A 288,358-nucleotide genomic window follows, 5' to 3' on the forward strand; every position below is an offset into this window, starting at 1 on the left:
CCTAACGCCAATGTGGGCGTGCATAAATAGGCCTGCATACAATACAGTCCTATCATTATGCGGCTCACCTTATTATTGTTAAGTGTTGAATATTGCACTTAACAGCATAAGTTTTAAGAGACCACATAAACCTGGATATTCAATGCTGGTGCTGGGTTATCACCTGACATTGAATATCTGAGGTTTAAGCTGGTGCGATCAAAATAACACTGATTACTGCCGACTAAATATCAACTCCGAGATATTCCAAGGATATGAGTTCATGTAAAAATATATCGTGACCAATTACTATACATTCTTCAATGACTGAGGTTTCTTTAAAATAAAAATAATAAGGTAATGTTTAATATTTTTGCACTACTTTATATATGAGCTAAACATCCCATATCAGAACTATGCAGGCAAACTATTGGTTTTATTTTTGCCAAGTGCACTTTACTTTTGAATGAATGCACCAGGAATAACAAACATGTTATTTTACTCTGAAACTTACAGTACATGTGATATAATTTAAGAATGAATGAATAATCCTATTTATTCAAAGTCAATATAGTCATCTGTAAGTCCTCATCCCTGAGCACCAAAGCATCAGGAGGACTATAAAAGCTAGTCTTCTTTGAGGTCAAAGGGGTTTCCATAGTGAAAGAAGCACTGGCTACCTCTTTAGTTTTGGATCCACTGAAAAAGCGAACTAAGGTAGCCAGGGTCTTAGTGACATCATTTCGGGCTCCCTCATTGACAAAACAGTACAGGATGGGGTCAGCCATGCAGTTGAGACTAGTGAAGGCCAAAGCCATGTGATAGCCAACAAAAATCTGCTCCTCAAAGCCACAGTCACAAGGCTGGCTGAGGTACATGGCACTACGGGATAGTAAGATGACATGGTAGGGTGCAAAGCAAAAGAGGACGATGATGATGAGGCTTAAGGCAAGCCGTTTGATCTTAGCTTTCTCCTGCTTTTCAGTAGAGACATTGCTCTTCACTGCTCGCAGAATGCCATGGTAGCAGAACAGCATAAGTATCCAGGGGAAAAAGAAGCCAACGAAAATACGATACAGGTTCATCCAGGCCACCCACCCCTCCATAGGGTACTTCTCAAAGCAGAATGTGTGGTTGTAACGGTCGTTGAAGAGCTCATTATGGAAAAGTGGGGCTGAGTTGGCACATATCTCAATAGTCCACACCACCATACTAACCCCTACAGCTGTCTTCACCCGCCGTACCCTGGCAAACTTTAGGGGGTGAGCAACAGCCAAGTAGCGGTCCATGGAGATACAGCAGAGGAAGGCAATGCTAATGTAGATGTTGGTGTAGAAGATAAAGCCAAAGAGTTTGCAAGATTCTTGGCCATGAATCCAGTTGTCATAATGTAGGAAATAGTCAATCCAGAGTGGAAGGGTGCCAATATAGAGCAGGTCAGCAATGGAAAGGTTCATCAGATAAACACCTAATTCATTTTTCTGCTTCACCTGGAGGTATGCAGCCCAGAGTGCCATGCAGTTAGCTGGCAAACCAATGATGATTACAGTGATGTACAGTGCTGGTGGGAAAAGATGGTCAATCTTAGAATTCACATCACAGCTTGGAAAAGTCACGTTGCACATCTTAGTCTGGTTACTCTCCACTTTTTGATTTAGAGAGGTGACGGAAGAGTCTTCTTTTCCCTCTCTTATATTTAAATTCCTGGTTCCAGAGATGCCCATTGGGTATATTCTCTGTGTCGGACCCTGAAGTGGTGTTTCCAAAGGAGTAAGTGAATCATGCTGGATTCTTCTTGAAGGCACCTCAGTGACAAACATCTATTCCTCAGAGAATCTCAGTGGCTGCTTCCCACCCCAGGAAACACAGAATCTTCTAGGTCATTGTAACAGATGTGTGTGATATGCAGGAAGCACCCCTTGCTGTCCTCAGTCTGCCCTTGATTTCCTTAATTTCTGAAAGAGAAGATATAAAGAAAGGTTAGGGTATTTGATCTTTTCTATTTTTTTTTTTTTTTAATTTATTGTGGCTTGTGAGCTACTTCCTTGTCTATCAGCTGAGTCAGAAAATGCTTAAACCTCAGCCCGCATTTACCCCATATGTGCTCTGTCTTCCCTAAAGTATGTGTTCTTTAACTTGGCCAATGGATGGTTTTGCTAGTCAAATATATCAGCTCTAGCCCAGGGGTTAAGGATAACAGTGAACATTCTCTTCTGATAAAGTCCCTCTCCTCTAATGTCCATTCAAACATACTGTAGTATCCATGTATATTTGATTCCCTGGTATACGGGGAGTGAGCTGTTTCTCCCTTTTCTTAGATTTTCTACACAGTGTTACCAAGATTGCGGCTCTGTGGAATGCTGACTTAATAAAATGAAGCAGCTGGAAGCTCGGGTGAATTCCAGGCCCTTCTCTATTTCTGACATATTTGTATTTTCCACCTCATAACCATATTGAGGGTCCTGGGGGAGCACAGGGCCCTGGTCCCTCAGGTATTGTGGTCAGTCACTTGAGCATTTTCTCACTGCAGTTAAAAAGGATTTTTGTTTTTGCTTATAATTTATTCCATCTTTCAGCTGTAAGGGGAAGATTTCATGGAATAAATTCTGAGGTCATTTGTAGGACTAGTATCTTTTCTCCATCTCCCTCTATGCATGCTTCTTCCTCTTTTTTCTCTCTTAATTTTTCTGTCTCTTTAACTCATTCTCTCATCTTATACTCATTTTTTTCTTTTTCCTTCTTGATATCTGTTGCTGCCTTTCATATCTCTATAGACTATTTCTTCTCTCCCTTTCACTCCCTTTTTCCTTTCTACCTTCTCTATCTCATTCCTTTTTTGAGCACCTCTCGCTCCTTCTTCTCCATTTCATTTCCTCTCTCTTTCACTCTAGTTCTCCTTTGGAAAAATTAAATGAAAGCTTCATCCTTGGAAATTAGACTTGAGTCACTAGATGCTGATTTACAGACTAAAAAATAAAAAAAAATGAGTATAAGATGAGAGAATGAGATAAAGAGACTAGAGAATGACACGGGGAGCGATCCCCGCAGCGAACCGCTGCGTGGCTGCGGTTTGGCTGCGGGTTATGGTGACCTCATTAGCAAATCGCCGCAGACGCGGGGACAAATCCTTTCACCGACCGCAAAAACGGTGAATAGATTTGTCCCCGCAGGCCAATGTCCCCCCTTCTAGGAACCGCTATTTACCTGTGTTTTCACCGTGCTCCTCATTTGTCAGATCAACCCTTCCTGCCAATAGAACCCCCCCCCCCCCCCCCCCGACGATCGCCCTCACTGGTAGGAGGGTGCCCAACCCCTCCTGCCGGCACCCCCAACGGCCCCCTATATCGCCAATAGGAGGGTGCCCAACCCCTCCTGCCGGTCCCTCCCCCAACAAACCCCGCCATCCCGAAACACCACCCTTAGTCTTACTTTCCAAGTTGGACCGGACAGCTCCTCGCTCGTCTGGCCAGCAGGCCTGCCTCCGTCCAAATGAGGCGGGCCCGCCCCTCCCCTCCCCTGCCTAACCCACAGGATCCTAGGGCCTGATTGGCCCAAGTACCTAAGGCCCCTCCTATAGCGGGAGTGGCTTTAGGTGCCTAGACCAATCAGGCCCTAGGATCCTGTGGGTTGGGCAGGGTAGGGGCGGGCCCGCCTCATTTGGACGGAGGCAAGCCTGCTGGCCATACGTGTGAGGAGCCGTCCGGTCCAACTTGGAAAGTAAGACTAAGGGGGTTCCGGGGTGGGAGGGTTCGTTGGGGGGGGGGGTCCAGCAGGAGGGGTTGGGTACCCTCCTGCCGGCGATCTTAGGGGAGGCCATTGGGAGGACCAGCAGGAGGGGTTGGGTACCCTTCTGCTGCGATTGTCGGGAGGGCCGTTGGGGGGGTCTACAGGAGGGGTTGGGTGCCCTCCTGCCGTGATCGCTGGGGGGAGGGGAGACTTGCAGCCGTAGCCGCGGTCACTATGCTAATCACGGCAGGGAGATCTTTGCCGCGATTAGGTACAGCGGCCGCGTCTACTTACCATATAGGCTAACATTGTAAGCATTTAAAGTACATGTCGTGTTTGTTTTTGCATTGCTAGCCCCAGGGGTGGTGGAAGATTAGTGATTGAAAAACTGTATGAAAAATAACTATTTTAAATTTAGTGATCAAAATGTGTCAGTTTTGAGAATTTATATTAATTAATTTTTTCTCTGCGTGTTTTGTTTTTGTATAGTTATTAACTAATATTTAACTAAGTTTTAAAGTTTTAAAGAATGTTTCCTTTATACGTAAATAAAGAAAAGTGAATGGGATTGCAGTGGCGGTGACGGGGCGGTGAATAGGGTGGCAGTGGCGGTGACGGGGCGGTGAAGAGGATGGTGAGACGGGGACGGGGCGGTGACGGGGATGGTGAGACGGTGACGGGGCGGTGACGGGGATGGTGAGACGGGGACGGGGCGGTGACGGGGACCAATTTTTTCACCGTGTCATTCTCTAAAAGAGACAGAAAAAAAAAATAATTATATATATATATATATATATACACACACACATGATAATCTTTATACCTGCCTGTCAGTTTCCAGCTTCTTAGGCTGTGAATCAGCATCTAGTGACCCAAGTCTGATTTCCACTGTTCCAATGTAAGGCTCAGAGATATGAGTATAGTACTTTCCTCAGAGCCAACCCCCTAATGGCTGTAAAGCTAGACTTAGCAGTATGTGCACAGCCTAGAGGGCCAGTTGTCTGGATTTGAGCTACACAGTACTACTTCTTCAACCCCCTTGCCTGAAAGCTTGACTTCCCCATCCCACCCTATCCCTCCAAGGGAAAATGCTGGAAATTGGGAGGAAATACCATAAAGCTAGACGCTGAAGCCAGGTAGATCCGTAGCTCATGATGGTGATTATATGTGATGTTGTGATTGCAAAGGTCTGAAGCCTACAGGGTGTTGAACAGTTAGGGTATGGCATGAAGCTGTTGCTAGCCCTGCTAAAGCTGCAGAGGTACTAGCAGCAAGCAGAATTTACAATTGAATGTTGATCACTGAGTCCTAAGCTGCAGGGCTTCCTCAATCCTGGCCACCAGCATGTTCATATTCCTGAAACCCACAGTGACAGACTGCTTGAGCAGCAAGAAACCCGCCTCCTTACAGCACACTATGGCCAGTGGGGCAAGAAGTAACAGGGTGGCCCAGGGCAGGATTAATTCTTCGAGGGTCCCTAGGCACACAAGTACAATGGGCCCCCCTGGCCCTGCCCCACCTACATCCCACCCCCTGCCCCCATTCAGTTACCTGTTTTTGTATTCACTTTATTTAAGGTACGGCAACCAATACTGGACGCAGTATTCCAGGTGCGTGCGCAACATCGCCCGATACAACGGCAGGATAACTTCTTTTGTTCTGGTAGTAATACCCTTCTTGATTTTACCTAGCATTCTATTCGCTCTCTTAGCGGCCGCTGCGCACTGTGCCGTCGGCTTCATTGTCATGTCCACTATTACCCCCAAGTCCCTTTCTTGGGTACTCTCATTCAATAACATCCCTCCCATCGAATAGTTGTACCTCGGCTTTCTGCTTCCCACATGTAATACTTTACAACTTTGAGAAATGTAAAGTATTACATGTGGGAAGCAGAAACCCGAGGTACAACTATATGATGGGAGTGATGTTATTGAATGAGAGTACCCAAGAAAGGGACTTGGGGGTAATGGTGGACATGACAATGAAGCCGACAGCACAGTGTGCAGCGGCCGCTAAGAGAGCGAATAGAATGCTAGGTAAATCAAGAAGGGTATTACTACCAGAACGAAAGAAGTTATCCTGCCGTTGTATCGGGCGATGGTGCGTTCGCGTCTGGAGTACTGCATCCAGTATTGGTCGCCGTACCTTAAGAGGGATAGGGCATTACTCAAGAGGGTTTAGAGGAGAGCGACACATCTGATAAAAGGTATGGAAAACCTTTCATACGCTGAGAGATTGGAGAAACTGGGACTCTTCCCTGGAAAAGAGGAGACTTAGAGGGGATATGATAGAGACTTACAAGATCATGAAGGGCATAGAGAGAGTAGAGAAATAATATCAATAAATGAGAAATTACATCAAATTTATCAATGGCTCGAAACCAATAGACTCGCTTTAAACATTCAAAAATCAAATCTTATGTTCTTTCCCTGGAAAGATGGTGAAATACTTTCCTCTCCTATAACTATTAAAGGCATCTCATTAAAAATGACTAATAATATCAGAATACTTGGAGTTACCTTTGACAATAAATTGTCCTTTCATGAACATATAAGTCAAGTTGTAAGATCTACTTTTTATAGACTTCGTCAGATCCGATCGATATCCAAATTTTTATGTTCAAAATCATTGAATATCTTAATTCATTCACTTGTAGTTTCTAAATTAGACTACTGTAATGCACTATTTACAGGCTTGTCACAGAAAGAAATTAAACGATTACAAATAATCCAGAACGCCGCTATTAAATTAATCTATAAGGCAAAAAAATTCGATCATGTCACGCCCCTACTTAAGAAAGCTCACTGGCTCCCAGTAGCACATAGAATAGTATTTAAACAATGTTTACTTATTTTTAAAGCTTTAGAATACAAAACTCCAGCCTTTATATTTAGACTTTTAATACCTTATACTACCTCTAGATCTCTTAGATCTCAAGATCAGCAACTTTTAGCAATTCCCTCTCTAAAAGTTATTAACACAAGGCGTAACACTATTTTTTCCATAACAGCCCCTCAAGCTTGGAATAATCTACCATTATACATAAGACAGGAAAAAAACTTAACAAAATTTAAGTCAGAACTTAAAAGTTTTCTATATATTGACGCCTTTAATAACTAATTCTTCTCTTTTTTTTTCTTTCCGCATTCTTAACTTAAAAGGTCAATTGTCTTTGTCCCCCCTCCTTTCGTTTTTCCCCTGAATTTAATTAAATTTTTTTAAATTCAAATTATAATTATATTATTGAATGTAACCATTAAATAATTTTTCCTTATGTTTCACACTACCCTATTTAAATTACCTTTAAACGTAATGTTATATGTGTTATTTGTATTTTAGATAATTGTCTGTTTAATTTAATAATTGTAAGTATGTTACCAATTATTTTATTTGTACATCGCCTTGAATTTTGAATAGGCGATAAATCAAAAATACCTAATAAACTTGGAAACTTGGAAACTTTCGAAAAATAAAAGAACAAGAGGGCATTTGGAAAAGTTGAAAGGGGACAGATTCAAAATGAATGCTAGGAAGTTCTTCTTTACCCAACGTGTGATGGACACTCGGAATGCACTTCCAGAGGGCGTAATAGGGTAGAGTACGGTCCTGGGGTTCAAGAAAGGATTGGACAATTTCCTGCTCGAAAAGGGGATAGAGGGGTATAGATAGATGATTACTGCACAGGTCCTGGACCTGTTGGGCCACCGCATGAGCGGACTGCTGGGCACGATGGACCTCAGGTCTGATCCAGTGGAGGTATTGCTTATGTATTTCTTTTTTTTCTTTTATTTTTAAAATTCAAAACAAACAACAAAGGTTACCATACCAGTGCCAGTGTAGTTTTAGTTCTATGCAAGCCCCAAACATCGCCTAACAAATCCCCCTTTCCTTCCCATCTACTTGCTCAGGATTTTAACTCTGAACCCTTTCTATACGTATATAAAAGTATTCAAATGCATTGTAAAGCAGTAATACTATCCAAAACATAAGTCTATATTAATAACCAGGTTTGCAACTCCTCTCAACTGCCTAACTCTGTCATCCAACTTTAACCCATATCTATGTATAAACAACCAAATCTGGTACGTTCCACTCCATGTATGTTAATTTATAACAAAACAACAAGGCAAGTGGTCCACCAAAGAATCCAACGTGGAAGAAAAGAAGAAGATCAGCAGACAATAAGGAGATTCAAATCAGGTTTATTTAAGGTGCTCCCAGGAACCATGCCTGATGCATTTCACCAAACAAGGTTGGTCAGTGCTAACAGAAAACCATGTCTTTCATACACACAGGATCCAATGTGGAATAAGTAATCACAAACTAACCCCCCCCCCTCTTTTTACAAAAGTACGGAAGAGGTTTTTAGCACTGGATGGCGGGCTGAATGTTCTGCACTGTTCTAACGATCATAGGAATTTTACGACCATCGGAGCAGTGTAGAGCATTCATCATGCTGGCTTGTGCTATAAACCGAAGGAACTGTATAGTTTAGGAGGTAAAGAAACAGTGGTGCATATAACCCAATACTGAACAAAATATAAAGATGTAAATTTGAAAAAAGAGAAATAACAAATCACTTTACAAATTAACAACTAAAAATAAAACAAAAAATGGAAAATAAGATAATACCATTTTATTGGACTAATACATTTTTTAATTAGCTTTCAGAGGTCAAACCCTCTTTCCTTAGGTCAGTAAAGTATACTAATGTTACACTACAGTATCCTGTCCTGAAGTGAGGAAGGAGAATTTGGTCTCTGAAAGTTAGTTAAAAATGTATTAAAATTAGCCCAATAAAATGATCACCGTATTTCCATTTTCTATTTCTAAACATTTATCAGCACAGCTACAATACTACTTTGTCCTAAAGCAAAAAAATAGAATTTTTTCTACCTTTGTTATGTGGTTTCTGCTTTCCTCATCTCTTTCTTCCATCCACTGTAGGCCCCTTCCAGAAACTGTCTGTCTCCCCCTGCCATCTCTCCTCTTGACCCCCCCCCCCCTTTTGGTTTGGAATCCATCATCTTCCCTCTGTTCCCTCATGGTCTAGCATCTCTCTCCTTTTATCTCTCTTTCCCTCCCCCCTGTGGTTTTTAGCATCTCTCTCTTCTCATTTCCTCCCCGTTCTTGGGCATCTCTCTCTTCTCTCTTCCCTTTCCTTCTCTGGTCTTCATTCTTTATTTTTTGCCTCTGTCTAAATTAAATTCTTTATTATGCAGTCCTCAGTTTCCCTCTTTCCACTGTGTCTACCCACAGCATGCCACACCTTTCCTTCACCCCTCCACTATCTCACTAACTCTATCTTCTTCCCTCATCTAGCATATGTCCTTTTTCTTTATCCCCTCCTTCCATTCAGGAAGGTGTTCTTTTTCTCCACTTCCATTCAGCATTTGCTCTCCCTTCTCCCCACTTCCATCATCTGCCCTCTTCTCTCTCCCCCTTCTCCCCACTTCCATCATCTGCCCCCTTCTCTCAATCTCTCCATCCACCCCAGGTCCATCTCCCTCCCTTCCTCTCACCTTTCTTTCCAATTTTAGCAACAAGATTGGCAACGCCCCCCTCCCTCCTGCGATGACACTCAAGATCGGCAATGGACCTCCTTCTCCCCCAGCATCAACAACACTTCAGATCAGCAATGCGATGCTCAGTCCAAAGCTTCCCTTTGGCGCAAACTGCCCGGGCAGAAACAGGAAGCTTTGTCAGAGTGGAAGCTTTGGACTGAGCATCGCATTGCTGATCTGAAGTGTTGTTGATGCCAGGGGAGGAGGAGGCCCATTGCTGATCTTGAGTGCCATCGCGGTGGGGGGAGGGCCCATTGATGATCTTGAGGGCTGGGGGGGGCATTGCCAATCTTGAATTCCATCGCGGGGGGGGGGTGTCCCCTTGCCACCCATCGCCGTTTGAAAAAAAAAAAAAAGCTCGCTCTTTGCCCTCCTTCAGCGGGCCCCCTAACAATTTCAGGCCCTAGGCACGTGCCTACTCGGCCTATCCTTTAATCAAGCCCTGGGGTGGCCCAAAAGAGGAGGAGCTGCCTGTAGTCCAAGCTGGGTCATCTGCAATTAAGCACGGCGCACTGCTCCCTTTTGGTTTGGGCTGGGAAGAAAAGAGAGAGAGCATGGGAAATGTTTCTGGGAAAGGGGGCTATAAGAAAAAATGAGAATTCCTGTTACTGAGAGGATTATAGGGGACAAAGGGGAATATTACATGATTACAGACTTCTGGAATATGGTCAATTGTATTTCTATCTACATTGTAATAATAGCTTTTATTGTTACACTTATGTAAATATATTTGCATTCACAAATTATATATACAAATTTAATGTAAGAATTTATGCTCCTTTTTTGGAACAGAAGAAGGCTGGGCTTCAGTCAATGATATTTCCATGCTGCTCCCTATTCACATTTTGAAAACCAATAGTAGTAAGAGAATAGGCTGAGGAGGACTCTGGGCCATCTATTGGACATTTGATCGAGACCCAGCAAAGATACTGACCTTTTCATTCTTCAGTAAGGAAATAATGAAAGTACTGAGCTAATGAGGGCTTCTCAGAAGCCTTGAGGGCTTGTAAGAGAAATTCAATCTATTTATATACTGTGTGTACCTTTTCAAAGAGAATTATTCCTGGTAAGATTTTAATGAAGGAAGTTGGGAAGAAGAAAGAAAAAAACAAGAGAGGTCTTGTACAGTGCAAGATAGGAGGCCTTCCAGGATGGCTCCATGACAAGTGTTGAAGAGGAGTCAGCGCAAATGGGAAGAACAATGAAAAGAGGCTATTAGGGGCATTTTCAAAACTCCAAAACATCCCCAAAACTGATTAAATTGACACTTGGATGTTTTTCTCACTAAAACGTACAAGTGCCAATAATCAAAACAAAAAAGTTAGACCTTTTGCCAGACATTCTCCCTCCAGAACATCTAAGTCAGGAGTGTCCAACCTGCGGCCCAAGGGCCGCATACGGCCTTGTGAAGTATTTTGTGCAGCCCCGGTCGAGGGCAATACAGTGTTTTCCTCTGTTGCTCCCAGGTGTTTACTGTCTTGCTGGCTCCCTCCTCTGTCTTGCTGCAGTGTTTGCGCGGCCCCAGAAAAAATTTTTTCAGCCAATGCGGCCCAGGGAAGCCAACAGGTTGGACACCCCTGATCTAAGTGGTAAAGGAGCATGTTAGAGTCATGTAAGAGGACAACTATGGGTGGATTTTTGGTGAGCTTTGGGCCGGCTATAATTGAACTATTCCGAGGATGTCCTGGACAGAACTTAGAAGTTTCATTGACAGCCTCAGGTTTTTAAGTTATTTTGAAAGAAAGGTTTCTTCTCTGTTCAGTGCTTTCCCCAAATCATCTACAGAGGCTTGTCTGACTGGGATGAAGGAAATGGTAAATCCGCTAAAAAAATTCCAGACAATCACCAAACATGAGATAGCTTCAAAACAGTGTCTGCTCAGGAAATAAAAATGATAGTGGATTCAATCAATTCTTTTGCCATTCAGTTAGATCAGTGGTCCCCAACCCTGTCCTGGAGGACCACCAGGCCAATGAGGTTTTCAGGCTAGCCCTAATGAATATGCATGGAGCAGATTTGCATGCCTGTCACTTTCATTATACAGTGGTGCCTCGCATAACAGACGCCTCACACAACGAACGCTGCACACAACGAACTTCATGTCTTGATTCACACAACGAACTTCGTTTCACACAACGAACTTCACACAACGAACTTTGTTTCACACAACAAACTTTGTTTCACACAACAAAGTCGCCCGAGCTGCCGATGTATTGCATCCTTCCGCGCAGGCACTGCAGGCAGTCGTTAGTCACTGCGCTTAACTGCCCTCTCTCACTGTATACAGTCGTCCTTTTAAGATAAACTCAATATTTTTTATATATCATGGCTTCTAAAAAAAGCAGGAAGGTGTTTTCTGTTGAAATGAAACGGGAAATAATTAGAAGGGGGTAAAACAGTGTGACCTCGTCAAAGAGTTTGGCCTCAGCAAGACCACCATTTTCACCATTTTGACAAATTTATCTTTTTTATGTCATCTTAGCATATTTTATGCTGCAGAACGAATTATTTTTTTTAACATGTATTGTTATGGGAAAACGCGTTTCACATAACGAACTTTTCGCATAACAAACTTGCTCCTGGAACGAATTAAGTTCGTTGTGTGAGGCACCACTGTATGTAAATTGCTCTCATGTATATTCATTAGGGCTAGCCTGAAAACCCGATTGGCCTGGTGATCCTCCAGGACAGGGTTGAGGACCACTGAGTTAGATACTATTCCTTTTCAAATTCTCTCCTCCACTAGGAATGTAATGGCTCCTTTTGTAAGTCATATAGTTAATCTGTCTTTAAGCACTGGAATAGTTCTGCATAGTCTGAAAGAAGCAGTTGTTGCCCTTATCAGCAAAAAGAACATATATGAATGTGATGATTATGTAGGCTTCAGGCCAATTTCCAATTTATCTCTACTGGTGAAAACTTTGGAGAAGATTCTCTTAGGACAAGTTACCGGCAATGACTTTCTGGAAGAAAATAAGATATTCCATTCTCAACAATCAGACCATAGAAGCTATCACAAAATGTGTAAAGCTGAATCCAGCTTAGAAACATTATGGATTCAATTAGACTTAACAACAGCATATGAGGGGGTGCTGAAAAGTTCTCAGCCCAACCAACCAACTGAGAACTTTTCAGCACCCTCTCGTAGACTTAAGGAAATGGGTTAAAACTCCACAGTATTACAATAGTTTACTTCATACTTTTCAAATCATATATTCTCAGTATATTGAATGAGTTGTCTACTAAAGGGCCTGCCATAATCAGGAATACCTCAGGGGTCATTACTGTCACCATCCCTCTTATTTGGTATCCCTAGCCAGTGGCATACCTAGCATTTGTGACATCCGGGGCCCATCATTTTTTGACACCCCCCCCCCTTCTATTTGAAAAATATGATTTTTAGTAACAATCCACATATCACACAACAAGAGTGTACCTAGAAAAAGGCAGTATCGTAAACACTGCAGTGAGCACTAGAACACCAAAGTTCCAAAGGTACACTAAAATCATCCACATAAAATAATTCCATCCACATAAAAGTAAATCATCCACATAAAAGCCTTAAAGGACCTAGTCCGCTAGGGATACAGGACCCAACTCGACAAAAAGTCTTCTTCAGGGGTCCCTGAAGAAGACTTTTTGTCGAAAGGGACCCCTGAAGAAGACTTTTTGTCGAAACACGGACCGTGTTGGGTCCTGTATCCCTAGCGGACTAGGTCCTTTAAGGCTTTTATGTGGATGATTTACTTTTATGTGGATGGAATTATTTTATGTGGATGATTTTAGTGTACCTTTGGAACTTTGATACTTTCAAATAAAGTCCATTTAGGAACATCGTCACTCCACAGAGTTTTTTTGTTTTTCTCTGGATTTTCTTTGTGGATATTTTGGGGTCAATTCCTTTTGTTTTTCACTAGAACACCAACACATACATTGTAAAACTAAACAAGTCAGATCCCGCACAGTCAATTGATCCTGCAGTCAATGCCAACTGAAAACTATGTTCTTTTCATACATACAGAACAGAGATACACCCTCACCCAATATGGAATAATCACAAACTAAAAATAGAAATATGTAGACAAAAGTTAAACTGAACCGCCAAGAAACTCTGAATACATTGCAACAGCACAAAAACAGTAACACGTGTCCTCTAATACTGTGCAAAATATAAAGGCAGTAGATGTAAATTTGAAAAAACTGATACATAACAATCACCACTTTAAAAATTAACAAATAAAAATAAAACAAATAATGAGAAATAAGAAAATACCATTTTATTGGACTAATCCATTTTTCAATTAGCTTTCAGAGGCCAAATCTTTCTTCAGAAAAGTACTGTTATAATATCCTGTCCTGACCTGAGGAAAAGAGGGTTTAGTCCAAAAAAATTGCCTTATTTCCATTTCCTATTTATAAAATTTTATCAATACAGTTACAATACTACTTGTCGTTTCGGCTTTAATCAACTTCTCTTTGCTCACTTCTTTCTATACAGCGTTTGTCCTCTTTCCCTTCCATGCAACATCTGCCCTTTCTTTGCCCCTTCCACCCAGCTTGTGCCCTCTCTCTCTACCCCTTCCATCTACTGTCCACCCTCTTTCTGCCCCTTGCATCCACTGTCCACCCTCTCTCTGCCCCTTGCATCCACTGTCCACCCACTCTCTATTCCATATGGCATCTTCCCTCTTTCTATGTCCTTTCAATAAACTGTATATCCTGTGCCCTTTCTCTCCTATGTACATGATTCATTTTGGCTTAATCCCCTTCCCTATGCTCTGGCATCTCTCTCTTCTCCTTTCCTTCCTTCCTTTCCACTCCACCCCATGGTCTGGCATCTCTATCTCCTTCCCTTCTCTCCCCCCATGCCCTGGCATCTCCCTCCTATCTCTCCCACTGGCACCTCCTCTCCTTTCTTTCCCTCTGGTCTGGCATTTTTTCTCCTTTAGTTTCCCTTCCTTCCCTCCATGCCCTGGCATCTCTCTCCTCTCCTTCCATCTCCCCCTCCCACTCCATTATCTAGCATCTCTTCTCCTTCCTTTCTCTCCTTCCTTCCACCTGGTCTGGCATCTGCCTCCTCCCCCTCCCCCCTGACATCTCTCCCTCCACCAATCCAGGGTCTGGTAGCTCCTTTCCTTTCCTCCCATGGTCTTGGCATCTCTTTCCTCTCCCTTCCCTGGTGTTCCTTCTCCCCACTCTCTCTTCCCCATTTCTCTTCAGCCCACTCTCTCTCCACTTTCCTTCAGCACACGCACATAAAAACAAGCAGGTAATTTTATATCATTTTCATTCTATTCATTCATAAAAATTAAAGTCTAAATAATGCCAGTCAAATAACAAAACATGATTTTACATAAATAATTCCTTGCACAGTCAAGCCTGCAAGGATTACTAGATGTCTTCCAGCAGCTCCCCTCCCTCCCTCCCCCTTACCTTTGTGGCCAAGTCAAAATGATCTACCAACAATAAAATTTAAAAAACACAAAGCACACTGTACGCAGAGAAAATGTTAATTATCATTTATATTCCGCGGGTTTTCAAAGAGGTCAAGGCAGATGACTTTATGCAGTTACCTCAGTAACAACTATACAAAAATAGACAAATATACCCCCTACCTTTTACTAAACTGCGATAGCGGTTTTTAGCGCAGGGAGCTGCCCTGAATGCCCCATGCTACTCTCAATGCTCATAGGCTCCCTGCGCTAAAAACCGTTATTGCGGTTTAGTAAAAGGGGACCATAGTGCAAAATATAGACAGCAAATATAAATTCTCAAAACGGACACATTTTGATCACTAAATTGAAAATAAAATAATTTTTCTTACCTTTGATTGGTAATTTCATCAGTCTCAGGTTGCACTTTATTCTTCTGACTGTGCATCCAATATTTCTTCCCTTCTTTCAGCCTCCTGTATGCTTCCTCTCCTCCAGACCTCATTCCCTCCCCAAACTTTTTCTTTATTTCACCCTGCCCCCTTCTTTCTTTCTCTCTCCATGCCCCCTTTCTTTCTGTATGTCTGTCTTTCTCTCTCTCTCTCTGTGCCCCATTTCTTTCTTTCTTTCTTTGTTTCACCCTGCCCCCTTCTTTCTTTCTCTCTCCATGCCCCCTTTCTTTCTCTATGTCTGTCTTTCTCTCTCTCTCCATGCCTCATTTCTTTCTTTCTTTCTAGCTCCCTGCCCCCCCTTTCTTTCGTTCTTTTTCTCTGCCCTCCCCCATGCCACCACCATTGGGAAACATGCTGCCACTGCCGCCGGGAAATAGGATGCCACTGCCACCATTGGAAAAAGACCGGCGCCGAGTTCTCCCTGCTTCTCTTCCCCGCGGGGCCGACCACTCTCACCACCCGACGTCAATTCTGACATTGGAGAGGATGTTCCGGGCCAGCCAATTGCTGTTTGGCTGGCCTAGAACGTCCTCTCTGACATTAGAATTGACGTCGGGTGGCAAGAGTTGGTCGGCCCCGCGGGGAAGAGAAGCAGGGAGATCCAGCCTGTTCCCCGATGGTGGCAGTGGCTTGGGGAAGGGCAGTGAGAAGGGAAGCAGGTTGGGCATTCCTGCTGTAGACGAGCCGCGAGCTGCACTCAAGTGGCTAAAGAGACGTATGGGGCTCGTGAGCCCGACCACTGCCCTAGGGAGAACACTGGAGGGTGGCCAGCTGTGCATCCCCTTGGGGCTTGCACCCGGGGCGGACCCCCCCACCCCCACCCCCTCTTGGTATGCCACTGTCTTTAGCTAAGAAACTAAATTCTTGAAACATAAAATTTCATGTCTTTGCCAATAATTAAGTATTGGGGGAAAAATCAAGAAGTGATTTTCAAACTCAGTATCAAACTGATTGAGCTGTTTGACTGGCTTACTGACAAACCATCTCATTTTGAATGCTGAGAAATGTTCTGTCATGTGGCTATCTCGTAATCATTCTGATCTAAGAATTGTGCCCCAAACTGATAGTAAACGATTAAAGCTCCATTATGAGATCACGTTGGGAGTATATTGTAACTCGGAGTTCAGCTACAAACTTAAAATAAACCACACTGTGAACATGTGTTTCTATCATTTGAGAATGCTGCACCATTTAAAACCAGTCTTAACAAAGGAAAATTTAACAAAATTAATCCATTTAGTATTTTAGTGCCTTTATCACTAGTCATTTAGACCGGTACCGATCTGCAGAAAATTCCTGCCGGTCCGTGCAGAGCCAATGAGATTGACATGGTTAAATTTCCTGCCGACTGCGGTGGTATTGGCGGAAGGCTGCAGTTCTACCCAGCCTCGGGTGATCAAGACAGGCTACCAACGTTGGGGCCTTTTCTCTGTGAGTCTCGCCTATGCGGAAACAGGAAGTTGAAACAAAATAGGCGGGACTCAGAGAGGGAAGGTCCCGACGTTGGCAGCCTGTCTTGATTGCCACCCCTGCCGAGTCACCGAAGAGGGCCAAGGGGAAGGTGCAGGTGGAAGGGAGAGAGATGCAGGTGCAGGTGAAAGGGAGATGGTCAGCGTGCGCGGGGCCAGCGTGTGGATTGTGGCCATTGGCAGCATCTGGGCTGAGAGTCTGCCCATGTGCGAGATGCGTGCATGCACCCAGCAGTTGAGAGAGTGCCTCTAGGTGCAGTGGGTTTAGCCCATGCAGTTGTGGGGTCGTGCCGTGTTCGCTGGCTGCCACTGGGTTGTTGACAGCGTCCACGGGTGAGCGAGTGGTGCGGCACTAGCCCTGTGCTTTCCTGTCTGCGGCTGCTCACTCATGGAGACTCAACGGCAGGGCAGCAGGTCGGGGCCTCTGGCTCATCTTGGCGGCAGAGCCTGCGGTACAACGCTGTTTGTGCATGTGAATGTGCAGGGCGCACGAGAGCAAGATCATGGGGAGCCTTCGACAGTGGCTGTCTCCCCTCCCAGCAGCTCTCATACTTGCCAGGGCAGTGATTCACTTCGGCAACTTCCTCTTTCCTCAGAGGCGGCAACGGACCCAAACCTTCCTAAGTAAATTGCTGCTGCAGGCAAGTACTGAGAGCTGCTGGAAGGGGAGGAAGCTACTATTGGAGGCTGGGAAGCTGCTGGATAGAGGGAGAGCTGCTACTGGACCTGGAGGGATGTAGAAGGAGAGATGCTGCTGGGAGGGGAGAGGGAAAGGGATGGGAAGAGAGTTACTGTTGGATAGGGGAGAGGAGGGAAGGGAGAAGGAAAAAAAGGAAGGAAACAGCTGGCAGGGAGATTACAGGAGTGGAAGGGGGTCAGTGGTCAGGGTGGAATGGAGAGATCAGATGAGGGAAAGGGGAGAGACAGAGGAATGAGAAAGTAGAGAGAGATTGATGCTGGAAAGGGGATCAGCAGAGAAATGAGAGAGGGATAAAGATGCTAGATCTGGTATAGGAGAAATAAAATTAAAAAAGCAGTGAAGCTGGAATGAATGATGTAAAAAGGAGAGAGGAGGCACAGGCTGGATGGAAAAGGGAGAGTGGCATAGAAAGAAGTCAGATACATATGGAAGGGTGAGAGGGCAGACAGTGGATGGAACGGGCAAATGCTGGATTGAAGAGACAGGGCAGACGCTGGAAGGAAAAGGGTGAAAAGAAGATGAAAGCAGAAACCAGAGACAACAAAAGGTAGAAAAAAATAATTTTATTTCAATTTTTTCATTAGAATATATCAGATTTGAAATATATATCCTGCTAGAGACATTCCGGAACTTGGAGGCTGGATGGTGGCTGGATGACAGTTGAGCTCCCTCCTTTTAAACAACAATTCTTCATCTATTTAATTATAAAATCCTCTAAAAGGACATCAACCAAGCAAAAGAAGCATATGGTATATGCGTTATGAGAAAAGACCAGCTGTAAATTCTAAACATCAGCAGATACTATGAGCCGTTCGCCTGCTCCTGCCTTTTGCCTGCTCTCACCGTAACTAACATCTCCAGGACTCCCAGGCCACCTCTCTTCCTCCGGGGCTTGGCGTGTGATCGAGTGCCGCCCCCCAGAAGCAGCCGGGAACCCCCCTGAACTGCGGCAGTTAAGCCGTTCACCTGCTCCTGCCTGTTCCCTGCTCGCACCGCAACTGACACCTCCGGGACTCCCAGGCCACCTCTCTTCCTCTGGGGCTCGGTGTGTGAGCAAGCTCCGCCCCCCAGAAGCAGCCGGGATCCCTCCTGAACTGCGGCAGTTGAGCCGTTCGCCTGCTCCTGCCTTTTGCCTGCTCGCACCGCAGCTGGCACCTCCAGGGCTCCCAGGCCACCTCTCTTCCTCCGGGGCTCGGCGTTTGAGCAAGCTCCGCCCCCCAGTAGCGGCCAGGAACACTCCTGATCTGCGGCAGTTGAGCCGTTCGCCTTCTCCTGCCTTTTGCCTGCTCGCACCGCAACTGACATCTCCAGAGCTCCCAGGCCACCTCTCTTCCTCCGGGGCTCGGCGTGTGAGCGATCTCCGCCCCCCCAGTAACAGCCGGGAACACTCCTGAACTGCCGCAGTTGAGCTGTTTGCCTGCTCCTGCCTTTTGCCTGCTCACACCACAACTGACATCTCCAGGGCTCCCAGACCACCTCTCTTCCTCCAGGGCTTGGCGGTTGAGTGAGTCATCACTAGACCTTCCTGCACCTCAGCGCAGCTGCCAACTCTGCTGCAGAAAAAGAGGAGGAGTTAATGTGCCCCCGACCAACATGGCGTCCAGAACAGACCGCCCCCCTCCCTTACGATGTCACTGTTCAGTTTTTATCGGGCATTGTTGGGGCAGGTCGCGTCGGTGAGGATTGCCGAGTTGGAGCTGAAGTATGCGGGCAAGGAGATGCCTCCAGCGCAATTGCTCACCCAGCCCCTCCATCCCATCATCACCATCACCCCTGTCGCCAAGAAGCTGGCAGCCAACCCGGCGCTCGCCCGCCGCTAGAGGCACCCGGCCCTGACGCCAGCCTGGGCCTGCTGAGCAGCGTCGACTCAGAGAAGGTGCTGCAGCCGCTAGCTTCAGCCATGATGAGGAGCGACCCCCACGACCACCACCGCCACCACGAGGGGGAGGCCATGGTTGGCACCGCAAACGGTCAGAGAGACGCGAGCGGTGCCTGTCCTGAAAGGAGACAGATTCAGCGAATTTGACATGCAGGCAGAGAGAGTGAATATCTTAGACGAGTTGATGACCGGAGACACTGGATTTGGGGCTTCCGGTTTGCTGACAAGGATCGGATGACATCTGGAGAAGTTTCGCAGCCAAAGCAGTGAAGTCATTTCAAGCTGGACTTCAGTCTTGACTGTTTGTTTTTATTTTTTCACTTTCTTTTTTAGTTTATGATATTTTATTTTTAAATATCATTCATTGTTTTCCCACTTGGTTTTTGTTTCCTACTTTATTATTTAAATTTCATTTAAATTTCCCAAGAATTCTATAGTTTCAACGGTTCTCCCTTCTGCTTCTATTTCCTATCTCCCCTCTTCTTCAACCTTTCAAAGTCCTTTAGACCATTGTAGTCTTATTAGAATGTTTATTTTCTTATTTTTTCTCATCTATCTCTATTTTATTTTTTCATTACTCTACTAATTGTCATTTTTCTAGGTACTTTAGTTAGATTGTGAGCCTTCGGGACAGTAAGGGAATATCTAAGTACCTATTTTACTTATAATTTTAATGCACCCTATTGTCTATTTTTTCTGTAAACCGCTTAGAATCCTAACGGAGTTTAGCGGTATATAAGAAATAAATTACATTACAGTACAAAATTACAAATTACATAACTGGGGACTGCAAAGCCCAGGCAGTGCTTCTTTAGCTTCCAGCTGGCTTAGGACTCTGTCTGGCCAGGGGGTACTCCCCTAACACTATTCCTGTCATGTGTGAGTGCAGTATTCTGTTATCATGATATTTCTCTGTAGCATTCTGTAATAACTTGGCTTGTTCAGTTTTCTTGATAGTAGAGGGGATATATGTGAAGGGGAGGGGAGACAGGGGTTTTGTTGGTCCTTGCTCTGTATATTTGTATTTATAAAATGACAATTGTACAGAATATTGTTTCTTTTTATACTTTAATAAAATACATTCAATATAAAATCATAACTGAGGCTTGTGCGGATGGGATCAGATGGTTTGTAGGGACCAAGCTCGCGGAGACGCGGTGGAAATGGTTTTTAAAAATTTCAGTCTTAGTAGTTTGCTAGCCCACAAAATAATTCTTTTATTTCTGACAGTCCACGAGTGTAAAAAGTTTGAAGAACACTGATTTAGACTATGGCAACACACTGTTCTTGGGGTTGAATAAGGCCAATGTGTCCTGACTCCAACATTCAAAATACAGCTGCTAGGCTTTTGACTGGAGCACATAAGAATGACCACATTCCAGTCTTGTTTGAACTACACTGGTTTCCCATAAATAAAAAGATCAAATTCAAATTGCTTTGCTTATTTTATATGGAATGGCATCTTTCTTCTTCACAGTATTTATGGAGAAAATTCTCTAAATAGGGGAGGAAGTGACATCACTCTACCGGATGGCAGGATAAACTTTAAGCTCCGTAGGGGCTTACTAGTACAAGCACTTAAATAGCTTCCCGAGCACGATTTAACTCCCGGTTATTGAAGAATCGGCAGTGGGAGTGTATGGTGAGTCGCAGGAGGCTGGAGAAGTACCGATTCAGTGAGCCTGCGAGCGGCAAATGGTCAGTAAAAACTCCGGTGTCACCAGTGGGGATAACAAAGATGATGCAGTCTCCGAATTTGACCCATCAATCTCCGACCTCGGCCCAGTCCGTTTCCCAGTTCATTGGCGCTACAACAGAAGCTGGAGACCTGGTTTCAGGATCTCAAAGCCGAATTGCAGGGGGTCGAGAAGATGTTAAAAATTCATTGGCGGAACTCCGGACTGAGGTGGGGGACTTAGGAGGTCGGGTCGAGGCATCAGAACAGCATGTTTCCCACTTGGAAGGAGCGGTGGAGGAAACAAAAACGGCACTGGCACACAATGTAAAGGAGGTGGTTGATCTGCAGGCTCAAGTTGAAGACCTGGAAAACAGGTCTCGAAGAAGCAACTTAAGATTTAAAGGCATCCCGGAAGATGAGCGGCATAAGGATTGCAAAAAGGTGGTACAAGAGTTTTACAGCCATCTCTGGGGCCCGAGGAGCAGATCGATGCTGGCACTATAGTTCTCATGAGAGCGCATCAAGGACTTGGTGCAAGTCGGTCAGGGGCACCAAAAGACATAATCGCTTGCTTTGGAGACTACTTGATTAAAAAAAAAATTCTGCAAACTGCTAGGAATAAACTGCAACTACAGTGGCACGGCATCACGGTGGGAGTATTCCAGGATCTGGCTTTATCCACCTTGCAAAAGCGGCAGACCTTCCGGGAAGTGACTCAAGTGTTGAGAGCAGAGGGCCATAGATATAGGTGGCTTTTCCCATTTGGAGTCTGGATGACGGTGAATGGCAAATCGCGGAGAGTGGATACCGTGGGAGACGTATGGCTGGCCTTGAAGGACCTTGGATGTAATAACCTGCAAGAAGCACCGATGACGGAGTCCCCTACGAAAGGTGGCAGACCAGTCGAGGCCTGGAGCACGGTCACCCATGCTAATAGAAAGACAGCCCTGATGGAGACCTGAGAGAGGGCTGGTCTGGCAGGAGGTCTGTAGTCTAGCCATTACAGACAGGATGGATTGCTTCAGACTTCATTTATGGAACATGGTTCATGGTTATAGGAATGGATGTATGGGGACTTGAATGAGTGGGGTTCATGTTGCATGTGGAGGGATTTCTGGTTATATGGGGAGACATTGGAGGGTTGTTCGTTGATGGTTACAGAATGTGTATGGTTCAGGGGAACTATTAGGAGGGCTTGGGACTAACGGTAAGGGATTTCTACTAATATTAGGTGTCTGTGGCTGCTGATTTGAGTGTTGCGGAGGTGGTGAGTGTAATGGTGGGAGTTATCATTTTTTTATAGTGCACTGTGATTTGTTGGGAAGGTTATGGAGTCAGATGCCTTTTGGGGGAGACTTCATCCTTTCTCAGTGGCTGGTCTGGACTCGACTAGATCAGCATGTATGGGAGGGAAGGGGGGAGTTGGGGAATTTTTTGAGTACTAAGGGGTGAATAAAGGGGTTCGGAAGGGAGAGGGATTTACTCAGGATCGGGTCATGGAATGTTAACGGGTTAAACAGTGCAGGGAAGAGGAATATTGTTTACAGGGAGATGAAAAGAATGGGTTGGGACATCTGTATGTTACAAAAGAAGCATTTGCGACCTAGGGATGCTGCTGTATTAAATAATCCCACTTATGAAAAGGTATGGACACATCAGGGGCCCCATACTAAAAGGAAGGGTGGGATCGCCATTTTAGTGCATCGGGAAATGGGATTGGTTATTGAACAGATTCATAGAGATTCCCAGGGGAGATGCCTAGCCTTGAAAGGGTCCTTACAAGGACAACAGTTTACTATTGTAAACATATATGGCCCCAATACTGCTCAGGGGGAGTTCTATAGAGGCTTGAAGACTGATCTGTTGTTGTTTCTACAGGGAGCGGTGTTCTGTGGAGGGGATTTTAATGTGATACCAAATGGGAGGGTGGACCATTCCAAAGGGGGTCGGGGTTCCCAAAGGGGACAGGAAAGAGCCTTCCGGGGCTTCATGCGTACCTTAGGGTTGATAGATTGTTGGCGCCTTCTCCATGCAACTCAGCGCAATTATACCTATTATTCTCTTTCTCAAAATACCTACACCTGAATAGATGGGATCTGGGTACATCAGAATCAATGGAGGCTGAGATTGGAGGGATACAGGTCTCGGATCATGCCCCAGTCTCAGTGGATTGTTTGGGGGTGGTATCAGGGGGGGCACTAGGTATTGGAGACTTAATGACTCCCTGCTTAATTCACCTGAGGTTGAGACAGAAGTTCTTCACACTATAGCTACGTATTTGGAGTTTAACGATACAGGTGAGATGTGTGATGGAATTTTATGGAATGCGCTGAAAGAAGTGTTGCGGGATGTATTTATTAAATGGGGGGCTAGATTTAAACAGCATAAACCCCGAATGCAATTGTGTTTAAGGGAACGTTTGGTCTCTCTAGAATTGGCCCATAAAATTTCTCCGGACTCACAGACATTGGCCAACCTACGCCAGGTGAGGGGTGAGTTAACACAGCTTCAGATGGAAGACTATAATCATATACGGGAGCGGTTTCAGTCCTGTCTTTACGAGCATAGTAATAAATGCAGTGCTCAATTAGCTCGGTATATTAAAATTAAACAAGCTCGAGCCACTATTGTTCAAGTTAGGGATAGGAGTGGGACTCTGCAAGTCACAGATTCTGCTATTGGCCATTCCTTTTTAGATTACTATAGGCGTCTGTATCAACCGGAAGGGGGAAAGGAAGAAGGGGTGCTAGAGGGGTTTTTGGACAGAGTGGAGCTGCCGGTCCTGTCTCCTGAAGACCAAGCACAACTTAGTGAACCGGTAGCGTTGAGGGAAATTTTGGAAGTTATAAGGGGAGCCAAGCCGGGGAAGTCCCCTGGCTTAGATGGCTACACAACTCATTTTTATAAGAAATTTAGAGATTAGGTGGGGCCTCTGTTGGTAAGCCTGGTTAATGGGGTTCAGACGGGAGGTCTTTTGCCCGGTACAATGGGGGAGGCGGGGATTGTGCTTTTATTGAAACCTGGCAGAGACCCGCTATCCTGTGGGTCATATAGACCTATTTCCCTGTTGAATATAGATGCTAAAATTGTTGCCAAAGTCCTGGCTTACGCTTAGGTAGGTTGCTTCCTAAAGTCATTCATATGGATCAATCTGGGTTTATCCAAAGGAGGCGAGTAGGGGATAATATTAGGCAAACTTTGCATCTGATGTGGAAGGTGAAGCGGGACCGGGTACCGGCGGCCTTGATGGCTGTTGATGCTGAGAAAGCCTTCGATCGGGTTTCATAGCGGTTTCTCTGGGCGGTGATGGCGAAAATGGGCATGGGGGGCCTTTTGGTGACTGGGTTAGAGCATTGTATCATGCCCCTTGAGCTTGTCTTATAATTAATAGATCCTATAAGGACTTTTTTTCCATAGTGAGGGGCACTTGCCAGGAATGCCCACTTTCCCCCCTGCTATTTGCACTCACCACTGAACCCTTAGTGATTATGATTCGGACCCATCCTCTCTTAAGTGGGATACAACTGGGGGGAGTGGAACACCGTATATCATTATTTGCTGATGATGTTCTCCTATACCTGATGAATCCGGAACACACTATACCCCAGTTACTTCATATTTTTGAGGACTATGGGATGGCCTCTGGCTTTAAGATCAACTTAGATAAGACCGAATTGCTGGACCTTACTTTAGGGACAGACTGTGTACAGGCTCTCCGGGGTGCATTTCCCTTTAAGTGCCTTAGATATTTGGGGCCTTAGATATTTGGGCCTTAGATATTTGGGGATTTTTCTACCTAGTGAGTTAACTGAGTTGTATGAAGCTAATTATGGACTGCTTATTCGGCAGCTTCAATTGGACCTTCACAGATGGCAGGGACTCTGGCTTTCTTGGGAGGGAGAATAGTGGTGCTTCAGAGGAATGTTTTACCTCGATTATTATTCTTGTTTCAAACCTTGCCTATTCCCATACCACCGCAGATGTTTAAAATGTTGCAAGCAGAATTTTGGACATTTATATGGCAAAATAGAGCGGCTTTCCCAGAAGGTTCTGTGGATGGATAGGGCACGGAGTGGGAAAGGGGTCCCTAATCTTTCTTGGTACTATCAGGCGGCACAAATTCGGATGTTGTTGGAGTGGGAGGTAGGTGCCTATAAATGGGAAGTTCAGTTGAAACAGTTATTTGTACCTCAGGGCCGCCTGACAGCTAAACTTTGGTCATCTCAACGGTTCATCAATGGGAATTAGAGACTGATAATCCTTACATCTAATTACCCTGTGGGCTAACATTACACGGCTTTGTAACGAGGGGAGGGAGACTTCCACTTTAGCATCCTTAAGGGAGGAGCCACAATTTAGAGTGGGGAGAACTAATCCTGTATTTGAACAGTGGGATAAATTGGGATTACGTACATTTAGGGATTTCTTGCACTTGGGGACCCTGATATCATTTGAGGCTTTACAGCGCCAACCTGGGGTGCTGCCTGGGGATTACTTGGCTTATCTATAAGTAAAACACTTCATGCTTGCTAGGGGATGGGTTGCCACTCCCAAGGTCGAGACTGAACAACTAGAACAACTCTGGGGAACATTGCAGAGAGTACCCAGATCTATTTCAGTGATTTATCAATATTTAAGAGGTAGGGTGCTTCCCAATTTTGGTTTTCATACTCTTTGGGAGCGAGATCTCCATTGGTCCTTTACCTCTAAAGAATGGGACACCATATGTGCGGAGGTGGGCAAGGCGTCCATCTTTGCTCTCATACAAGAGAATGCATATAAAGTGTTGAGTAGATGGTACTACACCCCGGAGAGGCTGCATATGATGTATCCTCAGGAATCCGCCACCTGCTGGCAGTGCCATATAGCAGTGGGTTCCTTCTTGCATATTTGGTGGGAATGCCCTGTGTTGGCGAGCCGTGATGGGTTCGTTGGAACATACCCTGGGGATTACTCTTCCTGTCACTCCCCAAACTTGTCTGTTGGGGATGTCGAATATTTGTGAGACTAAATGGCAAACCAGGGTATTACGTATGGGACTTGCAGCGCTCAAATGTTTGATAGCTGCTTATTGGAAACAGTCCCTGGTTCCTGATTTGAATGAATGGAAAGTGAAATTGTTCTTTATGGGGAAAATGGAATTATATGTGGCCAAACGTAGAGGGTATTATTTGCACTCGATAAAAACCTGGAGCATTGTTATGCAGAAATTGCGGGTATAAAGGGTTAGGAGATAGCTCGATCCTGGTGTTAACCTTAGTAGATTGGGGGGGGGGGGGGGATTAAATGGAGGACAGTCAAACATGAAGGTCTTATATTTCTACTGTCTATTGTGGACATTGGCTGTGTTTGAATTGTTGATGCTGTTTATTTTGAGTTGTATGATGCTCTTATACTGTTGAAAATCAATAAAAATTTAAAGTTCAAAAAAAAGAAAATTCTCTAAATAGTCACCTGGAAGGTCTCTAATATCGTCACAAAAGGAGCAGTCCAGCATACCAGGACCACGAGAGATCAAGTTAGAGCTAACTAGGAAAAGGGATTTTTCTTGTTATGTAAACTTTTCTAAAATGCTAATAAAATTTCATGGGAAAAAAGAGCTCTCTCCTATGCAGGACCAGCCTTTTAGAACTCCATTTTGTCTGAGTTTTATGTCAGACTATCATATTATGTCTTTCGGAAACAGCTGAAGACTATTTTATTTCACCAATATTAAGGATCATAATCAAACATGTTTATGGTAGCTTTTTTTAGTACATATGTCATCATGTGACCGGGACGAGCGGTTAATACCCACCATATGTCTCCCCCAGGTCCTTCTGGTCTTCTCCAGTTTCCTGTTAAACCAAAGCATAAACAGTTAAAATACAAATGCACTCGTAAAACTCCTGGCTAGGTCCTTCCAGCTCTTCAGGTCATCCCCTGATCTTCCCTGGACTCTGTGTTCTTTGGGACCTTCCAAATCTTCTCCCAACCATCCAATGTCCCTCCAGATCTTCGACAGCTTCCAGTACCATTTACTCTGCCAATTGGCACTGTCCCAGCTGAACCCTCTGCCGGATGCTCCTCAGATCCTTGGCCAATGCTCACAGGCTGCTTCATCGGTGCCTTTTACTGGTCCCTCTGTCAGTCAGCTGTCAGCCCTTCCCCTATCTGCCGTAGACTTCCCCAGCTCTTCCAGCTGCTCGAGGGTCACTGCCAGTTCCCTATTCCCTGGCCTCTTGGGTCCCCACCGGTCCTGACTGTTCTTCACTGGTCCCACCACTGGTCATCAAGCCTGAGCCACTTCCTCAATTCCAGGCTCTACCGGGTTCTCCAGCTACTTCTCCTTCTTGACATCTTTGCCAGGAATTAGTCCTCCTCCTCCTGGAATTGTTCTTTTCAGCACCATGGCTTACTCAGGGTGAGTAGACAGCTCTCAGCAACACTTGCAGCTCTTATGCAAATCAGCTAGGCTCTCTCAATGAGCTCCAGTGCACAGGTTCAACTTCACCCTGTCACAATATATAAGGGTAATTTTTCTGCTGATTGTAAACTGTTCCTCTGATAAACTTAGTTGTTGTAAGCTGCTTATTGCACTGTGTTAAAGTGGTATATCAAATGAAATAAATAGGCTCCTGAGTCAAAGAGAGAAGTCACTCTAACCACTACATTTATGGTAGAAAGTATGATGGCACCAAAACCTACCAAAACATTCCATTACATTGCATTAGTGTTTTCTATCCCGCCAATACCTTTCAGTTATAGGCGGTTTATAAAATCAGTTGGCCTGGACATTCCCAGGGAGCTTACAGAGTTGATAGATAGAGTGAGCTTACTCGAATTGAAGACTAGCATGAGTGATGGGACCTTAGGCAGGGTTTATAAAGTTTTTGTTAGCTCATTTGACAAATTTTTTTGAAAAATGATTAATTTACTCTGTATATGTTTTTTTAAAAAAATATTACATATGTTATGGTAAGGGTGGGAGGGAAGGGGTTAAATTTTATGTATTACTGTTAAATATGAAAGAAATTCAAGTGATGTACTTAATTTCAATTGTCAATTTATTGATAAACTTGTTGTAAGATGTAAAACTGAATAAAGATTATGAGAAGATGAAAAGTATAGTTTCCAGTTCTTTTTTTATTATTTCTTTATTCATTTTAAAGCCATAAGTAAGTGCACAATATAATACAATCATATAACTCTATAAAAGCACTTAAATACAATTACAATTATAATCTATGATAAAAAGATATATCACCCCCCCCCATAATTATATCCAAAAACTACACTCAAATTGAGAAATTTAAAAATATATTCCAACCTGCCCTCCCACCCATCCACCCTGGACGTGTATGACCAAAGGGCATAATCCCCAATCACTCTGCAAAATTTTGTCAATGGCTCCTTATAATGTCCCTGATATATGGCCATATTATGTTCCATCTTAAAAACATGACAGAGAGACTCCCACCAAAAGGAATAGTTTAGTCTATCCCAGTTTTTCCAATTCCTTAGAATAAGCTGTAAGGCAACCACTGTCATAATAAAGAGAAGTTTATTATTGTGAGATGATATTTGGCTTTTAGCTCTCATCATAGTGCCAAATAGCACAGTGTCATATGTTAGTGCCACTGGATTTTCCATTACTTTGTTTATCTGATCCCTATCAAGGGACAATAAAATAATAAATGATCTAATGTCCCAGGTTCAAGATGACAGTGCCAACACCTATTAGACTTGGAACTATCTAATTTCTGTAACCGAACTGGGGTCCAAACTGCTCTATGTAACAAAAAAAACCAGGTTTGTCTCATAGATGCAGACACTGTACATCTCATCCTCCAAGTCCAGATTTGTGGCCATTGAGACGCAGTAATCTGATGCTTTATCTCAATGCTCCAACTATCACGAAGACCAGTTTTTGGTTTCTTATTCAAAAATCCAGATATTAATTTATACCACTGAGCGGCCTGGTGACCCAGGAAATCTGCCTGGAAGCAAAGGAATGACAAACTATACTGATTTTTACGATTTTTCCAGTCAGGGAACCCCTCTTGAATGGCCTGCTTCAACTGCAACCACCTATAACTTTGAGATTTAGCAATGTCAAATTTTTGTTGCAGTCATGAAAACTCAAGCAGCTTTTCGTCCGATACTACATCATCTAAAGTACATATGCCCGTCTTCAACCAGTATTTCCAGATGACCTTAAACCCGCCAATCTGAATCTTGGGGTTCAACCAAAGGGACTGAGAAGTGGATTTAAGAATGTAATGTAATGTAATGTAATGTAATTTATTTCTTATATACCGCTACATCCGTTAGGTTCTAAGCGGTTTACAGAAAATATACATTAAGATTAGAAATAAGAAAGGTACTTGAAAAATAGCTAAGAAGAAAAATTTAAAAAAATAAATGTTGGAAATATAATGGAAGTGTTGCTGAAAGAAAGGATAGTGTACTTCCTTGAATCTAATGGGTTACAGGATCCGAGGCAACATGGCTTTACAAAAGGTAAATCGTGCCAAACGAACCTGATTGAATTTTTTGATTGAGTGACCAGAGAGCTGGATCGAGGACATATGCTAGATGTAATTTACTTGATTTCAGCAAAGCCTTTGATACAGTTCCTCATAGGAGGCTGTTGAACAAACTTGAAGGGCTGAAGTTAGGACCCAAAGTGGTGAACTGGGTCAGAAACTGGCTGTCGGACAGACGCCAGAGGGTGGTGGTTAATGGAAGTCGCTTGAAGGAAGGAAAGGTGACTAGTGGAGTCCTCAGGGTTCGGCGCTGGGGCCAATCCTGTTCAATATGTATGTGAGTGACATTGCTGAAGGGTTAGAAGGAAAAGTGTGCCTTTTTGCAGATGATACCAAGATTTGCAACAGAGTAGACACTGAAGAGGGAGTGGAAAATATGAAAAAGGATCTGCAAAAGTTAGAGGAATGGTCTAATGCCTGGCAACTAAAATTCAATGCAAAGAAATGCAGAGTAATGCATTTGGGGATTAATAATAGGAAGGAACCGTATATGCTGGGAGGAGAGAAGCTGATATGCACGGTCGGGGAGAGGGACCTTGGGGTGATAGTGTCCGAAGATCTAAAGGCAAAAAAACAGTGTGACAAGGCAGTGGCTGCTGCCAGAAGGATGCTGGGCTGTATAAAGAGAGGCGTAGTCGGTAGAAGGAAGAAGGTGTTGATGCCCCTGTACAGGTCATTGGTGAGGCCCCACTTGGAGTATTGTGTTCAGTTTTGGAGACCGTATCTTGCGAAAGACGTAAGAAGACTTGAGGCGGTCCAGAGGAGGGCGACGAAAATGATAGGAGGCTTGCGCCAGAAGACGTATGAGGAGAGACTGGAAGCCCTGAATATGTATACCCTAGAGGAAAGGAGAGACAGGGGAGATATGATTCAGACGTTCAAATACTTGAAGGGTATTAACGTAGAACAAAATCTTTTCCAGAGAAAGGAAAATGGTAAAACCAGAGGACATAATTTGAGGTTGAGGGGTGGTAGATTCAGGGGCAATGTTAGGAAATTCTACTTTACGGAGAGGGTAGTGGATGCCTGGAATGCGCTCCCGAGAGAGGTGGTGGAGAGTAAAACTGTGACTGAGTTCAAAGAAGCGTGGGATGAACACAGAAGATTTAGAATCAGAAAATAATATTAAATATTGAACTAGGCCAGTTACTGGGCAGACTTGCACGGTCTGTGTCTGTGTATGGCCGTTTGGTGGAGGATGGGCAGGGTAGGGCTTCAATGGCTGGGAGGGTGTAGATGGGCTGGAGTAAGTCTTAACAGAGATTTTGGCAGTTGGAACCCAAGCACAGTACCGGGTAAAGCTTTGGATTCTTGCCCAGAAATAGCTAAGAAGAAAAATTTAAAAAAATAAAATAAAATAAAAAAAAATTTAAATTGAATCAGGTTGGGCAGACTGGATGGACCATTCGGGTCTTTATCTGCCGTCATCTACTATGTTACTATGTTAGGAATATCTGTTAAATTAGTAATAAATTTTAAAGTCTTCCAAGTGTCCATTAAAATTCTATTGTCCTTATACAACCTAGGCATTTTGATACTCAAAACATGACACAATCTCAGTGGAGACAGGAGTTGTCATTCCAACCTTAACCAGACTGGAAGATTTTCCATGAGCTCGGGAAGAATCCAATACATACCCTGATGCATTATATAGGCTTGATGGTACCTATAAAAATTTGGAAAATTTACCCCACCCTCCACAATTGGTTTTTGTAAGGATACTAAAGCAATTCTTGCTGTTTTCCCCAGCCAAATAAATTTTGTAAGAATACTATTTAACTTTTTGTAATAGGACCCCTGAAAAAACACTGGCAACATACCAATTTGGTAACAAACCACAGGCAAAATCATCATTTTCACTGTCTAAACTATCTCCCACCAAGACAGATGTAATGGATTCCATTGTTCACACATTTCTGTAACCTTTAGCAATACTGATTTTTCATTTACTTTCATCGTTTCTTCCAGCGTTTTGTAAATCCAAATTCCTAAATGCTTTATACCCTCTTCCTTCCAAAGAAAGGGGAATGAACCACACAATCCTTTTTGACAATGTACATTAAGCGGAAGAATCTTTGATTTACTCCAATTTATTTTATAACCTGAAAATTTTCCAAATCTTTCAATCAAATCTAGTAAATGTGGAATGGTTGTTTCAGGATTTCTCAAATGAAGCAATAGGTCATCTGCATAAGCAGAGACCTTGTATTCCCGACCTGCATAAGGAATACCCTGGATCTCCTTTGCCTGTTGTATAGCCAGTAACAAGGGTTCCAAAACAATATCAAACAGCAAAGGAGATAATGGACATCCTTGTCTAACTCCCCTCTCCAGACAGAAAAGTTCCGAAAAAGTATTATCTTATATAATAAAACCCTAAGTACACATGCGCACTCCTACCTGCATGATCTGTGATCCGTGATCCGTAGGTCCATGGCAGGCAGGAGTTCGCATGCGCATTTAGGGTTCTATTAGTTTGGGAGAAAATACAATGGCCCCACACTCACGGACCCCAAGGTAATGTTCTGTGGTCTGGCCGGCTTCTTTACACTTCCTGGCCGAAGTTATTTTTAAGTTCAAAGCCGCCACCACAGCTCCTCTCACGAGCCGCACCTGCTTCAGAGAAGGCTTCCGACGCAGGCAGGGATCATGAGAGAATCCGCCGTGGCACCTTTAAACTTAAAAATAACTCCGGCAAGGAACTAAAGGAGCGTGCTGCTGGAAAGAGAAAGGAAGGGACAGGGGAGGGGAGGGGGAATGCTGCTGCTGCACAGGGACATGGAGGGGTAGGGAAATACTGCTGCTGCTGCACAGAGAAATAGAGGGGAGAGAAATACTGCTGCTGCTGCTGCTGTTGCTGCACAGGGAAGTGGGCTGGGGGGAGGGAATTGCTGCTGCACAGGGAAATGGATGGGGAGGAAATGCTGCTGCGGCTGCTGCACAGGGAGGTGGGGTGGGGGAGGGAAATGCTGCTGCACAGGGAAGTGGAATGGGGAGGGAATGCTGCTCTGCACAGGGAAGTGGGGTGGGGGAGGGAATACTGCTCTGCACAGGGAAGTGGGGTGGGGGAAGGAATGCTGCTCTGCACAGGGAAATGGAGGGGAGGGGATGCTGCTGCACAGGAAAGTGGGGGGAGAGAAATGCTGCTCCATAGGGAAAGAAAGAAAGAAAGACAGCGGTAAGGAGAGAGACAGAAAGAAAGAGACAAGGGTAGGGAGAGAGAGAGAAAGAAAGACAGACAGACAGACATATATTCTAGCACCCGTTAATGTAACGAGCTAAAAGACTAGTTTATATATAATCTGGCAGAAGGGGAACTATATAAGGATTGAATCATTTGTATAAATCCTGAACCAATACCAAACCAATCCATTGCTTGATACATAAAGGTCCATTCCACCCGATCAAAGGCCTTCTCTGCATCCAGGGATACAGAAAAGGCTGGATCATCCATGGCTTTTGTTAAATTTAACATGTGAAAAGCCAGCCTAGTGTTATTTGAAGAATGTCTTTGAGCAACAAACCTCGTTTGGTGCATACCAATAATATAAGGGTGAGCCTTGGCCAAGCGCAAAGCCAATAACTTAGCCAACAATTTACCAACTACATTTATCAAAGAAATAGGCCTGTAATTCGAAACCAACATAGGAGCATTATTTGGCTTCGGCAAAACAATAGTTAACGATTCCACCATAGTACCTGTAACACAACCTTTTCTCAGTTGAACCTGATATAAATTTAATAGATGAGGTAATAGGGTACTTTGAAATGATTTGTAAAACTACAGTGAAACCATCACCACCTAGTTTTCAGTTCTTTCCTGAATGTTTTGTAGTTGGTCATCTTGATCAGTAGCTTGGAGAGGTAGCAGTCTATTTTCACTGCTCTGATGGCTAGTAGTTCGTCATGTAGTTTTTTTTTTTTGCTTTGTATGCCTTTTGCTGGGGGATGGGCGAAGAGAGCCTGTGTTCTCCTTGGTCTTGATGTGTTATTTCTGATCAGATGTTTGTTTAGGTAGCTGGGATCAGTTCCATTTAGAGCTCTGAAGAGGGTGCAAAAGAATCTATATTGTATGCGTGCTTATATTGGGAGCCAGTGTGAGTCTTGGTAAGCAGTTGTAACATGATCGTATTTTTTCAATGAATATATCAATCTGAGAGCTGTGTTTTGCACCGTTTGTAATTGTTTTAAGGTATAGGCGGGGCATGACAGGTATAGGCTGTTACAGTAGTCCAGGAGGCCCAGGATTAGCGCATGGACCATGAGTCTGAATTGTTCTTTGTTGAAGTATTTTCTGATTTTACTTAGGTTGTACATGGTTGCGAATGCCTTCTGGACTGTTTTGCTAATTTGAAGTTGCATGGTGCAGCCCTTGTCTATTATTATTCCCAGCAGTTTTAGGTTGGGTTGTAGGGGGTATAGGATGGAGTTTAATTCTAGTTATGGAAGGTGTTTTGGTTTTTCTAGAAGTAGGAATTTGGTTTTGTCTTGGTTCAACTTTAGTTTGTGGTCTTTGATCCACTGTGATATTGTTTCTAGTGTTGTATGTATTTTGATTGTTGTGTCATTGGCGGATTGGTTGAAAGGCAAGATGATGGTGATATCATCTGCGTAGCTGTATAAGGTTATGTTTAATTTGACTAGGCATGTGCCGAGTGTGGCTATGTAGAGGTTGAAGAGTATTGGGGATAGTGGCGAGCCTTGGCGGACTCCGCAGGGATTGTTCCAAGTTTCCTTACTATATTGCCATATAGGTGCCACCTGAAGCCATAAGGGGTGTTAGACAGGTGTGTATAGCAGGTTTTGGGGGAGTTGTGGAAGACTCACCATTAATTATAAAGGGTTTATGGTGAGAAGTACATATGGTAACCTTTATGTGAAGTTCACAACAGTGCCCTCTAAGGCAGTGTTTCTCAACTCGGTCCTGGAGTACCCCTTTGCCAGTCAGGTTTTCAGGATATCCACATTGAATCTGCATAAACTTGATACACTGTCTCCATGCAAATTTCTTTCATGCATATTCATTGTGGATATCTTGAAAACCTGACTGTTAAGGGGGTACTCCAGGACCAAGTTGAGAAACACTGCTCTAAGGTGCCCCACTGCTCTGTTGACATGTCTATACAGCCAGTCCATCAGAATGCTGGCATCTCACATATCTAAATGGTCTGCATTTGGATGTTTCTAAGTTGCAGTTCTGGTTACCGTATCTCAAAAAAGATATAGCAGAATTAGAATATGTACAGAGAAGGGCAACGAAAATGACAATAGGGATGGGACGACTTCCCTATGAGGAAAAGTTAAAGCGGCTAGGTCTCTTCAGGTTTGAGAAGGGATGGCTCAGGGGGGATATGATAGAAGTCTATACAATAATGAGTGGAGTGGAAAGGGTGGATGTGAATCACTTGTTCACTCTTTCTAAAAATACTAGGACTAGGGGGCATGTGATGAAGCTACTAAATAGTAGCTTTAAAACAAACTGGAGAAAATATTTCATCACACAATATGTAATGCTTAAATACCTGAATGTAAACCACTTAGGTTATAAGTGGTATATAAATACTAAAAATATATAAATAATTAAACTCTGGAATTCATTCATGTGGTGAAATCAGTGAGCTTAGTGAGGTTTTAAAAAGGTTTGGTTAATTTCCTAAAAGAAAAGCTCATAGGTCATTATTGAGATGGCTTGGGGAAATCCATTGCATAGTCCTTGGATAAGAAGCATAAAATCTATTTTACTACTTGGGATCTAGCTAGGTACTTGGGACATGAGTTGGTCATTGTTGGAAACAGGATACTGGACCTTTGGTCTGTCCCAGTATGGTAATTCATATGTTCTTATGTGGTTGAAAATGGGGCATAAAGTTGGTTGTTCTGGCGTCCTAGATGTGCATATAGACAATTTTTGAAAAGAAAAAAAGGAATTCTAGCAGTGTTGCATTTGAAAATGTGCATTTCTCCACCCCCAATTTTGGATGTTTTGCAGGAAACGTCCAAATCAGACTTAGATTTTTTTTTAATGGTCCTCTATGTATGATTATCCCCTCTTTTGATCCCACTGGAAGAGAACTAAGAAAGAGACTATGAATAATGATTCCCTGATGAAAGACTGATGGATAGGAATAAGCTGAGAGATCGTGCACATGTCTGTACCAAGCTATGTATATTTGTACCCTGTGCGACTCACCCACTGACACCCCCAGCCCTGCCTGCTTCAGCATCACCAATGAGACGAACATAAGAACATAAGAAATGCCTTCACCGGATCAGACCCTAGATCCATCTAGTCCGGCGACCCGCACACGATGAGGCCAATCCAGGTGTTCCCTGCTGAACACCTTGTTTACCCGTATCCCTCAATGTGATTTGCAAGAAGGTATGCATCCAACTTGCCCTTGAATCCTGGAATGGTGGTCTCCGTCACAACCTCCTCCGGGAGAGCATTCCAAGCGTCCACCACTCGTTGTGTGAAACAGAATTTCCTGATATTTGTCCTGGGCCTGTTGCCCCTCAGTTTCAGTCCATGACCTCTTGTCCGAGTCACATTTGACAATGTGAATAACGATGTTTCTTGCTCAATTTTGTCGAATCCTTTTAGTATTTTGAAAGTCTCTATCATATCCCCTCGCAATCTTCTCTTCTCGAGGGTGAACAATCCCAGTTTTACGAGGCGTTCTTTGTAGCTCAAATTCTCAATACCTTTTACTAGCTTTGTGGTTCACCTCTGCACCCTCTCCAGCAGGGTTATATCCTTCTTTAGGTAAGGAGACCAGTGTTGAATACGTATTCCAAGTGTGGTCTGACCATTGCTCTGTAAAGCAGCATTATGATGTTCGCCGATCTACTCGTGATTCCCTTCTTTATCATGCCCAACATCCTGTTTGCTTTCTTTGCCGCTGCTGCGCATTGAGCCGACGGCTTCAGGGTCTTGCTCAATGTTACACCTAACATTTTATATTCATGTTCCTTGTTTTTCTTACCCAGGTACATCACTTTGCATTTTTCTATATTAAACTTCATCTGCCACTTTTCCGCCCATTTCTCTAGCTGGTTCAAATCTCTCTGGAGTTCTTCTCTGTCCTTTTGTGACCCAATTGCCCTACATAGTTTTGTGTCGTCTGCATACTTGATTAAATTACTTGTTGTTTCTTCTTCTAGGTCATTTATGAAGATATTGAACAAGATGGGCCCAGGAACCGAACCCTGGGGCACACTGCTTGTCACCTTCTCCCAGTCCGAGAACTTCCCATTTATGCCCACCCTCTGCAATCTGCTTTCCAGCAATTCGCCTATCCATCCCCTTCTATTCCATGGCTTTGTAGTTTCTTCAGAAGCCTTGCATGTGGAATGAATTAGAAACAATTTTTGTGCCCTTCCATATTTGTGCTTTGTGCAGTTTGGAAGAGTAGCCTAATGATTAGTACAGTAGACTTTGATCCAAGTGAACAGGGTTCAATTCCCCCTGTAGTCCCTTGTGACCTTGAACAAGTCCCTTAACCCTCCATTGCCCCAGGTACAAAAACGTAGACTATTAGTCTACTAGGGACAGAGAAAGTACCTACATATAATATGTGTACAGTGCTGCATATGTGTTGCAAAGCTATAGAAATGACAAGTAGTAGTAGTCCAGTGCTGCCTATGCATGATGGCTCCCTGATGGAGGATTGATGGATAGGAGTAAGGAGACAACCTGTGAGGAAAGGAAGAATGGATAAGATTTATAAGATTTTTATTACACAGTATCTATAAAAAATTAAATGCAGATCATCCCAGAAACTCAGAAGCAGTGGTGCGCAGCCTGAGTTTAATTCCTGCATTGACTAAGGCCGAGGTTGCTGCAGAGACAGTGTTGACAGCATCTGGTGCATAAAGAGTCTCAGTCATCTGCGGTGGTGACACCGTAGTCTGATATAAGGCCCAAGGTTGAAGGACTCTGGATAGTGCCTTGGTGCTTGTTCCCTAAAAGAAGTCTTTACCTGCAACAACTGGGCTGAGTTCAGGGGGATACAAGTAAAGATAAAATCAATGGGTCTTTGGGAATGAAGGATAATGAGACGTAACCCAAAGGAAGCTAATTTTCAATTGAACTGGAAAGCCAAAGAAGCAAGAAAAATACTGCTGAGACAGAAAAGCATCACATTTGATTTAGCATGGTTTTTAAAATCTGGAGAAATTTATAAATGTGACAGTAAGAAAGAAACTTGACCAGCTGTGTTAATGTTTATCCCATGTGGCCTTTCCTACTCTGTCTTGATTGCACAGCACCGCAGCGAAGCCTACAGTTTGGTAAGCCAGTCAGTTAAAAAGATGAAAAGCAGACTTCTGGTTGGTGTTCAAGCTAGATGGCAGCGTGAACCGTGAGCTCCCGCCTCCCTTCACAGATTATCAATCTACGACTACTGACTTTACCTGCCTTGGTATATTTGCATTTTTATATTCACCTATCTTTGTCGCGATGACCACGAAGAAACCTAAAATGGACCCCATACCAGCCAGTAAACGCCTTAAATCGGCACCTCCGTCACCGGAGAAACATGGGGGAAATGAAGACCACGTGGCCGACGGCGACTCAATTCTAGCCGAACTACGGAGCTTAAAAAATATGATGAAGTCCCACATGGATATTTCTAAAGACATGCGGATCGAACTAGAATCTATTCACTCGCAAATTGCTGCGTCTCAACAACTCTTTGAACAAGTTAATCTTCGCCTATCAGCCATTAAAAAGGACATGCCTGCTGTTCGCGCCAACTCGGCGGCCATATTGAAGCTCACCGCCGACCTCGAGGATATGGTGAACCGCAGCCGACGGTGCAACTTGAGAATTCTAGGGATGCCCGAAGGGGCTGAAGGATCTGACCCCTTATCCTTCATGTCATTGTGGGTTCCGAAATTTTTGGGGCTCGAATTTATGCCCGCGCTTGAGTTGGAACGCGCACACCGCTTCCCTGCTGCTCCAATACAAGAGAATAAACATCCGCGACCCATCATCGTCAAGGTCCTTCGCTTCCAAGTATTTGTTTAGCACATTCGCTTTCTCCTCATCACTTTCCACATATTGGTTCCCAGCATCTTTTAGCCTAGCAATTCCATTTTTCATCTTCCTCCTTTCACTAATATATCAGAAAAAATTTTTGTCTCCCTTTTTTACATTTTTAGCCATTTGTTCTTCCGCCTGTGCTTTCACCAGATGTATCTCTCTCTTGGCTTCTTTCAATTTCACCCTGTAGTCCTTTCTGCTCTCCTCTTCTTGGTTTTTTTTATATTTCACGAACGCCAACTCTTTCGCCTTTATTTTCTCAGCTTCCTTTTTCTCTTGTTTTTATTGATTTTCTTCACATAAAGGTCCGTAGCCATTTTTATCGCTCCTTTCAGCTTAGACCACTGTCTTTCCACTTCTCTTATGTCCTCCCATCCTAACAGCTCTTTCTTCAGGTACTCTCACATAGCATTAAAGTCCGTACGTTTGAAATCTAGGACTTTAAGTATCGTGCAGCCGCTCTCCACTTTAGCCGATATATCAAACCAAACGGTTTGATGATCGCTACTTCCCAGGTGAGCACCCACTCGAACATTAGAGATACTCTCTCCATTTGTGAGGACCAGATCCAATATCGCTTTTTCCCTTGTGGGTTCTGTCACCATTTGTCTGAGCAGAGCCTCTTGAAAGGCATCCACAATCCCTACTTCTTTCCGATTCTGCAGACGGAACATTCCAGTCTGCATCCGGCAGGTTGAAATCTCCCAACAGCAGAACCTCCTCTTTCCTTCCAAACTTTTGGATATCCACAATCAGATCCTTATCAATTTGCTGCGATTGAGTCGGAGGTCTGTAGACTACACCCACATAGATAGAAGTCTATCTTCTCTTTTCAGAGCAATCCATATCGCTTCTACCTCTCCCCAGGTCCCTTGCATTTCGGTCGCTTGGATATTGATCTTTACATAGAGAGCTACTCCACCTTTTTGACCATCTCTGTCCTTCCTAAAAAGATTATATCCCGGTATGTTTGCATCCCATCCATGTGATTCACTGAACTATGTCTCTGTGATATGTCTCTGTGATATAGATCTGCCTCTAACATCAGGGCTTGCAGATCATGAACTTTGTTGCTTAGACTGCGAGCATAAGACCGATTTATACTCAGATCCTGATCTCCTCCGTAAATGGATTCATCAAATCAAGATGGGGTGATTTGTTCGGGTCTGTCTCCTGAGTCCCTTCCTCTGCTGGATCTTATATTTCAACCCTCTTGCAGCATGATAAATAACTTCTACAGTCTTCAAGCCATGGTTGCTCTGCTTCTGTAATATCATCCTCCTATTACGAGATCTCACCACGATCCTTCTTCCAGTCCTAATGCGCTCATGTCTGACTTGTTTTCTTTTATATTGAGTTCCAGGCTGACCTTCTATACTTTTTGTATTACAGGATTAACTTTGTTGTCATTATTTCGTCGGACCTTTACCCTTTTAATTTGTACCTTAGTTTGGGAATCTTTTCTGTCTTGCATTAAATGAACTACCTCTTGATTGTCTTATGTGCATTTACCGGGATGTTTCTCTTATTGATTTGTCATTCCACTTTTATATCTGTGCACTTTATGTAGTTCTTTACTTCTTGTTTTGTTCTTACCTCTATAATGCTTAATGTTATGAATTGTGTTTTAAGGTTGGTATCTTGCAGTCTTATATTTCTATTCCCATTGCTTGTTGACCATCTAGTTATCTTTTTATTCTTTGTGCCTTTTTAGAATCATATTACTATTTATTACCTTTATGTTTTGTATTGCGCTGGCACACTGATGATTTTTAGTTCTACTTGACGTATTTCTATTTATTTCATGTACTATTAACTTCTTATGTGTATTTATATTTATGCCAATATTATATTTCCTATCTACATTTTCTATTCTTAAATATTGTGTGTAGCCTTATACTTTTCTCATTGACATTTTCTATTCTTCTTGATTGTATCTGTGCACATTATGTAGATATTTACTTTATGTCTTGCTTTTGCCTCTATATTGCTTACTGTCATGAATTGTGTTTTGATAATGCTATCTTGCTTTCTTATATTTCTACACACTTTGCTTGTCGGCCATCTATTTATCTTTTTACCCTCTGTGCCTTTTAGAGTCATTTTGCTATTTATTACCTTCGTGTATTTTATTGCACTGGCATACTGATGATTTTTATTTCTAATTGAAGTATTCCTATTTATTTCGCGTATTATTTCCTTCTTATATATATTTATATTTATATCTATATTAGATTTCCTTTCTACATTTCATATTCTGAAATATTGTGTGTAGTCTTATTCTTCTCTCATTGACATTATCTATTCTTCTGGATGGTATCTGTGCACTTTATTTAATTGATTGCCTATTGCTTTGTGTTTGCCTATATAATATTTACTGTAATGAATTGTGTGTTATTGTCGGTATTTTGCTTTCTTCTATTTATATTCACATCTCTTTTTAGCTATTTATTTATTTATTTTTATTCTTTATGCCTTTTAGAACTATATTACTATTTATTACCTTTGTATGTTTTACCACACTGGCATACTGATGATTTTTATTTTCTCTTGTGGTGTTCATATTTATTTCATGTATTAGCTGTTCCTTATATGTATCTATATTTTTGCCTGTATTCTTCTTTAGATGACTGTCATTATGAATTGAGCATATAATATATTTTTCATGCTCAGGGGCATATTCCTTTTAACTCTTACTCTCAGGGAGGGTCTCAGTTCATTGTTGGTGCTATTTACGCCCTATGGTTGTGTCCATATAACTAGGGTATGTTTTACTTGCACCTGTTATTGTTGATTCCTGATGTTCCTCATTGCTTGTTGTGGTATAATGTACCTCTTATTACCGACTTCTCTGATATGTACACTTTTCATCTGCCGAATTTCTGATCCCTTCCTATGTTTTGTGTCCTCTATGATAACATGCTTCTCTAAACTGATCAGTGACCTATAATTCATCTGATGTATGACTATTATGCTCATTATACTGAATTTGAATACTGTCATCTCCCCCTTGTATTCGCTATTATCTTAGTGCAGATAAGCTTTTCACTTGTAACTACTAGATTATAACTCTGCAAATAGTACTTATATTCATATTACTCATGTAACTATTTGGAGGTGAGTCCTTATGGCCCTGCAGTCACATGTTTGACAAACTGGGATGCTCTCTTTTCTCTTCCTCCTCCTGGAGAGAGTTTTCTACTCTTTACCTCATTCATGTCTTCTCTTGTTCTTATTTTCCCAAAATGACCTGTAGCAGGGCGGGCATCTTTCCTTCTGGACTGTATTTTCTATGTTTCTCACTTTATCACTCTGACGTCACTTAAATTTGCCTCTTGGAATGTCAATGGTATTAATCAACCCCTTAAATGTAAAAAAATTTTGGACTATCTTAGATTGAAAGATTATGATATCCTCCTATTACAAAAGACCCATCTTAAGTCCAGAGATTGCTCCTTACTTAAAGTGCCTGGATATGCTACACATTTATTTTCTCCTGCTTGTCACAAAAAAAGAGGGGTCTCCATTCTGTTTAAAAACTCCACCAAGGTCCAGATTGTGCACCAATCTTCCGTTTAGGAGGATAGATGGGTAGCTGCTTCTGTCAAGATAGGCTCTATGCTGTTTTCCCTATTAACATCTATGATCCAAACATCAATATGCCATCTTTTATGACTTCTTTGCGAGAAAATCTCCTGTATGTTTCTGATCATCCTCTGATACTTGGAGGAGATTTTAATCTTCCACTGGATGTGCTTAAAGATATACAATCCCTTTCTCAATTCCGTATCCCTAAAATGTGGACCGAACTTCATCATATTATCCAAGACATGGGCCTCTGTGATCCTTGGAGACTCTTGCACCCAGATGAACGCTCCTTTACTTTCCACTCCGCTTCTCATCGGTCTTACTCCAGAATTGACTTCTTTCTTATCTCCAAATCTCTGCTTCCCACAGTTTGTGCTTCCAGATACACCCTATTATTTTATCGGACCATGCGCCTATTGGTCTTCACATTGAATTACAACATACGTGTCCTAGACATCATTGGCGGTTAAATACCTCCCTTTTTTCTGACGACATCTTCCAGGATAAGATCCGTAGATTTATATCTGACTTCTTTCATAACAATGTAACATCTATTCCCTCATTTAATACTATTTGGGAAGCTTTCATGGCAAGTCTTAGGGGGGAGATTATTAGTTTTATGGCGTGGAAAAAGAAGTCCAAAAATTCTAAATTGGAGACTCTGGAACAGGAAATTGCGCTTTTGGAAGCACAACAGATTAATCTTAATCCAACTCGGTTACCTTCTACTTTAATAAACAAAAAGGTTGAATTTAATCTACTTTCCCAAACGAAAGCTCAGCAGGACTTTCTGATTTCTAAATCAGGTACGTATGTCTCTGCTAATAAATCAGGTCGACTCTTGGCTCATTACCTGGCTAACCGTACACAACTCTCCAGAGTTGCGGCCATAATTGGAGAGGATAAGAACATAAGAAGTTGCCTCCACTGGGTCAGACCAGAGGTCCATCGCGCCCAGCAGTCCGCTCCCGCGGCGGCCCATCAGGCCTATGACCTGTGAAGTGGTCCCTGACTTTTCCTATAACCTACCTCTACTTCTATCTGTAACCCTCAATCCCCTTATCCTTTAGGAACCTATCTAAACCTTCCTTGAACCCCTGTAGCGTGCTCTGGCCTATCACAACCTCCAGAAGCGCTTTCCATGTGTCTACCACCCTCTAGGTAAAAAAGAACTTCCTAGCGTTTGCTCTAAACCTGTCCCCTTTCAATTTCTCCGAGTGCCCCCTTGTACTTGTGGCTCCCCACAGTCTGAAAAATCTTTCCCTGTCTACATTCTCTATGCCCTTCAGGATTTTGAAGGTTTCTATCATGTCTCCTCTAAGTCTCCGCTTTTCCAGGGAGAATAGCCCCAGTATTTCCAACCTGTCAGCGTATGAAAAGTTTTCCATACTTTTATCAGTTTAGTCGCTCTTCACTGAACTCCCTCAAGTACTGCCATGTCCTTCTTGAGGTACGGCGACCAGTACTGGACACAGTACTCCAGATGTGGGCGCACCATTGCACGATACAGCGGCATGATGACTTCCTTCGTCCTGGTCGTGATACCCTTTTTAATGATACCCAACATTCTGTTCGCTTTCTTTGAGGCTGTCGCACACTGTGCTGATGCTTTCAATGTTGTGTCCACCATCACCCTCAGGTCTCTTTCAAGGTTGCTTACCCCTAGCAATGATCCCCCCATTTTGTAGCTGAACATCGGGTTCTTTTTCCCGACATGCATGACCTTGCATTTCTCTATGTTAAAGCTCATTTGCCACTTTTTTGCCCACTCTTCCAGCCTCGTTAGGTTCCTTTGCAGGTCTTCGCAGTCTTCTGCGAGGGTCATACCAATGAATAGGGTCGCTAGGATATAGACTTAATAGAGCAGGTCAGTAGAGTTAAGGGGGCCAGTAGACTTAAAAGGGGATCAATGGTATGGGCAGACTTGATGGGCTGTAGCCCTTATCTGCCGTCATCTTTCTATGTTTCTATGTTTCCGCGGTTCTAACCCTGCTGCAGAGTTTGGTGTCATCCGCAAATTTAATAACCTCACATTTTGTTCCCGCCTCCAGGTCGTTAATAAATATATTGAACAGGAGCGGTCCCAGCACCGACCCCTGTGGAACTCCGCTCGTGACCCATTGCCAGTCTGAGTAATGGCCCTTTACTCCAGCCCTCTGTTTCCTGCCTGCCAGCCAGTGTTTGATCCATCGGTGGACATCCCCTTGCACCCCATGGTTCCACAGCTTCTTAAGCAGCCGTTCGTGGGGTACCTTGTTGAAGGCTTTTTGGAAGTCAAGGTAAATGATGTCTATGGATTCCCCTTTATCCATCTGGCTGTTTATTCCCTGAAAGAAGTACAGTAAGTTGGTGAGGCACGACCTTCCCTTGCAGAAGCCGTGCTGGCTCGCTTTCAGCTGTCCATTGTTTTCTATGTGTTCGTAGATGCTGTCCTTAACCAGTGCTTCCATCATCTATCCCGGAACCAAGGTCAAGCTCACCGGCCTGTAGTTTCCCGGGTCACCCCTTGAACCCTTCTTAAAAATGGGCGTGACATTTGCTATTTTCCAGTCCTCCAGGATCTCCCCAGTTTTTAAGGATAGGTTACATATTTGGCGAAGTGTATCCGCTATTTCGTTTCTCAGTTCTTTTAGTACCCTTGGGTGGATGCCATCCGGACCTGGTGATTTGTCGCTTTTCAGTCTGTCTGTCTGTCGGAGGACATGCTCTTGGCTTACCTCTAGTTGGACCAGCTTTTCATCCTGATCCCCACTTATGATCTCCTCGGGTTCTGGAATATTAGATGTGTCCTCTCTCGTGAAGACTGATGAGAAGAACTTGTTTAACCTGTCGGCTACCTCTTTTTCCTCCTTTACCACTCCCTTCTTGTTTCCATCATCCAATGGTCCCACTTCCTCCCTGGCCGGTTGCTTCCCCTTCACGTACCTGAAGAATAGTTTGAAGTTTCTTGCTTCCCCCACCAGTCTCTCTTCATATTCTCTTTTTGCTTTCCTAATCACTCGGTGACATTCCTTTTGGTGTCTTTTGTGCTCCTTCTGATTGTCCTTGGTTTGGTCCTTTTTCCATTTTCTGAACGATGTTTTCTTATCCCTTATAGCCTTTTTCACTGCATTTGTAATCCACACCGGGTTTTTTGTTTGATTCTTTTTGCACCATTTCCTAAACCTGGGGACGTACAGGTTCTGTACTTTGTGCACCGTGTCCTTGAGTAGGGACCAGGCTTTTTCTACGGTCTCCATCTTCCCTGAGCTGCTGCTGAGTTTCTTTCTCACAATTTTCCTCATGGCCTCGTAATTCCCTTTTCTGAAATTGAGTGCTGTCGTTGTGGTTCTTTTCACCTTTGATGTGCCTATTGCTAGCTTGCACTGGATCATTTTGTAATCGCTGTTTCCTAGTGGCGCTAGTACTACCACCTCCTTTGCGGGTCCCCCTAGCCCATTGAGGATTAGGTCAAGAGTGGCATCTCCTCGTGTTGGTTCCGTGACCAGTTGTTCCATGAAACAGTCCCTCATAGCCTCCAGGAATTTTGTTTCCTTTGTGCAGTTTGAGTGTCAAATACTCCAGTCTATTCCAGGGTAGTTGAAATCCCCCATCTTCCGCTTTTGCATACCTGCCTCAATTCAGCCTCCAGGTCCTGGTCATTTGCTTCTGATTGTCCTGGCGGGCAATAGTACAGTCCCAATTTTATGCCTGCTCCATTTCCTCCTGGTAGCTTAACCCATAGTGATTCCAAGCCTCCGCCCTTACTGTTGTTTCCATCCTGGTTGAAGGAATGGAGTCCTTTATATATAGCGCTATTCCTCTACCCTTCTTGTATGTTCTTTCTCTCCTATAGAGCTTGTACCCTGGTATGACCACATCCCAATTGTTGTCCTCAGACCACCATGTTTCTGTGACTCCAATTATGTCTAGGTCCTCCTTACTGGCTATGACTTCTAGCTCTCCCATTTTGGTTCTTAGGCTCCTTGCATTAGTGTATAGGCAATTTAAGTCCCGGTTGTTTACCTCCCTGTTGGTTTTCCTCATGGTTTGGTGCTCCTGCCAACCCCCTCATGGACTGCAAGTCCCCGAGCCTCGTTTCATTCATCCTCTTCCTGTGGTATGTCTGTTTCATCCTCCTCCTCCTCCTGTGGGGTGTCTATCTTGTCCTCAGCCTGCTTTCCCATTTTTGGATGTCCCTCTGGCTCCTGCTGTTCTCTCTTCTTCCTGCTCTTTAGTTTCATTTGTTCCTTGGGCCCCTGTATTGCATCTTTGGGTCCTTTTTCCAAAAATTCGAGCCCTCTTTTACATGTTCCCAGCTCAGTATCCTTGTTTGATACTCTTGTCTAATGTGTCGATGTCAGATCGACTATCGGCTTTCCCCTTCTCAGTTTAAAGCCATGTCTATGCCGTTCTGGACATTGTGTGCCAGCATCCTCGTTCCAGCCGTGCTCAGGTGCAGTCCGTCCTTCCTGTAGAGCTTGTTTTTCCCTAAAAAAATTGTCCAGTTCCGTACAAAGTGGAAACCTTCCTCTTCGCACCATCTCCTCAGCCAACCGTTTATTGCTTGCAGCTCGGTCTGTCTCCTTGCATTCGCCCTCGGTACTGGCAGGATCTCTGAGAAGGCTATCTTCCTTGTCCTCAGCTTCAGTTTTCTCCCCAGGATCTTGAACTGCTCAGTTAGTGTAGTCCTGTTGTAGTTCCTTCTGCTGACGTCGTTGGTTCCAACGTGGATTATCACTGTTGTCTCCTCCGTCTCAGCTCCTTCCAGGATTCTCTCGATTCTGTCAGTGATGTCCTTCGTCCTCGCCCCCGGGAGACATGTCACTAGTCGGTCTTCTCTCCCTCCAGCTATGTGACTGTCCACTTCTCTCAGGATTGAGTCTCCCACTACGACTGCAGATTTCCCCTTTTTCAGCTTCCTCTTTGGTCTCAGGTCTGTATCAGTGACGCAGTCCGCTAATCCATCCTCCGGGTTCTGGTGGGTCTCTGCCTCCTCTGCCTGCTCGTTTCCTCCTCAAGGTCCTTCTTCCCCAGTGTCTAGTGGATTCTGTCCTCCATCTGTTGGTTCCCTTCTGAATTGCTGGTGATCCTGTTCCTCCATCATCCTGCAGGCCTCCTCGATGAATCTCTTGAGCTCTCTAACTTGCTCCTTGATGTGGCTCTCTCTGGTGGTATCCTCAGTTGCCCAGCATGGTTCCTCTGCGATGCAAAGTCCCTCCAGCTCCTGGACCCTGACCTGCAGTCTCCCGACCTCCTTCTTCAGGCTATCCAGTTCCTGGCATCAACCGCATATGTATGCCTGCCTCCCGGAGGGGAGGTAGTCATACATATGACACTCGGTGCAGTATACTGGGAAGCTCCGCTGGGTTCCTGCTGCCTCCATTTCTCTTTTCTCGTTCCTATAATCCCTCGGTGTGTGGGAGTTGTGCCAGGCATGCAGCTAGCTAAAAGAATAGAGAGAGAAGAGAAGAATGAGAAGAGAAGAAAAGTACCTGTTACTGATGACCAGTGTTCCCGCTAAGCTGCGTTGGCCTGCGCTCGCGCACAAAATATTACATCGCAGCGCAAAGTTTCTCTTCACAGCGCACACACGCGTCGGTAAGGTAAGGGGACGCATTGGGGGGATTGCACTTCCCCACAATTGCCATGCTTCGGTTCCTCTTCTTCCTTCCTTCCTCCCCCCCCCCCCCCGCGGGACCCTGCGGCACCATCAACTCTTACTCCCTCTAATGTCGGCCCTGCAGCTCCAGACTTCCTCGCACCTTCTCCCCTCCCCCTTTGGATCGCTATTATTTTAAATGTTATAGCCGCGGAGCTGTATCCATCAGTGGAGATGTCTAACCTCGGCCTGCCCCGGAACTCTTACTGCAACAGTGACTTCCTGTTCCTGCCTAGACGGGCGGCTGCTGCAGTAAGAGTTCCGGGGCAGGCCGAGGTTAGACATCTCCACTGATGGATACAGCTCCGCGGCTATAACATTTAAAATAATAGCGATCCAAAGGGGGAGGGGAGAAGGTGCGAGGAAGTCTGGAGCTGCAGGGCCGACATTAGAGGGAGTAAGAGTTGATGGTGCCGCAGGGTCCCGCGGGGGGGGGGGGGAGGAAGGAAGGAAGAAGAGGAACCGAAGCATGGCAATTGTGGGGAAGTGCAGAGCTGCAGGGAAGAGTGTTGCGGTACCCAGCTGGAGGGAGAAGGAAGATGAGGGAGGGAATTAAAGGAGATGCCAGGGCTTGGAGCGTAGGAGGAAGGTATGCCAGTCTAAGGGAAAAGGAAGGGGGAGATGTGAGAGCATGGAGGGGGAGCGAAAGATGGAAGAAAAGGAAAGGAGAGAGATGCCAGAGAATCAGGGAAGGGGAGATACCAGACTATGAGGAGAGGTGTGGGAGAGGGAAGGCGAGGAGAGAGATGCCAGACCAATGGGGTGAAAGGAGAGATGGAAGGGGGAGGCATACAGTTTCTGGAAGGGGCATAGAAGGAGAGAAGATGCCATATAGGGGAAGAGAGACGGCAGACAGTGGATGGAAGGAAGAGAGTTACAAGAAGATGAGGAAAGGAGAAACCACAGAAGACAAAGGTAGAAAAAAATTTCTATTTATTTATTGCTTTAGGAGACATGTGTCACTGTTTCTGTGAAGCATTGTATGCAGAGTCCAGCTTCTTGCTGGTTCAATTTAACCTTTGTCTATGTATTTTTATTTTATCCCCCCTTTTACAAAACTGTGAAGCGTTTTTAGCACCAGCCTTGGTGGTAGCAGCTCTGATGCTCAGAATTTTATGAGCATCAGAGCTGTTACCTCCGTAGCTAAAATCCACACTACAGTTTTGTAAAAGAGGGAGGGGTTAGTTTGTGATTACATATTCCTTACTAGGCGAAGGTGTTTTCTGTGTTCTGTGTGTTCGAAAGACATGGTTTTCTGTTAGGATTGACGGTGTAGGATTGATCTGTGCTGGTCTGGCTTGTTTAGTTTTACAATGGGTGTATTGATGTACTGCTCACTGCAATATGTAAGATGCTGCCTTTTCCTAGGTACTCATGTGTGACGTGTGGTTTGTTACTAAAAATCATGTTTTTCTTACAGATGGGGGGGGTGCCAAAAAATGATGGGCCCCGGATGTTACATATGCTAGGTACGCCACTGTATGTAAAGATACCAGAAAGCTGGCGTAGCAAAAACTTCTAAGTTTTGAGTATTTAACCCTCCCACAATCTCACGGGCACTCGTTTCAAGTTTATTGAGATTTTGATTTAAACGCAATATCAAATATTTTCAATGCGTATAACAAAAATAAATTTGGGGAAATAAATAAAACCATTTGAACCAGTGTTCCCGCTAAGCTGCGCTGGCGTGCGCTGGCGCACAAAATATTACATCGCAGCGCACACGTTTCTCGTCACAGCGCACGATCGGAAGAGGCGTACGGCAGATGGCAGGGCGGCGAGAGGAGAATCGGGCGAGTTGGCTCATAACTTGCTGGCGCCCGATATTTTTGGCTCACGGTGAAAAAAGTTTGCTCACAACACCCGCCCGCTTAGAGGGAACACTGCTGATGACGCCTCTATATCTCAATGTTTTACAACCTTCTATGAAAATCTATATACCTCTTCCAAGACCTCACCATCTGGAACTGATGTTCACTTTTTTCATGACCTCTCTCATCCTTCCCTCTCACAATCACAGGCCTCTAGCCTTGGTGCTCCCATTGAAGAGTTTGAAATTCTAGAAGCTATTAAGTCTTTATCCTCACACAAATCACCGGGCCCTGATGGTTACCCGATTGAACTCTACAAAACATTCTCTACTGAACTTGCGCCTCTACTAAAACAGCTTTACAACTATCTCTTTTCCTTCCCTGATGACCAGGGCTGTTTTGCGGAAGCTCATATTATAGTACTTCCCAAAGCAGGAAGAGATGAGACCAAAGTAGCGAACTACAGGCCAATCTCGCTGCTTAATACTGACTGTAAAATCTTAGCTAAAATACTCTCTTCTAGATTAGACAATATCTTAGGCCTTCTCATTCATCCTGATCAAGTAGGATTTATGAGGAACCGTTTTATCAGAGACTAGTCTTATAGCCCGTTACATTAACGGGTGCTAGAATATATGTGTGTGTGTCTGTCTTTATTTCTCTCTCTCTCTCCTTAGCCGCTTTCTGTATTTCTGTCTTTCTTTTTCCTTGGCTGTCCACCACCACCCCTTGCCTGCTCCCCCTGTCCATTCTCCCTTCTTTTTACCTCCCCTGTGTCCACCACCACCCCTTCACTGCTCCCCTTATCCAGCAGCAGCCCTTCTCCCTTTGTTTTACCTCCCCCCTGTCCAGCAGTAGGCCTCCCTTCCTTTTTCTGCCCCCCCTGTCCATCAGCACCTCTTCCCCTGTCCAGCAGCACCCCTACCTCCGTTCGCATCTGCCCTCTGCCGACAGCCGCCTCAAGCCGCCGCAGCCTTCAGGCGCCGACAACTGCCACGTGCACCTGAAGCCGACAGCCGCCTCGGTAGCGATTGCACCATCCCTGCCACCGCCGCTGCTTGAGAGGCCTGCCGGTCAGTATGTCTGGGGCTCGGGAGGAGGAGTCCTGGTGTCGTGCATGCGCACTCCCGTCAACCACAGCCCTACAGATCAGGGATCAGGGAACACGGCGGTAAGAGTGCGCATGCGCACTTAGCATTTTATTATTATAGATAATGCACGTACCTTCAATGCTATCATAGATGCCGCTCACTCATCTTCATCTCCTATAGTAGCGATCTCTCTGGACGCGGAGAAGGCCTTTGACATGGTAGAGTGGCCACATCTGTTTAATGCTCTTCGCTGGTTTGGGTGTGGCTCCAACTTTGTGAAATGGGTCCAACTGTTATATGCCAAACCTTTTTCCAGACTGCGTATTAACGATTCCCTGTCAACTCCCGTCCATCTTCACAGGGGTACTCGGCAGGGATGCCCCTTGTCTTCCCTTCTTTTTAACTTAGCACTCGAACTCCTTTTGCTAGCTATTCGTCAACAGTCAAAAATTGTAGGTATCCCCATCGGTCCTATACAGACTAAAACTTTGGCTTACGCAGATGACTTACTCATATTTCTATCTCAGCCTGCCTCTTCTATTCCTATACTTCTCCAACTGGTTTCCATATTCTTACTTTGCTCAGGCTATCGTATCAATTGGGATAAATCCGAAATTATACCTCTCAATGACTCTACTTCCATATCCGACTGTGGCTCTATCTCCTTTCATTGGGCATCTTCTTCCTTAAAATATCTTGGAACCCTCTTTCACCAAGACATGAACACTACGATGTCTCTCAATATCTCTGCCATAACTTCTAAGGTTAACGCCTTAATAAAAAGGTGGTCCCCTCTCTCTCTGTCATGGTGGGGGCGCCTAGAGGCTATAAAAATGACCATTTCTCCAATTGTTAACTATTACTTATCTATGCTTCCTAGATTAGCTCCCAGGGACTTCTATAAAGCTATTGAAAACAAACTATCTGAATATCTCTGGTGTAGAAAACCTCCACGCATTACTATGAAAATTCTCAAATCCTGCAAAGAGGATGGAGGGATGGGGTTCCCTGATTTCTTTCTTTATCATATTGCTGGGTTACTTCGCTATAGCTCCTTTTGGATTCAGGACCCATCTTTTGACGAGCATCGCTCTGCATGGTTTTATATTGAACAACATCTGGTACAATCTATCCCACTCTCCTGTTTACCATATATTCACATGTATTCATTGCCCTTTAACTCTAGTACCACCTGTGCCACCCTACATGCGATTAAACATTTTGATCATATTTCTCAAACGAATCGTTGGCTCACCACATCTCTGTATCCCTACTTCCAAATTGATAATCGTCCAATTCACTGGCACGCTTGGATGGATAAGGGTATCTGGTCATTAAATCAAGTACTGGACAATGGCTCATTTCTATCCTTTTCTCAGATTATGGATAAATTCGCCCTTCCTCCCTCGGAATACTTTAGATGGCTTCAACTTTCCCATTGTTTGAAAAAAATGCTCTCCTTCTGTATTCGATTTTTCTCCCACTTCTGTTTTTTTAACTTCGTCTCGAATGGGATTACTCTTGGGCCACACCACATCTCTTTTTTATAGGGAACTGAGATCTCATTTATATCCCAGATCCCAGAAATCTACTGATGTTTGGTCTGCCTGTACAACCTGGCGGGGTTCTGACAAAGACTGGGAACACTATTTTAGTAAAATTGTTCGCTCTACTGCTTCGTCCAGTTTATCTCAGTTGATGTACTTCTTGTCTCATAAAGTTTTCTGATCCCCTAATAAAATGTTTTGAGCAGGACTACGGGACTCTAATCTATGCTGGCACTGTTTGTCGGATGTGGGCGATCTTCATCACATGATTTTTGCTTGCCCTATCCTTGTCTCATATTGGTCACAAGTATGGCATACCATCAAACATATCCTGCCTATTCAATCTGATTTTTCTTTTGATATTCTTCTTTACAGAACTTTAGCTATAGATGACCCTCTCACTTTTGGGCAGCAATCTCTTCGTAATATCTTAATTGCTATAACGATACAATAATTGGAAATCTGCAGATTCCCTCAATATTACTTTTTGATGGCACACAATGCTTCAGATTCACTTATATGAAATGAAAGCTGCAGAATTTTCTAATAGATATGCAACCATATCCCAGATTTGGGATCCTATTAAACACTGCCACATAACTGTTGACATCTCCAGAGATTATGTCTCTAATACTATCTGATTGTTCGCATTGGCAGTTCGACTATTTCCTCTCGGACAGTGATGCCCGCCCTGCTATCTCTACCATTATACTTTTTCTTTTCTTTTCTTTCTATCTCCCTCTCCAGGCTACCTTATGGTCCATCTTTGGACTATCATGTACATCTAATTTGATTCATTGTACTGCTTCTGATTCGAGTTGCTATTTTGTACTATTGGATGGTCCAGTTCAGACCTTGTTTTTATATCATCACTACCTTTGATGTTTTCATATGTTAAAACCTAATAAAAATATTTGAAATCAAAAAGATGAAAAGCAGTTTGGCTGCTGCTGCCAAATTGCTACAGAAATCTTGGCAAATTTATGGCCCCCGTCTGCTGTTCTCTGCTCTGTAACCTCCTAAGTGATCAAACGATGCTTAATACAGTATTTTGTCAACCATGAATTCTTTGGGCAAGAGCCATCAAACTCTATCCAAGAGTTTGAATGGCAGTGCAGTGAGTAGAGGAGAGTTGCATAAAAAGCTTACACAGTTCAGGATTAGCCACAGCATTTTTCATCCCTCTTGGTGCTGTTGTTAAGGCTCTGGTGATTCAGAACACATAAAATGGGGCTGGGCTACAATATGGCATATCTCCGACAGGACATATACAAGAATCAGCTACTGTTGTCTAAAGAGAAAAATCAGCACACAGATTACCATCTCTTATCTAATATATACAAACAAATCACTAGTGCAATACCTGGGTGGCTAGGATTTGAACTCTAAGCTTGCAGACAGGGGCAGAGCAAACCTCTTCTTCCCTGCCCCGATTTCATGTTGGAGAATGAAGGAGTTCACTTATTTTGTAGAAGGGAGCAGGGGGGATGCCCAGTCCCTCCTGTAACAGGCCCGCCTCTCCCTTCCTGATTCATCCTGGGCCTTAGGGGAGGAGCCTTAAGCACCTTAGTCAATCATGGCCTTAGGCTCCTCCCAGTGTATCCCACCCGGTCTTAACAACCATGTTTAGTTCATCTAGGCCTAAGAGTTTATTGACCTTTCCTGAGCCCGTGAAGTAATACGGCTCAGGCTTTATGAAGGAATTAAGAGTAATGTTTAACGTGACCATTTATTTTTTTTATCATAACGGGACACTATTACTATTCAACCCCGCCCCAATCCTGCCCTAGCCCTACCTCCAATCCTGCCCCAGCCCCCAATTTCATCCATTCATTTTTCATGTACACACAATATCTTATTAATTCATAATGGTAAACATAAAATTTAAAATAAAACACAAAACACACTGTACACAGAGAAAATGTTAATTATTTACGAATTTCAGGTTTTTTTCAAAGATATCAAGGCAGATTACTTTAAAATATGCAATGTCACCTCAGTAACTAGAAAAATAGACAAATATAGTGCAAAATATAGACAGCAGATATAAATTCTCAAAATGGACATATTTTGATCACTAAATTTAAAATAAAATCATTTTTCCTACCTTTGGTAATTTCATGAGTCTCTGATTGCATTTCCTTCTGACTGTGCATCCAATCTTTCTTTCTTTCGCAACCAACATTTCTTACACAATCCAGCCCCATCCCCTTTGGGTCCAGGTCTCTCTCTCTTTTCCCTCTGTTACCCTCCCCAAATCCAGTGTCGGTTCTCATTGTTCCAGGTCTCCCTCCTTTGTTATGATCTTAAATCTCCCTGGTCTTCCCTGGGGTCTCTCCCCCTCTGTCTGAACCTCCCATAGTCCTGCATCTGCCTCCTGTCTTTCCCCTTTGGTCCAGGCCTTTCTCTCTCTAGTCTTTCTAATCTGCTTACAACTACCACACCCCCCTTCTCTGCCGCTTTCTCACCTCCCTCCCTCCTTCCCTCCCAACAAATTTTAGCATATCTCTTTTCTCCCCTCAGATCTGGTATCTGTCTCCTTCCTCTTTTCCTCCTCCCAGGATTGGTATCTGTCTCCTCCCCTTCCCCCCCCCCCTGCTCAGGAATCTCTCTTTCTGCTCCCTTCCTCCTGTTCTTCCTTCTCAATTTATTTTCTGCCTCTGTCTAAATTCTTTCTTACTTTTCAGTCCTCAGTTTCCCTCTTTTCACTGTGTCTACTCACAGCTTGCCACCCCTTTCCTTCACCCCTCCATTATCTCACTAACTCTATCTTCTCCCCCCCATCCAGCATATGACCCCCATCCAGCATGTGGGATAGCAGCAGCAATGGTGAGGAGGTGAAGGCCTCTCACTTCTTCACTGCTGCTGCCCTCCCACATGCACCTGACACTGATGGCACAAATTCTCCCCACTTCCATCATTTGCCCCTTCAGTTCTCCCCACTTCCATCATCTGCCCCTTTCTCTCTCCCTTAAGTTCCCCCTACTTCCATCTGCCCCCTTTTCCAGTCCACACTTCCATCATCTGCCACAAGAAGGAAAAGATTGAGGTCACTAAAGGAACACATCTTCCCCTGCCACAAGAACCAAGAGGCCATGCCAAGATCAAACCAAGATTACTCCCCCCTCTGATGTGCCAAAATAATGCATGCTGCTGGCATTTATTTTGTTATTGCATTGGCGGAAAAGATGTGAGAGGCCCGACAATATCACTGAGCTAGTGCAGAACTTCCCCCGACGCCAGACCAAACGCTACCTCTTTCATGGCTGACCGCCCGGCTGACGGTGGAAAGTGGGGGGAAAAAGTGGGAATCCAATTGCCTCCATTCCAATTCCCCAGATGGGGCACACACTGACTATAACGACACTGCCTCCCGTACCGACAATGACATAGAGGGAAGGCAGGGCCACCGCCAAACAGAGGAACTCCCCCTATGGACGTACTCAGAGAGGCCTCCACTGACACAGCCAAGGGCCCAGACCCAAGGAAGCTCAGCAACAAAGAAGGTGCTCCGTGATGGGCTTCCTGCCTAAACTCATATGACTGCTCCGACGTGCTGCGCAGCATAGCTCTCTCAACCAGATTGGGTAGACATGCCACAGGAGCAGAAAGGGAGAGGAGGGAGTTTGCAGAGTCTTCAGTGGTCCCTCCTGGCAGGTTCAGGCCCTAGGCACGTGCCTACTGGGTCTACGCACTGGCTTCCCTTTTCCTCCAAAATAGGAATGATGTAATTTCCTGTTTCGGATGCAAGGGAAGCCAGTGCGTGCAGTGTTAGAGCCGCGCAGCCTGAGTTCAGTTTGCTTGCAGGCGAGAGGGTAGTGAGAGAGTAGAAGGGAGTGAAGCTGACCTCACCAAACAGTCGGGGGAGCCCCCCCTGTCATTTTTGCTCCCCCACTAATGCCGGTCCTGGGGCAGGGAGACAGCCCATTTTCCTGCGATCCCCTGTCCCGTTGTCCCCACACACAGCTTCGGAACGCCGTCTCTGCAAACGGGACATTTCGGTGTCCCGAAGCTGTGCATGGGGACAATGGGACAGGGGATCTGAAGAAGGGACAGTCGCGTTAAAAACGGGATGTATGGTCACCTTAGTTATGTTGCACCTTTCAAGTATCTCTGATTGTGTGTACATGGACTTGAAAATCCAGTCAGGCTTACAGTTATCTAAACTACCCTATAATATTATCTATATGTAAACCGCTCAGATGGTCCTCAATGAGTGATATAAAAAGAATTAAATAAACTTGGCAGTAATTGCAGAAAATTACAAACGAAACAGCAGATAGTGAAACACTTTCTATTTCATCTAAGAACATAAGAATAACCTTACTGGGTCAGACCAATGATCCATCAAGCCCAGTAGCCTATTCTCATGGTGTCCAATCCAGGTCACTAGTACCTAGCCAAAACCCAAACAATAGCAACATTCCATCCTACCGATCCAAGGCAAGCAGTGGTTTCCCCCATGTCTTTCTCATTAACAGACTATGGACTTTTCCTCCAGGAATTTGTCCAAACCTTTCTTAAAACCAGCTACGTTATCCGCTTTTACCACAACCTCTGGCAACGTGTTCCAGAGCTTAACTATTCTCTGAGTGAAAAAATATTTCCTCTTATTGGTTTTAAAAGTATTTTCCCTGCAATTCCCTAGTCTTTGTAATTTTTGACGGACTGAAAAATCAATTCACTTGTACCCGTTCTACTCCACTCAGAATTTTGTAGACTTCAATCATATCTCCCCTCAGTCATCTCTTTTTCAAGCTGAAGAGCCCTAACCATTTTAGAGGAGTTCCATCCCCTTTACCATCTTGGCCGTTCTTCTTTGAACCTTTTCTAGCACCACTATATCTTTCTTGAGATAAGGAGACCAGAACTGAACGCAATACTCCAGATGAGGTCGCACCATGGAGTGATACAGGGGTATTATAACATTCTTAGTCTTGTTAACCATCTCTTTTTAATAATCCCTAGCATCCTGTTTATTTTTTTGGCTGCCGCCATACATTGGGTGGAAGGTTTCAGCATATTGTCTACGATGATGCCCAGATCCTTTACTTGGACGCTAATCCCCAAGGTGGACCCTAGCATCTGGTAACTGTGATTCAGGTTATTCTTCCCAATGTGCATCACGTTGCATTTATCCACATTAAATTTCATCTGCCATTTGGATACCCAGTCTTCCAATTTCCTAAGGTCTGCCTGCAATTTTTCACAATCCACATGCGTTTTAACAACTTTAAACAGTTTAGTGTCATCTGCAAATTTAATCACCTCACTCGTCATTCCAATTTCCAGATCATGTATACATAAGTTAAATAGCACCGGTCCTAGTACGGCACTCCACTATTTACTCTCCTCCATTGAGAAAAATGACTCTTTAACCCTATCCTATGTTTTCTATCCGATAACCAATTCCTAATCCATAACTGAATTTTGCCACCTTCTAATGACACTTTAATTTTTTCAGGAGCCACTCATGAGGAACTTTATCAAAAGCTTTCTGAAAATCTTGATATACTATATCAACTGGCTCACCTTTATCTACATGTTTTTTCACACCTTCAAAGAAGTCAAGCAAATTTGTGAGGCAAGATCTCCCTCGGCTGAACCCATGCTGACTCCATCTCATTAAATCATGTTTATCTATGTGTTCCACAATTTTATTTTTTATAATTGTTTCTACCATTTTGCCTGGCACTGAAGTGAGGCTTACCAGTCTATAATTTCCCGGATCTCCCCTGGAGCCCTTTTTAAAAATCGTTGTAACATTGGCCACCCTCCAATCTTCAGGTAATACAGACGATTTTAGCGACAGGTTACAGATCACTAATGGTCAGCAATTTCATGTTTGAGTTCTTTTAGTACCCCAGGATGTATACCATCCAGTCCTGGCGATTTCTCACTTTTTAACTTGTCGATTTGGCTTAGTACATCTTCCAGATTCACCGAGATTTCTTTCAGTTCCTCCGACTCATCACCCTTGAAAACCATTTCCAGTTCAGGTAGATCTCTTACATCTTCTTCCATAAAGACCGAAGCAAAGAATTCATTCAGTCATTCTGATATGGCCTTATCCCCTCTGAGAGCTCCTTTTGCGCCTTGATCATCCAACAGTCCCACAGATTCCCTCACAGGTTTTCTGCTTCTGATGTACCTAAAAAAATTGCTATGAGTTTTTTGCCTCTTTTACAAGTTTTTCTTCATATTCTTTCTTAGCTGTCTTTATCAATGCTTTGCATCTAACTTGCCAGTGCTTATGTTTCTTCTTATTTTCTTAAGAACATAAGAATTGTCACTGCTGGGTCAGACCAGTGGTCCATCATGCCCAGCAGTCCGCTCACATGGTGGCCCTAAGGTCAAAGACCAGTGCCCTGAGTCTAGCCTTATCTGTGTATATTCTGGTTCAGCAGGAACTTGTCTAACTTTGTCTTGAATCCCTGGAGGGTGTTTTCCTCTATAACAGACTCCGGAAGAGCATTCCAGTTGTCTACCACTCTCTGGGTGAAGAAGAACTTCCTTACGTTTGTACAGAATCTATCCCCTTTCAGCTTTAAGGAGTGCCCTCTCATTCTCCCTACCTTGGAGAGGGTGAACAACCTGTCTTTATCTACTAAGTCTATTCCCTTCATTATCTTGAACCTTTTGATCATGTTCCCTCTTAGTCTCCTCTTTTCAAGGGAGAAGAGTCCCAGTTTCTCCAATCTCTCACTGTACGGCAACTCCTCCAGCCCTTTAACCATTTTAGTTGCTCTTCTCTGGACCCTTTCGAGTAGTACCGTGTCCTTCTTCATGTACAGCGACCAGTGCTGGATGCAGTATTCCAGATGGGGGCATACCATGGCCTGGTACAGCAGCATGATAACCTTCTCTGATCTGTTTGTGATCCCCTTCTTAATCATTCCTAGCATTCTGTTTGCCCTTTTCGCCACTGCCGCGCATTGAACAGATGGCTTCATTGACTTGTCAACCATTACTCCCAAGTCTCTTTCCTGGGGGGGGTCTCTCCAAGTACTGCACTAGACTACAGAGTTGCACGGGGACAGAAATCCCACCCGTCCCCGCCAAAAATCCCAGCGGTCCCCACCAATCCACGCGAGGAATCCTTCCATCCCCACCCATTCCCACGAGGAATCTCCTCCATCCCCGCCCGTGCCCGCAAGGAATCACCTCCGTCCCAGTCCATCCCCCCTAAAAGTTTTTATTTTTTTTAAGCTTTAGTTCATTTAAACCAACAATAAAATACAATACATTGGTACCTTGACCCCTCTCTACCCTCTTAGTTCCTTTCCTATTACCCTTCTTTTTCTGGAGTTCCTTTCTATCCTAATTCTGTAAACCGTGCCGAGCTCTACGCTTGCGGAGATGGCGCGGTATACAAACCTAAGGTTTAGTTTAGTTTAGTTTACAATCATTTTTTTAACACCCCCCTCCTTTTTTTAATACCCCCTCCTCTCTATAAAAAAATATTTTTTGTAATAATCCATGTGCTGCACCGATTACAATGGGTAGAATCAGAGATTACAAATCTCACACTGCTTGGGGATGTAAGTGCTAAACCAGACCTGGGTATAAAGCCTCCAGCCTTAAACTGGATAACTTGGCATCTCTATTACAACTTTCTTTTCCTTCTCTTCCCCCTCAGCAGGCTCACGGTTATTACTTTAATCCAGGCCAACCAAAGAAGTTGATCCACTCCTGTTTTTTTTCCATGGCATCAGTTATACCACTCTGATTTTTAACTTGCAAGCAATGGAAGGCAAAATTAGGTCTTTTTAAGCGCCTGACTCCTGCCAAGCACCTTCACCACTTTGCCCGGTAAAGGACCTATTTTACCCTGTTATGAGCTGCTAAGGGGGGGAGAAGACGGTCAGTCTGAGATCAATGCGACAATTGCCGCCCTCCTGTAACAGAAGTAATATTCCAAACCTTCCCTGCATGGGACTCACCTGGCCTGCATGGGACTCACCTGGCCGAGAACGCCGGGGCTGCGAAGAGACATAGAAGCAAGCAATGTTCCAGTCTGGAGCTCATCACACAGGTAGTAAGCTCAGCACAGGCACACATTGGTTCAGCTCCAGGACAATGGGCCAATCACAAACAACCTTAGAACTCTGAGTTCATTTGTGATTGACCTGTTGTGCTGCAGCTGAACCAATGTGTGCCTGTATTTAGTTTACTGCCTATGTGATGAGCTCCATGCCTACATGACATGCTGCTGATTCGTCAGGACTCGGACGGAGCTCAGCGCAGTGCCGGACTGGAAATAAGGTAGGCCTCGAGTCGGGAAAATAGGAACCCCAGTTCCATCCCCATGGGAGGGGTCCCCGCGGGATCACTGTTCCCATTCAGACCTCTACACCAGACATCCTGTATTCGTGTAAAAAATTTTTGTTACCGACATGCATCACCTTACACTTATCCACATCAAACCTCATTTGCCATGTCACGGCCCATTTTTCGAATGTGTTTATGTCACATTGCAGGTCTTCGCAATCTTTCTGCGTCCTCACTATTCTGAATAACTTTGTATCGTCTGCAAATTTAATCACCTCGCTTGTCGTACCAATTTCCAGGTCATTTATAAATATGGTGAAGAGCACGAGCCCAAGCACCGAACCCTGTGGCACTCCACTCGTGACTCTTTTCCAGTCCGAGTATTGTCCTTTTACCCCCACTCTCTGTTTCCTACCCACCAACCAGTTTTTAATCCATGTGAGTATTTCACCCTTGATTCCATGGCTTGCAATTTTTTGAAGTAGTTGTTCATGCGGGACCTTGTCAAACACCTTCTGAAAATCCAGATATAAGTTTCAAGTTTCAAGTTTTAATTTATTTGATGTATCGCTTATTACAAACTAAGCGATTAACAAAATATTACAAACATTGCTAAGTTATATAATATTGAACATTAAAAAGGTAAAATTAATAATATTTTAATACTACTTTAGCAAAAGGGAATTGGACACACAAAACAATATAAACAAACTATGACACATATGGAATGACCATGAGGGCTAAAAGTTACAAAAATATTGTTTCCCTAAAAGGGAGAGAGAGTGGTCTGAGAGGGGAGGGAAGAAACATTAGGAAGGGATTAAAAGTTCTAAAATAGAAATTGGCAATGAAGTAAATTTAGAGATCAAAAGAGAGTTTAAAAAGAAATGATTTTAAATTAGTTTTAAATTGATTTAAGTTTTTATTATTTCTGATATATAGAGGAAGAGTATTCCAAGTAAGAGGAGCTACTACAGAGAAAATATCGTGGCGTTTTGTCCCTACTATTTTTAAAGAGGGAACCATTAATAATTCTTGGGATTCGGATCGTAAAGAGCGATTTGAAGAATGGGGGATTAATAGACGATCTATAAATTGTGGTTCATTAGTATTTAATGTTTTAAAAATCAGTAGAGCTATTTTGTAAATTATTCGGTTATTTATGGGCAGCCAGTGTGATTTGATTAGAAGAGGTGTTACGTGGTCGTATTTTTTACCTTTATGAATTATTTTGATTGCTATGTTCTGAACAATTTGTAAACGTTTTTTTTCTTTTTGAGTAATATTATGTAGAAGAGAGTTGCAGTAGTCTAGTCTTGATATAACAAGAGAGTGCATTAGAATATTTAAGGATTGCGGTTCTAAATATTTTGTCATTGAACGAATTAAACGAAGACGATAGAAGCAGCTTTTAACAATGTTATTGACATGTTCATGATAAGTAAACTTATCATCTATGATTACTCCTAGTATTTTAAGTGAAGTCACTGATTCAATTGTTATATCATCTATCAGAAAGGGAGAAGATAATTGTATTCCTTGTTTTGAAGGAAAAAGTAGGACCTTTGTTTTTGAAATGTTGAGAGCAAGTTTATTATAAGTGAGCCATTCTTTAATTTTGACTAATTTTTCGTTGACTTGAGCTATTTCATTTGGGTTTTCTGGATTACATGGATGTAATAATTGTATATCGTCCGCATAAGCATATGCGGAGAAGCCTATAGATTGGCTGAGACTGAGTAAAGGAGAGAGAAAGATGTTGAAAAGTAAGGGGGAAAGAATTGAACCCTGAGGAATTCCAAAGCTAGGTGAGTATGGTGTAGATTTGGTATCGTTGAATTGGACGCTAGAAGACCGTTCCGATAAGAAGGAATTGAACCATTGTAAGGCTATGTCATTAATACCGATTGAACTCTGTCTAATAAAAGAGAATGATCAATAGTGTCAAATGCAGCGGAAAGATCAAGAGAAAATAGAATGACAGAATTGTGATGATCTAGATTATGTATAATGTTGGTAGTAAGACCTATTAATGAGTATTCTGTGCTGTGGTTTTTTCTAAAGCCAGTTTGGTTGGGGTGTAGAACATTTGTAGATTCAACGAATTCTGATATTTGATTAAAGATTACTTTTTCTGTAATTTTTGCTAGAAAAGGGATATTTGCGATTGGGCGGTAATTTAGAGGATCTTCAGTACTTATTTTGTGGTCTTTTACTATGGGAATTATTGTAGCTGTTTTCCAAGATTTGGGTACAATGCCGGAATTAAGGCTTTTTTTAACAAAAGAGAGTATAAAATCCAGATATACAATGTCGACCGGGTCACCCTTGTCTATCTGCCTGTTTACTCCCTCAAAGAAGTGCCGCAAGTTCGTCAAGCAAGATCTTCCTTTGCTGAATCAGTGCTAGCTGGTCATCATCAGATTGTGTCCGTTTAGGTGATCGATGATGCGATCCTTTACCAGCACCTCTACCTCTAACATTCGCCACTTTCCAGTCTTCCAGAATCCTTCCCAATTTGATCGACAGATTGGCTATTAGTTGGAGCAGTTCAGCTATAGCCCCTTTCAGTTCCTTCATTCGGATCCTTTTTCCATTTTTTAAAGGATTTTTTTGGCTCTAATAGCCACTTTCACTTCACCTTTTAACCATGCCGGCTCTCGTTTCCTCTTCTTTCCACCTTTGCCGATATGTGGAATACATCTGGTCTGGGCTTCCACGATGGTATGATGGTATTTTTAAATAACATCCACGCCTGGTTTACAGTTCTAACCTTTGCAACTGATCCTTTTAACTTCTTTTTAACCATTTTCCTCATTTTATCATTGTCACCCTTTCGGAAATTAAACGCCCCTTCAGTAGATTTCTTTTGTTACGTTACTCCCGGTATCAGCTCCTCCTAAAATTGGACTGCTATCATTATTTACAAGATTCTTGAAAGCACAAGTTTGAAAGCAGTGAAATTATGATGTCTACGTGGAGGTTTTTTTTTTCAGTACCTGTGATGATAGTGGCTCATTTTGCACTTTCTTAGTGTTTCTGAGCTAAAAGATTGAGGTCTGTTTTTCTCCACTTGTCTTTGTGTATATAATTGTGGTTGTTCCATGTGAAAATCATAGGGAAGACTTCAGACAGCGAGTATTATTTTTTTCTTATTTTGGATAGTTTTAACGGCTGTGCCTCATTTAACAAGTGATTAGAGATGACATACAGAACCAATCAGGACTCTGTGTACAACTCCAAAACACGTGTAACAGACGTTCAGGAGATATGTATCAAAGAGTTTACATGATGATACTAAACAATAGATACTTAAGAACTGATTGCACTATAGAATTTCTGAGGACCCAATTCTACTAGCCAAGATTTTCCACAGACATGGAGGCCTGTATCAAAAGTATCTTCTTTTTATTTCCCAAATCCCAGAACTGTTTTAAATTTAAACATGCAAACAATCTATCCACATCCAACCTAAATGTATCCACATCTGATCTACAAGACCCAACATAAGCTGGACTCATTTTCAGATAATCTAGACACCTTATAAGGAGTCTATAACACCATATGAGCAATATAATACAAGGACTGACTGATAGATGCAGATGAAGTAGGCCTGCAAACCCTAGACCAAAGAAACTTTTCATATTTCCCCACCAACACATTCCCAAATCACGCTTCCAAGCCTTCTCCACCACAGCACACAAATTTGCACCCTTAACCATTCAATTCACAACAGAAGTATTTTTGGCTTGCCCAATAAGCTTAACACAAAAGTACTGCAATCTAGCATCGCCTCTCCATGCCCAGCCTACTAACCTGGAACCCCTCAGACATTGCTTCAGCCTAACACTTAGAGTTACCATATGTCCAGGAAAACCCAGACAAGTCCTCTTTTTAGAGGACTGTCTGGTGTCCAGACGTTTTTTTAAAATTCCCCAATTTGTCTGGGTTTGGTAGGGATGGCTTCAGGGAGTCCGGTGGCTCTCCCCCAGGCCCCTCTTACCTCCTCAGCACTTCAATTCAGTTTTCTTCAGGTCACTGGCAGCTCAGTGAGGTGAGTCTGCTCACTTTGGCCTGCCCTGAAAGCCTTTTCTCTGCAGTGTCTCATCTATGTGGGAACAGGAAGTTGCTGCAGAGAGAAAGCCTCCGGGGCATGGAAGGCGGCAGGCTCACCTCACTAAGCTGCCAGTAGCCCGAAGAAAACTGAATTGAAGTGCCGAGGAGGTATGAAGGGTTTGGGGGAATGCCACTGGACTCCCTATAAGCTGGTCCTGCCAAATTGGTTGGGCTTGCAGGCCGGCTCATAGCTCAGACTGTGCACATAGCTTTGTGCTCCCATTATTTAATGTGGGTGGGGCTGGGGGTGAAATCATGTGTCCTCTTTTTCCATCATAAATATGGTAACTCTATAACCCAGTGCTGCAAGAGATGTCCTATAAGCGAGTCAGCTGGCGCCGGCGTTTTTCCTCCTCTACGCTCCCCTTCCCCTTCCCCCCCATGTAGTAATTTCAGGGTTAGCTGATAGAGGCTTTTCCAAAACTTGGCATTTTGTTTGGGTTTTGGAAGTTCCCAAGCTCAGGGCCTGTGTCTGGAGGGCCTCCATTCATGCACAGACATCGCCGTAATGATGTCACACATGTAAGTGATGTCATTGTGGTGCACAGAGGCCCTCCAAACACAGGCCTGAGTTTAGTGTACCGGGACAGGAAAAAAGTTTGCAAGATACTGCTATAATCACTGAAAGTAATGCTTTGACCCTAGATGATAATCCCTCCTCAAATCCTCAAAAATTTTAAGGGACTGGAGGAGATGCCATACAATGAGAGGCTAGAGAAACTGGGCCTCTTCTCCCTTGAAAAGAGGAGACTAAGAGGGGACATGATTGAAACATTCAAGTTAATGAAAGGAATAGACTTAGTAGAGAAAGAGAGATTGTTCACCCTCTCCAAGGTGGAGAGATAAGAGGGCACTCTTTAAAGTTAAAAGGGGATAGATTCCATACAAACGTAAGGAAGTTCTTCTTCACCCAGAGAGTGGTAGAAATCTAGAACGCTCTTCCAGAGGCTGTTATAGGGAAAAGTAACCTCCAGGGATTCAAGACAAGGTTAGACAAGTTCCTGCTGAACCAGAACGTACACAGGTAAGGCTAGACTCAATTAGGGCACTGGTCTTTGACCTAAGGGCTGCTGTGTGAGCGAACTGCTGGGCACGATGGACCACTGGTCTGACCCAGCAGTGGCAATTTTTATGTTCTTAAGATCTCTACCCTGTAGAAGCTGACAAAAATATCAAACACCCCAATTCTGCCAGTCAGACTAATTAATAACTCTCCTGTACTCTAATCTCAAAATTATTCTAAATTGATATATATTCAGAAATAGGCCACAGAATCCTAAAAACAGATCTATACACTAACACCAGTGCCACTGCCTACAAAAAAAAATGAGGCCCCACACACTTCACCTGCACTGTGAACCAACTACACAAATGAAATGGAGTCACAATTGCCCTCTCCAACTGCAGCCACCTAGGAAAGCTCTCATCCCTTCAGGCATGAACCAAACCACTCCAGCAGAAACCAAATAAGCATAATGATACAATTTAAAATACAGAAAATTAACCCCCCCCCCTCTCCATTTTTTAAGTAACTTAAGTACAATTCTAGGGGACTTTTCCACAAAAAAATGTAAGATCCTTTCTTCCAGATAAGGTATAGGCACCATATTTAGTATATAATTAATATTAGACTGCAACACCATTTTAATCACTTTCAATCTCCAACACTAGGCAAATACAGTGGGGACCGTTTTGTAAAACGTTCATCAGTTATCTCAACCAGAGCCTTTCTGCTAAGCTCCAAAGAACTTTCCACTGTATTCCCACTATACACTTCAAATTAGTAGGTGCCCAAACCAAAGGGAAACCTTCAAGATACTGCTTATGAACATATATATTAAGAGGTCCAATAAAAAACTGCTTCCTCTCAAACTTGGCTCTGCCTGATTGCTCAATCTGCAGCCTACTATACTGTTTTCATCTCGCATTTAGTTTGTGTTGCAGCTTCCCTTCGGGCTATTCTGCGTTTAACATCTAACCATGAGCATTTACATCAGATACAGTGCAGAAATGCTTCAAGTCACATACAATTCATTATCCTCAGGACAGTGGCGTACTAAGGGGGGAGGGGAGGTCTGCCCCGGGTGCACGCTCCAAGGGGGTGCAGCACAGCCGGCCGGATCCGGAACCTCCCGCGCTGCTTCAACCGGCACTTCAGCGCAGCTGCCGTACTTAGAGCAGAGTTGGTAGCCGGGCTGAAGTGAAGAAGGTCCCGCGATGACTGCGCTGTTTCGGAAGAGATAAGTGACGTCGGGGAGGGGGGGGGGGGGTGGACCAGCAGCCGCAGTCATCGCGGGATTTTGCCGCAACTAACTGCGTCTGCCGACCCAGCCCTCTCCGACGTCACTTACCTCTTCCATCGGAGCAGAAGCAGTCATCGCGTGATCTTTGGGATGGAGACAGAAAGGAAGACAGGGTGTGGAGTTTGACAAAGGGGGGGTCAGGGTGCTATGGAATCATGCTGAAGGGTGACAAAGGGGGGTCAGGGTGCTATGGAATCATGCTGAAGGGTGTCAAAGGGGGGTCAGGGTGCTATGGAATCATGCTGAAGGGTGACAAAGGGGGGTTAGGGTGCTATGGAATCATGCTGAAGAGTGACAAAGGGGGGTCAGGGTGGTATGGAATCATGCTGAAGGGTGACAAAGGGGGGTCAGGGTGGTAGGGAATCATGCTGAAGGGTGACAAAGGGAAGTCAGGGTGCTATGGAATCATGCTGAAGGGTGACAAAGGGGGGTCAGGGTGGTAGGGAATCATGTTGAAAGGTGACAAAGGGGGGTCAGGGTGCTATGGAATCATGCTGAAGGGTGACAAAGGGGGTCAGGGTGGTATGAAATCATGGTGAAGGGTGAGAAAGGGGGTCAGGGTGGTATGGAAGCGTGGTGGAGGGAGAGAAAGGGGCAGATGCTGATGGAATTGCAGGGAAAGAGACATAAGGGAGAACGATACTGCATGGAATTGGGTTGTAGGGAGAGAAAGGGGGCAGATGCTGATGGAAGTGGTGGGAAAGAGAGAGAAGGGGCAGATGATGGAAGTGGGGAGAAGGGGCAGATGATGGAAGTGGGGAGAGAGAAGAGGGCAGATGATGGAAGGAGGGGGGAAGAGAGAAGGGGCAGATGATGGAAGTGGAGAGAAGGGGGAGAGAGAAGAGGGCAGATGATGGAAGTGGGGGACAGAGAGAGAAGGGGCAGATGATGGAAGTGGGGAAAAGGGGCAGATGATGGAAGTGGGGAGAGAGAAGAGGGCAGATGATGGAAGTGGGGAGAGAGAAGAGGGCAGATGATGGAAGGAGGGGATAAATAAAAGGAGGGCACTTGATGGGGGAAAATGATTGAGTTAGGGAAATACTGGAGGGGATGAGGGAAAGAGGTGGGGAGCTGTAGGTAGACAGTAAAAAAGGAAATTGATGAGAGGGTAGTAAGAACATAATCTAGATGGATGCAGAAAATAAATTGAGAAAGGAAAATGAGGGAAAAAAGGGATTGCAGAAGAGAGGTGTGGGAGAGGGAAGGAGAAGAGAGAGATGCCAGACCAATGGGGGTGAAAGGAGAGATGAAAGGGGGAGGCATATAATTTCTGGAAGGGGCATCAAAGGAGAAAAGATACCATATAGGTGCAGAGAGATGGCAGACAGTGGATGGAAGGAAGAGAGTTACAAGAAGATGAGGAAAGCAGAAACCAGAGAAGACAAATGTAGAAAAAATTTTCTATTTATTTATTTATTGCTTTAGGAGACATGTGTCACTGTTTCTGTGGTGTTGCATTGTATGCAGAGTCCAGCTTCTTGCTGGTTCGATTTAACCTTTGTCTATGTATTTCTATTTTATCCCCCTTTTACAAAACTGTGGAGCGTTTTTAGCGCCAGCCGGTGTGGTAGCAGCTCTGATGCTCAGAATTCTATGAGCGTCAGAGCTGTTACCACCGTGGCTAAAATCCACACTACAGTTTTGTAAAAGAGGGAGGGGTTAGTTTGTGATGACATACCGTATTCCATACTAGGCGAAGGTGTTTTCTGTGTTCTATGTGTTCGAAAGACATGGTTTTCTGTTAGGATTGACATATAGGATTGATAGTCTGGCTTGTTTAGTTTTACAATGGGTATATTGATGTTGTACTGCTCACTGCATATGTAAGATGCTGCCTTTTCCTAGGTACTCATGTGTGACGTGTGGCTTGTTACTAAAAATCATGTTTTTCGTACAGATGGGGGGGTGCCAAAAAATGATGGGCCCCGGGTACGTCACTGCCTCAGGAAGACCCACAGGCATGAGAGATTTAACAGAACCCTGTTGAGCATGCATGCTGGGAACTATAGACCCAAACAGAAGCAATAGTTGAATCAGCAAAGAGCATGTGAGCAAGCTAGTGCATGCCTATAATTGTACAATGAATTTTTGGTAGAGAAGCTTGATTACCTGTGTATTTTGGAAAGACTAGAATAGACACTAACTCTGTGGGGAACCATGTGAATATATCCAGAGTAGAGAGCTGCACGGGAACGGGAACGACGGGAATCCCGCGGGACCCGCGAGGATCCCGCGGGTTTCCTCTTTCGGGTCATGGGGATCCCGTGGGAATGCCTCCTAGGATCGCGGGGATCCCGTGGGGATGCCCCTCGTGCTCTCGGGGATCCTGCGGGGTTCAATGCCTTTCCTACCTGCTCTGCTGCGAGGCCTCGTCTTCCATTTTCTGCCTATCCTGCTGCAGCACACATAGCCAATTGGAAGTCTTCCCAGATGTCAGTGCTGACGTCGGAGGGAGGGCTTAGGCAAAGCCTTCCCTTCCTCTGATTCCGGTCGGCTGTGTGCGGCAGGGCAGGTAGGGAGAAGGCAGTGGCGTACCAAAGCGTGGGTCGGTCCGCCCCAGGTGCAGCCATGGGGGGGGAGTGTGCACAGCCGGTCCTGTCCTCTTACCTTTGTGGCGCTTCCCTGGATCGACCGACAACAGGCCTGGCTGACAAACCTCCCTGCCCTGTAAGCGCGAATCTAAATTACCTTCTTACAGCAGCTTCAATACTCCAGCTGCTGTAAGAAGGTAATTTAGATCCGCGGCTACAGGGCAGGGAGGTTTGTCCGACCGGGCCTGTTCTGTTGTTGGCGGGTGGGGAAGCGCCACAAAGGTAAGGGGCAGGGAGGGAGAAAGGGAGGAAAGGTGGAGTGGAGAAGAAAAGACGCTTAAGGGAAATGGGTAAAACTGAGGGGGGAGAAGGATGCTGAAAGCACTGGGGAAGACAAAGGGGTGGAGAAGGATGCTGAAAAGACATGGGGAGGACGGGAGGGGGGAGAAGCACATGGGGAAGACAGAGGGGGAGAAGGACGCTGAAAGGACATGGGGAAGACAAAGGGGTGGAGAAGGACACTGAAAGGACATGGGGAGGATGGGAGGGTGGAGAAGGATGCTGAAAGGACATGGGGAAGACAGGGGGGAGAAGGACACTGAAAGCACATGTGAAAGTCAGAGGGGGAAGAAAGATGCTGACAGGACATGGGGAAGATGGGGGGAGAAGGACGCTGAAAGGACATGGGGAAGACAGGGGGGAGAAGGACACTGAAAGCACATGTGGAAGGCAGAGGGGGGAGAAGGATGCTGCCTGACAGAACATGGGGAAGATGGGGGGGGAAAAGGACGCTGAAAGGAAATGGGGAAGAGAGAGTGGGGAGAAGACACTGGCAGGGAAGAAGACAGATGCCAGACTATGGGGGGAGCACAGAAACAGAGCAAATGGAAGACGCAGAGAGAAGAGAGACAGTAGATGGAAGAAATTGAATGAGAACATGAGGAAAGCAGAAACCAGGCAAGAAAGGTAGGAAAAAAATTCTTTTTTTTTTTTGCTTCAGGATAAAGTAGTATATTAGTTGTGTTGATAAAAATTTATAAACATTAGAGGCTCTGGTAGAAACCCGTTTACAAAGTATGTATTCTTCCCAATTAATATTTCCATATTAATAAAGTCTTTTTGCTTATTTTTAAATGGTTTTCTACCAGAGCCTTTAATTCGGTTCATAGACAGTAACGCAGAAGACAAAGGCGCGCGCCGACAACTGAGCGCAAGACGGAGGCGTGCGCCGAAGAAAAAGACTGTTTTTAAGGGGCTGCGACGGGGGTTTTTGTTGGGGAGCCCCCCACTTTACTTAATACATATCACAGCGGCGTTGTGGGGGGGTTGGGGGGTTGTAACCCCCCACATTTTAGTGAAAACGTAACTTTTTCCCTAAAAACGGAAAAAGTTAAGTTTGCAGTAAAATGTGGGGGTTACAACCCCCCAAACCTCCCACAACGCCCCCACAACGCGGCGCGATCTGTATTAAGTAAAGTGGGCCACACCCCCATCGTAGCCCCTAAAAACAGTCTTTTTCTTCAGCACGCACCTCCACGCTGCGCTCAGTTGTCTGCTCGCACCTTTGTCCCGGCGCGCTTTTGACCTGACACCTTTAATTCAGTAGCATAATTAGCTGAAATAACTATTTCTGAAGTTTATAGGGACGGGCGGGGACGTAGGGGATTCCTCTCAGGAACGGGCAGGGACGGAGGGGATTCCTCGCGGGGACGGGTGGGGATGGAGGGATTTCTCATGGAGATGGGTGGGAGTCCTCACGGGGACGGGTGGGGACAGGTGGGACTTTGGTGGGGACGGGTAGGGACGGGTGGGATTTCTGTCCCCGCGCAACTCTCTAGAGTTTAGAGAGCAACTGAATTCTGCATATCAGACTTCCACTGAGCAGGAGTCTTGCTACAACTGAGTGAGCCCAGCAAAAAGTGAAGGGCTACTCGCAGGTACAGGTAGGGTTACCAGATTTTCCAGAACTAAAATCTGGACCCATTGTAACAAGAGGTATACAAATCTAAGAAAGAGCATGAAATAACACAAAATTAACAAAAAGGAATAAAATGAAAAGAGAACATCAAAATAGGCCAATTAAATTAAAATGTTACATTTTTGGGGTGAGGTGGAGAGAAGGGAAAACTAACCTCAAAATGTAGGGCTGGCCTTAGCAATTGCTCTGTGTTGGCCAGTTTGGTGGCCAACCTCCCCTCCCTCCCCAAGACCTAAAAGTTACAATGAGGTGGCAATTATATTTTTATTTAAACCTAATTCTTTAAATCTTCAACTACTGTTGTAATCTTAGTGACAGAACCAAGGGGGAGGGGGATAGAGTTGGAAAACGAAAAGAAGCTTTAACTTTCGGTCAGCAAAGCTAACTCAGTTAAACGCAGGGCCCCTAGGAGCACAGAATCCTTTGCGACCATCCCTGTCGCCCCTGCTTAAGGCTGGCTCTGTTAATACATAATTTAACTACACATTGGGAACAATAATAATATTTAATTGTGATATATAATCAACAACTATATTACCATCACAATATTATAATTATTATATCAATTATTACAACAATATATAAATAGTGCTCAGACCCACAACCTATCGTGTTCAAGTGTATAAAACAAAACACAGATTGCCATCAGACCATCAAAGTACTATTAGTGTCTGTACCACCATATATCTTAGTAACCTCACTCTGTAATAAATAACACAGTGACTTATCTCTTATGGTGGAAACTCGCAGTTGATGGTCACGTAACAGGCAACTCTGTCTTAAAGTGCTCGTGCATCTTGTTAAAAAGCTACTGGAAGCTGAAAAACACAAGTCTTCCTTCGACTCGAGTTTCGCGACAAAAGTGCTTCCTCAGGAAGGGATTATCTTGAATAAGCTCCCATGGAAAGAACAACCCACACTGCTCCGACCAGGCAGACAAATAACTGACTGTTAATACATAACCATTTTTGGCAAAAGTAAAATAGCTCATGGAAATTTACTTTTAATTCTCCGAAAGAGTCATCAATACCAAGATTCTGACATGGGAACAAGCCTTCTTGTTAGATAGTAATCTCTAAAATATACAATTCATTTATAAAGGAAATATTTGTGTACTGTCTTATGTCAAAGCAATAACTCAGATACATTCATAATGGAAAGCGCCTGCACCAACATTACATGTTGCCTTTCTGTTGATCTTAGTGTCCTTACCAGTCAGGTCATTCAGCAGTGCATGCCTGGGGCTCTATACTCCATGCCTCTTAATCACATGCACAGAGGTTTTTCTGATACAGAGGAGACTGCATGTGCTACTGACTGGGTGGCCTAATAGAGGCAAAAACTGTATCTATAAGAAAAACACAGAGATCCCAATGGCATGTCAAGGATTTCTGGAACCTGTTATTCTTAGCAAGTGGAATAGCGTATCCACAAACTGTGTGCCACTAGTGTGCGTGGCAAGATTCTGGGTGTGCCGTGAGATGCCGGCGAGGAGAAGAGGCACAGGTGCCGGATGACTGCTTATAGGACGTGCCTCTCATGGCGAGAGGCATGTCCTGTAGTCAGTCAGCCTGAACTAATGCCTCCTTCAGTACACCCCCCCCCCCCCCAGTGTAGGGTTAGCAGGCTCGGGGCCCCATCTGGAGGGTGTCTGCACATGCACAGACATTGACATGATGACATTACATATGTGTGTGACATCATCACACATATGCATTTCCGGATGTCCTGCAGCCACAGCCCAGAGTTTACATAGTAACATAGTAGATGACAGCAGATAAAGACCCGAATGGTCCATCTAGTCTGCCCAACCTGATTCAATTTAAATTTTTTAAATTTTTTCTTCTTAGCTATTTCTGGGCAAGGATCCAAAGCTCTACCCGGTTCTGTGCTTGAGTTCCAAATGCCGAAATCTCTGTTAAAACCTACTCCAGCCCATCTAAACCCTCCCAGCCATTGAAGCCATCTCCAGCCCATCCTCCACCAAACGGCCATATACAGACATAGACCATGCAAGTCTGCCCAGTACTGTCCTTAGTTCAATATTTAATATTATTTTTTTATTCTAGATCCTCTGTGTTCATCCCATGCTTCTTTGAACTCAGTCACTATTTTTCTCTCCACCACCTCTCTCGGGAGCACATTCCATTGCTGTTGAATCTACCACCCCTCAACCTCAAATTATGTCCTCTGGTTTTACCATTTTCCTTTTTCTGGAAAAGATTTTGTTCTATGTTAATACCCTTCAAGTATTTGAACGTCTGAATCATATCTCCCCTGTCCCTCCTTTCCTCTAGGGTATACATATTCAGGGTTTCCAGTCTCTCCTCGTACGTCTTCTGGCACAAGCATCCTATCAGGTTTGTTTGGCACGATTTACCTTTTGTAAAGCCATGTTGCCTCGGATTCTGTAACCCATTAGATTCAAGGAAGTACACTATCCTTTCTTTCAGCAACACTTCCATTATTTTTCCAACAACTGAAGTGAGGCTCACCGGCCTGTAGTTTCCTGCTTCATCCCTGTGACCACTTTTGTGAATAGGAACCACATCCGCTCTCCTCCAATCTCTAGGAACCACTCCTGTCTCCAGAGATTTGTTGAACAAGTCTTTAATAGGACTCATCAGAACCTCCCTGAGCTCCCTTAGTATCCTGGGATGGATCCCGTCTGGTCCCATCGCTTTGTCCATCTTTAGTTTTTCAAGTTTCAAGTTTTATTGATTTTGATATACCAACCATCAAATTAATATCTAGCTGGTTAACAATCGAATTAAAAAGATAGGGAAAACTTAGCAAAATAAAAATGTGTGAACATATAATAAAACAAACAAACAAACAATTACCAGACGTACTGGAATGTGAGGGTAGAATAATGGGATGGGTAAAGTTACATATTAAAGAAGAAGAAAGGAGATAGTAGGGGTTGGGTAGTACATAAAGGGAGGGGTTGCTTTGTCAAAGAGATTGTTGTGAAAAGGAAGAAAAAGAATAATAGTTCTAATGATTATTAAATGCATCACCGAATAGGAGAGTTTTAAGACCAGTCTTAAATTTGTCAAGTCGAAGTTCATCACGGAGATGCTGTGGTAGGGAGTTCCAAAGAGTAGGTGCAGTTACTGCGAAGTTTACTTTCCGTGTATAGTAGAAATCTTTTAAGGAGGGGATGAAAAGAAGTTTTTGGTCGGTTGATCTTAGTGTGCGTGGAGAACTTTGAGGAATAAGAAGTTTATCTAAGAACGAGGGCAGATGATAGAGTAAGATAATTTTATAGGTGATGCGATGAGTGACAGGGAGCCAATGTTCTTTTTTTAAAAGAGGAGTGACATGGTCATATTTACCTATTTTATATATAAGTTTTATTGCAGTATTTTGTATTAGTTGTAGGCGTCTGATTTCTTTTTGAGGGAGACCATTAAGGAGTGAATTGCAGTAATCTAAATGGGAAATTACTAATGAATGAACCAGAATAATGATTGAACTGGTTTCTAGTACAGAAGTTAGAGATCGAATAATACGTAATTTAAAAAAGCAGGTTTCAAGTTGCTCATAAACATTCTCCTCCGTGAACGGCGCAGAATCTACTCCATTTTCTCATGTAACTTTGCAAGACAATCTCGGTCCTTCTCCAGGATTTTCTGTGACTACAAAAAGTTTGCGGGACACTAATGTAGAAGTTACTAAACAGCAAATTACTTCTGAACATGCTGGCACTGGGAGAAGAGTGTATAGGGTTTGGAAGTTTGAGTAGAATGAGGTACTATGGCAGCAGTATTATATGTGCTATACTTGGAGGTGCTGGAGAGCAGGAGTGATAGCCATTTCTTGAGAACTGGATTCCCACAGTCTGGGTTTTCACCATGTGTTGAGCTGTGTTGGTTTGCTGTTTGAATATGTTAAGCGCTTGACTATTTTGGAGACCAGGGCTTGCTGTCAATATGAAGCGGAGGTGAACAAATAACACAATTAATGAAGGGCAACCCAGCCTGATTAAAGCCAGGCTCCATTCCCATGGCAACAAGTATTGTATACAACCTACCGTAAGCTTCTATTAAAGACATTAAGATTTAACTCTTCTCAGCAGTCATTTTTCTCCATTTTGGCAGGTTTTTAATACTAGTATTAATAAATTATTTTACATAACTCAACTGGCAGCTAAAACAAATTGAATCACTGTGTCCCCCCTTTCGTGTTCCAATTTTTATTTCACTTCCAAGGAGCTATTAATCCTTAACATTTCTAAAGACTCCTCCTTCTTCCACCTTTATGAATCAAGTTTAAGTTTCAAGTTTATTAAAAATTTGATATACCATCTTATCATGTGGTTGTACAATTAAATTAGGGTAATGCAAATAGTATATCAAAACAATTAACAACAAACAAAACATCTGGATAATTTATGAAAAGACTAAACAAACAGGTAGAAAAGGGAAAAGGGAGAACTACAATGTAATGTTAAGGAAAGAGAAGAGGTCGGGAGAAAAACAAGAAGAAGGGATAACAAATGTAAGTCCAAAAGAAATGAACCAAAAAAGTTTTTAAAATCCTTATAAGTAAATTGGACCACCAGGATGCTATTGTGCTGATCGTCATCAGAGACCATGCAGGCATTATACTGATGTATATAAAGCATGAATACAACACAGACAAAAATTGGGGGTGGGGGTGTGGGGTAGGGGGTTGGGGTCAGTGAGTTCCAACTAAGATGACCACATAGGAATTTGCTCCTCTCATTCCAATTTTATTTGGATGGTGGCACAAACTCTATAGGCCTACAGCCTGGCTGTCCTGGGTAGGCCTGATCTTGCTATCAGAAGCCAAGCAGGTTCAGGCACAACCAATACCTGGATGGGGGACCACTGGAGAACACCAGGTGCCAAAGGCTGCAGGGCCCCACATTGGGTAGCAGCAACATAGTGGAGCCACACACTGCACAGGAGAAGGCAATGTCAAACCACCCCTATACTCTGCCTTGAAACATCACAGGGACGATTCCTCACTATGCATACAGCCATGGGTCAGTGGTTTCTCAAAGGCATACACACACACACAAACTCTACATACATTAGTAAAACTCTACAAGCATTAGTAAAACAGAGATTGTCTTCCCTCATTAAACTATCCATTGTGATCCAACAGATTGTTCCCTTTCTCCACTTTTATTTGATTTGGTTATTGAGTCCGGCTATTGAATCCCTGGAGCTGGCCATTAGACAGTCCCAAAAAATCTAGGTTTTTAATTATAAGTTTAAGTACTATAAATTATCACTATATGCAGATAATGTTTTAATTCTTATACCTTCCTTGATCTCATATCTTCTTGAGCTTATTGAACAAATTTCCCATATTGCTCAATATAAAGATGTTAATATTCAAAGTGATTTAACCAAGCAGGAGAGGTCTCTGCCTGGTTAAATCGCCTGTGTAGGACTATTCACGGATATATTTAGCAGCACTTAACCAGATAGTGCCACTGATTATCAGCACTAACCACTTACACCAAAACTGGGTGGGCAGTCCAGGAGTGGTGTCAGCACTTGGCCAGTTTAACATAACCGGTTTAGGCAGAATATTGGCACTTAACCAGTTAAGTGGCAGTCATCTGCACAAAAATAAACTTTGAATAACAGTGTCCAGCATTGAATATCCAGCAGCAGTCATAAAACTGCTCGCTGACCTGGTTGAATATTTCCCATAAGCCTGGTGTATTGAGACAAGTCTGAATATTTGCCCATATTTGACAAATTCCTTCAAGAGGGCATATAGAACAGTTTTAATGGAGACAAATTTTTTATTAAATATCTGGGAATTTCGTTTGGGAGATAACAGAGGAAGAGATCATTAATCATAATATTAAGGAAATACATCATTAAATATAGAATTTAATTACAAGATAGTCCCTCCTGTCATGTTAGAGTCATCTAGAGACTATTAAGAGTTACTTTCCCCTACAGTTAATTACATCATAACCATTCTCCCCATAATCCTTCCAGATAGTCTATTCAGCATTGTGGAAAAATGCTTTGTACTAATTCATCTAGTGCAATAAGGCTCTGATTCTGCAAAGTGCATCCCGATTTTAGGCAGCTGTAGGCGTCCTACAGCTGTCTAATCAGCCAATCGGGATGCACAGTTTTAACAAAAAATGCTCCCCAGGCAGGCTGCCTAGATTGAAGGTGCCTCCGGAAGCCCAGGGAGGCCTGCAAGATGCCTAAGAGCCTTAGGCATCCCTACGCGTCTCCCTAGTAGAGGAAGAGATGCTTACAATGTAGCCCCTCCCACCGACACTCCCGATCACCGGCAGGAGGGTGCCCAACCCCTCCTACCGGAATGCCCCCCCGAAATTCCCGATCGCCGGCAGGAGGATGCCAAATCCCTCCTGCCGGAACGCCGCCCCTCCCTGAAACTCCCGATTGCCGGCAGGAGGGTGCTCAACCCCTCCTGCCGGAAAGCCACACCCCCTCCGGACCCCCAACGCTAACGACCCCTCCCCACGCTACCACCCCCTAACCTCCCCCCTACTAACCTCCCCCCAACTAACCTCTAAAGTGTTGGCCAGCCAGACGGGTCTTGCTGCCGTCCAGCCGGCAGGGCCGTCTCGTCGAATAGAAGCAGGCTCGCCCCTTCCCAGCCCATCCCCTCTAAGTCTAAGGCCTGATTGGCCCAGGCTCTAGAAGCCTGGATCAATCAGTCCATAGGCATAGCGGGTCCGCCCATCCCCACTAATCCTAAGACCTGATTGTCCCAGGCACCTAGAGCTATGTTAACCACTCTTACCACATCCTTTGGCAAATGTGTTCCAGAGGCATGGTAAGTTTTGAGCATCGGGCCCATGGACCCAGTCTCTTCCAAGTGGAGTTATTACTTATACATGTAAATAGTGAGTTTACAAGTAGTTGGCCCAATTAAGTTGTGAGGCAATACATTTTATTTGGCTTCATTTTGGAGGAGGAAATAAATTAGCTGGAATTAAGGAGAATGACTCCCATAATCCATCATGTAAAGCCCTGTTCAAAACAAGCACTTTTTAAAAAAATGATATGCATAGCTTTGAGCTGGTGTAAAAAACTCAATGTAGGCATTAATAATAATAATAACTTTATTTTTGTATACCGCAGTACCACAAACAGTTCAGAGTGGTTTACAATGTAAGAGACTGTACATACACAGCGAAGATACAGTGCAAGGAAATGTGCTATGCAGTTGAGCGCAGTTTACAATGCAGGGGACTGTACATATGATTATATAGCGAAGATACAATGCAGATTTACCATGCAAGAGCCTGTACATATTCAGCGGAGATATTTATACAGTGAAAATACAGTGCGAGTGACTTATAGAACAGGATAAGATGCAAGAGACTGTAAAATGCGGTTGAAATGGATTACTATGCAAAGATAGTTACATTCTGGTTATTCTGGTAGAGTTTTATTCCCTTTTCATTAGTCACTGATGTTTAATGTGCATGGTGCTCTTTTTGTGAATGTGTAAGTTTGTGAAACTGATATTCCTGCTATATTTGTGGTAATACATGTGTATTTGCCAATATCCTTATATAGATTTTGAAAACCTGTGTCCAGTGGAACATTTGAGAAATAATAAGGAAATTGTGAATATCTAAACCTGTATGTCCCAATTCCTTTCTAAATGTTATCTAATCTAATCTTCTATTTCTGCGTCGCTCATACTTAGGTAGGCTCAAGGCGACTTATAGAGAGGGGGGAGGAAGGAGAAGGGGGGAGGAGGGCAGGGAGAAGAGAAGAAGGTAGATAGGATGGGAAGGAGAAGGGAGAGAGAGTGGAGGGGGAAGGAGAGGATACAGGAGATTAAGTGTCGAATAAATGAGTTTTCAGTTTCTTCCGGAATATGTTGTGGTTAGGTTCTGTTCTGGTCATAGGGCTTCACTTATGATAACATATCAAACCATCAAAGAATTTAAAATGGTAAATTTTACAGTTTAACCACAGGGTGCCACTGTTCCATATCAACAAGTACAACCAAATGTCTTCACCACAAGTTGTCAGTACTCCTGGCAACCAGTAGCAAACTATACATTCAGTCAGTAAGCATCTTCAGCTACGACTGAATCAGGTGTAAGTTAAATCCAAGCCCAAATAAATTGGGACAATGCTTTAGAACAGTAGTCTCAAACTCGCCGCCCGGGGGCCACATACAGCCCGCCAGGTACTATTTTGAGGCCCTCGGTATGTTTATCATAATCACAAAAGTAAAATAAACATTTTCTTGATCATATGTCTCTTTAGCTATAAATTACAATATTATTATTAAAAGACTTAGCCAAAAGGAAAGATTTATCCTCTATAATAAAATCCTAAGCGCGCATGCGCACTTAGGATGGCATGTTCCCTGACAGCATGATGAGTCCCTCCGTGCCGAATTCCATTTTCGAATACGGAGGCAGGGAACACGCCGGCGACTCCTCCCTCCTGCCCTCACTCACCGCCAGACAAACCACTGCTGCCACTGATTCCATAGGTGTCAGAACAGGGGGGGCAAATGTGCCATGGCCTCCCCAAAAATTGTCCCTCCTGTACATGATCCAGTGGGGGGGGAAAAACTTCCCACTTCTTCCGAGGCTGGGAGCTTGCTGCCCCTGCTGGCATCTACTTCTCCGCCTCCTCCCTCTCGCCTGCTCACATTTAACTTAGAAAAGTGCTGCGCCGTGCTGCCGCTGGCCTCGCCGTCTTCTCTCCACTGTGGCCCGCCATCTCTGACAACTTCCTGTTTCCGTTAGGGCTAGCCGCAGTAGACAGAAGACACCGAGGCCAGCAACAGCGCGGCGCAGCGCTTTTCTATGAAGTTAAACACGGCGGGCAGATGAGCAGGCGGGAGGAGGAGGGGGGGAGGAGTAGATGCTGGCAGGGGTGCGTTACAGATTGTCGACCAGCAAGCATGCTAGCAGATAGTTATGTGTAGAAGGGAGGAGCATATGGGACTGGGGGAAGGGAGAGAGATGGACAGAGGAAGTAAGAGAGAAAGAGATGGACATGAGGGAAGCGGATGGAAGGGAGAAATGGATGTGGAGGAGGCAAGATGGGGAGAGGGAGAGAGATTCAGGGAGGGTACAGAAGGGGGAGGAAGAGATATGGACAGAGGAAGTATGAGAGGGAGAGATGGACATGAGGTTCATACCGGTGGGCCAGAAGGGGTGCTGCTGGACAGGGGGAGCAGGGACGAGGTGCTGCTAGACAGGGGGGGGAGAAGTAAAAGGAAGGGAGAAGGCCTACTGCTGGACAGGGGGAGCAGGGAAGAGGTGCTGCTGGTCAGGGGGAGGTAAAACGAAGGGAGAAGGGCTGCTGCTGGACAGTGGGAGCAGTGAAGGGGTACTGCTAGACACGGGGGAGGTAAAAGAAAGGGAGAAGGGCTACTGCTGGACAGGGAGAGCAGGCAAGTGGTAGTGGTGGACAGCCGAGGAAAAAGAAAGACAGAAAGAAAGAAAGACAAGCAGACAGAAAGCGGCCAAGGAGAGAGAGAGAGAAAGAAAGACAGACACACACATCTATTCTAGCACCCGTTAATGTAGCGGGCTTAAAGACTAGTAAACTATAAATAGTTTTACCTTATGCAAAATTGTCATTTCTTTAATAAGACATTAACTATTTTTTCTGAGGCCCTCTAAGTACCTACAAATCCAAAATGTGGCCCTGCAAAGGGTTTGAGTTTGAGACCACTGCTTTAGAACAACTATTTACACAATTTGTGGATAGTTGGAAACATGAAAAGAAGTAACAAAGTATTTTATATTTTCCTCTCTAATGCTCTGTTCTTAATTATTATGCTCAGTGTAAAGCAGGCTGTCCCTAAATAGATATCTGGTGTTCTTAGACTTTACCTTGGTTGATTTTCTGGGATGCTCTCTAGTCCTGACTGTCTCCTTCTTGGGCTGGATTTAGTAGAACATCTTCTCTATCCTTTATTCCTCCTTAGGATGTAAGGTTTCCTGTTTCAGTGGTCACCTTCTGCAGTCCAGCCACTTTCCAGGCTCGGGGGCAAGTTCCTACTTCTAGTACTATAGGGTCAGAGACTGTGTTAGCTAGAGACCTTTCTTTTAGTAGATAAGAAGGTGCTATAACATGTAGATCATTAATTAAATCTTGTCCCCTTGCATTGATGGTAAGGAATCCAGAAGTTAAAATCCTGGAATCCTTGCTGCAGGATACAGTGTCTGGGAATCTGGATCCAAAGACAAGGAACCTCCCCTGGGCTTGTCCTTCCTGTGAGTCAGGAAAGACAAACCTCTGTGACTGTGGGGTTAGAAAAAGGTCAGAACTCCTTTGGTTGTGCAATTAAAAAATTCTTGTACTGCTCAACAGGCTGTCTCTATATGTACTCCAGGCTTAATATTCAAAGTGATTTAACTGGCCAGAAATGGCTTTTGGCTGGCTAACTTGCCTGTTCAGAGCTAACTGCTCATTTTCAGTGGAACTTAACCGATTAGCACTGCTGAAAATTTCCAGAAACAGGCTATTTTAGGGGTGTTGCAAGGGTGGAGTTAGTACTTGGAAAGTTAGAACCGATATTCAGCACTTAACCAGCCAAGTTAGCTACATAAATAAAAGTCAGTCCTATATTTATGTTGTTCACCATAGCCCTGGGGTGTCAAACTCAATCACATAAGGAGCTGAAATCAAAAGCATAGACTAAGTCGCAGGCTGAATTTTTTATTAAGATTCTTAGGGGTCCTTTTATTAAGGTATGCTAACTGATTTAGCGCACGCTAATTGCGCACCTTAATAAAAGGACCCCTTAGTCTTAGTGGGAAGTATAGGGTTACAACCTCTCCAACCTCACGCCAGCTCTGTGATGTATACAAAATAAATAAAAAAGACTTTTCCTCTTTCTTTTAGGTTCTAGTTCACGCTTGTTGTCTAACACCAGCTCTGGCAGGATACACATTTCAAATCTGACATATTGTAATCACAAAACAGAAAATAAAATTATTTTTTCTACCTTTTGTTGTCTGGTCATTATTCAAATCATGTTAGTCCCAGGCTCTGGTTGTCTTCTGATAACTCTCCTGCCAGGGTCTCCTGCCCATTTGTCATTTTCTTCTTTCTCCGTGATAACTATCCATCTCCGTGCTAACTATCCATCTCTGTCCTCCCCTTCCATTTCCCTTCCCTTCCTTGGAGGTCTGGCATCTTTACTTTTTTCGTCTTCATCCCCGCAGCTGCAGCGATGGACCCTACCATCCCCAGATCCACCATCTTTCCTTTTCTCAACTACCCTTTCATCCAGAATCTCTCCCTCCTTCCCCAGCACCCCAGGGTCCACCATCTCTCCCTTTCTCTTCCTAACTACCCTCCTATCCAATATCTCTATCCCCCCTCACACCATCCCTTGTGTCCAACTTCTCTACCTTTCTGTTCCTTCCCTCCCTCCATCTCATTGTCCATCATCTCTCTCCCTCTCCTCTGTTTAAGACCCATTATTTCATCCTCTCCCCCCACCCTTAGTCCGGCATATGCACGTGTCATTGGACCCCCACCTTCCCTCCCTTTGTGTACTTTTATACCAGGGCCAACCCCCCCCCTCCCGCCCTGAAGGCCTGCATGTTTTCCCCATTCTGCTTCCCAGTCTCACCTTCGAGATTTGACCCGCCATTCCTTCCATCCCTCCATCCCGGCTTCTTGGTCTCATCTTCTAAGCAGCCTGCCAAGGATCGCCTGTCGGCTGTACCAAACCTAACAGGCAGCCTCAGCCTCTGCAGCACATTCCCTCTGCTGCTATCCCACCCCTCCTCTGATGTACAGGATCGCAGCCTGCTAGGTTCGCTACAGCCGACCGGCGATCCTCGGCAGGCTGCTTAGAAGATAAGACCGGGAAGCTGGGATGGAGGGAGGGAAAGAATTGCGGGCCAAATCACGGGCCAAATTTAATTACCCTGCAGGCCAAATTTAGCCCATGGGCCTGAGTTTGACACCCCTGCCATAGCCAGTTAAGTGCCGAGTGACTTTTCATCAAGGGGCACTCACTAACCAATTTAGAGCACATTGAACGAGCTTCAGTGCATTTACTACAGTAACATTGCTACCACTTTGTAAAAGGGGCCCTAAGAGAGCAACTGCAAATGTCAAAAATTTATGTCATGCATAGATGTTGTTTGAAAATACCATCCTGGAAGCCCAAATCAAATATATTTCACATGTTAAGAAAGGCATAATGAAGGACAAATGACTGCTAGCATGGTAAAAAAGAAAAAAAAAAAAATTAGGTAAAGGAGGTTATTAAAGCTAAAACCACACTGCAGAAAAAGGAAAAAAAGATCCAAAAAGAAGCTGATTGAACATAAGAATATAAGAGTTGCCATACTGGGACAGACTGAAGATCCATCATGCTCAGTATCCTGTTTTCAACAGTAGCCAATACAGGTTGCAAGTATCTGGCACGATCCATAAGATTAGAACAGATTTTTGTGCTGCTTATCCTAGAAATAAGCAGAGGATTTTCCTAAGTCCATATTAATAATGGCTTAAGGACTTTTCTTTTAGGAAATTATCCAAACCTTTTTAAAACCCTACTAAACTAAATGCTTTCAACACATTCTCTGGCAATGAATTCCAGAGTTTCTTGAGTGACAGAATATTTTCTCTGGTTTGTTTTACATCTACTGCTTAGGCAGGGTCGGATTAAAGGATAGGTCCAGTAGGCACGTGCCTAGGGCCCGAAAATATCAGGGAGGCCCAGGGCCGGCATTAGGGGGGAAGCAAACAGGGCAGGGGGGCCCCGACTGCCTGAAGGTCAGCTTCTCCCTCCTACTCTGCTCTGTCTCTCGCAACGCAAGGAAACTTAACTCAAGTCGTGGGGCTCTAACTGCGCGTGGCAGCTTCCCTCCTTCGAAACAGAAAGTTATGTCCTGTTTCAGAGGTGAAGGGAAGGCGGCACGACACTTTAGAGCAAATAGGGAGGGGGGGGGTCTAACATTGCGTGCGCCGCCTTCCCTTCACACCTTTGCTGTTTGGTAATTTCATGAGTCTCTGGTTGTATTTCCTTCTTACTGTGCATCCTTTCTTTCATTTCTTTCTTTCTTTCTTTACTCAGGCCCAACAATTGTCCCTTTCTATTCCCTCCCTCCTTCCTTCCCATGTCCTTAGTGCCCCCCAGTGCCTGTCCTGTGTCCTTAGTGCCCCCAGTGCCTCCTTCCCATGTCCATAGTGCCCCCCAGTGCCTCTGTCCTGAGTCCCTAGTGCCCCCAGTGCCTCCTTCCTATGTCTTCTCTTGCCTTTGTCCCTCCCCCGAAGCCAGCCTGCCAGCCTGCCTGCCTGCCTCCTTCCCTCTCTCCAGTGCTTGATTCACCACCCCATCCGCAGATTCTACCCCCCCACCCGTGCGATTCAACCCCCTGCCCACCCGCTGGCCTGTGTACCGCTGCTGCTTGCTTGTCTGCCTCCCTGCCGTGCCGATTGAAATGCTGGGCCGCAGCTACTGCTTCTTGGCTTCTTCCGACGTCAATTTTGACGTTGGAGAGGAAGTTCAGGCCAGTCAGGCAGCGATTGGCTGGCCCCAAACTTCCTCTGCGATGTCAAAATTGACATTGGGAAGAACAAGAAGCAGCGGCGGCGGCCCAGGTTTTCAATCTGCACGGCAGGGAGGGAAAGTTATCGGCTGTCCTGGTGTCTCCGCACACAGCTTCAGGATGCTGTCCCTGAAAACGGGACATTTTTGGTGTCCCGAAGCTGTGGGTCGGGACAACGGGACGGTCGGCCCAAAAACGGGACTGTTCCGTTGAAAATGGGACGTATGGTCACCTTAATGAAGGGGAAGGGAGAGATAGAAGAGAAGGAAAGGAGAGTGATGTTAGGCCATGGGGTTCAGTGAGAAGGAAGGAAAGGAGAAGAGAGAGATGCCAGAGGATAGGGGAAGAGGTGGAGACAGAAAAATGGAGAGGGGGTGAAACTGAAATGAATCATGTACAAAGAAGAGAAGGGGCAAAGGACAGACAGTTTATTGAAGGGACATAGAAAGAGGGAAGATGCCATATGGAAAAGAGAGAGCGGGTGGACACTGGATGGAAAGGGCAGAGAGGGCACTGGATGGAAGAGGCGAGATAGGGTGAACAGTATATGGAAGGGGTGGAGAGAGTGGGACAGACACTGAATGGAAGTGTGGGGGAGGGGGGCAGAAATTGAATGGAAGGCGGGTGAGGGGAACAGATACTGGAAGAAAGTGTGGAGGAGAAAGAAAAAAGGGCACATGATGAATTGGGATAAGAGGATAGAATTAGATACTGGAAAGGGTGAGAGAAAGGTGGCAAGGTAGACACAATGAAAGAGGGAAACTGAGGACTGAATAGTAAGAAAAAAATTTAGACAGAGGCAGAAAATAAATTGAGAAGGAAGACCAGGGAAGAACAGGAGGAAGGGAGTGGAGAGAGAGAGATGCCAGAGCAGTGGTGAAGGGGAGGAGACAGATACCAGACCTGGGAGGAAGAGGAAAGGAGGGAGACAGATACCAAATCTGAGAGGAGGAGAGAGAGAGATGATAAAATCTGCTGGGAGGGAAGGAGAGAGAGATAGAAGGGAAGAAGACAGATGCCACACCATGGGGGGAGCGGAGAGAAGTAAGCTCGAGGAATGGGCAATGACATGGCAGATAAGATTCAATGTGGATAAATGTAAAGTAATGCATGTCAGTAAGAAAAATCTCAGGCAAGAGTACAGGATGTCCGGGGCGGTACTTGGAGAGACCTCCCAGGAAAGGGACTTGGGAGTTCTGATTGAAAAGTCGATGAAGCCGTCCACGCAATGTGCAGCGGCAGCGGAAAGGGTGAACAGAATGCTAGGAATGATAAAGAAGGGGATCACGAATAGATCAGAAAAGGTTATCATGCTGCTTTACCGGGCCATGGTGTGCCCTCACCAGGAGTACTGCGTCCCGCACTGGTCGCCGTACATGAAGAAGGACATGGTACTACTCGAAAGGGTCCAGAGAAGAGCGACTAGGATTGTTAAGAGGTTGGAGGAGTGACAGATTAGAGAAACTGGGCCTCTTCTCCCTCAAACAGAGGAGATTGAGAGGGGACATGATCGAAACATTCAAGATACTGAAGGGGATAGACTTAGTAGATAAGGACAGGTTGTTCACCCTCTCCAAGGTAGGGAGAACGAGAGGGCACTCTTTAAAGTTGAAAGGGGATAGATTCAGTACAAATGTAAGGAAGTTCTTCTTCACCCAGAGAGTGGTGGAAAACTGGAACACTCTCCCGGAGGCTATCATAGGGGAAAATACCCTCCGGGGATTCAAGACAAAGTTAAACAAGTTCCTACTGAAAAAGGACGTACGCAGGTAAGGCTAGTCTCAGTTAGGGTACTGGTTTTTGACCAAAAGGGCCGCCACATGAGCGGACTGCTAGGCGCGATGGACCACTGGTCTGACCCAGCAGCGGCATCTCTTATGTTCTTATGTTCACACCAATGGGGGGAGGGAGAGATGGAAGGGAGAGGCAGACAGTTTCTGGAAGAGGCATAGAAAGAAAGCAGATGCCATATGGAAGAAGCAGAGAGAGGGCAGATAGTGGATGGAAGGACGAGAATGATGAGAAAATGAGGAAAGCAGAAACCAAACAACAAAGGTAAAAAAAAAAAAAATTATATTTTATTTATTTTTGCTGTAGGATAAAGTATTATTGTAGTTGCGTTGATAATTGTTTATTAATAGAAAATGGAAATAAGGTGAACCTGTTTATTGGACTAATTTTAATACATTTTTTAATTATTTCAGAGACCATAATTCCTTTCCTCAGGTCAGGACGGGATACTGTAACAGCAATATGATTTACTGACCAGAAGAAAGAGGTTTTAGCCTCTGAAAGCTAATTGAGAAATATATTAGTCCAATAAAATGACAGGCACTAAATTTTCGTGCCCCATGCCTCCTACCCAAATGCAAAATATAAATTGGTGGGCTTCCCAAAGCCCTGCCAGCTGAAGATCATTCCTCTAGGAAGGAAGGGGGGATTTGTTCAGAGATGTTTGGAGGTTGCATAGAAGATAAATGGTACACTGGCACTGGTATGGTAATCTTTGTTGTTTGTTTTGAATTTTAAAATGAAAGAAATAAAGTGGAAATAAAGAAGTAAAGAAGAAAATAGATAAATAAATGGGAGAGGGGCAGGGGTGGGGCACGGTGGGGAGGGGAGGGGTTGGGTGGGGTAGGGGGCGGGGTGGGTCAGGGGGCCTAGTGGACTTGTGTGCCTAGGGGCCCTTGAGAAATTAATCCTGCCCTGTGCTTAGTAGTTTCATTGCATGCCTCCCAGACCTACTATTTTTGGAAAGAGTAAAACAATTGATTCATCTCTATCCATTCCTCTTCACTCACCCCCTCTTCTATTAAACTGCGCTAGCAGTTTTTAGTGCAGAGAGCCGCGCTGAATGGCCCGCGCTGCTCCTGTTGCTCATAGAGTTCCTATGAGCGTCAGGAGCAGCACGGGCCATTCAGCGCAGCACTCTGCACTAAAAACTGCTAGTGCAGTTTAATAGAAGAGGGGGGTTAGTATTTTGTAGATCTCTATCATATCTCCCTTGAGCCTTCTCTTCTCCAAGCTAAAGAGCTCTCCATGCTTTAGCCCTTCCTCATAGTGAAGTCATCCATCCCCTTTTTCATTTTTGTCACCCTTTTTGTACCTTTTCTAATTCCGCTATATCTTTTTGAGATACGTTGACTAAAATTGCACACAGTCACACCATGGAGCAGTCACACCATGGAGCAATTCAAAGGCAATTTAATATTTTCATTTTTGTTTTCCATTCTTTTCCTAATAATTCCTAATATTCTATTTGCTTTCTTAGCCATTGCTGTACAAGAACAGAGGGTTTCAACATATCAATGATGACACCTAGATCCTTTTCCTGGGCGATGACTCCTAATGTGGAACCTTGAATCACATAGCTATAGTATAATTTGAGTTCCTTTTTCCACATGCATCACTATGCACTTGCTCAGATTAAACATCATCTGCCATTCTGATGCACAGTCTCCCAAGTCTCACAAGGTCCCTGTGCAATTTTTCACAATCCTCTAGCAATTTAACAACTTTGAACAAATTTGTGTCATCCACAAATTTAATTACCTCACCAGTTATTCCCATCTCTAGATCATTTTTAAATTTGTTAAAAAACAACAATTCTTGTACAGATCCGCTGGAAATTCTCTTCTCCATTAAGAATATTGATCATTTAACCCTACTCTCTGTTTTCTATCTATTATCCAGTTCTTAATCCACAATAGGACATTACCTCTGGTCTGACTCAGCGGAGGCAACTTCTTACCTCCTATCCCTTGACTTTCTAATTTCCTTAGGAGTCTTTCATGAGGTATTTTGTCAAATGCCTTTTGAAAATCCAGATATCCAATATCGACCAGCTCACCTTAAGGAATGGCAGGTAAATGCAAAGCACTAATAAAGAAGGCAGAGAGAAACTTTGGAAAAAAGTTTGCCTCAAAGGCAAAAACATATAATACAAACTTTTAAAGGTACAATTGAAGCAAGAAGCTGGTAAGAAATTCAGTTAGATCACTAGCTGATTGAGGGTTCAAAAGGGCACTTAGAGAGGACAAACTCATAGCAGAAAATTATTTGCTTTGGTCTTTACTGAGGAAGATGTGGGAGTGATACCTATGATATAAGTGGTATTTAATGGTGCTGAATTGGAGGAACTGAAACAAATCTCTGTAAACCTGGAAGATGTAATGAGACAAATTAACAAATTAAAGAGTAGCAAATCACCCGGACTGGATGGTACATACCCCAGAGTACTAATAGTACTAAAAAATGAAATTGCAAATCTATAATTAATAATTTATAACTTATTTCTATGGTACTTGAACACTGGCCAACATTAATGCGACCTTTAAAAAAATGTTCTAGAGGTGATCCTGGAAATTATATATGACCCTAATGTCACTGCTGTGCAAAATGATTACTGAACATAGACATAGACATGGATTAATATAGTGGTTCTCAAACCTATCCTTGGGAAACACCTGCTTGTCTGGTTTTTAAGATATCTGCAATAAATATACATGAAATTTTGCAGTCTGGCCTGGATTCTATAAATGGCGTCCCTATTGTAGGCGGCAAACTGCAACCTAACCAATCAATTGGGACACATGTTTCCTTAAAAAAAAAAACTCCCGAGGCAGGCCTCCTACATTGGAGGTGCCTCCGGTAGCCTAGGGAGGCGCGCAAGCCCGCCTAAGCTTACCTAAGGTTATGCGTGGGTGTGGTATAGCCCGGAAGTAGCATTAGGCAGATCTAGGTGGCTGTACGCATCTCCGTAGGCCGGCGGGAGATGCATACAATGAAGGCCAGCAAAATGCTGGCCTACATTGTAAGTAGACACGGCCTATGAGATTATCATGGCAAGGGATCTCATTGCCACAATAAGTTTAGCATCCGTGGCTGCTACCTTCCCCCCCACCCCCCCCCCAATGATCGCAGCAGGAGGAATGCCCAATCCCTCCTACCCAGCATCCCCTTTCCCGAACGATCGTGGCTGGAGGAATGCCCAGTCCCTCCTGCCTGGCACCCCCACCCACCCGAACGATTACAGAAGGAGGGATGCCCAGTCCCTCCTGCCGGAACCCCCCATACCCCGTAGATCACAAAGCAGGAAGGATGCTCAATCCCTCCTGCCACAACCCTCCACCCCCTGAAAGTATGACACTCCCACCCCCACCAGGACCCCTGTTTATTGTTTATTGGTATACTTGATATATCTCCTTTTCTTTAAAAACAGGTCAAAGCAGTTTACATAAGAAATTATAATAATCAAAGAAAGAACACCATAAAATCAATAGTAAAGATTTAGCAATCACAGATCTAATATATTTAATGTGAGCAAGTTCAAAGCAAGTGGACAAGTTTTTAAACTAGGAAGAAGGGGAAAGCCCAGTCAACAGAGAGAGAGAGTTGATGGTTCGGGAACTGGTATACCCAGAGGATACCGTGCAAGAAGATAGAGGGAAAGACTCACCAGATTACAGGCAAGAGAGATTGAATAGGACACAAGAGGGAAGGAAATGCAAGAAAGGAACAAGCCGCAAACTCAAGTGTATGTATACGAACGCAAGAAGCCTTAGAAATAAGATGGGTAAATTAGAAGCCATGGCACAAAAAGATAACATTGACATCATAGGCATCACAGAAACATGGTGGACTGAGGAAAATGTCTGGGACACTGTGCTACCGGGATACAAACTATACCGCAGAGACAAAGTGGCTTAAAAAGGTGGGGGCATTGCCATATATGTCAAAGAGGAAATTGAATCTGCTGGAGAGAACATGCCACAACTGACAAATAAGTTAGAGACTCTATAGGTCAAAATTCCAGGAACAAATGGCCTGGAAACGAAGATTGGCATCTACTACCGACCCCCAGGGCAGTCGGAAGAAATTGATGGAGAAATGACAGATGAGATTAAACGCAACTGCAAGGGAGGCAACACAGTTATCATGGGTGACTTCAACTCTCCGGGAATAGACAGGAACCTAGGCACCTCAAGCTGCATTAGAGAGACCAAGTTCCTGAATGCTGTAGGCAATTGCTTCCTGGAACAACTTGTCAAGGAAAATACTAGAGGAAATGCAATTCTGGACTTAATTCTAAATGGCCTGCGAGGACCAGCACAAGATGTAGAAGTAGAAGGGAGACTGGGAAGCAGCGATTTCAATATGATCCGCTTTGATCTGGACGCAGGGGAGAAATGGTCCAAAACGACAGCTACGGCACTGAACTTCTGAAAAGGGAATTACGAAGGGATGAGACTCATGGTAGGGAAGAAGATTAAGAAGAGGATAAGCACTGTAAAAACGTTAGAGCAAGCTTGGTCACTTTTTAAGGACACAGTCACTGAGGCGCAAAATCTATATATACTGCATATCAACAAGGGATCCAAGAGGAAAAAGAACAAAGAACCGGTGTGGCTCGCTGTAGAGGTGAAGGAAGCAATCAGAGACAAGAAAACTTCATTTAAGGAATGGAAAAGGTCAAAAACAGATGAAAACTGGAACAAGCACAAACAACATCAATGCAGGTGCCATAAGGCGGTAAAAGGGGCCAAGACTACAAGGAAAAAATAGCTAAGGAGGCGAAGAACTTCAAGTCGTTCTTTCGATATATTAAGGGGAAACTACCCGCGAAGGAAGCGGTGGGATCGTTGGATGACCATGGAATAAAGGGAGTTCTAAAAGAGGACAAAGCAATCGCTGACAAACTGAACACATTTTTTGCATTTGTATTTACTGAAGAAGATGTACACAGCATACCGGAATCTATCAGGCTATATGCTGGAAACGATGACGGAAAGCTGACAGGATTGACGGTCAGTCTAGAGCAGTGATTCCCAACCCTGTCCTGGAGGAACACCAGGCCAATCGGGTTTTCAGGCTAGCCCTAATGAATATGCATGAGAGAGATTTGCATATGATGGAAGTGATAGGCATGCAAATTTGCTTCATTCATATTCATTAGGGCTAGCCTGAAAACCCAATTGGCCTGGTGTTCCTCCAGGACAGGGTTGGGAATCACTGGTCTAGAGGAGGTGTGTAGGCAGATTGATAGGCTTAAGAGCGATAAATCCCCGGGACCGGATGGCATCCATCCGAGGGTCATCAAGGAACTGAAAGGGACCAGAGCTGAACTGCTTCAACTAATAGCAAATCTATCGATCAAATCGGGAAAGATTCTGGAAGACTGGAAGGTGGCAAATGTTACACCGATCTTCAAGAAAGGTTCAAGGGGAGATCCGGGGAACTACAGACTAGAGAGTTGCACGGGGACAGAAATCCCACCCGTCCCCACCCGTCCCCGCCAAAGTCCCACCCGTCCCCACCCATCCCCGTGAGGAATACCACCCGTCCCCACCCGTCCCCGCGAGGAATCCCCTCTGTCCCTACCTGTCCCTATAAACTACAGAAATAGTTATTTCATTTAATTATGCTACTGAATTAAAGGCTCTGGTAGAAACCCATTTACAAATAAGCAAAAAGACTTTATTAATTTGGAAATATTAATTGGGAAGAATACATACTTTGTAAACGGGTTTCTACCAGAGCCTCTAATGTTTATAAATTTTTATCAACTAAATATAATGAAGGTACAATCGTATTCCGTGAAGAAAAAATTGTAAATATAAACGTTGTAAATAGTTAAAGTAGGGATTCATTCACACCAAAAAAATATATAATAACAGGTACAGGACAATTGACAAAATCATAAATAAACGGAGAAAAATAAACCTCAATTGTGGGTCGCCGGGACTACACAAGTACCCAAAGCTCACCACCTCATCACGGGTTTATAAAAAAACTCCGTACAATTATATGTTGCTTTCACACTTCAACATCTCTTTAGAAGAATAGTTTTCAAAGAATTCTCAAAGGATTTGAATTTCAACGTCCATAAATTTTCTATTATTAGGTGAAACAGTCCCAAACTAACTATATTTATGGCAATCAGCTCCAGCTGTAGACAAATTCAAAACAGGGTTTAATAGCGTGGCTGTAAAACCTGAATAATAGCATATATAAGAGAGTTAAACACTCATCTGAAGGAGAATCTTCGTCCCGATAGAAAATATCTTCTATTTCGCCTGAAAGCAGGCTACTTCAGGGGATTCATTTACACAAGGTTATCTCCACGCTCTCAGCTGCTTAGCGGGAGGCCTGCTTCTCTCAAAATGGACCTCAGACCGAGATACGCGCCCGACTCGTTTAAAAACAGAACGGGGTTTTTTTTATAAACCCGTGATGAGGTGGTGAGCTTTGGGTACTTGTGTAGTCCCGGCGACCCACAATTGAGGTTTATTTTTCTCCGTTTATTTATGATTTTGTCAACTGTCCTGTACCTGTTATTATATATTTTTTTGGTGTGAATGAATCCCTACTTTAACTATTTACAACGTTTATATTTATAAATTTTTATCAACACAACTAATATACTACTTTATCCTGAAGCAAAAAAAAAAAAAATAATAATTTTTTTCCTACCTTTATTGCCTGGTTTCTGCTTTCCTCATGTTCTCATTCAATTCCTTCCATCCACTGTCTCTCTTCTCTCTGCGTCTTCCATTTGCTCTGTTACTGTGCCTCTCCCTTTCTACCCCCTTCCAAATTGATCCGGCGCCCATCTTCTTCCATCCGCTCCCCCCATAGTCTGGCATCTCTGTCTTCTTCCCTGCCAGCGTCTTCTCCCCACTCTCTCTTCCCCATTTCCTTTCAGCGTCCTTCTCCCCCCATCTTCCCCATGTTCTGTCAGCATCCTTCTCCCCCCTCTGTCTTCCACATGTGCTTTCAGCGTCCTTCTCCCCCCTCTGTCTTCCCCATGTCCTTTCAGCGTCCTTCTCTCCCCCCCTGTCTTCCCCATGTCCTTTCAGCGTCCTTCCCCCCCTGTCTTCCCCATGTCCTTTCAGCGTCCTTCTCCCCCCTCTGTCTTCCCCACGTCCTTTCAGCGTCCTTCTCTCCCCCCCTGTCTTCCCCATGTCCTTTCAGAGTCCTTCCCCCCCTGTCTTTCCCATGTCCTTTCAGCGTCCTTCTCCACCCCTTTGTCTTCCCCATGTGCTTTCAGCGTCCTTCTCCACCCCTTTGTCTTCCCCAGTGCTTTCAGCTCCTTCTCCCACCTCAGTTTTACCTTAAGCGCCTTTTCCTCTCCACTCCACCTTTCCTCCCTTTCTCCCTCCCTGTCCCTTATCTTTGTGGCGTTTACCCGCCCGACTGACAACAGAACAGGCCCGATCCAACAAACCTCCCTGCCTTGTAGCCGCGAATCTAAATTACCTTCTTAAAGCAGCTGGAGTATTGAAGCTGCTGTAAGAAAGTAATTTAGATTCGCGGCTACAGGGCAGGGAGTTTTGACGGACCGGGCCTATTGTCGGTCGGTCGGGAGACCTGGCTGGCTGTGCTGCACCCGCCCCGGGACCGCCCCCCACCTTGTACCAATGCCTTTTCCCTGCCTGCCCTGCCGCAGCACACGAACGGAAATCTTCACGATGTTAGCGCTGACGTCAGAGGGAGGGAGGGCTTTGCTTAAGCCCTCCCTCCGACGTCAGCGCTGACATCAGGAAGACTTCCATTCGGCTGTGTGTGGCAGGGCTGAGGGCAGGTAGGGAGACGAGCCTCGCGGCTGAATACATCCAGCCCCGCAGGAACCCCGCGACCCTCGGAGGCGTCCCCACGGGATCCCCGCGACCCTAGGGGGCATCCCCATGGGATCCCCGTGACTCGAAGGGGGAACCCGCGGGATCCCCGCGGGTCCCGCAGGATTCCCGTCGTCCCCGTTCCCGTGCAGCTCTCTACTACAGACCAGTGAGTCTGACCTCGGTACCGGGAAAGATGGTAGAGTCACTGATAAAGGACAGCATCATTGATCACCTTGACGGACACGGGCTGATAAGGACCAGTCAGCACGGTATTAGCAAAGGCAGATTGTGTTTGACGAACTTGCTGCACTTCTTTGAGGGAATAAACAGACAGATAGACAAGGGCGATCTGGTCGACATTGTATATCTGGATTTTCAGAAGGTTTCGACAAGGTTCCGCATGAACGACTACTTCGGAAAATTGCAAGCCATGGAATTGAGGGTGAAATACTCACGTGGATTAAAAACTGGCTGGAGCATAGGAAACAGAGAGTGGGGGTAAATAGACAATACTCGGACTGGAAGAGTGGGGTGCCGCAGGGCTCAGTGCTTGGACCCGTGCTCTTTAACATCTTTATAAACGATCTGGACATAGGTACGACGAGCGAGGTGATTAAATTTGCAGACGATACGAAGTTATTCAGAGTAGTAAAGACGCAGGGGGATTGCGAAGATCTGCAATGTGACATAATCAAGCTCGAGGCATGGGCATCAACATGGCAGATGAGGTTCAACATGGATAAGTGTAAAGTGATGCATGTCGGTAACAAAAATCTCGTGCACGAATAGAGGATGTCCGGGGCGGTACTTGGAGAGACCTCCCAGGAAAGGGACTTGGGAGTTCTGATCGACAAGTCGATGAAGCCGTACACACAATGTGTGGCAGCGGCAAAAAAGGCAAACAGAATGCTAGGAATAATAAAGAAGGGGATCGCCGTACATGAAGAAGGACTTGGTACTACTCGAAAGGGTCCAGAGAAGAGCGACTAAGATGGTTAAGGGGCTGGAGGATCTGCCGTACAGTGAAAGATTAGAGAAACTGGGTCTCTTCTCCCTCGAACAGAGGAGATTGAGAGGGGACATGATCGAAACATTCAAGGAACTAAAGGGGATAGACTTAGTAGATAAGGATAGGTTGTTCACCCTCTCCAAGGTAGGGAGAACAAGAGGGCACTCTATAAAGTTGAAAGGGGATAGATTCCATACAAACGTAAGGCAGTTCTTCTTCACCCAGAGAGTGGTAGAAAGCTGGAACGCTCTTCCAGAGGCTGTTATAGGGGAAAACACCCTCCAAGGATTCAAGACAAAGTTAAACAAGTTCCTGCTGAACAAGAATGTGCGCTGGTAGGGCTAGTCTCATTTAGGGTGCTGGTCTTAGACCAGAGGGCCGCCGCGTGAGCAGACTGCTGGGCATGATGGACCACTGGTCTGACCCAGCAGTGGCAATTCTTATATTCTTATGTTCTTATGATTAATTTAGAGAAGAACAAAACAAGTTCCACATTAGGAGTCAGCACCTCTGGAAAAGTATCTAGACATCATTGCTGATGATACTCTGAAATCTTCAGCTCAATGAGTGGCAATGGTCAAGAAAGCAAATAGAATGTCAAGAATTATTAGGAAAGGCATGCAAAATAAAACATAGAAACATGATGGCAGATAAAGGCCAAATGGCCCATCTAGTCTGTCCATCCAAAGTAACTATTATCTCTTTCTCTCTCCGAGAAATCCCACATGCCTATCCCAGGCCCTGTTGAATTCAGACCCACAGTCTCTGTCTCCACCACCTCTTCTGGGAGACTGTTCCATGCATCTACCACTCTTTCTGTAAAAAAGTATTTCCTTAGATTACTTTGGAGCCTATCACCTCTTAACTTCATCCTATGCCCTCTTATTGCAGAGTTTCCTTTCAAATGAAAGAGACTTGACTCAAGCGCATTTACATTACGTAGGTATTTAAACATCTCTATCATATCTCCCCTCTCCCGCCTTTCCTCCAAAGTATATGGATTGAGATCTTTAATTCTGTCCCCATACACCTTATAATGAAGATCACATACCATTTTAGTAGCCTTCCTCTGGACTGGCTCCATCCTTTTTATATCTTTTTGACGGTGTGGTCTCCAGAATTATACCCAATATTCTAAATGAGTCTCACCAATGTCTTATACAGAGGCATTAATGCCTCCTTTTTCCTACTGGCCATACCTCTTCCTATGCAACCTAGCATCCTTCTGGCTTTCGCCGTCACCTTTTCAACCTGTTTGGTCACCTTAAGATCATCACATACAATCACGCCCAAGTCCCACCTATGTAACCCTCCATGGTGTGACCACACTCATAGAAGTCAACTTTTCAAATATTGTGTATAATTCTGATCACCACATCTAAAAAACAAACAAACCCAGAAATTAGGATAGGAACAGAAAAGAGCAACCCAAATGATAATGGGGGTGGAAAATCTAAAGAAGGTATAGGTTTTCAGGTTGGAGAAGAGACATCTCATGAGTTGCGAAGAAGTGCATACACATACACAGTAGCGCACCAAGGGGGGGTGGGGGGGGCGGTCCGCCCCGGGTGCATGCCCTGAGGGGGTGCTCCCGGCCTTGGAGTTCAGTCGTCCCCCCGAAGGACCGCTCGCCCCCCTGGCCTCCCCGCACCACCTACGAAGCAGCCCGCAACGGGATCGCGATGCCAGCGATCCCTGCGCTGCTTTGGCGCTGCTTCCTCCGCCACGGTCCCGCCCCTCCTCTGACATCAGAGGGGCAGGACCGCAGTGGAGGACCGCTGGCATCACGATCCCGCTGCGGGCTGCTTCGTAGGTGGTGTGGGGAGGCCAGGGGGCGAGCGGTCCTATGGGGTGGGTTGGGGCATCAGGCCTTCAGGGTGGGGCGGGCGGGTAGGCAGGCAGGCAGGCCTTCAAGGGGGAGGGGGGTGACAGGCAGGCAGGCCTTCAAAGGGGGGACAGGCAGGCAGGCTTTCAAGGGAGGGACAGGCCTTCAAAGGGGGGACAGGCAGGCAGGCAGGCTTTCAAGGGAGGGACAGGCCTTCAAGGGGGGGACAGGCAGGCCTTCAAGGGGGGACAGGCCTTCGGAGGGTGTAGGCCTTCAAGGGGGGGGGACAGGCCTTCAAGGGGGGATAGGATTTCAAGGGGATCAGGCAGGCAGGCCTTCGGGGGGTGCAGGCCTTCAGGGGTGGGATGCAGACTTTTAAGGGGGGGACAGGCCTTCAGGGAGGGGGGCCCTAGTGTAGAAATACACGGGGGGAATGGGGCGGTTCAAAGAGACGCGCATATGCCGGTCTTTGGGTGGGAAGAAATAATGGGTCTGAAAATAGAGAAGAGGGAGAGAGATGATGGACCATGGTTTTTAGAGAGGGAAGGAACAGAAAGGAAGAGAATTTGGACACAAGGGATGGTGTGGAGGGGGGGATAGGTTAGTAGTTGGGAAAAGAAAGGGAAAGATGGTGGACCCTGGGGTGGTGGGAAAGGAGGGAGAGATGCTGGATGAAAGGGTAGTTAAGAAAAGATGGATCTGTGGAGGGAGACGAAAAAAGGAAAGATGCCAGACCTCCTGGGGAGGGAAGGGAAATGGGGAGGACAGAAGTGGCAGATGGATGGTTAGCATGCAGAAAGAAGGAAGAAGGAGACCCTGGCAAGCAAGTTATCAGAAGACAACCAGAGCCTTGGACCAACAAGATTTGAAAAATAACCAGACAACAAAAGGTAGAAAAACTAATTTTATTTTCTGTTTTGTGATTACAATATGTCAGATTTGAAATGTGTATCCTGCCAGAGCTGGTGTTAGACCACAAACGTGAGCTAGGATTTAACAGAGAGAGGAAAAGTCCTTTTTGTTTCTTTATTTTACTTACACTACAGCGCCAGTGTGGTTAAGAGAAGCCAAAGGGGGGTGAAAAACCTATAAAATAAACCCACCAGGATGTTTGAAAAAAAAAAAAAAAAACCCCACCCAATTGGGCAGGAAAGTTGAATCGAAAAACCAATTCAATAGGCTGAATCGAATCAAAATTTTTTTTTTTTCTTGAATCGGGCAGCACTAGTTTGCGCTACTGTCTTAGACTTTAGGACCTGGGATTGGAGAGAGTACTTTATAATGCAAGTGAAACGAGAATTTGGTCAGACTTTTGAAGGGTCTGCAGATGAAAAATATTGTATAGGCCGGGGACATGAGACCGCAGGAAACGGGAACTGTTCTTCCTTCTATTTTTGTGAATGGCAAGGCTGAGGATGTCAGAGAGTTCAGTTAAAATATGTGCTTTATAAGAAAATATAATAATGTGTTTTATAAAGTTTATAAGCATTGCTGGCCTACCTGGTGAGGTGTTCCTAATGGTGGTGGTGGTGGCAGCGTGTCAATGTGTTGAGAGGAAGAGGTGGTCTCGGAAATTCTGCTGAGCAAACTCCGGCCCATTTCCACCCCCCAGTTAGTCCACTCCACTCAACTGGTTCACACACTGAGTGGGTCTTTGGGTGTTGTGCCTGGGTAGTTGTTTTGGGATCCCTTCCAGTGGTTTGTCAGTATCTCCTTGTGGTCCAAGGAAGGAAACTTTGTTAACCTTAGCATTGACCTTCAGAATATGTTTGTAACAGCGCTGCTTGTGTGGCATTAGGCTATGTAGTGATCGAAAGAAAAAAACAGACCTTTGCACATTTTTGCACTATATGGTGGGTATATGAGAAGATTCACATTTCCTGCACAGCTAAGTCCTTGTGAAGTTACCTTGTTCTTTCTGTATTTGACATCTAGCAAGGTCTTTGTTTGGAAGGAAAGATCTAAGCTTAAAAATGAAGTGGCCAGAAGTTATGGTAAAAGCAGATAGCGTTGCTGGTTTTAAGAAAGATTTGGACAAATTCCTGGAGGAAAAGTCCATAGTCTGTTATTAAGACATGGGGGAAGTGTCTGCTTGCCCTGGATCGGTAGCATGGAATGTTGCTACTCTTTGGATTTTGACCAGGTACTAGTGACCTGGATTGGTTACCAAGAGAATGGGCTACTGGGCATGATGGACCATTGGTCTGACCCAGTTAGGCTATTCTTATGTTATGTTCTCATCTATAGGGGCCTTTGTTTTCACTTCTTATTTTAATGTATTTTTTTTCTGGGAACTTATCAGTGTTTTTTAGAATGGGAACAAAAATGGAAGAGAATTAATGTGTGTGGAATGGGGGGGGGTTACTAATTTCTTCAGCTAAATAATTAAATCCACCTCAACCAGACATAGGAGAACTCACGCACCATTTACACACCCTCCATCCAAAATCGTCAAAAGAAAAAAATCTGTTCGACAACCTCCTAACACTCAACCCAAAACTCTACAACCTATTGACCTCGACCACAAACTACAAAACCTTCAAAAAAGAAATAAAAACCCTTCTATTCAAAAAACACATAAAACCGAACTAACACAATCAGAACTGTCCCAAGCATCACCTGCAACTACTCTATATGTACTTCTGATGTCATGACAATTCAGACATAATTTATGTTATGTTTGGAATAATGGTTACATATATGAGGTTCAATAAAAGAAAATTTTCAGTGCCTGTTTCTATTATGACCATTTATTTTTCATGGTTATTACAAAAAATATTTTTTTACATGGGGGTGTCAAAAAATGATGGGCCCCGGGTGCCACATACCCTAGGTACGCCACTGTACATACATTACATTTATTGACTTATATTACACCTTAAGTTTACAGTTCTAGGCAGATTACAATAAGAGGCAAAATTGGACATTTCCAGGAATTACAGATTTATAAGCATAACAAATAACTCTCAGGTTAACCCAATCTAACACATTTCCAGAACAGCATTTCTTTTGATCTCCCTCTGTAAATTCTATAATCCAGTATATTAAGTAATTTAATAACATCTATTGTACATCCAGTTTAGCATCTTGAAATGCCAATACATCCCAAACATCTTCAATCCTTTTATTCCCTTAATGAGGGGGGGGGGGGGGGGGATAGGGAATCGGTAAAAGGATTCTGAACTCTTTTCGATCTAGCCACCCCTGTCAAAACTACTCGAGCATTCAAGTAGATAGTTGCTGATCCATACAAAACTGTAACAAACAATAAAATAAAAAATAAAAAAAATTGGGCCTGCACTGAGAGCTAATGTACCTTAAAATAAACTGGATATATGATCATATTTATTCAAAGAAAAGAGCAATCATAAGGCCTCTAAGTAACTTAGAGGAGCAGCTGCAAAGGTCAAAAATATACATCAGGCATGGATGTTATTCACGGCATTGGAGATGGTTGTTTGGATGGCAGCGGGTTAAGCTTCTGAATATGTTCCTGAGGAAGGACGCGAAACAGGGGTCTCTGTAGGGCATTCAGTTAAGGCACCTTTTTTCCATATGACATGGACATCTGCAATCATCTCCAGATAAGTTTAAGCACCTTTAAAATTGTGGTTGCAACTTTTGAAAATTGATTTTTTTCCCCTTTCATGGGGGAATGAAGTGACACATATATTGAATGGTTAAAAATTTTTGTGTTGCACATAGCACTTTTTGATAAGAAATTTTAGAATTAAATATAAAAAAATGACAGACAATGTACATGATGTTTTTGGGTAGTACCCACAGTGCGCTCTGTGGTGCACATTTCCTATGGGATATACCTGGGTAAACACCTAGCAAGTAATTGAACAGGTAGTTCCCCAGATAATTCATCTGCATTCAGTTTATATAGAATTTGAAAGAATAGTGGTGCTATTGGCAATACTGAAATTTATGAGCAGGTTCTTATTGGTGGATAATTGATTTTTGACCTCCTCTAACATTCATTAGAGGCTCTTTACTAATTTGGAATTCAAAAATACCATCCTGGAATCCCATAAGAACATAAGAATAGCCTTACTGGGTCAGACCAATGGTCCATCAAGCCCAGTAGCCCGTTCTCATGGTGGTCAGTCCAGTCACTGGTACTTGGCAAAAACCCAAGGAGTAGCAATATTCCATGCTACCAATTCAGGGCAAGCAATGGCTTGCCCCATGTCTTTCTCAATAACAAACTATGGACTTTTCCATCAGGAAATTGTCCAAACCTTTCTTAAAACCAGCTAAGCTATCTGCTCTTAACATAACCTTTGGCAACGCGTTCCAGAGCTTAAGTATTCTCTGAGTGAAAAAATATTTCCTCCTATTGGTTTGCAAAGTATTTCCCTGTAACTTCATCTAGTGTTCCCTAGTCTTTGTAACTTTTGATGGAGTGAAAAGTTGATCCACTTGTACCCGATATACACCACTCAGGATTTTGTAGACTTCAAATATATCATCCCCTCAGCCGTCTCTTTTCCAAGCTGAAGAGCACTAACCTTTTTAGTCTTTCCTCATAAGAGAGGAGTTCCATCCTCTTTATCATCTTGGTCACTCTTCTTTGAACCTTTTCTAGTGCCACTATATCTTTCTTGAGATAAGAAGACTAGATTTCAATGCAATATTCCAGATGAGGTTGCACCATGGAGAGATACAGGGGCATTATAACATTCTTAGTCTTATTAACCATCCCTCTTTTAATAATCCCTAGCATCCTGTTTGCTTTATGGCCGCCGCCACACATTGGGCGAAAGGTTTCATTGTATTGTCTATGATGACACCCAAATCCTTTTCTTGGGTGTTAACCCCCAAGGTGGACCCTAGCATCTGGTAACTGCAGTAGCCCTTCTCCCTTCCTTTTACCTCCCCCCTGTCCAGCAGCACCCCTTCCCTGCTCCCCTTGTCCAGCAGAACCCCTTCTCCCTTCCCTGCTCCCCCTGTCCAGCATCCGCTAGTCCGGGCAGCCTCGGGGCTTTTGCTAGGCCAGCCCGCCTTGCATTATCGAAGTGGGCCGGCCTAGCAAATGCCCTGCAGCTGCTTGATGAAACCGCGGCTGCTGCCACTGCTGGTTCAGAGGTAAGAAGAAGAGGCATCCCGGCAGTGGTAGTGTAGTCAGAAGGCAGGAAGTCAGCCGGCGATGGAGACTGGGGCAGAAAGTAGGAAATCAGCTGAGGCAGGCACTGCGCATGTGCGGCACTTCAACATGGAGGCACAGAACACAGAGATTGGAGTGCATATGTGCGCTAAGGGTTTTATTATAGCAGATGCAGGACATCAGGAATGTCTTATTACTACCATGGTAACATTTTTACATTATCAAGGACATTTTAAAGAGACTTCTACTTTGAACCTCTTGTGAGCCATATAATGGAAACTTATGGGACATATAACTTAGATGTTTTAGGCATGATATATGATACTCTTGGACATCCAGGAGAATGTGTTTTATACGATAATCTTGTAAACATTTATCTAGTTAATTTTCAAAATGTCCTGTCTTAATTGGGTCTTAATTGGGTTAGGTTGCATAAGTTGGATAGTTCCAAGTCTAATAGATGCTGGCACTGTCATTTAGATGTTGGGACACTGGATCATCTGTTGTTCTATTGTCCATTGATACTTAGCTTCTGGAGGTCAATATGGGGTAAAATTAATAACATTTTGGAATCATCAATTCCTTTAACTTATGAGGCAGTCATTTGTGGTACAATATTACATGTTAAACCCCCTTTAGATCAATATAGAGTCGTCTTTTCCTTATAGCCATCCAGATGATCACTCGAAATTGGAAGAACTGTGATCGTTTACATTTTTCATTCTGGTAGGCAAGTCTTTGCTCTAGTTATAGACTTGAAAGAATAAATGCTGAGAATGTGGTGTATGGTAATATATAAAAATTGATATGGGGCCCAATGACATCTTATGTTACCTCATTATAGTTGATAATAAGTAAGTGATTATTGTGATTCAGGTTTTTGTTTATTTTGGTTAGGGTGTGGGAGGGATATTTATGCCATAATCTGATTTTTGAGTTTTTATATTTGAGGTGGGTGAGAAGATATCATTATCTAAAATAGGGTAAAGTTTTTATGGTAATATATGTATTTATGTTCTATTGAATGATTATTGGGTGGGTGGGGAAAAAGATTGATTATAAGCATATTAAAATGTACTTTTATTGTATCATTGTACGTTGCATTTGTTGTATTGTTGAAGGTATGAAAATCAATAAAGTTTAATTTAAAAAAATCCTGTCTTCCTGGATGTCTTTTTGATTATGGCCCAATATTTTGGATGTCCGGCTTTGGACATTTTGACTCAGGCTTAGAAGTCCTATCGAAAATGGCCCTCAATATCACAGCAATTGTTTAAAAGACAGTCTGTGTTGGATGCAAATATGACCTTACTAGTGGAAAAGTTAAGTTCAGTTTTTGCTGACTTTTGTAAAAACAATTTAAAAAAAAAACAACACACTAAAAATTGGAGTTCTTGTGTGATAACAGAATTGTTACATCATATGTCAAATGGTGGTAAAATGTTAACTACAGATCTTGCAGCTGTAGTATGTGAAATGCTCACTAATATTTACAGTGTTCTCTTTTCTCTTGAATTTTTATACATACAGTGGTCCTTTTAGGCATCATAATGAAAACTGATGTGATTGATGAGCAACAGAAAATCATTCATTTCCAAGTGTTTTAGTGTCATATTTTAAAGTGTACTGTACATGTAGCAAAGGGGACCCTAATATTCAGTTTTGGGAAATATTTTAAATACTGGTATGAGTATTTAAAATAATAATGAAAATACATTGGAAGTATTTTTTGGTTTGTATTTGAAATACTATTATGCTTTAGTACTTGTATTTGTACTTTAAACACTTAGGGCTCCTTTTACGAAGGTGCGCTAGGGTTTTTAGCTCACGCACAAAATTACCGCGTGCTATAATGTGCATTATCCGAAAATCTACCGCTTGCTGAAAAGGAGGCGGTAGTGGCTAGTGTGCTTGGGATTTTAACACGCACTATTGCGCGTGTTAAGGCCCTAGCACACCTTCGTAAAAGGAGCCCTTAGTTCCAAGTATTTATCCCCCTTTCACTAAGGCACAGTAGAGGTTTCTACCGTGGCCCACGGTGCTAAATGTTCTGACGATGCTCTGACGTTCATAGAATTCCTGTGAGTGTTGGAGCAGTGTCAGAGCATTTAGAACCCTGGCCCGTGATAGAAACCTCTACCGCTTCTTAGCAAAAGAGAGTTTTAGGGCCTCTTCTATTAAACTGCATGGGGAACCGCACTGAATGGCTATTCAGCGCGTCTCTCTGCGCTAAAAACTGCTAGCACAGTTTAATAGAAGAGGGGGTTAATATTTTCAGAAAGTGTAACAAAATGCTTTGGTCAAAATATTTTCTCACTAGACCCAGCATCCGAGTCACTGTGTTGAAAGATGCTTCCTTCTTTTTGAGCATTCTAGTAGCTCTTAAGGTTTATGAAGCAACAACAGTCTGTAATTCTAATTTCAAATTGTGCTGGGTGTCACCTTGCAAGAAAGATTGGGGAGAATCAGTCTTTCTAGATGAAGGAAGAAAAATCAGTTCAGATATTGGTGAAGCAAATGAAGCTGCCTCCATGGTTACAGCAAATTTCTTCAATTTTGATGGCAGAGAAAATCTTGGCACTGAATCAGAAAACTCAGCTGCAAAAGTATATCAACTAGCAGCATAAATAAATTTCCTTGTCAACACTATTAATATTATAGGGCCCCGTTTTATAAAGACGCACAGGTAAGTGCCACATGGCAAATGCTCCATCTCCCATTCAATTTCTATACACAGCGGAACATTTACTGCACCGGCTTGAGCTGTTAGGCTTTGTAAATGGGGAGGGGGGGGGAGGAATGATTACATATTTGCAAAGTAATGTAGAGTATAAATAATTTGAACGTTAAAATCTCTTGTGCTTGTTATAACTCTAGACATTTGTTAACTTTTTAACAATAACTTTCAGAGCTTTATCATTTTATGATTTCAACAATGTTACATTGTCTTTTAAGTTGACAATAGAATGTCTACAATATCTTGGGGAGCCATGCTCAAATTCACTTGACTGCTTGAATCAATATTCAGTGGTCAAGCTATTTCACAATTTAAATATAGCACTACCATCTTCTGCACCTCTCAAAAGAGTTCACTGCCGAGACAGAACCACTGATATAACAAAACTTTGAAGAACTGTTGCTGCTGCAAGTAAATTCATAATATGAAACACTGTTCGGCTCCTCCACGATCTTTTCAAGCCCGACCTCTATTTATTTATATTTTCATTTGATGTGATTCAATTTGCAGTGATTTACAATTATATATATGACTTGTTCTGTTTATAAGAATCGATGGTGTCGAGGACGAGGAGGAGGATCCAAGATGGCGACTGAGAGCAGGACGCGCTGAGTTGCTCGTCCCAGAACAGTGTCGGTTTTGAATAATTCTAGCGGTACTTTGCTTACCGCGATGCCTAAGAGACGGGGCCGGAGTGCCGCTTCTGCCTCGCGGCGTCCTGGAGCCCCCGCTCTTAGTAATATCCAAGATCTTCTGCGGCGTATGCAGGAGGTCACTGCAACATCAGACGGCAGCCTGCTGAGGACACAGGGAGGCGAACCCACGGTGAACACTCCTGGGCCCGACACTACTCTAAGCCCCGATGTTAGGGCACCACCCCCGCAGCCTCAGATTACCAGCTCTCCCAGGGGTGGAGAAACCCCGGATTCTGAGGTTTTCTCCTCTCCAGAGGCAAGGAAGGATCTTCTGGAGAGCTTGGAGGCTGGGGCTCTCACTGCAAGGGTCCCCATGGAGATATCTGGGGCAGTAACATCTCAATATGAGGGGGAAGGACAGAAGACAAGCCCCGAAGGAAATCTTCAGAACGGTGAGCACTTCACATTCACACAAACTCCAATTGTATTGATTAAACCTGCTGAAGTGACTTTAGATTCCATTTGGGACTTAATGGCTGGTTTTGTTAAAAATATAACTCCTACTTTTCAACAAATCGAAGGGAAAATTAAGAAACATAATAAAGAATTGAAGGACTTAAGAAAAGAAATGAATACCTCTAACTCATCCATTCAGAAAATAGAAAAGGAAATTATAACATCGAAACAATTGCAAGAGACTTTAGTTAAAGATAATATTAACCTAAGGAAGAAGATTGAAATGCTTGAGAACAATTCACGTAGTAACAATTTAAGATTAATTAATTTTCCAAGACTTGATCTGGTAACACCCAGAGATATGCTTAAGAGATATTTAGTGGAAACTTTGGAAATACCTGAAGATTCATTACCACCATTTTCACGGGTTTATTATTTGCCTGATAAAGAACAAAACCAACAACAAAAAGTAAAATCTCCAGACCGAGAACCCTTAAATATTTCACAAATCTTAGAGACATCTGAGAAGGACTTAACATCATCAGCCACTATGATTATTACTTTAGCTTTGCCAATTGATAAAACATGGTTGTTAAAACTTTACTTTAAAAATAGACAGAAAAGTTTCCTTGGTCACAAAATACAAATGTTTCCAGACTTGGCACGGGAGACGCAAAGGCGCTGCCGTGAATTTCTTCTTTTGAAACCTGGGGTTTTATCCTTGGGGGCGACTTTTTATTTGAGACATCCGTGTAAATGTATTGTGTGTTACCGTACTCTCAAATATGTGTTTTTTGAACCATCCCAATTGACAAACTTTGTGGCAATGTCTCGTCTGAATGCAACAACCGTTGAACCCTAAATTTGATTATTGATGACCTCATTTCAGTGCTATAGCTTTCAGTTTCTTATGTATTATTATTAATTTCTTCTATTTTTCGCCAATTTTCTTTGACTCTTGGATCCTAAGTTGAGGACTTGAGCATAAATAGTAAAATTTGTTAATTTGTTAATTTGTGAGTTATATTTACAGTATAATTGATATCTATTCTATTATTGCTTTCTGTACAAGTGTAATACTTGAAATTTAAATTGAAAAATCAATAAAAGATTTAAGCATAAAAAAAAAGAATCGATGGTGTCTAAATCGGTGAGGAAAGAAAAAGATAAGGTCAGAGGCAGAGAAGGGGAAAAATGACTTGTTCTATTTATAAGAATCGATGGTGTCTAAATCGGTGAGGAAAGAAAAAGATAAGGTCAGAGGCAGAGAAGGGGAAAAATGGTGGTGGAATCAGTGTCGGCTTCAACGTCTTTTCAGCTTGCTCAGTCGGGTAGTGCTTGGACAGCAGCCGATATAATGGCAGAGATTTCTGCTACAGTAGAAGCGTCCCTAGATTTGAAATTGAAACCATTACTGGATAAAATATCTGAAGTTGGAGATTGTGTTACTGGTCTGAGTCGGGATATGGGAGCCATCGGACAATGTATAGATATGCTGGAGACCGGATGTGGCTAAAATTACATTGGAAAAACAGAGATTGAACAAAATCTGCAAACAACTAGAGGAAAAAGTTGATGATATGGAAAATAGGAGCAGAAGGAGATATCTGAGGCTGATAGGCTCATTGGAGTCTATTTTAGATAAAGATTTACGGTGATTTCTAGAAACCTGGCTAAATAACCAACTTGAATTACCTCAGTCAGCCCACAGATTGGGTGCTTGGAGAGAGATGAATTTCATGGCCTCGTGTGATTATTTTATGCTTACTAAACTATTTTCACAAGGAGCTGGTTATGAGAGCACTTCGAGCTGGAAAGAAGCTGGAATATCAGTCGCAGGGTATTTTATGCTTTCAGGATTATTCAAGTGTTGTAAACTCTCAAAGAAAAGCTTTTTCTTCAATTTGTACCAGTTTGGCTCAAGCTAAAGTTCATTTTGCATTATTGTATCCTGCTAAATTAAGATTAGCTCATATGGGCAAACAACATTTTTTTTCAACCCCGTCAGAAGCACTTAGTTTCATTACATTATGTCACATTTTAAAAGTTGAGGGTCCGAAGAATAAGGAGGGTTGTTAAACTTATACTTTTGCTTTTTTAATTTATTGTGTTTAACTTTGGCTTGTATTCATTCAAAACAAAAAGTTGACTCCATATTTAGAACACAAGGTTTGTTGATGATGTTGTAAATCAGATACATTGTGTGGAATATGTTCCCTCATGCTCCAGCTCAGATTTGAAAGGAGTACATTACTTTATGTTTTTTTCAAATCAACTTTGGGAGCTCATGAGTTAACAATATTTGGATGAATTCTAAGGCTTGATCTCTTGATATCAATTAAATATGTTTACTTGAATTTCAACAGATGGGATTGACTTAAATTATTAAGATCATCTTCAGTAGTACCTGCACAAGTGATCTATGTCTTCATGATTTTCAACGGATGGGATGGACTTAAATTATTAACTGCTTCAACAATATTTGGATGAATTGTAATACCTGATTTTCTGTTTGCAAGTGGAATATATCTGCAGGTATTTCAACAGATGGGATCGATTTAATTTGATCAGATCAACTTTGGGAGTTCCTGCTTTAATTGTGTTTGGATGAATTGTAAGTCACAATCTTCTGATTACGAAGTGATCTACATCTACATGAATTTCAATGGATGGAATGAATTTAACTGGATTAGATCTCCTTATGGTGTATCTGCTTCAACAGTGTTTGCTTGATTAGTAATTCCTGAATTTTTGATTACAAGTGAATTACGCTTGCAAGCATTTCAATAGATAGTTTGACTTTAATTAATTACCTGTTTCAACAGTGTTTAGATGTAATACCTGATCTCCTGTTTGCAAGTGAAATTTGCCTATATGAATTTAAATGGATGGGGTTGATTTAATTTGTTCAGATCTACTTTGGGAGTTCCTGTTTCAACAGTATTTGATTGAATTGTTATACTTGATCTCCTGACTACAATGGGAACAACATCTGCATGAATTTCATTGGATTGGTTGGTTTTAACTTGATCAGATAAGCTTTGGAATGTACTGCTTCAACAGTTTTTGGTTGAATTGTAACTACAAGTGAAATATGTTTGTATGAATTTAATGGATAGGTTTTATTTAAGTTTGTATGTTTTCCTGAAAATCCTTATTGGTCATATCAATTTCAACAGTGTTTGGATGAATTGCAATACTTGTATTTATGATTATATTTTAAATATGTCTATATAAATTTCATCTGATTAGTTTGATAAGTTACTACTGGATTTGACTTAAATATGTTTATTTCCGGAGTTTATTTAAGATGACAATGATTTTATGTTTGGAGTAGTATATATGATTTTATTTTTGGAGTATAAGGTATGATTATGTTTTTCATGGATGTACATAGTGTTATTTTGTTTGGAATTATAATGTTTTTAAGTATGAATGGGATGCTTGAGTTGAATTGATTATTGTTGGGATTATAGCTATGAAATATATACATGATTACTTTTGATTAATTGATTGTTAGTGTGGTTATGATGAAATGTATGCTGGGGTTATTTGAGATGAATGGAAGTTTTTAATGTTTAATGTTTAAATTTTTATTGGTAATTATTCATATATAATTGATTTTATTTTTATTTCTGAAATATTAATTTGATATTCTGTCAATAATAAATGGTCTTTTGGAGGTTGGACTTGGGGAAGAGTGGGGGTACATAGGGTTGGCCCTGACATTAGGCGTCTTTGGTCAAGGTATGGGACTTTATTTATAAGGGGGTTGGGAGGGGAAGTTGGGTTGGAATTGGGGATTGTGTTATTGGTGTAGTTGGGGGTATATCATCTAGTTTTTATGGAAATTTAGGGGGGTGGTTTATTATTTTTAAAAATTTAAGGTAATGGAAGGTGGAGAAGGGTGGTTTGGATGGAAGTTGACAAAATTTTTATTTTTCTATATACTTATAGATGTGGATTGTTTTGGAGTTTACGTTTGATTGGCCTTGATGGGGACTAGTGACTGGGACAGTTCCTATCTTTACTTTGGATATTTATTACTAAATATGTAATGTTTTTTTTGATCAAATTTTAGAATGGTTTTTAAATTTATTTCTTGGAATGTGGGGGGCATTTCTTCTCCACTAAAAAGGAAAAAGATATTATAAAGTTTAAATAGACATGCTGCAATTGTTTTTTTTACAAGAAACTCATTTAACAGCACAAGAACATTCTAAACTTCTTACTTGGTGGGCGGGTGATTAGATTGAAGCTCCAACCTTTAATAGAAAGGCCGTGGTAATTATTCTATTTCATAAAAAATTGGTGGTAGAAAAATTTCAAGTTAATATTGATCCGGGAGGGTGATTTATAATTACAAAAGTTAAAATTAATGGGGTTAATTTGTGGCTTTGTAATTTATATGCACCAGATTCTTATGACAAGAAATTTTTTTCAACAATTATTAATTATCTTCTATAACAGGATTCTTGTCCTATTATAATTGGGGGGTGACTTTAATAAGGTGGCAGATCCAAAATTTGATAAATCGGTTCTAAGGGCTACAGATAGGTTAGATTTAATTCAAGGAATTCCCTTGAATTTATTAGATATTTGGAGGGTTATGCATCCATTAAATAGAGATTATACTCACTGTTCTAGAGCCCATAGTACTAATTCTAGGATTGATTATCTCCTTTGTTCAGTTATACTGTTTTCTAAAATCCAAGATTCAGGTATTGGCCCTACAGAGATTTCAGATCATGCCTTTATTTAGGTTACAATGTCTTTGTTTTCTGAATCTTTGGGTATTCCTCAATGGAGATTTCCATTAGATCTATTCCATGATGTTAAATTTCAAAAACATATTCTTGATTGCTGAATTCTTATCAGATCAATAATGAACATCACAAAGATTCTCCTACTTTATTTTGGAAAACGGCAAAGGCAGTTTTGAAAGGGGAAATAATTGCTTATTCTAGTCAAAAGCAAAAAGCTAGGGATAGAGACATTTTATGCTTAGAAAAACAATTAATAAAAGTTAGAGGTATTCATGCTAAATGTTCTTCAGAAGTTAATTCTGCTCAATTGTTAGCTATACAGCTTTAATTGAATATGCTTCTTCATCAAAGAACTCTTAAATCTGTGAAATATTATCAATTCCAATTATATAAACATGGTAATAAACCAGGAGCATTATTGGCTCGTTTAATGAGTGGTAAATATTTGACATCAAGGATTTCATGAATTCAATCAATTAGGGGTCAATTTGTTATGAAGGATAAGGATATTGGTAAAGATTTTCAGGATTATTATTCCTCTTTATTTGCTCCTTGTCAAGATTCAGGGTTCTCCAGTAATACTTATTTGTCAAGTTTAGATTTACCTGGTATTGAACAGGTGGAACGAGCAGATTTAAATCATCCTATTGAGGAAGATGAGTTATTATTAGCTATACAACAAAGTCCATTATGTAAAGCTCCAGGCATAGATGGTTATAGAGCTGAGTTTTATAAAATTTTGGGACAGAATATAGTGATTCCTTTAGTTTTGATGTTTAATAATCAGATTGAGGAACAAATTTTACCAAAAACACTTTGTCAGGCTCAAAAAATTGTGTTTCCAAAATTGGGTAATGATCCTAATAAGGTGGAATCTTATAGGCCGATTTCTTTGCTTTGTTATGAAGCTAAATTATTAGCTAAGATTTTAGCTAATAGGTTGGCAAAGCTTTTGTCTAATCTGATTGCTGAACCTCAAGTAGGGTTTGTAAAAGGACGTACAGCAGTCAAGAATCTTAGATCTATTTTATATTCATTAGAATGGGTACGTAATAAAAATATTCCATCATTATTGATTAGTTTTGATGCTGAGAAAGCTTTTGATAGGGTGAGATGGGAATTTTTTGTGGCAGTATTATCCAAATATAGTATTATGGGTTACTTTCAAGTTGCCATTAAAACCCTATATTCAGAAATACAGGCTAGAGCAGTGCTCTTCAACCTTTTTACACCTATGGACCGGCGGAAATAAAATAATTATTTCGTGGACCGGCAAACTACTAAGACTGAAATTTTTTTTAAAAAACCATCGCCGCCCCGTCCTCGCGAGCTCGGTCCCACAAACCATCTGATCCCATCCGCACAAGCCTCAAATAGTTATAATTTTATATTGAACATATTTTATTAAAGTATAAAAAGAAACAATATTCTATACAATTGTCATTTTATAAATACAAATAATACAAGGCAAAGATCAACAAAACCCCTGTCTCCCCTCCCATTCACATATATCCCCTCTACTATCAAGAAAACTGAATAAGCCAAATTATTACAGAATGCTACACAAATATCAAGTAACAGAATACCACAGTCACACATGACAGGAATGGTGTTAGGGGAGTGGAACTAGGGCAACTGCCCCCTGGTCAGAGAGAGCCCTAAGCCAGCTGGAAGCTAAAGAAGCACTGCCTGGGCTTTGCACTCCCCAATTATGTCTAGCAAGATACATATTTCAAATCTGATATATTTGAATCACAAGATAGAAATAAAATTATTTTTTTCTACCTTTTGTCATCTCTGGTTTCTGCTTTCATTGCCTTTTCACTCTCTTCCAGCCAGTGTCTGCCCTAAGAACATAAGAATTGCCACTGCTGAGTCAGACCAGAGGTCCATCATGACCAGCAGTCTGCTCACGCGGCAGCCCTCTGGTCTAAGACCAGCACCCTAACGGAGACTAGCCCTACCAGCGCACGTTCTTGTTCAGCAGGAACTTGTCTAACTTTGTCTTGAATCCTTGGAGGTTGTTTTCCCCTATAACAGCCTCTGGAAGAGCTTTCCAGCTTTCTACCACAGAACTTCCTTATGTTTGTACGGAATCTATCCCCTTTCAACTTTAGAGAGTGCCCTCTCGTTCTCCCTGCCTTGCAGAGGGTGAACAACCTGTCCTTAGCTACTAAGTCTATTCCCTTCAGTACCTTGAATGTTTCTATCATATCCCCTCTCAATCTCCTCTGCTCAAGGGAGAAGAGGCCCAGTTTCTCTAATCTTTCGCTGTACGGCAACTCCTCCAGCCCCTTAACCTTTTTAGTCGCTCTTCTCTGGACCCTTTCGAGTAGTACCGTGTCCTTCTTCATGTACGGTGACCAGTGCTGGACACAGTACTCCAGGTGAGGGCGTACCATGGCACGGTAGAGCAGCATGATAACCTTCTCTGTCTCTTCAGTCCAGCATCTGCCCCTTCCATTCACTGTCTGTCTTTCCCTGCCATCTCTCCTCCTGCCCCCCCCCCTTCCAATTTGGTCTGGCATCCATCATCTTCCTTCTGTTCCCCTCATGGTCTGGCATCTCTATCCTTCCCTCCCCCCTGTGGTTTTTAGCATATCTCTCTTCTCATTTCCTCCACTCAGATCTGATATCATTCTCTGCTCTCTCTTCCCTTTTCTTCTCTGGTCTTAAGAACATAAGAACATAAGCAGTGCCTCCGCCGGGTCAGACCATAGGTCCATCCCGCCCAGCAGTCTGCTCCCGCGGCGGCCCGAACAGGTCACGGCCTGTCTGAGTCACCAGAAGGGGCCCCCTTGCCACCTTGGTTTCCCATTGAGTCCTATCTTCCCATCGAAGTCCTAACCCTCCGGTCTTGCACATCCACGACCTGGTTGGATTTCTATACTTATTTCCTGGTTAGCTTTCTATACCTGTGTTACATCCCAGAACCTCTCTCAGTATCCCACGATCCCCCTATCCCTCAGGAATCCGTCCAATCCCTGTTTGAACCCTTGTACCGTACTCTGCCTTATCACTTCCTCCGGTAGCGCATTCCAAGTGTCCACGACCCTTTGGGTGAAAAAAAACTTCCTTGCATTTGTTCTGAACCTATCTCCCTTCAGTTTCTCCGAATGCCCCCTCGTGCCTGTTGACCCCTTCAGCCTGAAGAATCTGTCCCTATCCACCCTCTCTATGCCCCTCATGATCTTGAAGGTCTCTATCATATCTCCCCTGAGCCTCCTCTTTTCCAGAGAGAAGAGCCCCAGCCTATCCAACCTCTCGGCGTATGGGCAGTGTTCCAGCCCTCTTACCAGTTTCGTTGCTCTCCTTTGGACTCTCTCAAGTACCGCCATGTCCTTCTTGAGGTACGGCGACCAATATTGAACGCAGTATTCCAGATGCGGACGCACCATCGCTCGATACAATGGCATGATGACTTCCCGCGTCCTGGTTGTTATGCCCCTCTTTATGATGCCCAGCATCCTGTTGGCTTTTTTCGAGGCTGCTGCGCACTGTGCAGATGGCTTCAGTGATGCATCCACCAGCACACCCAAGTCTCTCTCAAGACTGCTGTCTCCCAACGATGCCCCCCCCAATTTGTAGTCGAACAACGGGTTCTTTTTCCCTATATGCATGACCTTGCATTTTTCCACGTTAAATCGCATTTGCCATTTGTTTGCCCAGTCTTCCAGCTTGTCCAGGTCCCTTTGTAGGTCCTCACACTCCTCCCTGGACCTAACTCTGCCGCACAGTTTGGTATCGTCTGCAAATTTTATAACCTCGCACTTTGCCTCTTTTTCCAGGTCATTGATAAATATGTTGAAGAGTAACGGCCCCAGCACCGATCCCTGTGGCACACCGCTCGTGACTCCCCGCCAGTCAGAGTATTGTCCCTTTACTCCAACCCTCTGCAGTCTACCCGACAACCAGTGCTCGATCCATCTGTGCACATCCCCTCCCACCCCGTGGTTCCACAGCTTCCTAAGCAGCCTTTCATGTGGCACCTTGTCGAAAGCCTTTTGAAAATCAAGGTAAATGATGTCTATAGGTTCCCCATTGTCCACCCGACTGCTTATTCCCTCAAAGAAGTACAGAAGGTTCGTTAAGCATGACCTTCCCTTACAGAATCCATGCTGGCTTGTTCTCAGTAGGCCATATCTCTCGATGTGCTCGCAAATACCGTCCTTGATCATAGCTTCCACCATCTTCCCTATAATTGAAGTCAGGCTCACCGGCCTGTAGTTTCCGGGGTCACCCCTCGATCCCTTCTCTATTTTCTGCCTCCATCTAAATTAAATTCTTTCTTACTATTTAGTCCCGTTTCCCTCTTTTCACTGTGTCTACGCACAGCTTGTCACCCCTTTCCCTCACCCCTCCATTATCTTACTATTTTCTTCCCCCTTTATTTATCTCCTCCTTCCATCCAGTATGTGTTGTTTCCCCACTTCCATTCAGCATCTGCTCTCCCATCTCAACTGACATCCATCTGCCTTCTGCTCTCTCTCCCTTCTTCTCACTTCCATCATCTGTCCCCTTCTCTCTCTCTCATCTCCTCCATTCCATCATCTGCCCCTTCTCTCTCCCTCCCCAACTTCAATCATTTTCCCCCCTTCCCCTCACCTTTGCTAGACCGGCCCGCTTCGATGATGCAATGTGGGCCGGCCTACCAAAGGCTCCGAGGCTGCCTCATGAAACCGCGCTAAACTACTGCTTAGGGGCAGCTCTGTGCCGAAGTTAAAAGCATACAGAGCTACCGCTGCTGGTCTGGATGTGCGGAGACAAGGCAGGAGGCAAATGCGGTGGAAGGCAGGAGTCCCGGCACAGCGACTGCAACAGGAAGTTGCAAGTCAGCTGACGCCGGCCTTTCGTTGCGGCGGGGACCGAATCCTTTCCGGACCGGCAAGATTTTGTTTGCGGACCGGCACCAGTCCGCGGACCGGCGGTTGAAGAACTGTGGGCTAGAGTATTTATTAAAAATGGTTGTTCGGAATTTTTTGCAGTAGGTCAGGTAATGAGACAAGGATGTCCTTTGTCTCCGCTGTTATTTGTATTGACCCTTGATCCATTGATTTGCAAAATTCTTGCAAACTCAGATATTTGTGGAGTTGATAGGTCTTCATCTTTTAAAATTGCGGCTTTTGCAGATGATATTTTGGTGCATTTAACTAATCCCAGGGGTTCATTAAAATCATTATTGGAAAGCTTTGTTGAATTTGGTGATTTTTCCGGTTTTAAATTGAATATGGATAAGTCTGAAGCTTTATCTACTAATGATAATTTACGTTTAAATTGGGGTTCTACTTTTCCACTTTGTTGGATGGAAGGTAAATTTAAGGGGTCCTTTTATCAAGCTGTGGTAGGAGTTAAACGTGCGTAATACCGCACATTAAACTGCCTGCCGCGCTAGCCGCTAACATCTGCATTGAGCAGGCGTTAGTTTTTTAGCCGTCCGCGAGGGTTAGCGCGTGATGAAATGTCTGATGCACTAACCCCACTAGCTCAGCTTGATAAAAGAACCCCTAAATATTTGGGGATTTATATTCCTGTAAATTCTAAATTTTTATATAAATTTAATATTCCTGATTTGATGAATTATACAAAACAAAAATTACTAAAATGGCAGTCATTACCATTATCCTTAGGTGGACATATTGCACTTTTTAAAATGGTTCTTTTTCCAAAATGGCTATACACTTTTCAGATGCTTCCCTTGGTATTGACAAATACAGATTGGCGGAAATTAAGATTGGCTATTCTGGGGAAAACTTAAATTATCTTTTGATTTTTTATTAGGATCTGGGATAAGGAGTGGTTTGGGACTTCCAGATATCTGTTTTTATGGGAAGACCTGTTTATTAAGACACATTAGAGATTGGGTGATTGATGATGTATTGTTTACACCTATAGATTATGAGAAGGCTTTTTATTATCCTTATCATTTATTATTCCTTCTACAAGTTCATCATTCTAAATTGCCAAGTAATTTAAGAGGTAATTCTATTTTATCTCCAATGAGAAAAGTTTGGGGCAATTTAGTTAAATTATGGGGTTGCAACCCTTGTATTACAGATATGTTGCCTATTCAGGGCAATAGAGATTTTCAACCTGGAATGATGTCTAGGGTTTTTAGGAATTGGGGATTAAAAGTATTTCTTGTTTAGCACAGGTTTTAGATAAGGAGTTTTCCTAATCTTTCTACCACTATAGGAGGGGGTCCTGGGTCTTTATTTGCATATTTACAATTGGTATATTATTTAAACAAATTACAGAGAATGGATTTTTCAATTGGAGTACATGATAAAATTCTTTCCTTTTTTAATCAATGTGAAGATATACCTATTTCTGTTTCCTTATTACATAAATGGTGGTGGGATTTACTACCTGCTCATACATATGGAAAAATATTAGAGTTGGAGTGAGGAATTGGGAAATCAGATTTCACTTTTGGATATTACACAAGCTATTAATAGAATACCAAAAGTTATTACAGGTTTTGTATGGAGGGAATGTTCATTTAGAGTTTTACATAGAGCTTATTTTTCCAAAATTCAAGCATTTCATACAGGTTTGGTTAATTCCCCAATTTGTATTAAATGTAATAAGGATCCTGGTAATTTAATTAGGTCATTTTGGTCTGCCATCCTGTTATTTTGGGGCTCATTATGGGGTAGTTCTGTTGTAGATTCATTAAGGGGAGTAATTTTTGGTAAAGCTGTAGCTTGTGGGGTTTTTGGTAAAAATAAGTGGCTCTTGTTTCAAAAAGCGTATATGATTGGAATTTTGGTTATCGAAAGAAGCGCCTAGTTTCTGGCATTGGAGGAACCAGTTTCATCATCTTTTGTTATTTGAGACTTGGGAAGTTAGGTGTTCAGCTAGGAAAATTTGTATATTTATGGAAATTTGGGATCCATATATTCCAAATCTTTCACCTAAGACAAGAAGTTTAATTCTTAATGATTTACATTGAAGCTATGATTATTTACTTAAAATTCTAGTTCTTTATTTTTATTAGTCTTTATTTTTGTCAGCTTCCATTGGGTTTGGGGGGTTTAGTTATTGGGTTATTTTATTTCTTTAATAACAGATTTACATATAATTAAAAAAGGGTTGGGATGGGAGGAGGAGGGAATTGATGATTTAAAAAGGGGTTTGAATTTGAGATTATATTGAGGTTTATTGTAGATAATATGGAAATATATTTTGGAGGAATTATAGAACTATGTTTGATAAATATTTTTATGAATATAATTGTTATAAGCTTAATTTGTATTCATATTTTTGTATAATTGTATATTCCTTCAATAAAAATGTTATAAATTAAAAGATTCCCAATATAACAACTGGGTAATAATTCAAACAAAATGTCCCAAAAATAGTCAAAACCAAAAACAAAAAAAAAAAGGTAACCAAAATATAAAATACCTTTGAACCAAGAAGGTGCTCAGATCCAGTAGATGGAAAGAAAATCTCCAAACTGGGACTTTCACAGAGGAAGTAAGCAATCATGGGTGAAGAGTGAGGAAGGAATCGAACTTGAATTTACAACCAGCGCAAGGGGGTTCTCTGAAGAAGCCTATCGGCGAAACGCATTAGAACCTGCCAGCATACGCTGTATTGAGACTTCTTCCTAATCACCTTAAATTAAATGGTTTTTTGCACACAAGTTTATTATTTAGAAGAACACAGGTTTTTTAATGACATTGGATATTTACAAGGATTCTATAAATGACACAATGATGTAATGAACTAATATTAAATCACCTTTCTACCTTTTGAGGATGGTGCAATGATAGACTCTGTGAAAGTTCCTACAGGGTTTTGTCCCCGTTTGGAGATTTTCTTTCCATCTATTGGATCTGAGCACCTTCTTGGTTCAAAGGTATTTTATATTTTGGTTCCCTTTTTTTGTTTTGTTTTTGATAAATTAAAAGATGTCATAGCCTTTTGGACTATGGTTTCTAAAATGTTGAAAAAGGAAAAAATGGAAATTATAAAGTAATAAAATTTGTCAAAAACTTGGATTTCCTGTATAGTGTTGATTGTCAAAACAAAACTGCATGATAATGCGCAAGGTGTAGGAATTTATTATACAAAAATTCTTAAAAACATATATAGCACAACATAAATAAACATATCCAAAAAATTGGTCCTAATTTACAGATGGACCGGACCCAACACGGTCCATGTTTCGAAGAAACACTCCTTCCTCAGGGGTCCCTATTGATGGCATGTGATGTATCAGAGAGCCAGGAATAAAATAAACACAAGAAAACAGGTTGGGGATCTCCTGTCTAAATCGCTGCACTGTGAACCATAAAGTGGTTCTCTGATACATCACGTGCCATTAGTAGGGACCCCTGAGGAAAGAGTGTTTCTTTGAAACATGGACCGTATTGGGTCCGGTCCATTTATAGATTAGGACCAGTTTAATTGTATATGTTTATTTATGTTGTGCTATATATGTTTTTAATAATTTTTGTATAATAAATTCCTGCACCCTGCACATTGTCCTGAGTTTTGTTTTGTACTTTTACTGCAGGCTCTGTTGGTTTTCTTTGTTTTGCTTTTAGTGTTGATTGTCAAAACTGTAAACTTTTTCTCACTTAGGCTCCCTTTCATGAAACTGCAGCAGAGCATTTTATCCCTCCCCCCCCCCTCCATATTTTACTAAACCGCTGGCCATAGTGGTAACAGCTCCAATGCTCCAATGCTCAATGGCCGGCGCTAAAAACTGCACTATGATTTTGTAAAAGGGGGCGTTAGTGTGGGTCAGCGAGGTACATGCTCCGACACTCATAGGAATTAGCTGGTCCACGCTAAAGTGCTCTACCGCAGCTTGATAAAAGGAGTCATTAGTATTTAATATTTGTATTTTAAGTACTTCATCAGAAAATATTTATACTTGTATTTTAAACACTTTGGAGAGGCAGTATTTGTACTTGTAGTTTAAATACTATATAAAAACATTTTACCTAACGCTATTAATATTATAAATTTTAGAGAAGAGGCTGAGTGAGAAACCATTATCCTTCTAAATCTGCATTAACTGATCTAAGATTGACTGCAGAAATGCCACTGAGCTGCCAAAGGCTTAATCACATAGCCCCTGCTAGGACTTCATACATTTTTAAAGAATAGGAATTACATGGCCCCATGAAAAACATCTCCTATTCAGAGCCTACGCTGAAACAAAAAGCATCACTCAAGTTAAATCTGTATTATAAATATACAGGTTCGGGAATGTATGCTTGCTAATCATTCTAAAAATTGGAGCAAAGCAGAATATGAAGGGAAGAGATCAGATGAGAAAGGAGGCTGCAGGTAGAAAAGTGATGAGAAACAGAGATGAACTAATGGAAGAGACACTGAAAGAAGCAAACAAATTTGAGATAGGAAGTATTTCAGAAGTCATTCAGGGCCAGATTCCAAAAGTTTAAGGTTGTCTTTAACGCAGTCACTAGTTCCAGCCGACTTAGTGTACATGTATTTTAGTGATGGATTATCAAAATGCCTTACCATGGTCTTTTCCAAGCTCAAGAACATAAGAATAGCCTTACTGGGTCAGACCAATGGTCCATCAAGCCCAGTAGCCCATTCTCATGGTGGCCAATCCAGGTCACCAATCCCTGGCCAAAACCCAAGGAGTAGCAATATTCCATGCTACTGATTCAGAGCAAGCAATGGCTTCCTCCATGTCTTTCTCAATATGGACTTTTCCTCCAGGAACATGTCCAAACCTTTCTTAAAACCAGCTATGCTATCCGCTCTTACCACAACCTCTGGCAATGTGTTCCAGAACTTAACTATTCTCCCATGCAAATGGACTTATCAATATTTAAATGAGCATTCTGGAAATGAGCATTATGGTGGATTCTTCATCACCCAGTAATTCTCCAAGCCTGGCTTCAGCTTTTGGTGACCAAAGATCAGCAATTGGTTCGGAGTTGCTAGTACTGTGAAAAGCACATCTCTGGTGTGTGTCTCCGAGAGAGAGAACGGGAACACGAACATAAGAAACGCCTTCACTGGAACAGACCAAGGTCCATCTAGTCCGGCGATCCGCATATGCGGAGGCCCATTTAGGTGCTCCTAGTTGGAGACCCGGATTTCCCGTATCCCTCAATATGATTTGCAAGAAAGTGTGCATCCAACTTGTGTTTGAAACCTAGAACAGTAGCCTCTGCCACCACCTCCTCCGGGAGAGCATTCCATGCTCAAGGCCCAGCGCAGAAGGAGGCAGATCTTTGGGCACCGGCACCGGTATGTCCTGTGAGTTGGTGCCGGTGCCAAATGAGGGGTAAGAAATGTGATCGGGTGGGTGGGTGCCTTTTTGATGCCGGATCGTGGCGGGGAGGGGGTGCAACGCGAGCGGAGGGTGCCGGATCGCGGGGGGAGGAGGGTGCCGGATCGCGGGGGGGTGCTATGAACGGGGTGGCAAAATGAGTGAGAGGGGGGCAAAACGAGCGGGGGGATGACGGATCACATGGGGGGGCTTCATGAGTGGGGGGAGCAATGCCGGTTCTTGGGGGGGGTAGAGCAACGCCGCTGGCCTCGGGGGATGGGGTGGGTGGGAACGAATCAAGTGAGTTTCCCTTAGTTCCTATAGGGAAACTCGCCTTGATATACGAGTATTTTGGTTTACGAGCACGCTTCTGGAACAAATTATGCTTGTAAACCAAGGTACCACTGTAATAGGTTTTTCATACCTAACATTGGGGCACACTAACCAATTTAGCACACACTAAATGCTAATGCGTCCATAGAGGTATTGATCCTAGAGATAAATTCTCAGCTGGATAAACTGGGGTCAGTATTTACCTGGAAAACTAAACTTGGGTCAGTATTTACCTGGAAAACTATAAATTTTCACAGGTGTTCTGTGCCTTAAAAAAATGCATCTCAAACTTTTTCTTCCTTACTAGTCTGTGCCTGAAAAAGAATTATAATAAAGTCTCTGCTGTTTTTAAAATACTTCAGAGATAACCTAGCCAATAAAAACCAGGCAGTGTACCTTCAGAGTCCTAGAAAACAGCTGTATATAGCACAATCCCTATATTATCAGTTCTTTTTAAAATTTCAACCCTGCCCCGGATATATTAGATAGATTGTAAGGGAAAATGCTTGAAGTGTCTATATGTAAACTGCTTTGAATGTGGTTGTATACAGGGCTGGATTAAAGGATAGGCCCAGTAGGCACGTGCCTAGGGCCAGAAATGGTCATGAGGGCCCACCGATGTGGTGCTTTAGGGCTGTTTGGGTCCTTGCATTTCTCCCCACCCTCGCTGGATTTGCCGGCAGCAGCATCGTGTTCATCACCCCCCCTCCCGGCGCAGCCGAACCCCCGTTGACCCTCCCATCTTTCCCTCCCAATCGACCCTCCCACCGCAAGATGACAATAAACCTTACAGCTCCAGCAGCGTCAGCAGCCGCAGCACTCTAAATACGCTGCTTCACGGCCTTCTACCACCCTGATTTCCTCTGCTGCGTCACTGATGACATCATCAGTAACGGGCAGAGGGAATCCCGGGCAGTAGAAGGCCGTGAAGCAGCGTGTTTAGAGTGCTGCAGCTGCCGACGCTGCTGAAGCCGGGAGGTTTGTCGGTCATCTCGCGGTGGGAGGGTCAGATGGGAGGGTCAGTGGGGTTCGGCTGCATGGCGGCGGCGAGGGGTCAGGGGGGGGATTAGAAAGATGCTACTCAAGGGGGATGGGAGGGTGGGAGGAGTAGAAAAATGCTGGGTTCTACTGTACGGGGAATGGGGGGTGGAAATGAAATGATGCTGCTCAAGGGTTCTATGGAAATGGAAAGATGCTGCTCAAAGGTTCTACTGCACGGGGAGGGATGGGAGGGAGGGATAGAAAAATGCTGTGCAAAGGTTCTGCTTCGGGGGGGGGGAAATATGCTGCTCGAGTTCTGCTTCAGGGGCCTATGGGAGGGATAGACAGATACTGCTCAAGAGTTCTGCTTTGGGGGGTAAGAGGGAGGGAGGGATAGAAAGATTCTGCAGAGGGAAAGCACAAGGGGATGGATGAGAGGGGAAAAAAATGTTGTTTCCTCCTTGGAGGCTCGCGTCAGAGGGGAAGCTTTGGGCCGAGCACCGCTTGCAAGATAATATTTGATGTCAATGCCGGGGCCCATTTGACAAAGTAAACATCGGAAAGGTAACCCGTGAAGGTGAGGGAAAGGGAGATGGGCCAACTAGAGGGAGAGGTTAGGTGGACAGATGATGGAAGTGGGGAGAAGGGAGAGAGAGAGAGAGAGAACAGGGCAGATGATGGAAATTGGGGGAACTTGTGCCATCAGCATCAGGAGCATGTGGGAGAGCAGCAGCAGCGGTGAGGAGGTGAATGGGCAGGATAGCACAATAGAGAAAGGAAGGCGGAGGAAGAGAAGGGGTGAGATGATGGAAGTGGGGAGAAGGGAGAGAGAGAAGAGGGCAGACGGATGTCAGTTGAGAGAGGAGAACAGATGCTGAATGGAAGTGGAGAAAAAGAACACATACTGGATGGAAGGAGGGGATAAAGAAAAAAGGCATATGCTGGATGGGGGAAGAAGATAGTGAGATAGTGGAGGGGTGAAGGTAAGGGGTGGCAATCTGTGGGTAGATAGTAGACACAGTGAAAAGAGGGAAACTGAGGACTGAATAGTAAAAGAGAATTTAATTTAGACAGAAGCAGAAAATAGAGAAGAGAGAGATGCCAGAGCATGGGTTGGGGGGGAAGGAGACTGAAATATCAGATCTGAGTGGAGGATATGAGAAGAGAAAGGGGGAAGGAAGGAGAGTTGGAAGGAGAGAGAGTCCAGACTATGAGGGGAACAGAGTGAAGAAAATGGATGCCAGACCAAGGGGGCGTGGGGAGGGCAAGAAGAGAAATGGAAAGATGGAAGATGGTTGGCAGACAGTTTCTGGAAGGAGCAGATAGTGGATGGAAGGAAGAAAATGACAAAATGAGGAAAGCAGAAACCGGGCGACAAAGGTGCCATCAACTCGTACTCTAGTCCTAGTCCAAGTCCAATGTTCGATGAATATTGGAGAAGAGCAAAGAATACCAAAAAACCCTACACCTTTGCTTCATCGACTACAGCAAAGCTTTTGACTATGTGGATTACAATAAACTATGGAGAACTCTAGTGCAAATGGGAATATCCAAACACATTATTCAGCTGATAGAGAGCCTATATGAAAATCAAGATGACAAAGGTAGAAAAAAATTTCTATTTTTTTATTTTTTTGCTATAGGATAAAGTAGTATTGTAGCTGTATTGATAAATGTTTATAAATAGAAAATGGAAATACAGTGATCGTTTTATTAGACTAATTTTAACACATTTTTGACTAACTTTTAGAGATTAATTTCTCCTTCCTCAGATCAGGACAGGATACCTAAGGACCTAAGGAAAGAGGGTTTGACCTCTGAAACCAAATTAAAAAATGTATTAGTCCAATAAAATGATATTATCTTATTTTCCATTTTTTGTTGTATTTGTTAATTTGTAAAGTGATATGTTAATTCTCTTTTTTCAAATTTATGTCTGCTATCTTTATATTTTGTTCAGTATTGGGGGATATGCACCACTGTTTCTACACCCCCTAAACTGTACCATTCCTTCGGTTTGAAGCACAAGCCAGCATGCTGAATGCTCTGCACTGCTCCGATGGTCATAGAATTCCTATGAGCGTCAGAGCAGCGCAGAACATTTAGTTCACCAGCCAGCGCTATAAATCTCTTCAATGCTTTTGTAGAAGGGGGGGGGGGGGGGTAGTTTGTGATTACTTATTCCATACTGGGTGAGGGTGGTTCTGTGTCCTATGTGTATGAAAGACATGGTTTTCTGTTAGCATTGACCAACCTTGTTTGGCAAAATGCATCAGGCATGGTTCCTGGGAGCACCTTGAATAAACCTGATTTGAATCTGCTGATCTTCTTTTGTTTCACGATGGATGCTTTGATGGACCGCTTGCCTTGTTGTTTTGTTGCAAATTAACATACATTGAGTGGAACGTACCAGAGGAGTTACAGATTTGGTTGTTTATACATACATATGGGTTATGTTGAATCAATTTTTATTTTCAAACAATAGAAATCAAACCAACAAGCACCAACAAAAAGGAATAGAATATAAAAATCAGATACAAAATATCAGATCCAACAGTCCGCACCCAGACCATCCCCACCCCAAACCCTCCAATCCAGAATCAAGAAATAACTGTAGTGCAGTAGGCTTGGACTCTGATAACCCACTGCCAAAGACTAAGAGTAAACTCCAACACTGAAGAAGAGAGAAAGAAAAGAAAGGAAAAAAAAAAAAAAGGAAATAAAGTAATAAACCTGGTGCCCCATTGAAAACGAAAGAGAGCCCGGGCCACAGAAAGAGTTACAAGGAATTCAGAATGTCACTTTTAGCCCGTGGCAATAGAGAAAAGAGATAAGAATCCCAAATCCGAAGAAACTGTCTCTTTCTTCGCAAGCTATAAGACGCATCCTTCTGTTCCAGCAGCAGCAGAGTATGCAAATGATTCCTCCAAGCCCAAAAGTATCTCCAATCCAGACAGACAGAATCACCTTCTTCCCCAGGACACCCACCCGTCGCATAAACTGACGCTGACCCGGATTAGACAAACAGAAGGCTTCATACTTATCCAGCAAGAGACCAGCCGCAGAAAAGGGAAGCGTACTACCCAGAACACCCGCCACATAAGATAAAACCTGCCTCCAAAAGCGTTTGATTTTCACACAGGACCAAAAAGCATGGATAAACGAATGGGGCTGCAGAAGACACTTAGGGCACAAAGGGGAATCCGTAATATAACTGACTTTTTGTAAAATAGCCCCGATGAAGTACCCTAAATTGACACTCACAGAGATCTGCATTAACAAACACTCCCGAGATCCGTTTAATCAAAGAAGGGAGATCCAAAGCATCTCGGGCTATCCCCAGATCCTGACACCAAGGAGCTCGTAATACTGTACGATCAGTCGGTCCCAAAAAATGAAGGAAGTCCTTATAAAGACCAGAAACCGTAAACCCACCCTCCAAATATGGATCCAAAAGTGCTGCAAATCTGTCCTCAATAGGAAAAGCTAAAGCGTCTCGAGGGAGAGACCGAATATAATGATGAAGTTGCCGAAATGCAAGAAAGTCTCCCACGGAAAAAACACCAGACAAGACAAGAGATACATATGGGTTAAAGTTGGATGACATAGAGTGAGGAAGTTGAGAGGAGTTGCAAACTTGGTTATAAATATGGACTTATGTTTGGGATAGTATTACTGCTTTACAATGCATTTGAACACTTTTATATACGTACAGAAAGGGTTCAGAGTTAAAGTTAAAGGGAAAGGAAGGGGGATTTGTTCAGAGATGTTTGGGGCTTGCATAGAACTAAAACTGTACACTGGCACTGGTTTGGTAAATTTTGTTGTTTTTTTGGATTTTATAAAAAAAGAAAAAAAGAAATACAAGTGGAAATAAAGAAGTAAATACGATAACAGGTAAATAAATGGGGGCGGGGCAGGCAGTGGGGGCAGGGCTAGGGGGCCCAGTGTATTTGTGTGCCTAGAGGCCCTCGAAGAATTAATCCTGCCCTGGTTGTATAACTAGAAAAAGGCTGTATACAAATCCCATTCCCTTTCCTTTAATATTGTCTCATGTTTATGTCCAAATTCATTTTCTATTGCACTGACACAACTCCTCTGATCTCATACAATGGGTCTTTTACTAAGGCGCGATAGCTGATTTAGCGAGTGTAAAATGCTAACGCTCCCATTATATTATATTGACACGTTAGCATTTAGCGTGTGTTAATATTTAGCACGTGCTAAATCGGCTAGCACGCCTTAGTAAAAGAACCCCACACTGCATTAAGAAATGAAGATATTACAGCATAAATGATTTCAGTATTTGCAGATAAGAATCTCTTGGTTTTCCCGGTTGCCTCTATTCAATGTATTATCATATAGACCTTACGCCACAGCTTCCGAAACTGCCCTGGGAACCTCACAGCCTATTGAGTTTGAGTAAATGAATATATGTATGACATAAATGTGCATATGTTCGTATGTTGGAGACCAAGTGTATGCAAATGTATAATGCATACCAGTGGTATAGCCACTGTAGGGGGGGGGGCTTGGGTGCCTAGGTCCCCTCCACAACTGGCTGGTGAATATGCCCAGTCCCCACAATCTAATGAGGTTTGCAGCTGGAATTGCCCCAGCAATGCCTCTGCAGGGAGGAAGTTGGTAGTCTCCCTTCCTGCCACCAAAATTGGTACGCCTCACACCAGCTCAGTTCACACAACAGATACACTCTTTCTGTTGCTTTTTCCATTTATGAATCATTTTCACACTTACATCTTTCTATATTTAGGTTTATACTGATGGCAAAAGAGGAAACAGCAAGGCAATCAGTCTACTATATCCAAAGTAGAACAGAAGACAACAGCAGACCATTTGAAGAAAGAACTTGTATTTAATCAAAATGCTCCCAGGAATAGATATCTTTTTACACTTTTATTTGTAGTTTTTTGATGTGTTCTTCACAAATTATTGATACTTCAACTACTACATAATTCTGCAGTTGCTGATGGCATTTTTTTTAAAAACATTTATCACACTGTGCACTCATCTTATTTAGTTTGTTTTTTTAAATGCCTCTTTTGACTCTAAACTATTTTAATAGCTCTTCAGCGTTGGTGGAAGCTGTTTTCTGACACCAGCTGGGTAAGCCTTTCTCTAAACTCAGTGGGCTTTGCTTTATCTAGATTGCAGTAAATTTTGGTACTAAGGAAAATTGGAAAGATTAAGTTAATTGTAGTATTTCATGATGTTTTGTCTGTGTTTATAATTTGTGTATGTATGATGTTTGTACACTGGTTAGATTCAAACAGTTTATAAATTTTGAAAATAAATAAACAAATAAATATTCTCTTATTGTATTTCTCATATTTATTCTTATTAAGAACATAAGAACATAAGCAGTGCCTCCGCCGGGTCAGACCATAGGTCCATCCTGCCCGGCAGTCCGCTCCCGCAGCGGCCCAAACAGGTCACGACCTGTCTGAATCACCAGAAGGGGCTCCCTTGTTTGGATTGTATTAACTTCCTCTTCTACGAAACTGCGGGGAGCCGCGCTGAATGGCCCACACTGATCCTGATGCTCATAGAGTTCCTATGAGCTTCAGGAGCAGTGCGGGTCATTCAGCGCGGCTCTCTACGCTAGAAACTGCTAGCGCAGTTTCGAAGAAGAGAGGGTAAATGTCTTATTTGTTGTTTCAATTATATGCCCCTGTCACAGCCTTGTAGGCAAAATATGGCCACTATTCCTGGAAACATTTTGATTAAATACAAGTTCTGTTACGTACCTTCTGGATTCAGTATGCTAGATGTTCAATCCCAACCCACAATCCGGGAGTTGCAGAAAGCAACACACTTTTCTAAGCACATGCTCCTCTCCCTTATAGACAGAGTTAGATTCAGTTTCAATTTCTGCAAGCAATCCTTGCAGCAGTCTTTTGAATTGCTCTGCTTCTTTTTCTTATTTTTTCATTTAAAGTTCACTTTTTGGTGGCTTCAGTGCCTTGAGACCCCTTTCAGGTGATCCCCTGTCAGAGCAAAGGATGCAATCCCATGGAGCTGGATTGCTACTTCATTGAGAAACTTCGGTGGATCTGTGAAGCCAGCCTGCTATGTGCCACCTTCTTGGACTGAGGGTCCATTTCCCTGGAAGTTTGCTAGCTCACTGACCTTGTCACAGGTTTTAAGCGCAGGCTGTATGTGTCCAAAGCGAAACCCCCTGGGTTTTACAGCACAGGCTTCATTTTCTGTCCCCAATCATGTGGAGAGGATCTGTGGGGGTGGAGATTACAGTTTGTTTCCGGCCGACTGGCAGTCCGAAAATCTTCAAGTCTGCTCATTTAGAACTGTTTCTGAGGCAGAAAATCTTTTTCCTCCATTCAGCTGCTGTAAAAGTACTGACAGGCTGACACTGCTGAAACTGTGAGTAAACCCTCCATTATTTCCTATGGGAATTTTGAGGGTGGCTTGTTAAATGATTTAAAACATATTTTTCACAGTTTCTGAGGGTAGGGTTCTGTTCCAGACCCCAAATAGCTATTTTATTTTCAGATTTTGTTTATTTTTACCATTTTGGGCACAAATTCACTGTCAGTGGCTCACTGCAGCAACTGGTCCATTTAGGGGCAGTGGACTCTTTGTTTGCAGTGTTTGTCAATCAATCTTCTGCAGCTCCAGGCAATTCGGCTGCAGTTACTTGCTCTCCAGCCCTTTCTGGAAGGAACAGTGGTGTGAGTATTCTCTGACAATGCCACGGAAGTGGTGTGCAGAAATGGTCAAGGAAGCACAGGAAGCGCTCCCTTGGGCCCCCAAGCTCCCATGCTGTTTTGCTGGGCGGAATTATTTCTTCTGTCCCTATTGGTGGCCATGTGGCTGGAATTGACAATGTACAGACAGCCTTCCTTAGTTGTCCAGTCCTAGACCCAGGAGCATGGTCACTCTCATGGTCAGCTTACCGTCTGCTTGTATAGCGATGTGAGGAGCCCCAGCTGGGTTTGATTGCTTCAGCAGAGAACGCAAAGATCAGGTCAGGTGCTTCTTCAGTCTCAGAACAGAGTGCGGAGGATTAGGGTTAGACTTGGTTCAACCCTGGACTTAGTTCAACCCTGGATGGCTCACGAGCTCCTTTATGTGTTCCCTCCATGGCCTTGAGTTGTCTGGTCATCCGCCAGATGACAATGCATCCCGACCTCATGATTCTAGTTGCTCCGGACTGGCTTTGTCATCCATGGTATGCAGATCTTGTCTGTTTTCAATGGGGCATGAGGCTACAACTCCCTCTTCATCACTACTTTGCCCATGGAGCATCCACAGCACTGTGGTCTTACGACATGGATCTTGAATGCACAACCTTGATGTAGTGGGGTTATTGGGATGTCATCTTGACACTTTCAAACAATGTTAGGCAGAAATTAGTAGTAGTCTCAAAAATTCAATACTTCTTTAACACTGAAATAATTTATTTTATAGCATGATATTCACACTGAAGGTCCTCAGAATGCCATGCTAACTCATTTGAATAGTGTGGCAGCACTCCTCACTGGAACCCTTATTTATCGGCGTGTACTATTTTTCAATCTAAAGCTTTTTCTTTGCTTTTAAATTAGTTGCAAAGTGTCAGTGCTTATAACTTAATCAATAATTTAATATAAAGTGAAACTTAGCTTGTGAACATTACTGCACCACACCGACAAATAAGGGTTCCAGTGAGGAGTGCTGCCACACTATTCAAATGAGTTATCGTGGTGTTCTGAGGACCTTTGGTGTGAATATCATGCTATATAATAAATTATTTCAGTGTTAAAGAAGTATTGAATCTTGACACTTTGGTAGTTGGGGGAAAAAAAACTTTTTATGCTGGCTTTTTATGCTAAAGCCTGGAAGGCTTTTCCAACAGTGGTGTGCTAAACCAGGTGAAGCTTGAGAGGGCTCCTTTTTTGGTGGTCCTGGCTTTTCTTTTGGCGGGACTAGAGAAGGGTTTAGCAGTGGCCTCCCTTAATGTTCAGGTTGCAAGCCTTTCATGCTTAAAGTGCACGTAGTGGCTCTAATTCATTTACTGCTGATCCAGAGGTGACCAGATTTATGAGAGAAGTGCTTCAATTACGGCCTCCCTTGGAGCATCCTTTCCCTTCATGAAATCTTAACATTGTTCTTCAGGGTCAGACATTCCAGACAGTCAGGGTCGGATTAATTAATAGGCCAAATAGGTATGTGCCTAGGGCTTGAAAATGTGAGGGGGGTCCGCTGAAGGAGGATGACTCACCTTGCCATTTTTTAAAACAGCAACGTCCCCCTCCTGGCATCAATGGCAAAGGGCCCCCCCCCCCACGGCAACAGCAACGGAAATAGGCCTCCTCCATGGCAACTGCAACGCCTCCCCCCCCCCCGCAGCAACGGCAACACGGCTGGATCTGTTACAGGAAGGTCCCGCGATGACTGCTTCTGCTGGTCCATCCCCCTCCGTCACTTACTTGCTCTGGAAGAAGTGACATCAGAGGGGGTTAACCGGCAGAAGCAGTCATTGTGGGACCTTCCTGTAACAGATTTGGCTGCGTTGCTGTTACTGCAGGGGGGGAGTTGCCGTTGCCATGGAGGGGTAACCTGTTGCCATCAGCTGTTCTAATGCTGCTTTTGGGCAAAGGAGCTCAGTGGGCAGAGCAGACAGCTGCAATGTTGGAGGGGGAGGGGGACAGAGAAAGGAGCAAGGAAGGGTGGTGGAGGGAGAGAAAGGGGGCAGGGTGGTATGGAAGGGTTGTGGAAAGAGAGAAAGGGGCTCATGGAATTGGTGTGCAGGGGAAGGGGAGAGATATAAGGGGAAGGGTACTGGATGGAATTGGGTTGAAGGGAAAGAAAGGGGGCAGATGCTGATGGAAGTGGGAGAAAGGGAGAGGAAAGAATGAAATGCCAGACCATTGGAGGAGGAAAGGGAAGATGATGGATGCCACACCAATGGGGGAGGGGAAGAAGAGGTGGAAAGGAGAAGCAGACAATTTCTGGAAGAGACACAGGACAGAAGATGAAAGGAAGAGAGTGACAAGAAGATGAGGAGAGCAGAAACCAGAGAAGACAAAGGTAGAAAAAAAATTTTATATTTATTTATTTTTTTGCTTTAGTGGACATGCATTTGCTGTTTTTGTGGTGTTGCATTGTTTTCAGAGTCCAGCTTCTTAGTGGTTTTATTTAACCTTTGTCTACGTATTTCAATTTTATCCCCTCTTTTACAAAACTGTAGAGTTGTTTTTAGCGCTGGCCGTGGCTAAAAGCCATACTACAGTTTTGTAAAAGGGGGAGAGGTTAGTTTGTGATTACATATTCCATACTAGGCAAAGGTGTTTTCTGTGTTCTGTTTGTATGAAAGACATGGTTTTTTGTTAGCGTTGACTAGCCTTGTTTGGCGAAATGCATCAGGCATGGTTCTTGGGAGCACCTTGAATAAACCTGATTTGAATCTCTTTATTTTCTGTCAATCTTCTTTTGTTTCATGTTGGATTCTTTGGTGGACTGCTTGCCTTGTTGTTTTGTTGCAAGTTAACATATATGGAGTGGAATGTACTAGAGGAGTTACAGATTTGGTTGTCTATACATATGGGTTACAGTTGGTTGATGTAGAGTGAGGCAGTTGAGAGGCGTTGTAAACTTGGTTATTAATATAGACTTATATTTTGGATAGTATTACTGCTTTACAAATATTTGAACACTTTTATATATGCATGGAAAAGGTTCAGAGTTAAAGTCCTGGGTAAGTAGGTGGGAAGGGAAGGAAGGGGGATTTGTTCAGAGATGTTTGGGGGTTGCATAGAAGAAAAACTGCACTGGTATGCTAATTTTGTTTGTTTTGAATTAAAAAAAGAAAGAAATACAAGTGGAAATAAAGAAGTAAATAAGAAAACAGATAAATGAGGTGGGACATGGGCGGGGTAGGGGCAAGGCATGGGCGGGGTGGGGTGGGGTGGGGCAGGGCCAGGGGGGCCCAGTGTACTTGGGTGCCTAGAGGCCATCGAAGAATTAATCCTGCCCTGCAGACAGTCTTTCTGGTTGCTATGATCTCAGCAAGGCTCAGCACACATACACACACACAAACATCTGTGCCATTAAAAAGAAAAGAAGCCCTAACAGCAGTGACTGCTTCCCCTGTCACTGCTGTTAGGGCTCTGCGCAATTGATCGGTTGCATTTGCATGCCAACAGCCATCGAGTCGGTATCTTTAGTGCATTTATCCCATATAGTTTTAAATTTAGCTCTATATTGTACTGGTAGCTAGTGAAGTTTTGCAAAAATGGTGTGATGTCACATCACTTGCAGCTTTCTATTAGTCTTGCTGCAGCATTCTGAATCAATTGGAGGTGGTACAAACCCTTTGTAGTCAGACCAGTGTAGAGCAGTGTTCTTCAACCTTTTTACACCTATGGACTGGCAGAAATAAAATAATTATTTCGTGGACCGGCAAACTACTAAGACTGAAATAACCCCCCCCATCTCCGCCCTGTCCCTATGAGCTTGGTCCCCACAAACCATTTGATCCCATCCGCACAAGCCTCAAATAGTTATGATTTTATATTGAACGTATTTTATTAAAGTATAAAAAGAAACAATATTTTATTAAAGTATAAAAAGAAACAATTGTCATTTTATAAATACAAATAATACAGGGCAAGGATCAACAAAACCCCTGTCTCACCTCCCCCTCACATATATCCCCTCTACTATCAAGAAAACTAAATAAGCCAAATTATTAAGAATGGTACACAGAAATATCATGCTAACAGAATACCACAGTCACACATGACAGGAATAGTGTTAGGGAAGTGCAACTAGGACAACTGCCCCCTGGTCAGAGAGAGCCTTAAGCCAGCTGGAAGCTAAAGAAGCAGTGCCTGGGCTTTGTAGTTCCCAGTTATGTCGAACACAAGCTCTAGCAGGATAGGTATTTCAAATCTAAACTAAACTAAACCTTAAGTTTGTATACCGCATCATCTCCATAAAGATAGAGCTCGACACGGTTTACAGGTAATTCAATAAATGAGGGAAGGACATAATTAGAAATTAGAGGTTATGAAGAGGATAGCTAGCTTTACATTTTAAATAGAAACATTCAAAATCTGATATATTCTAATCACAAAATAGAAATAAAATTAATTTTTTCTATCTTTTGTTATCTCTGGTTTCTGCTTTCATCGTCTTTTCACTCTTCCTTCCAGCATCTGCCTTCTGTCTCTTCAATCCAGCATTTGCCCCTTCCATCCACTGTCTGCCCTCTCCTCCTTCTATATGGTATTTGCCTTCTTTCTATACCCCTCTCCCCTTTCCATTTAGCCTGCGCCCCCTCTTTCCATTTTTCATGAATCATTCCAGCCTCAGTGCTCTCTTCATCATTTTTATCTCTCCTACACCAGATCTAGCATCTTTGTCCCTCTCTCCTTATTTCTCGGCTGACCCCCTTCCCAGCATCAATCTCACTTTACTTTCTCATTCCTCTGATCTCTCCCCTTTCCCTCATCTGATCTCTCCATTCCATCCTGACCCTTTCCCCTTCTCTAATCTCCCTGCCAGCTGTTTCCTTCCTATTTTCCTCCTCCCCTTTCCAGCACCATTTCTCCCTTCCCTCCTTCCTCTTATCCAATAGTAACTTTCTTCCCTTCCCTTTCCCTCATCCCCTCTCCAGGAGTACCCCTTCTCCCTTCCCTCCTTCCCTCTCCAGCAAATTTTTCCTCTCTCTAATCTAGTGGCAGCTCTGTGAGCTTTTAACTTCGACACACAGCTGCCGCTAGCAGTAATTTAGATGTGGTTTCATCAGGCAGCCTTGGGGCCTTTGCTAGGCCGGTCTGCCTCGCGAAGTGGGCCGGCCTAGCAAAGGCCCCGAAGCTGCTTCATGAAACCACGTCTAAACTACTGCTAGCGGCAGCTGTATGGCAAAGTTAAAAGAACACAGAGCTGCCGCTACTGGTCCGGGGGTGTGGAGACAAGATAAAGACAGGAGGCATAAGCGGCAGGAATCCTGGTGAAGGCAGGATGCATACGTGGCAGGAGTCCTGGCATACGCATCGAAGGCAGAAGTCCCGGCGAAGGCAGGAGGCATACGAGACGGCAACAGGAAGTTGCAAGTCAGCTGACGCCAGCACCAGAGCCTCTCTTCCTGCCCAGCGTGCAGTTTGTGGAAGGGACCTGAATCCTTCATGGACCGGCAAGAAATTTTTGCTGACCGACACCAGTCCACGGTCTGGTGGTTGAAGAACATTGGTGTAGACTCAGAGTGCATTACAATAATCCAATCTTGATGTTATCATGGCATGCACAACTGATACAAGATTTGCCTTCCCAGTATAATGAGAGAGGCTGTGTTGGTGATAGCATATTCATATTCCAAGTGGGGAATGCATACCTTTTTTATATATTTCCAATTACCATGTTTTACAGTTTCCATAGACCACAATTTGTGTATCCAACAGCCACATAATCTGTTTATGAAACAGTATTTGTCAGCTGTGCTTTGAAAACCATAAAAAAACATTCAAAATTGTTAAGACTCCTGAAGCAGGCCATAGGGCCAAAACATGTTCATGTTGAGTCTTTTGTGTTTGAACAATAAAGAATGTACAAAACCTTGTGTCATCTTCACTGTGTTTATGTTCATCATCATTCTATGGTGGTGTTTCTCTTGTGTTAGGGACCCATAGAAGCTTAGTTTTACTTGGATTCAGGCTGTGGGGTTATGACATTCTGTGATTCAACTGTAAAATCCAGAGTCAGATTAATACTACTGTATACTGGGCCCTAGACAAACATTTGCTTCTTTTCTCACCAGCACCCCCTACTATGATTGCCAACTTCTTGACAGAGAAAAACATGATAGCTGGTGCACTCCATGCATCTCTGCTCAATGCCCCACCCAATGTCTGTTCCAAACCTACTGTTGCACCCTTCCACTGCCCTACCCCTCTATAACCAATTGTCTGCTCTAGGATTGCCATCTTAATACAAAAGAATGGCACTTGTACATACATTCTATGAGACATGGTGTACAACCCAGAACATGTTTCAGAGCCCTACCCAGCTTTTTTCAGATAAGTTTTAATGTTTTGAAATTACACATTGATTTCTTTGAATATGAATTTGTTCCTTGGACCATGTCTCACATGTCTGATGAACCATGTCTCACATGCAATGATTAGAGGTGATTACTTTAGACACTCCATCATGCGGACTTGTTCCGCAGTCTGACAACTTAAAGAGATATACATATGACTTGCAGTTTTGAATCACCTTTGCTTTAAAACAAGTAGTGTCACTTCCATTTTTTGTTTTTTTGGTTTTCACTCCTTTTGGAAGTGAGTTGTTGTGAGTTTTGTTTCACTGATTCTTTTGCATTTCCTAAAGTTGACATGTTCCAATTAATAAATTCAAAATAAAATATTTTTTCTACCTTTGAGCATTTTATTTTTCCATTTGATTTGGTCTAAGTTAGTGTCTCCTTCTGCTTTTCTGTTATGCTATTAACAACACTGTATGTTTTATGTTAATCTTTACCTGCTGCACATCAGTTTGGGTGAATCTGTTCATAAAGGTGGTTAATAAATCCCAATAAGTAAATAAATGTTTTTTTTGTTTTTTATATATCTTTATTCATTTTAAAGCTAAAAATAAGTGTAACATATTATACAGACATTTTACACTTTAACAGCACTTAAATACTATCAACTTATATTTCATGACAAATTCATATATCATATATCATTCCCCCCCCTTCTACATATCCAACAATTGCACTTAAATTAAAAGTATTTCCCCACCCTGGACATGTATGTTCAAAGGGCAAAATCAACAATGACTCCTTACAGAATCTTGTCAATGGCTCCCAAACATCCTTAAATTTCCTATAATGCAATCATTAAAAAAATGTGGCATAAAGATTCCCACCAGAAATTATAATTTAACCGATCCCAGTTTTTCCAGTTCTTCAGAAACATAGAAAATGCTGGCAGAAAAGGGCCTCGGCCCATCAAGTCTGCCCACTCTAATGACCCACCCCCCAACTTCACCCCCCAAGAGATCCCACATGCCTATCACATCTTCTCTTAAAATCTGGTACGCTGCTGCCTTGGTCACCTGCAGTGGAAGTTCATTCCAATGGTCAACCACCCTTTCAGTGAAGAAATGCCTCATGATGTCACCATGAAATTTCCCACCCCTGATTTTCAGCAGATGCCGTCTTGTGGTCGTGGGACCTTTAAGAAAGAAGATATCATCTTCCACCTCGATACGGCCCGTCATATATTTAAACGTCTCAATCATGTCTCCATTCTCTCTATGTTCCTCGAGTGAGTATAGCTGCAATTTACTCAGTCTTTCCTCATATGGGAGATCCTTGAGTACTGAGACCATCCTGGTGGTCATTCGTTGAACCGACTCAACTCTCAGCACATCTTTTTGGTAATGTGGCCTCCAGAATTGTACACAATATTCCAGATGAGGTCTCACCATGGATCTGTACAATGGCATTATCACTTCAGGCTTCCGGCTGACAAAACTTCTGCGGATACAACCCATCATTTGTCTAGCCTTGGAAGAAGCCTTCTCCACTTGATTGGCAGTTTTCATATCTTCACTAATTATCACTTCTAAATCTCGTTCCACTGTAGTCCTAGCTAAGGTCTCACCATTTAGGGTGTAAGTTCTGCACGGATTTCTACTGCCAAGGTGCATGACCTTACATTTTTTAGCATTGAAGCTTAGCTGCCAAGTCGAGGACCAATGTTCCAGTAAGAGTAAATCCCGCGTCATTCTGTCGGGCAAAGTGCTTTTACCTACTATGATGCATAGTTTGGCGTCATCGGCGAATAATGTTATTTTACCTTGAAGCCTCTGAGTCAGGTCACCTATGAATATGTTAAAGATGATTGGGCCCAAGACAGCCCTGCGGCACTCCACTGGTCACCCTCGACGTTTCAGAGAGGGTACCGTTAACCACCACCCTCTGAAGTCTACCGCTTAGCTAGTCATTGACCCATGCAGTTAATGTTTCTCCTAATCCCATCAAATTCATCTTGCTCAACAACCTGCGGTGTGGGACGCTATCAAAAGCTTTACTGAAGTCCAAGTACACAACGTCCATGGACTCCCCCATATCCAGCTTTTTTGTTACCCAGTCAAAGAAGCTGATTAGATTGGATTGGCAGGACCTTCCCTTTGTAAATCCATGTTGATGGGGATCCCGTAAATTCTCCTCATTCAGGAACGTATCCAATTTCTGCTTAATTAGTGTTTCCATGAATTTACTCACTATTGATGTGAGACTCACCGGTCTGTAATTTGCAGCCTCCGTCCTGCAACCCTTTTTGTGGAGTGGAATTACGTTATCTGTCTTCCAATCCAGTGGGACTCTTCCTGTACTCAGGGAAAGATTGAAGAGCACAGATAACGGTTCCGCCAGGACATTCCACAACTCTCTAAGCACCCTGGGGTGTAGATTGTCAGGTCCCATGGCTTTATTCACTTTGAGTTTTGATAGCTCACAGTAGATGCTGCTGGGTGTAAACTCGAAATTCTGAAATGGGTCTTCTGAGCTTTGCCTTGACTGCAACTGTGGACCGGACCCTGGCGCCTCGCAGGTAAAGACTGAGCAGAAGTATTTATTTAGTAGTTCGGCTTTATCGGAATCCGATTCTACATAATTCCCGTCTGGTTTCCTAAGGCGTATTATCCCATCTGTGTTTCTTTTTCTGTCACTAATGTACCTGAAGATGGATTTATCCCCTTTCTTAATGTTCTTTGCTAGATTCTCTTCTATTCGAAGTTTGGCCTCTCTGACTACTATTTTGACAGCTTTAGACCTGGCTCTCGCAAAATCCAGGACAAATATAGTCTTTGAATCTTTGTAAGTCAGATTTTTGGTCTCCTTTGCCACTCTTAAAATTTTTATAGCATGCTGGAAACATAATAGGCTAAATATTAATAGTCTAGGTCTCAACTGACCATCAAGTCTCCTTCCTGGGATCCTATGTGCCCTTTCAATTTCAAATGGCACTTTTAAATTAAGGGGAAGTATTTTTGGTATAATTCTTCCAGGAAAGCTATTACATTCTTTCCCTCCACTCCTGCTAGTCCAAGTATCCTCACATTAAACTAAACTAAACTAAACCTTAAGTTTATATACTGCATCATCTCCATGGATGTGGAGCTCGGCATGGTTTACAAGAACTTAAAATAAAATTACTTCTCTTTGAACAGTTCTCAAAATCTTCCAGCCGTTTTTCCATATCCTGAATAACCTTGTGATCCTTTTTATATTGCAGCTGCTCCATTTCCACTTTCTCCATTCGGGTTTCTATCTGTTCCATTCTGGTATATACCATTTCTACTTTCTGTGACAGGTTTGCCACTTCTTCCTTCATCACTGCCACTTGTTCTGTGTTGTCTTTCATTTCTAATTTGATGTTTCTTAGCTCCTCAATTAGCTCTATAATATCTAGAGCAGGGGTGCCCACACTTTTTGGGCTTGTGAGCTACTTTTAAAATGACCAAGTCAAAATGATCTACCAACAATAAAAAATTTTTAAAAAAACACAAAGCACACTGTACGCTGAGAAAATGTTAATTATCATTCCTATTCCGGGGTTTTTTCAAAGAGGTCAAGGCAGATGACTCTATGCACTGTCACCTCAGTAACAACCATACAAAAACAGACAAATAAACCCCCCCTACCCTTTTTACTAAACCACAATAGCAGTTTTTAGCGCAGGGAGCTGCACTGAATGCCCAGCGCTGCTCTCAACACTCATAGGCTCCCTGCGCTAAAAACCGCTATTGCGGTTTAGTAATAGGGGGCCATAGTGCAAAATATAAACAGCAGATATAAATTCAGACACATTTTGATCACTAAATTTAAACTAAAATAATTTTTCCTACCTTGTTGTCTGGTGTTCATGAGTCTCTGGTTGCACTTTCTTCTTCTGACTGTGCATCCAATCTTTCTTCCCTTCTTTCAGCCTGTATGCTTCCTCTCCTCCAGACCTCATTCCCTCACCCAACTTTTTCTTCCTCTCTCCCTTCCCTTTCTTTCTCCCTGCCTCCCTTTCTTTTTTTCTCTCTTCATGCCCCCTTTCTTTTTTCTGTTTCCCTTCTTTCCTTCTGTCTCCCTGCCCTCCCCCAAACCACTGCCGCTAGGCAGGGACAGGGCACAGGGCAGGCAGGCAGGCCTAGTGACAGGCAGGCCCCATACCCCTCTCGTACCCTAAACCATCCCCCATGCCCCCAGTACCTTAAATCATCTCCCTACATACCCCCAGTACCTTTTTTAATCATACCCCCTTTACTTTTTAAAATCCCTCCTTCCCTCCCTAGATGGCTAACCTGGTATTTTAAACATCTCCTCACCCTCAGTACCTTTTAAAATCCCTCCCTCCCTCCCTAGATGGCTATCCTGATATTTTAAACATCCCCTCACCCCCCGGTACCTTGATGCAATCCTGGCGGTCCAGCGCTGCATCGGCAGCCTTCCCTGCTGGACAGCCACCGAAGTCCCCATCTGCTGCGGCGGTAATAGGCAGGTGTGAGCCCCGAGCGCGCCTGCCTGGTCTTGTGCTGCCCGAATGGTGTCAGCTCGGCTGGCTCCCCCTTCTGCGCCGGAAGTGAAATCCAGATGCGAGTCCGGAGCTCATCTGCCTGGTCCTGCACCGCTGCTCGAATGGTACAGTCAACTCCTGCGAGTCTCACGAGAACCAACAGCACCATTTGGGCGGTGGCACAGGACCAGGCAGGCGCAAGCCCCAAGCGCGGACTGGGGGAAAGGAAGGGCAGGAGGACCCGGACCTGACCGGCTGTGCACCCGGGGCGGACCTCCCCCCCCCATTGGTACGCCACCGACGTTCACCACGCCCTGATTGGCTGGCATTCTTCAAGAGGCGGGCCAGTCAGGAGGGGAAAAAAGAGAAGGGGAAAAGGGAACCCGCTCTGCGATCGACTGGGGTTGCCTGAGCGAGCGACCTGTCGATCGCGATCGACGTATTGGGCACCCCTGATCTAGAGCATCCATAGGCAGGGGAGCCTTGGAAGTTGTGGGCAGATATGCTATTGCTCTTTTTGCCTTCCCACCTGTATTAGAAACTGTTTCAGGCTTGGATTGCTTATTAGAAGGTAAAATTTTAAACTTTCTGCTTCTGAGGAAACAAATTTTAAAGCTGAAAATCACCAAAAAGATGCCAGGGGATGGGAGCTTCACAGCTACACAGCCATTTAGTAGTGGCTCCAAGTTCCGGAATTAAGTAAATAAATGTTAAAAAGCTGGGTAGGGTTTGTTTGGGGTTTTTTTTAACCTACAGTAAGATGTGGAGGGGCTGCTTGTAAATAAACCCCTTTGTAAATAAAGTGTTTTCTTTGAGCAATTAGAGGTTTTTCTCCCCTACTTTGATTAGATTGTAGTCTATATGATTAAAATGACATATTATCTTGTGGGCTGCTTCTTCCCTTACAAATACTTTGCAAGACAGCACCTACAGGTGATTATCACAGAAAAACTGACCAGACTAGCTGAAAACCCTACCCCTCACTTCCACATTTCATCTCTCCAGAAGCAGCAGGGAAAAGTGCAGAATCTAGTCGTTAGTGTAGAGGCAATAATAGTTTCTGAGTGAGCTTGGGTTACTAGGCAAGCACATACTTTGAATGGCGAGCCTGAATGGTTAGAACTAGAGTGCTATCTATTTCCAGGAAGACCATTTTAGGCCAATCCTACATTCTTACAATCCTATCTTGGTACATTTTCAAATATGAAGTATTGATATCAATTGTTAAAATAAGGGACTACAAATAGCACATTGATTTCTTGTGTAAGATCAATAATAGGTCTGGCCAAAAGATATCCCTCCTAGAACTGAGTAACGGGGCAGCTCTTCAATAGTGGGCTGAGAACCAGGAAAATTAAGCAAGTCACTTTCACCCTATACCATCTTCAATACAAACCAGAGATGCCAAAGGTGAGATTTATTGGCAGTGTGTCTGAGGTATAAATTGCCAAAGTTTAACATATGGAAAAAAAAGCTTCACAAATGGAAGGAGCAAACAATAATATTTAGCTTTCTTTGGTGCTTTTGAAAGGGTACAGACAGAGTAGAGGCAGTATTAGGACAACTTTCAAATTAATTTGTCCAGATAATTTAACAGTTACATGCTATAGAAATGATAAGTAGGAGTAGTAGTAGTTAGTTGGGTAGAGTCTCCAGATTGATAACTTCTCTTGCTATGCACACAGGTACATTTGTACTAGTGGACTTCTCCATTTTGGCCCAAATTTTCAACACACACATATATCTGCACTCTTACTCTTTACACACATACATACACACAGGAAAATCCTATTGAAAATCAAAGTTTAACCTTGGTGAGCGGCACCTCTCTGGGTAGGAGCTGCTCATACCTGGACAAGTGCTGCTGACTATCAGGGCCATGATGTTTGAAAATAGGCCAGATCAGCTGATGTTGCAGAGAAATAAAATCTCAAAACAATGACCCAATGCATTGTTATAGAAGAGAAAATTCAGTACCAGCAGCTCAGAAAAAAATGACAAAATGAAACTCCATAGTTAGAGAATTACTCCTTTCAAACTGTCCCTCTTCTTTCCTCTCCTCTCCCTTTTACAAACATAGAGGCAACACCGCTAAACACACATACACGAGCATGCACAGATATTTCTACAGATAGGGGCACACACAAAAACACACAAGTAAGACAGAAACACTCATAAACACACATGCAAACACATAGAATGCATATTCAGGCGTATACACATATGCACATATGTTGGCAAGGACCTTCTTCTTCTTTTTTTTTTTTAATAAGTTTATTCATTATTACAACAAATAAAAATAGGAATACACACCTATGTAAAACAAAATTATTACATTGAAGAAAATAAATCTTTCAAATCCAAGTCCACATTATTGAGACTGTAACTTCACCCAATAGATCTCATAGAAAAAAGTAATTTAAATTATAACTTCAGACAAGCAGACAATGTTCATTTCTTTACTTTATCACTTCTTATCAATCTCTGCAATAGTCTCAGGTAATTTATCTGCTTTAAATTTATCTTTCAGGAAACTTTCCAAATGAGATGGATCAACAAAATTGTACTTATTACTCTCATATGTAACCAAACATTTTCAAGGAAATTTAAGGAAGAATAAAGCTCCTATAGCCAAGACTCGTGCCTTGAGTTGTAGGAACTGTCTTCTCCTATATTGTGTTTACCTGGAGACATCTGGAAACACATTTAATCTATGACCACAGAATAGAGCCTGTTTATTTGTAAAATAAAGTTTAAGAATAGCTTGCTTTTCCATCTCAGATTTTAATGTTACTAGCAACGTTGGGCCCATATGCCTAAGGCCCCGTCTACAGGAGGGGCCTAAGGCTACTTGGCCTATTCCGGTTGGCCCAGGTACCTCAGGCCCCACCTGTGGGCGGGGTTTGAGCCACCTGGGTCAATCAGGCCTTAAGGCCAGTCATTCCAGGGATGGCTGGCCTGTCGGACGGACGGGCTTGGCACCCATCCGTCCGACCAACGATTTACAGATACGGGGAGGGAGGCCGATCTGGGGTTCTGGGGGAGTGGTCATGGGGGGTTGTGTCGAGGGCAGGAGGGCCTGGGATCCCTCATGCCCATATTTTAGTAGGGGGTGGGGGGTAGGGGGTTTCAGCAGGGCAGGAGGGTTTGGGCTCTCTCCTGCCCTGATCGTGTCGGGCAGGTGGGTTTTCAGCCCTGATCGTGTCGAGCGGGTGGCTTGGGCTCCCTCCTGCCCCGATCGTGTCAGGGGTTCGGGGGTGCCGTGGGGCAGGAGGGCTTGCCCTGATCTCAGCCCTCCCTCTTGCCCTGATGTCAGCGGGGGGGGGGAGGGGGGGCGCAGCTCGCCAGGGCAGGAGGGTTTGGGTTCCCTCCTGCCCTGATCATGTTGGGGGGTTCGGGGGTGCCACGGGGAGGAAGGCTTGGGCTCCCTCCTGCCCGGATCATTGTCGGGGGGGTGATGCATCGCGGCAGGAGAGATTGACCATCTCCCCTGCTGCGATGTGATCACTCCTCTATCTGAACTGCCACAACCCACAGCAGGAGAGATTGGGCATCTCTCCTGCCCCAGGTCATAGCAGTTCGGGTAGAGGAGTGATCGCATTGTGGCAGGGAAGATGAGCCATCTCTCCTGCCACGATGGTTGTGGTGGGGGGGTGGGTAGGTTGCTGGCACTTATACATGTTTTGACTTGGTCTAAGTCAAAACATATAAGTGCCAACTAGGCAACCTGTCAAATGTTTTGGTTATACCTGCTGTATGTCTAGGTGTAGGTTGGCCCAACTCCTGCCCACTGCCCGCCCTTTTCCCTCCTCTAAAAAAGCCTCTTTTCATTCTATACGTTTAGAGGCAGGGGAAAGGCCTAAGCTGGTTTTAGATACGTCTAAAACCAGCTTTGATTATGGGTACTTGGACGATCAGGCTTTTTGATCGTCCAAGTACCCATTTAGGCCACTTTTTAGACATTTTATTATTATTATTATGAGCCCCTTAGGGTATTACAGCTGGGTGTGACTTTTGTCCTGAGATACCCCTGTAAATGTGTGATGGTCTATCAAGGGAATAGATATGTCTTTTTCGAACCTCAACAGTTGTCAAAGTTTATTTCTGCCAAAGAGCCAAGTGTTGTAACTTTGTGAGATTCCCTACTTCAGTATCAGCTCAGTGAAGTAAAGTTTTAGAGCCCAGCTGGCCACGTCCTTATTTTCCTTTGAATATTATAATTAGTGAAAATTTCAGTTAATTCACAGCTGTCCCCCCCCCCCCCCCTTATAATTAAGGACTAACTATACAAACCAGTATATTTGATTCCTAGATTTAGTTTTGAATTTTTGAATTTATGAAAGAATGTTTCCTTATATTTGTTTATTTGATGTATTTTTCAAAGATTTCAAACTGGTATTGTATTATTTCTTTTTTTTTTGACTAAATGTTTTGTCAAAAAGTATAAAAAGTAAACAAAGAATTAAAAAAAAAAAAAAGAATTGCCATACTGGGACAGACCGAAGGTCCATGAAGCCCACAGGTCCCATGTACCTAGCTAGATCCCAAGTAGTAAAATAGATTTTATGCTGTTTATCCTAGGAATAAGCAATGGATTTCCCCAAGCCATCTAAATAACAGCCAATGGACTTCTCTTTTAGGAAATTATCCAAACTTTGTTGTATTTTAATTGTTTTAACATAATTTGTTTCTTAAAATGTTGTCTTACAAATTGTCTAAAAAACTGTATGTTTCCCTGCACTGTGCTTTTATACTGTTCATCGCTTAGAATGTTTTAAATAGGCGATTCATCAAATAAAAATGAACTTGAACTTGAACTTGAACCCATTCTGACTAGGCTGGGAACAGAATAACATTTTAACCAGAGAGTGCTGTTCAACATCTACTCTAATACTATGGTACTCTCCAGTTATCTTCAGATTTCATACGTATATTGGTGCTTTCTGCATGGATCTAAGATGTGCGCATAAATGGGTCAACAAGCTGTTAACTATCAATTGACCTTAGCAATTAATTATTAAAGTTAAATTGGCACTAATGTGGTTTTACATGCGCTATTTTATAACACCAAATCATAGGTTTCAAGGGCTAGGGAGCTGCTTTGCCTCTGCTGTCATGACAACGGGGAGGCTATCATGCACACTTGTATGGACTCCTCCCACTGTCAAGAGCAGAGAGCTACTATTGGCTCTTTTGAAAGATTCAGAGTTTTTTCAACCTGAGAATTGTATAGAGAGAAAGAGACAGAAACAGGTCTGTGATTTTCTTGCCCAATTGGGCTGCTTTTGAAATTGTTTGTGGGAAATTTTGAACAGTTGTGGTGTTTTGGGCTGGTTTCTGATTTGTGTTGCTGTAATTTGGGCTGCATTAAATTTATATCAAATCTTGGCAAATGTATGTAAATATTTATGCATATACAGTACGAGTATTTTAAAGAGGATTTTCCTACTTGGAGCTGTAATTCTCTAATCTTCTCTCCCTGTGTGAGCAGAGTTTTGGAGTTTTCTACTATTACTACTATGACTGCTACTACTACTATTTCCATTTATCATTTCTACAGCAGTTTTAGACATACACAAGACTATGCAGATATACATAAGAGGCTGTCTCTTCTCTGTAGAACTTGCATTCTAGTTGAAACAATATACAGGACAAAAAGACTTTGGGAATTTCATTAATGTTTTTAAAAAATGGTTAGAACCAAGAAGGCTGTGATGAAGAGAAACAGGGCTTAGAATTTAAAAGTAGTCTTAAAAAGTGGGTTTATAAGAAAAAGGCCAGAGAAGGAGCATTATGCACTAACCCAGGAAGACTGTTCCAAGCATATGATACTGCAAGATTCAAAACATGAAGTCGGGAGTTGCCACTGAAAGAGAAAGGTATAGATAAAAGGGAATATTTGATAAGCAGGGTTCATGTGGAGAGAATGCTCTTGAAGGAAGAATTTTTAAGCAGAAAGATAATAACAAATATAATAACTTGACCAGAGGGATTATGGTGACACTGGTGAAAGACAAGTTGTGTTGATTAATTTTTGATATAATGCATTGAAAATAGACAGTTCACGGGAGACCTTTGAGTCGCAAGTTGCAGTGGTTTAAATTGAAGCTGATGACAGAATGGATAATGGTTTTGATAGCAGGTTCAGGAAGGAAGGAATGTATTTTGGTCATGATTTAGAGAAAAAGTGGCACATTTTAGTAGTGTTTTGGATGTGCGTTGGAAACAAAAGAAAGAAATGAAAGATGGTTGCAAGCTAGGAGGGACTGGGAAAATTATAGTGTTACTGGGGGGGGGGGGAAATAAAAAGTTCCATCTTGGCCATTTTAAGTTTAAGGCAGTAGTGGAACAAAGTTAGGTGGGAAAGTCAGATGAGCAGCCTGAGATTTGCTGCTGGATTCTTGATGAAATGTCTTTATAGAGAGGTAGATCTGTGAGTCATCAGCATAAAAATGAAACTGAAAATCATTGAAGAAGTAGAGCAGAAATAGAGTATTTAGAGAAAAGAATGCCCTAGAAAGAGACCTGAGGCACAATAGTAGAAATGGATGATCCACTAGTGAACACTGGAAAATGCTACAAGTGATAAAATGAGAGTCAAGACAGAGCCAAGTCTCTAAATCCAAGTGAAGACAACATGTTGAGCATCAAGGAATATGTAGTAATCAACAAGTGTCAAAAGAAGAAGAGGAATAGCTGGTTGGGTAGAGGATCAGGCTGCAAACCAGAGAAACCAAGGTTCATGTCGTATTGATGTTCTTTTGACATTGGGCAAGTCATTTCACCTTCCATTGAGTGTGAAAGAAACCTAGAACCGTATTTACTAATCTGGAGTAAACCAATAAAAGAACATAAGAATAGCCATGCTGGGTCAGACTAATGGTCCAGTATCTAGTCTTCATGGTGGCCAAGCCAGGTCACAAGTATCTGGAAAAAACCCAAATAGTAGCAACATTCCATGCTATCAATCACAGGACATGCAGCGGCTTCCCTTATGTGTGCATCAATAGCAGACAATGGACTTTTCCTCCAGGAACTTGTCCATGCCTTTTTTAAACTAAGATATGTTAACTACGATTACCACATCCTCTAGCAACAAATTACAGAGCTTAACTATTTTCTGAGTGAAAAAATATTTCCTCCTATTGGTTTTAAAAGTATTTTCCTGTAACTTCATTGAGTGAACAAAGCCAGGAAAGGAGACAAAGGAGAGAAACACCAGGGAAGAGACAGAGGAGAGAAACAGTAGGAGAGAAAAGGCAGGAGAAAAACAGCAGGGGAGAGAAGGCAGGAGAGAGCAAGGGGCCAGCGGTGAGAGTTAGCTCCGCCCACCCCCCAATGTCATCCACCAGAGCTCCCCCTTAAAAGGGGAGGGGCCAACAGCAATTGGGTAGAGGCTTGTGAATGAAGCCAGGAGAGGAGACAGAGGAGAGAAACAGCAGGAGAGAGAAGGCAGGAGAGAGCAAGGGGCAAGCGGCGAGAGTTAGCTCTGCCCATACCCCCGACATCATCCACCAGAGCTCCCTCTTAAAGGGGGAGGGACCAACGCTGCTCAGCCGTTTGGTGCGCGTCAAAGGCGAGTGTTAAAGGTGCCTTAGTGAGAGTGCCTTTGCGAAGGGCCTTGAGAAGGGATGAATCACTGCAAAGGAGAACAAAGGGCAACCGCAGCAGACACAGAGGACACACAAACAAGCAAGGAGAGCAGAGAGCAACCGCAGAAGACATAGAGGACACACAAACAAGCAAGGAGAGCAGAGAACAACTAAAGCAGTCACAGAGAATAGCAGACGCAGAGAACAGCCACAGTAGACTGGCAAGCGGGCAGCAATGGAAGCAGCAGACAGAAGCAGGAAGTTGAGCTATCCAGTTTTCTGCACCGTCTGCTATATTTACGACTACCTCCCCTCTGGGAGGCAGTCTTATGTATGCACTCGATGCGGGGAATTGGAGAGCCTGAAGAAACAAGGGCAGAATACTGGAACTGGAAGCACTTCGAGCAGTGGAGGAAGAGGACAGGGATGCAGAGAACATCAAGGCAGAGGAAACCATCGTGGAAGAAGTCCAGGAGTTAGAGAAATTCATCGAGGAGGCATACAGGGAGGCCATGGAAAATCACCAGCAACAGTAGAACTGCCAAGATGCACCGTCTGGAGGACGAACACAAGGAAGAAATGGGAGACACAGCAGCGAGATCTGGAAACCCACAAGAAGATGAGTCTGGTGCAAGGGAAGATGGAAGTGCTCAGAGGACACGGTCCTATGACTGGAGAGATGGACATACACCAGGGACATGGACCTGCGGCTAGAGAAGCAAGAGAGTACAGCAATCGTCGTAGGGGACTCCATCATCAGACAAGTTGACAGCCACATAGCAGGAGGAAGACAGGATTGGCTGGTGACCTGTCTACCAGGAGCCAAGGTAGACGACTTAGTGAGCCGCATCGACAGCGTGGAAAAGGAAGATATGGCGGTGGTGATCCATGTTGGGATGAACAACGTCAGCAACAGGAACTACAAAAGGGAAGTACTGTAGGACCAGTTCCAGATGCTAGGAAGGAAACTGAAGACCAGAACGCAGAAGGTAGCATTCTCGGAGATCATGGGCCGATGAGAAGAGGCAGACGGAGCTGCAAGCAGTCAACGCATGGATGCAGCACTGGTGTGAGAAAAAAGGATTCCACTTCGTGCACAACTGGATGACGTTCTAGGGAAGAGCAAGCTATTCAGGAAGGATGGACTTCATCTAGAAACATAGAAACATAGAAATAGACGGCAGATAAGGGCCCACGGCCCATCTAGTCTGCCCACCTTAATGTCCCTCCCCTACCTTTGCCCTGTGAAGAGATCCCATGTGCCGATCCCATTTGGCCTTAAAATCAGGCACGCTGCTGGCCTCAATCACCTGTAGTGGAAGACTATTCCAGCGATCAACCACTCTTTCAGTGAAAAAGAATTTCCTGGTGTCACCTCGTAGTTTCCCGCCCCTGATTTTCAACGGATGCCCTCTTGTTGTCGTGGGACCCTTGAAAAAGAAGATATCTTCCTCTGCCTCGATGCGGCCCGTAAGATACTTGAACGTCTCGATCATGTCCCCCCTCTCTCTGCGCTCCTCGAGCGAGTATAGCTGTAATTTGTCAAGCCGTTTTTCGTATGGTAGATCCTTGAGTCCCGAGACCATCCGGGTGGCCATTCTTTGCACCGACTCCAGTCTCAGCACATCCTTGCGATAATGCGGCCTCCAGAATTGTACACAGTATTCCAGGTGGGGCCTCACCATGGATCTATACAATGGCATAATGACTTCCGCCTTACGACTGACGAAACCCCTTCGTATGCAGCCCATGATTTGTCTTGCCTTGGACGAAACCTGCTCCACTTGATTGGCAGACTTCATGTCCTCACTGACGATTACCCCCAAGTCTCGTTCTGCTACCGTTTTTACTAGGATCTCGCCATTAAGGGTATAAGACTTGCATGGATTCTGGCTGCCCAGGTGCATAACTTTGCATTTTTTGGCATTGAAGTTGAGTTGCCATGTCCTAGACCATCGCTCCAGTAGGAGTAGGTCGTGCATCATGTTGTTGGGCACTGAATCTTCATCTGTTGTGCATTTGCCCACTACATTACTCAGTTTGGCGTCATCGGCGAATAATGTTATTTTACCTCGAAGCCCTTCTGCCAAGTCTCTTATAAAGATGTTGAATAGGATTGGGCCCAAGACTGAGCCCTGTGGTCCTCCACTAATCACCTCCGTCATTTCGGAGGGGGTGCCGTTCACCACCACCCTTTGGAGCCTACCTCCAAGCCAGCTCCCAACCCATTTCGTCAATGTGTTACCTAATCCTATAGAACTCATCTTGCTCAGTAACCTGCGGTGTGGTACGCTATCGAATGCTTTGCTAAAGTCCAGGTACACGATGTCCAGGGACTCCCCAATATCCAGCTTCCCCGTTACCCAGTCAAAGAAGCTGATCAGGTTGGATTGGCAGGATCTCCCCTTAGTAAATCCATGTTGTCGGGGATCCCGTAGATTCTCTTCATCCAGGATCTTATCTAATTGGTGTTTGATTAGAGTTTCCATTAGTTTGCTCACTATCGATGTTAGACTCACTGGTCTGTAGTTTGCTGTCTCCATCTTTGAGCCTTTCTTGTGGAGTGGAATGACGTTAGCCGTCCTCCAGTCCAACGGGACGCTGCCTGTACTAAGGGAGAGGTTGAAGAGCGCGGACAGTGGCTCCGCCAAGACATCACTCAGCTCCCTAAGCACCCTGGGGTGCAGGTTGTCCGGCCCCATTGCTTTGTTAACCTTGAGCAGAGATGGAACAAGGCTACTTGCAAGCAACATCAAGAGAGAAACTGAGAAGTTTTTAAACTAAGAAGAAGGGGAAAGCCGACAGTCGACAGAGAGTCAATGGTTCAAGAACTGGTATACCCAGAGAATACCGTGCAGAAAGATAGCGGGGAAGACTCACCGGATCATAAGCAAGATAGAAATCCTGACAGATCGAAAGGGACACAAGAGGGAAGGAAATGCAAGAGAGTAACAGGCCGCAAACTCAAGTGTATGAATACGAACGCAAGGAGCCTAAAGAATAATATGGAGAATTAGAAGCTATGGCACAAAAAGATACCTTTGACATCATCGGCATCACGGAAACATGGTGGAATGAGGAAAACGTCTGGGACACTATGCTATCAGGATACAAGTTATACCGCAGAGACAGAGTGGCTCAAAAAGGTGGGGGCATTGCCCTATACGTCAAAGAGGGAATTGAGTCTACTGGAGAGAACACGAAGAATAAGTTAGAGTCTCTATGGGTCAAAATTCCGGGAACAAATAGAACGGAAACGAAGATCGGCTTCTACTACTGACCTCCAGGGCAGTCCAAAAAAATTGATGGAGAAATGACGGACGAGATTAAACGCAACTGCAAGGGAAGCAACGCAGTCATCATGGGTGACTTCAATTATCTGGGGATAGACTGGACCCTAGGAACCTCCGGCTCCGCTAGGGAGACCAAGTTCCTGGATGCTATAGGCAATTGCTTCCTGGAACAACTTGTCAAGGAGAATACGAGAGGAAACAAAATTCTGGACTTAATTCTAAATAGACTATGAGGACCGGCACAAGGTGTAGAAGTAGAGGGGACGCTGGGAACCAGTGATCACAATATGATCCGCTTCGACCTGGACACAGGGGCGAAACATCGATCCAGAATGATGGGAATTTCCGAAAATGGAATTACAAAGAGATTAGACTCATGGTGGGAAAGAAGATTAAGAAGTGGATAAACATTGTAAAGACGCTAGAACATGTGGTCCCTTTTTAAGGACACAGTCACCGAGGTACAAAATCTATATATACCACGTATCGGCAAGGGATCCAAGAGGAAAAAAAACAAGGAACCGGTGTTGCTCACAGTAATGGTGAAACAAGCGATCAGAGACAAGAAGACTTCATTTAAGGAATGGAAAAGGTCAAAAACAGACAAAAACAGCATTATAAGGCGGTAAAAGGGGGCACAAGAGACTACAAGGAAAAAATAGCCAAGGAGGCAAAAAAACTTCAAGCCGTTCTTTCGATATATTAAGGGGAAATGACCCGCGAAGGAAGCGGTGGGGCCTTTGGATGACCATGGAATAAAGGGAGTGCTAAAGGAGGACAAAGCCATCGCCGACAAACTGAACACATTTTTTGCGTCTGTGTTTACCGAAGAGGATATACACAACATACCGAAAGCCGACAGACTATACGCGGGAAACGAAGACAGGAAACTGACAGGGTTGACGGTCAGTCTAGAAGAGGTATGCAAGCAGATTGATAGGCTTAGAAATGATAAATCCCTGGGACCAGATGGCATCCATCCGAGGATAATCAAAAAATTGAAAGGGGCTATATAGCTGAACTACTTCAATTAATAGCCAATCTGTCGATCAAATCGGGAAGGATTCTGGAAGACTGGAAGCTGGTGAATTTTACACCGATCTTCAAGAAAGGTTCGAGGAGTGATCCAACCTCGGTATCGGGAAAGATGGTAGAGGCACTGATTAAGGACCGCATTATTGATCAACTTGACGGACATGATCTGATGAGGACCAGCCAGCACAGCTTCAGCAAAGAAAGATCTTGCTTGATGAACTTACTGCACTTCTTCGAGGAAGTAAATAGGCAGATAGACAAAAGCGATCCGGTTGAAATTGTATATCTGGATTTTCAGAAGGCGTTCGACAAGGTTCCGCATGAACGACTACTTTGAAAAATTGCGAGCCATGGAATCGAGGGTGAAATACGTGGACCCATGCTCTTCAACATATTTATAATTGATACGACGAGTGAGGTGATTAAATTTGCAGATGATATTAAGTTATTCAGAGTAGTGAAGACGCAAGAGGATTGCGAAGATCTGCAATGTGACATAAACACACTTGAGAAATGGGCCACGACATGACAAATGAGGTTCAACATGGATAAGTGTATGGTGATGCATGTCGGTAACAAAAATCTTATATACGAATACAGGATGTCCGGATGTTAATTGGAGAGACCCCCCAGGAAAGAGACTAGGGAGTGCTGGTCGACAGGTCGATGAAGCCATCCATGCTGTGCATGGCGGCAGCGAAAAGGGTGAATAGGATGCTAGGAATGATTAAGGGGATCACGAACAGATTGGAGAAGGTTATCATGCCACTGTACAGTGGCCATGGTATGCCCTCATCTGGAATACTGTGTCCAGCACTGGTCGCCGTACATGAAGAAGGACACAATACTACTCGAAAGGGTCCAGAGAAAAGCAACTAAAAGGGGCTGGAGGAGTTGCCATACAGTGAGAGATTAGAGAAACTGGGCCTCTTCTCCCTTGAAAAGAGACTGAGAGGGGACATGATCGAAACATTCAAGATACTGAAGGGAATATACTTAGTAGATAAAAACAGGTTGTTCACCCTCTCCAAGGTAGGGAGAATGAGAGGGCAATCTCTAAAGTTAAAAGGGGATAGATTTTGTATGAACATAAGGAAGTTCTTCACCCAGAGAGTGATGGAAAACTGGAACGCTCTTCCGGAGGCTGTTATAGGGGAAAACACCCTCCAGGAATTCAAGACAAAGTTAGACAAGTTCCTGCTGAACTGGAATGTACGCAGATAGGGCTGGTCTCAGTTAGGGCACTGGTCTTTGACCTAGGGGCCGCCGTATGAGCAGACTGCTGGGCACGATGGACCACCGGTCTGACCCTACAGTGGCAATTCTTATGTTCTTATGAGCGTCCCCTAGTCTTTTTAAATTATGATGGAGTAAAAAAGAAAGTGGAGCAAGAAAGGGATTACAAAACTACACCATATTTACCTTCGTGGTACTTGGATTGGATTTCCAGAGTTGGTTTCTACATACAATATTCCCAAGTCTCATTACTTCCAATGGATACAAATTAAATCAGCCTTAGGAGCAATGCTGAAAAAGCACAAACTTCATGATTACAGCCCTCCACTGTTGACTTTATGTAACAAATTCCCTCACTCCAAACATGAGTCTGCTAACTGGTACAAATTTTTGAGAACTAATCATATGACGTCAATTGGTAGTCTATATTCAGTTTGGGAGTGTGACACTGGTATCCATATTGATGCTCGCACATGGTCAGCGGTATGATTGGAATCATATAGAGCCTTAAGATCCTCTACTATGACGCAATCTCTATATTTCCTATTGCACAAGGCCTACTGGACCCCCTCTAAGCTAGCCAAATTGTCTACACCTAATAATAAAATTGATGTTACTTGTTGGTCATGTCAATCTTCTACTAGCATGCTCGATCACATGATATTCTCTTGTCCCACTGTATTTCACTTGTGGACGCAAGCCTGGAAGACAGTGTGCACCATCCTCTACCTCTTGGAACCTATCACACTTGCCATTGTCTTGTATGGTAATCACGGTCTTCAGACTCCTCTGCCTGAGCCAAAATCACGATTACTTAAAGCAATGATTTCAACGGCTGTCAAATTGATATTAACACATTGGAAAAACTCATCCAGCTTGTCTTTCTCAGCATGGTGGCATATGATCTGCATAACGACGAAGTAAGAACTAATAGCTACTGAAAGACTAGGGTCCTTTTTTCAAGCCAGGTTAGCGGGGTTAGCGCATCGGACATTTCATCACACGCTAACCCCTGCGGCCAGCTAAAAACTAACGCCTGCTCAATGCAGGTGTTAGCGGCTAGTGCAGCAGGCGGTTTAATGCGCAGTATCTTGATAAAAGGACCCCTAGGTTCCCTTTCAAATACCCAATCTATATGGCAGCCAATAACTGACTTCTGCTCACCTTTGACAGATGCACCCTCTGATATATACCTGATGTTTACTGATATTAACTAAATTCTATAGTGGCACTAACTTAACTTTTCACCAAGGGTATACAATCAGTATAAACCAAGTCAAAGGGTGAAACAGACCTTAGTCACCCCTAAGTGCCCTGGAATACTCGTGAATTTTACCCCGATCCTCAGCGGCACCACTTGGAGCTCAAAACAATCTCATTGCTCCAAGCTTTACGTGTCATATCGTCACTGGATCGTTTATGTTATAATGTTTATAATTTTACAAATTTTACTTCACTTTTGTATATTCTATATTCATATTTTGAAATATTCAGCTTTTAAAATAATTTAAAGCATATCACTTAGCTTAGTCATGTGGTCTTTGGCAGGGGATTAACACCGACATGTTTCGCTATATAAGCTTTATCAAGGATAACCCCTATTAATGAACAAAAGTTAAAATTAATTATGCTCAAAAGAACAGAAGTTAAAATTAATCATGTTCAAAAGAATAGTTGTTAAAGTCACCAATCTTAATGGAAGCCAAAACAATCTAAGAATGCCTTACCTCAACATGAACTGCCGCCAAACTCTGACCACTATATCAAGAGAGATGGCAGCGGCGTCTTTGCAGAAATTAAATAGAGCAGAACCCGGGACAATTGTAACCACGTGATTACGTGGCCAACAGCGTCACGGGACTACTTGCCGGATTTAAAGCTACAAGATCAAATTATTATAGAGGGGACTGACAACTACCCTAAACACAGACTAGATTCTTTGAAGGAGTCTTTTGAAGGAGTCTATTACCAGCAAATTCAAGGCGTCGCTATGGGGGCTACGTTAGCCCCTTCAGTTGCAACATTATACATGGGACGTTTTGAGGATCGAGAAATCTATCCTTCTGAATATTTTTGCCATATTGCCCTGTGGAAGAGGTTTCTGGATGATATATTCTTTCTGTGGGAAGGACCTGAAACTAAACTTTTGGAATTTTTCCAGTGGATCAACACTAGAAATCCTAACCTCCATTTTACCCCCTCTTTTAGCAAGCTTCAAATTGACTTTTTGGATATTCATATCATCAAGGAAGAAGGTTGTTTGAACACTCAACTCTTCTGAAAATCTGTGGCCCGTAATACTCTGCTACACTTTTCCAGCCATCACCCTTATCATTTGAAATTTAATCTCCCAGTCAGCCAATTTTTGAGGGCTCGTAGAATATCCTCTGATGATAGGGATTTTAAAATAGCTGCTAATGAGTTAGCTAGCCGGTTTAAGGCTAGGGGTTATCCCTCAAAATCAATAAAGCAGGCTTTTATAAGAGCAAAATACGCGAACCGCGACCTGTTGTTAACTGAAAGGGAGCACGAAGATAATATAGATAGATTAATTTGTGTGCTCCCCTACTCGATAGCAGCCAAAGAATTGATATCTCTTATTTAAAAATATTGGCACGTAGTGCAGGTACACCCCATATTTCATGATATTCCCATGTTCTCTTTTAAGAAGGGGAAGACCATAGGGCAGGTCCTGATTCAACAGAAATTGGGTAATTATAGGGAGCAAACACAGGGTACTCATATGGGGTGTGGACACTGTCAATGGTGCTCCACCACGATTCCGGGAGCTTCATGGAAGGACCCGCATACTGGTAAAATAATAAAGTCCAACAGCAATACAAATTGTCAGTCAGTCAACGTAGTATACGTGATTGTGTGCCCGTGCAACCTTGTGTATGTGGGCCGTACGTCAAGGCCTGTACACATAAGGTTGAACGAGCACAAGTCACGTGTTAAAACTAAGAATATACAAGCTCCGTTAGTGGAGCATTTTTTGTCTAGTCAGCACAATATAGCACAGATACAATGGCGGGTAATTGAGAGCCTTGATGTGGGGTATGATGGGGGGGGAAATTGTGAAGAGTGGCTGAATTATAAGGAGCAGAGATGGATATATGTTCTTGATACAGTAACACCTAACGGCTTGAATGGAGAATTAGAGTGGGGTACGCTAATCTAGTCTGTGTTTAGGGTGGTTGTCAGTCCCCTCTATAATAATTTGATCTTGTAGCTTTAAATCCGGCAAGTAGTCCCGTGACGCTGTTGGCCACGTAATCACATGGTTACAGTTGTCCCGGGTTCTGTTCTATTTAATTTCTGCAAAGACACCGCTGCCATCTCTCTTGATATAGTGGTCAGAGTTTGGCGGCAGTTCATGTTGAGGTAAGGCATTCTTAGATTGTTTTGGCTTCCATTAAGATTGGTGACTTTAACAACTATTCTTTTGAACATGATTAATTTTAACTTCTGTTCTTTTGAGCATAATTAATTTTAACTTTTGTTCATTAATAGGGGTTATCCTTGATAAAGCTTATATAGCGAAACATGTCGGTGTTAATCCCCTGCCAAAGACCACATGACTAAGCTAAGTGATATGCTTTAAATTATTTTAAAAGCTGAATATTTCAAAATATGAATATAGAATATACAAAAATGAAGTAAAATTTATAAAATTATAAACATTATAACATAAACGATCCAGTGACGATATGACACGTAAAGCTTGGAGCAATGAGATTGTTTTGAGCTCCAAGTGGTGCCGCTGAGGATCGGGGTAAAATTCACGAGTATTCCAGGGCACTTAGGGGTGACTAAGGTCTGTTTCACCCTTTGACTTGGTTTATACTGATATTAACTACGCATTTTATGATTAGGTTTTTAGGCTGTGCGGTCAACTTTTCTGATATTCCCTTATTTTTTTGTGTGTTTTCTTTGATGGTAATGCACTTTCTGTAGTACAAGAATCCATCCAGATTGCTTGTCCCATAAGCATTACCTTTGTTTATTACTGTAATTACTCTGGTTGTTACATTTTTCTTATGTTTTTGTATTTTACAAAAGTCAATAAATAGTTTTGAACTTAAAAAAAAAAAAATTATGATGGAGTAAAACATCAATTTACTTTTACCCATCCTACACCACTCAAGATTTTCTAGACTTCAATCATATCTTCAGCCATCTGTTTTCCAAGCTGAAGAACCCTAACCTCTTTAGTCTTTCCTCATGCAAGAGAGGATTAAATGCAAGGAATTAGCACTAGGGGAAACCAATATATACATAATAATATGGGAACTAGACCATAGGTAGTTAAGAAAGCAATAAATACACACAAGACATATAGCACAGTTACTTACCGTAACAGGTGTTATCCAAGGACAGCAGGCAGCTATTCTCACATATGGGTGACGTCATGTGACGGAGCCCCGATGCGGACGCCTCACAAGCAGACTTGCTTGAAGAAACTAGAAGTTTCGAGTCACCTGCACTGCGCATGCGCGAGTGCATTCCTGCCCAGCACAGGGTGCGTCTACTCAGTTCAGATAGCTAGCAGAGAAGCCAACCAGGGGAGGTGGGTGGGTTGTGAGAATAGCTGCCTGCTGTTCTTGGATAAGCAGGTAAGTAACTGTGCTTTATCCCAGGACAAGCAGGCAGGTATTCTCATATATGGGTGACCTCCAAGCTAACCAAAATGGGATGGTGGGAGTGTTGGTAATTTAGGAGAATAAATTTTGTAATACTGTTTGGCCAAACTGTCCATCCTGTCTGGAGAAAGTATCCAGACAATAGTGAGAAGTGAAGGTATGAACCGAGGACCAAGTAGCAGCCTTGCAAATTTCCTCAATAGGTGTTGATCTGAGGAAAGCTACTGAAGCTGCCATTGCTATGACTTTATGGGCTGTGACTTTACTGTGAAGGGGTAATCCAGCCTGGGCATAGCAGAATGAGATATAAGCTGCCATCCAGTTGGAGATGGTATGCTTAGAAATAGGATGTCCCAATTTATTTGGATCGAAGGAGACAATAAGTTGAGGAGCTGATCTGTGTGGTTTGGTGTGTTCCAAGTAGAAGGCCAAAGCATGTTTACAGTCCAGAGTATGAAGAGCTGATTCTCCAGGGTGAGAATGAAGCTTCGGAAAAAACACTGGAAGTACGATGGATTGGTTGAGATGAAATTCTGAGACCACTTTAGGTAGGAATTTCAGATGAGTACAAAGGACCACCTTATCATGATGAAACACAGTGAATGGTGGATCAGTAACTAAAGCTTGTAGCTCACTGACTCATCGAGCAGAAGTGAGGGCAATGAGAAATACCACTTTTCAAGTGAGATACTTCAGATGAGCCTTATCAATTGGTTCAAATGGAGACTTCATGAGTTGAGAAAGGACAACATTGAGGTCCCAAACCACAGGAGGCAGTTTGAGAGGAGGTTTGACATTGAAAAGTCCTTTCATGAATCTGGAAACCACCGGATGAGCAGAGAGGGGTTTCCCTTCAATAGGCTAATGAAAAGCCGCAATTGCACTGAGATGGACTCGTATTGATGTAGACTTGAGGCCAGAATTGGATAAGTGCAAAAGATAGTCCAAAACAGAAGATAAGGAGGAATGTTGAGGTTCCTTATGATGAGTAAAACACCATATAGAAAATCTAGTCCATTTTTGGTGATAGCATTGTCTAGTGGTAAGCTTTCTAGAAGCTTCCAAAACGTTTCGTACAGATTGAGAAAACTGAAGAGGGTTTATGTTGAGAGGTACCAGGCTGTCAGGTGTAGAGACTGCAGGTTGGGATGAAGCAGAGATCCTTGACTCTGTGTAAGCAGAGAAGGAAAAACTGGAAGAAGGTATGGCTCCCTGCTGCTGAGTTGAAGTAGAAGGGAGTACCATGATTGTCTCAGCCACCGAGGAGCAATTAGAATCATGGTGGCATGATCGTTCTTCAATTTGACTAGAGTCTTGAGAATGAGAGGAAATGGAAGAAATGTGTAGAGGAAAAGATTTGTCCATTCCAGAAGAAAAGCATCTGTCTCGAGGCGGTGAGGAGAGTATATCCTGGAGCAGAATTAAAGCAGTTTGTAGTTGTGGGGAGCTGCAAAGCGGTCTATATGAGGCGTTCCCCACTGTGAGAAAATGTGATGAAGAGACGAGGAATGGAGAGTCCATTCGTGAGGTTGCAGGAGATGACTCAAGTTGTTCAGGACGGATATCAGGAAGTACTTTTTCACACAGCGCATGGTGGGAATTTGGAATGCTCTCCCTGAGGATGTTGTGACAGAGATTACTGTTCTGGGATTCAAGCGCAAGTTGGATGCACACCTTCTTGCAAATCATATTGAGGGCTATGGTATATCTGGGTCTCCATTCGGCAGTACCTAGGGGGCCGCCGCGTGTGCGGATCACCGGACTGGATGGACCTCGGTCTGATCCGGTGAAGGCTTTTCTTATGTTCTTATGACCGCCAAGCAATTCTGAGCCCCTTGAATGTAGACAGCTTTGAGGAAGGTGTTGTGATGGATTACCCAGTCCCAAACTTCCAGAGCTTCCTGACAGAGGGAGGCAGACCCTGTCCCTCCCTGTTTGTTGACATAATACATGGCGACTTGGTTGTCTGTGCAGATGAGGACTACTGTGTTGTGAAGGAGATGTTGAAAAGCATGGAGAGCTCTGAGGATCTCTCTGAGTTCCAACTGATTGATATGACACTGACGATCCGTACTGGTCCAGAGGCCTTGAGTACGGAGACCATCGAAATGAGCGCCCCAAGCGTAGGTCGACGAATCTGTCATGAGGACCTTCTGATGAGGGGGCATTTGAAAAAGCAAGCCCTGGAGAGATTGGAAGAGAGAATCCACCAACGTAGAGACTTCTTCAAAGAGCCAAAATGGGAGAGCTATAATTCATAGCTAGTAAGGAGGACCTAGACATAATTGGAGTCACAGAAACATGGTGGTCCAAAGACAACAAATGGGACGTAGTCATACCAGGGTACAAACTCTATAGGAGAGGCAGGGCATACAAAAAGGGTGGAGGAATAGCGCTATACAGGACACCAGGACAACCGGAAGCAAACAACCAGGACCTGGAGGCTGAATTGAGGCAGGTATGCAAAAGCGGAAGTGTGGTGGTGATGGGGGATTTCAACTACCCTGGAATAGACTGGAGTATTGGACACTCAAACTGCATGAGGGAAACAAAATTCCTGGAGGCTGTGAGGGACTGTTTCATGGAACAGCTGGTCACGGAACCAACACGAAGAGATGCCACTCTTGACGTAATCCTCAACAGGCTAGAGGGACCCGCAAAGGAGGTGGTTGTACTAGTGCCACTAGGAAACAGCGATCACAACATGATCCAGTGCAAGCTAGAAACAGGAACATCAAAGGTAAAAAGAACCACAACGACAGCACTCAATTTCAGAAAAGGGAATTACGAGGCCATGAGGAAAATGGTGTGAAAGAAACTCAGCAGCAGCTCAAGGAAAATGGAGACAGTAGAAAAAGCCTGGTCCCTACTCAAAGGCACGGTGCATGAAGCACAGAACCTGTACATCCCCAGGTTTAGGAAAGGGTGCAAAAAGAATCGAACAAAAAACCCGGTGTGGATAACAAATGCAGTGAAAAAGGTGATAAGTGACAAGAAAACATCGTTCAGAAAATGTAAAAAGGACCAAACCAAGGACAACCAGAAGGAGCACAAAAGGCACCAAAAGGAATGTCACCGAGTGGTTAGGAAAGCAAAAAGAGAATATGAGGAGAGACTGGCGGGGAAGCAAGAAACTTCAAACCATTCTTCAGGTACGTGAAGGGGAAGCAACCGGCCAGGGAGGAAGTGGGACCATTGGATGATGGAGACAGGAAGGGAGTGGTAAAGGAGGAAAAAGAGATAGTTGACAGGTTAAACAAGTTCTTCTCATCAGTATTCACGAGAGAGGATGCATCTAATATTCCAGAACCTGAGGAGATCATAAATGGGGACCAGGATGAAAAGCTGGTCCAACTAGAGGTAAGCCAAGAGGATGTCTTCCGACAGATAGACAGACTGAAGAGCGACAAATAACCAGGTCCGGACGGCATCCACCCAAGGGTACTAAAAGAACTGAGAAACGAAATAGCGGAAATACTTCGCCAAATATGTAACCTATCCTTAAAAACTGGGGAGATCCCGGAGGACTGGAACATAGCAAATATCACGCCCATCTTTAAGAAGGGATCAAGGGGTGACCAGGGAAATTACAGGCCGGTGAGCTTGACCTCGGTTCCGGGAAAGATGATGGAAGCACTGGTCAAGGACAGCATCTGCGAACACATAGAAAACAATGGACAGCTGAAGGCGAGCCAGCACGGTTTCTATAAGGAAAGGTTGTGCCTCATGAACTTACTGTACTTCTTTGAGGGAATAAACAGCCAGATGGATAAAGGGGAATCCATAGACATCATTTACCTTGACTTCCAAAAAGCCTTCGACAAGGTACCTCATGAACGGCTGCTTTAGAAGCTGTGGAACCACGGGGTACAAGGGGATGTCCACCAATGGATCAAACACTGGCTGGCAGGCAGGAAACAGAGGGTTGGAGTAAAGGGCCATTACTCAGACTGGCAATAGGTCACGAGCGGAGTTCCACAGGGGTTGGTGCTGGGACCGCACCTGTTCAATATATTTATTAATGACCTGGAGGCGGGAACAAATTGTGAGGTTATTAAATTTGTGGATGACACCAAACTCTGCAGCAGGGTTAGAACCACGGAAGACTGCGAAGACCTGCAAAGGGACCTAACGAGGCTGGAAGAGTGGGCAAAAAAGTGGCAAATGAGCTTTAACATAGAGAAATGCAAGGTCATGCATGTAGGGAAAAAGAACCCGATGTTCAGCTATAAAATGGCGGGATCATTGCTAGGGGTAAGTAACCTTGAAAGAGAGCTGGGGTGATGGTGGACACAACATTGAAAGCATCAGCACAGTGTGCGACAGCCTTAAAGATAGAGAACAGAATGTTGGGTATCATTAAAAAGGGTATCACGACCAGGACGAAGGAAGTCATCCTGCCGCTGTATCGTGCAATGGTGCGCCCACATCTGGAGTACTGTATACAGTACTGGTCGCTGTACCTCAAGAAGGACAAGGCAGTACTTGAAGGAGTCCAGAGAAGAGCGACTAAACTGATAAAAGGTATGAAAAACTTTTCATACGCTGACAGGTTGGAAATGCTGGAGCTATTCTCCTTGAAGAAGCGGAGACTTAGAGGAGACATGATAGAAACCTTCAAAATCCTGAAGGGCATAGAGAAGGTAGACAGGGACAGATTCTTCAGACTGTGAGGAACTACAAGTAAAAGGGGGCACTCGGAGAAATTGAAAGGGGGCAGGTTTAGAACAAACACTAGGAAGTTCTTTTTTACCCAGAGGGTGGTGGACACATGGAACGCACTTCCAGAGGTTGTGATAAGCCAGAGCACACTACAAGGGTTCAAGGAAGATTTAGATAGGTTCCTAAAGGATAGGGGGATTGAGAGGTACAGATAGAAGTAAAGGTAGGTTATAGGAATAGTCAGGGACCACTTCACAGGCCATAGGCCTGATGGGTCGCTGCGGGAGTGGACCGCTGGGCGTGATGAACTTCTGGTCTGACCCAGTGGAGGCAACTTCTTATGTTCTTATGACTATGATGTGTCGAGAAAGAGGATCGCAAACTTGCGTCCATTGAGATGCCAGGGTCCACTGAGGAATTCTGAGGTGAAGTCTGGCAAAAGGAGACCATGTGACCCAGAAGCACTATCATGTGTCTCGCAGAGATGGAAGAGCGAGAAGACACTGTGCGACAGAGGTGAAGCAGAGCTTCCAGACGTTGTTGTGGAAGGAATGCTCTGAGTTGGACAGTGTCCAGAACAACTCCAATGAATTGCAGATTCTGAGAGGGTTAAAGTTGAGATTTGAGAAAGTTGATTTTGAATCCCAAACTTTGTAGGAACCAGGTAGTCCGTTGGGTCGCTACAATAACCTCTTGAGATGTGGAATCTTTGATGAGCCAGTCATCTAGGTAGGGAAAAATCTAAAGACCATGATTCCGTAGAGCAGCGGCTACCACTACCAGGCACTTGGTGAACACTCTGGGAGACGAGGCCAGGCCGAAGGGTAGTACTCTGTATTGATAGTGCAGATTCCCCACCCGAAATCTGAGGTATTGACGGGAGGCCGGATGGATGGGAATATGAGTGTAGGCTCCTTGAGATCCAGAGAGCATAACCAGACGTTCTGCTCAAGGAGGGGATAAAGGGATGCCAGAGACAACATTCAAAACTTTTCTTTGACTAGAAATGTGTTGAGAGCCCTGAGATCCAGAATGGGTCGCAGATCGCCCGTCTTCTTCAGAACAAGGAAGTAACGGGAGTAAAACTCCCCTGTTCTGCTGGTCCACAGGAACTGGTTCGATGGCATGGAGACGAAGCAGAGCTTGAGCTTCCTGAAGAAGAAGGGCGGTCTGGGATGGAATGGAAGGATACTCTCTTGGAGTAAGATCTGGAGGAACCTTAGTAAAATGAAGAGAGTATCCCTCCCTGATGATTATAAGCACCCAGAGGTCGGATGTAATTATTGTCCATCTATTGTAAAAATGATGGAGACGACCTCCTATGGGGGGAAAGGGAGATAGAGACAGAACGGTGGAGGTTATGCTCTGGTGTAAACAGTCAAAAAGGCTGAGAAGCCTTAGGTGCACCAGAAGATTGGGATTTCTGTTGCTTCTGAGGTGGCTGTTTTTTCAAAGGAGGGCGAGTATAAGGTGCCGGCTTTGGAGCAAAACGCCTTTGATAGAAGACAGCAGGGCGTGCAGGTTTGGCAGGAGCTGGCTTTGGTTTAGGTCTGACGATTGAAGCAAATGATTTTTCATGGTCAGATAATTTTTTAGTGGCCGCCTCGATTGACTCGTCAAAGAGGTCGTTGCCTTGACAAGGAATGTTAGCCAAGCGGTCTTGAAGGTTAGGGTCCATGTCAATGGTTTGAAGCCATGTAAGACAACGCATAGCCACAGAGCAAGCAGCCGCTCGGGCAGACAACTCAAAGGCATTGTAAGATGATTGCAGGAGATGGAGACGTAACTGAGAAAAAGAAGCAATGACTTCTTGAAACTCAAAATGCATGTAAGTCAAAATGCATATAAGTGAAAAACTTCGGCAGAAGGGAAAGAAGAAATTCAAAATAAGTAATGAAATAAAAATTATAATTGAGGACTTTAGAGGACATCATAGCATTCTGGTAGATGCGACGTCCAAATTTGTCCATAGTTTTTCCCTCCCGTCCAGGAGGGACTGTAGCATAGACCTTGGAAGGATGGGATCTCTTCAAGGATGATTCAACAAGCAGGGATTGATGAGATAACTGTGAGTTGTCAAATCCCTTGTGATGCACAGTCTTATACCTCGAGTCCAATTTTCCTGGAACTGCTGGTATGGAAAAGGGAGTCTCCATGCATCGAGTAAAAGTCTGGTCCAAAAGCTTATGAAGTGGAAGCTTAAGAGACTCTGCTGGAGGCTGAGGAAGACGCATGACTTCGAGATATTCCTTAGAATATTTAGAGCCAGTATCCAACTTGACGTCCAAGTCCACAGCCATCTGTCGGAGGAAAGAGGAGAAAGAGAGCTGATCCGGCGATGCCTTGTCTCGAGAAGGACTCGAGGACATCGAGGCAGCATGCATCGAAGAAGAAGCTTCGACATGGAAAAAAGTGTCATAGGAACCTGGTGACTTGGACGAGGCAATCGAGGTTGGAATATCCTCGAGGTCCGGCATCGGAGACCTCGAACGAGGAGTTGGTGGTCTGGTTGAGGTTGAAGTAGAGCGAGGCTTCGAGGAAGATGGTTTATTCTGCGAAGAATGATGCCTGAAAGAATGCCTCGATGAAGGTCTCGAATGATGGTGAGAACTGTGTCTAGAACCAGATCTCGAGGATCGAGGAGATTTTGCCTCGGAGTCGGAAGCAGCCGATGCCAATGTATGAATAGGACTAGAGGCTGTAGATCAAAGCTCCAGAGGCTTGGAAGAGGAACCTCGATGCACTCGCAAAGAATCTACTCCTTGCTTTTCGTGCTTGGATGGCAGACCAGACACTCGCAGAGACTCTGCTCCCTGCAAAGAGTGTGACTCCGACTGGGACATAGGAAGCAGCTCGACCTCGTGGGAGTCTGCTGAATGCCCAGGCAGGATAATAGGAAGCAGTTTAGAACCCATAATGGTAAGGTACTGAAGAAACTACTTCTCTAAAATGGTCTGGAAAGAAGCCGGCAAGGTGGGATCCGCGTCTGAAACCGGACCACCTGCCTTGGCTAAAGGTTCCTTCGAGGCAGTATGAGTGTGTTTCGACTTAGTAGTCTTACATACCTTAATCACTACTGGCAGAACCGACTGCTGAGCTATCTGATCTGAGGAAACAGGGGAAGATACAGCAGATGATGTCGAAGCAAGAGCCGCTGCAAACGATGAAGGTTTGATGAGGCTCGTGGTGGAAGCAGGAGGTGCAGATGGGGGCTCAAGGGAAGTCGAGGCCGAAGACGCCATTGAAGTCGAGGGATTAGTCCAAGACTCCATCTCGAAGAGCTTGTCCACCAGAATGCAACGACGCTTAAAAGCACGAGGCTGAAGTGTTTGGCAAGGTAGGCACGACGTGGATTGATGTTTAGGCCCAAGACACTTGAGGCAGCGTCTATGAAGGTCCGTGAGAGAGATCGTGCGCCGACACTTGCTACACTTCTTAAAGCCTGTAGCAGGCTGGGATATAGGCCTAAAAATAGCCACCGCAAAGTCGAAGCTGGTGGGCTGCGTTCGAGTGGCCCGTCCCGGAGAACGAACGAAAATAAAACCAAAACCAAAATAAAACAGCGATTTGTGAAGAAAAAACACCAACTCGGTTGTAGAGAAAGCAAAAGAGAACAAAGTTGAATGCAGAGAGTCAAAGACGGACTTCTCGGCTCCGCGGAAAACTAAGAACTGAGGAGACGCGCCCTGTGCTGGGTGGGAAGGCACTCGCGCATGCGTGGTGCGGGCGACTCGAAACTTCTAGTTTCTTCAAGCAAGTCTGCTTTTGAGGCGTCCGCATCGGGGCTCCGTCGGATGACATCACCCATATGTGAGAATACCTGCCTGCTTGTCCTGGGATAATTTTTTTTTCTGGTTGTGTACAAGAGGCAATCTCTCATAGGAAAAGTAAGGCATTAAAAGAGATGAAAGGTTTGTCAGCAAATAATAAAAACACTTTATTTTTCTTCTAAAGTTCCATCCCCTTTACCATCTTCTAATTCTTCTATGTTGTTGTACTACTGTATGTTGCTGAATGAAAATTTGCACAGGATTCACAAAATGGCTAACTTAACAACATAGTTTAGTGAATCACATGGTAAATTTTTGTTTTTCCATTGCTGCAGTCAGGAATATCACATGTTCCTAGCTGTAGCAACAAAGTTCCATTATCTTCACACTGTTTTGTAAAAAAAAAAAAAATTCCTACTCACCCTCCTCCTTTGAACTGTTCTCCTACCTTAATCCCTGCTACCTGAATCCCTTTTGACATACAATTTATACTTTCAATCCCCTACCCTTATCCCTTTTGACATACCTTCTATCTTCAATCCCATTTCACATATCCCCAATCTCCTTTTGAACCCCAAATCCCCATCCCAGAATACAGTCAACATCAACTTTCCTGCCGACGGCTGTGTCTTGAATTTATTTGCCTTAGGAGATGATGGATTGCATACTCTGCTGCTAACTTTCTGGTTCATAGTGGTGAACCCACGTTTCATCACCAATGACTGCTGCAGAAAGTTTTCATCTTCTTCATGATAATGGGCCAAGTGTTGGGAACAAATGTCTAAGTGGGAACTTATGCTCCTCTGTCAGTTCCTTAGGCACCCACCTGATACACACTTTAGGGAAGTTAAGGCTATAATGAATAATGGAATATTCAGATCCAACACTGACATTCAGCTTTTCTGCCATCTGATCAACCATTATTCTTCTGTTTTCGCGAATCAGTTCCAGGGCTCTTTCTTCATTCTGCATGGTAGTGACTGTTGCTGGACATCCAGAGCACTCTGCATCAGTAACATTTGTATGGCCATTTTCAAACATTTCTATCCACTCATAGACAACTCTACAAGAGAGAACCTTGTCCCCATATTGAGCATACATGCGATGATGAATTTCTGCTTCCAGTACACCTTCTGCCAACAAAAAACATACAACAGATCGTTGTTCCTCTTTGGTGCAGATTGTAAGTTTAACAGCCATCTTCATCACAGCAAAACAGCTCTCCCACTACCTGCAAGATGAGTTGGCTTGCCTGACTGACTAGGCACATGTCATTCTACGACATGCCCACTCACCACTTCTCCCACCCCAACAATTTCTCAGGAAAATATGAAAGTGCAGAAACCTTTTGAAGAACCCTCGTATTTCCCCTAAGCTATCTCTTCTCCAATTTGAAGAGCCCTAGCCATTTTAACCTTTCCTCATAGGGAAGTCGTCCCATCCCTTTTATCATTTTCATCACCCTTCTCTGTACCTTTTCTAATTCCACTATATCTTTTTTGAGATACGGTGACCAGAATTGTATATAGCATTTGAGGTGCAATACAAAGGCATTATAACATTTTCATCTTTGTTTGCCATTCCTTTCCTGATAATTCCTAACATTTTTTTACTTTCTTAGCCACCATTGCTGCCATACAGTAAGCTGAGGATTTCAACATATCCATAATGATGACACCTACTGTAGATCCTTTTCCTGGATAATGACTCATAATGTAGAACCCTGCATCACATATCTAAAGTTTGGATTCCTCTTTCCCACTTGCATCTACAATTTTGATGCCCAGACTTCCAGTCTCACAAGATCCTCTTGCAATTTTTCACAATCTTGTTGCGACTTAACTTTGAACAACTTTGTGTCATCAACAAATTAAATTATCTCACTAGTTATTCTCATCTCTAGATCATTTATAAATATATTAAAAAGAAGTGGTCCCAGCACAGAACCCTGGGAAACCCTGCTATTTGCCCTTCTCCATTGAGAATATTGTTTTCTATCTTTTTTTTTTTTTTAATTCTTTATTTATATTTAACACAAAAACAATCAAGAAAAAAAACTTCTTGTTCAGAATATTGAGAAAGACATTACAATCTAATATAATAAAATGATAGGCCGCGCATGCGCACTAAAAAAATCGTGTTCCCTGATCCTGTCGCGGAAACACGAGTGCGCATGTGCGGGTTTTACGTCACCTGTTCTCCATCTCGCGCCACCAACGATCTCTGTTCCTCACTGCCAAAACCACCACCTCCTCCTTCTCGCCGGCTCACCCGCTTTTAAAAATAAAGAGAAAAGCACTACACTACGCTAACGCTGGCTTTGCTGTCTTCTGTCCACTGCGGCCCGCCCTCTCTGACTACTTCCTGTTTCCACTAGGGTTGGCCACAGTGGATAGAAGACGCCGAAGCCAGCGGCTGTAGCCGCAGATCTCCGTTCCTCCGGGGGGGGGGGGGTTTGGGAGGAGAGGGTTCGCGGCCACTCAGCGCCCCCACCGAGGAGCCCTGCTGCCCGGGACCCGAGTCATTTGTCGCCCCCCCTCTTCCCTTATCGCGGGCCCGACTGACGATTTAAGCAGCATGTCAGCAGTCTTCACACGCTGATTCAAGCCTTTCTACTGCCCTGATTTGCTCTGGACGTGCCAGAGTTAATCAGGGCAGTAGAAGGACCCGAAGCAGCGTGTGAAGAGTGCTGACACGCTGCTTAAATCGCCAGTCGGGCCCGCGGTAAGGGAAGGGGGGGGGCAAAGGACTCGGGCCCGCATTTGTAGTCGCGACTGTGGGAAGGGAAAGGGGGTAGAGGAAACACTACAAGAAGAAAGACAGGGGAAGGTGCACAGGGAACTAGTGTGGGGGGAGGGAAATGGAGGGGGAAGGAATGCTGCTTTGGACAGACAGACAGAGGGAGGAAGGGAGACAGAAAGAAAAGAAAAAAGACAGGGGCAGGGAGATATACAGAAAGACAAACAGACAAAGGGGGCCAGGAACAGAGACAGACAGAAAGAAAGACAGCGGGAGTCTCAGAGGGAACTTTTCAAATGGGTGCAACTGGGCGGCTGTCGGGAGCCTCTGATCAGAGGCAGAGCAAGGTAAGTGTATCATAGGGATAAGAAGGAGGAGGGGGGGAGAAAAAGGAAGGGATGCCTACTGCTGAACAGGGGGAGAAGGAAATAGGTGCTGATGGACATGGGGGTGGTGAAGAAAAAGGAACGGAGGCCTAATGTTGGACAGGTGGAGAAGGAAGGTGCTGCTGGACAGGAGGGAAGTAAAACAAAGGGAGAAGGGCTGCTGCTGCATAAGGAGAGCTGTGAAGGGGTGGTGGTGGACACAGGGGAGGTAAAAGGAAGGGAGAATGGACAGGGGGAGCAGGCAAGGGGTGGTGATGGACAGCCAAGGAAAAAGAAAGACAGAAAGAAAGAAAGCGGCTAAGGAGAGAGAGAGAAAGAAATAGAGAGACACACACACATATATTCTAGCACCCGTTAATGTACAGAAAGCGGCCAAGGGGAGAGAGAGATAAAAAAAAAGAATGAAAGACAGACATACATATATTCTAGCACCCGTTAATGTAACGGGCTTAAAGACTAGTATGTAATAAATGAATATATAATACAAAGAAAATGGTTTCCTTAATCAATCTTTAGTCCATTATTTATAGATCCAAGAATCTTAATGAGTGAAATAAGGAAAATGGAATCATCCAATTAAACAATAAAAATAGCAATTTCCTGACTGTGATTACAGGAGTAACTATTAAATATTAACTTGATGTTATTGGAACCCCTTCAAGGCGTTTCATGGTGAGAAAACCTGTTAGCTGAGATGGTTCAAAAAATATACCGTATTTTCACGTAGATAACGTGCACCCGTGTAAAACGCGCACAAGGGTATAGCGCGCAGAAAACACAAATTTATGTACAGAAATTTTTATATACCGCGCACACCCGTATACCGCGCATGCTGCCCGACTCTCCCGTCGCTGCCCGACTCTCCTTTCGCCCGCCCCGACTCTCCTCTCCCCCTTGAAGTCATGTCCCCACCCTGAAAACCTGATGCCCCCCCTGACGTCCGATTCACCCCAACGCAGGACCGCTCGCACCCCCACCCCGAAGGACCACTCGCACGCACTTCCACCCGTACCCGCACCCCCACCCTAAAGGACCGCTCGCACCCCCACAGCCTCCCAACCCCCCCCATCATGTAGAAGCTCCTACCGGTGTCCTGCTGCTTTCTCTTGGCGGTCCCGGCCCTTCCGTGAGCCCTGCGCCTGCGCTGCTTCCTCTTCTAGTGGTCGCCCTTTTTATAACGTCAAGCACTCTTGCCCCGCCGACTCCCCGACTCGATCGGGGCAAGAGGGAGCTCAAGCCCTCTTGCCCCAGCCAACCGCGGCACACCCGACACGATCGGGGCATGAGGGAGCTCAAGCCCTCTTGCCCCCCCCGACACGATCGGGCAAAAGGGAGCCCAAGCCCTCTTACCCCACCGACTCCCCAACTCCCCGACAATATTGGGCCAGGAGGGAGCCCAAACCCTCCTGGCCACGGCGACCCCCTACCCCCACCCCACACTACATTACGGGCAGGAGGGATCCCAGGCCCTCCTGCCCTCGACGCAAACCCCCCTCCCCCCAACGACCGCCCCCCTCAAGAACCTCCGACCGCCCCCCAGCCAACCCGTGATCCCCCTGACCTAACAGTTTGTACCCATGCTCCTTGTTTTTACTGCCCAGGTGCATCACTTTGCATTTTTCTACATTAAAACTCATCTGCCAATTTTCTGCCCATCTCTCAAGTTGCTTCAAATCTCTCTGGAGTTCTTCGCTGTCTTTTTGTGACCTGATTGCTCGGCATAGTTTTGTGTCATCTGCAAACTTGATGATAGCACTGGTCGTTTCTTCTTCCAGGTCATTTACGAAGATATTGAATAAGATAGGCCCAAGAACTGAGCCCTGAGGCACACCACTAGTTACTTTCTTCCAGTCTGAGTACTTCCCATTTATGCCCACTCTTTGTCTTCTGTTTTCTAGCCATTTTCCTATCCATCTCAGTATATCCCCTTCTATTCCATGACTTTGTAGTTTCTTGAGAAGTCTCGCATGAGGTACTTTGTCGAACGCTTTCTGGAAGTCCAAGTATATTATGTCAACCGGTTCTCCGCTATCGACTTGTTTGTTCACTCCCTCGAAAAACTGAAGTAAGTTTGTCAAGCATGACTTCCCTTTCCTGAAGCCATGCTGACTACCTCTCAGCAGGTCATGGTTATCCAGGTGCTGTACAATGCTGTCTTTAATCAATGCCTCAACCATTTTCCCAGGGACCGATGTGAGACTCACTGGTCTATAGTTTCCCGGTTCTCCCCTTGATCCTTTTTTGAAGATTGGTATTACGTTCGCTATCTTCCAGTCTTCTGGTATCTGTCCGGTTATAACTGACAAGTTAGCGAGGGTTTGCAGTAGTTCTCCGATTTCCACCTTTAGTTCTTTTAATACTCTCGGGTGAATTCCGTCTGGGCCAGGGGATTTGTCACTTTTTAGTTTGTCAATCTGATAGTATACCTGGTCCAGATCCACCTTCACTGTGGTGAGGCTCTCCTCTATTTCCCCCTTGAATACTTTCACTGTTTTGGGTATCGATGTGGTGTCTTCCTTGGTAAAGACAGAAGCAAAGAAGGAATTTAATCTGTCTGCAATCTGTTTGTCCTCTTTGATGTATCCTTTTCTTCCTTGGTCGTCGAGAGGGCCCACTGTCTCCTTTGCAGGTTTTTTCCCTTTAACATATCTAAAAAATGGTTTGAAGTTTTTGGCCTCTTGGGCTATCTTTTCCTCATAGGCCCTTTTAGCTTCTCTCACAGCCTTGTGGCACTTCTTCTGGTCGTCTTTATGACTGTTCCAAGCCTCAGTTGTTTTCTCACGCTTCCATTTTTTGAACGAGTCTTTCTTTTCCCTAACTGCATCCTTCACCTCTTTGGTTAGCCAAGCTGGTTCTCTTTTGGCTTTAGTTTTCCTTCCTTTGGCTATCTGCGGGATGTATAGATTCTGTGCTTCGGTGATAGTTTTTTTTAGTAGGGACCATGCTTGTTCTACCGTTTCGATTTTGGATATCCTTTTCTTGATCCGTTTTCTTACCATGGCTCTCATGCTATCGTATCTTCCTTTTTTAAAGTTAAAGGTCTTGGTTAGGGTCTTAGTTCGCTTCCCCTTCCCGATGTCGAGTTTAAAATAGATCATACTGTGGTCGCTCGTTCCTAGCGGGACCGTGACTTCTACATCTTTGGTTTGCCCAGTTATGCCATCTAGGACTAAGTCCAAGGTGGCGTTTCCTCTTGTCGGTTCTCCTACCATTTGTTCTAGGAAGCAGTCTCCCATCATTTCCAGGAACTTTATTTCTTTGCCGCAGCTTGAGGTTACTAGGTTCCAGTCTATTCCTGGGAAATTGAAGTCTCCCATGATAGTTACATTGCCCGTCCTACATTCATGTCTTATTTCATCTATCATATCCGAGTCTGTTTCCTCCGTCTGACCTGGAGGTCGATAGTAGAGACCTATTTTTATGTCTGCTCCGTTTTGTCTGGGGATCTTTACCCAGAGGGACTCCAGTTTCGTTTTCTCCTCCGCCTTCCCTTCTCCAGTAGATTCTACTCCTTCCTGGACATATAGGGCAATGCCTCCCCCTTTCTGCCCTGTTCTGTCTCTTCTGTAAAGCTTGTATCCCTGTAGTACTGTATCCCATTCATTTTCCTCATCCCACCATGTTTCTGTTATGCCAATGATATCTATTTCTTCGCATCTAGCTAGTGTTTCCAACTCCCCCATTTTATTTCTCAGGCTTCTGGCATTCGTGTACATACATTTAAGCTCCCTTTGTGTTGCCTTCTTAGATTTTCTGGGCTTCACAGGCCTTATTGTATCTTTTACTGCATCTATTTGCGCTCCATTGTTGTCTCCCTCATTTGCGTCAAGTTCTTCCTCTTCATCTGAGCGGATGTCCTTATTTCCTGCTGTCCGGGCCATCAACTGGTTGTCGACTGTCCGCTCTCCCCTGATCTTCAGTTTAAAGTCTTCTCAATGATCTTCTTCATGTTTCCAGCCAATATTCTCGCCCCTTCTTTGGTGAGGTGTAATCCGTCCTTCCTATAGTACCTGCTCCTTCCCCAGAACGTCGTCCAGTTGCGCACGAAGTCAAACCCTTCTTCCTCGCACCATCGTCTCATCCAGGCGTTGATTTCTCGCAGCTCATCTTGCCTCTTCGCATCTGCTCTCGGTACCGGGAGGATCTCAGAAAATGCCACTGTCACCTCCCTGACCTTCAGTTTTCTTCCAAGTGAGCGGAGCTGGTTCTTCATTTCCTCCCTATCGTACTTCCGTCCGCTCACGTCATTGGTTCCCACGTGGATAAGTACCACAGCGTCCTTCCCTTCTGCGCTGTCTATGATCCTGATGATCCTGCCAGCCACATCCTTCACTCTTGCTCCGGGCAGGCAGGTGACCAGTCTGTCTTCTCTTCCTCCTGCAATGTGGCTGTCTACATTGCGTATAATGGAATCTCCAACAATGATCCCTATCTTCTCTATTCGAGGGTTTCTTGTGGGTCGCAAGTCCACGTCCATGGTGTAGGTCCTGTCTTCTTTCTTCTGTGGCACATCCCCAACCTCAGCTGCAGACTCTTCATCATTTGTAGTGGTATCTCCGCCCATATCACCATGACCTTCTTCCTGGGTAGTTCGGGTACAGCTGTCCAACCCTGGGACTTCCACATGTTGCTGGTGGGCTTCCTCGATGAATTTCTCAAGTTCCTCGATCTCTTCGCTGGCACTAGATGTCTCCTGCTTGCTGGGTTCTTCTTCTTTACAGGTGAGGAGTTCTTCCAGTTCTCTCACTGTTCCCTCCAGCAAACGAACTTGTTGTTTCAGGCTATCCAGTTCTCTGCACCGACTGCAAACGTATGCCCTAGTCCCCGAGGGGAGGTAGTCATACATATTGCAGTCAATGCAGAAGACTGGAAAGCCCATCTTCTGGGTACCGTGGGCGATCATTTCCCTTCTGAAGTCTGGGCTGTATGTGAATCTTCTGTTTCTGTCGGTTGTGTGTGACCCGACTTCCTGTTGTTGTCTTCTAGTTAGTAGTGAGTCTGTTTGTGCTGCTGTGCTTTGGGTGTTTTAGGTGAGTGCTTGTTTTAGGTGTGTTCTAAGAATGTGGTGTGAAAGAAGTGTTCCCTGCTGTGTGGCTAGGTAAGAAAGCCTTGTAACTTATGCTTTTGGTCTTTCTTTTGGGCGACCTACCTTCCTGGCTCCTTCTCAATTGTATCCACTTTAGTTTTCAGTAGAGAGGTATCTTCTTTCACAACTTTAAATTCTTCCTTTTGTTCCAAAACTTTTTTTTCCAATTCTAATATTTATGGGGATAAAGTTTGTCCCAAGCTTGCAACTAGGTCCCAAATTGAATCCAGGGTGACATTAGTAGGTTTTATTGAAGCAAATGTACTTGATTGTATTGGTTGAATTCTTCCGGTAACAGGGCTTCTCTCTCCTCTGCCTTGTTCTTCTGACTGCTCCACCGCTGTTTCTGCCTCAGGATTGAGCTCTTCCGGGGCCAAGCTCAAAATAGTCTCCCGGGGTAGAGAGTCCACCAATTCGGTTAGACTGTCGTCCCGCGGTGAGCTGGCTCCCTGGGGCTGTGGAGGCGAGGATCTTATGTCGGGGCTCAGCGTCGACTCGAGCCCAGGGAAGTTCACTGCCACCTCACTCGATGCCGGAACTTCCAGCGGGCGAATCCCTGACAAGGCTGGCTTCTGTTGTAAGCGCCTCAGAAATTCATCTATAGTTGCCATAGGGGGGGTATCTCAGCGCCACGATGCTCCAGCTGCACTTCTACCCCTTCTCTTCAGCATTTTGCAAAAAGGTAAAGTGGGGAAACTATTCCAGGAGCGTCTCACCCACAGTCATTCCATCGTGGCCATCTTGGATCCCATCAATCCATGTTTTCTATCTTTTAACCAGTTATTAATCCATGATAGGACTTTACTTCTTATTTCTGTGAGATCATGCAAAATTTCTCCTTTTCGAAATATTTGTTGAGAGCTTAGAGGTCTAGAATTGGACTTATGCCTACAGTCTTCTTTGGTATGAGGAAATATGTAGAGTAGAACTGTCTGCCCCTCTTTTACAGCATTGAACTGAGAGCTCTTAGTGAAAGAGGGTCTGCCTTTAGGAGGTGAAAAGAGACTCTTTGGGGGGGATGTTGGAGGAATTTCCAGAAAACAAAGGGCATATCCCTGCCTCATTATCTGAAGGACCCAAAGAACCGATGTTATCAAGAACCAACACTGATAAGCAAACCCTCCCCCCCCCACCCCGGGTAGAGGCTAAGTAGAAGGACAGAGAACAGCAACTATGCTCTCTAAGAGGATGTCAAAAGGACTGCTGGTGTTTGGACTGATGTGACACAGGAGTTTTCTGTGGTCTGAGTTTGGAGCGTCTTTGAGTTGCTGGGTGAGCAGATGAAAAAGGCTGATGATATCTATTTCTTGAGTAAGGAGTAGAGCACTTGTAGGGAGACCCATCAGGGCAGCTTACAATCTAAAACATAGTAAAATATAATGCAGTATAAAGAATAGCTACACATATATTCAAAACATAATAAAACAACATAATATACAAAACCCATACAAATACATAAAAGTGGGGTTTAAGGGGGGAAAATATAATAAATTCAAACAAAGAAAAAATTAACACCAGGGATATCCTTCTGTTTTTCAGGACAGCGCTAACCATTAAACTTTTCAACAGACGTAATTGATTTAAGCACCTATGGTATCGATCATAGACAGCAAGCTTAATTACCACCAGCAAATTAGTGTCATGATCTCTTTCCAGTTTCCTTGAGCTCTCCTCTCTAAATATTCTAATTCACTCGCTAGTTATCGCTACAATTGATTATTGCAACTCTTTAATTATGTAAAAGAAAATCAGATGGCTACAACTCATTCAAAACATAAGAACATAAGAAGTTGCCTCCGCTGAGGCAGACCAGAGGTCCATCCTGCTCAGCGGTCCGCTCCTGCGGTGGCCCATCAAGCCCATTGCCTGAGCAGTGGTATATATCTATCTGTACCCTTCAATCCCTTTTTCTTCCAGGAATCTATCCAAACCTTCTTTGAAACCATTTAATGTGTTCCTGTCTACCACAGCCTCTGGAAGCGCGTTCCATGTATCTACCACCCTCTGAGTGAAGAAGAACTTCCTAGCGTTTGTTTTAAACCTGTCCCCTTTCAGTTTCTCCGAGTGCCCCCTTGTACTTGTGGTGCCCCTTAATTTGAAAAATCTGTCCCTGTCTACTTTTTCTATGCCTTTCAGGATCTTGAAGGTTTCTATCATGTCTCCTCTAAGTCTCCGCTTTTCCAGGGAGAAAAGTCCTAGCTGTTTTAATCTGTCGGTATATGGGAGATTTTCCATTCCCTTTATCAGTTTAGTCGCTCTTCTCTGTACTCCCTCTAGTATCGCCATGTCCTTCTTGAGGTGCGGCGACCAGTACTGGACACAGTACTCCAGATGCGGCCGCACCATTGCACGATACAGCGGCATGATGACTTCCCTCGTCCTGGTCGTGATACCCTTCTTAATGATACCCAACATTCTGTTAGCTTTCCTTGAGGCCGTGGCGCACTGCGCCGATGCCTTCAGTGTTGCGTCTACCATCACTCCCAGGTCTCTCTCCAGGTTACTGACACCTAGTGGTGTTCCCCCCATTTTGTAAGTGAACATCGGGTTCTTTTTCCCCACGTGCATGACCTTGCATTTCCCTACGTTGAAGCTCATTTGCCATTTTTCGGCCCACTTTTCCAGCTGCGTTAGATCCTTTTGGAGATCTTCACAGTCTTCCCTCGTTTGAGCCCTGCTGTATAGTTTGGTGTCATCTGCAAATTTTATGACCTCACACTTGGTTCCCGCTTCTAGGTCGTTTATGTAGATATTGAACAGGAGTGGTCCCAGCACCGACCCCTGTGGAACTCCGCTCGTGACCCCTTTCCAGTCCGAGTAGTGGCCCTTTACGCCAACCCTCTGTTTCCTGTTTGCCAGCCAGTTTTTGATCCATCGGTGGACCTCCCCTTGCACCCCGTGGTTCCATATCTTTTTGAGCAGTCTCTCGTGTGGTACCTTGTCGAAGGCTTTTTGGAAGTCGAGGTAAATGATATCTATAGATTCCCCTTTATCCACCTGGCTGTTCACCCCCTCAAAGAAGTACAATAAGTTTGTGAGGCAAGACCTACCCTTGCAGAAGCCATGCTGACTCGGTTTTAGCTGCACATTGTTTTCGATATATTCACAGATGCTGTCCTTAATCAGTGCCTCCATCATCTTTCCCGGGACTGAGGTCAGGCTCACCGGCCTGTAGTTTCCTGGGTCGCCCCTTGAGCCCTTCTTGAAGATGGGCGTGACATTTGCTATTTTCCAGTCCTCCGGTATCTCTCCGGTTTTTAGGGATAGGTTGCATATTTGTCGGAGTGGCTCCGCTATTTCGTTTTTTAGTTCCTTGAGTACCCTTGGGTGAATGCCGTCCGGACCTGGCGATTTGTCGCTTTTTAGTCTGTCTATCTGCTTGAGTACATCCTCTTGGCTTACCTTTAAATTGACCAGCTTATCATTTTGGTCTCCTATTACAATTTCCTCGGGTTCCGGAATGTTGGTTGTATTCTCCCTCGTGAAGACTGACGTGAAGAACTCATTTAACTTGTCAGCTATCTCTTTCTCTTCTTTTACTACTCCCTTTCTATCTCCATCATCCAATGGTCCCACCTCTTCTCTTGCCGGTTGCTTCCCCTTGACGTATCTGAAGAAAGACTTGAAGTTTGTTGCTTCCTCTGCCAGTCTCTCTTCGTATTCCCTTTTTGCTTTTCTAACCAGTCGGTGACACTCCTTCTGGTGTTCTTTGTGCACTTTTTGGTTCTCCTCTGATTGGTCTTTTTTCCATTTTCTGAATGATGCTTTTTTGTCGCTTATCGCCTTCTTCACTGCATTTGTTATCCACACTGGGTTTTTTGTTCTATTTTTTTTGCACCCTTTCCTGAACTTGGGGATGTACAGGTTTTGTGCTTCGTGCACAGACCCCTTGAGTAAGGTCCAGGCTTTTTCTACGGATTCCATCTTTCCTATGTTGCCTTTGAGTTTCTTTCTCACCATTTCCCTCATGGCATCATAATTTCCTTTTTTGAAGTTGAGTGCCGTCATTGTGGTTCTTTTCCCCTTTGATGGTCCAATTTCTAGCCTGCACTGGATCGTGTTGTGATCGCTGTTACCTAGCGGGGCTAATACCGCCACCTCCTTTGCTTGCCCCCCTAGTCCTTTGAAGATTAGGTCAAGAGTGGCATCGCCCCGTGTTGGTTCCGTGACCAGTTGCTCCATGAAACAGTCCCTCGTGACCTCTAGGAATTTGGTCTCCCTTGCGCAGTTTGAGTGTCCAATACTCCAGTCTATCCCAGGATAGTTGAAGTCCCCCATCACCACCACATTTCCGCTTCTGCATACCTGCCTCAGTTCAGCCTCCATGTACTGGTCGATTTCTTCCGGTTGTCCAGGTGGGCGGTAGTACAGACCCAATTTAATGTCTGCCCCAGTTCCTCCCTGTAGCTTAACCCATAGTGATTCCAAGCCATCCGCCCGTACTGTTGTTTCCATCCTGGCTGAGGGTATGGAGTCTTTTATGTACAGTGCTATTCCTCCACCCTTTTTATGTGACCTGTCTCTCCTGTATAGTTTGTACCCTGGTATGGCCACATCCCACTGATTTTCCTCAGTCCACCACGTTTCTGTAATTCCAATTATGTCCAGGTCCTTTTTGCTGGCAATGATTTCTAGTTCACCCATTTTGGCTCTTAGGCTCCTAGCATTTGTGTATAGGCAGTTTAAGACCCAGGTTTTTGCCCTCTCTTTTGGTTTTCTTCGTGTTTTGGGTCTCCTGCAGTCCTCCTCGTGGTTCGCCAGCCCCCGAGCTTCCTCTCGGTCATCCTCCTCCTGTTGTGTGTCTGTGACGTCCTCAGTCTTCTCTGTTGGTTTTCCTCGTGGTTTGGTGCTCCTGCCGATCTCCTCATGGGCTGCCAGTCCCTGAATCTCTTTCCGCTCATCCTCCTCCTGTGGTGCGTCTGTTTCGTCCTCAGTCTGCTTCCCCATTTTTGGCTCCGACTGTTTCCTCCTTTTTCCGCTTTTTAGCTTCATTTGTTCCTTAGGCCCCTGCATTGCATCCTTGGTTTTATTTACAAAAAATGTCCACTCAGTTTCGAGCTCTCTATCGCCTGTTCCCTGTTCAGTATCTTTGTTTGATACTCTGGTCCGATGTGTCGATGTCAGATCGACTGTCGGCTTTCCCCGTGTCCTCAGTTTAAAGCCATGTCTATGCTGGTCTGGATGTTTCGTGCCAGCATCCTCGTCCCCGCTGTGCTCAGGTGCAGTCCGTCCCTCCTGTAGAGCTTGTTTTTCCCCAGGAAGGTTGTCCAGTTTCATACAAAGTGAAAACCCTCCTCTTCGCACCATCTCCTCAGCCACCCGTTTATTGCTTGCAGCTCTGATTGCATGTCACTCTGATTTAAAAAAAATGCACACTGGCTTCCCATTCCACATCACATCACTTTTAAAACACTCAAATCTAGCCTTCCAGCTTTTATTGATAAGTTATTGATTCCGCACACTCCAGCCAGAATTCTTAGATCTTCACAAAATCTACTTTTTGTTCCCTCCCTCAAAACATTTCATGTGCGACGTACATCATTTGCTGTTACTGCACCTGGAACTCCCTGCCCTTCTATCTAAGGGAAGAACCAAATATTTATAAATTTAAAGAAGCATTAAAATGCTTCCTCTTCAGAGACGCTTTTAATCCATAATCCAGGACTCTTTTACAATCTATGAAAAGGCAGCTCTCAACTAACTTTCCCCTATCCTTTTGTGTTATCCTTAGATGTCTTCTTTTCTAAAATTATTGTATTTCACCCTCTATCCTCTTGTTTTCTGTTTGTCAGTAGGTTTTATTTTGTGTTTTGGTTCTCGTTATTTATTTTAATTTTGTTCCCCCAATCTAATTATATTGTATATCACCTAGATAGTTACTAGGCAATTAATCAAATTTTTAATAAACCTTGAAACCTTGAATTCCAATATTTTAGAGTTCAAATATTTTTTATTGTTTTTAAGTACAAACAATACAAGCATCTCTTATGTGTTCATGTATAATTTCTTTGTACGATGAAATAATAAACAATTGCTTATTTCTAGATCTCAGATTCTGCCCGCTACATAGAGGTTCAACAACCATGTTAAATATGGTGGCTCATCTGTACTCATTACCTTGAATGTAATAAGAAGTAATTTATACACAATAGCTGAAGGGGGTAGGAAGGGAGGGAGAGAAAGAGAAAGCTTCTGGGCCAGCCGCCAGTAGCATGTATGACCCGCTGCTGGCGGCCTGTAGCTGCTGGGTGGATGGGCCTAAGCCCAAACTGGGTGGGCAGGCCTGAGCCCAAACTGGGTGGGCAAGGCCTGTCTGTGGCTATGCTCCTAGTGTGCTTTAGTAGATTAAGTATCTCTCAACTTTATCCCAGACCTTATTTTCATATAGTTAAATCAAGAATGTGTTCCTTTGTGATAAAATTCTTTCACCCTTTTTGTCTCCCAGATCTGCCATTGTTAAGGAGCAAGAATGGAAACTATACCCTAGGCAGATAAAGACCCAAATGGTCCATCTAGTCTGCCCAACCTTTATTAATTTAATTTAAATTGTCCTTTTTCTTAGATATTTCTGGGCCAGTATGTGTTTTCCCAAAAAATAAAATTGACTTGAGTACTCAAGTTTTGCAAAACTCTCAAAAGGAAAATAAATGTCCTCAAAGAAAATGTGTGCACACTAACAAAAATTAAAGCAAAAACCTTGTCTCTTCACTGGCCTCATTGCTTTCTTTGGTGAGTAGGCCCCATCTCAAAAAGGATTTAGTGTAGGGTTACCAGACGTCCTCCCTTTGAAGACATTTCCATAGGTCCGGATGGCTTTTCAAAACCCGGCACTGACGTAAAATCTGGTAACCCTAATATAGTGCATCTAGAAAAGGTTCAGAGAGAGCAACAAAACTGATAACGGGGATAGAAACCTCCTTTATGAAAAGAGGCTAAACAGGTTAGGAATTTTCAGCTTGGAGACAAGATGACTGAGAGGGGATATGAGAGAAGTTTTTAAAATTATGAATGGGATGGAACAGATTAATAGGGAATGGTTGTTTAATCTTTCAAACAAATAAAAAAACAAGTGGATAGTCCATGAAAGTAATAACCAGCAGACAAACAAATCGTAGAAAGTTATTTTTTTAATGTAGTGCATTAATTAGAAGGTGGAATCTGTTACAAAGGATATGGTCAAAGTAACCACACAGTGGGATACAAAGAGGACTAGAAAGGGCCTGGATGAAAAATCCATTAAAAATTATTTGCCAGGTAGACTCAAGATAGTCGTTGTTTATTTCTGGACCTGCCGTGAGTTCCTTTGGTCTTACAAGACTACAGCGGGAACTCACAGCAGCCATTTTTGTCTGTGGCTCTTCACGGGGCAGGAGCATAGTAAGATTGTTCCTGCCTCACTTCACCCATATACCACCAGGCTTTAAAAAGTCAGTGGAGAAATCCTGGAGGCAGGGGAGGGTCAGAGTCAGCCCTAAAGTTATTCACAAATTTTTCTTATTCACGGGCCAGCTTTGCACCTAACCCCCAAGAATATGGTTACCAGATTTCTGGGAAAACCTGGACAGGTTCCCTTTTTAGAGGATTGTATTTGCAACTCAGATTAGCTACTTTTAGAGACAAAATGTCAGCCTTGATGGATCTATGAGGGGGTGCTGAAAAGTTCTCAGCCCAACCAACCATCTTCCCAAATTCTGTGTATTATTTTGTCACTGTAGCTGAAAAGAGTGTTATCTTATTTTGTTAAATGTCAATTTGCAGAAATGAAATTCTATTGTTTCAGATCATTGAACAGTATGATATCCACGTCATTCTCTTCTTGGTTGGGCTGAGAACATTTCAACACCCCTTTGTAGGTCTGACTCTGTGTGGCTTTCTGAGTTTTTGTGTAATTTTTAAACTGTACTTAATACCTTAGATCATATTCTGTAACCCATGTTGAACTTTATGCGGAGAAGCGACTGGGCCTGATTCTTTGTTATCTGTGGTCAGAATCTTCCAAAATAACTTTAGATTTCAAAAATAACTTTAGTTCCTCAGACAAACTTGTATTGGTCCTAATTTCTGAACTCTTGGCTGTTAAAAAGTATTCTGGCTTTTAAAACTGAGCACAGTATTGCTGCTTTGACCCCAAGTAATCTTCATAAGTTATTATTTGTTTTGTGTTAAAGAAAATCAAAAATATGAGAGCCATGATTCTGCATTTGACAGTTACATTTCTTTATTTAATAATCAGTTTGGGATTTTCTTTTAACGATGACTATGACTATGACTATGACGATGACTATGACACAGTCAATGCTGATGACTATGACTATGACGATGACTATGACACAGTCAATGCTGTGACTATGAAAAATGATATGATTTTGTTGTGACATTATAGGTGAACTCTTTAGAAAAGAAAACAGGAAAAAAATCCCTCAGTGGGATTTTCAGTTTCTGCAATTAGAGACTGATGTTATTATGTTGTACTGTATTATATGTCAGTTACACTTGGGTAAATTGAAGGCAAAGGAAGATAAAAACTCACCCCAAGGTCACAGAGAATCAGTGGCAGAGCTGGGAATAACGACAGACACTGTGACCTCAAAATTCTCTTCACCTATATGACAGAAGATGTCCTCTGTTCTACTGGAACTGTTTTTCTCAATTACTTGTGGAGAGAGTGCATGGGACTCTGCTACGCAGAGATAAATCAGTAATTAAGAGTGTATTCAGAGACAAGTAGACTGAAATTTCTATTCTAGCTAATTACTTCCATGCTCCAGATGTTTCCTGATACACTTTGAGCTGAGAAGGATATGGAAGAAGGGTGTGAATATATGCAAGTGAAACAGTTTATGAGAAGGGCAAATGTGAAATAATGTGTTTAGGGGAGGGGGGCATCTGACTATTTTACTGTTTCATTCCTTGTTTGTGAAAGGAATATTAATGCTAATATTGGCCTTGTTATATCTATAACTAATCCACAAATGTTAGGCAGGCCAACATTTAAAAGTTTATAGTTGCCAGCTGGCTCTTTGCCCATAAGGACTGATCCAGTCCTTGGTTTTCCTTATTGCATGCAGGGCCTTGTAGTTCTGATTTGCCAATTGTATTACTTAAGTAAAACAAGTGTAAGGAAGGGGGATTCCTCTGTTCACTGAATCTTTCAGACGTTTCAAGGTTCAGGGAGCTGCTATTGCCTCTAATGTCACGGCAACAGGGAAACTGTCATGCACACTGTGTGGATGCATCCTATTGCCAAGAACAGACAGCTATTACTGGCTGTTTGAAAAATTCAGGGGAAGATTCTCAAAACTCACCGGTAAAATCTGGCAAATCAATGTAGTGGCCATAGCAGTAACGACTTTTATTTTACAGGTGATTCTCAGCATAAGAGCATGCAAATTATATGCACGCTGTTTGTGCGGGAGGAACTGTGCCTGGCGCTTGTGAGAAGAGTAGGATATATATATAGCAACATAGTAACATAGTAGATGACGGCAGATAAAGACCCGAATGGTCCATCCAGTCTGCCCAACCTGATTCAATTTAAATTTTTAAATTTTTTTCTTCTTAGCTATTTATATGTATGTGTGTGTGTGTGTGTGTATATATATAGATATAGATATAGATATCCTACTCTTCTCAGCAAGTGCCAGGCACAGTTCCTCCCGTACTTTACTAGTGATTCTCCACACAAATAGCATGCATATAATTTACATGCTCTTATGATGAGAATATATATATCATATACAGTGGTACCTTGGTTTGCGAGTATAATTCATTCCAGAAGCATGCTTGTAATCCAAAGTGCTCGTTTATCAAAGCGAATTTCTCCATAGGAAGTAATGGAAACTCGCACAATTTGTTCCTCCCTCCCTCCCATATCTCTTCTTCTCTCTGTCTTCTTGTGGTCCAACACTTTTCCCACTCCCTGTTTCGGCATTTCTCCCTCTTCTCCCTTCCCTTCTCCAACTAGATCCAGCATTTGTACTCCCCTCCGCGTTTCACATTCAAGCCTGACTTCAGCTACTCCCGCCAGTTGCCTTCAGCTACCTCCCGCCAGCATCGCAGCATTCCCTCAGCCAAGCTCTGCCCCATTTTGATTCCACTTCCTGTTTCCTGAAGAGCTGAATGCAGCATAGGCAAAGCGGTGGTGCTGGGTTAGTGGGTGCTGTTTGCCAGTGTCCGTGAAGTAAAAGTTTGAAGCCGGTTCCTGGGGTGGGATGGTAGCAGCTCGGTTTGGGGAGTGACGTGCACGTATGCACTCGTTTATCGAGTCAATGCTCGTTTTTCGAGTCAAAATTTGCTGGAGTGTTTTGCTCATCTTGCAAAACACTCACAAACCGCGTTACTCGCAAACCGAGGTTTGACTGTATATATATATATCCTACTCTTAGGTTCACCATACTCTAAAAGGGGGTTCTGGTGAAATATGTACCCCTGGTGAAGTTCACAGCAGTGCCCCCTAAGATGCCTCACTACCATAGTGGTATGTCTGCGTGGCCAGTCCATTAAGATGTTGGCCCCTCCCACATCCAAATGAACTAAAAAACTTGATTTGGATGTTTTGAGCTTGGATATAAAAGTTAGTTGTCCTTAGGGGCCAAGACGTCCAAATTGGTCATTAAAAAAAAAATATTGGACTTCTAGCGGTTTCAAAAATGGATGTTTCCGTGCCCCAACTTTTGGACATTTTTCAGGATAGGTCCAAAGTCGGACTTAGGGCTCCTTTTATCAAGCCGCACTAGCGAGGTTAGTGCGCGCGACTTTTCATCACGTGCTAACCCCTGCGCTGGCCAAAAACTACCTTCTGCTCAAGTGGAGGTGGTAGCAGCTAGTGCGGCCAGCGGTGTAACGCGTGCTATTACACACGTTAAACCGCTAGCGCGGCTTGATAAAAGGATCCATGTCTCCAATGTGATTTAAAGGAGCACAGATGCAGAAGCTAGAAGACTGGGATTATCAGAAACTCTCTTGAAAGTGTAAACATTATTGGGTTGTTATTTTTCAATCTAAAAATCTAATTATGTACTTTGGAAAGTTTTAAATTATTTTCAATGTATGTTTTAAATCTAAGTCTGATGTGAAAATTCAGAGGCAAATTTTGAACAGTTTACAATTCCATATTAATAATATGGTAAGACTTCTTTTTTGTAGTATGGCTTATTTACAGTTTTTCAGGGGCATAATAAAAAAACCTAAAATGTCCAATAAACTGCCTAAGTCGTCACTTGAACGTCCTAATCACCGGAATGTCCAAGTGCCACTAATTGAAACTATTTTCCTGGCTGTTTAGGCACTTATTTAATATTATAGACTATGATGATTTATTTGGATGTGCTACTTCTATGTTTTTGAATAGTGTTTTTAATGTATTATTTTTGCATGTTGCATATGCTCCATCATGGGCAGTTCCCTTCAGAAGTTACATAAATTAAAAAAAAAAACATTCTAGTTGTAATACTTGACACCTACACTGGTGATGTTTTACTTTTTAACTCTATGCTCTGTAATTCTAGGTTGGGAGTACTGGTGCACACTGTAATTTTTGGTTCCTTTCCCTGATTCACCCCCATCTCCTAAATCTATAATCCAAATCCAGGCTGTCTGAATAAGCATTTTTCCTAAAGCCAGCACAAAATTGTCCTCCATTGTCACCCTCCTCTCCCTTTTCCTCATGCCTGCTCACATCTGCAGTATCCCCTAGCTCCTCACTCCTCACTACAGCAACCCCTAGCTCACTGCTGTAGCCCTTATCTATTCCTACTCTGTGCTGGGCGGTCATGGATTAGGCTGTAGGCTAGGGCATGATCACAGTCTCAGTGACACCACATCCCACCTCTTCTCCTTGCTCGTCCCAGAGATGCCAAGGGTGAATCATCCCCAAAAGTAAGATTTACCAAAACAAGGACAGAGCTTAAAGACCAAAGAGTAAAAGTTCTCAAAGGGTTATATCAAAGTTATAAATCTAGAATGATTTAAGTGTAGTATTGCTTAACAAATGAATCGAGGCAGCATTAAATGATATTGTCCTTTCTTTGGAGACTCTGAAAGAATACAAAGTGGGGAGCAATTTGGTGCCAAATTTGAAAAGAGACAGCTCCACTGCCATTGGGAGCTGCCTCTGCCTGAAACAATCAACATCGGGAAGCAGAGAGAGTTTGAACTGGCATGGGAGAGTTGCTCCCCAGTGCTCTTTCTGGTGCAGCATCATTTAAGGTGACACACATAGTGGTGGGGCACCACTTGGTTTGACGGCTAAGACACAAGCTAAAGGTGTGCTTTTTAGCGAGCTTCTTTGTGCAGTTCCCAATTGACCAGATCTCCAACCCATCCGGAGATCCAGAGGGCACTTCACTTAAATCATTCTAGATTTATACCTTTGATATAACCCTTTGGTCTTCAATCTCTGTCCTTGTTTTGGTAAATCTCACTTTTGGGGATGATTCACCCTTGGCATCTCTGGGACCAGCAAGAAGAAGAGGTGGGATGTGGTGTCACTGATACTGTGATCATGCCCTAGCCTACAGCCTAATCCATGACCGCCCAGCACAATATTTTGGATGTATTTTTTGAAAATGGACTTTTTCCATGTCCGACTTTGGGCGACTAGCAACTTAGGCCCAAAACGGACTTAAACATATCTTTTGATTATGCCCCTCCATATGTTTATTAAGTCTTTTTGTGTTGTTTTTATTCTGTATATTTTATTGTGTATGTTTTACTGTGATACACACAAAATTGTTGGATACAGCAGGCTATAAATGTTTAAATAAATAAATAAGGGATACTGGCTGATGAATATTGGAATGAATTCTCCCCTGTAACCTCCCAAGATATCTCAGATCTGCTGAGGAGACAGTCAAAAAATTTCTGTTTGGATATTTGCCCAGCCAACATGCCAGAGCATGTACCTCTGGGATTTCTATGATGGCTGACAAATTGTGCAACATATGCTTGTGTAGAAGAATATGTCCCAAACCAATATCAGCCTTTCGCCCTAACCCCTATACCTAAGGCATTGGGATTAGACCTATCCAGAATTAAAAACTTCAGGTCAGTAGCAGGAATACCATGACCTGCAAAACTGCTAGAGTTCTGTGTCAATATACAACTGTCAGACTTCTTAAACCAGACAGATGGATTTCACAGTTTACAACATGATTTCAGAGAGTCGCATTGTACAGAATTATTACTGCTTGAATTGACGTCAAAAGCAAAATCGTATTTATGTAGAGTAGACAATCTGTGTTGCTACAGGTTGATATTTCTGTTGCATTTTACGTGGTAGACCACTCACTACTACTATTAAAGTTGAATGAATTAGGCATACAGGGATTAGTCTTGAAATGGTTTGCTGAATTTTTAGGAAATAGAAGCTATGAGGTAAGAAAAGGAAATAAGAAGTCCTGAAACAGACTGCTTTCTGCGGAGTGCCTCAAGGATCCACGCTATCTCCCTCTTTGTTCAACATCTACTTAAGAGCCTTGGCAAAAAGATTCTCCTCCCCTTAAATACACACATTTTCTTACGCAGATGATATCTTCCTACTTTGTATAGCAAGAGACACTTTTGAGGCCCCCCTACAACACCCAGCAAAGACCATAGAGGACCTTAGCACATGAACAGTTATTTCTTACTGTACTTACTTAAACGTAATACACAGAAGACCAAAGTGCTTTGGTTTGGAGCCTGTGAGTGCTGCTGGCCTGACATTCCTCTGCAGCAAGGTATTTATGGTCACGGTCGGCAGCGATTGGTTGGGAGGGAAGGATGGAGGGTCAGCGGAGATATGGCGGTTCGGCTGCATGGCGGGGGCGGCGGTGAGTACTCAAGGGTTCTGCTGCACGAGGGATGGGAGGGAGGGAAGGATGGAAGCTGGGCAAGGGTTCTGCTGCATAGGGGGATGGGAGGGATGGAGAGATAGAAAGATGCTACAGAGGGAAGGCACAAGGGGATGGGTGATAGGGGAGGAAAGAGGGGAAAACAAAGAGGAAGAATTGGGTTAGGGTTAGGGCAAGGAGAGGAAGGGAGAAATAATCATGTACATGAAAAAAATAAGCCCTACCCGAAAATAAGACCTAGTGCCTTTTTTGGGCCCCAAATGAATATGACATTGTCTTATTTTTGGAGAAACATGATAGTGCATTCCCCCTATAAGGCAGCAACTTTCCCTCATCTTTCCTCAGCCCCATCCTGTTAACCCCCTTCCCTCCTCTTTCCTCAGCCCCCTGACCTCACCATCTTCTGCCTTCAGGCCCCCATGACTTTAGCACCTCAATCTTTTCTGCCCTGAGCTCTCCCCAACTCTATCACCTCACTCTTCTGTCCAAAGCCCCCCCCCCTCAATTCCAGCACCTCACCCTCTTTTGCTCTTAGCCCCCCTTGATTCCAGCATCTCACCCTAGGTTTACCATATTTTGAGACACAAAAACCCGAACACATGGCCCTGCCCCATTCTGCCCCCCAGCCCCACCTTGCTATACCTCCATCCTCGCCCCATTCTGCTCCCAGCCCCACCCCAAAACCTTTTGTCTTTTTCCCTGGCCTGTCTTTCCCTTCCCCTCCCTCTGCTTTATTCTGGAATCCCTCCCTCCTCCTTCCTTTCCCTGGGCTCACATCGCTCTCCTTCCCTTTACCCATTCCCATGGTCTGACATTTTTATCTACCCCTTCCCTCCCCACCCCTGGAGTTTTGGCATCTTTCCTTCCCTTTTCTTCCCATCCCCAAGGTCCAGTATCTCTCTTACCATCCTCGTGTTATCTTCCCCCCTCCCCTGGGATACGGTGCTTGCTCACCCGGCGCTGCTGTAACTCTTTAGGCCATCAGCAGTATGACTAAAGTAAACACGCTGCCTTCAGTGACCTGGAAGCTTTCTTTCTGCTACTGTTTTCTGCCTAAGAAGAGTCAGGAAGCAGTAGATTCCGGGTCGCAGAAGACAGCGTGTTTACATCAGTCACGCTGCCGATGGCCCGAAGAGTTACAGCAGCACTGGGTGAGCAAACACTGGATCATGCAAGGTGGGGGTGGGGGAGGGAGGAGTCCAGAAAGATGCCCAAGCTGCTGTAGGGTTAATAGATGTCAGGTTTCCCTGGACAAAAATTGCAAAATTAAAAAGCTGCCTAGATTCCCAAAATAGTCCCCAAAAAGAGGACATGTCCAGGGAAATCTGGACATCTGGTAACCCTACCTCAACCTCTTCTGTCTTGAGCCTCCCATGGATCCAGAGTCCCACGACTGCTCAGAGCCCTCCCCCCCCCCCACACCCACACACAACTTCAGTGCCTTACCCTTTTCTTCTCTGAGCTCCCTATGACTCCAGCATCTCAGCCCACCACCGATCCAGAGCCTCACCCTCTTCTGACCACAGCTCCCAGCCTCCTGCCCCAGCGGTCAAACCTCACCTCTTTGCCAGCAGCAGCAGTATGAGTAAACTGCCTGGGCCATCCCAAACCCTTTTATCTGCAGTTTCCTATTTGCATGAGGGTGGGACATTTGCAGAGGAAAGTCTCTGAGTTGGCTTAGGCCAATGGTGCCCAATAGGTCGATCGCGATCGACCGGTAGATCGCCAAGGCAAAGTGAGTCGATCGCGGAGCCCATCCTCTCCCCAAAGTCAATTCTGCCGTTGAAGAGGAAGTTCTGGCCAGCCAATTACTGCCTGGCTGGGCCGGAACTTCCTCTCCGACGGCAGAATTGACGTCGGGGAGAGGAATGCTGGTCGGCCCGATGCAGGGAAGCAGGGAGAGCTTGGGGAGGCAGCGGCGGCGGCTTTGGGGCCTGTTATTGGATGGCGGGGGCATCTTGGGGGGCCTGTTCCCCGATGGCAGCGGCAGTGGCTTGGGGGAGGGCAGGGAGAAAGAAAGAGGGCAGGCAGGGAGACAGAAGGAAAGAAGAGAAACAGAAAAAAAAAGAAAGGGGGCATGAAGAGAGAAAGAAAGAAAGAAAGGGCAGAGAGAGAGGAAGAAAAAGTTGGGGGAGGGAATGAGGTCTGGAGGAGAGGAAGCATACAGGCTGAAAGAAGGGAAGAAAGATTGGATGCACAGTCAGAAGAAGAAAGTGCAACCAGAGACTCATGAAATCACCAGACAAGGTAGGAAAAATGATTTTATTTTAAATTTAGTGATCAAAATGTGTCTGAATTTATATCTGCTGTCTATATTTTACACTATGGTCCCCTTTTACTAAACCGCAATAGCGGTTTTTAGTGCAGGGAGCCTATGAGCTTCGAGAGCAGCGCTGGGCATTCAGCGCAGCTCCCTGCGCTAAAAACTGCTATCGTGTTTTAGTAAAAGGGAGGGGGGGGGTATTTGTCTATTTTTGTATGGTTGTTACTGAGGTGACAGTGCATAGAGTTATCTGCTTTGACCTCTTTGAAAAAATCCCGGAATAGGAATGATAATTAACATTTTCTATGCGTACAGTGTGCTTTGTGGGTTTTTTAAAATTTTATTGTTGGGAGACCATTTTGACTTGGTCATTTTAAAAGTAGCTCGCAAGCCCAAAAAGTGTGGGCACCCCTGGCTTAGGCAGTTCATTTTGACTGCAGATGCTGGTGAAGAAGTGAGGTTTGACCATCAGGGGTGAGGCATGAGCAGACTGGCAGGATTTGTAGGGAAAAAGTGCTGCTATGCCCTGCTGGCACATACCAGCAAAAAAAAAAAAAAAAAAGCCCTGCTTCTTTAAGGCTTCCCTGTTATGAAAGCAGTGACCAAGATCAGTGTACCAGTACTGAAGCTCTTATGAGTGAGAAATAGGGCTCAAAGAGTGTGAGAGTGAGAAAGCTTTCAAATAACTGTGACACACTCCTGATGAGTAGGGGGTTTCCATATGGCTCCAGAAAAAGGAGGACGGATTGAGACATCCAAGTTTTACTTCCATTGAACCAATGGAAGTAAATAGGACAGATTGAGACATCTAGGTTTTACCGTATTTTCACGCATATAACGCGCACGTTATACACGATTTTACAAACCGTGCATAATCGTGCACGTTATACGTGTGAGCGCGTTTTACAACTTTTTTTTTCAATCCGATCAGCATCCCCCTGCGAACCGGCATCCTACCCCCCACTCGCGTCACCCCCCTCCCCCGCGATCCTACATCCCCCCCAGCACCGCAAAACATCTCTTACCTGATTGGGCACCGGCACCAGCACCAATGCACAGGACATGCCAGTGCCAGTGCCCGAAGATCCTCCCTCGTTGGTTTGGGCTGGGCTGGGCTTGGCTGGGCGGTGTGGTGCGGTGCGGGAGAGATCCTCCTTCTTCCTGCGCTGGGCTGGACTAGGCTTTGAGCATTTGCGCATGCTCAAAGCCTTCTGGTCTCGCTCTCTCCTAGATTATCTCTGAGATTATCTCGGAGAGAGCGAGACCAGAAGGCTTTAAGCATGTGCAAATGCTCAAAGCTTAGTCCAGCCCGGCGCAGGAAGAAGGAGGATCTCTCCCGCACCGCACCACCCAGCCCAAACCAACGAGGGAGGATCTTCGGGCACTGGTACTGGCACATCCTGTGCATTGGTGCTGGTGCCGGTGCCCAATCGGGTAAGAGATGTTTTGCGGTGCTGGGGGGGATGTAGGATCGCGGGGGAGGGGGGTGATGCAAGCGGGGGGGGGGAGGATGCCGGTTCGCAGGGGGGATGCCGGATTGGATTGAAAAAAAAAAGTTGTAAAACGCGGGTAAGCGAGCGGGGGGGGAGGATGCCGGTTCGGAGAAGGCGGGAGGAGGTTTTAGCATGTGCAGTATACGCGTGTGCGCGCTATATTAAAATTTTTTTACATAAATGTGTTCCCCGCGTGCTATACCCATGTGCGCGTTTTACACGGGTGCGTGGTATATGGGTGAAAATACAGTACTTCCATTGAAAGTAATGGAAGTAAAACTTGGATGTCTCAATCTGTCCTCCTTTTGCTAGAGCAATATGGTAATTCTACTGATGAGTGAGTTTTGACACATCTGTGGTCCTATGCACAGACTGCATAGCAGAACCTCCCTATGTTCAAACACCAGTATTAGTAGTGATGAAAGCCTGATGGGAGAGGAGCACGTAGGGCACCTCAAAACTTTGCTCCAGCCCTTCATTAAGCAAGATTCTCAGGTACTGTAAACACTTAGGGAGACTGGAAGCATAGGGTGCAGAAATACTGCAGAATTACTTTATGTTTATGGAGTGTGTAGTTTCACAGTGGGAGCTCAAATGAAATATGAAGCTCAGAAAAATTCTGCATAATTCACACTCAGAGCCTTTTAATCCTGTCAAATAATATAAAGACTTGAAAAAAGTGGCTGGAAGTAAACAGACCACATGACAGGCCAAATGGCCTTTTCCTTTTAAAAGCAAAAATAAATCCATCACGTTGGTTGCTGTATTTAATGCAATACATATGTCTAGTGTCCTAAAAAAACATCTTGTTCCTTGGTTTTATTGACTCTATTTGGGGTCTTATTCCTGAGATTCCTTTAGCTCAGAATATAACTCTCCCTTTCTATGTTCTCTTTCTTGAGGTTTTGTAACAAAAAGTGTGCACTATAGTATCATGGTAACATAGTAAATGACAGCAGATAAAGACCTGAATGGTTCATCCAGTCTGCTCAACATTCACACTCATTACACATTCATGTTTAAATTGTCTTTTCTTTAATATTTCTGGGCAATAGACCATAGAAGTCCGCCTAGTACTGTCTTTAGGTTCCCACTGCTGGATTTGCCATTGAAGCCCACTCCAGCTTATCCTATCCATCCTGTCACTGGAGCTTCTATCAAAGCCCTCCCCAGCTCATCCTAAACCAAATCACCATATTGGAGATGGACAGTACTGGCCTTAGTTTGTTTTATACCATTCATTTTCTAATTAGAAATCTTCTGTGATCGACCCACGCTTTTTAAAATTCTGTCACCGTTTTCATCACCATCTCTCTCAGGAGGGCATTCCATGCATCCAACACCCTCTCCGTGAAAAATAATTTCCTAATATTACTCCTAAGTCTGCCACTCCACAACCTCAATTTCCTTTCTCTGGAAAAGATGTGTTTCTATATTAATACCTTTCAAGTATGGCGGCCTAGACATCTGAATTACTTGTTGGAAAAGGATGTGATTTCTGTATTACACAACATCCCTTTAGTGGTCCATGATGTGCATATGTGCCTCAATCTCAATTATTTCATATGGTAGGTATACCATAAGCGGTATGTAGTAAATGTGATACTCATAAAAATACTCTCACTCATTCTTTATGGGCATGCACCTCTATTGTATGTTTCTGGGTTTCTATTTACAATTTTCTGGAACTGATATTGCAGCAATCTTTACAACCTGCTCCATTAGAGATATTATTTGGGAAACTTTCTTGTAGAGGTGCCCTATCAAGAGGTCACAGCATATTAATCCAAAAAGCTTGTATTGTCGGGAAGAAGTGTATACTGCAACAGCGGGTTCAATCTATTCCTCCGTCATTTTGGCAATGGGAGAACTTGATGCATCTATTGATCTGGGAGGCTAAGGATGTTTCTTCAACCTATAAAAGGGAGAAGAGGTTTTGGTCAATTTGGGAGCCCCTATATTACGGCCTTTCCTGCCAGGGCTCGTAGCTTGGTTCTCAACCACACTAACTTATAGACATTGCTTTTTGAATCCCATATTTTGGCATTCATTCATGTCTCTTTTATTTTGGCTTGGGATGGATGGGGTGGGTGGGGTTGTGGGAGGTTTTAATTTGTCTTGAATGCTTTCTTTACGAGCTATGGTCTATTTATGTTTTTGTTCCTATTGAGTCATTCTATACTATGGAATGTAAATTTTTTCTTGGGGGGGAGGAATGAATTTCATCTCTCTAGGACTTTAAGAACCTAGGTCCTTGGACAGTTTTGGACTTTGTGATTAAGGCTGGGGTTATGAGGTGGGGGGGAGGGTGAAAGGTATTGGGACAAATAGTTTAAAATTTGATGACTGGCGTTTTCCTATTCTTGTTATATCATCGTTGCTGCATTGTATTACCTGTTGGAAGTTTCATTCCTTGTGTTGTGTATTGCAGATGTCATCAATAAAATTGTTTGAAAGTAATACCTTTCAAATATTTAAATGTCTGTATCATATCTCCCCTGTCCCTCTTCTCCTCTAAAAGTATACATATTCAGGTTTTCCAATCTCTTCTTGTACGTCTTTTGGTGCAAGCCCTACACAGTGTTTTTAAATGTTTTCCTTTCTGAGTTCTTCTTCAGCTGTGCTATATTCATGTTTTGGATATTATTCTTATGCCTAGTCTGATGAAGAGCCATTCATCATCTGTCCATATTGTATTCATTGTTTATGTGTATCAATGTGAAGTCTGAATGGAGCTCTAATGAAGATTGCTCTTCAGTTGTCCATGCTGTATTCATGCCTTTGGCGGGGGTTTAGAAAGATGGTAGCTTCCCCTTGCAATTTATTAAGGGACATGATAATGGGAGGTGAGTAAGTAGAGGTACTTTTAAAAATCATTTTAAAGAAATACACTACAGCAAAGAAAATCTCACAGGGACAGCATGGAAGAGAGAGTGAAAGTGTATGTATGAATGGCTGCCTTGTCCTGTTACTTAAATTGTAATATTCCCACTAGCCCTAATTTTAAACCTCAGACTTTGCTCTTTCAGCCTCACTTACTGTTCTCTGATACTGCCAAACTCACCTAAATGCTGTGACATAATGTAATTGACCAAACCAACATGAACAAATGCAAAATCTTTCCACTGTTCAGCATGTCCTGAGGCAGTCATTGATTTCTGGCTCGCATTATAAAAGACAGAATCATTTCATTTCTGGATGGGAAAGGGGAAAGGGAAAAGGAGACAAGCTGGATGGGAAATGAAGGAGCACTAACTCTAGGATTATACAAGGCAGGGCCAGCCCTGTCACCATGCAAACTAGGTATCCACCTAGGACAGCAGACAAACAGAATTGACAATGATGCAGCTGGCTGGCTGGTGGGAGAGCTCAGATCTTCAGTTACAGCTTTTCTTGGCAAGAGACACTGTAGGCTATGAACTTGGAGTACTGGCTTTTGGGGAGACCTCACAGTTCCTGCATTCCCAGCCTCTCCTCATGCAAGTGCTTTAGGGAATGATGTAGCTTCTTAGGTACGCGCTGCCTGAAAAAGAGCCTCAGAATTTCAAGGAACATGAACATATTCATTTCTGTACAAAAAGGAGGTGTAGCCTAATTGTAAGAGCAGCAGACCAAGAACCAGGGGAGCATGGTTCAAATCCCACTATAGCCAGAGTTAGTGTAAGGATATTAGGCACCCTAGACACCTCAACTCCAGTACCTCACCCTCTGCCTTGAGCCCCCTTCTGCTCAGAGCCTTCCCCTCCCCCACAGCTTCAGTGCCTCACTCTCTTCTACCCTGAGCCCCCATGACTCCAGCATCTCAGTCCTTGTTAATCCAAAGCATCACCCTGCAAGGATATTAGGCACCCTAGGCAAACCTTCAACCTTGTACTCTCCCCCTCCCCCCCACCAATCATTTATTTATTTTGCACATTTGTTATACTGCCTCCGAAATCAATATCAAAATGGTTTCCATTAATCAAATTTTATTTTCATAAACATCTTTCAAACTATTGGACAAACTAACAAAACAAAAGTGAATGGAATTAATTGAACAATAAATATACAATAAACATATTAAAACCAGAATACAAAAGGAGAAAAGACATAAAATTAAAAGCAATTTAATCCTAGATTAAAGGTCTTCCTAAATAGCCATATTTTCAGACCTATCTTAAATTTCTGATAGGAGGATTCTAATTGGAATTCAACTAGAAGAGAATTCCAAAGTGCTGGAGCAACATGGTTAAAGGCTGTGTGCCAAGAGCAAATCCTCTTATGTGAAGGAACAACTAAATAATTAACTTCTGCTGATCTCAGACTGTGTTGTCTGATTAGGTAAAAACAAAAAATGAAGATAAACTGGTACACTTGTATAATATGCACGATGAGGAAAAATCAAAACCTTCTCAGAATAATCTGTATAAAAGGCTTATTTGTAAACTTTTCATCCTTCCTACTGATAAAAATACCTCTTGCTATTGCTTTGTGGAGACAGAGAAATGCCTTTTTGTTGCCAGTTCTGCATGAACTCCTATGTACTCCACCCCCAGCTCTGCCCCCAACCCCAAAATCTCCCCTTCCCTTTCCATAGCCAAGCATCACCCATATATTCCTTCTCCCCATGGTATCTAGCCTCTGTCTCCTTCCCTAACTCTCAAGCAAACAATGCATCTTCTGTAATGCTGATTATAGTATCACTAACCTAGAAGAAGGTGAAAAACTAAACATAGAAACATGATGGCAGATAAAGGCCAAATGGCCCATCCAGTCTACTTATCTGCAGTAACCATTATCTCTTCCTCTTTCTAAGAGATCCCACGTGCCTATCCCATGCTTTCTTTAATTCAGACACAGTCTTTGTCTCTACCACCTCTTCCAATATAGTAGAAAGAAGAAAAACTTTGGTGATACCATGGGACTTCCCCCCCCCCCCCCCACATACTCCTTTCAATACCTTTGTTTTTTTTAGTTTGTGTGATTGTCAGGGCAATGGATTTACTTTGATTGCAGTTGCTCCTTGAAACCCCTCAGATGCTGCTGTCTAAGGTGACTGCCTGGGTTTTCCTAATGGTGGGGCCGGCCTTGATTATGGCTCCTTGTGATCTTGGACAGGTCACTTAATCCTCCATTGTCTCAGGTACAAAATTTAACTGTATGCTCTCCGGGAATAGGAAATATCTACTGTACCAGTACATAACTCACATTGAACTACTATTGATAAAGGCATGAACTATATCCCAAATCCCTTCTCCCTTTCCCAAATTTGGATTTGTAAGAGGATGATTTCATTGAAGTCTATGAGAAAGCATCAGGGTAAACTGCATGGAATGGCAGTTACAGCCCTAAAAGGAAGCAAAGGAACATGGGTAAAGAAAGATTCATGGGAATTTATATGTGAATTTACCCAAAATGGACAAAATACTGCTAGATAGATTGGAGGGATCATTTTGGTCTTTTATAAAGCTTTGGTAGAAGTAGGCTTTAGCATGCCCTTACACATGTCTGTCCCACACACTAAGGCCATTGTTACTGCACCATGCAATAATGTTGCCATTAGCTTGTGGAATTTAAAAAATTACCAAGGGAGCACTAGCCTACACCTACATTTTCTAAGAACACAGATTGCAGTTACCATAGTATGCCCGAGTATGTCCTAGTACTCCATTTTTTGCTGCATTAGGTGTGCATTAGCACCCAACACAGCTTAGTAAAAGGGTCTCTATGTTATAATGACTAGGAAAGGGTCATTCTTGCCATGATGATGGTACATAGTTAGGAGTTCATTACGTTACATTACATTAGTGATTTTTATTCCGCCATTACTTTGCGGTTCAAGGCGGATTACAGAAGAGGATTTCTGGACATGTGCAGAGGTGTTACAGAGTAAAACAGGTTGCTTCAGAGGATTGAAATGTTTCATATGGTGTTAGTCTTCATCAATTTCTTGAATAGCAGGGATTTTATTTATTTTCTGTTCATGCAGAAATAGCTCTGCCCTCCTTCACATGGTCCAACCAAGTTGATGTATCAGCTAAATCTAGTGACAACAGCAGCAGAACCAGGAGAAAAACAGCAATTAACAACCCAGGACACTTCATCTCAGTTCCTCAGAGCGTGTCCCAACTTGATAACCATCTCCCTTCTATTTCTTCCCTGGATCACTGACTGCTCGTCTTCATCAGGGCATTAAGGTATTTTCCGATGTGTTGTAGGCTTAGGTTTTGTTGAGTAACAGAGCAGAACTAAAAAGGTGTGGTTTACATGTGCTCTCTCGCTATCCTGTGCACCCTCTCCCCTCTATCCCACTGAGTTATTAAAAGTCTAGACAGCACTGGAGCAAGCAAGCATCTTATTAGAGGATACAGAGCAAGCAGATGGTGCTCAGGTGGTATTTAAATGCCTGTTGAAACAGATTGTGCACTTGTAGCCCAGTGATAAGGAGAAAGGGACAGAGGAAAGGAGAGGATCTCAGGTGTTGTAATATGAATAACTGGACATAAAGATTGTTCTCAGGAAGGTGATTTGATTTCACTCTGACATTATGCTATGATGTCACCTTATGGACATGTCTCATGGTCATTAACCCCTTCTCTTACTCAGGCCTTGAATTACTTGCAGAGTCTAAGTCATCAAAGACAGGCTGAGCCAATTCTGATTTTGATCCTCCCAGCTGAATATGAATAAAAATCAGATTTCTCACATCATTAAATCAACATTTAGGTCCTGATTCTGAAAACGACGCCTGCCGTAGTAATTCCCTGCAAAACCGGCACCTACCGCATGTCAATCACCGGTAGGCACCGCTTACAGAATCACATCTATTTTTTCTATAGACACCTTAAATATAGGCCAACGTTTTACACGCCTAAATTAAAGGTGTCTGACTCATTCCTATGGAAGCACCTAGGCATGCCTATGGACATCTAAGGCCACCTCCGGCATAAGCCATGCCTACGCTGACCTTAGACTTCCTATGAGCATTGGAACATTTACCTCGCCAGCCCACGGTAGAAACCTCTACTGTGATTTTGTAAAAGGAACCCTTATTGTATTTATATACTGTATATATTTGGTCATTTTTTACTACTATTATGCTGTTAACAGATTTTTTACTACTATTATGCTATTAACATAATGTGCCTACTGTATACCGCCTTAGTTGAATCTCTTCATAAAGGCAGTTAATAAATCCCAATAAATAAATAAATTTATCAGGGCTTAATTCCCACCTGTAAGATTATCAATTACCAAAGGTTGCATGTTCCAGAGTATTAATGCTCCAGTTTTATGGAATAAACATCCTTTAGAGATTCACTTTCTAAAGTCTGATTTTTTTCAACAGTCATTTTAAATATGCTTGCTATTTTAATTTGATGATATATTGATTTATTTTATATTGTAACTACCATTGTTTTTAGTAGTTTTTATTTTATTAAAGTTTTATTCTTATCTCCCATAGGAGAGGCCTTAAGCAACCCAGGCCAATCAGAACCTTAGGCCCCCTCCCCAGCACATCCCAGGATGCACCAGGGAGGGGAAGGCCTGCCATTTTGAAGAGGCAGGCCTGCTGGCCAGAGGTTGGAGGCATTCCTCTAGCCCAGTGGTTCCCAACCCTGTCCTGGAGGACAGGGTTTGACAGCTCAAACCTGACAGAAAATTTTGCTGCCAACAAGCAACCCCACCCCCCACCCTGAGCAACAGGAGGGATGTTCACTCCCTCCTGCCGCTGCCATTAAGCAACACCCCTATCACCCCATGCTGCTGCCATCGTACCCCTGATGACCCATGCCACTGATGACCCCCACCCCATTACCTTGTTTATGAAGACTGGCTAGAGCAATGGTTCCCAACCCTGTCCTGGAGGACCGCCAGCCAGTCAGGTTTTTGGGATAGCCCTAATGAATATGCATGGAGTAGATCTGCATGCCTTTCACCTCCATTATATGCAAATCTCTTCATGAATATTCATTAGGGCTATCCCAAAAGCCTGACTGGCTGGCGGTCCTCCAGGACAGGGTTGGGAACCACTGCTCTAGCCAGTCTTCATAAACAAGGTAATGGGGTGGGGGTCATCAGTGGCATGGGTCGTCAGGAGTATGATGGCAGCAGCATGGGGGGTGATAGGGGTGTTGCTTAATGGCAGCGGCAGGAGGGAGTGAACATCCCTCCTGTTGCTCAGGGTGGGGGGTGGGGTTGCTTGTCGGCAGCAAAATTTTCTGTCAGGTTTGAGCTGTCAAACCTTAATTTCCTGTCAATGCATGAGCCAATCAGCACTTAGGCACTGACCAAAAAGTAAGGCTAGGACAGCTAGCTCAGACCTGCCCAAAAATTTTGCTCGCAATTGCAGGTCAGCGAGGTTAGTGAATCACTTGGTGACAATAGAAAATTGCCTGGAGTGCTTGTTATAATACATTTGCATGGCAGAGTCAGAAACTGCTTGGAAGCTCTGTAAAGACCACGGTAAGCCATTTTGATAATCCGCCACTAAAATACATGAACGCTAAACTGGCTGGAATGTGTTTAGCGACCATTTTAAAGTTTTGAGAATCTTCCTCTAAGTGTCTATTAAATGTTGGAAAATCTCCTTGATGCCAGCAACAGTGGATGAATCTGTGGCAGTAACAGTAAGATGCTTGAGCAGCAGACAAGACTCTTGTTGCCACATCAAAAACAGACAAAACATAAATGGTGTCATTTGAGAATAGTTCATTTAAATTCAAAAGTAGCATTGTTCATGCCTCTTTGGAACATAGGCAATTTGGTGACCTTTAAACAGGACCTGGCCGTCGCTTTTGTTTGATTTGGGAACATTTTTGGATGGATCTTACTCCTCATGCACGGAGTAGATTACTCAAATTGTGACTTTATTACATTTTGCCTTGGGTGCTCCCGGACTGTTATCTTTGCATGGGAATTGAGGGGGAGGGTGGTTGACTGGGGGAAGGGGACAGCATTATATATGAGAATTATGTTATAATTTTTTTGTCTGACTTGCTGGCACATCATTGAAAAATTTAATAAATATATTTAAACATAAATTCAAAAGTAGCTTCTGCAGTTTTTTTAAAATCATTTAATTCAGTTGCCAATTGTCTAAGATGTGGACACCTGGAATGCGCTTCCAGAGGACGTAATTGGGCAGAGTATGGTACTGGGGTTCAAGAAAGGATTAGACAAATTCCTACTGGAAAAGGGAATAGAGGGGTATAGATAGAAGATTACTGCACAGGTCTTGGACCTGTTGGGCCACCGTGTGAGCGGACTGCTGGGCACGATGGACCTCGGGTCTGACCCAGCAGAGGCATTTCTTATGTTCTTATATTGATACTAGTCTCAAGTTTTTAGAGAATGACACAGGAACAAAGTTTGTCCTTGTGTTAACTGTGGGTACCTCTCCCCATGTCATTCTCTAAATGGTGCTTCATATGATTCAATAAAAGGCTCCCACTATATATAAAATCATGTTTAGCAGTCATCGCTGCATAACATTTAGGTGTCCTCATTTAGACCAAGGAAAATCAGGCCTAAATACCCATGCCTAAGTTGTGCATGGATCGGGTGTATTATCTAACTGTGAGCATAACTTGTAGGAATGCCCACTATTCACCAATTTTCCACCCCTGGCCACATCCCCTTTTGAGATTTGTGAATCACTTTATAAAATGCACCTCCAAAGTTGTGTGCCTTCAAGAACCTAGTACTAGCCCATTAAACCTTTCACCGCGAGGCACCTAGCCACATATCTGCAAAACTGCACCCCTATGTGCCTAGCTGCTCTCTCCATCCTGAAGCCAAGAAAAGGCACTGCATTCCCCCTGGAAGATCCCATCAACTAGAAATAGCGCATAAGCACTCCTACAGTCACTTTCTCCCCAAACTATGGAATCAGTTGCCCGCACAGATGAAGTCACTAGATCCCATAATCATCTTTAGGAAAGCAGTGAAAACCTTCCTCTTCTGACAACCGCCAATTTGGACCTGAACCTGGTATGCCACACGTTATCCAGACCCTTGCGAACTGCCCCTTCAGTACGCTAATGATGTACCCCTCCCATCTGTTTGTAGATTGATCTTCCTCTGTCTCTTTGATGAAACTATGTATGTCCTCATGTAACCCATCCTGAGCTTTGGGGGAGGACAGGATATAAATAAAAATAAATAAATAAAATAATTCTAATTGGTGTCTATTAGCATCATTCCTGGAGGGAAATCCACTAGTTATAATTGAATTTAAGTAGCATGGAACATTGCTACTTTTTGGGACTTTGCCAGGGATATGTGACCTGGACTGGTCACTGTTGGAAACAGGAAACTGGGCTACCGGTAGATGAACCCTTGGTTTGACTCAACTGTTATGCTCTTAATCCTTGTTTCCTTAGATCTTGTTCAAAAGCTTAAGCCTTGATGATACAAATCATCTTTCAGACTGACAAACAGGAATGGTTAGTACTGGGCTTTTCTTCCCCATTGCTTAGTTGGGGCCTCAGATCACCAATTTCCCCAAAGAAAAGGAACCAAGTGAGGAATCACACCCAGGTCTGCTAGAATAGAATATAGCATTACAGAAATTGTGTATGCATACAGGCATGTGTGTACTTATGTAGTTTTTTGAAGAAGCAGTGTAGAAAAATAACAGTTTACAGTAAAATATAATTATATACAAATGTGTAAAATCAATATAATCCCAATCTATCTCTGCCCCACCAACCCTCTCATCAATCATCATATCCCATAGATTGGCTGAAAAACAAGGCCTTTCAGTGTCTACAAAAATATAGAATATCAGTGGTATCCCTCAATTCATTAGGAAGTTTATTCTACAAACAGGGCCCTCACAGGGGGGAAGGCATGCTTTCACATTTCACTCGATATAATTAGTAATCCCACTCAATCTTTAATAAGCATTCATTCAATAGGATAACAACCAAGCCAGATTCAATTCAGAACCAGGCCTCCAGAAATGCTTAATTGATCCTCAGATGCACCACTCCACGTTCAAACTTTATCATAACGTTAAGCTTGATGTGCAAAATCTTCCCTGGATCAATGTATTGTAATTCATAATAACTTTAAATATTTTTATATTTAAACTACATATAAATTAACTGTTCAAGTGTTCTAAAGTGCTAACATTTAAAGAAATATTTAGTCAAAAAGACTTAGCTTTAATTGTGTGGTTATTGTAGGGACTTCTTGTGCCAACCTGTTTCGTGATAAAAACGCATTTTCAAAGCTGGGTCCCTAATCATATAACGCCATCAATCTTGACCACTAACTTTTTACAAAGTAATCATTACACCCTCATGCCTTGTGAGATGAACATAGTGGCCCCATGTTGAGCCTCTCCCTGAATGGCCACCTTGAGTTCTCACAGCCTAGCGGTGTACAGGGCATAAGCGACCTTTCCTTGCTCCTGCCCAGCACTGAGCCACTCGCTGAATGACTGCCTTGAGTTCTCACGAGTCCCACAAGAATTTGGGGCAGCCATTCAGTGAGAGGCTCAGCGCCAGGCTCCCACTATATATAAGGTCGCTCATGCCCGGTACACCGCTGGGCTGTGAGAACTCGAGGTGGCCATTCAGGGACAGGCTCAGCGTGGGGCAGGAGTGCGGAAAGCTTGCTCCTGCCTGGTACACCGCTGGACCACCAGGGATTCATAAATTTACATGGGGGGAGGGATCTCTCCTGTCTTGGCTAACCTCACCAGGCCATACATCAGGCCCAGCGGACGCCTGCAAGAAGTCTGGAAGGGGGGCGGGTGGGCAATGACCTGAATATAAGCTGAGATCCCCATTTTTAGGCCCAAAAATTATAGAAGAGACAGTTCCTGCTGAAAAGAGCTTGAAATCTAGTCAAGACAGGCAAACTGTACAAGAAGATGCATCTACACACAGTGTTCAGGTGGGGGAATTACAGAGGGAATGATAAGATAGATATTGGTGCTTAGAAGGTGGGCTGGAGTTTGGAATTGAAAGCAGCTTCAAAGAAGTGGTCTTTGAGTGTGATTTGCATACAGCCAAGGATGGAGCTTGACGTACCCAGTCAGGCAGTTAGTTCCAAGCATACGGTGCAGCAAAGTAGAAGGGACAGAATCTGGAGTTGGCCATAAAGGAGAAGGGTTCAGATAAGAGAGACTTACCTAATGAGGGGAGTGCCTGGGAGGCGGGCTGAGTGTGGAGAAAAATGAGATGTGAGTGGAGAATGGTGGTGCAGTTTTGGGCACCTGTCCTCAAAAAGGAAATATTTCAATGTTATGAAATGTACAAACTAATAAAGGGATGCAGAGGGCATCTGAACACCAAAATCCAACCTGAGATGATAATGGTATGTATAATCTATCTTTTCTGTGTTACTGTCACATGGATATGAAAGTGATTTACAAGCATATTTAATCAAATGATACATACGAAAAGAATCACAACCAAATCAAACAACACAACAAAGACAGACACAACAGGCAGAGAAATGGATAGGGCAACAATACAATAAGACTTTGTCTTCATTAGATCCCCATGCAGCATCATGCTGATACCCATGGACAGTGGCTCTTCCTCAAAATCCATCAAGAGCCATCAAGTCAAGGACAACCCTTTGTGGCCATACAGATTGATTTTCTTCAACATGCTCTGTTTTCTGTTTCTATCTAATCAATATTCATAGTCAAAGTGATTGAGTCAATCCACCTTGAATTATATTTATTTGGATTTTCTCTCTTTCCTTTTCAGTAACAGCTGAAGCTGGGTTAGATTTGGCTGCAGTAGGTATTTCCCTGTTCTGGAAAGCTTACAATCTATGGGGGAAATGCCTAAATGTAGACGTGACAAAGAAGCATGCTTAGCACCAATTCTATAATAGCAATGTGTGTCTAACCCATAATAGAACAGTAATATAAAGCTGCTTTGGTGTGCTGAAACGTAGGGCAACAGCAGGAGAGAGGGATTCCAGAGCACATAGCAGAAGGTAAAATAGCAGAAAAAAGCACCAAGGGCCCCCAAGGTTAGGATAACAAGGTGGTTATTTAATGAAAGATCCGACATGGGCTATGTTTTAGCATAAACACTGTCAGTAAAAGACTATACAATATGCTGAAATCAACAGTTCACCTCATTAGAGCTATTTCTTAAACGGCACTACAGAAAACTCCTTCGCGCACACCAAAAAGATGCAACAATTATGCCAGGTCAATGGCAGGCATAAGCTATAGTTATTTTATTTGATATACCACCATTATTAACAAAAAAAAAGTCAAATCAAAGCGGTTAACAATAGATAAAAGTCAAAGGGAAATAATTTTAAAAACAACAATAAAACAAACACAACAGGGAAATGTATGCTGTACAATTAACAATACTAGACAAAATGACAATCAAGGGCAGGAAAGGGTTACAATATCAAGAGGTAAGAATAAATAAGGTAAAAACAGGCGGATGGGGGGAAAATGCGAGAAGAAAGCAAGAAAGAACTAAACTGAAGTGTTAAGAACTAGGGTCAAATGCCAGTTTGAAATAATAGGCTTTCAAATGTGATTTAAATGAGTTAAGAGATTTTTCTGTGTGCAGATATAGCGGAAGGGAGTTGCAATACAGTTATCTGATACCATTCTATAAGGCGCATGTATTGCTTAAATAAAATGACTATGTTCCACCCAGTGGTATGCAGCCCACTTGCTGTTTCGTGCCATATGACTAGCAAACCAATTTTATACTAGTGCCTAGCATGTAAATATGTAAATAATTAGGTGCCCTTTATAGAGCTGCCCTTCAAATTTGTACGGAAACTAGAAAGAACCTGGCGTAAATCAGGGACTGACAACGATAGACTCAACTGGCGACTGAAAGTCACCGAATACAAAAAATTGATCCACGAAAAACGCAGTAAACACTACTCCCAACTAATCAACTCCCCTTCTCTAAACAGTAAAGCACTTTTCAGAATAGTCAACTCCCTTCTAGACACAGATTCACACAAACGCTCCAGCTCAGACCTCCCGCCCCCTGCTACAATCCTAGCAGACCATTTTGCCAACAAAATTCTCACCTTAAAATTGTCTCTTAAAGCTCCCAGCCCTAAGCCAATATTAAACCTTCCTGCAGCAGACACAATAGGTTCAATTACAGATATGACCTGGAGCTCCTTCGAAAGCCCAGACTGGAACCTTTTTCTCAAACTCTACTCAAAATACGCTAACTCCAACTGCTTATTAGACAATTGCCCACCCACCATCATGAAATCCGCCCCCCCCCCCCTCATTCAAAGTCGAACTCTTCAATTGGGTCTCACTATGCCTGTCCACTGGTCACTTCCCGACTGAACTTGGCCACATTTTTGTATCCCCCCGCCTTAAAAACAACAAGGAACCCATCTCCTCCACCGCCAGCTACAGACCCATCGCCAACATACCACTCTTCCAAAAACTCATAGAAGGCCTTATTAACCATGACCTCATGAATTACCTAGAAATGTTCAACATTCTTCACGATTCCCAATCCAGATTCCGCACAAACCACAGCACAGAAACTGTCTTAGCTGCTCTGACCAATTACCTCCTCCACTTGTTCTCACTGGGCAAAAGCGCCCTAGTACTCCAATTCGACCTAAGCAGCGCCTTCAATCTGGTCGACCATGATATCCTGCTCAGCTGCCTTGACTCCATCGGCATTACCGGCCAAGTACTAAACTGGTTCTCAAGCTTCCTAACTAACCGTACTTACCAGGTCCACAGCAATGGAACCTTCTCCCATCACTGGCGCAATCCCTGCGGAGTCCCACAAGGCTCCCCTCTATCCCCCTCTCTTTTTAACATTTACTTGGCCCCTCTGGCACGGACACTAGCCGACTTAAACCTAAAATCATTCATATACGCAGATGACATCACCATTATCATTCCCCTAACTTCATTCACACAACAGACGGAACAACTCACCTCTTCTGTCCTTACCAAATTAGAACTATGGACCTCACAATTCAAATTAAAATTGAACACCGAAAAAACCAAAATTTTCCTGGCAAGTCCTACCCACAAACTAACAAACACTTCCCTGAAATTGAACGGCCTAGACTATCCTATCAACCCCACCATAAAAATCCTTGGAGTCCTCTTAGACAGATGCTTGACTTTCGAAGATCATACCAGTGCCCAGGTCAAAAAATGTTTCTGCTCCCTCTGGAAACTTCGCACCATTAAACTCCACTTCGACCACCTCTCCTTCTGACTTCTGGTCCAGTCACTAATCTTAAGCATACTGGACTATTGTAACATCATATACCTGGATCTTATAAAAACACCATCAAACGTTTAAGAATAATTCAAAATGCTGCCGTCCGCCTCATCTTCGGCCTCAAAAAATATGACCACATTAGCCCCTATTACACTAAACTCCACTGGCTGCCAGTGGAGGCAAGAATCATCTTTAAATTCGCCTGCCTCTGCTACAAAACCTTAGCAGGCTCTTCACCAATCTACCTGTCTGATCACCTTGAAATTGCAGGCCCCTCTCGTACACGAAACACCTACCTGTTTTCCTTTCCATCCCTGAAGGGCTGCCTCTACAAGAAATTTCTTGACAGATCCCTAGCATTCCAAGCGGGTAAATGGAACAAATGCCTCACAGCCCTCATCTCCAATTCCCCCACCTACCAAATGTTCAGGAAGTCAATCAAAACCTACCTGTTTGACAAATTCCTCTAACTTCTCTCCACCTCTTCCTTGACCTCCTCCTCTGACCTCAACTTCCCTCCAGACTCTCCGACTTCTCCAATCTTGTCAGCCACTAAATGGCTTAACAAAATGGATCACTCTATCCAACTAATTACCCTGTCTTCATTACTCCCCATACCAAATGCCTCTGCTCTGCCTTATCAAACACCGCAGTATGTATCTACGCCGTAGGTAACTCTGCTGTATGTAACACCGCTCTATGTAACTTACAGCAAATGTAACTTCTCTGCAAATGTAACCTAGCTGTACAATAACCACCGTAAATGTAACATCGCCAAAAATGTAAACGTAGCATCGCCGAAAATGTAATTTTGCTGTAAATGTACAGTCTCTTCATCTGTAAACCGCATAGAACTTCCATGGTAATACGGTATACAAGAATAAAGTTATTATTATTATTATTATTATTATTACATGGGGTAATGGGGGGAAGGGACTTGCCCAAGGTCACAAGAAGCATCAGTGGGAGAAGCAGGATTTAAACCCTGGTTTCACTAGTTCACATTGGTAAAGGAATAGCCTAAAGGACCCTAGAGAACCCACTTAACCCTCTATTGTCCTAGATACAAGAAACAACCCCTTAGATTGTGTGCCCACTAGGGAGAGAGAAAGTTCCTCTATAAAATATGTAAACCACTTTATACCACGGAAATGTGGTATATCAAATGCATGACCCATATCCATGATCACTAGGCTACTCTGCCATGACAGAACAGCTGGAAGTTCATCAGAATTGCATGCGAGACACATGCTGACATAGGGAAAGCATGAATACCACATAGACAACTGAATGTCAGATTTTCACTAGAACCCCAGGCTAGTATCACACTGATGCCCATGAAACAAGAGCACAGCATAGCCTGTTGAAGGTGGATTTTCATCAGAAGCTTGTGCTGACACTGCATTTACATGTGGCATCTAAAAAGCATTCCATAAATGAAAGCAAAATATAAATGTAACTGAAGAATGGGTTTGAGGACAGATATTTATTTAAACAGGGTGACAGATAATAAAGCATTTTTTTCAGCAAAACAATGAGAGATTAGGTTGTACAGCAAAAAGAATGGAGACCTAGAAATAAGAATATGAGAGAATGACTTAGGGTTGTGCATTTGTTAGCATGTATTCAGTTCATTACATTAATGTGTCTCAAAAGCACAATTTAATGCATATTAACCTATGAACTGAGTTGATTTCTGCACATTAAAAACTTCTAATGCAGCCATGCAGTGTGCAGCCATGGTAAGCATGGACCAAATGTGGAAGTTCAAGGACATCTCAGTCACCATGAAACAAAGACTGATCACTGCCATTGTTTATGTTTATTAAAATTTGATATTCTGCTAAATCTCTCACAAGTTCTCAGTGGATCACATAAAATACAAATTACACATTAAAATAACTAGGTACATACTGAGTTTAAGATTGGGGAAACGATGCTGTCTGTAGCTAGCGCCAAGCTTTGGAATGCGCTGCCTGGTATTCTGCGATTCTGTGATGGGAGACTGAACTTTAAGAAAATGTTGAAAACACAATTATTTGTCAATGCCTTCTTGTGCTAACGCTATTCTCTGTTAATGCCTTCCTGTTCTGTAAATGATTTTATGGGATTTTGTGTTTCCATCTTATAGGGTGAATTTAAAAGAAGATTTTAATAATGATACTGTTAGTTAATGTCTTTTTTGTGTGTGTCTTGTTGAAACATGTTTAGCATTTCTTAAATATACATGTAGTATGTATGTAATTTTGTAAACCGCATAGTTTTTATGCGGTATATAAATTTATATTTATATAGATAGATAGATAGATAGATAGATAGATAGATAGATAGATAAAAGACCTAAACTCACACTCATTCAAGATATTATCATACTCACTCATACACACACACACACAAATAAAACTATTGGCTGTGGGATATGGACACTCATGAAAGCAGATAGAAGAAAAATCAATGCCTTTGAGGGGTGGTGCTGGAGACTTCTACGAATCCCATGGACAGCTAGGATCACCAACAAAGATGTTCTTGATCATAGAAACCCAGAGTTGTCCCTAGAAAGCAAGATTACCAGACAGAAACTAACCTATTCTGGGTGAGGGCAAATTCACTAGAAAAGGAGATACTACTTGGAATAGTCAGTGGTAAAAGGAAGCAGGGGCTAAATACCATCAAGAATGACATGAGAATGAACAACAAGTAACTGAAAGAAGCCATGGAAAACGGGGAATCATGGTGAGGACTGGCATACAGAGTATCCAAGGGTCAGACACAACTGAATGGAAAGTAGTAATGCAGGTTAAAACATTTTTGTTAACACAAATGTGGGAAAAAGATGGGGAAAAAAAGCAATAAATACAGAGGAACACCACATTTTCTGAAAGTAAGCCAAAACTTTTTTCCTTGTGCACATCACTCATTGCCATATGGATATGTTACATCAGGGCTACTGGAGGAGATGCTGGCCTTACTTTTGTCCAGGCTGTACTTATCCTGTAGTGACCTCTCTTTTACAAAGACAAAACATAGGTCAGAAAGAATGTAGTGCCTAGCTGTAAACTTTTGTTGTCCTAAGATTTCTAGTACTATGACAAAATGCAGCTATAGATTTATCCTTCTAAGCTACTCTTCCTCACATCTCTCACACTGTTTATCCTTTCCCTTCTCTTTCTCTGTTATCATTGCATTCTCCTCCCCCCCCCCCTCGCAATTCTGCTAAAAGATAAACTATACTTTAGTGGGGAATGTCACAGAAGACAATGCACTCCTGGCAGGAGTGTGACATGTTGTCTGTACCCATCAGAATTTTCTGATCCTGCTTCCCACAAAAGGCACCTTATTTGTCCCTCCAGCTGCTAGGTAGTGTCCAAAACCGAAAAGCCAACCAAGATTAATTATCCCCATCTTAGTGCTGAGCCTTTCGTGCTAATTTCAGCGCTGGCCTTTCAGGGCTTCTCAGTCCCAGAGAAGTTTAGTGAAAGAATCCATAAATGATGAAAGCCAGGTTTCAAACAGCAACAAGATCAGGAAATAAGATATAGCAGATATTTCTGACAATTACTCATTTGACAAAGCGGGATGGAAAAAAAAGTGAAGACTTACCATCTTCGTGCCAAAGTGCTGCTCCGTTGTGCCGAATCCAGCACCCACTCCAGACCTGCAGGGAGCAAGGTGGACAGCTTACAGAACCATGAGCTTGAGGGCAAAACCCCCAGCAGGCATACAGCGTCCTTGAGCGGGGCTGAGAGAGGTAGCTAAGACTAAGAGGAAGAGGTTCCGATCACACCACACACACACACGCAGGCCAGCCTCCTTTAACCGGGTTAACCCTGCCACTGCCAGTGCCCAAGAGCAGACAGCTAAACTAGAAGCAAGAGGCTTCAAACATACACACACCAAGATACACTTTCACAGCCTTCCTTAACCTTATCACTGCCAGACTCCCGAGTGCAGGAGGCTCAAATCACACTTGACACACACATGCCACCACACACCTGCCTATAATAACCCTGTTCATTCCGGCACTGCCCGTAGACAGCATTAAGCCCCCTTGCCAGTTGCCATAGAGCATCTAGTCCTAAAGAGTGAAAAAAAACAACCCAACCCAAACCTCTGACTATTGCAGGAATGTCTCTGGAGAAGGAGCAAGTAAGCAGGGCCGATATTACATATTCTGCAGCAATTCAGGAGGGGTTCCAAAGCTTGTCAGCCTTGGGCAGGCTTAAAGGCTCCCTGTGGTATGGAAGCCCAGGGGAACTGCCCTGGTTGCACCATCCTAAATCCAGCTCCGGGAGAGACAGATTCGGCTCCAAAAACTCAAAAGGCAGACTGCCAAAGTACCTCTCTGCGATACTGCAGCCAAAAGGATGAAGCATGAGTAATTTCTCTGAATATTTGTGTCTCATGAGAGAGCAACCATCCCCAGGGGCATGGACTTGATTCTTGTTTATTGGGGTCTACACCTGCAGTCTCCCAAGACAATGAGTGAATTGCCCTTTCAGTTACTACTCTCTCCTGTTATCAGGCGACTCCACGATTAGCCCAGATAAGTAATCCAGTGGGTATGTTTTGGAAGTTCAAGAGGCCCAAATGACTTGGTTACACATATTTAGAGATTTTTTTTCCCCATCTACTCTTGCTCATCCTGTACAAGGAGCTTTGACATAGGTGGGAGATATGCTTAGGGTGGTGAAACAGCAAGGGACTGGAGCTGATTATATTCTGGTATTTCAGTTTAACTCACTATTATCCCTCCCCCCGCGCTTTTACAAAAGCGTAGCGCGGAATTTTAGCGCCGGCCGCGGCAGTAACAAGTATGAGCGTCGGAGCTGTTACTGCGTTAAAAACTGCGCTACGCTTTTATAAAAGGGGATATTGCATTTAAATCTCGCATTGTCAGATCACAGGATCTCCCTGTTACAGTCCCATTCACCATTAATGTTTATTTCATTTGATATACCATCTTTCACCGTATATTAAAGCAGTTTGCAATATCACTTCAATATAACAAGCAAAATGCTGACATTACTATTCATTTCCTATTTGACTCTCATCAGGGAATCATTACACATGGCTTCCCTCCTTATGCCAGCACATCCAGTTCTCATTAGGGAGGCACCTTCTTACTCCTTCTAAACATAATTAACATATTGGTGAGGGCAGATAAAGACCAGTTAGCCCATCCAGTTTGCCCAGTTCTTGTTGATATATCCTAGTCAGTAGCCAAAAAAGTTTCAGTGCTTGTCTGATATTGGTCCTTAACCAAGGCAGATTTTGTTGCCTCGTTCTTTGGTTCTCTCCTGTGATTGTCCTGATACTTAATTCAATGCAAAGCCCTCCCCCATCAAATCCCCTGCCATGTTTTGTAATAATCTTAAGAGGTGGAAAAATTAGCAAGGCTGTGGACCCAAACTAAATAGATATTACTGAACATCCAGCTGGCAGCAAGGTCACACTATGACTTTCAAAATTACTAAGTTCATTCTTTCTTCATCTGACCTGTGTTTTCTCATTATCAACTTCCACCTGGTCTCTGATCTAGAGAGAGAAGACTGGGTTATTGCACCTCCCAACCCTGTTTCTACCACAGTTCTCTGTTTACATTCTAAGTATGTTTCTCATTTGACTTTCATCTGGAAACTTATATTCATGGTTTCTCTCATTACTCCCCTTCATCTAGCTTTCATCACAAAGCTATCTCTGGGATTATCTCTGCGTTCTTTCAGTATATTTCATCATTACAGGATGTTACTATAGGTGGTGGTGATAAAGGGATGCCTTTTCTGTCATATCTCACATCACATGTATATCAATAATCATTTTCAAGACTGACATGTGTCCAATTGAATAGCTAATTATTTAATTGGAATAAGATAGTTTTGAAGCCCCCCCCATCTTTGATCTTGTCTCTCCCCTCTCTCATCCTGTTTATCTTGTGGTGGGTTAGACTGCCTGCCTGAGCTCAGGATGCCTTATTATAAATGTGATCATCCTTTCAAATCCTATGGGACTCGAGGAATTCATCTTCTTGGATCCACAGGTCTGGAGTGTCTAGTGGGAATCTTTCCTTTACAGCAGGAGCAGATTGCAAAGGAAGACAAAGACTAACCCCAGTCATAGTCCCCAGGAAAATCCATTAAACAAAACTTCAGCTTCCCCTGAAGAAGTGCTGCCTAGGAAGAGATGCAAAATAGATTTAGAAAAGAATTTCTTGTCATCTCACTGAGGAGGAAGATATACCTCATTAGGAAAGTAGCCCAATATTTCAATTTTCTCCTTCCTGGGTATTCTTTCCTCTCATTGTATTTTGACCAAGGAACATACTCTGTTTTGGGCTTTGTGATACAACTGAAAACTACATCCTGAGGTCATGTCCTCAAGAACTTAATACTACTACAACATATCATTTCTATAGCACTGTTAGATGTATGTAGCACTGCACATTAAAAACATTTGATGGTCTCTGCTCAGTAGAGCTTACAATCTAATCAACAAACAGAACAAGTAGGGGATTAGGGAGTTTCTCAGGTATGGTTATTTTACAAGTGAGTGGTGTTTAGAAGTTAAAAGTAGCTTCGAAAAGGTGGGCTTTTAGTCTGGATTTGAATACTTTCAGGGATGGAGCTTGATGTACTGACTCAGGCAGTCTATTCAAGGTTTATGGTGCAACAAGGGAGAAGGAACATAGTCTAAGGTTGGTAGTAGGGGAGAATGGTACAGATAAGAAAGACTTGCCCAATGAACAGACTGAGCCATTCCTAGTAGTATACCCCAGCATTATGGACCCACACTTCCACTGTTTCTAATACAGGCAGAGGCAGCAAATTCATGGATGTGCTGCTGGTTAAAAAAAAACAACAACCCCAAACCAACAACAACAGAACTAGCTCAGATTAGTTTTGGTAACCAAGAGATATACACTCATTTTACCAATAAGTTGAACAGGAAGGAAGCAGACTTTATCCCAGCTCATTGCTCTCTCTCAGATTTCTCAAATGGTTGGCAATTTGCAGCTTGTTTCAGTATTTGGGAATATGAACACTGACTTCCATATTAGGGAAGTTTTCCAGCCCAGAGAATTCCCAAGTGCTATAGATAGAGCTACCAACTTACCAGGTCAGCCTGATCCAGCTAATCCAGTTCATGTTTTGCCCCACTGGGTGCATGGAAATATACTCCTTGCTTTCTTAAAGATAATGGCAAGGTAGAAGTAAAAGAAAATAAGATCTGGATTTAACTCATGCCTTTTTTCCAGGAGTAGCTCTGCCATCTATTGTGCAGGGGCAAAACCAGGACTGGATCTAAATCTTTGGATTAAACTAGGATTATCATAAGGAAAAGGTTAATCCTGTCTTGGTGCATGCATTGACTTGTAAGTTTGTTTAAAAAAAAATTCAGTGCCACAAGTCCCTTCATGCCATAGGGTAACGCCAAGATAGAAGAATCCTGTTCTTCGTGATCTGAATCCAGTTGGTAAACTTAGCCTACTATCACTCATGTTGCTCTGTATGCCATCTGTCAGCTTGTGCTTTCTTTGTGCTTCATTCAGTCCCTCTCTCTGTGAACCCATTTCTGCCTTTACACTGTCAGATGTGTGTTTTTCATTCTGGAAGGTTGTTCTCATCATGCACCTCTCCACACACCCCTAGCAAACTAACAACCCCCCATCTCTGCCCACATGCAAAGATGCCACAATAAAGAAATGTGGATATGCATTCTGAACTGTGTGGTAACCAGGGGAGCCCAGGGAGATTTCCACACACAGCACAGGAACACCTAAAAACCCTGACTGATAAGAGCAAAGGAGTTTAATCCAGCATCATGGGCAATAGTTAAAAGCCCTTCATATTCACACTGTATATAGCACATATACACATGTATGAGGGCTGATTGAAAAGTAATGAGACTTAGTCTGTTTTTCTTTCCAAGAAGTAGACATGACAACAGTGGCATATCTGGGGCTGTTCATTTTTTTTTTTAACCCTATATAAAAAGGATCAGAGAAGCACCCCCTAGGAGCTGCACACAGGGCAGGGCTTGGTATGCCACTACCTGAGGAAGGGGATTTTGGCATCCAAAAGTTGGTTAAAAAAATATATTAACACTAGTCTTTAAGCCCGTTACATTAACGGGTGCTAGAATATATATTTGTCTGTCTTTATTTCTGTCTCTTTCTGCCGCTGTCTTTCTTTCTTTCTGTCTCTCTCCCTGCCCCTGTCTCCTTCTTTTCTTTCTGTCTCCCTCCCTCCCACTATCTGTCTGATTGGTACTATCCAATCAGTGGTGATACTGTGAGGGCCCAGTTCTAGATTGCCTTTCAGTACCATCCCAGCGAAACACAACTGGTGGGTCAACTGTTGTGGAGAGAATAACCGGTCCCGGGGAACCGGCGGAGGAAGCAGCCGAGAGCTACCCGTAGCTGCCATCCAGGATCTTCCCTCACATATACCTATCACCGGCCGGCAGGGAGCTGAGGATGAGCGTCACTGCCGTAAAAGCGCCAAAGCTCATAGGAATTCTATGAGTATCAGAGCTTTTACCACAGTGGCCTGCAATAAACCCCAACACAACTTGATAAAAGGGGCTTTAGATTTGTGATGATAGGGAAAGGAGGGACACAATTTTTTGTTATACTTTGTTTTAAAATAGGTAAAATGCATTACTCTTCACCCCCTTGATATAAAATAGGCTGTCAAATTTAAGCAGCTAGCCAGGTTTACCAATATGCCTTAGGGGCTATGAGAAAAAAACTCAAAACCAAAAACAGGTAGGTTTCATACAAAACAAAAGTGTTGCATTGGCCCAAAAAATTTAAGCAGATTTCTCCTGTAAAAACCAGCTCTGCTGAGAGTGACATACTTTTCAATAGCATGTGTGGGGGAACTGCAGGTAGTATTAAAGATCAGATATAGAGAGGCCCATCAATGCCCTGTGAAAAACGGATCAACATCATACCATGCTGTCCTATTTTTTGAATGTCAAGGGTATTACCTTCCCTTTCTCTCCATGGGTTAGGCAGGCTCATGTTCATCAAAGCCGAGGATGAGCGTCCAGACCTCCGAGCGGCCCCCGAAACCGCCCGGGTGCGAAGCTGGCGTGTGCCCTAAGGCAGCTCCTGAACGTGGCGTTGCCCTCCTGGCATTGTCGGTCGACGCTGAGCCGCTGGGGGCAGATAACTGAGCCGTCCGTGGATGGACTGTGCGAGGCGGGCGGCTACACGGATCACTGGGGACTGCTGGAACTGCCGTGCAAGCTGACAGAGGAGGTGCGGTGGGTGGGCAGTGGCGCTGCTGCTGGTGTCGGAGCTGGTGACAGGTCAAAAGAGCGCGCCGACAAAGGCACGCTGAGTCGGAGCTTCATGCTGGTCTGCGTCTTCCCTCCTGGCCGCCAGCAAGACCACGAGAGAGGAGCCTGCATGGACCGAACAGGCCGAGCCCTGACCAGTTTAATGCTCCGGCGGCTCCTCTCACGATCGCCGCCTTCTCCGACCTTTACCGGGCCCTTTGAAAGCAGCGCTAGGTGGAGAGCAGGGAGGCTGTTATGAGGTAATAAGCGCGCATGCGCACTCCTGTGGCCACAGACCTACTGATCACGGAAGCACGCCGATAGAATGCGCATGCGCAGCTAGCTTTTTATTATATAGGACTAGCTGATGCCCCGGCGTTGCACGGGTATTTAATTATAGCAATAACACTGTAAATGGATTCAAAAAAAGATACTTTATAGTGGTGAATGAAATTATTTTTTTACAGCTTTATAAAAAGTACAATATTCAAATTATAATGTGAAATATTTGACAAAATGAATACAATACAACAAACACAAAACTTGATTATAAACAACATTTTTAGTTTCACCTCCAGGAGCAAGAACATATAAATTCTTGGGTGAAGAGACCCCCAGAACATAGCACCTCAGGTAGTGAGGGATCTGCATACCAAGTTTTGTTCAAATCGGTCAAGCCGGTTTTGATTTACTGTGAGAATGGCAGCTTTTTACATTTTTTCCATTGACATGAATGGGTGAAATCTGATTTTCTGTTTGTAGCTCCGCCCACTTGTGCAGGTAGGCCGCGAGACCCCCAGAACATATCACCCCAGGTAGTGAGGGATCTGCATACCAAGTTTCGTTCAAATCGGTCAAGCCGTTTTTGAAGTACTGTGAGAATGGCAGCTTTTTACTTTTTTTCCATTGACATGAATGGGTGAAATCTGATGTTCTGTTTGTAGCTCCGCCCACGTGTGCAGATGGGCCGAGATACCCCCAGAACATATCACCCCAGGTAGTTGGAATTACTGTGAGAAGGGCAGCTTTTTACTTTTTTTCCATTGACATGAATGGGTGAAATCTGATTTTCAGTTTGTAGCTCCGCCCACGTGTGCAGGTGGGCCGCGAGACCCCCAGAACATATCACCCCAGGTAGTGAGGGATCTGCATACCAAGTTTCGTTCAAATCGGTCAAGCCGTTTTTGCGTGATCGCGGCACATACACACATACATACACACATACATACCTCCGATTTTATATATATAGATTAGTCAAATAAAAAGATTACCTTATTTCTATTTTCTATTTCTAAATGCTTATCAATACTACTTTATTCCAAAGCAACAAAAATATTCTTTTTTCTACCTTTTTGTCATCTCTTGGTTTCCTCATCTTCTCTTCACTCTTCATTCCATCCAGTATCTGCCCTCTTTCTCTGTCCCTTCCATTTTTTTCTTTCTGTCTCCACTCCCCCATGCTCTGGCATCTCTTCTTCTCCTTTCCTTCCCTCCTTCCCACCCCAACTCACCCCATTGCTAGGCATCAGCTTCCCTTCCCCCATGCCCTAAGATCTCTCTTCTTTCTTCTCCTTCCATCTCTCTCTCTTTCTCCATGCACTGGCATCTCCTTTCCTTCCTTCCTTTCCCTCACTCCCTTCCTTTCTGATGGTCTGACATCTCAGTCTTCTTCCCTTCCCCCTTGCCCTGGCATCTCTCTCCTCTACTTTCCTTCCATTTCTCTCCCCCTCCATGCTCTAGTATTTAAAATAATTCATAAACTGGAAAAAAAAATCAAATAAGTCTGACAGAAGTCCAATTTCCTGAAGCAACTCTGTTGCCTCAGCATATTTTAGATAATCCCAACGGCAGAAGTCCAGACGGGACAGATATCAGCTCAGGCTTTCCAGCTGCTGCAGCCCTGACTCATCGCTTCCAGGCAGAAGATGCACAGAGATAGAACAATCCAGTGCTGGGCCGCACTGCTCTTGGTGGGCGGCGGATGCTCAAGGGCAGCTCCCGAAGAATACAGCACTTTGCCTCCATCGGAGGACAAACGGGAGGAGGAGTTCATGGCACGGCCGTACTCCACAGATCCAGAGACACCACCAGCCCCTCCCCAATGAGAGAGCAGACGCCACCCCATCCTAGGCAACAACTCGCAGCAATCAACCATGCCTCGACTGGTCCCGCCTCCAGCAACGATCTCCCCGCAGCAATCTCCAGTCACCACACGCAGGTAGGAAGGGCTTCTGCTGAAAATTAACCATTCCAGGCCTTTAGGTTAGTTGACAGTTATGCTGTGATTCTATAACAGTCAAACTCCTCCTATCCATGATGTTTTCTAACACGCCCGAGTGAAAATTAAAAGAAAAAAGTACAGAACCCTGTAAAACTATGAAAAAGATAGATGAAAGGAACAAAATGAAGTAGAAACCAACAAAATAGAAGATGGACTTGGATCCAAGATGGCTGCTTCTAACTGACTGCTGAATAGACGTCTCTGATCGTCTCTTTTGCCTTTTTGTAGTTATGCCAAAAAGAAGGGGGAGAAGCGTTGATGGTGCCTCCCGGCGCTCGGAAGCCCCATTGGTTACAGTTGATGACCTTTTCAGATGCCTTCAAAAAGAGCAAATATCGTCGGGGAGTTGCCCGCTGGGAACGCCGGCAGAGAGTAGTGCTGCGGCGAATGCCCTTGGGCTGGATGTTACCCTGAGCCTTGACATAAGGACGCCACCCCTTCAGCTGTTGCCGCTGGGAGCCAGCTCACCGCGAGAAGAGAGTACAACCGAAGAGGAAGTATTCTCTTCTTGAGAGGCCAGTGTACCAGAGGGCTCAGTACTTGAAACAGTTCAGAGTGATTTACTCCTCTCAAATGAACCAGCAACCGGGACAACTCAAACTAAGGAGGAACAAGGCTCCAGGGAGGTAAACCAGTCAAATGAACAATGTCTAATTGCACAAGCAATTCCTTTTTCTCCTGTTAAACCCCCAGAAGTCACTTTAGACGCTCTCTGGGATTTGGTGTTGAATTGGAGAAATTCCCTTATTCCTCAGATAAAATATTTGGACAAAGAAATGAAAAATCAGAAAGAAGAAATAAAATCTTTAAAACAAGCTATAACTTTGATGAAATCTGATATTCAGGAAGGAAATAAGGATTTAAAAACAGTTAAATATAATCAAGATTTACTTGTTAAAGACAATTTAATTATGAGGAGAAAATTGGAAGTAGAGAATGACACGGTGACAAAATTCATCACCATTCCCGTCCCCGCGGATAACCGCGGGAAATAATCCCAAGTCATTTTCTAGTGTCTATTTCAATCTCAATCCTTCTACACCAGCATTCTTCAAGGCAAAGCTTGCGGGTCAGTGGTTGTGGCCATTCATACTCTGATTCTTCCCTCTCTCCTTAAAGAATGACATGAAGATGGTTTCCCGCAGTTATCCGCGGGGACGGGAATGGTGATGAATTTTGTCACCGTGTCATTCTCTAATTGGAAGCTCTTGAGAATAATAGTCGGGCTAACAATTTGCGTCTAATTAATTTCCCCAAGATCTTATCAATTTCTCCACGAAATATGATAAAGCGTTACTTTGTGGAAATTCTTAAAATACCTGAAAATTCTCTACCATCTCTCACAAAGGTTTACTATCTAACTATTAAATCTCAAGATCCTCAAAAAAAAAGAAGATGATGGAAAACTGCAGGATAATCTTTTGGATGTTTCTGCTTTATTGGAACAATCAGATAGAGAAATGGCTAGTTCAACCACTCTCTTATTGATAGTAGCTTTAGCTCCAGACAAGATTAGATCCTTAAACTTTTCTTTAAAATTAGACCTAAGGACTTCCTGGGCTTCAATATTCAGATATTTCCTGACGTCTCGAGAGAGATTCAGAAAAGAAGAAGGGAATATCTAATGTTGAAACCTGGTGTGACTCAGATAGGGGGTCTTTTCTTTCTTAGATACCCTTGTAAATGATACCTTCTAGATACCTTCTTTAAAATATGTATTTTTAGACCCAACTAATTTGATTAGATGCCGGTCTTCGTTTCCAGTCCATTTGTTCCCGGAATTTTGACCCATAGAGACTCTAACTTATCCGTCAGTTGTGGTGTGTTCTCTCCAGTAGATTCAATTCCCTCTTTGACGTATATGGCTATGCCCCCACTTTTTTGAGCCACTCTGTCTCTGCGGTATAGTTTGTATCCTGGTAGCACAGTGTTCCAGAAGTTTTTTTCAGTCCACCATGTTTCCGTGATGCCGATGATGTCAACGTTATTTTTTTGTGCCATAGCTTCTAATTCACCCATCTTATTCCTAAGGCTCCTTGCGTTCATGTGCATACACTTGAGTTTGCGGCCTGTTCCTTTCTTGCATTTCCTTCCTCATTGTGTCCTTTTCGATCTGTCTTGCCTGTGATCCAGTGAGTCTTTCCCTCTATCTTCCTGCATGGTATCCTTCGGGTTTACTAGTTCCCAAACCATCAACTCTCTCTCTCGGTCGACTGTCAGCTTTCCCCTTCTTCCTAATTTAAAAACTTCTCAACTTCTCTCTTGATGTTGCTTGCAAGTTGCCTCGTTCTGTCTCTGCTGAGGTGGAGTCCGTCCTTCCTGAACATCTTGCTCTTCCCCCAGAACGTCATCCAGTTGTGCATGAAGTGGAATCCTTCTTCCTCACATCAGCGCCGCATCCACGCATTGACTGCTTGCTTCTTCTTGTCGTCCCTGAGTACCGGCAGGATCTCCAAGAATGCTATCCTCTGCATTCTGGTCTTCAGCTTCGTTCCTAGCATCCGGAACTGGTCCTTCAGTACTTCCCTGTTGTAGTGCCTGTTGCTCACGTTGTTCATCCCCACATGGATCACCATCGCCATATCTTCTTCTTCCACACTGTTGATGATCCTGTCAATGCGGCTCACTATGTCTTCTACCTTTGATCCTGTTAGGCAGGTCACCAGCCAATCCAGTCTTCCTCCTGCTATGTGGCTGTCAACTTGTCTGATGATGGAGTGCCCCACAATGATTGCTGTCCTCTCTATCTTCTCCTGATTCTCCAGCCGCATGTCCGTGTTCCTGGTGTAAGTCCATCTCTCCAGCCGTAGGTCCTTGTCCTTCATTCTCGCTGCTGTGTCACCCATTTCTTCGTGGTGGTTGTCCGTCGGGTAGTCCACACTCTCTGTAGGTGTATCTCGGCAGTTCCACTGTTGCAGTTGATTTTCCACGGCCTCCCTATATGCCTCCTCTATGAACCTCTCCAGCTCTCGGACTTCTTACTCAATGGTGTTCTCTGTCTTGATGTTCTCTGCATCTCTGTCTTCCTCCTCCACTGCTTGAAATGCCTCCAGTTCCAGTATTCTGCCCTCCAGGAGTCTCACTTGTTTCTTCAGGTTCTCCAGCTTTCCCCAGAGGGGAGGTAGTCATACATGGCAGACGGTGCAGAAAACTGGGTAGCTCAACATCCTGCTTCTGTCTGCTGCTTCCATTGCTGCCTGCTTGCTGGTCTGCTGTGGATGTCTTCTGTGTCTGCTGTGGCTGTCCTCTGCACCTGCTGTGTCCTCTGCATCTGCCTGGCTGTGTGACTTCTGCACCTGCTGTGTCCTCTGTGTCTGTCTGGCTGTGTGTCCTCTGCGCCTGCTGTGTCCTCTGTGCCTGCCTGGTTGTGTGTCCTCTGTGCCTGCTGTGTCTGCCTGGTTGTGTGTCCTCTGCGCCTGCTGTGGTCTCCTTCTGCTCTCCTTTAGAGGTAGCTCGTCCCTTCTCAAAGCCCTTTGCAAAGGCGCTCTTGCTAAGGCGAGCACCTTTAACGCTCGCCTTCAACACACACTGAATGGCTGAGTACCATTGGCCCCTTCCCTTTTAAGGGGGAACTTCAGTTGTCAACGTCGGGGGTGGACGGAGCTAACTCTCGCCGATTCCCCTCTTAATCTCCTGTCTCTACTTCTCTCTCCTGTGCTTTTCTCCCCTTTAGCTTCTCTCTCCCTCTGCCTCTCTCTGCTAAGCTTAAATTTAACCCGTGCCTCAGCTGGAAGCTAGTGCAGTCGACGATAAAATCAGTGACATGATCATACTTCTTTAAGTTGAAAATCAATCTGACTGCTGCATTCTGAATTTTGCGATATACAAACCGCCAGTCAACTTTATTGATAAAATGTGGTAATCTCAGTGATGGTTCTCATGTGTTAAAATGCGTGACCTGACACGGGCTGTGTTTTAGAGAAACACTCCTTCTTCAAGGGTCAGGTTTGGATAAGATTGCAAATGTGGAGAACCGTGAAGATCGCAGATAAAACGACAGATTGCGAAAACGGAGTGCTGCTGATGCAAGGTGGTGGTTTTGTTCACTGCAGACAAGTTGGATTGTTTCTTTTGTTTTGGCATGCAAATAGAACACCTACCCAAATTTACATACTTAATATTTAGCGCTATTATAGAATTTGGAGGATAAAGTGTATTTGGCAGGTAGGCATAGATTCTTCCCAGAGTCTGGGAAGAGCATGGGTAGGACTCACCTTTAGACATGTAGCTAAGGGATTGCTTTAAGTCATGTGCAAATCATCAGAACCTAGGTGCACACTTACGCCAACTCTATGGCTGGTGCAAATGCTCACACCTGATAGGCATGTAGTTTCACTCTTACACAAGATCGTGCCTGATGAACTTATTGCACTTCTTCGAAGGAATTAACAAATGGATGGACAAAAGGGACCCCATAGTCATCGTATACTTTAACTTCCAAAAAGCCTTTGACAAGGTACCCCATGAACGCCTACTTCTGAAACTGAAGAACCATGGGGTGGAAGGAGACGTACACAGATGATCAAGAATTGGTTGGCAGGTAGGAAGCAGAGGGTAGGAGTGAAGGGCCACTACTCGGACTGGAGGAGGGTCACGAGTGGTGTTCCGCAAGGGTTGGTGCTTGGACCGCTGCTATTCAATGTATTTATAAATGATCTAGAAGCAGGGACGAAGTGAGAAGTAATAAAATTCGCAGATGACACCAAACTATTTAATGGGGCTAGGACTATAGAAGACTACGAAGATTTACAAAGGGACCTGAACAAACTAGGGGAGTGGGCGACGAGATGGCAGATGAAGTTTAATGTAGAGAAATGTAAAGTCATGCACGTAGGAAACAGAAACCCGAGGTACAGATATACAATGGGAGGGCTGTCATTGAGTGAGAGTACCCAAGAAAGGGACTTGGGGGTAATAGTGGACAAGACAATGAAGCCGTTGGCACAATGCGCAGCAGCCGCTAAGAAAGCGAATAGAATGCTAGGTATAATCAAGAAGGGTATTACAACCAGAACGAAAGAAGTTATCCTGCCATTGTATCAGGCGATGGTGCACCCGCATCTGGAGTTTTGGTCGCCGTACCTAAAGAAGGATATGGCGATACTCGAGAGGGTTCAGAAGAGAGCGACACGCTTGATAAAGGGTATGGAAAACCTTTCATACGCTGAAAGATTGGAGAAACTGGGGCTCTTTTCCCTGGAGAAGCGGAGACTTAGAGGGGATATGATAGAGACTTACAAGATCATGAAGGGCATAGAGAAAGTGGAGAGGGACAGATTTGTCAAACTTTCGAAGACTACAAGAACGAGAGGGCATTCAGAAAAATTAAAAGGGGACAGATTCAAAACCAATGCTAGGAAGTTCTTTACCCAGAGAGTGGTGAACATCTGGAATGCGCTTCCAGAGGGCGTGATAGGACAGAATACGGTTTTGGGGTTCAAGAAGAGATTGGATGATTTCCTGAAGGAAAAGGAGATAGAAGGGTATAGATCAGTGTTTTTCAACCTTTTTTGGGCAAAGGCACACTTGTTTCATGAAAAAAATCACGAGGCACACCACCATTAGAAAATGTTAAAAAATTTAACTCTGTGCCTATATTGACTATATATAAAGTAATTCTCTTGAATAGGAATCAAATAAACACAAAGAAAGTATTTTATAATGCTGCCACCGCCAACAACACCGTTGGCGGCGGTGGCACTCAAGTGGCTAAAGAGCCGCAGTTTGCCGGCCTAGGGACAACACTGGAGGGTGGCCAGCTGTGCACCCCCTTGGGACGTAAACCCGGGGTGGGGCAGACCGCCCCCCCCCCACCCTGGTATGCCACTATCTGTACCTCACTCCCTCCCTATGACCAAAAATTATCCTTTCTTCTATTCCCCGTGTACACAACCATCTCTTTCCCTCCTTTCCTCTCTCCAAAGTCCATGCCTTCTGTGTCCAAACACTCATTTCCTCCCCCACCTCAGCATCTCTTTCCCTCCCTTCCTCTCTCCCAAGTCCATTTCTTCTGTGTCCAAAAACGCATTCCCTCCCCCACCTCAGCATCTCTTTCCCTCCCTTCCTCTCTCCCAAGTTCATGCCTTGTGTCCAAAACGCACTCCCTCCCCCCTTTTGTGTTCCGTGTTTGCCTACCAGCCCATCTTTGCAACTTTCTCAGCAAAACGAAGCTCAAGCCGCGAGGCTTGTCTTCTGCTTCCTGTCTGCCCTGCCGCACACAAATAGCCGAACGGAAGTATTCTCCGACGTCAGCGCTGACGTCGGAGGGCAGGCTTTGCTTAAGCCCTCCCTCCGACGTCAGCGCTGACATCGGGGAACGCTTGCGATTGGCTATATGTTAGCTGCAGGGCAGGCAGGAACAGAAGACGAGCCTCGCGGCTCGAGATGTATTGAACTCCGCGGGTCCCCCGTCCAGCTCTCTCTGTCCACGTGGGGCGGACCGCCCCTCTCCCTAGACTGGTGGTACTGCCCTGATGGCGGCCCTGACCGTACGGCACACCAGGCAACATCTCGCGGCACACTAGTGTGCCGCGGAACAGCGGTTGAAAAACACTGGTATAGATAGAGGATTACTATACAGGTCCTGGACCTGATGGGCATCCGCATGAGCGATCTGCTGGGCATGGTGCCGAGTTCTCCCTCCCTGCTTCTCTTCCCCGTGGGCCGACCAACTCTCGCCGCCCGACATCAATTCTGATGTCGGAGAGGACGTTCTGGGCCAGCCAATCGCTGCCTGGCTGGCCCAGAACGTCCTCTCTGATGTTAGAATTGATGTTGGGCAGCGAGAGTTGGTCGTCCCCATGGGGAAAAGAAGCAGGGCGAACTTGGCTCTGGCCTGTTCCCAATGGCCAGTGGCAGCAGAATGTTTCCCAATGGCGGTGGCATGGGGAGGGCAGGGAGCCAGAAAGAAAAAAAGGGGGAGACAGGGAGCCAGAAAGAAAGAAAGGGGGGATAGGGAGCCAGAAAGAAAGAAAGGGGGCAGGGTGAAACAAAGAAAAAAATGGGGCATGGGGTGAAAGAGAGAAAGACAGACATAGAGAAAGAAAGGGGGCATGGAGAGAGAAAGAAAAAAGGGGGCAGGTGGAAAGAAAGAAAGAAATGGGGCATGGAGAGAGAGAGAGAGAAAGACAAACAGAGAAAGAAAGGGGGCATGGGGAGAGAGAAAGAAAGAAGGTGGCAGGATGAAAGAAAGAAATGGGGCACGGAGAGAGAGAGAAAAAGACAGAAAGAAAGGGGGCATGGAGAGAGAAAGAACGGGGCAGGGTAAAAGAAAGAAAAAAATGGGGCATGGAGAGAGAGAGAGAAAGACAAACAGAGAAAGAAAGTGGGCATGGGGAGAGGGAAAGAAAGAAGGGGGTAGGATGAAAGAAAGAAATGGGGGCACAGAGAGAGAGAAAGACAAACAGAGAAAGAAAGGGGGCATGGGGAGAGAAAGAAGGGGGCAGATTGAAAGAAAGAAAGAAACAAATGGGGCACGGAGAGAGAGAAAGACAAACAGAGAAAGAAAGGGGGCATGGGGAGAGAGAAAGAAAGAAGGGAGCAGGGTGAAAGAAAGAAAGAAATGGGGCATGGAGAGATAGAGACAGACATAGAGAAAGAAAGGGGGCATGGAGAGAGAAAGAAAGAAGGGGGCAGGGTGAAAGAATGAAAGAAATGGGGCACGGAGAGAGAGAAAGACAGACAGAGAAAGAAAGGGGGCATGGGGAGAGAGAAAGAAAGAAAGGAGCAGGGTGAAAGAAAGAAAGAAATGGGGCATGGAGAGATAGAGACAGACATAGAGAAAGAAAGGGGGCATGGAGAGAGAAAGAAAGAAGGGGGCAGGGTGAAAGAATGAAAGAAATGGGGCACGGAGAGAGAGAAAGACAGACATACAGAAAGAAAGGGGGCATGGAGAGAGAAAGATAGAAGGGGGCAGGATGAAACAAAGAAAAAGTTGGGGGAGGGAATGAGGTCTGGAGGAGAGGAAGCATAGAGGAGGCAGAAAGAAGGGAAGAAATATTGGATGCGCAGTCAGAAGAATAAAGTGCAACCAGAGATTGATGAAATTACCAAAGGTAGGAAAATGATTTTATTTTCAATTTAGTGATCAAAATGTGTCCGTTTTGAGAATTTATATATGCTGTCTATATTTTGCATTATAGCCCCTTTTACTAACCGCAATAGCGATTTTTAGCGCAGGGAGCTTAAGAACGTCGAGAGCAGCGTGGGGCATTCAGCGCAGCTTCCTGCGCTAAAAAATGCTCCCACGGTTTAGTAAAAAGGGAGGGGGTATATTAGTCTATTTTTGTATAGTTGTTACTGAGGTGACATTGCATAAAGTCATCTGCCTTGACCTCTTTGAAAACCCGCGGAATATAAATGATAATTAACATTTTCTCTGCGTACAGTGTGCTTTGTGTTTTTAAAATTTTATTGTTGGTAGATCATTTTGACTTGGCCACGAAGGTAAGGGGGAGGGAGGGAGAGGAGCTGCTGAAAGACATGTCGTAATCCTTGCAGGCTTGACTGTGCAGGGAATTATTTTTGTAAAATCATGTTTTGTTATGTGACTGGCATTATTTAGACTTTAATTTCTATGAATGAATAGAATGAAAATGATCTAAAATTACTTGCTTGTTTTTATGTGAATGCGCTGAAGAAAAGTGGAAAGAGAGTGGGCTGAGGATGCTGAAGGGAAATGGGGAAGAGAGAGTGGGGACGAGACGCTGATTTATAAATTGACAATTGTGCAGAATATTGTTTTTTTTATACTTTAATATAATAAGTTCAATATAAAACAATTCAAGGCTTGTGTGGATGGAATCAGGTGGTTTGTGGGGATGGGGACCGAGCTTACAGGGATTAGTCCAATAAAATGGTATTTTCTTATTTCTCATAAGAACATAAGAACATAAGAAATGGCTTCACCGGATCAGACCCTAGGTCCATCCAGTCCAGCGACCCGCACTCGCGGAGGCCAAGCCAGGTGTTCCCTGTTGAGAAACCTTGTTTACTCGTATCCCTCAATGTGATTTGCGAGAAGGTGTGCATCCAACTTGCCCTTGAATCACGGAATGGTGGTCTCCATCACGACCTCCTCCGGGAGTGCATTCCAAGCGTCCACCACTCGTTGTGCGAAGCAGAATTTCCTGATATTTGTCCTGAGCCTGGTGCCCCTCAGCTTCAATCCATGACCTCTTGTCCGAGTCACATTGGACAATGTGAATAACGATGTTTCTTGCTCTATTTTGTCGAATCCTTTTAATATTTTAAAAGTCTCTATCATGTCCCCTCGCAGTCTTCTCTTCTCGAGGGTGAACAATCCCAGTTTTCCGAGGCGTCCTTTATAGCTCATGTTCTTGCTACCTGTAACTAGCTTCGTGGCTCGTCTTTGCACCCTCTCCAGCAGGGTTATATCCTTCTTTAGGTAGGGAGACCAGTGTTGGACACAGTATTCCAAGTGTGGTCTGACCATTGCTCTGTAAAGCGGCATTATGATGTCCTCCGATCTACTCGTGATCCCCTTCTTTATCATGCCCAACATCCTGTTTGCTTTCTTTGCTGCCGCTGCGCATTGTGCTGATGGCTTCAGGGTCCTATCTATCAGTACCCCCAGGTCCCTTTCTTGTTCGCTCTTGCCCAATGTTACACCTAACATTTTATATTCATGTTCCTTGTTTTTCTTACCCAGGTGCATCACTTTGCATTTGTCTATGTTGAACTTCATCTGCCATTTTTCTGCCCATTTCTCTAGCTGGTTCAAATCTCTCTGGAGTTCTTCTCTGTCCTTTTGTGACCCAACTACCCTACATAGTTTTGTGTCGTCTGCAAACTTGATTAAATTACTTGTTGTTTCTTTTTCCAGGTCGTTTATGAAGATATTGAACAGGATGGGCCCAAGGACCGAACCCTGGGGTACACCGCTTGTCACCTTTTCCCAGTCCGAGAACTTCCCATTTATGCCCACCCTCTGCAATCTATTTTCCAGCCATTTGCCTATCCATCTTAGTATATCTCCTTCTATTCCATGGCTTTGTAGTTTCTTCAGAAGCCTTGCGTGTGGAACCTTGTCGAACGCTTTCTGGAAGTCCAAGTATATTATATCCACTGGTTCACCGTTATCGATTTGTTTGTTCACCTCCTCAAAAAATTGAAGTAAGTTTGTCAAACATGACTTCCCCTTCCTGAAGCCATGCTGACTAGCTCTCATCAGGTCGTGGTTTTCCAGGTGTTGCACTATGCTATCCTTTATTAGTGCTTCAACCATCTTCCCAGGAACCGACGTAAGACTCACAGGTCTATAGTTGCCCGGTTCTCCTCTCGATCCTTTTTTGAAGATTGGAATGACATTCGCTATCTTCCAGTCATCTGGTATTCGCCCGGTTCTAATTGACAAGTTAGCTAGGGATTGTAAAAGTTCTCCGATTTCTACCTTAAGCTCCTTTAGCACTCTCGGGTGAATTCCATCTGGTCCAGGGGATTTGTCACTTCTTAGTTTGTCGATCTGATAGTATATCATGTCCAAATCCACATTCACTGTGGTTAGGCTATCCTCTATTTCTCCTTTGAATGCTCTCCCTGTTTCTGGCATTGATGCAGTGTCCTCCTTAGTAAAGACAGACGCAAAGAATGAGTTTAGCCTATCCGCAATCTGTTTGTCTTCCTTGATGCACCCTTTTCTTCCTTGGTCGTCGAGAGGGCCCACCGCCTCCTTAGCTGGTTTTTTCCCTTTTATGTATCTAAAAAAGGGCTTGAAGTTTTTGGCTTCTTGCGCTATCTTTTCCTCATATGCTTTTTTAGCGTCTCTTACCGCCTTGTGACACTTCTTTTGGTCGACCTTGTGACTGTTCCAGGCCTCCGTTGTGTGTTCGCGTTTCCATTTTTTAAATGAGTTCCTCTTATCCCTTACTGCATCCTTCACCTCTTTAGTTAGCCAAGCTGGTTCTCCTTTGTTTTTATTTTTCCTTCCTTTGGATATCTGCGGAATGTAGAGATTCTGCACTTCGGTGATTGTATTTTTTAGTAGGGACCATGCTTGATCGACTGTTCTGATTTTGGCTGCCTTTTTCTTGAGCCGTTTTTTAACCATGACTCTCATGCTGTCGTATTTGCCTTTTTTGAAGTTAAAGGTTGTGGTTTGAGTCTTGGTACGTTTCTCTTTCCCGATGCCAATTTTAAAATTGATCATGCTGTGATCGCTCGCATCCAACGGGACTGTGACCTCTACATTTGTTGTCCTTCCAGTTATGCCATTTAGGACCAAGTCCAAGGTGGCGGTCCTCTTGTCGGTTCTCCCACCATTTGTTCTAGGAAGCAGTCCCCTATCATTTCCAGGAACTTGGATTCCCTGCAGCAGTTTGAGGTTCCCAGGTTCCAGTTTACCCCGGGAAAGTTGAAGTCTCCCATGATCGTTACATTACCTGCTCTACATTCATGGTTGATTTCCTCTATCATTTCTACGTCTGTTTCTTCCTTCTGTCCTGGTGGTCGATAATAGAGGCCAATTTTTTGTCATTATTTGTCATTAGGTCATTATTTGTTTTATTTTTATTTGTTAATTTGTAAAGTGGTGATTGTTATGTATCAGTTTTTTTCAAATTTACATCTATTGTCTTTATATTTTGCACAGTATTACAGGACATGTATTACTGTTTTTGTGATGTTGTGGTTTTGCATTGTATGCAGAGTCTGGTTTTTTGGCAGTTCAGTTTAACTTTTGTCTACATATTTCTATTTTTAGTTTGTGATTATTCCATATTGGGCGAGGGTGTATCTGTATGTGTGTATGAAAGGGACATGGCTTTCTGATAGCATCGATTATACAGGATCAATTGACTGTGCAGGATCTGGCTTGTTAAGTTTTACAACGTATGTGTTGGTGTTCTAGTGCTCACTGCAGTGTTTAAGATGCTGCCTTTTCCTAGGTACACTCTTGTGCGATATGTGGATTGTTACTAAAAATCATATTTTTCATATAGATAGGTGTCAAAAAATGATGGGACCCGGGTGTCACATATGCTAGGTACGCCACTGAGCAGAGGCATTACTTATGTTCTTATTGTGTTCTTAAGTATTCCATAAGTAGGCACTTATGATTCTTTGTAGAATATGTTCCTATCCTAAGAACATAAGAATTGTCATACTGGGACAGATCGAAGGTTCATCAAGTTCAATATCCTGTTTCCAACAATGGCCAACCCAGGTCCCAAGTACCTAGCAAGATCCCAAGTAATAGAACAGATTTTATGCCACTTATCATAGGATTAAGCAGTAGATTTCCACAAGCCATCTCAATAATGTCCTATGGATGTCTCTTTTAGGAAGCTATCCAAGCTTTTTTTAAACCCCCAACTATAAGAACATAAGAATTCCCATACTGAGACAGACCAAACATAAGAACATAAGAATTGTTCAGCAGTCCGCTCATGCGATGGCCCCCAGGTCAAAGACCAGTGCTCTAAATGAATCCAACCTCACCTGCATATGTTCCAGTTTAGCAGGAACTTGTCCAACTTTGTCTTGAATCCCTGGAGGGTGTTTTCCCCTATAACAGACTCCAGAAGAGCGTTCCAGTTTTCTACCACTCTCTGGGTGGAGAAGAACTTCCTTATGTTTGTACGGAATCTATCCCCTTTCAACTTTAGAGAGTGCCCTCTCGTTCTCCCTACCTTGGAGAGGGTGAACAATCTGTCTTTATCTGCTAAGCCTATTCCCTTCAGTATTTTGAATGTTTTGATCATGTCCCCTCTCAGTCTCTGCTTTTCAAGGGAGAAGAGGCCCAGTTTCTCCAATCTCTCACTGTACGGCAACTCCTGCAGCCCCTTAACCATTTTAGTTGCTCTTCTCTGGACCCTTTCGAGTAGTACAGTGTTCTTCTTCATGTATGGCAACTATGCTGGATGCAGTACTCCAGGTGAGGGCATGATAACCCTCTCAGATCTGTTTGTGATCCCCCTTCTTAATCATTCCTAGCATTCTGTTTGCCCTTTTCGCCGCTGCCGCACATTGCGCGGACGGCTTCATCGATTTGTCGATCAGAACTCCCAAGTCTCTTTTCTGGGAGATAACCTGCATGAGATTTTTGTTACCAACATGCATCACTTTACACTTATCCATGTTGAGCCTCATTTGCCATGTCGATGCACATTTCTCGAGCTTGATTATGTCACATTGCAGATCTTCGCAATCCCCCTGCGTTTTCACTACTCTGAATAACTTCAAATCGTCTGCAATTTTAATCATCTCGCTCGTCGTACCTATGTCCAAATTGTTTATAAAGATGTTGAAAAACACGGGTCCAAGCACCGAGCCCTGCAGCACCCCACTGGTGTCGCTCTTCCAGTCCGAGTATTGTCCATTTATCCCCCACTCTCTGTTTCCTATGCTCCAGACAGTTTTTAATCCACGTGAGTATTTCACCCTCAATTCTATGGCTCGCAATTTTCCAAATAGTCGTTCTTGTGGAACCTTGTCAAACGCCTTCTGAAAATCCAGATATACAATGTCGACCGGGTCGCCCTTATCTATCTGCCTGTTTACTATCTGCTTTTTCTGAAACCGTGCTGGCTGATTCATATCAGACCGTGTTCGTCAAGGTGATCAATGATGCGGTCCTTTATCAGTGGCTCTACCATCTTTCCTGGTACCGAGGTCAGACTCACTGGTCTGTAGTTTCCCAGATCTCTCCTCAAACCTTTTATGAAGATCAGCGTAACATTCGCCACGTCTTCCGGAATCTTTCCTGATTTGATCGACTGGCTATTAGTTGAAGCAGTTCAGCTATAGTCCCTTTCAGTTCCTTGATGACCCTTGGATAGATGCCATCTGGTCCTGGGGATTTATCGCCCTTAAGCCTATCAATCTGCCTACATACCTCCTCTAGACTGACCATCAACCCTGTCAGTTTCCCATCTTCTTTTCCAGCATATAGCCTGTGGGTTCTGGTATGCTGTGTATATCCTCTTTGGTAAATACAGATGCAAAAAATGTGTTCAGTTTGTCGGTAATTGTTTTGTCCTCTTTTAGCACTCCCTTTATTCCATGGTCATCCAACGGTCCTACTGCTTCCTTTGCAGGTCGTTTCCCCTTAATATATTGAAAGAATGGCTTGAAGTTTTTCGCCTCCCTTGGCTATTTTTCCTCATAGTCTTTTTTGGCCCCTTTTATCACCTTAAGGTACCTGTGTTGATGTGCTTATTCCAGTTTTCGTTCATTCTTGACCTTTTCCATTCCTTAAACGAAGGTGAAGAAGTGTGGTGCGGTGGTTAAAGCTGCAGCCTCAGCACTCTGAGGTTGTGGGTTCAAGCCCCACACTTCTCCACTGGGAATGATAGGGAAAATGCTTGAGTACCTGTATGTGAAATAGCTTTGAATTGTGGTTGTGCAACTACAAAAAGGCACCTCCAGGTGCCCAGTTATAGAATTATCCCCCACGCAGCCTGCACAAATGGAACTTTTAACTTAGTTTAAATTACTGTATATGAGTACATTCTGTGGTTCCACCTAATGGATTTCATTGCTTAATATAGTTATACTATAGTTTGAAAATGTCTGGGCATTTCAAATTATATGCTTACTACACAGCTGTACAGTGACCTCATATCACCTACTGTAGTTTTATATGCTATGACCCTGACTATTTTGAATTTAGATCACCCTCTTATCGGTAGTACCTGAAGGCAGAGGGCCTACAATGTAAATTTGTACCTCAGGCAATAGAGGGTTAAGTGACTTGCCTGAGATCATAAGGAGCTGCAGTGGAATTTGAACACTGGCCTCCTTGCTTTTCAGCCTATATGGGAGAAGCCAACATAATTTAAACCCACTTTATAATGACAACAAAGATGTCAATAAGCCTTTATAAAACAGTCATCCAGAGCCAGCTCCAGGAGTGTGCAAATGCCAAGGCACACATTCACACGTGCTCTGAAGCTAGTATAAATGCTGTATTTGTGCATTCTACATGTGGAGGGGCATAATTAAGGTGATCATACGTCCCGTTTTGAACGGGACAGTCCCGTTTTCGGATCCCCTGTCCCGTTGTCCCCACACACAGCTTCGGGACGCCCAAAATGTCCCGTTTTCAGAGACAGCGTCTGGAAGCTGTGTGCGGGTACAACGGGACAGGCGATCGCTTCCTATCCCTCCCCTGCCGCACCAAAAAAAAAAAGAACAAAAAAAAAGCCTCCCTCCAAGCCCAATTTATGTCCACTGCTGCTGCTCCTCTGCTGCAAACTGCTGGAACCCGGAAGCCTTCTTTCCGACGTCAATTCTGATGTCGGAGAGGACGTTCCGGGCCAGCCAATCACTGGCTGGCACGGAACGTCCTCTCCGACGTCATAATTGACGTCAGAAAGAAGGCTTCCAGGTTTCAGCAGTTTGCAGCAGAGGAGCAGCGGCGGTGGACATAAATCGGGCCTGGAGGGAGGCTTTTGTTTTCCACGGTAAGGGAGGGGGGAGGAGGTAGGCAGGCAGGCTGACTGGCTGGCTGGCTGGCTGGCTCTGGGGGAGGGAGGTAGGTAGGCAGATTTTTGGGGAGGTAGGCAGGCAAGCTGGCAGGCTGGCTGGCTGGCTGGCTCTGGGGGAGGGAGGTAGGCAGGCTTTGGGGGAGGCAGGCAGGCTGGCTAGCTCTGGGGGAGGGAGGTAGGTAGGCAGGCTTTGGGGGAGGTAGGCAGGCAGGCAGGCTTTGGGGGCTGGCTGGCTCTGGGGGAGGTAGGCAGGCAGACTAGCTGACTTTGGGGGAGACAGGCAGGCTGGCTCTGGGGAGGCAGGAAGGCTTGCTCTGGGGGAGGCAGGAAGGCTGGCTCTGGGGGAGGTAGGCAGGCAGGCTAGCTCTGGTGTAGGTAGATAGGCAGACTGGCTTTGGGGAAGGCTGGTTTTGGGGAGGTAGGCTTGCAGGCTTTTGGGGAGGGGGTGGGACAAAGGCTGGAAGTAGTGAGGGGACATAGGAAGGAAGGATGAAGGAACGAGAGAAAACAGCAGAGAAGAGGGGGGGTTGTAAGTAGAAGAAAGACTAGAGAGATAAAGGCCTGGACCAAATGGGAAAGACAGGAGGCAGAAGCAGGACTTTGGGAGGTGCAGACAGAGGGGGAGAGCCCCTGAGGAAGAGCAGAGAGAAGCAAGATCATAACAGAGGAGGGAGAGAGAGAAAGGGAGACCTGGAACAAAGGTACAAAGGAGAACTGAGACTGGATCTGGGGGCACTAAGGACATAGGAAGGAGGCACTGGGGGCACTAAGGACATAGGAAGGAGGCACTGGGGACACTGGGGGCACTAAGGACATAGGAAGGAAGGAGGGAGGGAATAGAAAGGGACAATTGTTGGGCCTGAGTGCAGAAAGAAATGAAAGATAGGATGCTCAGTCAGAGGGAAACGCAACCAGAGAATCATGAAATCACCAGACAGCAAAGGTAGGAAAAATGATTTTATTTTCAATTTAGTGATAAAAATGTGTCAGTTTTGAGAATTTATATCTGCTGTCTATATTTTGCACTATATTTGTCTATTTTTCTATAGTTACTGAAATGACATCATTGAAAACCCCCCAAATATAAATAATTAACATTTTCACTGCATATAGGGTACTTTGTGGTTTTTTTAAAATTTTATGGTTACCATTATGAAATAATAAGATATTGTGTGTACATGAAAAATGAAAGGAAGAAATTGGGTGCGGGGATAGGGTGGGTTGGGGGCAGGGCTAGGGCGGGATTAGGGGTGGGGCTAGGGCGGGATTGGGGGCGGGACTGAATATTAATAGATGTCCCGTTTGATAAAAAAATAAATGGTCATGTTAGGCATAATCAAAAGAAACATCTAAGTTCGTTTTGGCCTAAGTCATAAGTCGCCCAAAGTCAGACACGGGAAAAGGTCCATTTTCAAACAATACATCCAGCATTTTTTTTTTAATCGTCCAACTGTACGTCCAGCTGTCTGATCACCCAGACCACTAAGTCGTCAATCTCTATACCCCATTTTCATCCAAAAATTTGTCCGTCACAAACACCTAGAATAAGACCTTTTAGGTGCGAGAGGGGCCAGAAAAGTGATGGACTGGACACCCAGACATGGCACTAGAGTAGTGGGGTACCTTTCAGGGCACTGCTGTGAACTTCACAAAAAGGGTGTCGCAGAAACATATCACTACAGCTCCATTATAGGTAATGGTGAGCCTCCCAAAACACCCCCAGAACCTACTAGACCCACCTATCTACCACCCTAATAGCCTTTATGGCTGCAGGAGCCACTTATATGGCAGTACAAAAGGGATTGGAGGGTTTTAGGGGGGGTGCACATTTTTCACCATGAATGCAGTGATTAGAGTGACTTATGGGCCTGGGTCCTCCTCTCCATGGTTCACTAGCCCACCCCCAAGACCACTTAAGTCACCTCTGTGCAGCTCTACTAAGCTTTCCTATGCCAAGCTGCCAGGTGCTGATGTTCTGGAGGCAGATATGTAAAGTTGCCTTCCCACCTGATGCCTGCTCATGGTACCTCAGTTCCGTAAGCAAGCTAAGAAGCTAACCAGGAGAGGTGGGTGGGATGTGAAAATATCTGCCTGCTGTCCCCAGATAACATCTGTTATGGTAAGTAACTGTGCTTTATCCTAGGATAAGCATGCAGCATATTCTCAAATGTGGGACTCCCTAGCTTACTGCAAAGGGATGGAGGGAGAGCTGGCCATTAAGAAGAAAATTAATTTTGTAACACTGCTTGGCCGAAATGACCATCTCGTCTGGAATAGGATTCTAGACAGTAGTAAGATGTGAATGTATAAATTCAGAATCAAGTAGCTGCTTTCCAAATTTCATCAATGGGAGTGGAATATAAGAAAGCTACTGATAAGAGCATAAAAATAGCCTTACTGGGTCAAACCAATGGTCCATCAAGCCCAGTAACCCATTCTCACGGTGGCCAATCCAGGTCCCTAGTACCTGGTCAAAACTCAAGGAGTAGCAACATTCCATGCTACTGATCCTCCAGGAAATTGACCATACCTTTCTTAAAACCAGTAATGCTATCCTTTCTTACCACAACCTCTGGCAAAGCATTCCAGATCTTAACTATTCTCTGAGTGAAAAAAAATATCCTCCTATTGGTTATAAAAGTATTTTGCTGTAACTTCATTGAGTGTTCTCTAGTCTTGTGTGCTGTAATACGTCCCTTGAGCTGCAGACCTGCCTGAGCATAGCAGAAGGAAATACAGGCCGCTAACCATGTGGAAAAAGGTTATTTTGCTTACAGGGAGGCCCAATCTGTTAGGCTCAAAAGAGATGAAGAGTTGAGATGAAGTCCTGTGTGGCTTAGTCCTTTATATATAACTAGTCTTATAGCCCGTTATATTAACAGATGCTAGAATATATTGTAGGGTCATGAAATGGTTAACTGTTGTTTAAAATATTGCTCTGGCCTACATAGCTGAAAACAGTGTACAATCTATTGACCTCATCTGCCTAAAATATATGTCCCTGCCTTACCACATTGTAAGATGAATAGATAAGAGTTTGAAATTTGCCCATCCATTGTCTGGGAGGCTTATAAAGTCTCCCTTAGGGGTGAACTTATCAATCTTGCCTCTTGGAAAAAGAAACAATCCATGAAAAAAGAGAAAGAATTAGAATCTTCTATCAAAGAGTTAGAACTACAACATATGTCTGCCCACTTACATGATTCATCCATTTTTCAACGTATACAAAATCTTAAATACGAATTTAACACTTTAGTTTCCAGTACTGCTAGACGAGATATTTTTATCTCAACCTCTGGACATTATATGTGCGGCAGAGTTAAGTCCAGGGAGGAGTGTGAGGACCTGCAAAGGGACCTGGAGAAGCTGGAGGACTGGGCAGACAAATGGCAAATGCGCTTCAATGTGGAAAAATGCAAGGTCATGCATATAGGGAAAAAGAATCCGTTGTTCAACTACAAAATGGGGGGGGGGCATTGCTGGGAGACAGCAGACTTGAGAGAGACTTGGGTGTGCTGGTGGATGCATCACTGAAGCCATCTGCACAGTGCGCAGCAGCCTCGAAAAAAGCCAACAGGATGCTGGGCATCATAAAGAGGGGCATCACAACCAGGACGCGGGAAGTCATCATGCCATTGTATCGAGCGATGGTGCGTCCGCATCTGGAATACTGCGTTCAGTATTGGTCGCCGTACCTCAAGAAGGACATGGCGGTGCTTGAGAGAGTCCAAAGGAGAGCGACGAAACTGGTAAGAGGGCTGGAACACTGCCCATACGCCGAGAGGTTGGATAGGCTGGGGCTCTTCTCCCTGGAAAAAAGGAGGCTCAGGGGAGATATGATAGAGACCTTCAAGATCATGAGGGGCATAGAGAGGGTGGATAGGGACAGATTCTTCAGACTGAAGGGGACAACAGGTATGAGGGGGCACTCGGAGAAACTGAAGGGAGATAGGTTCAAAACAAATGCAAGGAAGTTTTTTTTCACCCAGAAGGTCGTGGACACTTGGAATGCGCTGCCGGAGGAAGTGGTCGGGCAGAGTACGGTACAGGGATTCAAACAGGGATTGGACGGATTCCTGAGGGACAAAGGGATCGTGGGATACTGAGAGAAGTATCCAGGAAATAAGTATAGAAACCCGACCAGGTCGTGCATGTGCAAAACCGGAGGGTTAGGACTTCGATGGGAAGATAGGACTTCAATGGGAAACCAGGGTGGCAAGGGGGCCCCTTCTGGTGATTCAGACAGGTGACCTGTTTGGGCCGCCGCGGGAGCGGACTGCTGGGCATGATGGACATATGGTCTGACCCAGCGGAGGCACTGCTTATGTTCTTATGTTCTTATGTTCTTATATGGGAGATAACCTTATGGGACGCCCTTTGGCTAGATATCTTAAAACTAAATCCAAACGTCTACATATCACAGCCATTCAAAACTCATTGGGACAGATGGTTAAAACCCGGTCTCTGATCTCTTCTCAGTTTGAAAACTTCTATACTACTTTATATAAATCTGATTTTTCTGCTTCAGAATCGGGGATAGACTCTTTTCTTGCTTCTTTGGTTCATCCGACCTTATCGGACTCTGTGAAATTAAAACTGGACTCTCCCATTACTGTATCTGAGATAGAAGCCGCAATATCATCTATACCTACCGGAAAAGCCCCAGGTCCTGACGGGTTTACCAATGAATTTTTTAAGCAGTTTCGTAATCTTCTGGCTCCTCATCTTCTTTCTTACTACGAATTCCTCCACTCTGATCCAGACAAACAATTCAACTTCACTGATGCCACTATAGTAGTCATTCCCAAACCTGACAGAGACCCTACCTTGGTTAAAAACTTTCGCCCCATTTCTCTTCTTAATTTAGATTACAAGATCATGGCAAAACTTCTTGCACTGAGACTCAACAAAGTGATCCCCTCTCTTATTCACAAAGATCAAACAGGGTTTATTAAACAAAGGTTTATAGGAGACAATATACGCCTCTTTCATCATATTAATGCCCATGCTAAAACACTCTCAGATCCCGTAATTGGCTTGGCCATAGATGCCGAAAAGGCCTTTGACCGAGTTGAATGGCCTTTTCTATTCCAAATTATAAAGTGGTACAACTTTGGCCCGTTCTATACAAATTGGATTAAAACTTTATATCATCAACCCACAGCTCGCATTTTAATTAATAACTCTCTCTCCAATAAATTCTCCCTACATAGAGGTACTCGCCAGGGCTGCCCTCTGTCGCCGCTGCTATTTAACTTAGCGTTGGAACCTCTCCTCTCTGCTATCCGACAATGCCCAACAATAACAGGAATTGAAACCACTTATTGTCATATCAAATTAGCAGCATACGCTGATGATGTCCTTCTCTTTATCCGAGATCCTGTTGCTTCCCTTCCCTCACTCGTTAATATTGTCTCTCATTACTCCAAGCTTTCTGGATACTTAGTTAACTGGGAAAAATCAGAAATTTTCCCTCTTAATGATCTCATTTACCCCTCAGACCTCGCCCAATTTCCCTTCACGTGGTCACACGGAGCTGTAAAATACTTGGGAGTGTTAATACATAAAGATCCGTCTCAAACTCAAGATCTAAACATATCTAAAATTAAAAGTTTAGTTCTTAACACCCTGTCTCGTTGGTCTCCACTCTTTCTTTCATGGTGGGGCAGAATAGCTTCCATCAAAATGACCCTTACTCCTCAGATAAACTATACCCTCTCAATGCTTCCCTCCTTATGCAAGAAGAAATTTTTTCACTGGTTGAATAAGAAAATATCTGACTTTGTGTGGAATAACAAAAAACCTCGTATTGCTCTAGACAAGCTGAAAGCCTCTAAAATTAATGGGGGTCTGAATGTACCAGATTTTCATTTTTACTATATCGCATCATTGGCCAAATATGGAGCCTACTGGATTACTAACCCTAGTACCCATGACTCACCAACCTGGTTTGACCTGGAACGATTTTTATGTGCACCATTACATGTTTCATGCTTGTTGACGGTGCCAGTACCCAAACTCTTGAGAAAATACTCCTTATTGAGTGCAACGCAGCATGCCCTTCATATACTAGACACAATCGCAGAGATTTCAATTAAAGACAGTCCACTCTTGTCCATTTGGAATAACCCCAAAATCCAAATCAATAATAAATCTCTTTCATGGAAGAGGTGGCAGCGGGCTGGTTTGTGGTCTCTCCATCAGATAACCACTTCGTTTGTTCCCTTTATCACAATTTGCTCTACTTACTCGTTGTCTCCTTCTGCTTACTCACAGTGGCTTTCTCTAACTGAGATGTTATTTTCTATGTCTATACGCTTTGATTATATGACATCCATTCACACTTTGTATCACTGGTCCACATTGGCTATATCAAAAGGTAAAGCGATATCTCTCTTTTATAGTATTCTAAGAGATCACTCTTTTACATTTTCCTCTCATTCCATGAAACATTGGGAATCTATGCTGACAACCTCACTTTCTGATGTTGACTGGGAACTCTTTTGGTCCTCGACAAACCGACCTCTTTTATCATCCAGAGTCTCACAATCAATGTTCTTCATTATGTGGAATGCGGTATGGACACCTTTTCGGATGTGGAAAGCTAACCTAAAACAAAACTCTATATGTTGGAATTGTATGAAAGAAGCTGGGACTCTTGATCACATGCTTTTCCACTGTGCTCAAGTTTGTTCCTTTTGGACGTGCATTTGGGACACCATAAAGTCTATTACCAATTGTTCAGAAGAAATTTCCTTTGACATTATAATTCTCCGATCTCAACACCCTTGTTTTACACAGTCTAACTGTCCTCCTAAACTCATTGATGCAATGTTTGTGACTGCCCTTATGCACATCTTGAAAAATTGGAAGTCCTCTTCATTACTAAACTATACCTTCTGGTGGAATTCTTTGAGCATGTATCATAAATTTGAATCATATGCTTATGAAAAGAAAAATATAATTCGACTTTCCAAAAATTTGATACAATGTAAATCACCCTGGAAATTCCTAGACTCATATGTTCAATCTATTTCATAGACACTCCTCTCTTTTTCTTCTTCCTCTTCCTTAAGAAGGATATGGCGATACTCGAGAGGGTTCAGAGGAGAGCGACACGTCTGATAAAAGGGATGGAAAACCTTCCATATGCTGAGAGATTGGAGAAACTGGGTCTCTTTTCCCTGGAGAAGAGGAGACTTAGAGGGGATATGATAGAGACTTATAAGATCATGAAGGGCATAGAGAGAGTAGAGAGGGACAGATTCTTCACACTTTCAAAAAATAAAAGAACAAGAGGGCATCTGGAAAAGTTGAAAGGGGACAGATTCAAAACAAATGCTAGGAAGTTCTTCTTTACCCAACGTGTGGTGGACACCTGGAATGCGCTTCCAGAGAATGTAATAGGGCAGAGTACGGTACTGGGATTTAAGAAAGGATTGGACGGTTTCCTGCTGGAAAAGAGGATAGAGGGGTATAAATAGAGGATTTCTGCACAGGTCCTGGACCTGTTGGGCCGCCGCGTGAGCGGACTGCTGGGCATGATGGACCTCAGGTCTGACCCAGCAGAGGCATTGCTTATGTTCTTATGTTCTTATGTTCCTCTTCTTTTTCTTTACCTTCATCTTTTTCCTCATTTTATTCTTTTTCTTTCTTCCTTCAATTTCTCTTTCCTCTTATCTTTTCTTTTATTATTTTTTCATGAACAGTCCTAGTACTTTAGATCTTTTAAAACGATTCAATTCTACATTGCTCAATGTAACTGAATATTTGTTATTCTAAATGTTTTGTTTTATATTTTGATACCATGTACTTGAACTGTTTCTTATATTTTTTCAAAAAACTCAATAAAAAATATTGAACTGAAAGAAAAGTATTTATAAAAAAAAAAAAAAAAAAAGATAAGAGTTTGAGCCATGATGTGCCCTGCCCTTCTGTACATGTAACATTTAGACCTGTAAGATTTAGATAAGCAGAGAAATTAGCTAGTTTCCTATAGGACTATAAGTTGTACCCCAGAACCTATCATAAGTGCTGGCTTAGGACCAATAATAATTGTAGAAAGTTATAGAAGTAACAAATGAAAATTGTAGTTTTTGCATATATTAGTTTGCGAAAAGGGCATAAAAGTCCGTGTATTTCCTGTTTCTGACACTCTAGTAGGCAGGCTATTAACTGCACTAGAGTCCCGGCATGCTGTGAATAAAACTCTTGTACTTTCTTCACGCCTCTGACTTTGTGTATCCAAGTGACCTTTCAATATGTGTGTGTGCCTGTTTTTATTTCTTTTTCTCTCTCTCTCTCTCCTTAGCCGCTTTCTGTATTTCTGTCTTTCTTTCTTTTTTTATCCTTGGCTGTCCACCACCACTACCCCTTGCCTGCTCCCCCTGTCCATTCTCCCTTCCTTTAACATCCCCTGTGTCCACCACCATCCCTTCACTTCTCCCCTTATCCAGCAGCAGCCCTTCTCCCTTTGTTTTACCTCCCCCTGTCCAGCAGTAGGCCTCCCTTCCTTTTTCTTCCCCCCTGTCCATGAGCACCTCTTCCCCTGTCCATCAACCCCTCTTTCCTGCTTCCCCTGTCCAGCAGTACGCCTCCCTTCCTTTTTATGCCCCCCTGTCCATCAGCACCTCTTCCCCTGTCCATCCCTGCTCCCCCTGTCCAGCAGTATGCCTCCCTTCCTTTTTCTGCCCCCCTGTCCATCAGCACCTCTTCCCCTGCCCATCCCTGCTCCCTCTGTCCAGCAGTATGTCTCCCTTCCTTTTTCTGCCCCCCTGTCCATCAGCACCTCTTCCCCTGCCCATCCCTGCTCCCCCTGTCCAGCAGTACTCCTCCCTTCCTTTTTCTGCCCCCTCCCCCCACCCATCAGCACCTCTTCCCCTGTCCATCAGCACCCCTTACCTCCTTTAGCATCTGCCCTCACCAGCGCCTCTCTGCAAAGCCTCGGCAGAAGGGGGAAGGGGCGTGGCATGGGGGCGGGGTCTCTGCAACCCGGTAGAGCATTTAGCAGCGGCAGGAGGCCCCTGTTCCAGCAGGCAGTCCCCACAGGTGACAGCTCCTCATTCATTGCCTCTCCCTGCCCCTCCCATATCCTCTCTGCTAGGATCAGGCTCCTCTGGCTACAGGTTTGCCATTTTTAAAGAGATCCTGCACCCTGTAGGGGGGGGCAATTGCATTTTAGGCTGAGCTTCACCCACGCCTTCTTTGACCTGTTCATGCCTTTGCTTTTATTTTCGGGGTACTGGGCAGTTTCACCCTAAGCGCAGCGGCGGCCACCGCGGACGGCAATCGGGGCAGTGAGTATGCGGCTCAGGAGACCGGGAAGCCGACAGCCACCTCCATCGACATCCGCCTCAAGCTGCGGCAGCCTACAGGCACCGACAGCCTCTGCAGCCTACCCCACTCCCTCCTCGCCGTCGCGCACCATTCTCCCCCCCGGGGAAACTTCATGCATTTCCGCCGTGGCTTCGGCAGCCTCCTGTCTGCATACCGGCCGCCCGTCTGTGTGCACACATCTGCGGGAGGAGGAGGCCGGGGCTCACGGGATGGTGGGGAGGCCAGGGTTGCGTGGAGCAGCAGCAGCAGCTCGGCCGTGCACCCAGCACTAGGTAGAGCCGGGGTCGGGCATGGACCTTGCGCCACCTGGGCCGGCTCCTCACTTCGCTCATGGAGGTGATTGGCGGCTGGCTGCAGCCCCGGCCCGCTTTCAAAGTTCATTTTTTAGTTCAAAGCCAATGCCGCAGCTCCTCTCTCAATCACCGCCTGGTGCGGTTCGAGAGAGGAGCCGCGGCGGCAGCTTGAGCTAAAAAATGAACTTTGTCAGGTAATTGCAAGTGTTGAAGCCCGCTGCGAGAGAGAGATGGTGGGAAGCGTGCATGCACACTATTGTGGCCACATCCCGACAGATCAGGACTCAGGGAACACGGGATAAGAGTGCGCATGCGCGCTTAGCATTTTATTATTATAGATAAGCCAAGGCATGCTTATAGTCCAAAGTGTGTAGAGCTGTTTCTCAAGGATGAGAATGAGGCTTTGAGAAAAAAACTGGAAGCACAATGGATTGATTCAGGTGAAATTCTATCTCGTCATGATGAAATACTGTGTATTGTGGATTGGAAACCAATGCTTGAAATTTACTCACTCGAGCGGAAGTGATAGAAATCAAGAAGACCACTTTCCAAGTAAGAAACTTAAGTTGAATAGATGCCAGTGGCTCAAATGGCAGCTTCATCAGACTTGTGAAGACTACATTAAGATCCAAAGCATCTAGAGGCGGCTTGAGAGGAGGTATGGAGTTGAAAAGTCTTTTCATAAACTGGGAAACAAGCGGATGAGTAGTCAGAGGTTTATTGTTGATAGGAACATAGAAAGTACTAATAGCAGTGAGGTGAACTCTGATCGAAGTGGTTTTAAGTCAAGAATTGGATAAATGGAGAAAATAATCCAACACTGAAGGAAGAGAAGAGGAGGAAGCATCTTGGTCATGGAGAGTACACCACGAATTGAAGTGTGTCCACCTATGTTGATAGCATTGCTGAGTAGAAGGTTTTTTGGAAGCAGATATAATGGCTTCTACTTTGTCAGAAAGATTAAAATCTGCTGAAGTCAGACTGAGAGGTATGAAGCTGTTAGGTGCAGAGATTGCAGATTGGGATGTAAAAGAGATCTTTAACTCTGAGTGAGCAGAGATGGAAAGATCTGTAAAGGAACTGGATCCTTGGAACTCATCTGAAGCAGAAGGAAGAACCAAGGTTGTCTGGGCCACCATGGAGCTATCAGGATCATGGTGGCTGATTCGCACTTGAGCTTGACTAAAGTCTTAAGAATGAGAAAGACCGGTGGAATTGTATAGAGGAACTTGTTCATCCAATCCAGAAGAAATGCATCTGCTTCAAGATGATGAGGAGACTACTGTCTGGAGCAGAATTAAGGCAATTTGTGGTTGTGGAGAGATACAAACAGGTCTATCTGAGTAGTCCCCCATAGTGAGAAGATGTGACACAAGACTTTGGAGTCTAGAGTCCACATGTGCGGCTGAAGAAATCTGCTGAGCTTGTCAGTGAGAGTATTCTGTTTCCCTTGTATATATATGGCTTTGAGGAATATGTTTCAAGCAATTGCCCAGGTCCAAATATGCTCAGCTTCTTGACAGAGAGGAAGAGAATCTGTTCCCCCCCCCTGTTTGTTGATGTAGTACATGGCTACTTGATTGTCTGTTCAAACAAGGAAGACTTGGTTGGAAAGAGTCTCCTGAAAAGTCTTTAGAGCATTTTCAATCACCTGCAGGTTTTCTTGACTAGACCATCAACTTTGTGTCCTAAAAATGTCCAGATTAGCTCCCTAAGCACACATGGACACGTATGTGGTGAGCACTCTGTGATGTGAGGGGATGTAGAACATAAAACCTCTAGAAAGATTTATCTAATACATCCACCACTGCAGAGACTAACAAAGAGGTGAGGTGATTGTGATAAGGATAAGGGATTGAGAACTTGAGTTCTTTGAGATGCTAAGGTCCACTGAGCTGATCTGAGATGAAATCGTGCATAGGGGTTAACATGAACTGTGGATGCCATGTGACCTATGAGTCACATCATCTGTCTTGCTGAAATTGTTTGTAGAGTGGAGACCTGATTGCAAAGCTGAAGTAAGGTGTCTTGTCTTTTTTGAGGTAGAAAAGCCCATAGAAGTGTGGTGTCGAGTAGGGCTCCTATGAATTTCAGCAGTTGAGAGGGTTGAAGATGCAACTTGAGGAAGCTGACTTTGAAACCTAGAAGCTTGAGAAAAGTTATCGATAACTGTTGCCGAGTGGACTCCTTGAGGAGATGTAGCTTTAATCAACCAATTGTCCAGATATGGAAACACTTGAAACCAGTGAGTATCTAAGGTTGCTGCCACAACCACTAGACACTTGGTGAATACTCGTGGAGAAGTGAGGCCAAATGGCAGAACTTTGTACTGGAAATGATGATGAACTATCTGAAAATGCAGAAACTTTCTGTGATCCAGATGCATGGATGCTGGCAGAAACTTTCTGTGATTGGGATGTGTATAGGCTTCTTTGAAGTCTAGGGACCACAGCTAATCATTTCATTCTAGAAGTGGGTATAGGGTCCCTAAAGATAGCATGCAAAACTTTTCTTTGACTAGATATTTGTTTAAGGCTTGGAGGTAGAGAATTGGATAAAGATCTTCTTTGGAATTAGGAAATACCTGGAGTAGAACCCCTGATTTTTCTGAGAAAAGGGAACTACTTCTATATCATTTAGTTGAAGTAGAGCTTTGATTTCCTGAAGAAGAAGGGACGTCTGTTGAGATGTGAAAGAGGACTCTCTTGGAAGGTGATCTGGAGGAATGGTGAAAGGAATTTCCCTCCATACTGTTCCCTCCTTTCTTCTGAAAGTGGTTTTGGATTTCTATGTCAGCCAGGAAGTTCATCTGCCTGTCTTTCATCCCATGGGGTCAGAGAAGAAGGATAAGATCTTATGGAGACTAGACGCACGGATGGTCTTACTCCACTACTTAGAATGGACAAATGAATTTCATCTTTCTGACCATCTGTTTGTCCTGACCAGCCAATCCAGGCAGGGAAGGCCAGCGTCCAAGGCCTCTATTACCAGATGGATCTGCATGGTCATTTTATCAACTTATATCACACCAAGGGTGTTGAAGATTTGGGGGCAAAGTCTCGAGCAGTTCATCTGGCCAAGATTTGTAGAGCTGCTACTTAGTCTTTCCTTTATATCTTCACAAGGTTTTACTGAGCGGGATGGGGTGGCTCAGTCTCAAGCAGCCTTTAGGGTCTCAGTTTTATAAATAGGCTCTTATATCTCACCCTAGTTGCTGCCATTGCTTTGGTACGTCACCTATCATACAGACTCCAGAGTGGATGTAACAGAATGGAAGATTAGATTCTTACCTTTGGTAATCTTCTTTCTGTTAATCCACAGAGGAGTCTAAATGGCTACCCTCTGTCTATTCTGATTCTTTCTGCATCACCTGAACTTTCTGCCTTGGATGTTTTCCTTTTCAGGCCTAGGTATCTTCCAACCAGCAGATGGGCCCTGTGGGGAATCATGCTGCATAAATGAGTACATATCTTAACCACTGGCTAATTTCGAGTTCATGCTCATTGCACAAAGCAATGATTGCTGCCATGTTCATGCATGTTTTTCATGTTTCCTATGTATTGTTCTCTTCTTTGAGTTGTTGAGTTGAAAATACTCATTCATTTTTCTTTGAATTTCCTCGAGAAAGTTTGAATCTGCAAGCAATGTATTATTAAACCTCCAAACAGGTCTATTAATCTCTTCTTCGGTGAACTTATATTCTATCCAAATTCCAGCATGATCCGACAAAAGAATCGGATCTATGCTGGCCTTTGTAACCTGTTGGATTAAATAATCTGAAATAAAAAAATAATCAATTCTTGAAAATGATTTATGAACTTGGGAGTAAAACGAAAATTTGCGAGCATCAAAATGAAGAATCTGCCATATATCCTTCAATCCACATGACTGTATAAGGTTATTGAGACCTAATGATTTTAATTGTTTACTGGGTTGTTTATCCATTAATGGATCCATGACAGCATTGAAATCTCCAGCCATCACTAAATTAGACATAGCCAGTGACAGAATTATTTGTTGGAGTTTTTTAAAGAACTCAGGCTGATTTGAATTAAGTGCATAACAATTAAAAAGCATCAAATGTGGCAGAAAACTTTTAAAAAAAATAATTTTCAATATACATATCAAGTTTAAACTTGAACAGAAAGCAAAAGTTAAGCAATTTTGTTATACATAAAAGAAAAGGAAATTCAAAAGACAAAGCATACGCTTAAATTCCACTCAAGTCCTTCATTTTATGGATCCAAAATGTTACAAAGCAAGAATTAAAGGAACAAATCATGATCAAGAAATTATGCCTAATTAGTTGAGCTTCAGGATATCTTCCATATTATATTATAGGGCATTAGCACTTTCTTTTTCCAATCGTGATACTGACAAGAAGGTTGACAGTTGGAAAGGCTCAAAAAAGACAAATTTTTGTGAAGAATAATATATGATACATTTACATGGATGACGCAAGAAAAAAATCGCCCCTAGAGCTAACACACCTGGTTTCAAAAGTAAAAATTCTCTACGACATTTTTGGGTATCTCTAGCCAAATCTGGGTACATTTGAATTTTTATACCCAAAAAGTCCTTCTGTTTATTCTTAAAGAAAAGTCTCAGTAGCCAATTTTTTGTCCGTAGCTAAAGCAACCATCAAAAGTAAAGTTGCAGGTACTGCTTGTTCTTTATCTGAAAGTTCCAACAATGTGGAAACATTTAGGTCTCCTTTTACAAAGGTGCGCTAGGGTTTTTAGTGCACACACAAAAAAAGAGGCGGTAGTGGCTAGTGCGCTTGGGAATTTAACACGCGCTATTGCGTGCGTTAAGGCCCTAGCGCACCTTTGTAAAAGGAGCCCTTAGTGGTTCTTAAATGGTTGTTTGTTGCTGTTTTTGAGGAAAATAATAGACTTGTGTTAATGGAGGTAAAGCCTCCTCTGGAACTTCCAAAACTTCTTGTAAATATCTTTTAAACATCTCCCTAGGAGTTACCATAGTAGTCCTAGGGAAATTAACCAATCTTAAGTTGTTTCCCCTTGAAAAATCTCCATTGCCTCAAGCTTTCTTCTGAGATTAATATTATCCTTAACCAGTGTATCTCGAATTTGTTTAAAGACTTTCAATTCCTGATTGATATGTCCTATAGAAGTTTTGGAATCAATTACTTCTTTTCTTAATCCCTTTATTTCAGTTGACTGAGCTTTTATTTTTCCTTCTATTTGTTGGCAATGTGGCCAATTTCAAACCCGTTTTTTATTCTATGATATTAAAAAAAATAAGCCATTGATTTCCTTATAACGAAATTTAAAATTGTACTGTACACACACACGGCTTAACCATATTTTGAGTATTAAGCTGCCCAGAATGTATAAGGACAATAGAATTATTTTTTCAACTTGGAATACATTAAAATTTATTAATAATTTAACATCTACTCCAATACAACAATCCATTTGTCAATCTCTATGGTTATACTCCAAGATACAAATCGGCGAGTCTAAAATCCTCTGGAAACATTGGCTGCAGGTGATCTCAAATGGGAAAATGCTAAATTTATTACAGTTGCAACAATCATTTGGCATATCAAAGTCTCAAGCTTATAAATGGTTGCAGTTGAAACAGGCCATTCAGAAAGGGTTCCCTGATTGGCGTAACTTAAAACTCAGTATAGCTTGCCGGGACTATATTTCCAGACACATTTGCAAGGGCATCAGGCTGCCAAGTGGTATAAATTTATATTGGAATATTTGAATAAGAAACAAAAAACAAGCCTAAGGGACATTTGGAGTACTGAGACAAAGCAACATATTTCTGCTACTCAATGGCCACAGATTTGGATTTGGAGAATAAGATGTACAGCGTCAGCATCTATGAGACATACTTGTTTTTTTCTGTTGTATAGAATTTTTTGGGCCCCTGTTCATTTGCAAAAGTTAGGTAGTTTAAAGTCTAATAGATGCTGGCACTGTCATCTTGAAATAGGGACACTGGATCACCTGTTATTCTATTGTCCCTTGATACTCAATTTTTGGAGGTCTATATTGGGTAAAATCAACATAAAATTGGAAGTTTTGATTCCATTGTCCTATGACATAGTGATATTTGGGACTTTATTAAAACCTAAGGGGCTCATAATAAAAAAAAACAAACAAACATCTAAAAAGTGGCCTAAATGGGTACTTGGACGATCAAAAAGCCTGATCGTCCAAGTACCCATAACCAAAGCTGGTTTTAGACGTATCTCACGGGTTAACAGGTGGGGGGGGTTGATCGGGGATTCAGGGAGGGCGATCATGGAAGGGGGGTGCGTCGAAGGCAGGAGGGCCTGGGATCCCTCCTGCCTGTATCTTAATAGGGGGTAGGGGTGTCACATGGGTAGGAGGGGTTGGGCTCCCTCCTGCCCGAATATTTCTCGGCCGGGGTTGGAGTCACCTGGGCAGGAGGGGTTGGGCTCTCTCCTGCCCGGATCGTTTTCGAACAGGGTGGGAGTTGCCTGGGCAGGAGTGATGGGCTCCCTCCTGGCCCGATCATTGCTGGGGTGGGAGGCATTCTGTAACCAGTGTTCTTTTTGACAGACACCGGTTACAGAATCCAGCTTTTAGGTGAAGGATTGGCCCCTCCTTCGCCTAAAAGCTCTTGTTTTGGACATTTGGGACTTTTTTTAGGTTGATTATATGGTGTAAGTTTAGACAAAGTGGTGGTCTGGGCGTTTAAACAGTTGAACGTAGAGGCAGGCCATTATTTTTAAAAAACCTCCTTTTGGACGTTTATTTTGATAATGGACATTTTCCCTGCTTCTACTTTCAATGTTTAGGGCCTTAGGCCAAAAGGGGACTTAGACTTTTTTTTTTTATTATGCCCCTCCACGAGTCCAATTAATGTAAACAAGCATAGATTACTTCTTATTTTGACAGGAATTGCTATGCAACAAATTACAAAAAATTGGAAAAACTGGGACAGACTAAATCACAAATTTTGGTGGGAAACCCTGTGCCAATTTTATAGGTATGAGTGAATGAACTCGGAACAATTGGGACACTATAAAAAATTTAACGAGACTTGGCATCCACTAGAAAAATTTGTAAAAACTGATTCATTAGTATAAGCCTTTGATTTCCAAATAAGTTTCACACACATCCAGGGAGGGTGAAAGGGAGCGAAGGGGAGGTGATATGTACATATATTATTCTTTTTTTTTTTCCTTTCTTTCTTTCGTTCTTTATTTATTTATATTCTTTTACAAGTTGATAATCAGCACTTGAAAGGAAATAACAATTGAAAAGAAACAAATAATCGAATTATAAAGTAATTCCACATTAGTAACTAAAACTAAAGTCCACACTTTAGGGAGAGAAAATCAATCACATCCAAGGGAAGTTGGATTTCAGGAAATAGTCCTAAATTAAATCAAATTAAAGAGTGCAGTTGGAGTCAGTTAATGGCCTGGTTGGGTGATTCCATGGAAGTCTCTGAAGATCTTTTAGTTGCTTTACCCTCGAGGAAAAAATTTTTAATTGATCGGGTTCATAAAAAATATATCTATTGTTCTCAGTGGCATACCTAGCATATGTGACACCCGGGGCCCATCATTTTTGGCACCCCCCATTTGTACGAAAAACATGATTTTTAGTAACAATCCACACATCACACATGAGTACCTAGGAAAAGGCAGCATCTTACATACTGCAGTGAGCAGTAGAACAGCAATACACCCATTGTAAAACTAAACAAGACAGACTAGTACAGATCAATCCTATACCGTCAATCCTAACAGAAAACCTTGTCTTTCGAACACACAGAACACAGAAAACACCTTCGCCTAGTATGGAATGTCATCACAAACTAACCCCTCCCCCTTTTATAAAACTATAGTGTGGATTTTAGCCACGGTGGTAACAGCTCTGACACTCATGGAATTCTAAAAAACGCTAAAAAACGCTCCACAGTTTTGTAAAAGGGGGAATAAAATAGAAATACATAGACAAAGGTTAAATTGAACAAGCAAGAAGCTGGACTCTGCATACAATGCAACACCACAGAAACAGTAACACATGTCTCCTAAAGCAATAAATAAATATAAATTTTTTGTTCTACTTTGTCTTCTCTGGTTTCTGCTTTCCTCATCTTCTTGCTGCTCTCTTCCTTCTGTCATCTCTCTGCCCCTATATGGCATCTTCTCTCCTTCTATGCCTCTTCCAGAAACTGTATGCCTCCCCCTTCCATCTCTCCTTTCATCCCCATTGGTCTGGCATCTCTCTCCTCTCCTTCCCTCTCCCACACCTCTCTTCTGCAATCCCTTTCTTCCCTTATTTTCCTTTTCAATTTATTTTCTGCATCCATCTAGATTACGTTCTTACTACTCGTTCCCACCCTCTTACAACTCTCTGGTATGCACTGACTCCAACCCCACTCTAACAGTCGCCAACCATATTCCAGCCGACAGATCCTGGACTGCCTTTGAGCTCGTATCTGATTCCCAGGTCATCAAACTGCCTTAAGTTGAAATCCTGCAACTGTACCTTGGACCCTTTCCCCTTCTACATGTTCGAAAAAATTCCCACACAAGCCATCTCATCTCTCACCAAACTTATAAACTCTGCCTTACTTTCAGGCCTATTCTCTGCAGAAATGGGACACATTGCCATTTCAAACCCGTTTTTCAAACCCACTACTGAAAAATGCTGATCTAGACCCCACCATACCATCCAGCTATCGCCCAATAGCAAATATTCCTCTCCTGACCAAGTTACTGGAGTCCATCATATCTACCCAACTTTCATCTTATCTTGATAGATTCTCCATTCTCCTACCCTACCAACATGGCTTCAGACCCAACTTCAGCACCGAATCCCTATTGGCCTCATTAATCTCAAAAGTCCAAAATCTTCACTCTTGCAACAAGTTCGCTGTTCTCCTTCAATTCAACCTTTCTGCAGCTTTCGACATGGTCCATCATGATATACTAATTCTCCAACTTTCTGAAATTGGCATAAACTCAACAGTCTTAGATTGGTTTTCAAAATTCTTACGTTCCCGCTCCTACTTCGTTAACATGAATGGCTCCTCATCCCTCCCGTGGAAACCGATTTGTGGAGTTCCTCAGGGTTCTCCTCTATCCCCGATTCTCTTCAATGTTTATATGTTCTCCCTGAAACTCCTCCAACTGTCCCCCTTGGAAACATTTTACACTTATGCCGATGACATCCTTGTCCTCCTCGAGACCGACTCTAATCTCACCAATCTCTCTGAGAACATCTCCTCATGTATATCGAACCTCCAATCATGGGCCCTCACCGTATAAATGAAATTAAACGAGACCAAAACAAAACTACTTTGGCTTGGCCCAAAATTAGATAAGCTACCCACCCTCATCCCACTGTCCTCTGGCACCACATTGCAGCTTGAACACTCATGCAAAGTTCTGGGTATCATCATTGACTCCACGCTGTCCTTCAATGACCACCTCAATTCCTTAGTAAAAAAATGCTTCTTCAATCTTCACGTTAAGGAAAGTGAAATCCTGCTTCCATCAACATCACTTTTCTGTCCTCGTACAATCCATCATTCTTTCCAGACTGGATTACTGTAACTCCATCTACTTAAGCCTGACAAAGAAAAGCCATCACAGACTCCAGCGGATCCAGAACGCTGCGGCTAGGCTAATCTTCGCAAAAAGCAAATTTGACCACGTCTCCCCGCTTCTGTCTAAGCTTCACTGGCTCCCAGTAATTCTTAGGGTTCACTACAAATGCGCCTGCCTAACCTTCAAATCTCTTCACGGTATCCAGGACTTAGTATCTTACCTGGACAAATTCAACATTCTTCACGACAACCAATCAGGCTTTCGATCCGGGTTCAGCACGGAACCGGTTATTGCCTCATTACTGGACTCCCTCCTGAGCCTATTCAGCCAAGGCTCCAATGCACTAATCCTTCAACTAGACTTAAGCAGCGCCTTTGACTTAGTCGATCACACCATCCTAATACTATTGGTTTCTCAGGCAAAGTACTAAAATGGTTCCGAGGCTTCTTGACTAAACGAACGTACCGAGTCTATAGCGACAATATCCAATCCTCCAGCTGGGTTAACCCATGCGGTGTCCCACAGGGTTCCTCCCTATCCCCCACTCTGTTCAACATTTACCTTGCCCCACTGGCAAATCTATTGCAAAAAGCAAAAATCAAATTCTACATCTACGCCGACGATATCATCATACTCCTGCCTCTAACAAGCCTGAACCCAGAGACGAAGGTTCATCTAGCATTAATTCTAAAACAAATCGAAACATGGATGACAGAGTTCAAACTGAAGCTCAACCCCGAAAAAACCAAATTCTTCCTGGCTAGCCCAAATGACAAAATCAAAGATACTACAATAACCCTCAATGGACAGAACTTCTCTATTGTCGATACCATAAATCCTAGGAGTGACACTGGACCGCAATCTCACCCTAGATACGCATTCAGAGCTTTTAATCAGAAAGGGCTTCTCGACACTATGGAAACTTAGAACCATCAGAAAATACTTCCACTCAACATCATTCCGCTTACTGGTGCAATCCTCCATCCTAAACCTACTTGACTATTGCAATATTATTTATCTGGGGTCGCTCAAGAAAACCATTCAAAAACTCCGAATCATACAAAACTCAGCTGTGCAACTGATTTTCGGCCTAAAGAAATGGGACCACATAACCCCCTACTACCAAAAACTCCACTGGTTTCCCCTGGAGGCAAGAGTATTGTTCAAATTTGCTTATCTCTGTTTCAAATCCTGACCTCCCTCCAACTCTTCCGAAAACATCTGAAAACTTGGCTCTTCTCTAAAATCCAATGACCCCCTCCCTCATCGATATGCTAATTCCCTCTAAACTTCTCTTTCTAAGTCCTTCTACTTTTCATTGTAGTTTCTTTCAATACCAATTCCTGTAAACCGTGCCGAGCTCTACTTCTGTGGAGATGATGCGGTATACAAACTTAAGGTTTAGTTTAGTTTAGTTTACCCTCTCATCAATTTCCATTTTTACTGTCTACCTACAGCTCGCCACCTCTTTCCCTCACCCCCTCCAGTATTTCCCTAACTCAATCCTTTTCCCTACATCATGCACCCTCTTTCTCTACCCCTTCCATCTAGTACCTTCTCCTCTCTCTGTCCACTTCCATCGTCTGCTCCCCTCTTTCTCTTCTCCCATTTCCTTCCTGCATTTGCTCCCTTATCTCTCCCATTTGCACTTCCATTCAGCATAGGCTCCCCCTCTACCCGCCACACTACCATCCAATATTGCCCTTTCTCTCTCCATCCACCCCTCTTCAATCAGCATCTGCCCCCTTTCTTTCCCTCCGATCCAATTCCATCCAGTATCCTTCCCCCTTATGTATCTCTCCCCTTTCCCTGTACATCAATTGCATCAGCACCACCCTTCCATACCACCCTGCCCCCTTTCTCTCCCTGCACCACTCTTTCAATCCAGCAGTCCTGCTCTTTTCTCACAATGACTGTAGCTGCCGGCTGCCGGTCAACCCCACTCCAACATACTAGCTCTGGAGCAGAGTCGGCAGCCACATGCTGGAAGGTCCTGCGATGACTCCAGGCTTTGCTCTGGAAGAAGTAAGTTACGTCGGAGGGGGTTGGCCCGGCAGACACTGGGAGTTGTGGCAAGGGCCCATGATGATTGCGTCTGCCGAGTCCACCCTTCCGACATAACTTACTTCTTCCGGAGCAAAGCCGGCAGACGAGTCATCGGGGGACCTTCCTGCACCTTAGCGCAGCTGCCGACTCTGCTCTAGAGCAGTGTTTTTCAACCTTTTTACACCCGTGTACCGGCAGAAATAAAAGAATTATTTTGTGGATCGGCAAACTACTAAGCCTGAAATTTTAAAAAAACACATTTCCACCCCGTCTCCGCAAGCTCAGTCCCCGCAAACCATCTGATCCCATCTGCACAAGTCGGAATTATGATTTTATATTGAACATATTTTATTAAAGTATAAAAAGAAACAATACAATTTGTCATTTTATAAATATAAATATACAGAGCAAGGACCAACAAAACCCCTGTCTCCCCTCCCCTTCACATATATCCCCTCTACTATAAAGAAAACTGAACAAGCCAAATTATTATAGAATGCTACACAGAAATATCATGCTAACAGAATACTGCAGTCACACATGACAGGAATAGTGTTAGGCGAGTGCAACTAGGGCAACTGCCCCCTGGTCCGAGAGAGCCCTAAGCCAGCTATAAGCTAAAGAAGCACTGCCTGGGCTTTGCAGTCCTCAGTTATGTCTCTAGCAGGATATATATTTCAAATCTGATATATTCTAATGACAAAATAGAAATAAAATGATTTTTTTCTACCTTTTGTTGTCTCTGGTTTCTGCTTTTATCTTCTTTTCACTCTTTTCCTTCCAGCGTCTGCCCTGTCTCTTCAATCCAGCATCTGCCCATTCCATCCACTGTCTTCCTTTTCCAGAAGCTGTCTGTCTCCCCCTGCCATCTCTCCTCTAGACCCCCCCCCCCCTTTGGTCTGGCATCCATCATCTTCCCTCTGTTCCCTCATGGTCTGGCATCTTTTTCCTTTCATCTCACTTTCCCTCCCCCCTATGTTTTTTAGCATCTCTCTCTTCTCATTTCCTCCACTCAGATCTGATATCTTTGTCTCCTTCCCCGTTCTCTGGCATCTCTCTCTCTCTCTCTCCTCTCTCTCTTCCCTTCTCTGGTCTTCCTTCTTTATTTTCTGCCTCCGTCTAAATTCCGGTTGCATCAGAGATGACCTTAACAGCAGCCATATGCAACTACAATGCTCTGGCTGCTGTAAGAAAGCAGTTTAGACATCGCCGGCCACAGGGAGATTTGTCAGACTGGGCCTGTTGGGGGGGGATGGGTGAAAGCGTCACGAAAGTAAGGGGGGGTGAAAGCTCCACGAAGGTAAGGAGCAGGGAAGGAGAAAGGGAGCTGATTCAACTCGGCGGTGACAGTAAGGAGGGCGGCAGTAAGGAGGGAGGGAACGCGATAGGGACCGGGCCGGCTGTGCACCCCCCTAAGGCTGCACCAGGGTTGGATCGTCCCCCCCTTGGTATGCCACTGATTGTTCTGATAAGTAATGCAGCATTTACAAGGAAAATGTAACGAAAAGTTGCTCCTAAACTCAGAACAGACTGACGATAAGCCAGAAATTTCTTACGTCTGGCTTGCGTCCACTTTGATACATCAGGAAAAATTGAAATTTTGAATCCATGAAATCCACATTATCAATCCTGTAAAATAGATGAAGAATTGCTTCCTTATCTTGAAGAAAAACAAAAGTTACCAATAATGTACCTCTAACCGCTATTTCCTCTTGAGATGTTTCCAAAATACCAGTGAGATCCAAATCTCCTGGTAATGTTTCTCCTTTTTCTTTATGCTCTTTAGGAAGGTTCAGGTAATATAGCTTTTGTAACGGTGGCATATTATTTTCAGGAAATTTCAAAACTGAATTTAGAAAGGAATGAAATAAATCTCTAGGTGATTGAAATTTAAAGTCAGGAAAATTTAAAAGTTTCAAGTTCAAATTTCTATTTGCATTCTCCAAATTTTCTATTTTCCTAGTGAACAAAAACTTTTCCTTCAGTTGTAAGTTAGTAGAAACCTTCACTTCTGCCATTGAATTCTCTAATTTGTCCATTCTATTAGACTGTTGTTGGAATTTCTCTTCAAACATTTTAAAATGAGTGTTTTGTACTGAGGCAACAAACTGGGAGCATACCTTATCGCCTCCATATCAATCACCACAGGTTTTATCTATTAGTTATAAGTGCTGTTTATTGTACCAATTGTTTGAATATTCTATTGCACTTTGTGTTTGTTTTTAAAATTAATAAATAATTTTTTTTTTTAATTGTTCTCTTCTTTGTTACAGAGCAGAACAGAGTAGTATTATGTTGGCGGGAAAGTTCTGTGTATGCTGTGTTTGCTTTGGTCCAGTGATGTTTGATTGCTTTTGGACTCAACTGTAGGGGGCCTTGTGTTCCTCTGCTATATAGGAAGAGCTGAAAACAATGTATGTGGCTTTCTGCAAGACCCGGTTTGCAGGTACAGATTGAACACCTATCGTACAGACTCCTCCGTGGATTAACAGAAAGAAGATCACTAAAGGTAAGAACCTAATCTTCCATTAGAAGATAAGCATGGGAAGGATCCCCTTAGGCTGAATGTTTTTCCCATGTGAATGGGAATGGCTGTGTGGTTCTCTGAAATGTGTTGACATAGCTTGCAGGGAAGTATGCCATTCTCTTCTTTGTGAGTTGGTGTTTGGAGTTTGTTTTTCACTGGGTTTTGTTTCAGATTAGGTAGCTGTTGGAATATTTCTTTAAGTAATTCATCCTCCAGCTCTGGATTGTTTGTAACTTCCAGAGGAATTCTCTCTTTGGTTTTCTTGTCTTTGTACTGCATTTTACATTTTGTCTAAAATGGCCCTTTAAATCTATAACAGTGCTGAATATACATATTTATTTAACCACTGAGCACTGCTGCTGAAAATGTTTATTTCATGTGATTCTAAACTCTGCCAATATTTTGGAGCTTATAACCTCTCCTGGAAGTCTGTTCCAGGCATCCATAATCCTCTCAGTGGAAAAATATTTTCTGACATTTCTTTTATGTTTCTTACCCTTCAATTACATGTGATGACCCCTTGCTCTTGAACTTTTCTTTGTAAAGAAAAAGCTGCCATCTGGTGCTTTATTGAAATCTGCTAGTGATGTGTATTTGTTTGAAACAACATGGAAAATGCAATATTTCCCATGTTGTTTCATATCATTTTTTAGCACAAAATGATAAGAAAACTCCCCAAATTTTGTGGGTTTTTCCCCTTCGTTTTACAGTAATAGTGTGCACTGTTAACAAAATAGCCACTAAATGAAAATTTTAAAAGAAAACCAAAATGAAAAACTCACAAATAACATGCAGTGGCGTAGTATGGGTGAGTGGCACCTGGGGCGGTGGCACCCCTCCCCCGCCCTCTTCCCCAACCCCCCCTGCCATGGGCATGCCCCCTTCCCTTTCGCCATACCTTTTCCCATGTTGGTGTCGGCTCGCCCTTTGATGTCACTTCATAGGCAAGAGTCCCGGAAGAGACATCAGAGAGAGCGCCGATGCCGACGCAGGCAGCAACCTTGCGCCTTGGAAGTAAAAAAGGTATGGAGGAAGGCAAGGGATGGGTGCACGTGCGCAGCAAAGAGCAGGGGGCAGAGAGGAGGAGGGGTGCCGCACCCTTAGGAAGACCACACCCCCCTCGCACCCCTCTTACTACGCCACTAATAACATGGGAAGCTAAACATAATGAAATTGTTTTGTCTACATGCTGGATAATCACTGTTTGTATTATCTATAGGTTAGGTATACATATACTTCAGCAGCATTCTTGTCTACTACTAATATTATACTATAGATGTGGAGAGGCATTTTCAATATGATGCCTAAATGCAATTTTGGACATTTTGGGAAAAACATTCAAAAATCCAATAGAGAAAATGACCATTTTCATACCAGAAAAACATTTAACTTTTTGTTTCAAAAATGACCATTTTCTAGATGTTTTGAGATTAGTGTGTCTTCTTTTTAGGACCATTAAAAAAAAAAAAAAAGCTTATCAAAAGAAAAATGCACACAAACAAGCCATTGGGAGGGGACAGCATTTTTAGTAGGCTGGTCATACAGACATACCAGCAGAGCGGCGGGACACCCTAGGAGGCACTGCAGTGAACTTCCCATAAAAGATCCCAGGTAAACATCTCACCATAGCCCCCTTAAATTGTATGCTGAGCCCTCCAAAACCCACTCAAAACACTGTATCTACCTGTACACCACAATAGCACTGGTGCCAGTATATGCCATCTTTATATAGGTACAGTAAGTAGATTTGGGGTGGATTTTGGAGAGCTCACATGTTTCACCACAAGAGTACTAGATAGACTGGGATATGGCCCGGGGTCTGTCTCTATAGTCCACTGCCCCCAACCACTAGGCTACTCCAGGATCCTGCTTGCTCTAATAGGATTGGCCATAACATCTGAAACTGTCATACAAGCTGTTTCTTTCACATCTTTGGAGGGTGGGAGGTGGGAGGGGTCATTGACCACCAAGTGAGTACAGTTGATCATGCTTTAATCCTTTTGGTCAGTATGGGCATTTTTTTTGGCACTTATTCATTATTGAAACAGGTTTACTATTGAAACAGGTCCGGTATACTGCACAGAGTGCAATATGTACGACTACCTCCCCTTGGGAAGGCGGGAGTACATATGCAGTCGGTGTCAGGAACTGGAAAGCCTAAGGATGGAGGTCGGCAGATTGAGGGTCAGGGTCCAGGAACTGGAGGGATTGGAGGGACTGCGCACCACAGAGGAGACGAGCTGGTCAACCCAGAACACAGACGGAGCAGGCCCCATTGTGGACCAGGTGAGGGACCTCGAGAGATTCATCGAGGAGGCCTATAGGAAGGTGGAGGAACGGGACCAGCAGCTGCACAGACAGATGTCGGCAGACGAGACCCAGGATCCACAAGGCGACACCGGGGAAGGACCTAGCGGAGGAACCACGCAAGAGGAGGAGACCGCGACTCACCGGGACCCCGAGGGAGAGACACCGCACTACACCAAGGACACGGACCTGAGGCAGAGGAGGTTGCTGAGGAAAGGAAAGTCTGCTATTGTGGTGGGAGACTCGATCTTGAGAGAGGTAGACAGTCACGTAGCTGGAGGAAGGGAGGACCGGCTAGTGACTTGTCTCCCAGGGGCCAAGACACGAGACATCACTGATAGGATCGAGAGGATCCTGGACGGAGCAGAGACAGAGGAGACTGCGGTAATAATCCACTTCGGAATGAATGATGTGAGCCGGAGGAACTTCAGCATGGCCACACTGACTGACCAGTTCAGGGTCCTGGGACGAAAGCTGAAACGGAGCACACGGAGGATAGCATTCTCGGAGATCCTGCCTGTACCGAGAGCAGATGCAAAGAGGCAGGCAGACCTCCAGGCTGTGAATGCATGGTTGAGGAGATGGTGCCAGGAGGAGGGCTTCCACTTTGTGAGGAACTGGATGTCCTTCTGGGGAAAGAGCAAGCTCTACCGGCGAGACGGCCTGCACCTGAGCACAGCGGGAACTAGACTACTGGCAGCCAATGTGAGGAAGGAGATCGAGAGGGCTTTAAACTGAGGAGAGGGGGAAAGCCGACAGCTGATCTGATGTTGACGCTTCGGACAACAGTATCCAGAACAGATGCTGAACAGGCTGACTGCAGGGAGGAAGCAGAGGGACCGGAGGATCTTATGATCAGACAGCGAGGGAAACATCAGGTAAAGGGAGCTTGCTGGGAGAAGACTAAGGGGCATGGAGACACAGGGGGACTGGGTGGCACGAGGGCGAAAGCTGAGGGCAATATAGAGGTACCACAAGGCGAGGGGGATCAAACAGAGGCTCAAGGGATGATAGCCCAGGAGGGGGCCGGTAGGGCTAGAAAACCCAGAGGAAAAGCGGGGAAGTGGGGTGGCGGGAATGTGGGGAAGCTGAAAGCTAAGAGGGTAAAGGCTGAGGGCAAAGCAGAAGCACAAGGAACGGGAGAACTGCCCGAAATCCAAGGGCAGGCGGCCCAGGTAAATGCAGAGGTGGAGGAAAAACGACGGGACCTACGGGACCTGCGGTGCTTATACGCAAATGCAAGAAGCCTCATGGCCAAGATGGGTGAACTAGAAGTCGTGGCCAAGGGGGAGGACCTAGATATAATTGGAATTGCAGAAACCTGGTGGACAGAGGAAAATCAATGGGATGTGGCGCTGCCGGGGTACAAGCTCTATAGGAGGGACAGGACCCACAAGAAGGGGGGAGGCATAGCACTATATATAAAGGACTCTATCCACTCGGTCGGGATGGATATGGCAACGAAGGCAGAGGGGCTGGAATCGCTATGGGTCAAATTGCCGGGAAACAAGGGTGCAGGCATAAAACTGGGGCTGTACTATCGCCCACCTGGTACGCCAGAAGGAGTCGGACATGACTTGGAAGCGGAACTGAGACAGGAATGCAGGACTGGAAGTGTAACAGTGATGGGGGACTTCAACTACCCGGGAATAGACTGAAGTACGGGTCACTCCAACTGCACTAGGGAAACAGGATTTGTAGAAGCTGTGAGGGACTGCTTCATGGAGCAACTAGTCAAAGAACCGACGCGAGGGGGTGCTACTCTTAACCTCATCCTAAACGGATTAGGGGGGCCTGCAAGAGGGGTAGAAGTGGGAGGACCACTAGGCAACAGTGATCACAACGCGATCAGATTCACATTAGAAAGGGGGACACCCATAGTAAGGAGGACCGCAACAACTGCGCTCAACTTCAAGAAAGGGAACTATGTTGCTATGAGGGAAATGGTGGGGAGGAAGTTCAGAAACATCTCTAGGATGGAGACTGTGGGAAGCGCCTGGACCCTATTCAGGGACACCCTGCAGGAAGCACAAAGAATGTACGTCCCCAGTTTCAGGAAAGGCTGCAAGAACAAGCGATCAAAGGACCCAGTTTGGATGTCAACTGAAGTAAAGAGGGCAATAAATGACAAAAAAGTATCCTTCCGGAGATGAAAAAAGGACCCAACGGAGGAAAATCACCAGGCGCACAGGAAATGCCAAAAGGAATGCCACCGAGAGGTTAGAAAAGCGAAAGGGGAATACGAAGAGGGGCTGGCCAGGGAGGCGAAAAACTTCAAGGCATTCTTCAGTTACGTAAAGGGGAAGCGACCAGCGAGAGAGGAGGTGGGGCCGTTGGACGATGGGGATAGGAAGGGAGTGATTAAGGAGGATAAAGAGGTAGCTGAGAGGTTGAACACGTTCTTCTCGTCGGTTTTCACGAGCGAAGACACATCTAATATACTGGACTCAGAGGAGCTCATGAGTGGGGAAGAGGCCGAAAAATTGGAGCACATAGAGGTAAGTAAGGAGGATGTCCTCAAACAGATAGACAGGTTAAAATGCGGTAAATCACCGGGCCCGGACGGGATCCACCCAAGGGTTCTGAAGGAACTAAGACAAGAAATAGCGGGCACAATCCAGCATGTTTGCAACCTATCCTTGAAAATTGGTGAGGTACCAGAGGACTGGAAATTGGCAAATGTCACACCTATCTTCAAGAAGGGATCGAGGGGTGACCCCGGGAACTACAGGCCGGTGAGCCTGACTTCAATTATAGGGAAGATGGTGGAAGCTATGATCAAGGACGGCATTTGCGAGCACATCGAGAGGAATGGCCTACTGAGAACAAGCCAGCACGGATTCTGTAAGGGAAGGTCGTGCCTAACGAACCTTCTGTACTTCTTTGAGGGAATAAGCAGTCGGGTGGACAATGGGGAACCCATAGACATCATTTATCTCGATTTTCAAAAGGCTTTCGACAAGGTGCCACATGAAAGGCTGCTTAGGAAGCTGTGGAACCACGGGGTGGGAGGGGATGTGCACAGATGGATCAAGCACTGGTTGTCGGATAGACTGCAGAGGGTCGGAGTGAAGGGCCAATATTCTGACTGGCGGGGAGTCACAAGCGGTGTGGCACAGGGATCGGTGCTGGGGCCGTTACTCTTCAACATATTTATCAATGACCTGGAAAAGGAGGCAAAGTGCGAGGTTATAAAATTTGCAGACGATACCAAACTGTGCGGCAGAGTTAGGTCCAGGGAGGAGTGTGAGGACCTGCAAAGGGACCTGGACAAGCTGGAAGATTGGGCAAACAAATGGCAAATGCGCTTTAACGTGGAAAAATGCAAGGTCATGCATATAGGGAAAAAGAACCCGTTGTTCAACTACAAATTGGGGGGGGCATTGTTGGGAGACAGCAGACTTGAGAGAGACTTGGGTGTGCTGGTGGATGCATCACTGAAGCCATCTGCACAGTGCGCAGCAGCCTCGAAAAAAGCCAACAGGATGCTGGGCATCATAAAGAGGGGCATAACAACAAGGACGCGGGAAGTCATCATGCCATTGTATCGAGCGATGGTGCGTCCACATCTGGAATACTGCGTTCAGTATTGGTCGCCGCACCTCAAGAAGGACATGGTGGTACTTGAGAGAGTCCAAAGGAGAGCAACGAAACTGGTAAAAGGGCTGGAACACTGCCCATACGCTGAGAGGTTGGATAGGCTGGGGCTCTTCTCTCTGGAAAAAAGGAGGCTCAGGGGAGATATGATAGAGACCTTCAAGATCATGAGGGGCATAGAGAGGGTGGCTAGGGACAGATTCTTCAGACTGAAGGGGACAACAAGTACGAGGGGGCATTCGGAGAAACTGAAGGGAGATAGGTTCAAAACAAATGCAAGGAAGTTTTTTTTCACCCAAAGGGTCGTGGACACTTGGAATGCGCTACCGGAGGAAGTGATCAGGCAGAGTACGGTACAGGGATTCAAACAGGGATTGGACGGATTCCTGAGGGATAAAGGGATCGTGGGATACTGAGGGAGGAGCTGGGATGTAACACAAGTATAGAAAGCTAACCAGGTAATAAGTATAGAAACCCAACCAGGTCGTGCATGTGCAAGACCAGAGGGTTAGGACTTCGATGGGAAGATAGGACTTCAATGAGAAACCAAGGTGGCAAGGGAGCCCCTTCTGGTTTGGGCCGCCGCGGGAGCAGACTGCCGGGCAGGATGGACCTATGGTCTGACCCGGCGGAGGCACTGCTTATGTTCTTATATGTTCTTATGTCTAGCCTAAAATGTTCAATATTTTCCCAGGATGTTTTCTACAATGTTCCATTATTGCAGAAAAATGTCCAATTCATAAACCTACCCTAGTCCCACCTAAACCACACACTCCTTGAGATTTAGATGCACTGCAGCCGAACTGCATCGAAAAGTATCAAACATGGGTTTAGAAAATAGTGATTTGGATGTTTTAGCAAGAAAATGCTTTTCTCTTTTGAAAATGAGCCCCATATATTTCTGATATAAAAATGTTTCAATTTCTACATATCCACAAATAAGATAAGAAAAAAGGTTTTTGCCTTTTTGATTTAGTGACAGAGTAGTAGGAAGAAGAAAAAAGAGGTTCCAGAATCCAGGTTTTGGGACCCAGTCCTACAAGCCAGCCAACACATGAAAGCATTTGGAAGATAAAGGAAAGTGACTGACTTGCATTTAAACTAAGCTGGGTAGAGTTTTCTACCGCAGCCCAGAGCACTAAATGCACCGAAGCTTCTTCAATGCTTCTCTGATGCACAGCATCAGAGCATTTAACCTCAACTGTGGCTTAATAAGAGAGCCATAATCTCAATGTGCACTCTGAGTAAAAAGCAATTAGTCCTATTCAACTACTCAAACTTAAGAAGCACTTTTACTGCTTACGCTTCGTTGCTCTAATCCTAGACCCCAGAAAACCCTATAAGATAGAAAAATACATTTTAAAAGAGAAGGTTCATTAAAAGAAAAAGAAGTTAGTGTTTCTCATACAATACAGAAGTTTATGTGACTTATTAGAAAGTTGTTCTTTTGCTAAAGTTGTTAATACAGTTAAGTTTTGATTGGAGACATGCAACCAAAATCTCTGGTCAGTGTGATTTTTATTGTTCCATGACAATTAATATTCCAAATGTTGCTGGAAACTTTTACTACATCGGTTATAATAAACAAAAAGCAATGTTTCTAGATCTTCTTTATATGTCCCTAGCTTAATAGATTATCACACTTGGGGAACCACCATTTGGCTAATGCAATGTACCGCAAACCATGTGCCTTCTGAGATTTCAGGTGTGCCCTCGCACATTGGGGAGGAGGAGAGACGCTGGCGCTGGCTGACTGCCTACAGGACATGCCTCTTGTGGCGAGAGGCACGTACATAAGAACATAAGTATTGCCTCCGCTGGGTCAGACCCGAGGTCCATCGCGCCCAGCAGTCCGCTCACGCGGCGGCCCAACAGGTCCAGAACCTGCACAGTACTCTTCTATCTATACCCTTCTATCCCCTTTTCTAGTAGGAAAATGTCCAATCCTTTCTTGAACCCCAATACCGTACTCTGCCCTATTACTTCCTCTGGAAGCGCATTCCAGGTGTCTACCACACTTTGAGTAAAGAAGAACTTCCTAGCATTTGTTTTGAATCTGTCCCCTTTCAACTTCTCCGAATGCCTCTTGTTCTTTTATTTTTCGAAAGTTTGAAGAATCTGTCCCTCTCTACTCTCTCTATGCCCTTCAAGATCTTGTAAGTCTCTATCATATCCCCTCTAAGTCTCCTCTTCTCCAGGGAAAAGAGTCCCAGTTTCTCCAATCTCTCAGCGTATGAAAGATTTTCCATCTCTTTTATCAGATGTGTCGCCCTCCTCTGAACCCTCTCTAGTAACGCCATGTCTTTCTTAAGGTACAGCGAACAATATTGGATGCAATATTCCAGATGCGGGCGCACCATCGCAGGATAACTTCTTTCGTTCTGGTAGTAATACCCTTCTTGATTATACCTAGCATTCTATTCGCTCTCTTAGCGGCCGCCGCGCACTGTGCCGTTGGCTTCATTGTCATGTCCACCATTACCCCCAAGTCCCTTTCTTGGGTACTCTCTTTCACTAACATCCCTCCCATCGTATAGTTGTACCTCGGATTTCTGCTTCCCACATGTAATACTTTACATTTCTCAACATTGAACTTCATCTGCCATCTCGTCACCCATTCTCCTAGTTTTTGTTCAAGTCCCTTTGCAATTCTTCGCAGTCCTCTTTAGTCCGAGCTCGACTAAATAGTTTGGTGTCGTCTGCAAATTTTATTATCTCACACTTCGTCCCTGATTCTAGATCATTTATGAATATATTAAATAGCAGCGGCCCGAGCACCGAGCCCTGCGGGACCCCATTCGTTACCCTCCTCTAGTCCAAGTAGTGGCCCATCACTCCTACCCTCTGTTTCTTACCCGCCAACCAGTTTCTGATCCATCTATGTACGTCTCCTTCCACCCCATGGTTCTTCAGTTTCCGGAGTAGGCGTTCATGGGGCACCTTGTCAAAGGCTTTTTGGAAATCTAGATATATGATGTCTATGGGGTCTCCTTTATCCATCCGTTTGTTAATTCCTTCGAAGAAGTGCAATAAGTTCGTTAGGCATGATCTTCCCTTGCAGAAACCATGTTGGCTGGTTATCAGAAGTTCGTTTCTTTCAAAATGTTCATCGATGTTTTCTTTTATCAGTGCTTCCGCCATTTTCCCCGGAACAGAGGTCAGACTCACCGGTCTGTAGTTTCCTGGGTCACCTCTTGATCCCTTTTTAAAGATGGGTTGGCTATCTTCTACTCCTCCGGGATCACGCCTGTTTTCAGGGATAGATTGTAAATTTGCTGCAGTAGTTCCACTATTTCCTCCTTTAGTTCCTTCAGAACCCTTGGATGGATTCCATCCGGACCCGGGGATTTGTCAGTTTTTAATTTTTCAATCTGCCTGTGTACATCTTCAAGGCTCACTTCCATGGATGTTAATTTTTCTGCTTGATCTCCATTGAAGAATTGATCGGGTTCCGGTATGTTGGATTTGTCTTCATTTGTAAATACGGACGAAAAGAACACGTTAAGTCTTTCTGCTACTTCTTTCTCCTCCTTCACCACACCCTTCCTGTCTCCGTCGTCCAGCGGTCCCACCTCCTCCCTAGCCGGCTGCTTCCCTTTAACATATCTAAAGAACGGTTTGAAATTTCATGCTTCCCTGGCTAGCCTCTCTTCATATTCTCTTTTGGCTTTTCGAACCACACGGTGACATTCCTTTTGATACTTCCTGTGCTCTTTCCAGTTCTCCTCAGTTTTGTCCTTTTTCCATTTCTTGAATGAATTTTTCTTATTTCCTATCGCTTCCTTCACTATTTTAGTTATCCACACTGGGTCTTTTGTTCGACTCTTTTGCACGCCTTTCTGAATCTGGGGATATACAGATTTTGCGCCTTGCTCACCATGTCCCTGAAAAAAGAGCAGGCATTTTCTACCATTTTCCAGTTCCTGGAAGTGTTCCTAAGTTTCTTCATACCATTTCCCTCATTGCTTCGTAGTTTCCTTTTCTGAAGTTAAAGGTTGTCGCTATGGTTCTCTTTCCTTTCGGTATTCCAACCTCAACCTTGAACTTGATCATATTGTGATCGCTGTTTTCCAACGGTCCCACTACTTCTACTTCCTTTGCAGGTCCTCTTAACCCATTTAGGATTAAATCCAGAGTGACATTTCCTCTCGTAGGTTCTCTAACAAGCTGCTCCATGAAGCAATTTTGTGTAGCCTCCAGAAATTCTGTCTCCCTAGCGCATCTTGAGCTTCCAAGACTCCAGTCTATCCTGGGGTAGTTGAAGTCTCCCATAATAACCGTGTTACTGCTTTTACATTCTCGCTTCATCTTGGCTTCCATTTCTTCATCGATATCTCCAGTTTGCCCGGGTGGACGATAGTATAGGCCCAGCTTTATTTCAGGCCCTTTCCTTCCCGGTATTTTAACCCATAGCGATTCCAGCTTGTTGGTCGTCTCTGCTGTGTCTATTCTTGTCGATTGTATGATTTCTTTTATGTATAGGGCTATTCCACCACCTTTCTGGCCTGATCTGTCCTTGCGATAGAGCTTGTACCCCGGCAGTGCTGTATCCCATTTGTTTTCCTCATTCCATCATGTTTCAGCGACTCCAATGATGTCTATGTCCTCTGCATTGGCCATGACTTCTAATTCGTCCTATAGATAGTCAGCCGGCGCCGGCGCCTCTCCTTTTCTCCGGCCCTCTTCCCTGCCTGCACCCCCTTCTGGCATCTCAGGGCCCATCTGGAAGGCCTTCGTGCATGCATGGATGTCGACATGATGACCGTTTAGTGTGCCGCGGCTCAAGAAACATTGCAGGACACTGGGCTAATGTGACATATTTAGCATCATTTATACAGAAAGGGGTGTGTTCTGTGTGTTTAATTTGCTTTAATATAGGGTTACCATATTTGTGATGACAAAAAAAGAGAACACATGACCACATCCATATTTCACCCAAAGCCCCCCAACTTTCACCCATTTTCTTGGTTTCAAGTTTATTTATAATTTGATATCCCACTTATCAAGTATCTAAGTGGCGAACAAAGGTAAAATTGCAAATAAATATAGGGTAGCAAGTACAAGACAGACAGATAGACGTAAAATATACATTTGGTTAAGAGGGGAAATATAATAATTGATAAGATAGAAAGACAAAAAGGGTAAATCAATAGAGAGGGAATGACTTCTTTATGTGCAGTGAAAATTGTCAAATGTTTATATGTCAAATGCATCTTTAAATAAAAAAGTTTTTAGATTAGATTTATATCTATCTAAAGAGGATTTTTCACAAAGGAATGATGGCAATGAATTCTATAATGAAGGGGCAGTTACGGAGAAGATTTTTTTGCGCATGGCATCATAGATGATTTGACATAGTGTAGGTATGACTAAAAGATTATGGTTACTTAATTGCAGTCCCCTTCCCATCCTCTGTACCCTTTTAGTGCTTCTTCCTCCCTCCAAATGGGTGCTTCTTTCTCTCCTTCCAACCCCCTTCTCCTAAGGGTGCGCTTCTTTCTTTCTCTCTCTCCTTCCAACCACCACATCCTCCCGTTGGTGCTCCTCTCTCTCTCTTTTTCTGCTTCCAACCTCCTCTCCTGCTATTTCTACCTGTCCAACTACTCTACTCCATGATCTTTTCTCCAGTACCCTTTCCTTTCCATAATGCTTCTCTAGCCCTCCCTCGCTCTCTCTGCCTGGTGCATCCTGGGATGCACTGTGAGGAGCCTAAGACCTTGATTGGCTCAGATGCCCAAGGCCCCTCTCCTTTGAGGCCCCTTAGGCCCCTCCCCATGCATCCCAGGATGCACTGGAGGCCCATTTTGGAGAGGCAGGCCTGTGGACAGGAGGGACTCAGCATGTCTCCTGATGTATTCTTCAGGAAAGAGGTACAGGGGTGGGTCGGGGTGTGAAGAAACCCGGGGGGGGGGCCATGGGGCTGAGGCAGGAGGAAGTAGGCATCCCTCCTGCTAATTTTTATTCAAAATACAGAGAGTGGGGAAGGGTAGGGGGGTTCCAGGCATGGGGGGAGGGGTCATTTCCACAGGGAGGACACCCGATGGCAGTAAGGAGTGTGAATTCCTTCTGCCAATTTTTTTGTCATGTTCAGGGGTGGGTAAGGGGAGGTGGTTCATGGCATGGGGGTTTGTGGCAGCAGGAAGGAGTGGGCATCCCTTCTGCCTCTTATTTTTGTTCCATGGGTCACTGAAGGGGAGAGAATTTTTGTTCCTGGAGTCGTCGGGGAGGGGTCTGATATTGGGAGAAGGAGGGATCAACTTTTTATGGGACAGATATTGTGCATGTGTTACACACACACACACACACACACACACATCTGTGCCCATAGAAAAAAATGAAAAAATATGGTAGACCTATTGGTAACACAGTTACTAATAGGTACCTGTTGTGACAAATCCGGGGCTAGTTCAGGGTTTTCCCTTGAATAGCCAGGATTTGCACTATATTATGTTGGAGGTTCTGTCCCTTTAAGGCACTCAGATTCTAGAGGCAGGGACGCGTTGCTTGCTCAATATGAAGTGCCTGATACTATTTTCCTGCCCTGGCTGAGGGGGCGTGGCCTGGAGCTGCTTAAAGACAGGCTAAAGTTACAGAGCAGGGACAGAAGCTACAGAGAGCACGGGTCTGAGAACAGGCAGACCAGAAGTCCAGCTAGGCACCAGCAGGAGCTGCCTACCAAAGCTGAACCAGTAGACTGGAATATGCAGGAGGTAGGTGAGATTCCTCCTAACCCAGCTACTGAATTTAACTCGGTGCCAGAAGCTATGGAAATTGGAGAAGGCATGTTTGAGTTCCCTGAAGCTGTAGAATCAATGCAGATGGAGTAAGCTTGTAAGTTATGTTCCTCTGTCATTCTACTTCTAAGAATAGTTTTTTGTTTTGTGAGATCAGAAAGCACAGTGTTCTGAGAAAGCACTTTCAAAAGCAAAAGTATATGAATTTGTTTCTTGCTGATAGCAGTTTTGCTTCTTCCCTCTGTGTTGATTGTGGTGCTCCATTCAGCTGTGTTTGTTCAGAGTGGTTGCCATGGAGACCAGTAGCAGTTTGAGGTCTGCAGGCTGGGAGCTGTATACTGTCCTGTTTTGCTGCTAACGTTTTCCACCATTCTCTGTGTGAACTGTGCTGTTTAGAGCTGCTAAGAAATATACTGCATGTTTTTTTTTGTCTGCCAATTAAGAACTGTGGCTAAAAGCCTTGAGTACTCCCGTTTCACTGCCTGAGTGTGGGGGAGATACTAACAGGAAGAGCTGGCAGAGACTGCCTGAAGCACACTGTGTGCAAACTAGCTCAGCAACAAACCCAGGCTGGAATTTACAAACCTGAGCAGAATCATTTTGGCAAAACATTTACTTTACATTATTGTGTTTCGTTTTGGACTTCCATCTGAACTTCCCAGTGAAGCTAAATGGGACAGTTGGTCAAGCTTTCATTTTTGTACTGAATCTGTGAAACTATGTATTGCATTTGAATTATGTATTGCATTTGAACTGTTTTGGCAGTACTCAGGAGAATTATCTGTATTGTATGCCAGCAACATTGACACAGGGTGAAAAACCTGATTTGGCCAGTGGCCTTAATAAACCTTTATTTTTTTGATTCATGACATTCTGACTGGTGGATTGGTCATTGCTTACCTATATTTACTCAAAAATTCACTGCTAGGCGTAGACCTAGCCATAGTCCAAGTCCTGAAGGGGTCCTCTATCTACAGGGGTCACGTCGGGAGAACTGTTTGTCACTTGCAAAGTGCCCAGACCAAGGGAGTTAGGCGCCTGTCGGGGTTTTTTGGTCATTATTAGCTATCGCAAAATTTTGTGCATGGCTTTGTGATGTTAGGCCATTGATTGGATGGCTTGTTTTAATATTAATGACCTAATTTTAATAGTAATGAGGTCATTTGCATGGCAGTCAGAGAATGTACGAATGCATGGAAAACCATGCAGTGAGACATTTAGAACATCTGGTTGGCAAATTTAGGTTGCTGCTAAACCAACCAAATAGGTTTTGCGACAATCATTAGATGATCAGACACTTTAGTTCATCCAGGTCTGAGATAAGCAGAAAACCAGACTCTCTCTGAAATAAAAGCTTTACATCATATCTTAAATAATGTAATACGTACACCCAGGAACATACTCATAATATTTGCTAATCTTTTTAACCGCCCATCACTAATGAATAATATATCCTCTGGCACCATCTATTCTGGCAGAGAGTAAACACTACTTGCAACTGTACAATTCATAACAGCAAAAAACATAGGTTTATAATTTCTTTCACAGGAAAGGGTCAATAATCAGTATGGCTTATCCAGATAGGAACAGTTCTTATCCAGATACCATATGTATATTCGATACCAGATACCATATGTATACTCGAATATAAACCGAGATTTTGGGGCCAAAAAAAATGGCCCACAAATGGAGGTCTCAGTTTATATCTGAGTCCACAATTTATGACCCTCGCTTTTGTCCTCCCCATCTGAACCAAGCCGATCCAAAGGTATGGAAAACCTTTCATACGCTGAGAGATTGGAGAAACTGGGACTCTTTTCCCTGGAGAAGAGGAGACTTAGAGGGGATATGATAGAGACTTATAAGATCATGAAGGGCATAGAGAGAGTAGAGAGGGACAGATTCTTCAAACTTTCGAATAATAAAAGAACAAGAGGCCACTCGGAAAAGTTGATAGGAGACAGATTCAAAACAAATACTAGGAAGTTCTTTTTTACCCAACGTGTGGACACCTGGAATGCGCTTCCAGAGGATGTGATTGGGCAGAGTACGGTACTGGGGTTCAAGAAAGGATTAGACAAATTCCTACTGGAAAAGAGAATAGAGGGGTATAGATAGAAGATTACTGCACAGGTCCTGGACCTGCTGGGCCACCGCGTGAGTGGACTGCTGGGCATGATGGACCTCGGGTCTGACCCAGCAGAAGCATTTCTTATGTTCTTATGTTCAATCCTATGATCAGTGGCGCTGCTGGCCAGCAAACTCCATGTGACATGAGTTAGTTATAAATTGCATTGAACTCCTTCTGGGGCATATTAAAGATCCATAAATACTAATGTAATGTGACAATAGCACAAGTCATGGGAAGGGGAGCAGTCAGGAGGGAAAGGGGGAAGGGAACTAAAGTCCTTTCTACTTTGTCACATGTTAAAAATAAAATCAGGATGCTGTTATACTGATCATCAGATCACTATACAGTCAACTCAGAAGGGAGCTTAGGCAAAAAGTGGGATTGAACGATGAATATCATGCATACTCAATCGCCAATGGTATTTTTTGCCTTCAACACTTAGATGTCAGGAATACATCATGAATGTATTTCTGCCCAACAGAGTGCACACCCCATATACCTACTATATGCAGTCTTTGCTCTCTTCCTCTTCCACACCATCCCAATTTGATTATTTATCTCCCATTATCTGCCCTCTCTACATGTCCCTTTATCTCTTTTCACACTTATGCCCCCTCTTTTTTCCTTCTCCGTCTCTCAATCACTGCCCATCCCTCTCCGCCTTTCATATCTTTCCTAAGCCCTTTGTTCCCCTATACTCACCCCTTTCCTATCTATACCAACCCCAATGGCAGCCCAGTATTAGAGATCACTCAGGCTTCGCAGGAGCTAAGAGTGGGGCAGGTTTGTCTTCAGCTGGCAAGACACTGAGGCCACAGCACAATCACCCAAATTTCTAATCATGGTTTATATTTGAGTCAACCTTTTTCCCCCTTATGATATTTCAGTTTATATTCAGATCATAAGAACATAAGAATTGCCTTACTGGGTCAGACCAATGGCCAATATAGCCCAGTATCCCGTCTTCGCGGAGGCCAATATAAGTCACAAATACCTGACAAAAACCCAAATAATAGCAGCACTCCATGCTACCGTCCCATGTCTGTTTCAATAGTAGACTATGGACGTTTCCTCCAGGAATTTGAGTACATATGGTAAATCCTACTCACCTGGTCACTAAAAATCCAGACAATCTACCTCAGCACTATCTGGGTAGCACATGGAGCATTGCCTGGACAGAGTTTCTACTTAGATGGTTTGAGACAATAAAGGCTGTCCTTATTTTATCCAAATTTATAAAGCTGATAATAATATTAAAACTTAGATTTTATTCTCCCTTTGATGAATCAATGTATTTAACTCTGAGTAGATAAAATAAAGTAAAATTCTGGAATCTCTTGTGGCACATCAGAATCTCTTTGGGGCACACCACTGTGCCTTGGCACACTGTTTGAGAGACATTGCTTTAGAGCACAGGTGTCAAAGTCGGTCCTCGAGGGCCGGAATCCAGTCGGGTTTTCAGGATTTCCCCAATGAATATGCATGAGATCTATGTGCATGCACTGCTTTCAATGCATATTCATTGGGGAAATCCTGAAAACCCGACTGGATTACGGCCCTCGAGGAGGGACTTTGACACCCCTGCTTTAGAGTATTGAAAGTAAATAAAAGAGTGTATTAGTGATTTTCAGGCAGTTTGATCCATTTCTTCATCATCAGAGCGAAGATAAACTTTAACACTACCAGGGCCACATCTGCTTTTCAGGTGAACATGAATAGCTACCTCATTTTTAAAAGATGAAAAATTTAAAAAGATGTATGCTTGGGGTAGCCTTGCACGACGACAGGATCTAATATAAGAATAGGAAAGGAAGCATGTTAAGAGCAGCCAGTCCAGCTTTATAACTCAAATCAGATAAGAAAGGATATTGCTTCTCAATCACAGCTGAACAAACAATAACAGCGGTTGGATAACAGAGTGATTCAGAAACATGCAATCTGAACTCCTTTCCAGCCCCAACCCCACAGCATTCTTCTTCTAAGTACTAGCACCTGTCTGCTCCATGTCCTTTCCCTGAGGAGTCAACCACAACATTTGCCAAAGGACTTCACTAGAATGACAAAGATTAATTTTAGTGAAAATTATTTTCATTTACCATAAAACAATAGAAGAAAATGAATGTGAACACATCAAAGTACTTGTATAGAGTGGCGTACCAAGAGCGGGGGGGGGGGGGGGGGGGGTGCGGACCGCCCCGGGTACCAGCCCTAGAGGGGTGAACAGCCGGCCGGGTCCGGAACCTCCTGTGCTGCTCTAAACGGCACCTGCACCTCAGTGCGGCTGCCGTACTTATTCCAAAGCATAGTCAGCAGCCACGCTGAAGTGCAGGAAGGTCCCGTGATGACTCCGTCGGCTGCCTCTGCGCTGGAAGATGTAAGAGACATCGGAGGGGGTTGACCAGCAGCCGCAGTCATCGTGGGACCTTGCCGCAACTCCCTGCATCTGCCAGCCTACCCCCTCCGACGTCACTTACCTCTTCTGAAGCAGAGGCGGCAGAAGCAGTCATCAAGGGACCTTGCTGGTTTGGAGGGAGAGAGGAGCATAGAAGGGTAGTGGAGGGAGAGAAAAGGGGTCAGGGTCACTGTTCCCTCTAAGCTGAGCAGGTGTCCTCCAGCTGCATTGCTACCACTAGGGGGTGGAATATTTTCAGTCGCTAAGGACAGGTATGTTCCCTGGAGTCCTGCAGAACTTGCCTGTCCCTCACAATTGAAAAATGTGACAGTAAAACAGCACCCTCTATTGGTGAGACTGTGGGTGGAGGACTCCTGCTCAGCTTAGAGGGAACACTATGGTATGGAAGGGTGGTGGAAAGAGATAAAGGGGGCAGATGCTGATGGAATTGGTGTGCAGGGAAAGGAGAGAGAGACATAAGGGGGAAGGATACTGGATGGAATTGGGTTGGAGGGAAAGAAAGGGGGCAGATGCTGATGGAAGTGGGGGAGAAGGGAGAGGAGAGAGTGAAAACACCCTCCAGGGATTTAAGACAAAGTTAGAAAAGTTCCTGCTGAACCAGAACATACGCAGGTAAGGCTAGACTCAATTAGGGCACTGGCCTTTGACCTAAGGGCCGCCGCGGGAGCGGAGTGCTAGGCACGATGGACCACTGGTCTGACCCAGCAGCGGCAATTCTTATGTTCTTAAAAAAATTCTATTTATTTATTTTTTTGCTTTACGGGAGATGCATCGCTGTTTCTGTGGTGTTGCATTGTTTTGAGTAGGGGGAGGTAAAGTCCTGTAAGCTTAGGTGAAGACTCCCAAGAATTTCCCTGTCACAGCAGTAGCAGGCCAAAGCAAGGCCAGTACAGCTAAGACCTAAAATGGTTGCTGAAAAAGCAAATGGGCTCTCTGACTAGAAATTGTCAACTCTGAAAGAAGTTGTGAACTCTGAAAGACACTTCTGCTTTTTCCTAGAAACAGAGAGTGTAGTTATAGAGAAAAACAGTTCTGATGAAAACATGATAACTTTCACCAGAGGAAAGACAAGCAATATGATAACTTTCACCAGAGGAAAGATGAACCATGGACAGAAGTATACAAGAAGGCTAACCACAGAACTGAAAACCCGTTAGGCCCAGGTGCTCAAAGGAAGAACTTGGTATATTGAGAGGACATTAAAAGGGGAAGTAAGGGAGGAGCAAATGGAAAGAGGTGTGACACAGAATCACTCAATTATTAACCAATCCATAGCTTAATATATGAAATAATGAATATGATTAACCAATGAAAGTGTGAAATGTAACATGCACCAACGTGGGCTAGAGCTGCCAGAATCATATAAAAGAAAGCTCCCTGAACCATGGTTTCAGAACTCATCGGAAGTTCTCCATCAGCCTGGCCAGTCTGGTGTATGCTCTATCACTCTGTGTGCTGTGTGATTTGTTCCTGTAAGCTATTACTATTTGATTATTAAAACTCATATTATTTGTATCAGCATAAAGAGAGTTGAGTGGTCTATCTGTGAAGGCCTAGGATCTTCAATGGTAGACCCTGACGCTTGATAGAGGGGCTAGCAGCCTTTAGACCACTCTCTGGTTTGTATATGGGTTGTAGGCTTCCGCCTCCCCGCCTGTATCTTGCCTTTCCGATTATCTGCTTTGCTAATAACTGGTTTTTAATTGTATACCTAACCTGTTTATTTTTTTTTCCCTCATAATTTAACCTTCTTATTGTATGAATCTTGTCTTGATGTATCTATTCATCTGATTATCATTTTTCTGTCCACAGGTTAACCATTTTTTTATATTACCCTGTATAGTGATATTGTATTTGCTGTTTCTATGAATCCGCTGTCTTGCATTTTGATGTTTCTCTGAATCCGCATCCTTGGTACCATGTGAAATCAGTCTCTTACATATCTCTCTTTGGTAACTAATCTCTAATCTGACCTAACACTGTTACCCGTGTATAACCATTTTCTGTCAGCATGCATCTTGGTGAACCTTCATTATCAAAAGTGTTGGGGAACTGATGCCTGGCTTCTTTTATCTCTCTCTTCCTCTTGCGACGTGATTAGCCAGGTATGTGAATTTAGCTTTGACTAAAGGTGCCCTGAGCTAGGGTTCGGGGCTGGTAATTAAGCCTTGACTTAAGGTGCCCTGAGCTTATAACATAACATGACAGTAACTTTACTTTTCAGGGATGACAATTTAGCTTTGACTAAAGGGGCCCTGAGCCACCCATGATTAGAGGACAAGAAACAAAAATAAAAAAACCTAACCATGTCTTATTGTGCCTATGTTGCTTTGTTTATACATACTTTGTGTTCAGGCATATTTTGAGGGTGGTCTTTATGCCAGTAATCTCTACTGCATGCCCCTGAAATATATGTCCTCAAATCTATCTTTCTTAGCCTCTCTTCTCGATAAAAGAGAGCATTTCTAAATACACCGCAGCTTTTCCTGGTTGGGTTCCAGCACCAACGAGTGGATTAGGGAACTTCAAAGGTATACATTTTTTCCCCTTTAACCCCAAGGAAGCAGAGTCAGCTGTAACCGGGACAGCAGTGCTGCTCTTTCTTAGTTTGTTAATTAACCACCAAATTTTTTTGCTCAGAATCATCTCATGCATGCTACAGCGCTAATAAGGTACCTATTCTTCTGTGATCACAGTTCATCAATTGTAAGTATTCTTTCCTTTACTGAATATAGTATATTGTATAGTATTGTATATAGTATATCCTAATTAATAGCTTAGGAAGGATCCGAGATAAGATCCACAGTCCTTAGTTAGACAAAGCCTTCCTAGTTTAGTTTTTATACTCATTGTTTGGTTAATCGTAGGATTTGTAGATAGACGTATTGATTATCTTGAGTCCTAGGATAATTATTCTTGTTACATTACCTTTGACCCTTCTCCAACATGCATCCCACCCAAGCCTGCGTAAACTCATTCAACACTTTCATGATAAATGGGTTAAACTCACCTCTAAAGAGCTTATAAAGTATTCTACTGATTGGTCATGGCCTAAAGAGGGATCGCTCCTTTGGAGTGATTTAGTTTCCCTCCGTACTACTATCCTTAATACTAAAAAGGGTAATTCACAAATTGAACATTTAGAAATGTGGACACTCTGGCATGCCCAATGTGTAGACCCTCCTTCCACTACCCCAACAACCCAATCTCCTGGTGCAGGGGATTCCTCCTCGGCTCCAATTCCTGTACCTCAGAAATTGCCAACACCTGCACCACACCTTTCTCCAGTTGAATCTCTGGATTTATCCAAATCTACCCCAGACTCCCCAGCCCTCCAGGCTCCTCTGCTCATTAAGCAGACTAATTCCAGAACCATTAAAACTGAATATCCCCCTTGGAGCTTTGCTGATAAACTTTCTGACAAAGCTCAGCTCCCTCCCCTTCTGGCTGGAGCATCCCCTTGGATCACCAAATTTGAACAGATCACCTCTCAATGGGAATTAGCCCTTGGTGATGTGCACTCCCTGCTCATTGAATGTGTCGGTAAAGATACAACCGACATTTTTGCCGATGCCGGCATTGCCAATTATACCATTGATGATAAGAATTTGGACGGGGACTGTTTTAATAATTACCGGTCTTCTGTCTGGAAAGCCCTTCGGGCACGATATCCCAATGAAAAGGATATGTCTAGGCTCACCTCTCTCAAATATAAGGTCGGCTCTGACATATACTCTTTCATCCGAGACTTTGAGGAAAGTTGGGAAGTGCAGATTGGAGACCCTTGCTCTAAGGAGGGGATTAAAGGCCTCGCCTTCCAAACTCTCAGACATACAATGCCTAAAGACATCCAAACCAAACTTGACACGGTTGTGGGCATGGCTGGCAAGCCATGGTCTGAGATTGTGTCTCACATCATATATTATTCCCAGCTCTTAGATGATGCTGAATCTACGGAACCCAAACAGCTGCTCCAGTTACAGGAGAAAGCTCTAGCTTTACAGATCCAAGGTCATACCAATCCCCCTGCTCCCTCGCCTACAGATAAACTTCCTGATGTTGTTTCTCAAATAAAACAAGCTGTGCAGCTTGCCAAAAAGGAAGTTGTACAAACCATCCAAATTCAGTGTGCTCAGAATAATCCCCAGTGGCCACAATACCACCCACTACCTACTCGAACACCTACCCCCGGATCCTGTGTCATGCGAGGTGCTGTGCATCCAGTCCCTTCTATTGATAAATTCCGAAAACAGTGATGGACATGTAATAAACGTGGACATTGTGCCTATGAATGTTGGTCTAATGATCCTAATCGGGGTGGTAGAGGGGACGGCCGAGGACGTGGGTGCAGCGTGCCCCCTACCCAGTCTGGTAATAATCCTTTTACCTCAGGACCCAACAGGGGAACTTCCCCCTGATGATCCCTATGATCATCACTAACTAGCCCATTTTGTAACCCATTTAGCACATGGAAAGATATATACATCCCTGCTCTCACCCTCTCCCCCTCTCCCTGCTTTCACAGTTGGCCCTGACTGCTAGGGACTCCATGAGAGTCTTGGTATTTTTTCCCCAGGTCATTGCACATGACCTACAGGGGTTTAGGGACACACATTGTCATACAATAGTCGCTAACTCAGCCACTAACTTTCTGTATCACCGTCTCACTGGTGATCTCCTCCACTTTCCATTTTCTTATCTCCTCCTGTAATCTAAGAATCCATCCACAGGGGAAACGCTTCTTTTCTCTGACTCTTTCACTGACACATACATAATTACATCATTAAATTCAGACCTTACAACAAGCTCCTTAGTTTCTGTTACCATCGCAATCCCTCCCAGTATATTTGCATGTCATCGACCACCCAGTGGGGTGGGCTGCCCAGAGGGGTGGACTGTGGTGACTTGCCATTCTCACCAAACCATTTCCTATCACTCAGGTTATTTTACACCTGTTGTATTCTATTTCAACAGCTGTGAACAGGGGTGATACACTTACATGACACAGAATATACGCAGAACAGTACAGATCAATCCCAATCCAAAAAGGTCATCTGTTTACATCACTTTGCATCACACACATGTCATGTCAAAGGTTCTATTTACCTCAATTGTCACTTTTACCACACGGAGACTAGCCACTGCTTCGTGCAAGGAAACAACCATTGCAGCATGTCACACCCTTAGAATGCATCATGATAGCATGTCACACCCTTTGAACGCCTCATGATAGCCTAAATACTTTAGCCTATATAGAATCGCTGTACAATGAGACTGCTTTGTGAGAGACAGAGTTTTTGATTGTAGACAGATTTTGATTTTAAAGAATGTTGACCGGAAGTTAAGACAGTGTCGAGTGAGAATGGTACTAACAGGAAGCTATAAACAGTTTACTGAAGATCAGAGAAAGATAATGCACGTAGATAAGAAGAATTTGAGTTGTTTTTGCACAGTAATATATGTCATGAGTACGTTTAACTAATACACAAGCGACAATGCAAAATTAAAATCCCTTTGTCTTTATAGGATTTGTTTCCTAGTGTCAGGGAAAAACAAAAACTGTAGTGTTCTTCAAGTGCACTTTAACAGAATCAAATTTTTTTAGCTACAAGAGGGGCTTTTCCTTAATATCCGCTAGCAATTAATGTCTGTCATTTTTTCAGCAGTACAGTCTTTTATTTTATCGTTAGTCTCTATCTGTTGTATTGTGTCGCACGTCTAATTCAATGTTTTTGGAAATACGAGCAGATTTCCATTTATGAGTACTCAATATCATTAACAATATAAAAAGAAAAATTGATTTCCTTTACTTACCCGGATACTGAGGTTGTAAGAGTTTTCTTTCTGTCGTTTCTTGAAACTTGCAAAAAGAAACGCTACTTCCCTTTTTTATTATCTATCTGATGCATACAGGGTTACGTCCTGGTTTCTAACATTTCCTGGGTTCTAACACTTCCTGGTTTCTAACACAATGTAATCAGCGTTTAGCTTTATTTAAAAACCATTTCTATCTTTGCTTAAGAATTTTTCTAATAAGTTGCTGAAGAAAAAGTCCAGTTTTATTGATTGTAATTCAGAATGTTAGTGAAAGTCTTTTCAGACTACTAGTGAGAGTTTTTTCAAATTTACCACATACCGAAGCGACCAAAGCGAAAGCAACTAATTTCTGCTTTTTCATCTCCCCGGTCACAAATAGAAATGCTTTAAGTAATATTATTCAGGTATAGTTGGAAACAAATTAAATGACATATACAGTACAGATATTTCTGCCTTATTAATTGCGGATCACGTCGGGATCACTATTGAAGATCCTAGGCCTTCACAGGTAGACCACTCAACTCTCTTTATGCTGATACAAATAATATGAGTTTTAATAATCAAATAGTAATAGCTTACATGAACAAATCACACAGCATACAGAGTGATAGAGCATACACCAGACTGGCCAGGCTGATGGAGAACTTCCGATGAGTTCTGAAACCATGGTGCAGGGAGCTTTCTTTTATATGATACTGGCAGTTCTGGCCCATGTTGGTGCATGTTACATTTCACACTTTCATTGGTTAATCTTATCCTTCTAGAACAACAATAGAGAAACATGGTTAAAAATCTCTTACTTTCTTACTCGTGGTTCAATAGCACAGATGAAATCAAAAGGGATGCCGATAGTCGTCTCATGCATCTGAAATGGCTTACAGGGTGACCCTGAATTTGAACTCTCCCGGTGAAGAAATGTCAGCACCGGAAGTGCTATTGAATTTTTGTCTAGAACCACGAGTAAGAAAGTAAAAGATTTTTAACCATATGTTTTTCTATTGTTGTTCTAGAAGACTGATCGGTCAGGATACACCCTGAGGCAGCAATTTTGTGAAACGCTGGCCACCGTTGGTGTATTGATCAGCTGAAGATAAGTTGAAAAATTTTTCTTCTATCTTTTTTTTTCATGAAGCAAAGTACAGCATAAGGCTATAATTATATTGAAGGTTTTTGGCCAATGAGGTTACTGCTCAACCACCTTTAACAAACCACTTCGGTGGAGGTGGGAGGGCCCTTTTCTGATGCTTTTTCCTTCATTTTGAGTTATTTAATAACCTATGCTGTCCTTGTATCATACTATAGGACATTACAGCATCAACCATTACTGAAAGTGTTTATTATTTTACATAGGCTAGGTACGCCACTGCTTGTATACACTAAAAGAAATTCCAACTCAATAGATTTTTCCTTTTCCCTCTCCCCTGTTCTTTCCAATTTACCTTCTACTCCACCCCTCTGTTTTATGACCCTCCCCCATTCTTTGAGTCTTCTATTCCCTATCATCTGTCCCTCCCACCTACCAGTATTGCTCCATCTCACAAGTCTCTAAGGCATCTCATTTATATCAAAGTAAGATATTGTATCAATCATCCCAGGTAATCCCATGTGATGGTTTATGTTTTATTAACATTTGATATACCGCTTACGCATATTACAGATCTAAACGGTTTACAATAAAATACAGGTACTTAAAACTTCCCTACCTGTCCCGAAGGCTCACCATCTAGCTAAAGTACCTGAGTAAACAGTTATTAAAATAGAATTGTGAGGGTAAGTTACAATTCAAATAATAGGAAAAAGATAAAATATGAAAGAAATAAAGAATAAAATTAAAATATAGAAATAAGTTTAAGAGATTGGAGAATAAGCAAAATAAACTTTTTCTATTATTGTAGTCAAAATAGAACTATATGCTGTGGTGGGGGATCCTGGATATAAGGACCATAAGAAAGCTCTTTATTGCACAGGGCTTTAGCTAATTGATGCTCCTACTGTTGCCAATATTCTGGAAGCAGTTCATGATGGAAACAGAGAGTGGGGGTAAATGGACAATACTTGGATTGGAAGAGCATCACAAGTGCGGTGCCACAGGGCTCAGTGCTTGGATCCATGCTCTTCAACATCTTTATAAACGATCTGGATATAGGTACGATGAGTGAGGTGATTAAATTTGCGGACGATACAAAGTTATTCAAAGTAGTGAAGACATAGGGGGATTGCTAAGATCTGCAACATGAAATAATCAGGCTTGAGGAATGGGCATCAACATGGCAGATGAGGTTCAACGTGAATAAATGTAAAGTGATGCATGTCGGTAACAAAAATCTCAAGCACAAATACAGGATGTCTGGGTTGGTACTTGGAGAGACCTCCCAGGAAAGAGACTTGGGAGTTCTGATCGACAAGTCGATGAAGCCGTCCAAGCAATGTGCGGCGGCGGCGAAAAGGGCGAACAGAATGCTAGAAATGATAAGGAAGGGGATCACGAACAGATCGGAGAAGGTTATCATACCGGGCCATGGTGCTCCCTCATCTGGAGTATTGCGTCCAGCACTGGTCACCGTACATGAAGAAGGACACGAAAGGGTCCAGAGAAGAGCGACTAAGATGGTTAAGGGGCTGGAGGAGTTGCCGTACAGCGAAAGATTAGAGAAACTGGGCCTCTTCTCCCTCGAACAGAGGAGATTGAGAGGGGACATGATCGAAACAGTCAAGGTACTGATAAGGACAGGTTGTTAACCCTCTCCAAGGTAGGGAGAACGAGAGGGCATTCTCTAAAACTGAAAGGGGATAGATTCTGTATAAACGTAAGGAAGTTCTTCTTCACCCAGAGAGTGGTAGAAAACTGGGACGCTCTTCCAGAGTCTGTCATAGGGGAAAACACCCTCCTGGGATTCAAGATAAAGTTAGACAAGTTCCTGCTGAACTAGAACGTACACAGGTATGGCTAGTCTCAGTTAGGGCACTGTTCTTTGACCAGAGGGCCGCCACGGGAGTGGACTGCTGGTCATGATGGACCACTGGTCTGACCCAGCAGCAGCAATTCTTATGTTCTTATTCCCTATCCCTTCACACCTAAACCAAGTTCCACCTTATTTAACAAAGTCTCCTCTGAGGTTGATTTCACCTGCTGCCACACTATTTTTTGTTAAATATTTCAAAATAGTATAAACTAGGATTGAGCTTGAGCCTTCATAGAACAGCCAGGCCAGATATTGAACTTGAACAAGAATTCTTTATTTTTTAAACCAAAATATTCTGAAGCCTATTTACTGCACAGGCAGGCTGTCTTGTACATGTACTTGCTTATAAAGTCAGTGAAAAGTCCTAAGTTCAACGTTTCTGGCACCAATATCGTAGTAAGGAGTGGGGGCAGGGGGCAGTCCACCCCAAGTGCTGTCTTGGTGATGGCACAGGCACCCACCCTCCCTTCTGCCCCCCGCTCCTTCCCCGCCCACCCACTGCTGCATGTGTGCGCCGCTTCCCTTCCCTTCCCCCGTACCTAACATTTCTGGCACGAGCAGCAACCCCAAAGCTGCTGTCAGGCCAGCGTCGGCTCTCCCTCTGACCTCACTTCCTAGACCCGCGCCTAGGAAGTGACGTCAGAGGAAGAGCTTAGGGGTTGCTACTCGAACCAGAAACGTTACAGAGGTTCAGGGGAAGGGAAGAAGCATGCACATGGCAGAAGTGGGCAGGGAAGGAGCGTGTGGAGATGGGGGGATGGAGAAGAGGGCAGGGGAGGGGCACCACTGCCCCGGGCACCTCTCACCCTCGCTAAGCCACTGTCTGGCACAATTTTATTGACCACAATTTGGTTCAACATGTTTGCTAGGCTACCTCTCACCTGTTCATTAAAAATCATATAAAACTCACTACTGTAATCATATGGGCCTGATGTCTTCCCTAATGGACACTGCTTGTTCACCCATTTTACCTCATCCATGTTACCCCCTTTATCCATGATGCCCATTGCACATCACATAACATACAAAATTCTTCTGCTTACCTTCAAAACCAAACACTCTAGCTTTCATCGACAAATATCTAATTCTCTACACTCCATCCTGGACGCTCCAATCTAATAACCAAAGTTTACTAACAATCCCATCCATCTGCGAGATATTCTATGATACAACCCGCAAAGCCATTTTCTCAGTCCTCTCTTTGGAACGCCCTACTGTTAGACATTAGACTAGAACACTCTCTGGACAAATTCAAATACAGTACAGAATCAAAACTTTCCTTTTTGTGGACGCTTATAGCACATGAGATGAGACCCCCATACATAGACAATGACAACACTATGGCAGAGAAAGACAAATGCTTCCTAAGAAGCGATCCCCTTCCTACTGTCTTCTCCTTCTCCTTCTTTCCTCCTTTTTCTTTTATTGATGTATGTTTTTTTAATTTCTTCTTCCTCCACTTTCCAATTGGTTCTAGTAAGTATAGCTTGGATCATTAACCCAGCAATTTTATTTTCTAATTTTTACTTGACATTGTTTTTATTATAATATTATTATTATAAACCGTTTAGTTATCCGTTGATAGATGGTATTTCAAGTGACAAATAAACTTGGAAACTTGGGAACTGGTTCATTCAAAAATATTAAATCAGTTTCACTAACAGAAACCTGATTAGGCGGTATAATAAATTTTTTAATAAACCTGAAAACTTGAAATAATGCCAGCTTCCCTAAAATATCTGCTCCTGCTTGCCTATCTAATCCCAGGTTATCTTTATTAATATATTTTCCATATATAGCCTGCTTATCAAGTTTCAAGTTTATTCATGTATTTGATTAAACGCTTATCCTAAGATACTAAGCGTTGTACAATAATAATTAAAACATTTACAGGGGTACAAAAGACAGACAATTTTGTAACGTACTTAATTATAAAAACCATGAAGGTACAATAGGAAAGGGGGGAGAACTACAATATTTATCGAGAAAAGGTACATAAAAGGGAAGTACATTAGGACAGGGAAAGGTTAAAAGTTGCTGGACTTGAATCAAAGGCATCTTTAAAAAGAAAACATTTTAAACTACTTTTAAACTTCTGTAAATTGTGTTTTGATCTTATATATATAGGAAGAGAATTCCAAATCATAGGGGCAGTTACTGAGAAGATTGAGGTGCAGCGAGTACCTATTATCCTTAGGGAAGGGACATTAAGGCCCTGATTCTCAAAAAGTGCGTCCCGATTTTAGGCAGCTGTAGGCGTCTTACAGCTGTCTAATCAGCCAATCGGGATGCACGTTTTAAAAAAAAAATGCTCCCCAGGCAGGCCTGAAGGCACCTCCGGGAGCCTAGGGAGACCCGCAAGACGCCTAAGCTCGCCTAAGGGCCTTAGGCGAACCTAGGTGGCCCTACGCATCTCCCTAGTAGAGGAAGAAACCTTAAAAATGTAGGCCAGCAAAATGCTGGTCTACATTGTAAGTAGACGCAGCTGCTATACTTATCGCGGCAAGGGATCTCTCTGCCGCTATAAGTATAGCGGGCCGCGGCCTGTCCGATCGGATGCCCCCCCCCCGACATTACCGATCTCCCTCCCACCCCGACACTACCGATGCTGGCAGGAGAGTGCCCAATCCCTCCTGCCCGAAGACGGCGCACCCCCCCCCCCCTCCTGCCCGAAGACTGCACACCACCCCCCGGCACTAACAACCCCCAAACTAACCTGTTCTTCAGGCCAGACGGTTCTTTCCCGTCTAGCCGGTAAGCCCGCCTCGTCGAAATGAGGCGGGTTCGCCCCTTCCCGGCCCATCCCGCCAAAGCCTAAGGCCTGATTGGCCCAGGCTCTAGAAGCCTGGACCAATCAGGCCTTAGGCATAGCGGGTTCGCCCATCCCCACTTGGCCAATCAGACCTTAGACTTAGTGGGGATGGGCGGACCCGCTATGCCTAAGGCCTGATTGGTCCAGGCTTCTAAAGCCTGGGCCAATCAGGCCTTAGGCTTCGGCGGGATGGGCAGGGAAGGGGCGAGCCCACCTCATTTCGACGAGGCGGGCTTACCGGCTAGATGGGAAAGAACCGTCTGGCCCGAAGAACAGGTTAGTTTGGGGGTTGTTAGCGCCGGGGGGGGGATGTGCCGTCTTCGGGCAGGAGGGGGGGTGTGTGCCGTCTTCGGGCAGGAGGGATTGGACACTCTCTTGCCAGCATCAGTAGTGTCGGGGTGGGAGGGAGATCGGTAATGTCGGGGGGGGCGGTTGGTAGTGTCGGGGGGGGCGGTCGGTAGTGTCGGGGGGGGGCATCCGATCGGACAGGCCGCGGCCCGCTATACTTATAGCGGCAGAGAGATCCCTTGCCGCGATACGTATAGCGGACCGTGTCTAATCTAACCTAACCCGATTCTCTAACCAGCGTCTGTAACATTGACGCCGGTTACAGAATCGGGGTTTTAGTGTAGGCCGATTCTGAATAGGACGCCTCTCCTGGGCGTCCTATACAGAATCAAGGCCTAGGTGTCTTGCGGTCCTCGCCTTCAATATAGGCGGCCTGCCTGGGGAGCATTTTTTTTTTTTAAACGTGCATTCCGATTGGCTGATTAGACAGCTGTAGGACGCCTACAGCTGCCTAAAATCGGGACGCACTTTTAGAGAATCTGGGCCTAAGAGTGTACTGAGAAGTAGATCTAAGGACTCTAGGGGTCATATGGAATTAGAAGTCTGTCAATGAATGCTGGGGCATGTGTTTGTATCGTTTTAAAGGTTAAAAGGGCAATTTTATATGTTATCCTATATATGACTGGTAGCCAAAGGGCTTTTTGTAGTAGTGGAGTAACGTGATCATATTTTTTAGAACCAGATATGAGTTTGATAGCTGTGCTTTGGATTAATTGTAGACGTTTTATTTCTTTTAAGTTTATCCTTTTAAGTAGAGAATTACAATAATCCATTTTAGATATTACAAGGGAATGGATTAGTACTGTAAGGGATTTGGCATCAAGAAGGGGGGGCCAATGATCTGATCATCCTTAATTTATAAAAACAGTTTTTAACTAAAGCACTAATTTGTGGGCAAAATGTAAGTTTATTGTCAATTAGAACACCTAATATTTTAATAGTAGTAATTGGTTTAAGCAGAATGTTATCAATTGAGATTGGAGCAGTTAAATGTAACCCTTCCTTCCATGAAAATAACATGATATTAGTTTTAGTAATGCTTAATGAGAGCATATTAGTATTTAGCCAATAGTGGATAGCTTTTGAT

General features: G+C 43.7%; 1 protein-coding gene across 5 annotated transcripts; it reads right to left on the reverse strand.

The window, feature by feature from the left end:
- Nucleotides 1–331: 331 nt before the first annotated feature.
- Nucleotides 332–211,118, reverse strand: GPR4 (G protein-coupled receptor 4). 5 transcript variants are annotated; one of them, XM_033957387.1, is made up of 3 exons: nucleotides 55,572–55,835; nucleotides 53,278–53,419; nucleotides 332–1,934 (listed from the first exon to the last, which is right to left on the reverse strand). In XM_033957387.1, the coding sequence occupies exon 3, from the start codon at nucleotides 1,797–1,799 to the stop codon at nucleotides 531–533; it is 1,269 nt and encodes a 422-aa protein (XP_033813278.1). In that variant the 5' UTR covers nucleotides 1,800–1,934; nucleotides 53,278–53,419; nucleotides 55,572–55,835; the 3' UTR covers nucleotides 332–530. The 5 variants fall into 5 exon arrangements, with proteins under 5 accessions (XP_033813278.1, XP_033813277.1, XP_033813279.1 ...); XM_033957386.1 differs by lacking the exon at nucleotides 55,572–55,835 and adding an exon at nucleotides 54,236–54,509; XM_033957388.1 differs by lacking the exons at nucleotides 53,278–53,419; nucleotides 55,572–55,835 and adding an exon at nucleotides 210,971–211,118.
- Between the last annotated feature and the right edge of the window lie 77,240 nt (nucleotides 211,119–288,358).

Source organism: Geotrypetes seraphini, chromosome 8, assembly GCF_902459505.1.
Source record: "Geotrypetes seraphini chromosome 8, aGeoSer1.1, whole genome shotgun sequence".
NCBI lineage: Eukaryota > Metazoa > Chordata > Amphibia > Gymnophiona > Dermophiidae > Geotrypetes > Geotrypetes seraphini.

Coding starts and splice junctions, on each gene's coding strand:
- GPR4 (XM_033957388.1), bottom strand. CDS start 1,799: ATGTTTGTCACTGAGGTGCCTTCAAGAAGAATCCAGCATGATTCACTT.